Source organism: Lepisosteus platostomus, chromosome 12 (genome assembly GCF_059453375.1).
Source record: "Lepisosteus platostomus isolate fLepPlt1 chromosome 12, fLepPlt1.hap1, whole genome shotgun sequence".
Taxonomy (NCBI): Eukaryota; Metazoa; Chordata; class Actinopteri; order Semionotiformes; family Lepisosteidae; genus Lepisosteus; species Lepisosteus platostomus.
This window is the reverse complement of record NC_142622.1, coordinates 30,710,230-30,993,786: the sequence shown is the minus strand read 5'-3', so window position 1 is coordinate 30,993,786 and position 283,557 is coordinate 30,710,230. Positions and strand designations below refer to the sequence as shown.

At 36.7% G+C, this 283,557-nt stretch overlaps 7 protein-coding genes and 1 pseudogene across 14 annotated transcripts; 3 read left to right on the top strand and 5 right to left on the bottom strand.

Moving 5' to 3' along the window:
- Positions 1–20,483: 20,483 nt before the first annotated feature.
- On the bottom strand, positions 20,484–29,658 carry LOC148651400 (uncharacterized; annotated as a pseudogene).
- A 17,087-nt stretch (positions 29,659–46,745) lies between these two features.
- dazl (deleted in azoospermia-like) lies at positions 46,746–64,717 on the top strand. Of its 3 annotated transcripts, none has more exons than XM_088601613.1 (10): positions 46,746–46,921; positions 47,870–48,004; positions 48,077–48,168; positions 48,380–48,431; positions 49,920–49,986; positions 52,402–52,541; positions 52,806–52,886; positions 53,683–53,733; positions 60,748–60,757; positions 63,063–64,717. In XM_088601613.1, exons 1-10 carry the CDS (start codon positions 46,862–46,864, stop codon positions 63,065–63,067), a joined length of 693 nt encoding a protein of 230 aa, XP_088457739.1. In that variant the 5' UTR covers positions 46,746–46,861; the 3' UTR covers positions 63,068–64,717. The 3 variants fall into 3 exon arrangements, with proteins under 3 accessions (XP_088457739.1, XP_088457738.1, XP_088457737.1); XM_088601611.1 differs by having other exon boundaries at positions 46,747–46,921; positions 60,681–60,757; XM_088601612.1 differs by lacking the exons at positions 60,748–60,757; positions 63,063–64,717 and adding an exon at positions 60,274–60,669.
- Positions 64,718–66,832: 2,115 nt separating this feature from the next.
- LOC148651398 (raftlin-like) lies at positions 66,833–149,431 on the top strand. Of its 4 annotated transcripts, none has more exons than XM_088601619.1 (10): positions 66,833–67,357; positions 71,821–72,077; positions 94,178–94,361; positions 100,116–100,224; positions 109,825–110,359; positions 120,550–120,753; positions 127,079–127,194; positions 132,921–133,024; positions 142,784–142,859; positions 144,812–149,431. In XM_088601619.1, exons 2-10 carry the CDS (start codon positions 71,933–71,935, stop codon positions 145,256–145,258), a joined length of 1,920 nt encoding a protein of 639 aa, XP_088457745.1. In that variant the 5' UTR covers positions 66,833–67,357; positions 71,821–71,932; the 3' UTR covers positions 145,259–149,431. The 4 variants fall into 4 exon arrangements, with proteins under 4 accessions (XP_088457745.1, XP_088457744.1, XP_088457746.1 ...); XM_088601618.1 differs by having other exon boundaries at positions 66,836–67,357; positions 71,908–72,077; XM_088601620.1 differs by lacking the exon at positions 71,821–72,077 and having other exon boundaries at positions 66,838–67,357.
- Positions 149,432–155,184: 5,753 nt separating this feature from the next.
- oxnad1 (oxidoreductase NAD-binding domain containing 1) lies at positions 155,185–173,564 on the bottom strand. Its single transcript, XM_088601610.1, has 8 exons — positions 173,413–173,564; positions 172,471–172,615; positions 171,432–171,495; positions 169,942–170,048; positions 166,638–166,779; positions 162,120–162,362; positions 161,058–161,166; positions 155,185–157,733 (listed from the first exon to the last, which is right to left on the bottom strand). The coding sequence occupies exons 2-8, from the start codon at positions 172,587–172,589 to the stop codon at positions 157,579–157,581; spliced, it is 939 nt and encodes a 312-aa protein (XP_088457736.1). The 5' UTR covers positions 172,590–172,615; positions 173,413–173,564; the 3' UTR covers positions 155,185–157,578.
- Positions 173,565–173,566: 2 nt separating this feature from the next.
- Positions 173,567–217,177, top strand: ints8 (integrator complex subunit 8). 2 transcript variants are annotated; one of them, XM_088601607.1, is made up of 28 exons: positions 173,567–173,591; positions 174,332–174,470; positions 175,866–176,040; positions 177,761–177,901; positions 181,199–181,270; positions 181,349–181,400; positions 181,708–181,890; positions 182,505–182,612; positions 183,515–183,670; positions 185,119–185,219; positions 186,320–186,461; positions 190,559–190,629; positions 191,822–191,997; positions 192,199–192,329; positions 200,908–201,018; positions 202,318–202,525; positions 204,256–204,377; positions 204,721–204,905; positions 205,657–205,690; positions 207,361–207,420; positions 207,508–207,569; positions 207,710–207,828; positions 208,515–208,618; positions 211,702–211,752; positions 212,081–212,154; positions 212,241–212,305; positions 213,170–213,213; positions 216,980–217,177. In XM_088601607.1, exons 2-28 carry the CDS (start codon positions 174,341–174,343, stop codon positions 217,094–217,096), a joined length of 2,994 nt encoding a protein of 997 aa, XP_088457733.1. In that variant the 5' UTR covers positions 173,567–173,591; positions 174,332–174,340; the 3' UTR covers positions 217,097–217,177. The 2 variants fall into 2 exon arrangements, with proteins under 2 accessions (XP_088457733.1, XP_088457732.1); XM_088601606.1 differs by lacking the exon at positions 173,567–173,591 and adding an exon at positions 173,698–174,014.
- On the bottom strand, positions 217,126–228,962 carry ccne2 (cyclin E2). 2 transcript variants are annotated; one of them, XM_088601608.1, is made up of 12 exons: positions 228,798–228,962; positions 227,813–227,849; positions 227,627–227,702; positions 227,479–227,538; positions 226,497–226,642; positions 225,790–225,925; positions 225,098–225,244; positions 223,649–223,744; positions 220,820–220,954; positions 220,418–220,529; positions 219,676–219,833; positions 217,126–218,244 (listed from the first exon to the last, which is right to left on the bottom strand). In XM_088601608.1, exons 2-12 carry the CDS (start codon positions 227,824–227,826, stop codon positions 218,137–218,139), a joined length of 1,188 nt encoding a protein of 395 aa, XP_088457734.1. In that variant the 5' UTR covers positions 227,827–227,849; positions 228,798–228,962; the 3' UTR covers positions 217,126–218,136. The 2 variants fall into 2 exon arrangements, with proteins under 2 accessions (XP_088457734.1, XP_088457735.1); XM_088601609.1 differs by lacking the exon at positions 228,798–228,962 and adding an exon at positions 228,414–228,436.
- A 1,908-nt stretch (positions 228,963–230,870) lies between these two features.
- On the bottom strand, positions 230,871–240,093 carry tp53inp1 (tumor protein p53 inducible nuclear protein 1). Its single transcript, XM_088601604.1, has 4 exons — positions 239,872–240,093; positions 236,432–236,753; positions 234,723–235,068; positions 230,871–233,544 (listed from the first exon to the last, which is right to left on the bottom strand). The coding sequence occupies exons 2-4, from the start codon at positions 236,553–236,555 to the stop codon at positions 233,295–233,297; spliced, it is 720 nt and encodes a 239-aa protein (XP_088457730.1). The 5' UTR covers positions 236,556–236,753; positions 239,872–240,093; the 3' UTR covers positions 230,871–233,294.
- Positions 240,094–253,088: 12,995 nt separating this feature from the next.
- nagpa (N-acetylglucosamine-1-phosphodiester alpha-N-acetylglucosaminidase) lies at positions 253,089–279,167 on the bottom strand. The gene is made up of 11 exons (XM_088601603.1): positions 279,008–279,167; positions 272,006–272,494; positions 269,794–269,933; positions 269,078–269,186; positions 266,474–266,602; positions 265,740–265,945; positions 262,343–262,390; positions 261,875–262,003; positions 259,002–259,133; positions 254,504–254,585; positions 253,089–253,900 (listed from the first exon to the last, which is right to left on the bottom strand). Exons 1-11 carry the CDS (start codon positions 279,088–279,090, stop codon positions 253,663–253,665), a joined length of 1,785 nt encoding a protein of 594 aa, XP_088457729.1. The 5' UTR covers positions 279,091–279,167; the 3' UTR covers positions 253,089–253,662.
- Positions 279,168–283,557: the final 4,390 nt, after the last annotated feature.

Genomic DNA, 283,557 nt, shown 5'->3' with positions numbered 1-283,557 from the left:
TTGCTTACACTTTTAATTACCACTTGAGATTTTAATTACCACTTGCAATGTATTATGTTCATTCTATTACTGTTAATGCATTCTATAAACTGCATGCTGGAAACAAAAGCGTTGATTATTAGTACAGCAAAGATTAAAACATGGGAGCTGACAACATTTTCCAAAAAAGTATAATAAAATAATAAAATAAATTTTTAAGGTTACCTGTATCTACAGGATACAGAGCAGCTTTCATTGTGGAGGAATGTGGTTCAGGTATCTATAGAACTATATAAGGGTTATATTGATTGTGTTAAGATTATCAGAGATCAGGGCAATGTGGGTTACGTGCACACAGTTGTGCATGCAAGCATTAGCAGATTTTTTATACAGGGTCTGAGGAAAAGAAAGAAGATCACAAAGGAAAGATCACACACAAAGAGAGAACACATGAATTGACACCTGTCATGAAAATACATCAGTCTTTGATTTATTCTCCCCGATAGCTAATTAAGATCAGTCTCTCGATTACAGAGCTTTAATAATAATAATAATAATAATAATAATCATTGCTTACACTTAGAGTACATAGCGCTTTTCTGGACACTCCACTCAAAGTGCTTTACAGGTAATAGGGACTCCCTTCCACCACCAATGTGCAGCCCCACCTGGATGATGCAATGGCAGCCATAGTGCACCAGAACGCTCACCACACATCAGCTATCAGTGGGGAGGAGATCAGAGTAATGAATCCAGTTCATAGATGGGGATTATTAGGAGGGAAATGGGAAATTTGGCCTGGACACCAGGGTAACACCCCTACTCTTTTCAAGACACAGCCTGGGATTTTAAATAACCACAGAGAGTCAGGACCTTGGTTTTACGTTTCATCCAAAGGATGGTGCCTTTTTACAGTGTAGTGTCCCCGTCACTATATGGGTTATACTGGGGCATTAGGACCCACATGGACCGCAAGGTGAGCGCCCCCTACTGGCCCCACTAACACCTCTACCAGCAGCAACCTTAGTTTTTCCCAGGAGGTCTCTCATCCAAGTACTGACCAGGCTCACACCTGCTTAGCTTTCAGTGGGTTGCCAGTTGTGAGTTGCAGGGTAATATCGCTGCTGGATCACTGAACACTGTTCATTTTATAGCTTATATTGAATATAGTAAAATTTCTCATATTTACTGTTATGTTACAGTTAATTTAAGGAGTTAAATATACATTATGTTTGATAACGTTTTGTATTTGTGGTTTCTGAAACATTTTTATATAACGATAAACAGGTGTAAAAGAGTAGGGTGCAGGTTATGAATTCCCTTACCTAAGATTTCAAAAAATATTTTTAAGTTGAATGTGCAAAAAGCAATTCTAATATGAAAATGAGATCTGATGAAAGACAGTTGGTATACCTGCAATTATGTTTCTCAAATCATCAGTCATCTATTTTATGTCTCATCTGTTTCTTGTAGGAGGAAGCGTTGCATCTATTCAAAACTAGAAAATGTAAGTGATTTTGAGAAGGTAAAGAGAGTGGGAGAGTGCATACATTTCTGCTGTTTAAAAAATATGGGTTATCCCACCTTTGGGTGATGCAGATATTGTAAATTACCCAGGTCTGCTAATACAATTTTCTCATTGACCTGATGGCGAATGTCCTAATCTCACTGAATCGTTTATTTTATGAAGCACAGTATGAATGAGTTATGCTCATCAAATTCTTATTTCTAAATAGATGTGGGCATACTTGGACTACAGTACATGTACCATATTGCACTACAGTATAATGAATGCACAAGTTAAGAGAGTTGCTGTTAGGTTTCTGTGATGTACAATACCGGTAGAATTTTTTAGACTGGATGAATTATGGAATGTTAATCAGTCAAAGTTTATTTATGAAATGCACAGCAATACAGCATGCAGCAGTAATTGCTGGCAATGAAATGTCTTAATGAATCCTCATTAAAATTTGTTTTGCACCTAAAAGGTCTGGAGACACGTTATGCTGTTTTTCGGACCTTTACTTAATATTGTAGAACAGGTTGTATACGTCTTACAAGGCAAATAATCATATTAATGTGATCCAAGATATTATATGGTCCGGTGTGTTTTTGTGTTAGGACCATACATAACTGATAATGCTTTATATTGTAATAAAGATTTACTACATCCAAAATTTTACAGCACAACAACGTATAATTTCATTGTTCTGAAAATGGAAATTAAATGAACATTTTGTTAATTGGAAATAATTATTTTAGAGTACACATTTTTCTAAGATAAATTCTAATAAATAGAATTAATTTATTAAATATGGAGCAATGAGCACCAAATTACAAATTGTTTTCCCCTCATTTTGACAGACACCATAGTCCAAAGCCTATAATGTCCTGAAATACAGGAACATGACACTGCTGCAGAAAGAGCAAAGCAAAAAGTCTATACTGTACTATTTACTTCATTAGGAAAATAATTTTGAAAATTTTCCAAACATCATGGTTTGGAAGGTGTTTACCAATTCAGTAATCCATTGCTATATGAGAAACCGCTATACGAGTAGATTAAGGGAGATGTAGTAATTCATACCTGTTTTTTCATTTAAAGAGCAAATTTTCACTCTTACGAGCTGTGCTCTCGTAAAGCATTGTCAATTTCTTATTTTCTCTCTTTTTCTTGGATGAGACATTTTTATTTTAATTAACATTTTAACGTTTTTATAATAAAGGCTTGTGTGTGTTAAGTGAATATACGTAGAACTAGATAGTACCTAATGTTTATACATTTGCTAAAAGCTAACGAAGTGACTAGACCTTGTTTTTGATGCAAAGCAAATTCATGAGAAATTGGACAATAAAGTATACCCATACCACTTTTTGCAAACGTAATTCGTTCCCAGAAACCATTCCATATAGTTTGTAAAAAGAAAAATATTTTCATTACTTCTCACTGGGAAAAAATTACGATCCGTTCCAAACCCCAAAAATGTCACTCCTACTTTTAATTTTTTCAGCATAAAATGATAAAAGAAACATTGATAACTGACATTCATACTGTGGTTTGTGTTTTTAGTACAAAAAACATTTTACCTAGTAAGACATCATTGATCATACCTAAGTAACAGTAACCACTTAATTTCCTTTTTTTAATTACACACACTCACAATTTTCATTTTCTTAACGCCTTTAGGGTCCATGATAAAGTCTAAACCACAAATTTACTTACACGAAAAGTAAGAGCGCACACGATAGTGAACAACGCACAAAGCAAGAAGCAGTGAACTGTATCACGCGTATGTCTTGTGCCACTCCATAGTCTCTGACTTAGCTCTCACTCATACTAGTTAGTGGAATGTGATGCGAACACTCGATATGAAATGAGTCATATGATGCCTTTTTCTCCTTTTTACATTCGTACATAGAGGTACAGGTGTATTGTCAAATTATAGCATATTTTACTCTACTATAAATGGATAGGACTATTATTGTTTAATTTATCTATTATCTATTGCTTATGCATCGGCTAATGACTTTAAGCATTCTGTGCTGTATTAAGATGAAGTTTGGGTGTTTGATGGAACATTTTTGAGTTCTGGAGTGAGTTCTTTGATTTGTGATTCAGAGATATGAATACAGTAAGTAATGAGAATTTAATTTTGATTATATTAGTTTTCTCCTTATGAGTAGTTTTCGAGGAATGAACCAAGCTTGTATTAAGAGAGATGACTGTTCTTGACATTTCATGAAATTTAAAACAACATTGTTGACATCTGACATCATAGATTGGTCATCACAAAAAACACCAGATTAAAAGACCAAATTAAATACTTTATTCATGTTTCAAGAGAAACCTACTGAATTTCCTTTTACTCATTCCTTTTACGCAGTGATTATCGTAGTGCATTTTAATCCAAGATGGCAGCCAAACATCACATGCAGCCATGCCCAAAAAGTAATATGTGTAACTGCACATGAACATACAGTATTTGTAAAGTTTCAGTTCAATAGCTCCAATTCTTCTGTTACATTTTGTGCCTTCAAAAAGTGACTTGATTTTTGTTCTTTTAGGCAGTTGAAACGAAAAAGATATTTTAAAGAAAAAGACTGGATTGGAAACATCATTACAGTAGGCTGCTTAAATGGTTTTAACATTACTGAAGTTGCCCTTTGTATAAACTCCGAGCCACAAAGAATTTTTATAAAATTAGCTTACTATAGAATAAAAACAGAGCTTTCCAGTAAACATATCAGAGCAAAACAGTTTGATAATTTAAGTTTTACCTCAGTTACACCATCTCTGTGTCCAGATAACATTCTTTTAATGTTAATGTTTGTTAACATTTAATGTTGTAAACTTCATCTTACAAGTAAGTTTTTTTTTAAAGGCGCAGAAAAAAAGAAAACACTTTACAATTAAAACCTTAAATGTTCTACTACCCGAAAAGTAACTATTCTAGTTACATTAAGACCATAAAAACACATGATGTGAAAATGTCTTTATTTTAAAATCTATTTATGTAAGATTGGTTAAGTGAAAACTATAATTTCATAGTGCTCACCGCCAGGGTGCAGCAACTGTGATACAGAAATAAAATCCAATGCTGAGCTCTGGCCATCGGCAAGGTGACTGGCACACAGACGCAAAAGGGAAACAATTTTCATTAGTGAACTGGGACATAGTCAAACAAGTAGAAGTCTAGCCTAGCGGGACTGATTGTGCACAGGGGAATATTCAAAATAAGGCTGAAAAAGTGGCAAGGTTAAAAAAACACGATAGGCAGCCCAAGACTCAATACAAAAACAGAGTCGAAAACCAGAAAAGTGATGTAAGTGGGAGTGAAACAGAGACGTAGTCGAAACAAAGAGAAATCAAAGCTAGGGAGTCAAAAAAACAAAACAAGGAATTTCCAGGACTTGAGACAGAGGGAAATGACCTACTCTACAGTAAATAGCCAGCGATTGTAAAGTACTGTAAGTTGAGTTAATTGAAAGTACTGTAAGTGGCATTACGAAAAGCCCAGATTTTGTTAATATGGCTCTGGTGGTTAAGTCAGTGTGGGGCTGTGGTCGGTTGCCGCAAAGACCTGGGTCTGCGAGCCTGCGATCGCACAAGTTGTTACTGTACAAACATTCAATGGGCGATCTCTGGGTGCCAGATGGGGTTTCAGGGAGAACCTAACATGGAATGAGTTGATGAGGCAGTGAGCATACAGTTGTCTAAGGAGAATTCAGGACTTCCTCTGGCCCTTGGCCTCTCCAGTGCACAAGGTATTCTGACATTATGGCCTGAATTCTTGGGTCTCCTCAAATGAAGGGCACAAGGTTTCAGCTGACACAGGTGTCAGAGTGCTAGTTAGTAAGCAGAGAAATATGGAATGCTGAGGAGATGTGTCGAGGATGTGTCAGCTGAGGAGCTGACAAGGAGGAACAAGCCGTTAAGTGATGGCATTTATCCGCTGTGTGACTTTGAAGGGACCAATTAATCTGGGAGCCAGGTTCCATGAGGGGACCCACAGTGGACATGATTAGTCAAGAGCCTGACACGTTGTGCCAGTCTAAGTGGTGGAGCATCCTGCCAGCGATGGCAGGCAGAGCGCTGCTGCTGCTGGGAAGAAAAAAATTTAAACCCCAGGGCAAGCAAGATGGACTCTTTTTTTCTCAAGATTTGACTTCTCCTTTTCCTATTCCTATTCCTATTTTATGGAAAATAGGTTGTCGTGGACTCTTTGGCACACTCCCTCCAGGTGACATATGGCTCCATCGGCTACACGCATGTTTAAGGAATTGGGGAACAGCCTGAGGAGAGGTGCCTGATATCTGTACAGGCACTGGAAAAGGGATATACTGTACCTGTAAAGGTGTGTACCAGAATATTCCTGAAAAGTTCAGACCAGGAGAGCAGACTCACTCAGTTGTCTTGGGACTTGAACAAATGGCACCAGAGTTATATTTTTAGGTCTTGATATACCATCTCTGCTTGGCTGTTGGTCTTGGGTCGGTACAGTATGCTGAGGAGAGGTTACCCAAGTGTCTGCAAAAGGTGCGCCAGAATCGAGGGATAAATTGAGGAGCACAGTCAGTCAGAGGTGATGTTCGCAGGAAAGCCTTTAAGACAAAACACTTCATTGAGAAATGTTGGTGCCATTTGTGTCATTAGTGAGTCCTAAGCTCGGTGGCAAGCAGGACATGCCGCCAAAAAATAAAGGCCTCAATGTCGGATCTTAACGAGGGCCTCCAGAAGTACCAATGAATCAGCCCCGCCAAGCAATGAATGCCCGGGTGACCTGCAAGCCAGGAAGTGTAACCCTAAAGCAGCACCTCTGGCCTGGCCAATCGAGGAACAAATTGTCTGGCAGGTGTCCGGAAGAGCAGAATCTAAGGCCAGTGCAGCTGTGATGGCCCTTTCCATTTCCAGTAGAGTAGGCCCCAGAATACGGGCTACAGAAACTATGGGCTGTGGGTCCTTTGGCATAACCTCCGGGCAATGTATGTGACAGGGCATCCACCTTTCCATTCTTTCATCCTGTAAGGATGGAAAAGGAGAAGTCAAATCTTGAGAAAAAAAAAGAGACCATGAAAAAAAAGGGATGAGCTGCTCCAGGCAAATTCAGACAGTTGGCTCTCAGTTTCCCACATAACAGTTGTGCTCTGTGGGCAATAGTGTTTTAGTTCGCGCCATCTTTTTTGGAAAATAATGTGCAGGAGTGTAGCTTCAGCCATGTTGCAGACCTTTGCAAAAGGACTCCTCCAACTCCTACATCTGGGGCACCCACCTCCACTTCAAGAGAAAAGGAGAAGTCTGCGTGTCTGAGGATAGGTGCTGAAATGAAGGGATATGAGCTTCTGAAATGTCTGCTGGGCTTCGGGAGTCTACCTTCCCTGTCCAGAACCCTTCTTCCTCAGGGTGGTAATATTTGCTGCTACTAAGCTTAAATACCGAATAACATAACAGTACAAGTTGGAAAACCCCACAAAGTGTTATATCTCCTTTAGAGACACAGGAGCAGCCCAATTCCTTACTGCCACCACTTTGCTAGGGTCCATCTTTAGGCCTGAGTGGAAATCTTGCTAGCCCTGGAAGGTCACCTCAGGTTGATGGAATTCACATTTTCCAAGGTTTGCATATAAGTCCTGTTGCCACAGGCATTGCAGCACTAGCCTAACATGCTGGATGTGGCCCTGGAGGGACTCAGAGAAGATCAGGATATCATCAATATAGAAAATCAAAAAATCATCAGTGTAGACTCTGAAGATATCATTCATGAGATTTTGGAAGCCAGAGGGAGCATTACATAGTTCAAAAGGAATCACACGGTACTCATAATGACACGAGCTGCTGTTGAAAGCGGTCTTCCTCTCAATTCCTTCTCTTATCCTCACCAGTTTGTAAGCCCCTCTAAGGTTGATCTTGGTGAAGATGTTTGCTTGGCTTGCTTTCTCAAACAGGAAGAAAATCAGTGGGAGGGGTTACCGGTGGTGATCTTATTAAGGCCCTAATAGTTGAAGCAAGGCCACAGGGATCCATCCTTCTGCTCTACCAAAAACAATCTAGCCCCCACCAGATACCAGATATCTGAACTCTGCCTTCAGGTTCTCCACTCTATAAACTTTAATGGCCTGGGTTTCAGGTGTTGACAAGGAAAATAGGTGACCCCTAGGTGGAGATTTCCTAGGCATGATGTCAATCAATCATGATGTCATGCAGCCAATGTGAGGGCAGAGTCTGGGTTTTCTCATCCCCCATCAAATGTCATCAAAGTCCCTATATTCCGCCGGTAATGAAGGAGTATGAACATCAAAGGTTGCAAGCAGACATGGGGTTGATAAACAGTGATTAGAACACTCTTGTATCCCTGCTAGCAGTTCTTGGCATCCGTCAATCCGAAGGTTGTGCAACTCCAGCCAGGACCAAAGGACAGTGTGGAGACTGAATGCACAGAAGGACAATGGATTCCCTGTGGAAGGCCCTGTCCATGAGCTGCAGTGGACAGGTTTGTTTCTCAATGAGGCCAGAGCTGATGGGACTACCATCCAGTGCCTGCACAGCAGCAGAGGTTGGGCACCAAGCCAAGGGAATTCCCAGAGAGACAGCTAATTTGCTTTCAATAAAGTTTCCAGCCACACTCAAGTACACAAAGGCCTCCACCTAGGAAGAGAGAATGGTGGTACTGTGAGTCTGGGATATGTTTGAAGATTTGGTTACCTCGCTCAGTAAGCACTCCTCATCACTTACTGAGCTGAAGCATTTCCCATCAATTCCTGACAGCTATTGTGAAGGTGCCCTCTACATCCACAGTATAGATGCAGCTGTACACAGCAAAGCTTTTCCTGGCAACGTTCCTTAAGACATGTATCCATGTGAGTCACTGGATCATTGCCTCTTCAGGTTGAGAGCACTGCCTGGAATACTATGGTGAGGGCCTCCTCTCTCCATCTTCTTTTGATGACTAGGGTGCAAAACTGAATAGTATAGTGGGCTGGAAGTTGACAGCCCTGTTCAAGGTGCAGTAGCTAGTGAGTTAAGGATGCTGCGCATCCCAGAGTGTCAACCCACCACAAGTTCTCTCCAAGTCATGGCACAAGGGAGTTGGGGACTCATCTGAAGCTTTCGGCAGGCCATGACTGTGGGTAGATCAGATACAATGTGTGGAGCAGCAATGGGCACGAGGACATGTCTGCTATATATTTTTCCATTGCTTAACACATCCTGCTCTGCTTTGCCTTGGTTCTGAGACATTGGCAAATTGTCATCTCAAAGCAGACTCATGGCTTTCCAATGTCTGCTGGATGTATTAAGAGTTCATTGGATTCCTGTCAGAAGCTCAGACATGTAATGTTTACCTGCAGGGTGCTGCGACTAAAAGACATGAAAAAGAATTCAATAGCTGAGCTTTGACTGTCAGCCAGTCTGCTGGCAGACATACGCAATTGGAAAACAGTTTTTCCTTAGTGAACTAGGGTGTGGTCAAACAGGCAGAGGTCTAGCCAAGCGGGACAGATTGTAGCACAAGAGAGTTTGCAAAGGAAGGTAAAAAAACAGGCAAGGTTCGAAAACACAATAGGCAGTCCAAGACAAAATCCAAAAAACAGAGTCGAAAGCCAGAAGATTCAAGTAACCAGAAGTGAAATAGAGTTGCAAGCAAAACAAAAAGAGATCAAAGCCAGGGAATAAATAAACAAAAATTGAAACGACTCAATGACTGAGCTCTGGGTGAGGAAAATGTGAGGAAGGTAAGTGGAGTTAATTAAAGGGAGGTGACACAGACAAATGCCCAAATCTGGTTTGTATGGTGGTTGATTGAGTCAGTGTGGGGCATGGTCGGTTGCTGTAGAGACTTAAGTACTGTAAATGAGATATGTGAAACCAATTGTTGTTGAAGCCGATACCCTGGCTTCTTTCAAAAAAATATCTGAAAGAGATACTTGGCTCATTAAAACTACTAACCACTGAACAGGCTAGATGAACTGCTTGGCCGCTTGTTTGCGAACATTCTTCTTTCTTACTGTTTGTACTGTATGTAGTACTGGAGTTCATACTGTATACATCCTGTGTAAGCATAACATGCTGAATTAAAGTAGTTTAAAGATGTATACAAACTATTATGCTGTAATAACACACTAAGCTATGAACTGTTAAAAAGCTTTAATGGATATTCACAAACATCTTAATGTCTTGTAATGTCAAACTTTTTTCAAAGTACAGTAACTAATTCAAAGGAAAATGTTCTATTTTACTGTTTAACAGTTGATCCAGTAAGGAAGAAGTATTCCTGACAATCTGCAAGAGCAGGCTTTGGTCCATTTGTCCACTTCTTACCCTGATTATGAGTGTGAGTTTTGTTATGACAGTGGTATCTAAATATAGTGACTCTAGGAACAATTGAACAAACATCATTTACAGTAGATACATACTGTACAGTGGCAGAAAGAACTTCTTCAATGGCATGCATTTATTAAAATATTATTTATTTTTTAAATGTTATATTAAAGCATTAACAGAAAGCCACTTATTCCTGGTAAAGATCACAGCAGTCTAAAGTTTAGCCCTAAAAGCACAAAGTAAAATGCAGGACTGTACCCTGAATAGGATGTTAGTCTATTACAGGGCACACAGTCACACTGGGATACTTTAAAAACACCTGTTAACGTGAAACTGTAGCATTCGGAAAAAAAAAGACATGTAGGCACAGGAAAAACATGCGAACTACAGATGTTAGTCACCCCAGTATGGAACTGAGCCCAGAACAGAAACGTTGTGAGGAAGTAGTGCTAACTAGTATACTATCATGCCTCCCATTCATGACAATACAGGTACTTACAAATAATTTTTTTCAGTTACGGGTAATATGTATAGATTTAGAGAGAAGTAAAAAAAAAGAGTAACATTTTATATATTATGTTTTTTTATAAATTCAGAACCAGATATTAGCCTGAGGAATAAAAGAGCTTTTTCGCATCTATCTTTAAAATAATCATTAAAATGATTACTCACAATAAGGTACATTTAGGGAATTTTTGGTAACCATAAAAACAAAAAATAACTGGAAGATGAGTTGATATAATAATTTTTCTGGGTTTTTCTGTTTCACATCCTGTTAATGTTTTGCATGATTCTCTTGTGTTGTTCCCGCTTAGGTTGTGGTTTTTCATGCTAGGTATATTCCAAAAAGTGGTGTTGGTCTTACGTTCAGAAACCTTCAAGTGAGGAAGAAGGGAGGAGAAATAAAGCACTCTTGCACAATGTATTAGGAAAACATAGACAATTAAAACTTATGGAGCAGTAGAATAATTCCCCATTATTCCCTTAATTAGATTCCAGGAAACATTCCATGTTTGTCCTGGAATACTTAACTTAAAGATAACCGAACCTATTAAACAGTTTCAAATGACCTGAATATTAATTATAATTATAATATTATGGTATTATTATACCATTAATTATAATGAAATTATAATATTAAATAATGTATTATTACACACACCTTGAACATTCAATGGATCTGCAAACAAGAGAGGGTCATTTGGTCCAACTTGCTTGTTTGGTAGATTACTAAATTAATTTAAAAAGACAGCCAGCCATTTCTTAAAGGTGCACAGAGCTTGGGCCTGGAAATCAACTAGGCTGGAAATCCTTTCCCACTACTTTTTCCCCAATTCTCTTGTAAATTAATCCTCATATACTTGTTTTAATATTTGTGTCAAATAGTTCTCTACATAGAACCTATAGCCATACAGTATATACTGTATATAGAAGCTGTACACCCCTTAAACTTCTGTTCTAAACTGAAGAGATTTTGCTCCTTCACCCTGTACTGTATGTATGATAGATACCTGACACAGAAATAAGGGTTTGTAGCACTTCTTGGAAGTCAAAGGCAATACTATTGCTTTTGTGGATGAGGTCTTACTACTGCATTGTAGAGCGTAAGCATAAATTCTTTGGATTTTTTTTCACAATTTTTAGTATGTACCTAAGCATTCTGTTTAGGTGGGTAGCTGCGTCAGCATGCGTAGGCTGCAAAGGAACAAGTAATAGGTTTATTCCATGCTGAAAAAAAGAAGAAAGAGAACACAACGTTTCGGCCGTGGAGCCTTCTTCAGGTGTGAGCACACACCTCACACACTGAGGCTCACACCTGAAGAAGGCTCCACGGCCGAAACGTTGTGTTCTCTTTCTTCTTTTTTTCAGCATGGAATAAACCTATTACTTGTTCCTAAGCATTCTGTTTGCTTTTTATTGTTTCTTATTGTCTTGATAGATAAATCTAAATGAACAAACCTACCTAAACCAACTGAACTAATAACTAAATAAATCTAAATAAACACCCAGATCCCTTTTGTGTGTGACTTCCTGCAGCTCCATAGCACTCATGAGATATGTATAGTGTATGTTTGTACTACTAGTGTGGATCACTCTGCACTCATCAGTGTTGAATTTCATTTTCCAGTCTCTAATCAGTGTCTTTTTGTTACTCCCTTGCCTTCCTGTGTTTAGGTCTCATCAGTATCATCAGCAAATTTGACTCATTTGCTATTAAACCAGAATTTAGATCTTTGATATAGAAGAGCAACGGGGCTAAAATAGATTCCTTTGGTAAACCACTACTCATGTCCACCCACTGAGAGGTTATACTCCCTAAGATAACACAGTGTTTCCAGTTTCTTAAATTCTCAAATATGTACATACATTAGCTTAGATTCATATGATTTTTTATTTGAGAATGATCCTTTTATAAAGGATCTAATAAAATATTTTCTGTAAATATAAAATATACTGTATCATGTCATAAGCTTTACTTGTTGCTTATCGTATTTGCTTGCACAACTAATTCTAGCAAGTTAGTTAGACAAGACCTTCCCTTTATATAAAAAAAAACTACAGCTATCTTAAAATGTCTTTGTTTTCAATGTACAGTATTCTTCTAATTTAACTTGTTACTTCGCTATAAATAACAATAGCGGTAGCAGATGTAAGATTGATTAATCCTTTGTTTCTGTTTTTCTGTTCTGTCCTACTTTTTGTGGATTGTTACAACTGACTTTCCAAGCCGTGAGTACTACTCCCATAACTAATTAGAACTACTAAATTCTAGCTAGGGTTACTTAAGTATGGCCATAATCAGGCTCTGGTTATTTAATTGTTTTTAACCATTCAACCATTTTAACTCATCCCTTCATAGTCTGTTTTTCTAAAATTATAAACCCTAATTTTAAACTCACATTTTTGGGTTTAAATATATACAGTATATCAAAATATACCATATAAAAGTTACAATTTCTCAGTGGTTTTATCATGTCTGTTCCCTTAATTATATCACAGTTGCTTGAAAACGTAAGCGAATAAGAGCATCTTGCCTAGTCTGTGCTTTTATAAACTGAATTAAGAAATACTCAACCATTTCTACCTTCTCAGTTTTAGCTGTATTCCCCATTACAATATACCCAGGTTATGTGTGTAAAGTTTAAACCTTTGCAGTATAATAGGTCCTTTGATCTATGTACAGTATTGATCTCTTCATACTGTAAGATACTCTGGCCCAATTGTTTTAAAAGTTCATGTAGGTACTGTAGCATAAGCACACAAAGGCTGCAAAGGAGCACAGAATAAACCATTACCAGTTTTGTTTTAGGTGGTCTGCAGCTATGCCTATTGATAAGCCCTTTGTATTTCTGTTTTCCCAATTTTACCTGTATTTACCATAATTTAACTCTTATTGATTCTAAAGCGTCTGCATCCTCTGTCTTCAGTTCTTTAGCTTGCAGTTATTTTTTTAATAAATATATTATCACCATTTCTATCCTGCCTGTGTTTCTAGAAATGTTTGTCCACGTGTCAATTATCTTCTAAATCTGAAATACTGCCTATCGTAGTCAGCATGGCGGTTCTGAGATGGACTCAAAATGCACAGATGACAGCATTCACAGACGACTTCTCTCTGGATGACACTGTCCATCCTGTAAACCACATACTTCAATGCCCTCATATTGCTATTGCCTGTTTATTAAAAATCCTTAAATTCTTAAGTTTGATTACATAGTAAAATTAAAAAAAAAACTAAACAGCACAAGATGGCTTGTAGAAGTTGCACCCACAAGTTATTGGTTTTTGGCTACGATACTCAAAATAGCACTTCAAGATTGGGATTGTTGATTGCATTGATGTATAATTACTTTTTATGCCATAGTTCAGTCTACTCAGCAAAGTTGTAAAGTGTGGGATTTCCTGTGCAAATGTAAAGAAAGTGATTTATTGTGATACATGCCAGTACTGCAGAATTTGTTCTTACTTCAGTGAAGGAATGTAAATCTCTTTTTTATTTTTTGAGAAAATACATTTCTTTGTTTCTCAAATTTAACTTACAAGGAGGTAAACACTTATTAAGGACAATTAATGGGAAATCTTATTTATTGTTTCAGATGTTGTTTCATATGGTGCAATATGTTTGTCAAAAGACAAGCACAGACAAATGCCTTTATTTTTAGTCTACTCTATTAGGATTTGTATTTTTTTTTTAGAAAAAGTACTGAAATCTGTCAAGCAGTGACAGATGATTAGTCAGTCACCAAGGGATTTTAATTTTTGTCTCCACATCATTACAATAAGAAACAAATGTTTTGATCCTCCTGTGCAATGTATGTCATACATTAAAATTGCGGACCTGGATAAACCTGTCTGGAGTTCAAACCTCTCAATTTTAGGCACTAGCACAAGAGTCACTTGTATATTTGAGTACCATACTCTAAAAGATGTTCTGGATTAGAATTTTAAGCTAGAAAATGGTTTTAAGGCCTCTTTCAAATGAGTCACAGGGACTACAGTTCTTAATTCAAAGGTTACATATACTTCTTTTGGGGATTTTTTCTATCCATAGCCATTTATGGACCCAAATCAAGCCAGATCGTAGCCCAGCATAACTCAAAGTGGAAGATAGGACAGAACCCTGGATGGAACGTCTGTTTATCAAAGGGTATGCTCACAGTCACACAGGAGCAATTTAGAATCCCATACTTGCCCAGGACAATTTGTCAACCTACGGAATGTGCCATTATTGGCAAGCAAAGGGATTTTTAACATATGCAATGAAAGCAGCAGAAGCAATAAAAATCTAATATACCAAAAAGATGACATTAATAAAGCAATAAAAATTACACTTGACTGATCTGTAATTCTTTACAACATTCTACCCATACTTGGTTTATTTACTGTTATTTTTAGCAGTTTACCTATTGTTTTCACAGGAAAGTTCTTAATCCATGCCGCTGATATCATTTCACACTTAAGTGTGAAGTCAAACATTTTGGACAAAATAGCAGAAAGAAAGCCGTTACGACTGACCCGCTGAGCAAACGGGAAGATGAACCCTATGCGGTACCTTAGGGGGTCTAGAGATGAGGGAGAAGATTCAGAGGGTATGAGGGCAAGGCGAGATCCAAGTCGTGTTCCGAGGTTTGGAAGGTGAAGGTCAACGAGAAGGCTTCCAATCCAAAAAGGGCAAGACAGTAGACATGGTCAAAGGAAAGTTACGAGGAGAGAGTTGAATCCAAAAAACAAAGGCAAGGTAGGGGCTCCAAAGAACAACCAATAACAGGCAAAGAAGGCACCTTCTGGAGGGTTTAAGCATTGTGCGAGGGAGAAGGTGCGCTGATTGATGGAGTGACGTGGTTGGCTGATTGGCAGGAGCAGTGTAGTTTAGCAGAAGTGCTCGGGGCTTCCGTGTGATTAGCGTGAGTGCACTTCCGTGTGAGAATGTGGTGGGATGAAGGCGTGACAAAAGCAAATTTGTTCATTCATTTCAGCCCTTTTGTAGAGATTATTATACAGTACTTCTTCAACATAAAGACCATGCTTCAAGTGCCCAATGACAATTTTAGGCAAAATTGACAAACAATTCAAGAATGAAGAAGTCAAGGCTGAGTCTATCAAATTTACCTGTGTGACGTCAGTACAGTCAACACATAAGTGAAATGGCCAAAAATGTTAACAAACAACAGATATTAGTGTTAAACAATGCATCACAATTAGCAATTCTTATGAGATACAGCGACTAAGATGGAATTAGAGAAAAGCTGTGTTACCAGTGGATGGCACATCTATACAGGAATATATAGCTAAGATGTTATGTAATTATTTTAAGGAAAGTGGAATTGACATTAAGAGAATATTTTCCATGACAAATGACAGTGCTCCGGTTGGAAAACAGAAGGCATTCATACAGATTATTGCGGATCACATTGGCCACCCACAGTAAATCTTCATTGTATAACTCATCAGGAAAATTTTTGTGCCAATATTTCAAATTATGAGATTAATAATAGGAAAACTACAGTGGTGAAGATAATTAATTTTAAGTTAATTTTCTTGTTGCTGAGTCTGCCTTAATGCACAGGCAGTATCGGGCAGATTGAAGAGCTCAGAAAGGGAAAGCAAGGGCAAGGATCATGCTAAATTGTATGTAAATATAGATTTATTACTTGTACATATTATTATATTAATATAACATTTTATTTAATCAAAATGTACGTAAATTTATTATTAAAAGACATAAAAAATAGTATCAAGAGCAAGCAAATCTGTAAAAACAAGTGCATGAGCTAACTCTTGGTGCACTCTTTCTAAAAGGTTGCTGACCCTGTACTAGCTTAACTTGCATGATGTATACTTGAGTATGCAGAGAAACCCCATATAGCAGTCAGTCCTTTATGTGCTATAGCAGTCTTTACAACAGTTTAGCACAGAGCACTTTACAGACTTACAGTATGTAGCAGTTTACAATATTTTAAAACAATGTGCGGCACAGAGAATAGAAGAAGTGGGAGGAAATAAACCTCTGGGGGTCCCAGTCTCAATGGTCCCCCCCTGCAGGCAATGAGTTTATGGTATCATGACCGCAGAGCTGCCAGATGACAGAGCTAAGTGTCATTCTATCCAGTTATTACACATGAATATTAATGGTAATGTGCTTGATAATGTGCATGTACTAACAATAAACATGATGAGTTGGATACTTTTTTCTTGCCTATAGGAACCATTAATGAAAACGAATTCCATTTATGGCCTCATGTTTATGTTGTTTTTCCTTTTCCTCTTACCATAGGACATCCTTGACACAGAGCCAGTGGACACTGACCTAGACCCAAGCATCCTCTCTCTTCACAGGATTCTCAGACTGCATCCAGACATGTCAGTCCAATGCATATATATGTACCTTTTTCATTTCAACACTCGAGAATTGATCTTTTCTTTTGAACAAATATAGGTTGGAAGAGAATTAATTCAGTACAGTAATTGAATGTTACCTGTCTTTAGAATGTATGGTATTAATGTAGGTTTATACTGTATATGAGACTGCTTCTTTATTAGTTGGCTAGGCTCCACGGCTGAAACGTTGTGTTCTCTTTCTTTTTTTTTTCAGCATGGAATAAACCTATTACTTGTTCCTTTGCAGCCTACGCATGCTGACGCAGCTACCCACCTGAACTACTACAGTCAGTTATAGTCTTAACCCTGTTATTATCGTTATTCTTTAGTAATCCCTGAATAATTGATCAGCCATTTGTGTATCGTGTCAGATTGAGTCACATATACTGTATATCCTGACCTTTAGATTGGGTATTTTGTACATTTTATTATTTCTGTGAATAAAACTGTATGTTCTATCCTTGTGATCTGTATTGTAACAAACCTGTATCTGATGTGTTTGATTTGTAGTAGCCATAAAAGTACTCTCAGAATTTACTTTCACCTTTGCTTACTGCCTTGTCTTTCTCACACCTGAAGAAGGCTCCACAGCCGAAACATTGTGTTTTCTTTCTTCTTTTTTTCAGCCTATTACTTGTTCCTTTGCAACCTGCGCATGCTGACGCAGCTACCCACCTGAACTCTCACAATTTATGTTTCCAAATTCTGATTTATTCAGTAATTTCAAATTGTCATTTGCCATGTTGTGGAATCCAGTTTTTTTTTCAAGAAACGGCTGGATGAGGTCCTTGGTTCAGTTACAGTACCTACTAACTACCATACGGGCTAGATGGGCTGAATGGCCTCCTATCGTTTGTAACCTTATGTTATTATTTTTTATTTTATCTTGCATTGCAACATTTTCTATGACTCAGTTGGCCTTTCTGTTTTAATTCAATATACATGTATGAGGATACTGGGGAGACCATCCAGAATAATGTTATATATGAATACCATTATGTAACTTTATTTGGCTTAAAGGACAAATAAATGTATTTGAAAAACTATAAGCAAAAGACATTTAAATGTGTTTCTGATCATTGTATGGGTTTTGTTTTGTTGTGATATGCTTACATATCTGAAAATGTTTTGTTGTCTTTCTGTAAATTATGATTACTGATTGTAACCATCTTAGACTAATAGTTCTGCTGAATGAGTAAGCACACCGAAAGGGATGATAACATGTTTGGGAGTTTTATTGCAGTTATTTTTATCATGTTTTCTTAAATCCAAGTTGTGCAAGAACTGTAGAATGACCCTGAAGTCCAAAATAAACTTAAAAATAAAGTACTGTATGTCAAAAACAGTCTCAGAGAGCTATAAGTGTTGTGTATATTTTAATAAAGAATGCATCTTTCTAAACCCATGTTGCTTTAGTATAAATACTATTAATATTTAAACTTTTATATTTTATTAAATGTGGACATTTTCTCATCTGACTACTAGGGAAAAATACAGAATTTATGGCATTTTGATCCCTATAAATGAAATATTTTGTTCCCTCTTTCTCTCTTATTTTTGTACTTTATAGAACTAAATTTGCACTTCCACATAATGTCCTTGTTTGTCTTCTGTCTCATTCCAGTGACCACTTTTTTCTCACTACAGCAACCATAACCAAAGGCAGATAAGGGTATTTTCTTTTTTAACATGTGTTTTTGTCTTCCTTTCATAAAGAGTGAAACAGTTGTGTTTGAGGCTCGGCTCAGTTGGGATCAAGGTACTGGATTAGGTGCATAATCCCACAGTGAATACTAGTATAGAACAAGATAACCAGCCATGATGTTGAAGCCGATTCCCTGGCTTCTTTGAAAAAATGGCTGGGTGAAATCCTTGCATCAATAAGCTACTAAATTCTTAACGGACTAAATGGGCCAAATGTTTTAATCTCATTTGCAATGAGGGAATATATATTTCCAAATGGAGGGCAAAGCTGCGGGAGTGGCTTGAATGTAGAGAGAATGTAGGGAGAAGCCATTCAGGTGATTGAAAAGAATTAGGTATATTTGTCCATTTGGACTTCATGGCTTCCGTCCTTATACAGAAAATGCAGCTGCATATTTAGATGTAGTTTTTTCTAGCACATACTGGGAAATCGCTCTTTAAGGTTACAGTCTTGGATACATTTAAACAAATGTGACTAACTGTAAACCCTTCTAAATGTACCTTGGGGAAGTCTGAAATTCAGTATCTAGGTTATATACTGGGAAGAGGAAAAGTAAAAATGGAGGCAATTAGATAACACCTCAACCTGCAAATAAAAAATGGGCCTCATAGGGCATTATAGGCATTTTAGTTCCGATTTTGGTAACAGAGCTTACTAGGGGCCTGAATTCTAGACACACTGAATGGTCAGAGATAGCCCAGATTGCCTTTCTGGATTGATTGTTCAATGAGCTATGTGGGGCCAGGGAGCTGTACTTTTGCAAGATTTAGGAGGGGAGGAACACCTCTAAGCCTACTGTGTACTGTATAAGTATACAACTTCAAATTATTATTTGAATGAGAAAGAAGCTTTTGCTATAAAACCTGCATTAGAAACATTAAGATACTATCTTCTGAGTAGATAGTTTACACTACAAATGGGACTTTGCAGTGGATTTGTAGGAGTAAAAATATGTGCTAGAATTATGAGATGATTTTGGCTTTACAGCCATTTCAATTAACAATGAAACATAGTTCTTGTTGGACAAACACAAATTCCGATTTCTTGTCAGAGATGTAGCATTCGTTTGGTCAGGAGCCTTCCCTGGTATGGTTAGGCTTAAGAGAAGTGTGAGCAAGGAAATCTACATTCACAACTGGAGAGTTCAGTTAAGGTTCAGTTGAGGTGTCTCCGGGAGGCTTCTGTAAGGATAAGCCATTCCAGAATTTGAAAAGAATAGGGTGTAGTAACTCAGTGACAAAGCTGATGAGAGGCAGCTGGTATTAAGAAACAGAGGAGGGGGGAGATCTTTTAGAAGAAAAGACTGCTGAAAAGGGAAACTGAGAGAGAAGTGAGTCAAAAGAATTATAGTTTAACTGTTATTATTCTTAAGACTTGGAATCAGGAATTGGATAAAGCTCTTGTATAGATAGAGAAAACATTTCTATTAGAGTAAAGTTAGGACTTTTATACAGTAGGTGTTAGGTTTTTGTTTTGGTTAGCTGGACACCAAACAGTAGTAACAATAGTACACCCAATAGTAACAATGGTTGAGCTTTTTGGATTTTCATCATCTCATTAGAAAGTAACTATGATCTGGACAACTATCTGCAGAAAAAGCTGTGCTCAATTTTAAAGGGCACTGTTTAGCACAGACAGGCACTCATAAGTAATGAGGTACAGGAACAAGATGCTCAGCTCAACAGAAGAGCACATCCTAAATTAGTACTATAAACTAGCACCTAAGGTTATAAAAAGAACTAATAGCAAGAATATGCATGATAGACTATAGACTATCCAGTTATGCATTGATTATTCAGCTGTTTATATCAGACAATATATGACATCTTGTGTCTTTCTTCCTATAAAACATTAATGTATTTTCTTACTAATGGCACAGGTTTATTCATATAAATTTGTATAATTGTATATAATCCATCCATCCATCCATCCATTTTCACTCTGCTTTTCCTGGTGAGTGTCGCGGTTGCAACAAGCCAAGTACAGTACATCAGCCCAGACTTCCCTGTCCCCAGCAACAGATTCCAGCTCCCCCTGGGGGGTCCCCAGGTGCTCCCAAACCAGCCGAGAGATACAGTATAATCCCTCCAGCGTGTCCAGGGTCTACCACGGGGTCTCCGCCCAGTGGGACGTGCCCAGAACTGCTGCTATGGAAGCCGACCGATTAATAAGATACCCAAACCACCTCAACTGGCTCCTCTCGATCTGAAGGAGCAGCGACTCTACTCTAAGGCTCTCCCGCAGTGCCGAGCTCCTCACCCTGTCACAGAGAGTCAGCCCTGCGGCGAAACCTCATTCCTGCCGCTTGTATCCGCGATCTCGTTCTTTCGGTCATTACCTTCAGCTCATGACCATAGATGAGGACAGGGACGTACTGTAGATCGACTGGTAAACCGAGAGCTTTGTCTTCAAACTCAGCTCCCGCTTCACCACCACAGTGCCCACAGAACAGCTGACGCTGCCCCGATCCACTTGTATATAATTGTATATAATTGCATATAAATTTACAGTGCACTTCTTCTCAGGTATGGAATAAGAGGTCTTAAATGTCCTCATTAAAATATGAGGCCAAGATCCGTATGTGAATTTCTCCTGCTGACCACTAACATACACTATAAAGAATTTCACTTTGTTAAGCATTTGCTCCCAAATAAGGATATGATTGGAATAAATATTTATTCCAATAAATATTTAAATTAGTCTCCTGAGACGTGTGTGTGACTTGTCTTGTGGAACACAATAAATTCGCACATTAAACATTAAATCTACCCTTACTCTCATGAACCTCATGAATACTCTGAACCTCTGACTTGTATAAAGCAAACTGGTAGATGGAAGGGTGTGTTTTAAATGAAACCATTTACTTATTTTTTCCTTTTGCAGCACATAGTGAAGCCTTTCTTCTCTGATAGTGGTTTGTGGTTTAGTGCATTTAATTTAACAACAGTTATTTCCTCTATGTTTTAGTCTTACTTGAAATAAAATGCTCGGTTGGAAGAGACATTTTATTAACATTTACTGTAGATTTCCCTGGATATTTTATCTTTGGGCCTTTTAAGGGAATCATTTTTCTGTTAGGCTTTCCTCAGACTTAGTAACACCTGAAGCACAATCTGATTCAATATGTACTGTATATGACCCATTAGAAAAGTGCTGCACTAAGCTAAATCAAGATGGGAACAAGACAAGAAATTATCTAGTTTAAGGTCAATGATCACATCTGCATAACAAAGAGCAGACTCAGAATATTCACAATAAACCTGAATTTGTAAAACTGTCTACCTTTAAACTTCATAGACTAATTTAAAACAAGCAAGATAATATTATTTCAATCATTAGCAGAAAGCTGATTATTCCCAAATGGGTTGCCACATCCAGTAGTCTATCTCAGAAGTACAGGGTGCTATGTAGGACCACATGGTGGATGGCATGTCTGTCCACTGCAAGACACACTCTCACACAGGGCTACCAATTTTCCTAACCAGCATGACTGTGGGAGGTGGGAGGAAACTGAAGCACTCCACACAGGCACCCCAATCCAGACCAAACCCAGAACCCACAAGATGTTAGGCAGCAGCACTTACTGCCAAACCACCATGTTGCCCAAGATAACAGTTATATTATATTAATACAAATCTAATTTTCATCATGTAAAACTGAAGGCCACGAGAAAAGTGTCTTTACTGGGAGACAATAAAGCAAATCAAGCTGTCCTTTTCTATTAAATTGAAAGCCTGCTCTAGTCCTGGTTCTTGACATTTAAAGAATAATAAAAAGTCATACAAAATATACTAACTATCAGGAGGTATCACTTATAAATGGAACAACTTCACTAAGTTACTTTCAGGAAAGTTATATTTTTTGTAGCATACAGTATGCATTAATATTTTTTTGAAGAGGCATTACATAAATAATGTCTTTATGTCAATTAACGTCATCTTAATTAATAGGGGGTATAGTGTGAAAGGCACAGACTAGTGGCATATGTGGCTATTGCTGAAAACAATAAAGGATATACTGTACATTGTGAAACATTCTTAGCACTAGGTTGCAGTTGCTGTACTCAGAGAAGGATAACAAGTAATGTCCCGGGACTTGACTAGTTACTCCTGCTCTGACCATCACACTTAGTCTGCTGTGGTCTCCCACATCATTGGCTATCATTGAGAGACTGTGTTTGGCTGTAACATCTTGCCTGATTTCAAGTTGTTGGCAAGCTTCTTTTGATGCTTAGTATAAACTGATATTTTTAAGCTAAATGGAAATAAGAACATTTCTGAGAAGTTCAGTCACGCTTTTACCTTTTAAAGTGGTATTTAAAATATATATATAGTAAAATATATTTAGCATTATAATCCTGGGAGACTATAGTAACCGACCTCCCTGGCAACAGCTCACCACAAATTGCAGAAGAAGTTTAACATTGTACTGTATATACTGTAGTATAAACCACTTACACATTTTATTTCGTAAAACCCAATCAATATCTTCAAATGAATTTCCCAACCAAAAATATAATTTGAAATATCTGGAATTTATTATATCATTAAGAAATGTTCAGCAAAACATAAGATGCAAGTATTTTCTGACTGTTCAACAATGGAAAATGCATCAATGTCTTCCATAATTGTAATGTGATATATTGGTATTGATATTTTTATGAGAGCTTTATTAATTATTCCCTTTTAAAGGAAAAAACATTGTAAAAACATTGGGAAGTGGTTTATTTCCCAGTGGACTGTCTGTGTACATTATTCTGGGACACAACTGCTAAGGGCTGCACAGTAAATCTACAGCTATGAATGAGAGGCACAAAGAAAGCCAGCAATTGCACAAATAATAATGGTAGTATTTGTCTCAGGTTTACATATAAATTGGAATAACATTTCATTTTAGTTCCAAAATGTATCCATATTTCTAAACTGATAGCCATATTTCTGGCTTTTATTTGGATATTTCTGTGGTATATCAGACTATACTTAGAGACTATAATTGTTTAATTAATTATTAATCCGATATACTGTATACATTACTCTCAGTCAATGACTGCTTCTTAGTTTATACTTCTTAACACACTTGTTAAAATTAACCCACTTTAGAATTCCTAGTATAGATTTTAAATATAAATACAGTATTTAAATTATACAGTATATTCAGTTGCATTATGCCCTTCCTTCACGACATTTTGAAATATCACACCAATCTTTGAAGATCCCAATTTTATATGTTTCATTTGTTTTCTTTTAATGGACTAGCCTCAATTACCTATGAGACAATGTGCGCTATAGTTTAGAAGTTGCCTTACTGTATATCCTGAAATGCAGCAAGAAAAGATATTTACTATTTTTTAAAATATATGTAGTATAAATGACTTGTAATTTAGCTGCAAGAGTAGAAACAGTAATCACTATAAAGTACACATTGGAGGCGATATAATAGCATCTGTGGTGATAAAGGTACAGTACAGAGATAATTTTGTTCTTAAAGACTCCTGACCGTCTTTGTCAGATAACAACACAAGATTAACGTTTCCAGAGAAAACAATTGGTCAAAAGCCTCTACGATCAGAAGAAGTCACAGTCTTTGAGTAGTCTCTTATTTTTCAACCTTTTCAACTAATTCTTTAAGATGCTCAATTAAAATTGAGCAGCAAGTTGAAATGTGGGATAAAACCAGCAGAGCTTATTCATTTATGCTTTTACAATACTAATGAGGCCCAACCAGAACACATCTGAACTATCTTACATACTTTTTCTTAATGAGGTTTTATAAAAAGATTAAATTTCCATGTGTGATTTAACACTGCTTTATGCACATTAAGAAATATCTTACTGAATTTTTGCTGTGAAATGATCCCTTAGAATGAGTGTCTACTCTATTTCAAGGGGGTGTCACAGTGATGCAGTGATTAGCATTTCTACCAAACAGCAAAGATATACATTGCTTGTAGGTTTGTTGACTTCTAGAAAAACTGGCCCTGGTGTCTGCGTGTGCTCTGCGATGGACCGACATCCCATCCAGGGTGTAATCTGCCTTGTGCTCGTTGCTTGCCAAGATAGGCTCCATCTCCCCTTTGACTCCATATTGGTTTAAGGTGGTTAGAAAATGGATGGATGGAATTTATAGTTAAGTTTTGCTTCTTGTTTGTTATTAAAACTAAAAGAAAAGTAGATTTGGAATAGTCGTGTCTTCAGGGTGAGGTGCATTGAAACATTTGAGCAATTAATTTTTAATTATGAAATCTACTGATGATTTTTAATTATTTTGAATGACTTTCACTTGAAACTCAGCAATTTAATTACTTTGAAGATGGCTCCCCTGTCTCCCCTATCTGAGTAGCCTTTCTTCTCACACTATTCTAAGTCCTCTTCATTCATCAAACTTCAATAGATCATATATGTTCATATATATATACTGTATATTTATATGTGTACATGTGAATCGTATGTTTATCTGATACATGTAGCCAAAGGACTAAGGAACAATTCTTGATCTCTGCTGGTTATGATCTGCACCTTTGTTTGTGAAGTTTCATGGAGCTGTCTTCTCTAGAAAAATATTTCTGGCCTACTAGAAATGGTATATGATTTCCTCATTGTACAATACCTCAACAATTACAGTATATCACAATTGACAACATGGCTGTAAATTGTATCAGTATACCTGAAGAATTGTGTGGACAGTGTTTATTTTGAAGATAGCACATGGTTTAGGTTATACAGCAATTAGTGAAGTAGCACTTTGTTTGGTGTAGTAAACACAAAACAACTCAACAATGTCAAAGGAAGCAAGTATTACCACAGTAATAGTGTTCACAATATAATTATTGTATTAAAGCTAAAGGGTTTACTACTAGGGCCAGTATGAAATCACAAATGGTTATGGAAGATAGGTACTGGATGTACATCTTTGTTTTCTGGTAGAAAAGATAATAATTTGATTCCTGATTCTAATTTTGTGGGCCAGCACTAATTCTGTCACATTTTTGGCCTTGCACAAAAAAACATCATACCAGAGAAAATCTGAGCCTTAAATAAACCTGTAATTTAAACCATCTAAAGAAATATGAACAAACTTAACAATCAATATAATGTCAGACTATATGTTCCCATTATGTTAATCGGAAACTGAGTGCTCCTTATGGGACAACAGTAGACCCTGAAGAAAACTGGGAGAAGGTGAGTTTGCGTTTCCAATTCCAACTTCAGTTTTAATTTAAAATTTTATGATTTTAAAACACATAAATAATACATATTTAGGTTATCATCTTTAGTTGATGAAGAAAAGTTTTCTTCCATTCATTTTCAGCAATCTAAATCTTCTTTCACATTATAGGGAAGAAGTGCTCCACAACCATTTTACTCATATAATTAATGCAATGGGCAGGCTTGCCAGTTTTTTCATGGAAATAAACCCTCAGTGACAATGGATAGCAAGCACTTATCCCTACCTTGCTTTTCCTTGGGAGATGAAAGGAAACTGGAACTCTCAATAACCCACATAAACAGGAGAGAACATGGAAACAGATGGACACAAAAGACTCAATTCAAAACCAAAATGCTGGAGCTATGAGGCAGCAGTGCTAACCACATCACTGTCCCATACATTTTCCCTTTACCATTTGTTTTTTCATTTTTACTGGACCCTACTCTTTTGTTTTGGACAATTTGCATATCATTTTGTGTATTATTGCTTGTACGTAATGCTCTGTACATTTTCTTGCAGTTTAAGATATGTCAATGAAGCATTAATTTTAGATGTTATATTGATTATATGGATACACATTTATCATCAGTGGAAGAAATGCATACAGTGTGGCTCTGGACTGCAGACAGCCTTGGTAAAATGACAGGTTGAGATCAAATGTCAGGGTTGGGGTGTTTCATTGGTTTTCCAGGAAGGGTGAAGGTGGAGGGGCCGGGACTCAACAAACGCAGCCAAGGTGAAAGAAAAGATGTGAGTAATGGCCATCTGGGATGAAAGCAGATGAGACTGTATCCATTGGGAGCAAGCAAGGAAGAACAGGTGACAGGTGACAGGTGCTTCATTCCAGGATACAGGCACTTTAGGGGATTCAGATTACAGGTCTAGTATCTTGAGATTTTAAGCATTTTCTAGGTTTTCTCTAACGTGTCTTGTTGAGCTGTGCTAATCACTGCCAGAAAACTCAATGTCAGAGCACCTTTCCAGTGGAGTTTATGGGATTTAATTGAGGAAAATAAAGTGGATAATTAATAAGATAATTGGGTGGCTGATTGATACAGGGCGGCTGTACTGAAAGGTGGCCCTGGTATGTTCTGTGAACCCTGGGCCACCTTTCGGTACAAATGTTATCACTCACGGGAATGTTGCTGGTGTGACATGCAGTTCATGGAATTAACTGGTAGCATCTGGTACACATATCTATCGAGCTTTTCTTATGATTCAAGTTTAACACTTTCACTGAGATCATAGTTTTCACAAATCCACTATGGACCCATCAAAGCAGATACCTGTGTACTTAGATTACCTTGGTTTTTGGTACAACCTCTCTTAACAATGCTTTTCGGGATTAATATTGGGAGTAATATTGTTGCAAATGGAGGGTCATGAAAATGGAGAAGATCGGGAACTGACTGAGCAGATAAAAAAGTAAAATAATTGCTCATAACCCCCAACTTCTAAGGCTTTCTCCAAGAATATACCTGAGCAGCTGGTATACTTAGGCAAATGAATTATTTGTTCTCTGGCATAGCTTTGGTGAAAAGAAAAATAATTTTGACAAACTTGTTAATTATATTTAAGAATATCAGTGACACTGCACTACGCACAACAAGAACATACAACACACAAAATACTGTTTCAGAGACCTAGATCTAAACCAATCACATAATCCCAGGCTGCTATCAAGCATTTGACTCTTAAACAATACCTACAAAGTCAAAAGAAGAGACAAGATGCCTTCTAAACTAAATAGAATACAACCTACAATTAAATCTCTCTCTCTAACCTGGATGCCACAAAATAATTCTTCCGGTGGCGGCAAGATGGAGATGGTTTACAGAAAGCTCACTCATTGTGTGACTGTTTTAATGTTTATTTATCTGTTAATGCTCTTGTTTTGTGTTGAATGCTTAATGCCTGTCATTACTTATGACAGACAAACACTTTTAAACCTGAGGACAGACTCCTTAGGGTCATCAAACAACTTTTTTCACATACTGGACATGCCGGATTGGACAAAGATGTGGTGAAAAACAACAAGAGGTGGGCACACGCTGGGGCAGATAAGGCGGTGTACTAGCGCGTCTATGGAGGCGTCTGCACAGACCATCGCTGCAGTCTATTTTGTTAGCCAATGTTCAGTAACTGGACAATGAGATAGACGAGCTACACTGTTGGATCAACTTATTAGTCCTTAAAGAGGGCATATGGGGTCATTATTATTCTGGAATATATTTTCCTCTATATATACAGTATTACATTCAACAGTGTCCTTGCCCCTGAAAAGCAATATCAGTTTGGCAGCAAATTTAAAAATGGAGGGTACAGGAAAACAGATAACTACAAACACAGTCATAAGGTTCAGAAATACTTCTATATTTACAGTATAGAGAATTCAATAACATAAACTAAATCAAAACAGCTCCATATGAGATACTGTCTTCCTCAAGTGTCTGATTATCATGCCAGAGAAATAAACTGCATACCAGCCTTAAAACAACTTAACTTCTAGGAGATACATGTCTCTCTCCCTGAGATTCTTCACAAAATTATTTTAAACAAACTCAAATCTCATGCTGAAAAGAGAAGAAAGATATCACAACTTTTTGGGACGTGGAGCCTTCTTCAGGTGTGAGAAAGACAAGGCAGTAAGCAAAGGTAATGTAGAGGGAGAACAAAAGCTGGGAGAGAGGAGGAGTGGGAGGCAGGAGCAGGGGATAGACAGAGTGGCCAACCAGGTAGTGTGAATTGAGAAGAAAATTAGTTTGTCGTTGAGAGAAGGGGAAAGGTGTGATTCTAGCTGCAGGATAATTTTAGTTTCTGTAGTCTTTCTGATGTATGAGTTAGGAAAACCATCTTTGAGAACACAGATGGAGAGATTAGTGTGATCATGGCCGTCAGAGGTGAAACAATGGGCTTGGAGAAATCTTTAATCTTCACAGTCCTAACATGTTCTCTGAAGAGGTCTCCAGGTCTCCTTCCTGTTTCCCCAACGTAGATGGCTGGGCATTTACTGCAAGAGATACAGTAAATAAGGTTGCTGGAGGTACAAGATGTCATCTGAGTGTCCTGGAATTGTCCTGAGGGACTTTGAATGAGTGTGGGGTTAGATATGTACTTGCAGGTGATACAGCGAGCTCTGTTGCAAGGGAAAGTGCCTGGCGTGGATGGTTGTTGAGGGTGGTCAAGAGAGCTGTGAACAAGAAGGTTACGCAGATTAGGTGGTCGGCGATATGAGATAATGTGGTGGTCAGAAAAGAGGACCCCCGTTGAGGGATCATCCTGTAGGATGGAAAAGTTGTCATTAATAGTCCTGGGAGAAAGTGTGTTGGGGTGGTAAGGAAGCATCAAAGGAATGCAATTGTTACGGCGGGAGTTCCTGCTCGAGTTGATGGTCGGATAGGTGTTTTTGGGTCAGGCAAGGGCCCTGTCAATAACACTGCTAGGGTATCCTCTGTTGATGAAAAAAGAGTACATTTTGATTGCTTGGTTCTGGAAATCGATGTCATCGCTGCAGAGTCATCATAGCCGAAGGAACTGTGAAAAAGGGAGAGTTTTTAATGTGTTTGGGGTGAAATGAGCTATATAGGAGATACAGAAGTTATGTGAATCAGTGGGTTTGTAATAGACTGAAGTACAGAGTCGGGGATAGTTAATGGAGAAGTTGATGTCTAGAAACAGAGGAGTAGTGGAAGATATGTGGACGGGTGGAAGTTGGTGAAATGATGCAGAAAGTGCTCAAGCTGGTCGTTAGAGCATGTGGTGGCACAGACGCAGTCATCAATGTATCGCTTGTAGAGGTCAGGGACATAGCCAGTGTAAGAAGCATAGAAGCGTTCTTCTACCCAGCCAACAAAAATATTGGCATAGCTGGTCCCATTCTGGTGCCCATGGCAACTCAACTAGCCTGTTGGTTAAAAAGGTTATTGAATGAGAATGCATTCAGTTTGAGAACTGCAAGGCGTACAAGGGTGTGGGAGGGTGGATTGAGCACTGTGTGTTTGTCCAGCGTGTGCTTGAGGGATGTATGACCGTCATTATGGGGAGTGACGGTGTTAAGAGGTTTACAGTTCATGGACCATTTGTTAGTTAAATTTGAAATTTAAATGAGTCATTGTCGGTTGTTCATTATTAACATAATCTGTTCATCTCCACACTGTTGAAATTATCCAGAGATCCACGTGGATGCTGCACATTGGTGGTGGTGGAGGAGAGTCCCCATTACCTGTAAAGCGCTTTGAGTAGAGTGTCCAGAAATACACAATATAAGTGTAAGCTATTATTATTATTATTATTATTATTATTATTATTATTATTATTACACATCCATCATGCTTATAAATGTTTTGTACTACAAAATGCAGATTTATCAAGATTAACGTATCTTAAAACAAAATTACAGTAGAAGATCACAACAGTAATTTTATATCTGAATAAAGAAGGAAAACATTAAGAATGCAAAATGTCTAAAAGTGTAAACAATATACAATTTTAAAAAGTTTGATTCTTAAATTGTTTGAGATTTAAGGAAATCTTTAAATCAGAATTTGTGCATTTGATTTACTGCTAAATTTTGCTAATATACTATGATCTTTCATACACTAGCTATCATAGTGCCAGGCAAAATAGATGTTTCTAGGAAATAAATATTATTTACAAAGATATTTGCAGACAAGGCATTTAATGTCACATTAGATAAATTGAAAATGTAAGTGAACTGTTCAAAGAGGCCCTGAAAGAAATACCTCAAGTAGATGTTTTAAAAAAACTTTATAATTACTCAGAAATGATAATAAAGGAATCAAAATATTATTAATGTACCTTAAGGTGTATGATGTTCTACGTCTAGATGACATCATGCCAGATACAGATGAAGGGCACAGATGAAACATGTAAAGTGCACTACTACAACAGAAATTCTGAACAATTAATGTTTATTTTTTTAATAACCCTTCAACCTCAAAACCTTTTATGTTCCATTTCATTCCTAAATATTTATAAAGTAGGAATTTGCAATATAAAGAAAAATATTGTTACAAATGGGGAGTTACCTAAATGGGGCAAAGCAGAAACTGACTGAGCGGACTACCCAATAATAAAGTAACTATTCATAAACCCATACTTGTAAGGATATACTGTAGTTGGTATAGTTAGGGGCATGTGAATTATTTGTTCTCCAGAACAGCTAATAATTCAGGCACACCTGGTTAAAAAACATTTTTATTAACAATGACAGTGACACACATTACAGTACACACAACATAAACATACAACACACAAGGTACTGTATTAACAATTTTACAGACAAGGCGTTTCAGAGTCTTACATCAAGACCACCCAGAAAACCTCAGGCCACTACCAAGTGCTTAACTTTTAAAAAATGCCTAGAGATGCCAAAGAGGATGTAACCTGCTTTCTTAATTAAATAGAATACAATTTGTGATAAAATTTTCCGCTCTTATCCGGATGCAACAAAAAAAATGGGAGCATATCTTCCTATTCTCAAATGTACTCCCTACGTAAGAGAGACAATTTAAAACCAATGAATTTTTCACTTAGGAACTCCAAGATCCCCAAAAGCTACAGAACAGAAAGCTATCTGAACAAAATTAAAATGCTGAACTCCAATTGGATTTTTCAGCTGATCATGAAGTAGGTACTCTCACCTGGCACAAGCTTCAAGTTCCCTCTCCTCTTCTTCTCTTTCACTTGTGGTCTTGTGTTAACTTCTTTTTCTCCCTTTTTTCTTTTCCTGATCTGATCTGATCCTGTTTCCTCCATGTACATTCTAGGATCTTACTAATATATCCCTCATTTTGTCTTTATCCCAAGATGAAGTCATTTGTGTGAGGTGTCCCCTAAAAATAAGAAAACTACCCAGACAACAAGTGTTATATAGGGAGCAAAGTTTGTTTAAAAGACTTTCAGTCCCTTCACAACCTGAAGTTGAGTAGATTTTAGAAGACAGCAGATCTCCATGTCTCCAGTCCATGCCAATCTGTATCCCCCAAAGCTGGAAACCGGTTCAAAACAGTGTAATTAAGCTTACAATTTGGTCAAATATAGCTATAGTTAAGTACAGGTAACTGAGAGATCAATTCTGATTACTACTGGAGGACACATGAAGAAACCTGTAATTCAAACCCTCTAAACACTATTATCTTGTATGGTTATGATCATTATAATTAAGAGAGTAGTAATTGTTCTTTAAAGAAAATGTTGGTCTAAAGTAGTGTCTAAACAATATAGTGGTGTAATGCACCAGGTTTGCTACTGACAAACTATAGACACCTCTCTCATTCATCACTATAAAATTGATCAAAGAAAATTCGAAGGACAAGTTGTCTCAGAAGGAAATAGTGTGCTGGTAATTGTTCTAAAAGTAAACACTTAAAGGGCTGGTTTAAAGTGATGTAATTAGGAGTAAAGTGCTGGCTCTGACTGCTGTGTCTTTGTTCAGGTTGGCATGGTGTTGTTAGTCCAATCCGTAATGCATTCGGGAAGGCAGCCATTGTCGGCTGCTTTTACAGAAGCAATTATTCTGCTTGACATATTAATTGACAGTACAGCACTGCAAGTGCAGACAGCACTGAAGACCTTTAATGTTTGAAATTCAGAGTTTCATGTGTGAAACCCAGTAATCTAAATTAGGGGTTTGGGACAGCTGGGGACAGTAGTGTTCTTTCTTATTGAAATTCAGCTGTTCAGTAAGGTAGCAAAAGGGTACTACATCATACATATACTGTAGTAGGAAGAAAAAACCATTAGAAAACCAGAGTATAGAAATCTATCAGATCTGTGTAATTATTACCTTTTTATTTTATTATTAACTATTTATACTTTTATACTGTATTATATCGTATATTGATACTGTATTATATCGTATATTGAAACTGTATTATATCATATATTGATACTGTATTATATTGTATGATATGATTCTGAATTCTTTTTACAAGTATTTGGACAGATATATTCACTTTTTAAACAGCAGGTTCTGCTCTTACAAAAACAGGGGTGTCAGTGATTTTATGTTAGTGATTTTTTTGTGGTGCTAGTGTGTGTCCAATGTGATCATTCTTGGAGCTATCCATTCTGTTGTAAGCATGGTTTTTGATGACTATATTCAGGCCACATCTAATTTTGTCTTTAATATAAAGATTTTTATAGGGATTAAAGAAGCAGTCACACACTTTCTGTCAATTGTTAATGAAAGACAGAGGGGTGGGTGAGTGAATGGCTGGATAGACAGAAAAAAAGCATCTTTCAAGAAATAGGATTGCAACAAAATGGCTAAAAGAAGCAGCGAAAAGAATAGAGCTGCTTTTAGTAACTGCAAAGCTGTTATACTCAATTTGTATTTACAAAACAAAATAGGAACGATTAAGACTACTTACAACAGTGTTCCCAACACTTTTTGTCTACCACAGTATGTGCATAGTTACCTGGGCAGAATATTGAGGTCGTTGATATGGCTTCTTTAATTAAGCTTTAACTGGTAACAGGTTAAGAGACAGAATTTACACATGATCATACTCATGATGCTATCCTGTCACATACACAACAACATACTAGCTGGAATAGTCCTCTTATGTTCTGACCTCTCCCTTTGTTCTGTACCTGATTTGTTAAAACAACAATAAACACTGCAGACATTTCTGGTTGTACTGTAATATGATGATTTGAGTGTTAAAAATAAAAGATGTAAAAACAAAACTGGTAAACGAATGTTAGGCTAATAAGGGGAGACTGCTATTTTTTCAATTTTAAAAGACTAGGAATATCAAAAAACAGTGATACCCATTCATTTTTTTAAATGTAACTCAAGATATAATAGATTGGACTGGTGATGATTGACCAAGAATGCACTCATTCTATTTGTGTGCTAGAGCCCATACTGTAGATCCATTATCAGGAATCCTGAAGCCCTTCTGTAGTTAACTAAAATCCAGAAGATATACCAGAAGCACAAGGCTCTAGTTGGGTCTGACAGCATGCAATCTCTCTCCCTTTGAATATGAAGTCCATTCGTTACAGGCTATGGAGGAAAAGAAAATTAAGAACAATCCATTAAACCTAGTTAGCATGACTTTGAAATTTGGAAGGAAACAAACTCCACGCAGACAGATGTCTGAGGCCAAACCAAACCCAGGTCCTAAGAGTAGACAGGCAAAAGCACAAACTACAATATCACTGTATACCCATTACTAAAGTTATTGTCAACATTATTCAAATCTTTATCACTGAAAAATAAAAAACAATGTATTTTCTTCCAAAAAGATCTGTATAAAGGTTTGACATATCTCCTACGTACAGTAATTATTTTCAATTATGTTTTTGTATGGTAAGGTAATCTGTCCAAACCACAGATTTATGAGTTTGTTCTTATCATTGCAATACCTGCCATGGCTGAGGCCAGCACAATAAACTGGACTGGACAAATCATTCTGTCAGGGATCTGTAATTCTGCCATGCATAAGATCTTTGCCAAGAAAAAAAATGAGTGTATGAGGAATGATCAATATATTCATCTATGAGAAAGGAAAAAACAAAACAATGATACTGATTTAACTAGTAATGGTTGGAGAGAGATTCACCCTTATCAAATTTAGCTTTAACAGCCAGTTGTTTATTGAAACAAAATAAGCCTCAAATTGAATTTTGCAAAATAGCAGCCTCTAACCTAGCAGACTGAAAACAAAAATCTAAATTTATGAATCAAAGCACTCCTACAGAGCACAACAGGTCAATGGCACATTAAAATGTTTATTTATACTACTTGTAAAGAGTAAATAAGAAAATCTTTACTAAGCAGCAATAAATAATATGTACAATACATAAAGGTACATAGGAACAAGTCAAGGTTAATTCCATGATGAAAAGAGAAGAAAAGAAACAACGTCTCACACCCAAAAAAGGCTCCACAACTGAAACGTTGCATTTCTTTTCTTCTCTTTTCAGCATGGAATAAACCTTTATTTGTTTCTTTGCAGCCTAAGCATGTTGATCCATTTACATATTTGAACTATATACAGTAGGTACTGTCAGGGATCTGGCAGGTAGTTCTCCGGGGATCCTGTGCGTAGCCATGAATTCTCCGGGATGCAGAGGCAAACAATCCAAAATCGTAATCCAGAAGCAAGGTTAATAGGAGAAGTTAGAGATCAGTTTACCAGAAAGGGCCGGGACAAATCGAGAAGACAATCCAAAAGGCGAAATCCGAGAGACAAGATCAAAAAGGAAAAGTTAAGTCCAACAACCAAGAAATCCAACAAGAAAATAACACACACTAGAAAACTCTAAAGGAGGATTTTCAATAGTGAGCAAGGTTTGGTGCGTGGGGGAACTTTAAATAGTGAAGGGAGAGGGACGTGGTTGGATAATTGGTCCAGGAGTGAGAATCTGTGGAATCTTGTGCCTGTGAGAATGTGATGGGTTCAGTTATGAATGAGAACGTGAAACAGAGGGTTTGGGAATGTAATGGGGTTTGCGAGGGCGAGTGCGGGACATGACAGGTATATAGTATTAAAATCCACAGTATACACACTTAAGAAAAAAAAGGTTTATCTTCACTATAGGGACTATATATTCTTACAAAACTATTAAGACCCTTGCATAGTTTCCACATTTTTTTGCTTTAAAGGTTGCTGTCATGACACTTTGACATAGCAATTAATATTTGTTATAGTATACAAAACCTACTCCACACATTCAGAGCAAAAATAAAAAGAAGGAAATAAATAATTAATAAGGAGAAATGTGAAAAGCTTGATTGCATAAGTATTGAAACCTTCGGCTGTGGCAAACCTACATTACAGTAATTAAGGTACACAAATTTACAGTAACAAACCACACAGTTACAGTAGTTGAATGGCCTCTGTCTTGGTGTAATAATATAGGTTCACATGATCTTGGAATACATACACATCTCTCTGTAAGGTCTCTCAGTCAGGTCAGTGAAGTAGTGAATTTCACCCATGAAGACCAAGGAGCTTTCAAAACAGCTCAGAGATATATTTTTAGACAGGCTTGGGACAGGAGCAGACACTTAATGAATGAGCTTTATTGGCCATATACAATTTAATGTATTAGGAATTTGTATTTTCGTATACCCAAACTTACTCTCCATGAGACACACCGACAGGAAGAGAGCATGGGGTCAGAGCACAGAGTCAGCCATCTATACGGCGCTCCTGGAGCAGTTGGGGTTAAGGGCCTTGCTCAGGGGCCCAACAGAGTAGGATTCTTCTGCCGGCCACAAGATACAAACCGGCAACCCTCCAGCCACAAGCACAGATCCTTAGACAGAGCCACCACACCCCTCCATAATATCTCTTTGAGCATGTAAAGATGATCATTAAAAAGCATTAAGCACCAAGATACTGTCTAGATCAGACTGTCTCATTAAAACTGAGTAGATGGGCAAGGAGGAAACTGGGTAAGGATGCCACTGTGAGGCTAAAAGAGACTTTGAAAGCGTTACAGAGTTCAGTAACTAAGATGTGGGAAATTGTCCATGGGTCAACAATATCCCAGTCACAAAGGGTCTTTCTATGGAACTGAACAAAAAACAGCTGAGAGCACCTAAGTGATACTGCAAAGATTTAGCAAAAAGAAAAGTGTAACATCTGAAAGGAACCAACATACAGTAGCACATCACTCAGCCAGCACCATCCCTACCATTAAGCATGGTGTTGGTAGCATTATGTTATAGTTTGTTTTTCATCAGCAACACCTGGGAAGCTTGTCAAAACTGGCAGGCGCAATGATGGAGCAAAGGGCTGGCAAGAAAAATACTTAGAATGAAATTTGCTTCATGCCTAAAACTGGGACAAAAATTCACCTTTCAGCAGGATAATGATCCAAAGCATAAGGCCAAAACTACACTATAATGTTTGAAGAATAAGAAAGTGAGTGTCGTTATGTGGCCCAGTCCTGATTTAGTATGTTCTTATTGAGGAACCTATTGATAAAATCCTATTGAGAATCAGTGGAAAGACTTGAAAACTCCTGTCAATAAGTGATCCCCAAGCAGCAAGAGATCTTATGCAAATCTGAGTTTTAGCAAGTTCATTGGTCTGAATACTTATACAATCAACATATGGCAGTTGTTTCTCTTTTTGCTAACATTAGTTGTATTTTCTCAAATACAGCTATAATCTACAGTTCCTGGCAAATGTATTCATCACCTTCCAATGATGTCCTACTGTATGTTGCTGAAATACTGCCTACTTAGGTAATCGTATTGTTGATTAAAGGGTTTGAGAACAGATTCTCACATGTTGGCGTTGTGTTTGGGCAATGCTTACAAAGGGCTTTCACAGTATTATTCAGGCTTAGGAATGTTTTAAAAAGTCAAGCCTGCTGTAGAGTTTAGTAATAATTTAAAGAGTAAGATAGTCCACTAATACTCCAAAAGAATTTATTCTGCCAATTAAATAAAGTAAATGATGAGCTTTCGTGTGCTCAGTTCCCTTACTAAAGGGTGGAAGGTCCATAACATTGTTTACTTTTTCAATGCTTCCCCACATTTACAGATACTTGATGAAGAAACAGAAGACTACATAAACACCCTTGCATGGCTTCCTACAGTTTAGCCACACCGATATGATTTGTGTGGTGTATGGTCCCACTGCAAGTGTGATCACTTTAAATTGTTACAGCTATTGTGTCAACAGTTGCATTTCTCTGTGGTTTCAAAGCAAGTAGAAGATGGAAGGCGAAGTGTCGTCTGGGCAGCAGGGGGCCTGAGAGACATTGATCAAAAGGAATCATCTGGTTTACCTTAGTTAATTAAATTATTGTTAAATCATTAAGAGTTTTCATCAGTGAGAAACACAAGATAAAAGACAGGGAGGCAGAAGCAACAAGGAGATTAAACATAAAGAAAGAGAAGGAAGAGAGAGAGAGGAGAAGAAGCTGTCAGGGAAGAGGACCTTGATCTAATCAACCTTAAAGATGAGAATCTAGCTAAGTAGCTAGAAAGCTAGAGTCCCTGCTAGAATCTTAGCTAATTCTAGTTAAGATTCTAGCAGGGCCATTGGCGCAATGGATAACACATCTGACCACAGATCAGAAGATTGTAGCAGAAGATCAGCTCCTGTCTGGTTCGTCTTTCTTTGCTAACAGCCGTATCACCCTGCAACTCACAACTGGCAGCCCACTGAAGCTAAGCAGGTGTGAGCCTGGCCAGTACCTAGACGGGAGACCTCCTGTGAAAAACTAAGGTTGCTGCTGGAAGAGGTGGTAGTGGGGCCAGCAGGGGGCGCTTACCATGTGGTTTGTGTGGGTCCTAATGCCCCAGTATAGTGATGGGGACACTATCTTGTAAAAAGGCGCCTTCCTTCAGATGAGATGTAGAATCAAGGACCTGACCCCTTAAAAATTGCAGGGTTTTTCTTGAAAGGAGTAGAGGTGTAACCCCGGCATCCTGATCAAATTTCACATTGGCCTTTATCAATCATGGCTTCCTAATAATCCCCATCTATGAACTACCTTCATCACTCTGATGTGTTAGCTGATGTGTGGTGATCGCACTGGGGCACTAAGGCTGCTGTCACATAATCCAGATGGATGCTGCACATTGGTGGTGGTGGAGAGGAGTCCCCATTACCTGTAAAGTGCTTTGAGTAGAGTGTCCAGAAAAACACTATATAAGTGTAGGGTATTATTATTATTATTATTATTATTATTATTATTATTATTATTATTATTATTATTATTATTATTATTATTATTATGAAGTGCAAACTTGAAGAGAGATTGCCATTTCATTATTTTAGGAAATTTTATTTTCCTATTAAAAATAGTCAGGTTGTAATCTTTTACAACCTGGGAGTTGATTTTATTTATTTTCAATATTGATTACCCTGCTCATGATTTCTCTTCTGAAACCCAACAATTTCTCACACATGGTGCCTGTCATATATTAAATTTAACTTGTCACATGTTTGTAAATTCATTGATAATGTTTGTGTTTGCCACTCCCCCTATTGTTGTGTCATCTGCAAATTTGACTAGCTATTCTAGCTACTATACTAGCTACTAGTTGTAAAATGGAACCCTGTGGTACACCACTGCTTACATCTGCCCATTTAAAGTTTATTCCCTTTAAAGATGATTCACTTGCTCATGTCCGTTAACCTGTTCTTAATCCTTGTGTATTCAATATCTTATTCCCACAAGTTTAAATTTGGGAATTAACCTGATATGAGAAACCTTATCAAAAACTTTTCTGAAAACTAAATACTAAATACATTATGTCATATGTTTAAGAGGTATCTGCTTTTCTTCAGGAAATTCGTATTATGTTCTATGACTAGGATTTTTATTCTACTTCATTTTCAAAATCTATACTGACTCTCTCTGAAAATGCTATTAGTTCAAAACTAATATTTCAGTTTAACTCTATTACTTCCATAATCTAATAAAGTATGGTTGACTGGGCTATAGTTTCCTGGTTCTCCCTTTTTATGGATTGCATGAGTTTATGGATTGCATGTTTGTTTCTTTTTCATCTTCCAGTGTACATCTCATGTGATATCGAAAACAATGCACCTGAGTATTTACAGTTCTTTCATTGTTAAAATATTGAAAAAGCATTTTCTGTTATTTGAAGCCTCAATATTATTTTCTCTCTCTGGACAAATGTAATAATGTTAATTAGCTGCACATATAATTTCACTATACTTTTGTCTATTTTGAATATTTGGATCCTTTATGCAATCAGTAGAGTTCTCTCTTCCTTTTTAAACCATTAAATTATTTGTGTTGTAGCTTCCTAAATTTTGGGAAATAATTATGTTGAGCTTTAAACATTATTTTGAAGAGTAACTATCCTTCTTCTATACTTCTATTACTTTGTGTTGAATTGTTCTCAGTTCACTGCCTCATTGTTTTTCTAAAATTGTAAACCTTATTTACAGACTTAGTTCTTAGTTAAAGACAAATGTTACTAGTTTGGTTAAGATTGTATGGTCAAAATTTTCACTGGTCTGTCACACCTAAGCCGTCTGTTCTATCTTGGGTTTTTGAAAAGACTACATGTACTGTCAATAAGTACATGTACATGTCAATAAGATGGTCTATGGTAGTTGCTCTTTATAACTCAGTTCACAATTAACCAATAACCATTTCAGCTTCTGTTTTGCAATATTCTAATTTATGTGTTGATAGTTACTGTAAAAGCCCTCATTAATACCCTAATCACTTTGATACATACCATCCAGATCTTATTACAAAGTGAATTGTGCGTGCCTGTGTCTGTGTTAGTTGGTCTATAGCATACACCTATTGTAAAGGCTTCAGAACTGTTCGTTTCTAGTTTATTGAACATATAAAATATATTCACTGTTTATTCTAACTGGACCATGACAACTGCATCAACTCAGTCTGGAGCCTCAGTCCTTCAGTTTTCTCCAGACTATCAGTATCTAGATTAATCTCCAGCAAGACCTTCTGGACACAAAAAATCTCTGGAAATGCTTAGATGTGGGGCATCCTCCCTGCTGTTTCAGTTTACAGTTTACAGACACCCAGCTCTCTCTCCCTTCCTGGTTTGAAGGCTCCCTCGACCAGTTCATAGCACGCAGACAATCTACAGTACTTAAAGTTGTACTAACTAGTTCCTCTGATTCCATGAAATTTGTATTGCAGGGCAGATAACAATGCCAGGTCTCAAATAAAAGGTGCTGAATTAGGTGACACTGTTCGAAGATTGTTTCCCAGGATGTATCAGTCTAGAAAGCCTGGTCTTGCAAACCACATGCTACAATAGCCTCATTCTGCTAGTTCTTTTTTCACTGTTTAATTAGACTTTTTAGACACACAATAAACACTTTTTTCCTGACAGAATCTTAGCCACTTGCTGCCTCAGACTATTAACTTTCTCTAATTAGTCTTTAGCTATTACTGTCTAATGCCACCTGGAAGCAAATTGCTTTTCTGGGACTCCTACTCTCAGAGTACTTTTTTAGGAGTTTTTGCATTTGATATCTGTTTTTAGGAAACCAATTGCCAGGACTTACTAGATCAGTACTGCAAAGGTCTTCACCTGGAGCATCATATTGGAGTCCAGTCACTATTGGCCAGACCTACAGCCCTCTGTTGTATGTATGGGATTAAACACAATATTGAAAAGAGGATATCACTCCCTATTCCCAATGAATCATGAAAGTCCCTCTTATTAAGATATTGAGTATGACAGGTTATAGATTGAATTCAGTTAATTGGTTATTCAATTACACTCAAAAGTAGTACAATAGTGTCCTTGTTCGACTCTCAGAACTGTGGTGCATTATTAAATCTGATCAAAATAGGGATGCGAGGAATCACATCACCATACAGTAAAGGTTTGAGATGAGTTTTAATTTCTGACAAAAAGGTCATTTTCTGGAGAACACTGGGAGAAAACACAAAAGTACATTGTTCTGACTTACAGGAGTGTTACAGCAGGTTTTATAATCTGGGGACAACCATGGTCACCCTATGTTATTACCATGCATGGCTGTTTATGAGTGACCACTTCCAATTGTATTGCAATCATAAACAAAAATACTTCCACTTATGGAACAGTGTCTATTCCTGATAATCTTATCTCTGCCTTTCAGTTACTCCTGAGGTGTCACGTACAATAGTTATTTCATGTCACATACAGCCAGGTGAGGAGTAAAGACCCCAGGCCAGATGTTTTTTCTACATCAGTATACTGTATTAGGTACATGGAGAGATTCTACACATGCTGTATGTAAATAGGCATGCAGATATGGGAGGAAAACCTGCTTATTTGAGAGTGATGAACATCACTGCCAATAAGTATGAAACCAGTATAACTGTATGATGTTAAGTCACCCTGTGTTATGGCTTGGCCAGTCTTTAGTTATTTGTGCTGGTCACAGTTAAAAAAAGTAAAAAGTAAACTCTGCTTTCACTTAGCAGAGAAAAATGCAAATACAGATCCAGCCATTCAAAATGCTGGAGTACACTGCGTTAAAGCGCAGTAGGCGTGGCACATCATACCGCATTATACTGCATGCAAATTATATTATGATAATAGTATCCAGAAGCACCTTGTATAACCTTGTAAAACCGCCAGGTGGAGCTAATAAAGCTAAACGTCTCATGTACAGCATTTGAGCTGTCGCCAGAAAACGCCTGATTTCAAATCCCGGTCACTGCAGAGGAACAATCTTTTTCCAATTAAGAATTTAAGTTGTATACTTTTTAGACTTATACTTTTAATACTTTTAACCTGTGTATTACAGCATGTTAATCATTAAACATGACAAGAGTCTGTATTTTTTATAAAAGCAAGATTGCTCTTGCTTAAATTAAATAATAATTTAATTATTCATATACATTTTACGCTGAAGAGAGAAGAGATAAAACACGATGTTTCGGCTGTGAAGCCTTCTTCAGCCGTGAGCTATTACCCTATTACTTGTTCGTTTGCAGACTATGTATGCTGATGCAGCTGCCCACCTGAAGTCGTTATACAGTATGTTTTTCAAGGCGTTCTGTTTTATTAACAGACACTCTGACTCAAACAAGTGTTGTACAGTGATATAGATGTGGGTAATGTCATCCTCATTAAACAATGTGTTTATTGCGCAAATCCTGCTAATCCTGGTCTGGTGGCATTTCTCTGTAAAATGACGAATAATATAGGAGACACGTTGTGTATCGCCTCTTTTTACACTTGTAAAAAACAAGATTCCAGTGTTAATGTACAACTGTGATAATTTGAGCTACAGTATATGAATATAATTATATGGTTATCAGTTTCTTTGGACACAAGATTCCATATTATATTCCCTATTGATCAAATGTGTGTATGTGCTTTGGTACTGCGAGAACAATAATAATAATAATAATAATAATAATAATAATAATTGCTTACACTTATATAGCGCTTTTCTGAACACTCCACTCAAAGCGCTTTACAGGTAATGGGGTCTCCCCACCAATGTGCAGCATCTACCTGGATGATGCAACGGCAGCCATAGTGCACCAGAACGCTCACCACACATCAGCTATTAGTGGGGAGGAGTGCAAATATACATAGGAAATGTTAAGCATGATAACTTTTTACAAAGTATATAATCTTAATATAGTCAGAAGGAGCACGTAAAAACTATTCCAAAATATCCACAGTATGTAACCGAATGAAAGACTTTGATGGTTAAAATGTTTAGGAAGAAAGGGGAATACTGGTGTGTATTTTTTTAAACTACCAATACCAGCCATATACAGTTTACATAATATGATTATGTTCCTAAATTTATATCGTTTATAACCTTTAGACGCTCCTCTTCTTTTTATGCTCAGCTACTAAGGTTTCCCTTTAGTTGCAAAATTCCATATAAATATTCAATACTAAGCGGATTAAAACATGCACGGTAAAGAGATTAAATGATTAAATTGTTTCACTAACAACCAATGCACCACGTCGGTCATTTTGGCCAGCCAAATCACATACTGAGGTACAACGCGGTGAACTGTGGGTAATTTCCTGCGGTATGGGGTTGTACTGTGTATTTTGAATGGCTGCATCTGTATATACTGAAGGTCTTTCATAAAGGGTGGCATGGTGGCACGATACAGTAGGTAACACTGCTAGGGCCCTGGGTTTCAATTCTGGAACTGATGTGCTATCTCTGTGGAGTTTGCATGTTCTCCACATGTACACATGGGTTTTTGCTGGGTTCTCCAGGTTCTTCCCACAGTCCAAATACATACTGGAAGGTTAATCGGCTTATATGAGAATTAGCCGTGGTGTGAGTATCTAAGTGTACCCTACAATAGACTGGCATCCCGTCCAGTATGTAACCCACCTTGCACCCATTGCTTGCAGGGATAGGCTCTGGCTCCACCATGACCCTGTATTGGATAAAGCAGTTAGAAAATAGATATATGGGTGGACCTTTGATGTATCTAGGAAAATTATTATTCTATTTGTCCTAAAATTAATCTTCTGTAGTGAAGATCTTTGTTAATGCATTTAATTAAGTCATTATAATCTGCAAAGACGTGAAGCATGCTAACAATGTGTAGTATAACTTAAAAAAAACAGAGTTCTGTATGACCTTTACTGTAATAGTTCATTTGTAATAGCTTACGAAATAGCTCATTTGTAAAATTTGATTGGTTTAAAAAAACACAATTTTAAATACAAAGACGTATATTACTGTTGTATTCTATTGCAAAGAGAGCTACTCAAGCATTACACATTTAAATTAAGCACTCTGAAATACTGTCTTTTATTTTATACCAGCTCCTACTAAAGACTAGGCAAACATATGAATTGCTCAACATAATTACCCAAAACCCTGCAGTGATGTCTCAAAGGAATTACAGTACAGTGGAGATCTCCAACCGTTTCTCGAGTGTTCAATTAAGGGAACTCTTGTCCTTGAACTCTTGTTCCTAATTATCTTTAAATTGTTTCATTTAGCAAATCGCTTGCCATAGATCACAAGTCATATTTTCGAGGCCTTAAGAAATTTGTGATATAACGGTTAAGTTCTGCCGGCCGGTGATACAGGAACAGTATAGTCAACAATTCTAATTTTGTGTCAAAAGGTGGGGTTGCCATCTAGTGGTATAAAAGAGTGGTCGTGCAATATTTAAACACAACCTTTAAATATGTGTGGCTTAACAGTTCACAAGCAAATCTATATTTAAATATTTTTGCATGGTAATTTGGTTTTGCCATCTTACCTCAGGGTTTAAAGCTCAATGAAGTTAAAGCATTTATTAATTCACCTGGTCAGTCACAATAAAGCAGTCAGTCACAATAGAGCTAAATTTCCAGTATATTTACAAAGTATTTTGTATATTATTCTCCTGGGCATGTCTGGGGGGATGTATGATAACTATGTGCCATTACATTGGGGGGGGGGGCAATTCTGTTTATAATGTAGCATAAGCCATTACTTTCCATTCTGGTTTAATTAATAAAATAATATCTTATAAATATAACAATAATTCCTTACTCTTACATAGCATTTTTCTGGACACACCACTCAAAGCCCTTTACAGGTAATGGGGACTCCCCTTCACCACCACCACCAATGTTCAGCCCCCACCTGGATGATGCGATGACAGCCATACTGCATCAGTACACTTCACCACACATCAGCTACCAGTGGGGAGGAAAACAGCAATAAAGCCAATTCATAGATGGGGATCTAGTTCGAGCCACTGATTGGTAAAGGCCAACAGAAATTTGGTAACACCCCTACTCTTTTCAAGAAATTACCTCAGTGTGATATCTCATCCAAAGGACAGTGCTTTTTTACAGTGTAGTGTTCCTGTTACTATATTGGGGGCATTAGGACCCGCACAGACTGCATGGTAAGCACCAAGCACCTATTGCCCCCACTAACACCTCTTCTAGCTGTAACCTAAGCTTTCCCAGGAGGTCTCCTATCCAGGTACTGGCCAGGCTCACAGCTGCTTAGCAGCAATGGGTTGCCAGTTGTGAGTTGCAGGGTTATATACAGTAGCTGCTAGTAATCCTTAATTAAAATTAATAAAATAGTTTAAATGCAAAAGAAGCTAATACAGTACATGTCAGTGCGGCAATCCACAATAATATTGTAACGCTACAGGGTTCACGTGGGCACTCTCGCCCTTGCCGCCTCAGGTCGGCCCCCACACCATCAGGGACTCGAACCCAGGCCTCTGGCATCACTCAACAGGGACCCAGCCACTTGAGCCAAAGGGAAATCTCCCGTCAGCCTGGTAGCTGCGGTCCCTGCTATTCACAGGGAAAGGCAGTGACGTCACCGCACTGGTAAGCCAGCTCTCACAACCAATGGAGGCTTTATGCGTTACACTCTCCCCCGCTTAACTCGCTGTCCTCGGCGAAGGGCTATCCCACCCCGCTCTGACACCAGTGTAACGCCTACGGCCTCCATTGCTTGTGGTGGTGAGGGCACCCATGTGAACCCTGAAGCGTTACAATATTTTTTGTAAACTAACATTTTTGGTTGTATACTACTGTACTGACAAACACATAAATATCCTATATAAAAAGTAGGCAGTAATCACACAACTTTTTCATCCCATTATATTTTATTCACTTTTTGTATTACAGTAAGAATGCAGGAAGATAATGAAGATAACAAATGAGAGGAGGCCAACTAGTTCACCTTGTTTATTTGGTTTATGGTAGCTTAATTGATCCAAGGTCAAATCCAGCTGGTGTCTATACAGTAAATGATGTGTCTGTATGCACACATGTGCACCCTGCAGTGGACTGATGTAGTCTTACCGTGCAACCTACATTATTCTGTTGCTACTGTGCTTATTGGGAATAATGCAATGATAATGCAATGTACATTATGTAGCCCTTTCTTAAGATTCCCAGAGAACAATCTTAAAAAAAACCCGCATCTGACAGTTTGTTAGTCCCTCACAACCTTTTGTGTAAAATAATTGCTTCCTGATGTCAGTCCTAGACCTGATGTTAGCTGCGTGGAGTTTGTACACTCTTCCAATGTTTGCCTGGGTTTCCCTGGAAGCTCCGGTTTCCTTACACTGTCCAAAAACATAACGGTAGGTTAATGTGGCTTCTGGGAAAACCGGGCCTGGTTTGACTGTGTGTCTGTATGCTCTATAACGGACTAGTGGCCCATCATAAGCTTGTTGTTTGCAAGGATAGGCTCCGGGTCCCCCGCTACCCGAAAATGGACAGAACGGTTAGAAAACGGAGGGATGGGGAACCGGCACCGCAAATATGTAGGTCTCACAATGCTTTCCTGGTCTTACGCTTTACAATAATTCCTTAATTCATTCGACCGGCCAATATAAAACTTTTAATCATACACTGTAATCGGTTTCACAATTGAATTTCTACATAAATCTTCCCAAGGCAGCTTCGACGATTTCCATACAAGTGACGAATCAAGCTAGGAAGAGCGCGCCGTTAGGGAAGGCTTCTGGTAAATTAAGTAATCCCATGAAGGGCGTGGGGGGGTAGTAGATACATTATGGTATATGAATACATTCTTAGGCTGTAATGAACATAAAAAAATGAAAGACTGATTTTCTATTAATTAATGTGATCAAGTAATGTGTATAAATAAAGTATAGATGAGCTAATTAAGGAGTTTTGTAATTGAAATGCACTCCCGTGTCTACCCACAGTTCATTTTTGGATTGTCCCAATTAAACTAAGTTTATTTAGTAGTGGATAGCGGCAGCGTTGGAATTGTTTGCCTATGGACAGTGCTTGGGGGCAAATTTTCTTGTTTGGGGGGGCAATATAAAGGTTTATGCCTTGGGAAAAGCGATTAATTTATTGTACAGTTTTAATTATTTTATTTATAGAAATGGTAAGTAGCATTCCGTATCGCCAACACTATCTCCTCATAGGTGGGGCCAAAGTGCTAATGGCTCGTAGAGGAGAGCGGGAACGAGTTTTTTATTGTACTGATTAATATTAATAAATAACCACGATAGTCGGTTGTGTATTTCGCTTAACAGTTTATCTTCATTTCTTTGCGTTCTGTATCTTAAAAGAAACGTTTTACATATCCGTTGGCAACTTGCCATGCTCACGAGTTACGAGCAATCCGACATAAAGCAATGAAACCGTGCTTCATACTGTTTTTATGGCAATGCTTGGTTTTATATTTTATCATACTGTAAATAGGTTGTTTTTCAAAGGGAAGTTATAGGAAGTATGATCATGATCCTCGACGATCAGATTAAAATAGTGGTTTTGGTGTGGAGTTTTTTTACGGGTGAGGTTCCACGTGTAATTCGCGTTTTTTGAGGAAAGGTGCCAATAGTTCCTAGCTTAACCCACAAATTATGCATCAATTAAAGTTTATTTCAATAATCTGTATCTTATCCCCTACGATAAGTATATGATGGATTAAAATTAGACTAGACCGTACGATGAAAATCGAGAATCACTTGCTGGGGAAACGAGCCTTCCTCGATTTTCCTCTTCCAGTCCACAAGTTTGGAAGCGTCCAGTATGTGTGTTTATTACAGATCTTAAAAGGTTAACGGAAATTGAATATAACTGCGAAATACACACGAGTGTGTTTGGCCATGTTAGGAATCGGTCGAATATGGGTTTCTCTCCTTCAGGTTTGGAGGTCACAGAGAAATGGTGAAGCAGGTGTTTAACGGTCGGCTATGATGGCGATTTAACTTTTTCAGTAGCTGTGGACTATAACCAAAGTACATTGAATAAAGTTATTAATGAAATACTTAAACCCCGTTAGTCATGGCCGAAGTATGGTGATCTACTATATTTGCTCATTTTTCAGTCTGACAAGGAGAAACCCAACACAGCGATAAACGCATCTTACACTTCCCCTTCGCTGAAAATGGCAAACGGATACGTTTTGCCCGAAGGGAAGATAACGCCGAATACACTTTTTGTTGGAGGAATTGATATGAAGGTGAGTACAAAGAAAAACATTGGACGTAAAATTAGCTTGAACAATTAGGCTTAAAAACGCTTTGTGTTGCAGGTGGATGAAAATGAAATAAGGGACTTCTTTGCAAGATACGGTGCCGTGAAGGAAGTAAAGATAATCACTTATCGCGGGGGCATTTGTAAGGGGTGAGTTTGTAAGTTAAACTGCCTGTTTTCTATTTAAAGATAGAGTACTGCGCCTTCATGGATTCTCATCAGTGTTCTTAAATATTGCCAGCTAGTGCCAATGTACAGTACGTTTACTAGTTGACGAAATACACTATTTCATTGCATTAAGGTGTTTTATGAAAGAAGTAGCTTTTATGCATGTAACATGATTATTTCCTTCCCCCCATAGGTATGGCTTTGTATCATTCAATGAGGATGTGGACATTCAGACCATTGTTGAAGTAAGAACGTCTGGAAGCTTGCCCGTCTCATAGATGCCGTTCACAGTATTTCAGTATTCGCATAGTCAAAGTTATAGCTGTTAGCTGCATCCATCTTTTGCATGCATGCTAATGTATGCCTGGGCCCATGAAGTTACCTTTTAATAAGACTGATAATCTGTCAAGTATTCCTCTTTCTTCATCCTTTGATCTGTTCTCAGTTTTTAAATGCACTTCCATGTGGAAACCGTTGTCTTCTGGTTTGCGTTTTGCTGAATTAGTTTGTGAATGTGAAGTCGAAAGGTTTGACTTCATCGGTGCCTTAAGGGATATCGATTAAATTGAATTGGGTCTCTTCTTAGTCTTCTCTGTTCCATATTCAACCCAGTTTTTAGCTTGTTGTCGTTTTTTAAACTGTTAATGGTTTAAGCCCAGGAATGTATTGTCTGGTTGCTCTCTGCACTGAGCAGAGAATCAATAATGTTGTGTAATGTTATCCAATATTGTATACAATGCTCTGTATGTGGTCGTAGAAGTATTATTGATGTCTGTATGAATTTGCTGTAAAGTGCTTTCAGTGGTTGTATTTTAGAGACTAAGAGATTTGTGTAAATCTGGCTTTATGTAAAGTTCCCATGGAGTAATTCTTAGTGTGAAAATTTACATTAGTGTCTAGTAACATAGCTACTTGTGCATGGAGAAAAGGCAGCCATCTTGCTCTTGCAGTCTGCATCTTCAGTTTTGTTCCTTGGTGCCTTGTGTGCATAATTTCTCTCAAGTGTACATTCTCTGGAATAATTTCAGCTGTAACAGGTTAATCAAGGTTGCAAGATTTTCTAATGATGTAAAAAGTGTATATTTGTTTTGCTGAACTGCGTAAGAATGTCCTGACATACATAATTTCAGATGAATGTAAAGTTTGTGGAATCCCCTGATGTAAGTTGGGGAGTGTCTTACAGTATTTTTGTTTGTACTTTTTGGTCTTGGTTTTGCTATGAATGGCTGGATTTGCAAGTTTTCTTAACCCAATATCTCAACTGTTATATGATTTTAATATAAAAAGCTTTGGTGAATTTCATAGATTACTTTTGTGTTCCAAGGAATGTAAACTTGGAGCAATTTTTTTGTAGCACTGAGTTTTTGTAGCATGGTGCTGTTCACATTTGTTACATTTCTTATTGTAATTGAGCGTTTTTTCCATGATTAGTCCAGATAGCATCTCGAATGTTATTGAAATAGTGCTAAATGTGTGCCTCAATGGAGATAAAAAGTAAGATGTTATCTTTTAAAAGATTTAAAAATTGGTAAAGCTAGCCATAGCAATGCACAATATCTGCAAATTCAAAAGGTAGTTGACATTTATAATGAAATTTTGATATAATGAAAAATCTTCAAATTAAAATTCTGCTAGTGTCTACAACTAGATAAAAATTTGGTGGTAAATGGAAAATAATTCTTAAATCACTTCTTAAGCAGAATCAAATAAATTTTTTACTTTTTCATTTTCAGCAACAGATCAGTTTTAAAGGAAGGAAACTGAAACTTGGACCAGCTATCATGAAAGAGCGAAGTTCGCGTAAGTTCCCGATGTATTCATTAAGGGGCCAAACATTTAGGAACCCTAACTCAAATGAACATGGGTCTCAACCCATTTTAAAAACTGGTGCACCTGTTGGATTGTGCATTGCAGTCCAACACATTTCCCTCATCACCATCTCAACTGAACACAATCCAGTTAGAAACATTGTAAAATAGGACAAGACATTTGTTTAAGCTATTAATGCTGTTCAAAAGGCCCAGCCCGTTGCTCAGTGAGTGTTCCAGCTGTATTTTTCAGCTATGACTCCTATACCAGCACTGAGCCCTTGTGATGTAGAGTAAGTGTGGACTTTAACTGTGCTAACCAAGGTACAGTACACAGTTATAAAAAGGGTATTGGGACATCTTGCATGACCTCACCCATTGGTTACGGCTCATGGTCAAAATGTTTTCTGTTGCTGGATTTGTGCTGGTTCTTTTCCCAGTGGCTAAGAGTAAACTGGAAAAATTTGTTTTAAATAATTTGTCATTGTTTGCTCACTGTTTGTGAAAATTGAATATCATCTTCTCTGTCCCTGCACAAAAGTAATGACAATACCACTCTTTAATCGAACTTCATAATATTAAGTGTTTCATCTCGTCTATTCTTGTACACAAATGACAGTATGAACATAATGTCCATTCACGTTAAACAGGATTGATTCAAAGTGGGCATGGTAAACTAAATAGTACAAAGCTTTAATATAATTTTTTCTTTTCATGTACCAAGTACACCATATAGATAAATATTCATCAGTTGATATGGATAATAGCTTTGTCAAAACTTTGTACCTACAATGCTTATGAATAGTAGCCTCATGAAAGTTTTTACCTAAAATTTTTAAAGTTTTATTTTCCATGGCAAATTCGCTCTTTGATAGGTTGAAATGTCACCCTTCTTCAAGGAATTTGGGGTTCCCTTCAGCGAAGTCCGCTCTCATGTAGACTTGCAAGAAGGGGTCCATAAAAGGACTCATTGGGGCATTGTCACACCCTCTGCAGCCAGAGGGCGCTCCTTCTCTGTCCTGTCCCTAGTTTCCGGTCTGCTGTCCTTCCTGTCCCTCTTTCCCTTGGGCTATATATTTCCGGGTCTTGCACTCTGTCCTGGCTCAGCATTGACGTTCGGATGTCCTGAGACCCGCCTAGCACCAGGGCGCCCCACGTCCGCTCCCTGAGGGCATAAGTTTCTATACGGCATTCCTGAACTCTTTGCACTAATGAGCCCGGGCCTTTTTCCCATCTCGCCGCTACGCATATGGGTCTTTTTCCGCTCTCCTGCTCCCCACGGTTAGTCCCTTTGGACGTCCGTGACAGGCATTGTGAGCACTCTTTTGAAACGCAGATTAGAAATGGGTCATCCTAAGCCCTTGCAGACCTGAGCGGCAAAATGAATTTGAAGGGGCACAAGACCGCAAGTGCACACTGGGACACAGCCAGCAATTCAATCCCTGACATTAGTGATTCTCCCTTACTTGCCTTTGCTGTGTCTACGTGAGCAAAGAGGGACAGGAGTGCAGAACTGCATGCTCACCAGGGCTTCTTGTCATTTCAGTGGTTTATGGGTGTGTGTTCTAATCACTGGACATAGTAGAGAGCAAGGGAATGTACTGTAATATCAGCTTCCAGTCTAAAAGCAGGGAAGTTCCCCCTTTTATATAAAGGTAGAAAGACTGAAAAAAATGGGGGGGAAAAAACATTTAGGCCCCTGTAATTAGAATAAGTCTAAATGTAGCATACACAGCAAATATGTTTATTGTACTGTATAAATCAGAATGACTTTTTAACAGATTTAAAACAAAACTGTACATTTCATTAACCAAAATAAAAAGCACATTAAATGACATCACTGGGGTGCTTCCCTGACATGATTGCATTTCGGATTAGCAACATTTTTTAGTGGAAAAACCCGAAGATGGTATGCAGCCATTCCCATGCGTGCATGAAAGCAAAGCCAAGATCACATACATGTACCCTGCACTGTTCATCCACAGGACAGATCTGCCTCACTACTTGTTCTTTCCACGTGTACACTCAATTTACCTAAAACATCTTAAACGATCTTACATCGTAAATGTCTTGGCACCCAGGGGAGGATTTTATGTAAAGTTGATTTTGTGCAACTTTCAAGACTTGTACATGGCAGGGAGAGGGTGTATAGGAAATGGAATACCCAGACTTAATTGAGCCTGAAGTTTCCTTTCCACGGTTGTCCTGTGGTTCATCCCTAACCCGGTTTTGATGTACTGTCCTTGGGCATTCCCTGGCAACATTGTCCCAGAAACTGCACCATCAAGATAAACAAAATCAGATGAGAACTTAAAAGGCCAATTATATAATGCAGCAAGTTATCAAACTCCAGAGGGTTGCTGCCATAAGAGACTTTCAGTTGATTTAATGTTGTTTTTTGCTTCAGGCTCTTTTCAGAGTCATGTTCTTGGTCCCCCAAATTGGATGAGTCCGTCACAATATACATATTGTAGCTGCTGCACTCAAGTGATGGGGAATGTAATCCAGCCCTCTGCAGTTATGAATACAGGGAGCCAGTACATGCAGGTAATCCCAATTTTTTTTTTGCCCAGTGGATTATATACTGTACATCGGCTTGGTTTGCATTTGTTCCTACATGGAGACTTTATTGCATAGTTTGGGGCACTTGCTGATGGGGCTAGCCGGATGTGCCGTGCCTTTTTTGCATATGGATGTATAATGCCGAAAAGTACTTATGAAAAACAGCCATTGATTATCCATATTGATTTTCAAGCTGTAAAAAATACTGGTTGATGAAATTAGCATTACGTTTGATGTATTCTTTTCCAGCCATATACTTACTCTGCCTTGCCAGGAGTTACACTGCCACAGGTGCCTATGGGTTATACACAGACTGCTTATGCATATCAGGTAAACTGTTTTTTATGCGTCTTTAACTGAGAAATTTATCATGGCCTTTGTGTTCACACAGTTAAAATGTATAACATCATTAGTACAAAAACTTCTCAGTTGTCTATTTATCTGCTTTGTCATTCAGCAGAGGAAGTTTGAGGCTCTCTAAGAGCTCCGTGTAGTTTTAATGGACTTGTAGAAGATCGCTTGGTTATATAAGTGTTTCGTCAAATATGCACTATATACACTGTTGGAACTGGCCATCTTGTATATGTTTAATGCACAGATTTGAGCACGTAAATTACAACAGGGCTATTGTCAAGCTTGTCAATAGATTTTCAAATTGTGAAACACTCAAGATAATTTGTAGTGGTTTCAAAATGTTTTATCCATCAGTGTGCATTTACTGGGTGAATATTGTTACACGGAATTATTTAAGCGTTCTTTAATTGCATTAGTTTGATTTGCATCAAACACATCAAGTAATCAGGTAATCTGCACAGGAACTGATTATAAACCAAATTGTACTGAAATTAGAGGATAAGAGCCATGAAGTTTTATCTTGGAATCAGTCACTGGTATGCACAGTCAGTTCTTAGTTTCCAAGTCCATAGGGCTTTCAAATGCTGTATCACATGTTATGAAATGCCTAATGAACCGGCTGTTTTAATTTTGATTTATCGATTGGGTGTGTAAAATTTGTGTTTGTTGCCAACAGCAAATGTTAGTCTTATTTTGGGCAACAGACATTTCCATCTGGTATCTTACTTTTTGGTCATCTGAAGATAGTTTGTAATTTCCTTTTCTCCGTTAGTATGCTGCTCCACAGTGGCCAGGGGAACCAAGGGCAAGAATCATAAATCAGGTGGGGAATAATTCAACATCTTTTTATACGTAATTGGTGTAGAAACTAAAGTTTTTATAGAATCTTGTGTATTCAGTGCTTTTTTCTTCTACTCAGGATTGTGAAATATGATGTGGTTTTCATCCTTTTTAAATGTTCTTTAATGTCTAAATACATTACCTTGTAAAAATATTCATCCTACATGATTTTTGCATTTTGTTGCCATCTGTCCTTGGAATCATGACACTTTTTATGTAGGATGTTGTCAGATTTTCAAATAAGGTTTCAGAGAACATGAGGGCATTCTCGATGGCCTATTTATCCCTTTTCCTCTGGTGAGCCTAAATCACTTCAAGTTTCTAAAATTAGTGTAATCAAACAAGGCTTTGAATCCTCCTTTATTTAATTTAATGCCCACAAAATGCATAGATAAAATTACCTATAGTTATATAAGAGAAGCAGCTTTTGAAAAGTCATGTGGTAGAGAAGCACAAATAAGAGGTTACAAAACATTCAACAAGTTCAAGTTAATCAGCAATTAAAACACTAGACACTAATAACCTTGCCAGAACTAAGCAATTTTGCTAGGATGAATGATCAAAAATAAGTCCTACTGTGCAGCTTGTATAGACCTTTACAAAGACATTTAGAAGTAATTCCTGCCAAAGGTGTTGCTACCAAGTACCAATGTCGAGGTATGAATATAAATGATACTTAAATATTTGCTTTTTTTCCCGATATTCAGCTTCCATCGCTGATCCATCCAAACTGATTAATGTTCAATTTGATCATTTCCCATTCAGTTTCCTCTTCCTGAGAAGAGGGCTTTAAAAGTGATGTGCTGCACGTTCTGTGCTGTACACCAAGTTAGAAAAACTGCATCTATTCGTCCATTATCTGGAAGCAACTTATTCCTGTTGAAGGCTCCTTAACTCATCCCGTAAGCATATGGTAAAAGGCAAGACTGCAGCCTGGTTGGGAGTCCAGTCCCTTGTAAAGCACATTGGGTCAGTGTAAAAAAGCCTAGTCGCCATGTTTTTGGAAAGTGGGATAAAACCTGAGCTTTTAGAAGTACAACTAAATACTACATCTAAGCAGGTAGAAATATATTGTATATTATTTGTAATGGCTAAAAACGCTAACATTGTGGTATGTAAAGTGTATTGTACTGGATAGGGATGGGATAGTACTGCTTTTTTTCTTGGTAAGATTCATGTCCAGGGGCACAGGGTGGGGACTACATCCTGGATGGGACACCAATCCATTGCAGGATGTAGAGATCCAGCAGCCATATCACCCTGCAACTCACAACTGGCAACCCACTGAAGCTAAGCAGGTGTGAGCCTGGTCAGTACCTGGAAGGGAGACCTCCTGGGAAAACTAAGGTTGCTGCTGGAAGAGGTGTTAGTGGGGCCAGCAGGGGGCGCTCACCCTGCAGTCCATGTGGGTCCTAATGCCCCAGTATAGTGATGGGGACACTATACTGTAAACAGGCGCCGTCCTTCGGATGAGACGTAAAACCGAGGTCCTGACTCTCTGTGGTCATTAAAAATCCCAGGGCGCTTCTCGAAAAGAGTAGGGGTGTAACCCCGGTGTCCTGGCCAAATTTCCAATTGGCCCTTACCAATCATGGCCTCCTAATAATCCCCTTCTATGAATTGGCTACATTACTCTGCTCTCCTCCCCACTGATAGCTGATGTGTGGTGAGCGTTCTGGCGCACTGTGGCTGCCGTCGCATCATCCAGGTGGATGCTGCACATTGGTGGTGGTGGAGGGGAGTCCCCATTACCTGTAAAGCGCTTTGAGTGGAGTGTCCAGAAAAGCGCTATATAAGTGTAAGCAATTATTATTATTATTAATTATTATCCAGCCATTCAAAATGCGCGAGGTATGCTGCGGAAAATTGCAGTGCACGTTACGCAAGGAACTGCAAAGTACCACATGATTTTTTTAAATAGGGTGAAATACCTTGTAAAACCACCAGGTGGGAAAGCTTATCGTCTTATGCAGCATTTGGACTGTCGCCATGAAACGCCTGGTTTTCGAATCCTGGTCAATGCTAAGGGACAGTCTTTTGACAATTACAGAATTTAAGTTGTATACTTTTTAGACTTAATTTTAAACTGTATTACAGCATGTTAAACATTAAACTGATTAAAAAGTAGGTATGAAAGTACACAGCCTTCCACCTTCTTCATACTGTGAATATTGTAATTATGCATAAATATTTTATGCATCAAAGTCTTTAACTTGGTAACGTAGTGGTTTGTGGTGTTAATGTGCTTGTTCTAACATAAAGCTTATATAGTATACTTTTAAGCGTACTTAATAAAGTTATAACTGTTTTATCCTTTTCTAAGAATATGTACTGTAGTAACAGCACCACTTGCTGTTGTAAAAATAAGTTGTACTGATTTCATACCACTTAATAGTAATATTAATATAGAATCGTGTAACTAAGCAGCTAAAATATCACAAGTGTACATTTTGGGAACATTTTCACGTTCATTAAAAAAATATATGGTAAATAAAAATATTGTTTTTATAGTGGTGATGGGGCAATGGACTGTCACGTAGCGCGCTGCACCCTGGCAGTGCAAAGCCCGATCAGAGAATTACTTTGTTTGTTTCTTGCATAGCCGAATATATAAAAATAGTCAACTATTATAGTGTATTGTTGGCTACAGGGACTCGGGGAAACGCAACGTTTCGGCTGTGGAGCCTTCTTCGGGTGTGCCTTCTTCAGTTGTTTTCTTCATCTTTCAGCATGGAATAAACCTATTACTTGTTCCATTATTAAATTAATACTGTTAATAATGATTAGACACTGTTATAGCTTCAGTGGTATTTTTGATACCGCTTTGTTCTCGATTCTAATTATAATATATACAATTTCATTTTAAGGCTTGTTGTAAAGGCTTGTGTTAAATTGCCCCCATTGAATTAAGTGTTTTGAATTAAACCAATTGAACTGGTTTTTGTTGCCACTGATTGACAGTATACACGTTTGCTCATTCACTTTTTCATTTCATTATTAATATCACTTGACATTGAATATGATATAATATTTAAAAAAAAACAAAACTTAATATAGTGTACATAGTATTTACTATTTTTTAAAAGAGTCTTTTAGAAAAAAATCTAAATCCCTAAGCAGTTGAACTCCGTTCTCCTATATAGCGCTCCTGTTGACAAACCTACTGTGCTAGTACCAGGCCACTCGGCAACAGCTGGAACAAACGGCTTAAAAATGTTTAGAAAGTAATCATGCGTGAATGAGTCAAGTTAAAAATAAAACAGCTTTACAAAGAAAGTGGACTACAGTAATACTACCAACTATATAAATATATTATATTTAAATTAATATAGTTATTCATTTCTTTAAGTAAGCGATTCCATAATATATTCCCTATTTAGTGGATTCTAAAAAGTTTTTTTACTGTGATAACGAGCGAAAGTGTTCATAGAAAAGGTAAAAACGTATAGCTTTTTATAAAGAATATAAGCTTAATCTGGTCTTAAAATAACCAGTAGTGAAAGACTGATGCATAAAATGTTTATGAAGAAAGTGGAATACTGTTGTGTATTTTTTATTTAAACTACCAGTGTCAGCAATTTATAGCTCATATCATATATTTATGTATACTCCAAAATTATTGTGTATGACGTTCAGAGACGTCCTCTTATTTTTTGCTCGGCAACTAAATTTCCCTTTAGTTCTAAAACCCCACATTAATATTCCGTATTAAGCGGATTTAAACATGCATGGTAAAGAGATTTAAATGAAGGAATAATTTCCCTCGTAACTAGTGCATCACAAGTGCCATCTCTCTGTCATTTTGGCCAGCCAGTCACGCACTGCGGTATTCTGCAGATAACTGTGCATCTTGAATGGCTGCATCTGTACATGTGTACATGGATTCAGATAGTTGAATAGTCCCCCCCACCAAGAAGTCTTTGCATAGTGAATGGAATTGGGTTGTGTACGTATGGCAGACTTCGTAATTTTGTTTTAGGATTCTGTTTAAAATTGGTTAAATATTCAATGTGATTTCTTCTAATATTTCTAAAATGAAACTTGGTAAAGCACTTATCAGTATGCAGAACAAAATTGGTTTAATTTCTGTCAAATGTAGATCTTTAGAGTTCCTGAGGTGGTTTAAGGAAATGCTTTCATCATGTTAATTCTGACTTTTAATAGTGAGCAGTAGAGGGCTGTCTTGTCTTCATACTGTAAATGTGTTTTTTTCTTGATTCTCAAGTTCTGCTCAATTTGCACATTCTGCCGATTCTGCTGATTCCTTTCCTTCATGCCATGGTGTATAAAACATGGGAGATGCAATCATATTAGTGGAATTTAATATTTTCAAAATGGTTGCTTTCTATTAAAAAGTGACATGACTTTTTAAAAAAAGTTTTAAATAAATGCGTATTTAAACGTGGTTTAAAGTGAAATAGAACAATTATGGTTTTCTTAAATTGACCATTATTTCAAAGTGAGATGTGCTAACCATCTTTCAGTTGTGGATGATGTTGCAAATGAGAGGAAGCTATTGATCCTGTCTTTTAAATTAATCGATTCATTACATTTCTGATTCCCACAACTTTATAAAAGCATTTCCTATTCTGCCTTAAACGGATTTCTATTTTGTTTATGGTTAATGACCCCATGTTTCACTGTATAGGGTGAACACAAGGCACGGTTTACCCTCGTATGATGTCTACTTTGTCCTTGACTAAATATATTTAGTTCGTTTCACCTGTCCTTTTATGCTTTTCTTGATTAACACGTAAAAGTAGCTTCTTAAACATCCGGATCTTTCATATGTAGTTTCACGTAGCTCAGAATAACCAATGCAATGGGTAGTTTTTTTTCCTGTGTGGGTCACTTTGTGTACTTATCAATGTTAAAATTTACCAAGTGTTTTTGCAGTCCCATTGCCCTCATTTATTACTGCCCTTGTTTTTGCACTAGAAGCTTTAACAATTTCCTATGAGAATTTAAAACACTGATGCATACAGGGGAAGAATAACAGGCTTAAATCGGATCAGTGTTGAAAATCACCAGGACATCTGCCTAATTAAAGGTTCCCTTTAACGGGTATTGTTTCATGTATATGATGGTAAGTAGAGTGCAGTGGTTAGCATTGCTGCCTTGCAGTGCTGGTGCCAAGAATTCAATTCCAGACCTTGGGTGCTTTCTGTGTGGAGTTTGTATGCTCTCCCTGTTGGTGAGGGTTTTCGTTGGTGCTCTGGTTTCTTTCCACAGTCCAAAGACATACTGGTAGGTTAATTAGTGTGTCTGTGTGTCTCTGTGCCCTACAATGGATTGGCATCTCATCCATGGTGTGTGCTGCCTTGTGCCCGATACTTGCCAAGATAGGCACGATTAGATTTTTACCATTGATTTGGAAAATGAGTAGAGGTTTGCTGTTTATTTACCAATCTTTCTCAATCTGTATACATGAGCTTTTGATTTTATGGGACAGTCTCAAACGATTTCCTGAAATCTAAATGCTTAAGCATTATAGCTACCATTTATTCAAAGTTCTGGTATACTGAAGACCTTCCTTTTTTAATGTTAACTAGTTCTTAAAATGCCTCTATTTTGTACGTTTTAGTGTCTTTTACTGTCTTTTATAACTTTACCAGCAAAAAAGTAAGCTTAATTTATTGTTCCAGGTTCAGTTTTCCCATTATGAATTAGAATTAAATCTACATTTCTCCAGTCCCTGGCCATAGCTCCCATTTAGGAAGTTTAAATCTTCTATTAGAGTCTATGAAAAAATATAATTTTTTTCACAACCTAATAGTGGCCATCACTGAAAGCAGTAGAAGTTGTTACACCTGCCTTGCATTAGGCACTGTGTTGTATTATGGGATTCTGTCCCGTTCTCTTCTCTCAGTGTTTACAGTTGTCTACCTGATTTTCTGAGCCCAAGGTAACACATAGCCTTCCAACAAGTGTGTATTAGGCTTCCACTGCACCACTGTACTCCTCTCACAAAAATGCTGCTGTCACTCCTGTAGCAGGAGGTCATGCTGCACTGTTGTCATGTTTGGATGAGCCTACTGCAAGGCCAGCAAGTGAGTCCTAGGGTTTGGTCAGCAGCCACCACGTAGTTGCGTTGCTATCAGTTCACTACAAGTGGAGTTCTGTAGCAGCTATACATTTTCTAGGCCTTGGCACACACCAATGAATCAATATTGACAGCATGACTCATTCTCTGATTCATTCATCAGTAGGATTCACCAAGTGATGGTGCTTATTTGGGTGGACTAGAATCAAATTCTATCAATTCCAAGTAAAATACCTTGCTCATTGTGCCCCAGTCAGGATTTGAATCCACATCTTGTTCTGACTGCTGTGTCCATGTGAATGTATATGTTTAGACTTTAAGATGTTGTATTTTGCTTCAAAACCTTTTCCATTTTGCACTTTATACCCTGACAATATGGAATGGCCAAATGTGTTTATCTGCTCACAGTAACGACTTATGTGAATGGAACGTTCCTACATTCTGCCCTATTGTTCCTTACTCTTTTGAAATGCTTGCAAGAGCCACAGCATATTACAGAATGGATATTGCTGACTGAAGAAGCACTGGATCACCTGCTTTATTCCTTTGCGATCCTGAAGGCATGATGCTTTGCCGGGAATGCGGACTACCAAGCCTTACCCTGGTGGTGCTCTACCATTTGTCAGATGCTCTTTGATGAACCACAGTTAGTGAGGTGACCCAGGTTCAGATTTGTCAGCTGCCTGGTAACCTCCTTCACTTGTCAAATTCTCTGAAGGGGAAAGGGTTCTTGTCTTGTTTGGGGGTAAAGTAAGAGGAAGAGCTTTTTTTTCCAGAATTCAAAGTTATGAGTTTTGTTTTCATGTAAAACTAAAATGGAATGGGTTGTAGTTAAGCAAGTGGTAACTGTTTTTGTTTACTCTTGTAACATGATGCATTGTTTCCAGAATTTTGTTGACTGTGGTGTGCAGACACTGATGTCCATTTTATAATTTCCCCTCTACATGGTAACAGCTTTTCCAAGGTAAGTATTTAATACTAAATTATGTGCCTACTATGTGAAACAAAACAAGTGTTTTAATATTTAAAAAATGCCTTTAAATATGCTATCTGCAGAGGTATCGATTATCATTGTATACAGTAAGTCTTTAATTCTGAAGGCTACATTGTTGTCCTTTGTTTTTTCCAACTTTCACAAGTATTAATGGAATTCTTATTAATTAACTACAGGGAAGGTACTTTATAATTGCTAGTTAGAGAGCCATCTCTGTCAGGATACTCGACCACACTTCTGGAACTTTTCATTCGTACATTATTTATATATTAAATCAGGTACAGTATATAGCAATTTAAAAATAAACAGTAACCACAGTGCGTTATTCAGTTCTGTTCATTTGATTTGAGCTGGATTAAATTAAAACGTCACTTTCTCACTTTTGAGTTTCTCTGTATAATTGCCATCGTATGTACATGATAAACTCTAGTTCTGGTGGGAAATGTTTGGAGGGTTCAGACCCAGTGTTAGTGCCAATTAAGGTAATTGTATTGCTCTTTTCCCTATGTAAAACCCAAGTCAGTTGCTAACCAGAACTAACAATTATCTCTGGTATTAAATGTTTCTGCATCTTGGAGAGTGGAGAGGGATCTTGGCCAGGCTTTCATTTAATGTATTTTCCTTACATATAAGCCATATTTTCACTTTGAAATGTTAGGCTGCAAAATAAGATCTTTAGGATAAAAAGTTTAGGTTTGCAATAGCAGGTTAATGTACTTGTCCTTGCTCTTAGTGCTAATTCATGCTTTAAGCCTGTTTTTTTTAAACAAAAAGCTTGGTTAGTTGTCCTTTGGGGGGGGGAAATACCTGCTTTCAGAATATACCATGACCACTTTAGAAGAGCTCATTTTAAATTTCCTTAATTTAGTGGTCTTTATGTATTCTAGACTTGAATGAATAACTAGAATGTTATTTCCATTTTGGTTAACCATTTTTTTTTTCCAACTTGCAGTTCTAGCCCTACTTTCATATTAAGAGGACCAGCTCGGTTTGGCCAATCTGGATGTTAGAGGCCTTTGGCATGTTCAGAATGGTGGCATATTTTGGTCAAGGATGATGGCATTAATGGTTTTCAAAGAGCAAATGTTCTTGCTGCAAGTTTTGAGATTGGCTTTTACATAACTACCTTTTAAGCACATTCACAATGTACAGTAAAGTCACTTAATAGAGCATTAGGCCATTGTGTAGTCATTATGCCCTATATGCACTGTGGCATAAACTATCAGCATGTGGAATTCTGCAGGATTAGTGCAGAACCATTCTTCCATGAGAGACAGTCAACTTTTGTGTGTCTGATGGAGGTGGAAAATGCTCTAGAATATCCCAGTTCATATCTGGCAACTGGGAAGGCTATGCCATTTGGGTAACATCGGTATAATGCTCATGAAGCATTAGGTTGGTGATGTGAGTTCTGTGGATAGCGACATTGTAATCACTGAAGATGCCTTCCCAGCTTTGGGTGAAGATCACTCTGTACTGTTCAGTAGTGATTAGCATTGACCTAGCCTTTTAAGGGAATAGGTGCAAGCAGACAATGCCAGGAAAATGCACCTCACAACATGACAGAACCACCAGAACTCTTCACTGCTGTGATGTACTCAGGGCTGTAGAGTTATTTATGCAGGCTCCCTACCTGCACTCATTTGCTTGTTGAAAAAGCAAGAATGATTCTTCTAACTTTCTCAGTTTTCCACTTCCTTGGTGTGATGTGGTTATGTGCACTGCAGCCCAAAGTTGCAGAACTTTTTTGATTAAACTGGTGTTTATTTGCTTAAGCAATGCATGAGCCACAGGTGTGTTGCTCTGCTACCTGTAGGAGTGAATCTAATATAAAGAGTAAGGGCTTTGGATAAACATGTAGGCAGAGCTTTTTTTTCTGCATGTTGCATACATCTTGAGCAGGAATTTGGACATGTACATATGGTGGAATAACCTAATAGTTATAATAATTTCTAATTGCATAACTGGAAGTTGTTTTAATTTAGGTATTTTTACAATTGCTATGAGCTGTGTAAGGCAGGGTTACTCTACTGCAGTTATTTTGAATGAAATAATACTTGCATGTTTTTCTTTAGTGTTCTTATACCTTAGATGATCCCATAAATTAAAATGTGCAGTGTAAATTGCATGTTTTCATGCTAAACAGGCAATGCATAATCATAACTGAAAGCTAGGTTTGTAAGCCAAGTTCTTAAAATCGTGTGGATTATACTTGTGTACTGTAATTTTCATAGACATGCTTGTTCCATAGTATTTATTTTCATTATTCCAACAGGTTAAGTGGACATTCTTCAAGCACTGAGGTGTTAACCTGTGCTCATGAGAGGATTTCCAAGTCTGAGTGGAGAAGCATGTAGACTTTTATTGAGTTTTTTGAAGATGCTCTCTTAACATTTTAATGCATTCCTATGTCCCCTCACGAGAAACAAGGAAGCAAGCTTTACTGAACAGTGTAATTAAAAGCAGTATACTTGAAAAGGATTCACTGAATGTGAGAGTTTGACTCATTTGAGTTTTACTTCAGTTGAAACATTTTTAAGCATCTTTGTAGTTGGAGTGTGAATTTCACTTTTTTCCCCACTTTTTTTGGTGTCAGCTTGGTTATTCTTGAGCAGTTGTCTTTTAAATTCACCTGTCTTTTTTCTACTTTTTTAATTTTCCCATTTTTCATTGACTTATTCCTAATGCTTTATGTTGTGTAAAAAAAACAAAACAAAAGCATGTTAATGTCAAGTACAAGGATGGAAAAATTGATTGTTGTGAATGAAGAATCAAGTCTATTTTTCGCTTTCCAAACTTGTATTAACGAGTTTTCTCAGACTTTATTTGCATTTTTTTTGTTTGGTGCTATATAAGGCATTACTTTATTTCTATGTACAGTACATGATAAGTAATTGTCAAGTTGCCACAGTCTTATTTTTTAATTGTCACACAAATTTGGTAGGTTTCTTCAAGTGTTTATCATAGTAAATTTTTCTTGTTAAAGCTGTTTATCACTTCTAAAGCGTTCACTGTTCTAGAATGCTGTTCTTGTTTTTGCGAATTGTATAATGTTTAGTGGGGGGGGGGAGTAACCGATATGTGCTGTGTACCCGTATAGCATGCCTGCGACAAATATAGCACCACAGCAACAGTTTCACAGAAAGATATTAAAATATTTTGTTTGGTGAAAATGCAAGGAACAAGTACCGCTTATGCTGACGCAGCTCCCCACTCGAACCTAAGTGATACTTAATGGTTCCGATTCCATAGTAATAAAGAAGGAAATTACTCTGAAGTATTCCTGAATATTGGTTATGTTCCAGTTGTCAGTAGTAGAAACACTTTGACTCCTGAAGTGTGTAAAGTTAAAGCTGAAAACTTAAAAAAATGTAAAACAGTTAATTTTCACAGAATTTAGTTGTGGTTTATAGTTTTCAGAAAACATGCCTACCTTCATCTGTAACAGGTTTCTGTTGACTTAATTCTTTAGGCTCCTAGCCTTTTCAGTTTTAAACTGCCTGTAAGAGCATTCATTAATTTCTTTAAGAAATGCCAAGGCCCAAACAAAAGAAACTGAAAGCAGCCATGTTTTTAAAAGTATGCAGTTAAGTGGCTTTGTCTGGTGTGTATTATGATGCAATAGCCAGGAATTTGTTTAGCCACTTAATGAGAGAAGCTTGCACTTGATGGATTTTTTGATTAAATGTTAATCTCTGACCAGTAGTTAAAGTGCAACACTAGTGTTGATGTTTTCTGTGACTTTTTACCTTGTGAAATGTGGAATATCAATTGTTAAACCAAGAAGGGTGTAAACTTTCTCTGCTTTGGCTAACATTATTGGCTGCTGATGGATATTGGTGAAGCATTGGTGCGGTACACTTTGTTGGAGGTAGTTTTGTTTTTCACATGTTGGTTTTTGTTAAGTTTAATAAACTTTTTTTGCAAAAATACTTTTGGCTTGGTTTCATATATTCAGTTTTTTTTATTCAATGTTTTTAGCATTCTGTTGACACCTTTGGATGTTTTTTACTCCTTACTTGAATGTCCCAGTAACTGAAATCTACTGGATGCCTGTTATCAACACTTGACAATGTGGACTTTAAGATTCTAATTGACAGCAAAAAAAGCCAAGTCTGGGTGTGAAAAATACTTGAAATGGTCTTAATTGGACATTGTAATAGTGTGCTACAGACAGAATGAAAGTGGTCGTTAATACATTGAGATACATTTACTGGTAGTTTCTGGATTTTTAAAAAAACTTGCAGCTCCCTCTTGTGGTTTTTTGCAGGTTTGAAAATTTTAATTTCAATGCTTTTTTGAGCAAATGAACTTGGTCAGTCTGAATGTCCCTAAATTCAGCTGGTAAAGTAACTTCTAACTTCTTTACTCAATCACAAAACCCACATACAGTAGGTGTTGCAGTACTGGATGAAATAGGGCCCTCTCTTTGTATGTAAAGGATCTTTTGGTTTGGAAAGTACTATGCAAGTGCAAGAAGATGGATGTTTGTCAATGAATGCAAAAAGACATGGCATGTTAAATATCTTGTGGACTCTAGGATGATAGTACAGTTCATACTGATTGTAAAAGTTACAATTATGGATAGAAGAATACTTTAATAGTGCCCTGATGCATTTAAAACCTAATCATCTGTATAATTAACACCTAAATTGTACAATAGTGTTACAAAAGGCAGCAAAGAGTATCCTTTGTAGGTAAGTCATTTTTGTACACTGATCCAGAGAGCATAAGAAATTGCCCTTTAGGGTGCAACCAGACAAAAGAGTGGTATCTGAATATGCCCCCTGCTGGAGAATGTTTATCCTTGTGGGACATTGTGCAGCTTTTAGTAGTTCTCTATTTCATTAGAGTTGCCTGCTTATCAAATCTTTTGAATGGTTTTCATGCCTCAAAGTCCTTAACAAATGTTAATACACCAGTCACCTTCATTGCTTTAAGTGTTTGCCTTTTGTTAAGGCTGTCTATGAAGCAAAATAGACAATGTATTCAGAATTTAAAAATGGAAGTTTTAAAATAAGACTGGACATTTTTGTGCATAATCACACATGTACAGTAGTTTAAAGTACAATTAAAATCCAATGACGGGGAGCACTGCTGTAGGAGTTAAGATCCTTCAGATGTGAAATCTACTGTAAGTCCTGGGGACTTGGTTAAGAACACAAGTTTAACCCCAGTGTCCTGACTAAATTCCACTTTGTCTTGCAGAATCACAGCTTCCTAAAGTTTTTCCTTAATTGAGATTAATTTCTGTACCTCACTTGTCGTGTGGATGAATGCAGTGGTGGATGAACTGGATCCCCTCTTATAGAGTATGTATGCTGTATCAAAGATTTCTCATCTTTTGGAATGAAAATACTACAGAAATTTTAAGGAATTATAATCGCGTGGTCTTCCATAAGTCAGTGAAATCAATTAAATCAGATTCATAAATTGGCATCTAGCATTTTACAGATCTATTTTACACCTACTATATGTAAATTGGAACTTCTGTACTTGGTTAATATTTTTAAATATGGGAAAGGTACCTGTAGAGTATTTGATAAAGAGTAAAAACATTTGAAAATTTATCTTTGAACTTTGATTATATGCCCAAGTAATGTTTTAAGGTGCACTATATATTGTTTTGCCGTTATGGGAAAGCTGATTTATGGGTTTAAATATAAGGACCTTTCCTTCCAACACTGTTGTATTAGGTTGTGAATTGTTTTACAGATCAAAATATAAGAAAGATGAATTTATTTTCAAACAATGGCTTAAAGGTATTGCATTCACAAAGAAACAATGTCATTTTCAGCATTTTGATTCATGTACTTGTAATCCTTCCTTTTGTCTCTTAATTTTAAAATTTTATAGTTTTTAATAATATACTGTATTCTAAAAATCTGAGTACCTCATTTTGTCAGATGGATTCTGCCCTTTTGCAGACCGTACTGAATAATGGATTGACTCTATAGGGGGCCTCCTCAGGGGTTTATAAAATATAGATTTCATTGAAGAGTATGGGTACAGACTTCCTAGTCCCTCCCGACTGCCAAGCCTCTGCTGTCTTGCTCTTTTAAGCCTCCGACGTGCTCTTGCCTGGACTTCTCACTTGAGAGCAGGCTGCTGTTGTACAGAGCTGTGCTGTGCTGAGGACTGATTTCTTATTTCAGACAGTTTTGCAATGAGAGTTCATAGCAGGAGGAGAACGAGAAAATGTCAGAGGATGTGGTTTTCCTGAGCTTGCTGAACTGCACAGAAGCATACTTTTGGCATGACTTAACAACAAAAGGAAGCAAAGTGTCTATACATTTCCATAGGTTGTGGGTTGTTGAGATGAAAACGAGACATCTCTGCACTTACTTCTAATGCGTCATCTGCTGTTTTTGTTTTTTTTAAAAGATACTTCAACCATTTTTAACTTCTCTCTGAAATTGGATTACCTCAGAAGATTGGTTCATTTTTACCCTCACTCAAGCCATTAACGTTCTTTACTTGAGATGAATGTATGTTTCAGTGGTGGCTGGCTGATTGTTGCTTTTGACCTTTGAAGTGATTACTCAGTCTTTTACAACATCATCTTAACAGGTAAGTTAAATTAAAGTGAGTTAGAAGTGTCTTATAATGAAGAAAATGTAACCTAATAATGGAATGCCAACAGCTTAACTTATACCGATTTAATAAACATGTATAAAATAGATTAAAACTTGTTTTTTTTTTAAAACTACTTGTTTCTTAACCATTTTTTATGGTATTGATAGTTTTACTGCTTGAATTATACACCCATACAACCAGAAGCACTGTGGCAAATACTTTTCAATGCGTAAAGAATTTTGATTTTCTGAGATGGACAGTGCAAGGTATTTAAATCTAAAGTTCAGTCCTGAGATGCCTTCTGTTTTACGTCGGGTTGAATATGCCTGCAATGTACAGCAGACTGTACTGATCATGTAAAGAGAAATACAGTTGAAAAAAGCCATGTCTGTTGCTCCTTGAAAAGACAACAGGATTTCCAGTCCTACGCATGTGACCTGCTGGGCAGTTCAAGGTTAGGCATTTTAAGAGGAGAGGTAGATGTCAGACCCACCCTTTAAGCTACAAAAAAAATAGAATTAGCTCTGACAGCATTTGAAGCAAGATATGCGTGACATCTTAAATCGTTACCTTGACTGCCAGCAAGACTCTTCCTTGAAGTGTTTTACCAAAGTGCAGCTAATCGGTTCCAGAAGGCACAGTTTAACTGTTTCAATGCATGTCTAGCTCCCAAAACAAAAATGGTATCAAAATTCTAGCACCCAAACGGCCTCAACACTTTTCTCATTTAAATGCCCAGTGTGTGAAAGTAAAATGAAATTGTAAAAGTGAAATTTTGTGTAAAAAATTGTATAAATGTGTGTTGGTAAGTTATGCATTTTTTATGAAGAAAAATCACCTATCAGTAGAAAAAAAATGCTTTGAAGTCTTTGGAAGATTAAATTGTTTTTTTCAGATATAAAAATGAGATGCAGATTTAAAATCCATCTGTATAGTAAAACTTATGATTTACTGACCACTGATGTTAAAAGGATTTTTTTTTAATACTGTTAATTTATGGTACTGTACATGTATATTTCACCTGGAAATGAAAACAATGGTCTAACGTTCAATCTCCTTTTACACATTAAAAGCTACTTTTATATGTTCTGATTTTATATTTAACAGAAGCACTCCAATGTATGAGTGTGAAGGTTTTCTTAAAACGTTTTGGTACTCTACTAAAAGCAGTATTTTTTCAATACATTGCGTATTTTTTTAATACATTGTGTCATTATTCATTGCAGTAAGTAGTTCATTTTTATCTGAAATATTTAAGCACACAAAAATCTATAACATTTGTTTTCTATTATAATTGAAATATTTTAGAATTTCCATTTTAATTATAGTGTTTCAATCCTTTAATATTGGTATCTGACATGCGTGTGTTCGGACACTAGCTATAGAACACATTTGCTCTCATAGTTTCCCTTTCCAGTGGTACACAATTAGAGAGAGAATTTCCCTTTAGAACACTTTCCAAAAACGAACATTCGTCACTTTTTATTAATGATAAAAATGTTTTTCCATCAATCCCAGTCACATATGCCCAGAACTGTACACAGCAGAGCTTTGTACAAATGCCACACATACAGATAAAATTTTGCTTGTTATTATATTTGTGTAATGTCGTTTTTTTTATAATGCATTATATTGTGTAGACTTTTAAGCTGTACAATGTAACAGAATTTATTAATCAACATGACATTTTAATTGTACGTCCTTACATTTTGCCCAGAGCAAAGGCTGTGAAGTGTAACCTGGCATTTTTAAACAAAAGGACACTGTACGGTAGCAGGAATACAGTTAAATGGCAATGTACATTCTCCAGGGAATGTACTTCTGATAGGTGTCTTTCATAGTCTGTAATTGCAGAGTGCTAATAAAGAAGCCGGTATCCAAGGTTACGCTTTGTTGTGTGTATCTTAGCAATTTGTTTGCAGACCTGAGATGCATTCAAACCTTGAGATAGAAAATGAAATGCACCCAATTCAAGGCAAACAGTGCATCCCATCATACTTATTCTTGCAGGAACAGATGGGTCCTTATGAAAGTTAGAGAGCAAAAACTCAAAAGATGCACAGAAGGCATTTAGCTTCCATTATGCACATCTGATTAATTTGTAAGGTTGGAAAATGATAAATGTTTAATATGTGGTATGGGAGAGTATTAAAGTTTAAAATGTATAACTAGATATTTTGCAACATCCTATACTGTGGTTTTCGATTAGATATATAGTTTTTGCAATTGATTAATTTCATGACAGTTGATAATTGTTGAGAAATTGGAAAATATTTTTAAACAAAGAACAATTAGTCACGGAACAATCACAGATTATTATATACGCCTGCAGTTCCACGTACTGTAGCAGTGCTGTTTTATACTTCTATCTGAAAGGAAGCCTGTTGATTGTAGCTTTCCCATAGAGAACATAAAGGGAAATGTTGCTTTATTGATTTGTTTGTGAAGACAGGGTTTCTTTCCTATTTCTTGACTGAAAAGCCACCAATCTTTAGTAACTCCTCTTCAAGTACGTAGTTTAGCTTAGGGAGGAAAGCAGAAGTCAAAAAAGGGGATTCCCTTCATATCTCTCTTGCTGACAGTGTTTTTTTTTATAAAACTGACTGTTTGACAGGAAACACAAGGAAAGATTGTTTTAGTCTTGCCCTTTAGAAAGCCCTCAAATCTGAAAATTGAAAATACTGTGCTTTTAAAAAGCTTTAAAGTTTAACTTGGCTTTCCAGCACTTCTGCTCTTCCTTATTAATAGTATGCTTTGTAAATTAATTTTTATAATTCCATTGTTATATGGACTTCAAAATGAATCATATCATTATAAACTGAATTTTTCATTTCATTATATTATTTCAACATTAAATTTCCCCACAGTAAGCTGTTTCAGCTTCTTGCATTTGAGCAGAGCTGGACCAAACATCAGCAGATGGAACATAGTGACAAAGTGCTTTGCAAATAAGACAGTAGTTACGTTTCTGTAAACTCTGATCTAAAAATACTTCTCAAAACATTTTACCATCCTGCTGTTTCCCAAAGCTATACAGATAAGACCTCTTGTCAGATTTCTTCCCTTTGTTTTCAACTATCAGATGGATTATACATTGAAACTCTCTTTGGATTTCTTGGGGAAGGGATAACACTGAGTACATTCTGTAAGTGTGAGATGGCTTCTTTACTCTAAAAATACAATTCTGAAGTATTAGGTAGGTTTTTTATTCTAAAAGGATACATGGTTACCTTATTTTTACAGTTCATTAGTTCATACCCAAAGCATAGTACCAATGCTTTTGCTAGGGGCTGATCATGTGCCATTTCACATAGAGTATTGCTACATGAAGATTTGTGATTCAGACCTGACTTTAGTTCTGTTTTTCTTGCAGTGTTTGTAGATGAAACCCCTATGCAGTCGTTACAACTCATTTGCTATGATGTTTTCTTTTAACAAAGTAATATTTTATAAAAGTTGATCTGTCAGCTGTAGTAATTTTGTAGTTTTTAAATGGTACTATAAATGTTTTCTCTCTGACGTCTTTGTAAAAGTAAATTTTAACATGAGTCTGTAGAAGTGATCACCTTTGTTTAGCTCTTCTTTGGGCATACTGTCAAGAAAATAAATTGCTCATCCTTTGTGGAAAATATGGTTTTTACTAAATTAGTTGAATATTTTCAGATAAAGTAGGCATGAACATTGTTACGTTGATATTTACTGTAAAGTAAAACTATTTTAAAGCCTCTCAGCAGTTTTAGAGGTAGTGCAAAACACAAAGACATGGAGAACTGAAAACTTTTTAGAACAGGAGCAGTATAGCTTCTCTTATATAGAATGTTGTAAACACCATTTTTACTGAAACCTCAACGCCTAATTAAGATTGCCATCTCTGTGTAGGAACCCTACTAATATATGACTATAATCCTGAAGGATGCAGTGGCACCTATTCAATCTGAAAATTCAGCTCACAGAGATTTTCTGATTCATTTCCTTTCCTCTTGCACAGCATTCCCATTCACCCTGCTAATTGCTTTTTTTCTCTAATCTTTCGGAGCCTGCCTTCTGAATTTGTCAGTCAGTGTGTGCTGTTTGGTGGGATTTTCGCAACATGATTCTGTCTCCAATAAGCAGTACCCTGAGGTTTAATCAGATGGCCATAATATGATGTTACCTTCTGTTTACCAAGTGATTCTATTGGTTTAGTGTTGTCAAAAAGGATTTTTGTTACTGTATTTCAAACAAAAAATAGGCTTGCAGCTCTTTAGCAGTTGGAAGCACTGTAATTCCACGCTTGTCTCTGGTAATTTCCACCGGAGAGAAATGGATTTGGGCATCTGTGAAGAATATTTCTCATTTTGTTTTCTTTTTTTAAGCTGTTTATCAAATTTCGCTTTATTGGGTTTCATGAAACCCCCTAAAGGAGGAGGCGTGTGAATGTGCTGTGTGAGTTCTTTTCTTTTTTTTTCATTGTTCAGAAGATGCTGTGAGTGCAATGATTACTGTTTTCGCCAGCAAGTGGAGCAGACACACACTTACTGGTTCATTTCATTTCGATCTTTGAGGCTGCTAGTGACAAAACCTGCTGAGATGGGCTGTGGACTACCTAAGCTAGAAAAGGCAGAAGAAAACAGCCCAGGCAAAATCTACTCAACCCTCAAAAGGCCCCAGGTGGAAACTAAAGTGGGAACAGCCTACTGCTATAGCTTCCTGGACTTCATAATAGGAAAAGATGGTAAGTTTATATCTTGATCTCTATCTGACAGGTGGGAGTAACTGCAAAATGTTATATTAATGCAGTAAATGGGTAATTTTTCTTTTTTGTTTCAACGTTTTTAAAGTACATTCAATATGATCTTGAATATGGATATTAATCTTTTTCTTCTGAAGATGAGGGCAATGTGTCCATAAAAACTGTTGTTGACTTCCTCTCTTAGGTTGCTGTTATTGTAAAAAACTGACATGCAGCAGTAGTGTATTTTCTGACTTCCTGAAAAGGGAACAGCTGGATCTAAAACAGCTTGCCCGCAAAGCTCTATAGATGTTTCCAAAAAAAAACGCCACAGGTCAAAATCCAAGACGCTTTCATGTGGAATGTTCCGTTTTGATTTTCAGTATGTACAGTCTTTGGGAGATTATTTGGGACAGAACACAAGATTCTGTACTCTTTTGAACCACTGCATAGTTCAAATCAGGATGGGTATGTTCTAGATGTGCATCTCTCTCAGTTTTAACATTCACAAAATTTATCAGTAGAAAAATGGTCTAGTTCTTTGTTTCAGTTAGGAATAATTTATTAAAGAGTTCTTCTAAATATTAGCATTGTTAAAATGTTTATAAGAATACTGTCACTCTACCATGAATAAATATAAACAGGTTCCATATTATTTTAAATGGAGCTTACTATTTACATTATTCATTGTGTGTGCTTGCAGATGGAGACCATTATAAATACTTATTAGTTAAAGAAATGCTAATTAGTGGAAGAATGCAGAAAACCAACTTGTAGTTGATGGAGGAAAGCACCAATTAATAAGGCCTATTTTCATTTATTGGGTCAATGTCTTACCTTTGTTTTATTATATTGCTTATCAGTTTAGAATACTTAGAATATCATAGAAGGTGGCAAGTATCATACCTCCATAAAAACATTTGCTTGCATGACACTCTTCCATGGTTACAGACATAACACTTAGACACACATAGCCTCATAGAGCACACATTGTAGCAACATGTTGATCAGTAGCTGCTTATCTCTGAAATGTTGCCCCCTGGAGGAAAGGCACATAGATTTACACATTCAAGAACAGACCAATATCTCAAATTAAAAGCTAATGTATCAACAACATTTATATTGTTCTATCTTGATGTAGAGTTCACATTCCAAATGATCCAAACAGATGTCCACACAAACCTGGCAGAAATATAATTATAGTTAATTCATTATTCATTCTGCCTAAGATTTTTATATACAGTACCTTTGTTTTTCTCTTTACACAAACACAGTTATACAAATGAGAGATTTATGCTTTATGAATCTGTGTTTGGTTATAGTGGACATGGACATAGTTCTATAGTACACCAATATGGCTAAATGCAACCTTTGTTTAGTTATTCACGAGTGTTTCAATCTATAATACGATTCAAAGGTGCGAATTTTATTCATATAGGTCATTATGTAAAACAACTTTGACACATGTGCAAAAAGAAGGTCTAATTAGGTCTAACTTGGACGAGGAGTTAATTCATATTCTTACACATAATTACAACATGGCTGCTCTTAGCTTATGCCCTAGACTAAAAATATTAATTTCCTGATATATGATGTAAAGAAATTTGTATCTAAACAGACAAAAATTAAATTTGGTTATTATTCAGTTAAACAGTGACATTATACAGTGTATTTGCTAAGCTTTATTTGAAGTTTCAAAAGTTTTTTATAGAAACAGAGATACTTGCACAGTCTTACAGTATTTGCTCAAAAGAAAAATAGCATCAGAGCTTTTTTAACCTACAGTGGTAAAATAAGTAAGAAGAGGAAAATGGTAGTCATTTTTTAGAGCTTCACTGCTAAGGGCATTATTCCTAATATGAGAAAATGACCCATTGATGGACAAGGGAGAAATGTCCTGTTTCTGGCCCTGAGCTTTCTTCAGACTCCTGGCATGCAGTCTGGGGTGATTAGAAAGCTGCCTGTAGTATGTAACTGTCTGCAAGCCTTAAAAATGAATGCCCCGGGTGATACTCGTACTGCATAATTCTTTTCATAAGCCTTAATAAACCAGTGACCGTAGACCAAGGGTAATTTAATTTTGAAAGAAATCTGGCAAAGAATTATTGGGAGAATGTCTTGGTTGCTTTAATTCATTTTCTCTCTTTATGCCTAGAATCAGCTTGAGGAATTGTTTGTCTTTTTCTTTACACAATTTGTTTGAGGGCTAATACTGTACATTTAACAAAAGGGCTGTAAAATGGATATTCTTGGTCTTAACATTATTATACAACATTTTTGCACAGTTTATTGTTGCAGACTTATTTTTGCTTTACAGCTGATGCACCCTAGCACTCTTTGCTGAAAACAGTGTGAGCTCTTTCTGAGATTTTGTCCGACATTTTCTATGCATCGTTTATTTCTGTATTGATTAGAGTGGATAAAGTGTTTAGGAAATACAAGATCTTGTGACTGTTTTCCTTCTTAAAATTAAAGCTCCTGCTTGAAATTGAAAATGCATGGAAATGAAATCCTTTGAGAGTGTCTCTAAATATAGCAACAAATCCATTGTTGGTATTATCATCAAAAGGAAGCAAACTGGCATGGCTCATAGATATATTTTATGTATGTACATTCTGAAATTGTCCTGTCTTGTTTTAATTTAATCTTGCATGTAGTGTTCTTTCCTCAACAAATGAAATTCTCTAATTGCCAATGTGCAATCAACCTCTGTAGCACCACATGTAAAAAAAAAAGATTGCTTTCAGAAATATGCAAAGTAAGGCCTGAAGCCAAGCTATTTGAAAATGCCATTGTAATGGATCCTATAAGATAGCACTCATTTACTGTACATGACCGTTGTCAAAATGCCCTCTGTAGTAATTGAATAAATGATCAGAAATGATTGAACATATGCTTAATTTCTGCTGGTTCACAGGTCTCTGTAGACATCTGAGGTACTGTAAATCAAAATGTGATTTTCTTAGTGTTAAGGATATTGTTTTTCTACTTGTTAGCCGAGTACTAAATCAGATGAATAATTGATATTGATGAAACCACGATTTGGTAAAATCTCTTTATGATGCAGTACCAGACCTGGAATATTCACTTTTGAGGATATTCAGTTTTCTATCATGGAGATTTGTTTGGATTCCTCACCACCATCTCTTATCAAACATGACTTTAAGGGTAAAAGGGTTTCATCTTGTCCTGTAGCAGATTTATACTGGATAATGGGTTATGTCATAATTTTGATGTACAGTACTGTTACAGGAAAGGGCAGAAGAGGGTACTGCTTGTAAGACAAAAGATGGAATGACGTTTTACTTTCAGGATCCCTTTTGGTGGAAGACAGTTATCAGAAATACCATAAAACTCGAGCACTGATTGTTGCAGATCTATGATAATTTTTCATACAAATCAATATAATGTAACTGTCTGCAAGCCTTAAAAATGAATGCCCCGGGTGATACTCATACTGCATGATTTATCCTCATAAAAATGACATTACTGTTATATCACATACTGTATTACAGCTGCCAAAAGTGATACCTTCCAAAGTTGTCATCTCACAATAGTCCCTATCAGGAAGAATATGTCCAAGCCACGTAATAGTTTTGTTTATGGGATCAAGCAATCACCATTCCTTTATTTTTCTAACGAATAAACATAGGATCGCATAACAAAAACAAAAGGCCTGAATCTGTTTAATTTGACAAAAGATGGTTGCATTCTGTCTTTCTAAATTTATATTCTGGTTAGTTCTGCCCATTTATCAATCATGAAATACAGTAAATGCAAAATAGTTTAGGATGTGTTAATTCTATAATGCCTATACCAAGGTTGTGTAATTTAAAGTTTGTTTGGCCAATAAGGTTATGAAAATCACTGATCAGGAATCAAGAACAATATTTTAAGTCTTGGTATAATTGTACGGGCTATTTACAGTAAATAGGCAATGGATTCTTTATTAGCTCCATGTTTTTAAATAGTAATTCTGAGAATGGGGAGGCTGTAATCTACTGTATTTGTATAAGTGTTCTGAAAAAGAGATGTAATTACCGTATTACCTGATGTAAGTACCTTATTAAAGTCTGACATAGAGGCACATGCACTGAGACATTATACAGTAACATTTTTAAAGTTATGACCATATGACTTCCATTTTGACACACTGTGCAATTCCTTGTATTTCCACGTCTTGTTTTTTACATTAAGAAGTCTATTGAAAATGTGTGTCCTTTATCGAATTTCCCTAAATCTCATAGTTTATGTATGGTACACACTTTAATGCCAGGAACTGATTTCTGACAGTCTGATAGTTTGTCTGATAGTTCAAGCTTTCTTCTCCTATTTTATGGTAACATACAGTATTTTCACACAAACTATGAAATGTTCTTGATTTTCTTTAGAACTGTAGAAGTTGGAAAGATGACTACTAATAAAAATAATATATTGATGGGAAAAAAGAAACGCAACATTTTCTGGAATGAGAATTTTATGAGAATAGTATAGTTATAGCTTAAGTACTTTCACAAAAAGTTGTAAATTTGTTTTAAGCCCTCTGACCAGCAATACAGTTTGTGCAGTGAGGCATTGCAACTTGCCAATCACACGAAAGCTCGTTAGGTGCACTTTTACCCAACAAGGTCCAGGTGGAACAATGCCTGATCAGGTCACCTTTGAAAAGGCCTTAATTCAAAGCTTAGGTCACTGCAAGAAAAAGGCCACACAGTCAGTTTTCTGGGCATTCCATAATGCTTTGATTGTCACCAGAAGCAAGGGAGAGGGCCATTGGCATGCTGCAGGCAGGCATGTCATGTGCCAGCGATGCCAGACACTATGGAGTAAGCTGCTCCACTGTGTCCCGACTGCAGAGAAGGTTTCAGCAGGACAGATGACCGTCCAAGATCCGGTTGCCCTCGAGTGACCACACCAGAGCAGGACCGACGCATCAGACTGGTCCATCAGCGAGATCATTTCAGATCTACCACCCGTACTGCTGCTGAAACTGCCGGCAGACACAATGCCAACATCAGTGACAAGACAGGCTCCATGCTGCTGGCCTTAGAGCAAGGCGACCTGACAGAGGCCCTCTGCTCACACCTCCTTTGACGGCACACCCAACTGGCTTGGGCCAGACGGTGGCTGTGATGGACTCATCAGCAGTGGCATCAGGTCCTCTTCACAGATGAGTCACTCTTCAGCCTGTTCCACGCAGTCGGGAGGTCCAGAGTGTGGAGGAGGAGGTGTTGTGTTTCTTTTTTCCATCAGTAAACAGTATAATAATATTTTTATAAAATAATATTGAAAACTAGAAAGAAAAAATATCTATTACATTTCTAGCAGAAAGCTATGGTAATTTATGGGAAAAGGCTGAAGTTGCTAGTTTTTTTTATAGGTTTTGGTTTCCTCCCATTCTTCTTAATGGACTATTTGGGAAATGTTTCAACTGGCTTCCCATTTCTCTTCAGTATATTTTTTTATGCCAAGAATACAACACCTGAACTGTTACTTATATTCACCAGCTCAGAGAGTTCTAATACATTCAGCTGTTTTGAGTCTAAGGCAGTGTTAACTTATCCAAAGTAGTTTTCTTTTCTGCATTCTTTTCTACTAAAATATTCCTCTACAAACCATTCCCTAAAAGAAGGATGTATGACATTTAAATAACCTCCTGTGCAGTATAAGTTATCTTTCTCTAACAAATGCTACCTTCAGATTGTTTGTTTATGATATGAAATGTTTATGATGTGGAAGAAAATAGACATGTACTGTACTATAATCTCTAAGGGAGTAGCACTGTTCTTACTTGTGGAACCATGGGTCGTGCGTGAAGGGAGGTAACTTGTCAGTTGTGTTTCTGACTTCTTGCACTGAGGTAACGGACATCTATTTAGTTTCATGTCCCTGATAAAGTCCCGTGATACGGGGCGTTAACCTATAATATTGTGTAGACAAGCTGTTCCAAAGCCTGAGTGATATTTGAGGTTTCAAAATATCCGTGGACACATCCTGGAGTGTTCTAGCAAAAGAGAAAAAGCAGTACTTCATGTGGTATGTTTTTCAGACTTCAAGAAATTGTTTGATTTGTGAGTGTTTTCAACAACAGGAAACCAAAAACTGAAGAGTTCCTTCCCTTTCTCTTTGTATCTACTCCTTGTGTCAAAATATTGTGCGGAACAATTGAAAATTTCAGGGCAATTCAAAAGAAAATTAAACATATTGCTCTGTTGGTTGTTGCTATTAGAGGCAGTTAATTTTGGTCATTTCTCTCTTTTCACTATTCAACTTCAATAGTGCTCAGTGCTCTTTTCTCCACACCTGATCAGGTCTAAAATTTTTTAGTTCTCCTGAATCTATTTGTGAAAACCTGACTGGCTTTGCAGGTTATACAACAATATTATTATGCATTAGTCGGGAATCTGAAAAGATTCCCTAACAAGTCATTGGCCCTGGTTTTCCTTGCTTTTCCCATCGCTAGAGTCATATATTATTTCCCCCCTCCCAAATAATTTACTAAAAGAAATGTTTACTCTTCATGATGTGCAATTATTCGTTGTTGTCCTCCTCTTACTTTGAGTGAGGATGACAATATGGATTTCGTTTTAATACTGTTGAGAGATCTAAAGCAGAAGAATAAGGTTTGCCACATGGAAGTAGTTTCATTTTCTTTTTCTTACCTTCCAATTATTCCCTTTTCCTGCATTTTTTGCATTCCCTTTAATTGTTCTATTTATTTAAAACCATTGTTTTAAAATAGTTATGACCACCTAAGGTTTTCTGACAATGTTGTTACAGCTGCGGGTGTGTTTTATGCTTGCATCTTGTCTTGAATAAATACAGGATTGCCTTTATGAGCAAACAAAGAAAAGACAAACACATTCTTGGCTTCCTGTTTCAGTAATTCATTTCCTTTGGATTTTCCTTCCTGTCTACATATCCTGACAGTGCTTTCAATTGTTCTGAGTGTTCAATACTAGAAAGTTGAAAGCAAGTGCTGGTCATTTTACACTCTGATTTTTAAGACAACCTTGCTTCCATTTTTCATCCCCTCATTCATAAAGATACGTCATTAGTACTGTATGTCCATGCCAAAACAGTGTAGCCCATTTTTCTAATAACACTTTGGAAGATCTTTCAGATCTGCAAAAAAAAAGCTGTTGAATGGCTTATCACTAGGCTAATTTAATTGGTAGGTTTTTTGATATTTTCATTTTTCTGTTAGCATAATTCCAGATTGGTATTGCATTTGGTGGTATGGTTTCATAGAGCAGGGACAGGGACTGTCATGTAGTGTGAAGAGTAAATTTAGAGATGATCTGATAAAGGGAGTAGCTACTAACATATTGACATTTGTGGCATTGAGTATTATGGCAGGTCTTACACTCTTCATTTTGAGGTTTGTTTGCTTTTTGATGCTCTTGTTGATTTTTTAGTAACGGTAGGATAGTACTGAATTACTAAATATATGCAAAAAATAAATGGCACTTCTTCATCCTAGCGTTAATCCCCCATCGGCAGGGTCCGCTTGTCGGCACGCCCATCTCCATTTGGCGCGGTCATAGGTGTTCTCTGGGGCGACGTTCATTTTCCGCATGTCTTCAGTGATCCGATCCATCCACCGCTTCTTGGGCCGCCCTCGCGGCCGTTGACCCTGCGGGCTCAGTCGCATCGCTGTCCGTGCCACCGTGTGCTCTCCACTTCTCATCACATGTCCATACCATCGCAGTCTTCCTTCTCGCATTTTCTCCGTTATTGGTGCCACTCCCATGCGTCGACGGACATCGTCATTGAGGATGTGGTCAAATCTTGTTAGGCTGCAAAAAATAAATGACACTGATCATGATAAATCGGTGTTCTTACTCTTCATCATGAGCATTGCAGTTACAATCTCAGATAGAAAACACCTAAATCAAGAAGCTGAGGAAACACTAAGGCAGCACTCAAGCAGCTCCCTGGGTATGGCTGAATGGCGATCTCACATAAAGTATCAGTTTAAGAACAGTAAAGAAATTAACATGTTTAAAAGTAATTGCTATTTTACACAGGTCTGTAATTCTGGAAAGTAACTGCACATTGCGTTCTCCCAAAGATTTTTTAGATGTTCATCCATAATGGCACGGGTTTGAACCACAGTTGTGTGGTGGAATGATGAGTTTCCAGTGGGAGCGGATCTGAGATCATCAGTGTTATTTATCACCTGAAGCATACTTTTCAACAAAATGCCTTTTAAATATAGCTAAGGCTTGACAGTTGTATAAGAAAAATACCAAATAATTCCACAATCATGAGGATATATAATTAACATTTGTTTTCTATAACAGCTAACACAGACCACTTATCCCTTTTTTTCTGTAACCTTTCCTAATGAACAGCAACATCTGTTTTAGCAAGCTGATTCTGCTCCATTACAAATTAGTCCACAGATTTCCTTTGCTGATTATTATTCACATGAGGATAAATAGTACTGAATTACACTGTGGGCTTAATTAATGAAAAAGTGATTCCATATTCTCAGTAGAATTCCTTAATTTTTTTGTTATTCACACTGCACATTGGCGAAGCTATTGACAGAGTGAATTACCATGAGTTAACAGCCCCCTGGGGGGACTCCAATAGTCTTCCACATGCCACTTAGAGCCCCAAGATGGATAGATACAGTATTTCCTGGCTATTCAGTCTGTCACATTTTATTGCTTAATCAATAAACTGCAATAACCCCAGGTCTTTTTTTCCTGCAGGATTGAATATTGCTAAAAATCATCTTGTTACAACTATTGTATGTGTGTATTACTGTAGAGAAACAATAACATAAAAGAAATTTAGACATGCATCTCTTTGCCAATATAGTACAAATTGGTTCTGTGATTCTATTTGGTATATGTACAGTATGTTTTCTATAGCCATGGTATGTAGGTCACAAATACATTTTGAGAATTTTTTATCCATATTAAATTCAATTTATTTTTATATGGCACTTGACAAAGCTGTGTAAAAATACATGACATTACAATACAGAAAACAACAGGGGAGAGGAACAAAAAAACTCCTCTGTAAGGAGAAAAAAACCTCCAGGGGTCCAAGATCAACTGGATGCCCAACCCCTCTGGGCATGCTAAGGTTACACAATTCTAAAAAAGTACTAGATGTGGAGTATTAGGTCTTCCATCATTTCCTTCTGTGTGCCAGTACTCCATGCAGATCTCTGTAGACCAACAAATCCGCTGTATTCGCGATCTCCCTCTTGGATCCATGGCAGTGATGCAGCATCCAACTCAGATGGTATCCAGCTTAGGCACCATCCGGCCATGTTGGGAGAGAATAGGATAGTTGGGTCAGAACAGATGTATCTACCTTGTGGGCCAACATGGTACTGTACATGCAAACAATGGCATGTTGCAGCAGGCTGTAATGTAAGGTGTGAGTAGGCTTAAGTAATAGATTTAAATCCTGAGATTGACTCGGCATCCCATATGTAGGCTGGCAGACTATTCCTAAACTTAGGGACCCTGTAGCTAAAGGCTTTACCGCCAGCTGTTTTTTTTATTAATATGTGGAATAAAAAGAAGACCTGTTTTCTGTGATCTAAGTGGGCAACTTGGATTGTATACATTAATCAGTTCCATTAAATAGACAGGTGCCTGACCTCTGAGAGCCTTATAAGTAAAACAATTTTGAAGTCTGACCCATACCTGACAGGAAGCCAATGGAGAGAGCTACGTATAGGTGTTATATGGTCGTATTTTATACTCCTGGTAACAATTCTGTCTACCGCGTTTTGAATTGGCTGTAAAATGTTGAAGGTGTGATAGGTGTTCCCAGATAGTAGGGCATTACAGTAGTCTAATCTGCTGTATACAAAAGCATGTCTTGGTTTCTCTGTCTTGAGTGGAGAGCAAATACCTTAGTTTTGCAATGTTTCTTAACTCTAGGAAGCATGCCTTTGATGCTACATTAACATGAGAGTTAAATGAAAACCTTGTGTCTAAGATGACGCCTAAGTTATGTGCCGAATCTTTGAGGCAAAATTTTAAACCCTGAGAGTTGAATGCTGAGGTTATAGCAGTCCTATCCGCACTGTTCCCACCAAACAGAAGAAACTCAGTTTTATCAGAGTTGAGTGACAAAGTTTTCACACATCCAAGACTTTAATTCGTTAATGCAATTAGCTAAAGTGAAAATTGACGAGTTGTCGTAAGGTGTAAATGAAATTTATATTTAAGTGTCATCAGCATAGGAAAGGAATATGCTTTTGTATTATCTTACGTTGAGGCAACATGTTTATAGAGTGGTGACAGTGACGAAGCAGTACAAATATTAGATGTTTGAACATAGTGAAAACGGTTAGTTATATAGGAGGTAAACCACTTAAGGACGGTTCCACATAGGCCTACCTCAGACTCAAGCCTGTGTAGTAAAATACAATGGTCAACTGTGTCAAAGGCAGCACTAAGGTCTAGGAGCACAAGCACTGTTGCATTCCCTGTGTCAGTTGCTAACAATATCATTTACAACTCTTGTTAATGCAGTTTCAGTGCTGTGGCCAGGGTGGAAACCAGATTGGAATTTCTCAAGTATATTATTTGAATCCAGATAAGACTGAAGTCGGGCCTCAACTATTCTCTCAAGAATTTTAGATAAAAATGGAACATTTGAGATTAAGTATATATTTATTCAAAATTCATTTTTAAGTTATTCAAATTATTTTAAAGCATTTAATTGTTTTATATTACTGCTTTGTGTTATGCGTATCATTTTATTTCTGAGAAGGAAGTAGTGTAAAATCTTACACAACAGTTTCTAACTTTCTTTTATAATGTAGCAGTAACTACTGTGTAATCTTTCATATAGAGTGATTTTTAGAAAAACGTCAAGGTTTTGTGGAAATTAACAATTTGCACATAGTATTAAAATGAAACTCTTACTTCTTAACATGCTAGAAGTGATTCATTTTGTTTTCTGGAGGAGATTTTGTTAGTGACTTGAAAAGTTTCACCTAAGATGTGAAAATGCTTCGAATGTTTCACAGACAAGATTCAACTGTGGTTTTACTATTCTCTAAATTCTCGAAAAAACTCTGATCATTCATGTTTACTATACAGTACATACTGTAGGTAGGTCCCCTTTACAGGCCATAAAGTCCCATGGGGAATGGGGGGCAAGGGCCACCATTTTTCATGACCATCCGACACTGGAAGTAGAGGTGATGTGGTCAGCATCACACTCTGGCCGGCCTATTACCCCCGGTACTCATTTGGGAAGCAGACTGAGTGGACCTGGGAGCCGTCTGAAAGGAATTAGAGCAAGCTACATCACTTGCCCCTGCCTGGGATTGAACCCAGGACCTTCTAGTCAGGAGCTAGACACCCTTGCCATCTGAGATACCATGGCTCCTCATGTTTGCTATGGTACTATTGAAATAACCAGTAACACATCTTTATAGGATTTAGTTAATTAATTATAATGTCACCCTTATTTACAGTAATCCCTGGTTACTTCAAACTTTGAAAACTCTCATTCTCATAGTTATGATTGTTTCCTAATGCTGTGGATTTCTTAGGAATCTACTGCATAAGTAATGTTTTAGCAATATTAGTACAGTATTTTGCACTTGTCTAACGGTTATGTGCACAGTTCAAGAAGTATGTTTGAGTGCACCACAAGTACAAAAAATAACTTAAAATACTCTCAAAGGCAATTTAAATATAAGCCCATTTATAGACCTGGATATTTTGCTGGAAAAAATTTAGTGAAGTACTGTACTTTCCTCAAGAGTACAACATCATCTCACCTGGGATTTAAAGCACACAACCCTCACTGCTTCTGTGCCCTTAAGAAGAAATCTTTCAGTTGAGAAGACCTGATGAATGGGTGTTAATAAGCCTTGTAGAGCAGGGAGAGGGAGTTTAACTGATTGACTTTCAGGTGGCAGTGATGTTTGTTATGGTTGATGAATGACCCTCAGCTGAACCAAGAGTTCGGTTTTCCTTGCTAATACTTCCTTACAAGACAGACAATTTTAGATCTTTAGTTTAATTTTATTTAAAGAAAACAAATTTACTTTTTATAAATACAAACTATCTATAATGTGCAAAGGAACAAGTAATAGGATTATTCCATGCTGAAAAGAGAAGAAAGAAGCACAACGTTTCGGCCGTGGAGCCTTCTTCAGGTGTCAATATCTATAATGTGTGCACTGAACCCAGCAGGTGTAAAGAAATGTAGTTTCTGTAACTGTCAGGAAACTAAATGGCAAAATTCTGATATAAAAAAGATTGATGTTGATATATCTGAATTATCCAAGGTATGTTTGAAAGTCTCGATATTGTTTATTGAAGCAGTGAGTTACAGTATACTGCTGTACTGAGCTGTATTAATGTTATTAATAATCTTAACAGAAAATGATTGTTTTTCCTAAAGGTAGATCTTATTGTACTTGTCTGACAATACTGTACATTAAGATTTCGGTGCTGAAATCTTTTTAATACTTTGCCAGAAAAAACAAATGGAAGAAATGCTAACATTTTCAAATGCTCCTTATGTACCTGAAACGTCCTTGTGGCAACATGTCAGCTATTTTTTTTTCCTTTTTGAAACCTCAACATGACTATATTGGTACGTTGTTTCCTGTTCTGTGGTGCTTCTCAATGTCAGTTTCCTAGCAACATCACTGTAAGAGATAAAACAGGAACAAAACCTGTTATCGGAGAGGTCCTTTCAGCCTTGTTTCAGAACTGTTATTGCTCAGAATCAGATCATTTTAGGCATGCAATCTGTGGTCTGCTCTGAGGCAGTAGTGGACTACTGCAGGTGATATGGTTGATTTGCCTTCACCAGGTGTGTTTTTTTCTTTTTTCAAATTGTGATCATGAACAGCAAAGTTCATTTTAATCTATGCTCAGTCCCCAAGTCACAACTTTGATAAATGGGCAGCCATTAATAATTTTATGGCATTGATTAAAATAAATGACTTGCAATTTCTGTATTTACATCTCTAGTCATAATGAGTCCAGGAATCCCACTTGTCTGTTTAGTTATTCTAACAGTTTGTGACCTAACAAAAGCTGGAACAGCAGTTCATTCATTTTCTTTTTTAGAATTTTTGTAGATTTACCTATTTTTGAAAATTCTAAATGGACTGAATTGTTTTATCCCAACTTTTTTTTATTTTATTCCTCCCAGTTTTCAATCACCTGTTGTCACTGAACTTGGCTTACCAATGCTATAATCAGGATAGGAGAGAAGGGTGTTCTTACAAAATATGGACTGTCAGTTCTATCTGCTATTTTAAAAATGTAAAATATGTAACAAGAGAAGAACACTAAACCTATCACGATCTTTATATCTTCTAGTAGCAATCATTTTGTAAAGCTGCCCTAAGTATCAGCTTCAACAGCTTAAACCAGATTCTCATAGCCCCTTCGAAGAGAATAAATGTCTATAAAGTTCTTACTCTTTTAATTCTGAAGTGCTTTTTCCACTTGCATGTCCTGGTTCTAGTTTCAAGGTTTTATCTTGAAGAAGTCCATTATGTTAACTTTCTCCACAGCATTTGTACTAAGTTTCCCTATAATGCTAATATTATAAGGTTGGTAATGTGGAATCACATTGTACAGGCTAGTACAATTAAGTTAATTCAACTTAATATACGTGTTTGAAAAGTGTCTTGTGTAAGAGTAAGGTAAAGAGTTTTGTCTCTAGTATGTTATTAGTCCTTTAATTTAATCACAGAGCTTCCACCCCAGGTCTAATTCTGATTCACATTAATAATAACTTGGCCATTCCAGGAATTATGTAAAGACATCATTTCACTCTCTACATTTGGGTTAGTTGAATGCCATGTAGCTACAGTAAGTGACCCAAACAAATTCTTTACAACAGCATGATCAATATGTTATAGTGATTTTTTTTTTACTATAAGTATCAAATAAAAGTATGGTGAAGGGAGCTCTTCTGTCTTCCTGTGAGCTATTGAGTATTTATTGGAGTTCTCAATATTAATTGTGCAATAAATTCCTGGTAAGCTGAAATAAACCAATTCATAATTATTCAATTTGTATTAAGTGGGGAAATTAAGCTTTACAAATTAATGTAAAAAAATATTTCAGCATCTAGTTTTTAAATGATCTTCTGATTTAAATTGTGAAACCTCTTACATCCCCATAAGGCGTGGCTGTGGCAGTAGTAGCATATTAAAACAACTATTTCTATGTTCACAGAAAATCTTATTTAGAGGAACACATTTTGAATATGCTTATTAGCACCTTTTGTAGTGAAATGGGTTTAATTAAGTCAGTTTTTTTTTCTCAGGTTTCATGCAAATTTCCTCTGCTTGCATCTCTAGGAGCTCCGACAGTGTTTTTCACAGATGCCTCTGAGCAGATTATCATTGATTTATTTTTAAACAGAAGCTTGGAAGAAGCAATATAGTAGTATGGTCACAGCATGGTTCAAGTAAATGATTCTGAGAATATGCTGCGATCAGATGCATTAAACATTTATTCTTAATTTCTTGTGCAATTAAAGGGAAAGGGCTAGACAAATTGCATTCAAAGTAGACCAGTTGATTTAATAGATATAAAATTTCATAGAGATAAGATAAAATGCAGAGATTTATAAAATAGAGAAGTTACATAAATTGATTTAATGAAAATGGCAGCCTCATAGTGGAATAAGAACATTTTTTAAAATTATTTGTCAAAGTATTATGTTCCATTCCAAAGGAATGGAAATTAAAAAATGGAAATGACTTCTTATTAAGACTGATAAATATTTGTAATCATCTATTTACTGTTTTCAGCCATGTACGATCATGAGATTATTCATTGTAATAATTCTGTAACTGATGCATAGTGTTAATAACAGTAATTCCGAATAGCAAAAGTACTTAAGTAGTCAGAAAGACAAAAGATAGCAAGGATAGTGACACAAATTAGTTAAATACTGTAAGTGGGCCGTTTGTAATGTTTATACAACACACTTATAATCTAAGAACTGGTGGGTAGCTGCGTCAGCATGCGTTGGCTGCAAAGGAACAAGTAATAGGTTTATTCCATGCTGAAAAAAAGAAGAAAGAGAACACAACATTTCGGCCGTGGAGCCTTCTTCAGGTGTGAGAGAGACAGGTCAGTAGGCAAAGGTAAAGTAGCGGGAGAACAAAGGTTGGGAGGGAGGAAGAGTGAGAGGTGGGAGCAGGGGACAGAAAGAGAGGCCAATCAAGAGGTGTGAAGTGAAACTTCCAATGAATGGAGAAAATTTAAAAGAACAGTAGTCTGTCGTTAAGAGAAGGGAGAATGTGTGATCCTAGCTGCAGAACAATTTTGGTTTCGGTGGTCTTTCTGATGTGTGAGTTCGGAAAACCATCTTTGAGAACACAGACGGAGAGATTAGAGTGGTCGTGGCCGTCAGAGGTGAAATGAGAAACAATGGGTTTGGAGAGATCTTTAATCTTCACAGCCCTGACGTGTTCTCTGAAGCGGTCTCCGAGTCTCCTTCCTGTTTCTCCAATATAGATGGCTGGGCATTTACTGCAAGAGATACAGTAAATAAGGTTGCTGGAGGTACAAGATGCTGTCTGGGTGATCCGGAAGAACTAAGAACTGATCTAAGAACTGATTGGTAAAGCAATTTCTCACATATCTCTGATCTGTTATGTAGTGGGGTTGCTGACAAATAGTGGCTGCTGTGTGTCATCCAGCTGGGTGCAGCATTTCAGTTGTGGATCCACCTCTGTGCTTTGGGATCCATTGGGCTAAAAAAATATATACAACTGCAAGGAGCTATCATTATTAATTATTAACACTACAGTATTTCCATCATTTGTAGGGTGTATTATTCTGCAAGATTCCAAAAATTGTCTGGTGTTAAATGAAATGTCGAAATACAAGTTATAGATAAAGATTTTAACATAGTCGTCCAGAAGGAATCTTTTTCCTTTGCCTTCACACTGATGCCAGACTGTTTGACACATCTGAAATACAATTCTGTCAAACTGTATTTCAATACAGGATGTAAAATGCTCCAGTGTTACTTAGAGGGGAGAGGAAAGATGGTTCTACATTTATAAACTGCAGTGTTTGGAAGTATGAATTTTAAATAGATTTTGAAAGAAGAGAATAATAATAATTGCTTACACTTATATAGCGCTTTTCTGGTCACTCCACTCAAAGCGCTTTCCAGGTAATGGGGACTCTCCTCCACCACCACCAATGTGACAGCAGTCATAGTGCGCCAGAACACTCACCACACATCAGCTATTAGTGGGGAGGAGAGCAGAGTAATGTAGCCAATTCATAGAGGGGGGTTATTAGGAGGCAATGATTGGTACACCCCTACTCTTTTCGAGAAGCGCCCTGGGATTTTTAATGACCACAGAGAGTCAGGACCTCAGTTTTACGTCTCATCCGAAGTTACGGCGCCTGTTTACAGTATAGTGTCCCTGTCACTATACTGGGGCATTAGGACCCACATGGACCGCAGGGTGAGAGCCCCCCCGCTGGCCCCACTAACACCTCTTCCAGCAGCAACTTTAGTTTTTCCCAGGAGGTCTCCCATCCAGGTACTGACCAGGCTCACACCTGCTTAGCTTCAGTGGGTTGCCAGTTGTGAGTTGCAGGGTGATATGGCTGCTTGCATAATGTTACCATTGTTAGAATGTTAGAAAAGTGCTGCTTATTTGGCATTTTATGGGTTTAAATGTACTGTACAGTGGTGCTAGAAAAGTTGTGAACCCTTTAGAATTTTCAGACTTTCTGCAGAAATTTGACCTAAAATGTGATCAGATCTTCATCTAAGTCATAAAAATAGCTAAAGAGAACCCAATAAAACAAATAAAACACAAAAGGATATACTTCTTCATTAATTTATTAATCAAAATGATCCAACCTTAAATGTCTTTGTAGGAAAAAGTATGTGAACCTATGCTTTCAGTAACTGCTGTGACCCCCTTGATCAGCAATGTCTTCAACCAAACGTTTATGGTAACTGTTGATCAGTCCCGTACATCGGCTTGGCCCTTTCCTCCTTACAGAACTGCTTCAACTCCGTGATGCTGGTGGACTTTCTTGCATGAATTCCCTGCTTCAGGTCCTGCCACAACATTTCTATTGGATTAAGGTCTGGACTTTGACTCAGCCTTTCCATAACGCAAAATTTCTTCTGCTATAACCATTCTTGGGTAAACTGACTTGTGTGTTTAGGGTTGTTGTCTTGCTACAAGACCCACCATCTTTTGAGCTTCAGTTCACGGACGGATACCCTGACATTCTCCTGTAGAATTTGCTAGTACAATCCAGAATTCATCGTTCCGTCAATGATGGCAAGCTGTCCTGGTCCCGTGGCAGCAAAATAGCCCCAAACCATGATACTGCCACCTCTGTGTTTCACAGTTGGGGTGAGGTTCTTATGTTGGAATGCAGTGTTTGGTTTTCGCCAAACATAACGTTTCTCATTTAAGCCAAAGAGTTATGTTTGACTTATCCGTCCACAGAACATTCTTCCAGTAGTCTTCTGGCTCATTGAGGTGGTCTTTAGCAAACCTTAAACGGGCAGCAATGTTCTCCACGGAGAGTAATGGCTTCCTCCTTACTATCCTCCCATGCACACTATTCTTGTTCAGTGTTTGCCTGATGGTAGACTCATGAACACTGACATTAGCCAGTGCAAGTTAGGCCTGCAGATCCTTAGACGTTACCCTTGGGTTCTTTGTAATCTCTCGGAATATTATACGCCTTGCTCTTGGAGTTATGTTTTTGGGACGACCACTCCTGGGGAGAGTAACGGTGGTGTTGAATTTTATTCATTTGTACACTATCTGCCTGACAGTGGATTGGTGAAGGCCAAAATCTTTTGAAACCTTTTCCAGCCTGATGAGCTTCGAGAACTCTTTTTCTGAGGTCCTCAGAAATCTCCTTTGATCGAGGCATGGCATGCGTTCACAAACCTGTGTGGTGAAGACCAGACTTTGGTAGTGAAGACTCAGGGCCACCCAAACTCACACCTGATTGTCATCCCATTGATTGACACTCCTGACTAATTATCCCCTTAACTGAATTGATAATCCTAGAGGTCCACATACTTTTTTCGACAAAGACATTGAATGTTTGATCATTTTGATCAATAAATGAATGAAAAAGTATATCCTTTTGTGTTTTATTTGTTTTATTGAGTTCTCTTTATCTATTTTTATGACTCAGATGAAGATCTGATCACATTTTAGGTCAAATCTATGCAGAAAGTCAGAAAATTCTAAAGGGTTCACAAACTTTCTAGCACCATTGTAGGTATTTTTTTTTAATTATGGAAGAAGTAAGGGTTTATTCCTTGCTGAAAAGAGAAGAAAACAAACACATTTCGGCTGTGGAGCCTTCTTCGGGTGTGGGCTCCACAGAAGAAATGTGTTTCTTTTCTTCTCTTTTCAGCAAGGAATAAACCTTTATTTGTTAATTTGCAACCTACGCTTACTGACACAGCTACTGTACCCACTTAAACCTTTTTGAATTATGGACATTTTTTGTATACTGTACATTATGTACATTTGTTGTTTTTTAGTAACATATGGTGCAAAAGCACCATTATATCTAAAATTATTTGAATAATTTAATTAAACATTTTTGTGTACTCAATCGTAACGTTGTCATAGTAACATTTTGTACCAGGCAATTTACAGCACATTGATTTATACAGTTTTATGTATTTAAATACATTCCAATTAGTTGTCTTTTGTAGTGTACCATAATAGATATAACCCTTTTATTTTTAATAGTTCACACTACTTTGAGACACAGAAAGCATTAATTAACAATATGATTTTCAATGTAGGCCTATTTATTAGGCTATTAGGCTATCCAAATGTCATTAGCACCCTTATTTGATAAAATAACAAAACATTGAGTATAAACAGTAAGTATAAATTATTTAAGAACCATTTGAGTTCCTGCACAACTTGCCAAAGCTACATGAGAAAATGAGAAAATTTTAGAGATAGTTCCCCTTTACCTTGAAATATGGGTGCAATATATTTGTTGTTGTTTATCCTATCATGATTGTTCAATAAATGAGCAGAGGAATAGGGAGCTATTAATATTCTCTGGCTCAGAGTATGGCAAATAAATATACATTAAAAAACTTGGTTTTGCCTGTGTGTAAATTGGACATCATCATAAAAGATTTCAAGTAGCGTTAGTACTGATATAGCTTTGATTTGGGTTTGTTTGTCACCTCTGAAAGCCAAGCTCTAAAAATTCCATTTTGACTACTACACACATGCAGAGATTATCGGTTACTATATAATTATAGATTGACTATATGTACCTTTTGTTTCTTGACATAGAGATTGCACAATCTCTTTCACTAAATGTCCACACCTAACAGAAGGGAAATGTGTCTGGTAAAGAAAAAAATAACTTGAGGTCCTTCTGTTTTTTGTTTCTAGCAATAAAATCATTTGTTTTGAGTCACATTTTAATCAGATTCCCAATCTACATTTTCCCTGATTATCCTATGATTCTTCTTTTGATGTTGTTGCTCTTGAAACAGCCTTTCTTCTTTTATAAAACATTATTTATCACCATCATAGACATCAGGCTTTAGCACCGGAAGCTAGAAAGCTGTTTTCAAAAACAGTTGAAATAGGTTAGGGTAGGACAGTAGACCAAAGATAAGAATTTTGTAAATTCTAAATAAAGGGGCAGTATTGCGAAAGAAGACAAAATTCACATGCTGAGGCATGGATGACCACTCTTTCTTGGGATTGGTTTAGGTTAACAGACTTTATATTTAAATGGACCCTGTGTCATAACTGGAGAAATCATTTCATACTGTCATATAACTGCTAACAGTATAGATATCCTAGATTTAAGGTCTCTTATCATCACTCAGACATGAGGGTTTTATATTCCCTAGGGCAGCAGCTTCTGTTTGATTTTTGCCATTTTTTTCCATCCAGAGATATCCTGACACAGAAAAAAATGGTGCTCTTTTATTTTTCTTAACCAGTCATTAAGTACACAATCTTGTGTGAGATGCCATTGATGGTAATCCATTTCTAAAGCCTTGTCAATCAGTGGCCATCACAGAACAGATGAAAGGGGGCATCAAGACCTTGCCGTACAACTGCATTTTGTTGACATCATTTGCTTAAATTATTTTAGATTTTAGTATAAAGTCTGACACTTATTCTCTGTTCACCTGCTTTGGGTTATGATTAGAATTATGAAAATTAGGTATGAAAGAATTAATGGTTTTTATCTTGTTAGACTGAGTGGACGTTTCATACCTGGCTATCAACAGAAAGCACATATGCTTTGGTATGACTGTGTGTACATCAGTAGGCTTTAGCTGTCTGTTGAGACAGCCTTCATGTGGTTTTGAATGAGCATTCTCACTCACTGAAATAGAGCAGGCAGCTGTGTTTCTCTTTCTCAATGTTCTTTACTCTCAGCCGTTATAGTTGCCTTTATTTTTAATTTTTTTTTTCACTCTTACTTTGAGAAATACCAACGTGACATCTTGTTCGCATGTGACAAATTATACATCGAACAATACTGGCTAGTATTTCTTACTTTTATTTATTTTGGCCCCTAAATCACACAGCTGTTCAGCAAGGTTAATATGCTATAGTGGCTCAAAAAATCTGACATCTCTTGGGAATCAGGCCTTCAAACAATAGGCCAAATGCATAGCCAAGAAGTTTTCAAGCTGTCAATTTATTTGCATAACAGTGTTTTTAATTTATTTTTGGAAGGGATTAGTCAGTTAGTATTACACAACTGGTTGACTTCAACAAGTCTTTTACTGAGCATGTTCTATCTTCCCCTTACAAGTCTGCTGATCTTGCATTTGGAATCTAACCCTTTTAAAAACTCAGTGACTGTTGGAATTACATGTCTCACCCCAATACTATTTCATAGTCTGCAGAAATTCAAAATGGATTTGGTATTAAATAAAATGGCAAAAGCTTCCTGGTTAAAGTGCAGATTTCATGAAATGTCGTCCTGTACGGGGCGTATCCTGCCTTACACCCTTTGCTGGAATAGGCTCTTGTTCCCTTGTGACCCTGTATTGGATAAAGCAGTTAGAAAATGTATGGATGGAAATTTCATTGGCACACACTCCAAAAATATAGGTAATTTTAAAAATATACTGTATACAAATAATGACACCGCATATCGAGAATAGCTTTCTCTATAGGGCTGCAGGACAATGCAGTCACTATGAAGTATGAAAGGCACATTAATTCTGGTAAAAACGTCACAGGCCACATACTGTAGGTGGCCTTTTCGGGCCATTTTTCGACTTGCCAAGTTCCCATAGCAAAATCCATCTACTCTGGATTTAAGCAATAAGTCACCGATTGCATCAGAAATTGTTTCAGTAAGCACGTTGTTGCATTATATTCTACTGATCTGTTTTGTAGGCCCATGATGACAAAACTTCCCCCTCTTTGCTTCTTTTGTGGTTCTTATTATGTTTTCTTTTTTCCTGTATCTTTCAAGTTTCCAAGCCTTGCACACAAACCTAACCGATTATGAAACTGTTTAACAATGCTGTCAACTACGTACCACCTGAGTACTGCTGCTTCCAGTGTGGTATATTTTGCGGTTTATGATAGTTAAAGTGATCTTCACACATTGTACCAATGTGTAGGGTGTTCTTCTCAATGAGCACTGACAGATAAAAGAAAGATTACAACTCATAAACACACAAAAAATACCTTAATAGGACTTAAGACCTGTCTGCATAGATCTTGGAAGGCCTGTGTGTCTGTAGTTTTTCACTCTTACTCAGGTCTTAACTAGCTGAACCTAATGGTTTTTGGCTTAGCGGGACCAATTCAACAGCTTCTACCACCTCTTCTGGTATGGTTGTTTTTTTAAAGAGACCTTGAAAACCTGATACACTGACCTTCCAGAATCAAGATTTGATGTTCCTGGCATAGATGGTAGAGAAGTGCCTTTTAGCTGGTTGCGAGTTGTGTTTTAAAATCATCAGACATGGAAAGCGAAGATTTAAGACACAATACAGAGTTTTTTCTTTGTAAGAAACATATGAGGAAAGACAGGCAGAATGTCCCCGCTGTGAGTCATGACTACGGTTTTGTCTGTCTTTGTTGTTCTCTTCAGACATCCCGGGGTCCTCTGCACTCTGCCTGCCCTCCCTGCGTGAACTCCCTGCCCAGCTGCAGGACCTGTACCAACAAGGTTTTGTTCTGGCAGCTGTCCATGCCTTCATTCACCCGTCTGGTGTGGAAGAGGGTACTGTGCATGCACAGCTGTACAGAGCTGTGCTTGTCAAGCTGGCTGACAGGTAACCTCTTCCTTTCCTGAAAGTAAAAACCCCTCACTTTCTTTCCTCACATACTGGAGACAACATGAAAGAGGACCATGAAAATGTGGACAAAGTGTTCAATTCATTTATTTAGTAAAACAAAATAACTAGATTATACACACAATATTGATAAACACCTACAGTACTGAAAAAGCAATACACATTTTTCACCTGAAATTAACACTTAACCTACCTAGAGTTCATCTATGGTATCTAAAATATTAGATGCAGTTGTAATTATGTGAATTACAGTTTCTTACCATAATATTCTTGTTTAATCATAACAGGTGTTAAATAGCTAAAAGGATTTAAATCTACCAGTTCAATGTTTTTTGAAAGGTGGTGTATGAAGTAGAAAAAACATATTGTTAAGGATCAGTGTATATGAAATTAGAAGAATGTCTTGCTATCTATTCATTAGCTGAAGCCGAGCCAAAAGTGGATCTTGCAGCAAGGTGATCCTAAATTTAAAGGCAGATCTACATGATGAAGTCAAAGTTTGTACCCAGTGAAATATTATGGCAAAATCTGTTGTGAGCTATTAATACAAGTTGATACAAGGAAATCCTTAAATACCACCAACTGGAAGCTGCTTCATTAAAGAACTGATAATAACTGAAAAAGTGTGGTGAATGCCAAAATAAATAGGCCTAGTTTCACTTCAGTGACTCTTTTACCAAGAGTCTTCCTGCTCCTTGTAAGAGCCCACTTATGGGGCAGATACAGACAGAAAGAAGCACCATGCAAACACTAGCAAAATACTGTAGGCTCAGATACATTTGCATTTCCCCAGCTTCAGCCCAGCTACTCTTACCACTCTTACTGAAGCCTGAGCTAGGTGGATGCAGGGAAGTGTACTGCTGATAATATAAGGCCTCCCAAACTGTTACTCGTTAGTTCACCAAGTCTTTGTAGCCGTGGTTGCTTAGCAACCTCATCTCCCTGATGAGAAGTTCCACCTCCCTGACAATTACACCTCATTTTGTCACAGTACCAACACATACCATAGAGTTCTCTGGTCCTCAGGCCTTGGTGCTAGAGGTTTACAGCTCGAAAGGTGTTTAGGTGTTTATGATGAATGTTAAAGCCAGTTTTAAAATTTTAAATCTGCACTTTGAAGTTTTCCCTTTGTAAGAAGCTGTGACAAACACAGCTGAGTCTTTTCCTTTATATGTTTAGTAGTGTACTAAGTAGATATGGTTTGCATGCTGTGCATCTTGATATGCCTTTACAGTCTGTTTTTCCAGTCACTCCTGTACCCCCCTTAGTTAAACACATGACTGGACTGAGTGGAGAATTTCTCTATATGGATTTCTCCAGGAAAGCATGAGATGAGGGGTATTGTAGGGAGCTTATATTTAAAATCTCCATTCTTCAGTGGATGTTCTTTAGTTTCCCTATGACATTACTTCTACTGCTAATGTTTTTGAAGTAAATATAAGAACATTTCCAATGTTTTTTTTTTCTTCTATTTCTTGCTAATATACATATACATTGCATATATAACATATTGTTTCTGATTGCAGGGGTAGATTAGGGAAGGGAAATGACTTGCAATCATTCTATATTGTTTATGCGTCCTTAAAAGATAATAAGGAAATGTCTTTAAGAGAAAACTTAGAAATGATAGGAGGCAATTCAGGCCATCTAACCTATTTGATTACTAGGAGCTAATTAAGTGAAACGAAGTTAGTCTTATGTTAGTCCAGACTCCCACAAACCTTTGTGTAAGAGAGAACCTCCCAACTTCAATCTACAGTGCATTTACTCATAGTTTACTCGTGTGGCTTCTGGTTGGTTTCACTGTTGATTCTGAAGAAGTCCATTGGGTTGGATTTGTGCTTTTGAAGATTTAGAATACTTGATTCAGTTTTCTCTGTTCAAGACTAAAAGGATTATCTTGAGGTGGTGATTTCTGAATTTTGAATTTCCTTTGCAGCTTCTACAGTATTTCTAATACTTTCTATAACACTAATACTTTTTTATATAATCTGCAAATTTTACTAGTTTTCTAACTATACCGCAATCAAATCATTGATGTAAGAGCAGTGGACCTTATACAGAACTTTGTTTACCTGTGAGAGATTTTCATGACAATCGCATTATAATCTTTTTTTGTTTGTGGTATGTGTAAAATTAGAGCAGTATTCTTAGCCCTGATCAGAAGCGGTCACTTCCCAAATGTAACCCAAATGTAACATTTCAGTTTATTAGAAGACCTGGAGAAGCTGCAGTCACATTCATAGGATGTGTAACAACACAACTATTGTGCACCTTACAGGCCATGAGGTGGAAAAGCAGGTCCTTTGGGATTAGACTTGAAAAAAAAACGTTTCTCTGATCTCATCATCTCTCAGCTCCTGTCAAGCAATCTTTCTTTATCTCCCTGCCTGTCATACAGAAGATAAAATTGAAGGGTGAAAGCTGGTTTCTTCAATGTGAACACATAGGGAATAGAAGATTTAAGTGTTCATAAACAAAACAGAGTTTGTCTTGGTGCCCAAAATACTTTATTTGACATACAGTATTTTGGAAAAGTATTGATACCTTTGTGCAGTTTTGTTGCTTTTAAAGTTTGCAGTCATGACACTTTGTAGTAGCAACTAGCATTTGTTAACAGCAACAACCTACTCCAAGCATTCAAAGCAAAAAAGAAAGAAATAGATATTAAATATGAAAGAATGGGAAACTCATAATTGCATAAGTATTCAAGCAGTTTTCTTTGCCAAACCAAAATGAATTTACAGTAATTTTACAAAAGAACCTTAAGAAACAATTAGATGAGTGGCCTCCATGTGCATTAATTGGGGTTCTTTTATTCTACAATAAAAATACTTGTCTCTGTGAACTTCCTTGGTCAGGTAGTGGATTTCAATTAAAGAGTCAACCATGAATATTAATTAACTTTAAAGGCATGTTGGAGATAACATCACTGCTATAGGGACATTTTTCAGCAGAGTCTGGAAAGCTTGTTAGAACTGATGGAAAAATGGATAGAACAAAGTTGAAACGTACCAAAAATAAACCGTTTCAGTGTGAACTGCTAAAACATAACCTTAAAATCCAACTAAAGGCTTACTGTAAAACTAGGGCATAAATTAACCTTTCAGCTGTACAATAATCCAAAGAACACGACCAAGGCTACACTGCAAGGGCTTAATGTTAGGAAAGTGTGTCTATAAATGTCTATAAGTGGCCCAGTTGAAGTAATAACTATTGAGAAACTATTTAGAATCTGTGGAAACTGCTGTCCATAATCCTCAACTTTCATGAGAGAGATTTTGCAAATTTGTCAAGAATAATGGGCAACATGCTTTGTAAGTTGGTACTGTATTTGGCACCAAATGTAATCAAGATCTTTCTGTTTTTGGTCGACATTTTATGTAACTTATCTTACCCTTAGAAGTCTTCAGTCTGAGCATTCAGATTTTGGACAAAATATTAGGTTTAAAAAATCTGTTTGCATCATTCAGTAATTTCACAAAATTTGACACCATAGAAGGTGTGTGAATATATTTTGAAGGCACTGTACATACTTAAATGTTCTCAACAAATTCATACAATCCAACTGATTTCATTCATTATGATTTAGGAAATCTACAGTGTAATTAATCATGTTAATTTGAATAATTTTAATTAAGAATTTTGCAGAATTTATTGTAATAAATTTTGCAGAATTTATTGTAATAAATCAGAAAAAAATAAACATGGAAATGCTGACAAAAAAGATTAATAAAATTTGTCAATTTCATCTTTTTACTGTTCATTGTGAAATACAATGTTTATTTCATTTTATTATTGATATCTTTCTTAATTATACAGCATATATATATATATTATTGAAACATTAAAATCTTAATTGTTTTATTTGTGATATTTTTAAAAAATAGTTAAAGGTAGAATTAAATAATTCATATGTATGATTCTGGAATAATAGAACCAAACACTTAAACACACATTTTTAAGCTATCTTATGTTTATTTGTAAGTGTAATTTATATAACATTTAAATGGATTATTTGAAAACTGAGTCTGTGCTGAAGGACAGAGAGATGCAGGTCTTAGATAGCAAGAGCTTTCAAGCAAAGAAATGGACTGGGCAGAGTTTAATTAACAGGAATTCTTTAAAGTTTAAGTCAAGCAAGCATTATCATCATGTGATTTTCACAGAAAATTAAAATTCCTGACCATGACAGGCATTGTAAATGTGTGCTGTACTCTGACCCTAGTGCACATGCTATAGATCAGGACCAGCTGCAGATGGTTTGTCTACTGTCAACTATAACTGAAACCATCTGATCAGGAAATGGCAGCAGTCTTTTAACACATCTACAACAGTGGTTTCCCACTAGAGTGGCACTAGTCAGATTTGTATTCTCAGCCGGGCTTGGCCTGCATCTAAAGCTTCATAAGCACTGGTTGATTCACTTAAAAAATAAAGAGCTATTTTGATCTGCCGTGGAGTAACATCAACTTTGCTGTTATGTTTCACCCTTGGCTCTCCCTGAACATTGTTGTTTTCTGTTCTGTTTTAGATCTTTCAAATTTAGTCAGGATCTTAGGAAAAAAAACTAATTAGCCATGTACTGTTGGAAGTATTTAAAGAAGTGCCCAAGAGGGCTAAATGATTCCACAATAATTATCTTTTGTCTGTATCATGTTACTAAGGTAATGCAAGCATAACATTTTTGGATCACAACAGGAATATGAAGTGTCGAGTTACAAGTTTACTTGCTAAATGAAGTGGTGTCATTTTTTCCTGTGGTCTATGATAGTATACCAGAGTATGATAGAGAAGCAAATGCTAAAATCCACCAAAATTCCCTATCACTGAAATTTTCCTGAGGTAGAATGTAAGATAAAATCCGGTGTAGCAGTCAGTTGGTTTCTTCATTTCCTTTATTCTGACCAGGCACAAGCAATCTTTGATTTTTTAAAGTGTTGCTACCACATTTTGTCAATTTTATGGAGGACATATCGATGTTTAAAAATCTGCCTCTTCAAGTTTTTTGCTGTTGTGTAAATCTATACTGAGAGGCACAAAATTCACGAAATTAGTTTTGGTGTATTTTCGTTTTTTAATGCCTCTCAGTATATATTGAGCTTTAGAATTTATGGGTTCTGGTCAGAGCAATAAAGAATAAATATACATTTATATTGTTTAGCTTGATATTTGATATTAGGATCATACTTTGTATTATAATTTCTGTGTTATTGCAAACATCTCCATAAGGGACAAACTTTGCTTCAACAGGATGAGAAATCTGATAGAGAGAAGTTACCACATTAACCTTTTTCTATATGGAATTAGATTTCCTATTTAGATTTTTGCCTGTGATATAAATAGATTATATGACAAAAATGTTATAAATACAATACCACAGAGTAATTACAAATAAGTTCAGGTACTCTCTGCTGGGGATTTCAAACTTGTCCAGTTTTAAATAGCACATTTATAGTTTATTTTTTAGAAAATGTCAAATTAAATGTAAAAGATGTATTTGTATTATATAGATTGTGTTTTCAGATAGTTGATGTTATTATTTTGTCCCCGAGGATTCAAGACCTAGGAACAATTTGAAGTTCCATCAAGTTGAGCCTGTCATGTTTCACCTCATTATTCCTTGCATTTTCAACTGTTTCTACTATGCTTTCATTTCTCAAAATCAGCATTCTATGTCTTATTATTTCTCTCGATACTGAAACTGATTTTCCTGCCTTCCTGTTTTTGCAGTTCAGAAAATAGCCAACTAAACAATGACCCCCAGAGACTGGAAATGGATATGTGCCTGTCTTCTGATCAGCTTCCTGGAGCAGAATTAATACAAGGCTATATGAAAAAAGTAAGTCCCCAGAGTCTAATAATTTGCTTTAGTTGTGATACTGAAGTGTATAATAAATGAATGTTTATGATTCATTCAGTTTGAGCTTTAGCTGAAGCTGAATCAAGTGAATTTGTTTTTCAAAGTTAGAATCCAACCCATCTCGATGGAAACCCATTGATGGAGTCATCAGGTTTTGCTTGGCAGCTCAGTAAATCCCCTATAGTATGTTCATTTATTCTTTGCACATAAAATGTACTCCTCCTTGATAGCAGGGGAATTCTATACAGCTATTAATAACACCTCTAAGGCAATGGGGAAAAGAAAAGATCTAATTAGAATTAAAGGTCCAAATGCATATGTTTTACTTATGATTTATTGACTCAAGTAATTTTTTTCCCAGATCCTATTTGTGTTATCAAGAGAAATACATTAAGCATGGCATTGTCAAAACCACCAGTTATAGACTAAATTCAATTTTATTTTAAAATTCTCATAAAAGGCCTCTCTATTAAAAATCAAGCAATGTTGAGTACTAACATTGAGTGCTAAATTTAAATAATGTAATGTAGTATGTATAATTACATTATGTGGTTTCAATACTGATAACAGTAGACATTTTATTCTTCACATGCATATATATCTTTAAAATTAAATAGCTTAATTGAAGACTTCAGTTTCATTTTAATAACTGTTTCCAAGATTATTTTATCAATTTTCAATTACTGCAGGTTTTAAGAAATGGTAAACCATTCATTTTTATGAATGTTTTCTGTGCAGATATTGTATTCCTTGCAATTTTTCATACAAATTAAATAGCAAACCCAGTATCTATTAATATTTATGTGTGCATCTTCTCAAAGAGCAATAGCAATTTCCAGGGCCTTGCAGGATTTTATTAAAAAGATAATGGAAATAAATTCCATAACAATATTAACATTCTTTGAAAATTAACATTTGAATAGTATTTGACATAGTATACTAATATTTTCATTTCAAAATGCCAGCTGACAATGGAACAACTGTTATATCTTCAAATGGTAGAAGACAGTGCTAACACATTAAACATTAAAATCCATTCAGCTGATTAATCTGAATATGAGAAGTGAAACATTTACATATTCTGATCCTTATTGAAAAACAGATTTTGTGTGATATTTTGGCCTCTATTAAACTAAGAGTCTGCGATTGGCTGAAGCACACAATAACTATTAGTTAGAGGGAGCCAACTAATCTGGGGATCTGGAGTTTATCCCAGCAAGCAACTGGTGCAAGGCACAATATACACCCTGGATGGTATACCAGTCCATTGCAGGGCACACAGAGACACATAAACATGCACAGGCTCACACCAGGGCCAGTTTTCCCAGAAGCCAAATAAACTACCAATATGCCTTTGAACTTCTTGAATGATCGTGGAGCACCCGGAGGAAACCCATGTTTCCATGAGAACATACAAACACCACACAGATTGCATCCAGGGAATTGAATCCAGGGCTCTAACGCTACACCATGTACAGTATAATTATTTCTGTACTTACAGTACATGTAAAAATAAGAATAACTTGCACTGTTTATCGCCTTGCTATATTTGTTGCTCCTCTCCTTCAGCATTTAGAGAGACACAGATTACATATGCTGTGTTTCATAGATAAAACTATCCTACAAACACTAAACACAGAGTGAGTTTTTCAAAGAAGGAATACAATCCAACCATAGAAAAAAAAAAAGTTAAAATAAGGGCAGAACTTTATAGTAATGACACTAATATCTGTAAAACCAAGTACAAAATCAGGAGCTTACCTTCATTGACAATGACCAGGATATGAAAAATGTACAAAGTTAAAATTAAGAACATGAACTCCACGATTAGCATTCCCCACTGAAATGAAATCGGCACTAAAACTGTCAGAGAGCATGCTGACACTTAACCGGGAGTGTTTGTTACAATCTAAAAACGAGACCGCGATGAGATGCGGATGCTCGGTAGGGGGCACTTGGGCAGGCCGTAGGGAGAGGCTCATTCAGTAGTTAGATTTGCCCCCATGAACTAGTCTCTTAGCACTGCTAATTTGAAAGTTGTGCTTAAAGCTCTGTTTATTCCTACTCCCCTCTTTTTTCATTCAAGGCTGTGTTGGCCAGATCAAATCACGAATAAGCAAATTAGAAGATTTGTGAATGTTAAATTCACAGATATCAAGTGTGTGTTTGTCTGAAATTAACCAGTAACATTGTAAAACATGTTTATCCCACAAGTCCCCAAATCAATGCATGTATAGAAGGGAATCTATTTCATTCACCACTGAAGTACAGCACCTGCCTGGTTGAAAAGCAACAATCATTAGGCATCAACAGTCCAACTAAACATCAGTACAGGTGGTGAAATTAAAACGAATTGAATTAAGGGAGAAATTTATGAAGATCAGACTATACTGGCTTTTCCTAAGTATAATTTCAACTAAGATATCAGGAATAATATCCCTGTTCTTGCAAACAGTACTAGGTGTTCTTTAACCACCATCATGGTTAAGCATCATGACCTTGTTTTAATGTCACAATAATGACACCCGATACAGCATAGTGCTCCCTGTCATTGTACTGTGGTATTGCTGTAGAATTTCTTGTCCACTTGGAAGGGATAAACCTTGCTTAGCTTTGGAGATCTGATGAGATTAGGCTGCAAGGTGATAATGATGCTGTATAATATTATATTGTGTTTACAGTATCACATTGTTATGCTTAGGTTTACAAATGTTTTTTTCTTACACAGATACTGAATGCATTATTAGTAGTGTGATAATTATTCGATGATCATGCTGTCTCTGAAAATATGATTGTTTCATAAAATGCTTAGCAGTGTACATACTGGACATGTAGGCTACAGTATGTGTCAAAACAGGAGAAAGCAATCCTATCTGAACGACAAAATAAACTGCATTAGATTGCTGACACAATCATAAATGCAGGGATTAGAGGAAGAAGGTAGCCTGGCTGTCTTATGTACTGTACATGCATCTATTGCCTTCATGTCCAGAGATTTCTTTTTTGAGACACCACTACTAAGCCTATTCTAGTCTTTGTTAACAGTAAGTACATGTGAAGGAAAATCTGTTCCTTCATGTCTCACTAATGCTGCTAATTAGGTTATTGAATTACATTGTCTTTAAAGTTCGACTTCATTGTCATTATACTCATACACAGGTTTATGGTATAACGAAATGCTATTTAGCTAGCTCTCAAACGGTAAGTACAGTAGTACAAAAAACAACAATACAATTGTATTAGAAAATAAAGACAGAGACAACAGGCAATGTGCAAAACAACAACAGATAATGTGCAAAACAACATCAGTTGTGCAAAATCATACATCAACAGAATAAAATAAAGGGTAGAAAATTATGGGGAGTGAACTTCTTGACATGTGAGGTAGAGGTAGATTTCAATGTGTGTTTGAGTTTTGATAAAGAGAGAAGGCACTGTAAGGGTTCAGATTGTGGGTGAGAGAGGCTGGGAGTTTAATAGTTTGATAGTGCGGGGGTAAAAACTGTCTCTTGAGTCTAGTAGTCTGGGCACGGATGCTCCAGTACCGTTTTTCAGATGGTAGAAGGTTAAACAGTCTGTAGCTGGGGTGTGTGGGGTCTTTGATGATGCTTAGAGCTTTCCTCAAGCACCGTCCGTCATGTCTTGGATGGATGGGAGAGCAACCCCAGTGATGGACTGGGCAGTTTTCACCACCCGCTGTAGGGCTTTGCGGTTCGCAATACTGCAGTTACCATACCACACTGTGATGCAACCTGTCAGTATACTTTTTGTAGTGCATCTGTAAAAGTTAGTGAGGATCTGGGGACATATCTTAGCCTTCTCCGACCATCTTAGGAAGTACAGGTGCTGTTGCGCTTTCTTGATCAGACAGGTGGCGTTGAGAGACCATGTGAGGTCCTCGGTGATATGGACGTCAAGGAATTCGAAGTTACTCACCCTTTCCACTTCACCCCCGTTGATGTGGATAGGGGCATGACCGTTTTGCAGTTTTCTGAAATCAACAATCAGCTCCTTGGTGTTGCTGACGTTGAGGGTGAGGTTGTTGTCTTCACACTACGTTATAAGGAGATTGACCTCTTCCCTGTAGGCCCTCTCATCATTGTCTGTGATCAAACCTACAACTGTGGTGTCATCAGCAAACTTGATGATGGAGTTGGTGTCATGTTTGGCCTAACAGTTGTGGGTGTCATGGGAGTAGAGCAATGGACTAAGCACACAATCCTGGGGGTCCTTAATGTGCCCCATGACAAGCCTCTCGAAGCACTTCATGATAACAGTAGTCATTAAGACATGTCACTGTGGTTTTCTTTGGTATTGGGATGATGGTGGTTGTCTTGAAGCGGGTGGGGACTACAGCTTAAGCCAGGGACATGTTGAAAATGTCTGTGAATACACCTGCCAGTTGATTGGAGCAGGCTCTGAGGACACGACTGGGTATGCTGTCAGGTCCTGCAGCCTTGCGCGTGTTCACTTTTAGCAGAGATCTCCTCACGTCATCTGCAGACAGTGGAGGATGCAGCTCTGTTGACTGGTTCTGTGCTGCTGGCTTCAAACCGAGCATAGAAGGTGTTGAGCTCGCTAGGCAGGGAGGCATCATGGGCAAATGCACAGATGTTCTTCCTTTTGTAGTCCGTGTAGGCCTATATACCTTGCCATGTGCGCCTTGGGTCATTGGTGAAGTGTTCCTCTAATTCTTGTTTGAGTAATGTTTTTTGTATGTTTCATACCATTCTTAAGATTGATCCTGGCTGACTTTAGTTCTGATTTATTGCCGGATTTGAATGCTGCATCCCTTGCTTTGATTAGGATGCGAACCTCACTGTTCATCCATGGTTTCTGGTTAGGAAAAGTTTTTTTTTTTGTGAGTGTAACATCATCAGCACATTTCCTGATGTACTGTAGCTAGTGACTAATGATGCCTATTCCTGTATGTCAGTGTGTGACCCCTGTGTGGCTGCCTCTTTAAACACATCCCAGTCAGTGCATACAAAACAGTCCTGCAGAACTGATTCAGCTACTTCAGGCCACACTTTCATTGTCTGACCACTGGTTTCAGTCGCCTATGCAGCTGTCTGTATGCCAGGAGAAGAGTCTTTAGAGTCTAGGGAGAATCTCCATCGGAATCTCAGTAAATATATGACACTGTAATTAATTTAGTTTTTCTCGGCAGAGCTCATTACAGAAACCTTTTTTGGTGTCATTTCACTCATTATTTTGCACTGGTCAAATTCTTGTGCATTCTAAAATTTCTATTAAATTCTTTCAAATTTACTTTTTAAATTGTTTTATTCACAAGTTATTTCCATTGAGTTTTGATTTTAAGATTTACTTTGTAAATACTTTAAGTAAATTACTTTGTTTTTGTATTTTTATAATGTTATTTTAATTTTCAAAGTGAAGATATCAATAAACGGCTTCAAATACATAGATGGGTAGCTTTTTTATTACCCCCTCAACCCTAATTATATGTTTGAGGTGTGTTAAACCATAAACGTCCAATTTATGTTTGCCTAAATCAAAACTGCCTATACAAAGGAGTATCCACTCAGCTGTGTCAGAATTGAGAGCATGTTGCTTGATATGGCTTTTATTGCAGAGATCTACTGGACTGTTTAATATATCTGTGCTACTGAAATCACATGAGTTTGACCATTAGAGGTTCTGCCACACATAGACATGATTTGTTAATGACAAGTTTGAAAAAGGAATTTAGATTCTCCTTTTGAGATACAAAGTTCCAGTGTATACATTTGTATACATGCGTAAACATGTGCGTCCGTGCTGTGTCACATTCTTACAAAATGGTAGGAAAATCTGGCTTTTCCAAATTTTAAACCCAACAAATACAGTACAGGTTTTTATGTAGTTTAGAAACTCTAGCTGATCCTGTCATTCTCATTAGAAAGTAACACAGAATGTGCAAGTCATGTATATTCCTCTGACCATTGGAAAGGCGCATACATGCCACATTTTAAAAATGATGTGTTCAGAACTTCTTTTCCATGACTAAGGTGACTAAAATGATTGGTTATGTACATACAAAAAGGCCATAAGGCCATACTATACAGTATTCACTAACACTAAAACTTTGGTGATTGACAAGAATAATCCTTCTTCCCAGGTGATGATGGAACTAATTGCCTCCCATGTCATTCTATGTACTTTAGTTTTGAAACTTAATCAAAGCATAAAAGTGTATTTTCAAGAAAATCTGTCGTGGTGATTATAGATTTATTGAGATTGAAAATGTTGATTATTTGTAATAGTAATAATTATAATATTACACAACAGTACAGTAGCAATATCATTAGAAAGTCTAGAATGTATTTTCATATTCTCAGTTGTAAATGTTTGTACTTTTCTATTTTTAATGGTGTGAAAGAGCATGATGCACTTACACAAAGGGTTATACTAAAATTAGTCATTAGTTTCTGTTATGCTGTAAGTCCTACTGCATTGAAGGCTAATATACTGTATATACTTCTTCAGCTCACACCTTCTTCTTTTTTCAGCATGGAATAAACCTATTATTTGTTCCTTTGCATACTGTATATATATTCATTCTGTAGGAAAATAATGTCAAAGTCAAAGTGTTTTATTTACTTCCCCTATTAGGTAGCGAAATACAGCACTATTTACAGACATCTTGGAAGTCCTATGCCACATCATATGTTCTGGCATGAAGTACAATGCTATAATTATTTTTTGCCAGAATCTGTGGACCAGAGAAATGATAACCAGTGCAGCAGTCTTATCAAAGTGTTACCATGTAACTCAAATGTGCTTCCTGTTGTGGCAAATAAAAAGCAAGCAAATACAGCATTCTTATTCATCCAGCTATTTTTAATGTACTATACAGTAAGTTTTAACCAATATGGTTTATAATTACATAATAATATTTGAAAACTGGGTGAAGTAAATTTCATGCTAAAAAAAATTTTTTTACAGTCAATCTACTTGTGATATTGTGACTACAAAAATTGATTCACTAATAGTAAATGGATACAAATGAAAGCATTACACAAGTAAACTACTTAAGTAATAATAACTAGAATATTGTAATGACTTGTAATGAATGGAAGCTATTTCTTTTATGCATTCTCTTAACCCAGGTGCATATAAGTTCTGATCAAATGACGTCAGCTATAGAATGGTTCAATTAAAACTGTAACAATTTTCTTTTATTTGCTTCAGAAAGTGTAAGGGGATTTTAATTCTTCTATATGTTTTAAATTCATTTCTGAATATTTTTTTTACTTTCAAAATAAAAGTGTTGGATAGCAAAAACAGTTTACTTTAAATTAAGATTTGTAGGAAAAGCTTTTTTGTGACACTCAGACAACACAACATCCATCAATCAATCCTTTTTCTAAAAACTTCATCAAATACAGGGTCGCGGGGGAACCAGTGCCTATCCCAGCAAACAGCAGGTGCAGGGCAGGATACACCCTGGATGGGATGCCAGTCCATTGCAGGGCACAAACAGACACACAAACACACTCCCTCACACCATGACCATCTTTCCCAGAAGCCAATTCACCTACTGTACCAGTACTGTATGTCTTTGGACCATTTTTCTAGAAGCGTTACAGAACTTACATGGATGCATTCATTATGTCAAGTTATTTCAGCAGCAGCCCTATCATAACAACTCTTAACAGGCAAGCCACTGAAGCTAAGCAGGTGTGAGCCTGGTCAGTACCTGGATGGGAGACCTCCTAGTAAAATCTAAGGTTGCTTCTGGAAGAGGTGTTAGTGAGGCCAGCAGGGGGTGTTCACCCTGTGGTCTGTGTAGGTCATAATGCCCCAGTATAGTGATGGGGACACTATACTGTAAACAGGCGCCGTTCTTCGGATGTGACGTAAAACTGAGGACCTGACTCTGTGTGGTCATTAAAAATCCCAGGGTGTTTCTCGAAAAGAGTAGGGGTGTAATCCCGACATCCTGGCCAAATTTTCTCATTGGCCATTACAAATCATGGCCTCCTAATAATCCCCATCTATGAACTGGCTTCATCACTCTGTTCTCCTCCCCACTGAGAGCTAGTGTGTGGTGAGAGTACTGGTGTACTATCAACACTATCATCATCCGGGTGGATGCTGCACACTGGTGGTGGTGGAGCAGAGTCCCCATTACCTGTAAATCGCTTTGAGTGGAGTGTCCATAAAAGCACTATATAAGTGTAAGCAATTATTATATTATTATTAAAGTATTTTGTCACATTGTTATTCATTCCAAAATGAGATTTTCGCAATAAAAATGCTAAAATAATCCTATTCTGTGAAAAATAAAGTTTCCCTGCACTTCCAGATTCACATTAATAACTGTCATTTCATTTTGTATGAACATATAATGGCATGAGCTGTGATGCTAGGATTTCTATAACTAATATTAATGTGTTGAAAAGTTAAATCAATCTTTCAATATTAAACATGCCTTTGGCATTTGTTTTATTGGTGCTTTAATGTCAGCGGCAAGAATTCAACGGAGCAATTAATTACAAACAAAAAGACGGTATTCATTAACGGCATATTTTGAGACTGAATCTGAATAAAAGACTTATTGAAGATTGATTTAAATGCACATAAACTGTACTTGATAACTTAAAAATAATGACCCAGTATGACAGGTCTCTTTATCTCTTTCTCTTTGTCATCAATTACATTGTTTCAGGAGAGACTAAAATGTTCACAGCTCTTGGTTTTGAACAGTTGCGGAGAAACATAATGAAGTAGTTAACAATGCCCCATTAATCCTTTTGTTTTGAAAAAATTAAGAGGTGCTAATAGTGTCCCTTGTGTCAAACAGTGCTACAATTTCTGGTATGCACTGAATGAGTGAGAATCTTAAATGCTTTCAGAGAGAATATAAAAATAAAAACAAATTATCTTATGTATGCCAGTAGCCATATCAACCTGCAACTCACAAATGGCAACCCACTGAAGCTAAGCAGGTGTGAGCCTGGTAAGTACCTGGATGGGAGACCTCCAGGGAAAAACTAAGGTTGCTGCTGGAAGAGGTGTTAGTGGGGCCAGCAGGGGGCGTTCACCCTGCGGTCCATGTGGGCCCTAATGCCCCAGTATAGTGACGGGAACACTATACTGTAAACAGGCGCCTTCCTTCGGATGAGACGGAAAACCGAGGTCCTGACTCTCTGTGGTCATTAAAAATCTCAGGGGGTTTCTCGAACAGAGTAGGGATGTAACCCTGGCGTCCTGGCCAAATTTCCCATTGGCCTTTACCAATCATGGCCTCCTAAAAATCCCCCTCTATGAATTGGCTACATTACTCTGCTCTCCTCCCCACTGATAGCTAATGTGTGGTGAGCGTTCTGGTGCACTATGGCTGCCGTCGCATCATCCAGGTGGATGCTGCACATTGGTGGTGGTGGTGGAGGGGAGTCCCCATTACCTGTAAAGCGCTTTGAGTGGAGTGTCCAGAAAAGCACTATATAAGTGTAAGCAATTATTATTATTATTATTATTATTATTATTATGTTCTTGAGTAACCAGTATTATATTTTGGTTTGAATAAAATGAGCGAACATTGATTTCACATATGTCTTTTAAAATCCATAGATCCAAGATTCTGCAGAACAAGGAGTGATATTTGTGGGATTTATCCAACAATGTGGCTCACCATTGAATTCCAGTGACCAGGAGGACTCTCGGGAGCAATCACCATCGCTTCATTCAAGTCCTGTATGGGAAACAGCAGATAATCGACAAAATGGCAGCCCAGACTCTGAGGCTATGCCAGAGGAAGATAAAACCTGTGGAGAAGAGCAAGAGCTGGGAGAGATTGCCAGTGACAGTATCCAGGGGGGAAAAAGTTGTGAAGTTCAGCAGAGCAAGAGCTCCCCTCCTCCATCGAGGGAAGACAAGGGGGAGACTGAAGCAGTGAACAGTGGGGGCAATGGCTCAGTGGGAGAATGTAAGGAGGATTCTTCCCATCCTCCCTCAGGTGGACCAGAAGGTCACCCAGTTGATGACTCCAGCCAGCATAAGGTGACAGATGACGTCACCAAGTCTCATGCTGTCATCCACAACAACAACAAGGAGAAAGGGGAAGGTGGAGAAGTTAAACTGACTGATCAAACACAGTCCAAAAAAGGTATGTTTTTTAAAGTTAGTAATTCCTTGCATTTATTTAACAGTCTTTTCAAACTTTAAAACCTGTTCTAAGAAATAATTTTCTCCTAAGATTATTTTTTACACCCTAAAACATATTAGGCAACAGGAAGATGAAACTGAAAATTACAACTAGGAAATCACATTTTACGGCTTTAATTAAATAAGTCCACCGTCACTTCAAATCAGTTATCAGTCATTTGCAGAGCTAAAAGTACTTTTCCTTGCCTAGTGAGAGGATTTTGCATTAACACATAGTATTCCTCTAGAGTACAGTTCCAAGTTTTGTTTGAATTGGCTTCACAGATGTTTTTATAATGGGACCACCTCTGGCATGTCTTTATGACTGTAGCACAAAAGGCTAAATGTGCACCATTTAACAGAGCTTCAAATCTGTCTGTGGAATGGAAGAGTTTTTCAATTAGTTTTGAGATGGTAGTGCATATAGAGTGAAACAGTTCCCCCTCTATAACTTTCATATTTTATAATACTAATTTTAAAATATGACTTTGAGTTTTACTCCTCTAACAGAGCAGTAGTGGTAATAACATCATACATCATACAAATTGAAAGGACAGCAGTGGTGACCTTAGAGAGCCTCTGATGAATAGGGACAAAAAGGTTAGGAACAATTTCAATGATTGCTTTTAAAGGTACTATGTAAAACCATGTGTATTATTTTGTAAGTCTTATTAATTTGGGTAGTTGGGTTTAGGTAAAAAGTATTTTCCAAAATCAAGGTATGAATATCTGGGCGGAGGTGCATTCTGTAAAGTAGCTATGAGGTTTACAATACATTTAATAGATTTTTAAATTATTGATCATGATATGCATGCAAAGATCAATTGTTCGGTGTATATGGGTTATATAGTGCCTGTAATGTGCACTGTAGTGATGAACATAAGCTTAGTAATGTCCTGTGTTTTCCCAAGTAGCTAAAAGTCAAGATCTCAACAGGAGAAGGAAGACTGTGAAATTAAATAATTTATGTCTGAAGTGACAGAGATTATCAACACTGTCAGCTGTAGAATAAAGAATAAAGGATCACAGTTTTGATTAGATACTTTAGCTTTATACTGTGAATACGGATAAGAATAACAGATCCATAATAGAAATAACATTTCACAGAGTTTTGGTCAAAAGCCTGCCCTTAGTAGGCAGAATGATGGTGTTACTTTTGAAGCTTTAGTGTAGCTTTGAAATAGAAATTCAGACAAATGAGAAACTATAATTGTGTGCATGTGCTTTCTTACTTGTGTTCTGCAGACACAAGCTTTTTATTGTATGAGAGGAGGTTCAATTTGAAACTACATTTGCTCTTTGATGCTTTTCATGTGATTCAGAAATGCTAAATTTCTGAGTTAGCTAATATATTAAATAAGATGTCTGACCTTTAAACCTGCTCTTCTTAAACCATTTTTCCATCACAGAAATGCTTTAAGAGTCTGTGGGATTAATGGCCTAAGACTCCATAAACAAAATGTTGGTATTTGTGTGTGTGACAGAGGTAATTTTTCAGTGGTATCCACATATGCCATTTAGTGAGCTCCCACCTGGATTCCTATCATTACTAAAGTCTACTGGCGATGGGGTGTCTGTTGACAGGGTCAGGATTGAATGATCTGGAAACCCCCCAAGTCAGAGACTTGCACGCTAGCAGCACAAAGCTATTGGTTGTCAGAAGCTGGGATTTGAGTAGCTACTGCTCCTAGCAGACCCCTGTGTATCTGAGCAGCCCTATTTAGGGATCACATTTCTCACCCCAGGAAGGACTAGAAAAGGTGGCCCGAACATTGTTCACTCAAGCTTTTCTGGATAGGCTGCCGCACCTATCGTGACATACCGCCTACCAGTCCATAACTTCACAGCAGATATCTTTCCTTACCACATGGAACATAAGGACTTCTGGATACCAGCTATGGCACAAACAGGCCCAAACATAGGACACCACAGCCGAAATCTCAAACAGTTAGAGTCCTTTCACATAAACTGTCTCAAGTGTTTTTTTAAATTGACCTGACACGACTGTGTGACTCATACTGCATAGAAATCCTACAGAGAACCAGCTGTAGGTGTTTTGAGGCCACCATCGTAAAGCACCAACATCAATGGCTTGGTCACATGCCGGGGGAACGCCTCAGTCACAAAATACTGTCGGCCAGTTACAGCTGGGTCACAGCTCTGCAGGAGGACAACAAAGGTGGCTAAAGGGCCAACTGAAATTCCAGGTAAAGAAGCAAGGGATAAATCCTGCAACTCTTGAAACTGCAGCTATAGAATGATCCACTTGGCTGACCCCATGCCATCAAGGAGGGCAGTTAGCTGAGGAGGAGAGGGCCAATCATCGCCTACAGAAGAGACAGAAGAGGAATAGGGTCATGTTTCCTCCTGTCCCAAAAGTCCAGGCTTTTGAGTGCACTGACAGTGGAAGACAGTGTGCATAAATATTTGAGAAGAAAAAATGGTTGAAAATTTAGATACATGCTAACTTTCACAAAGATTTACTAAACCAGCACAGGAAATGAGAACATAGGAAAATGTGAAATTACTTTGAAATGTAGCTGTTGCACTTGATTCTCAGTTCTTCTTTCTGTGCATTTTACCTAATAAACACACTTAAAATAAATATAGTCATAAATGAGTCATACTGTACCAAAATAGTATACATCCTGCAGAATACCAGATTCCGAAGAAAATTGATCAGAAAAGGTAAATACACATTGTGCAAACATGTTAACAATTTTCTATATAAATATAAACACATAGAAAGACCTACAGAAAATATATCTTGATTTTTTATTATTGTTTCCTTGGATTTCAAGGCCCAACTTTGTCTTGAGGTTGCAAATACCTTGCTTTACAAGTTGTATGAATAATATATTGTTCTTTCATCTGTAATCTGGAAGCAGGTTAAGTATTTATTTCTCTTAGTTATCTGATGATTCATACTATAAATTTGACTGACATACTACAGTAGTCTAATGGAGCTAACATGATCCCAAAAGAACAGTGCATTTATTAATTATAACTGATCCACTAAAAGCAGTAGTTTTCTTATCTCGTAGCTTGAAAAATTGCAATTATGGAATGTGGATATACAGTACATTCACTGTGGATCCAGCCAGTATCTTTTTCACAAGAAAATTATATTCAGTCTATGGTCAAGCTCCTGTGTCTCAGAGTAGTCGTCTAATGGGGCCTATTCTAATCATAGCCCTGGTGCAGTGTGATGAGGAAAAGACACTTAAAACGTTGAAATCACAAGCACCATTTTTATGCTTACATTGTTATGTTGTTGAACTTGTTTTGGGAGTCTCAGGCCCGTGGAAAATGACAAGCCAAGCTCCAAGTGCAGGTTTTCAGAGATGTCTCTAGGAGTCTTCAGAAAGGCCCTGTGGGAGTGAGGCTTTAATGAGTGATGAAGACGAAAATGATAGAGGGATTGGAAGAGGTTTTTCTGTCCACCGTCAGGACAGGACAATGGACTCAGGGAAGATCAAGGGTGGAGGGGTGCGCTTCATGGTTTATAACTCCTGGTGTATAGCTGTGGAGACTATTTCATCATCATGCTCTCCACACCTTGAACACCTGACAATAATGTCGCCCATTCTATCTACCGAGGGAATTTACATTGGTGGTCAACACCACAAGAGCTCTGGAGGAACTACACGAACACCTAAGCAGACCCCGAGGGCGCATTCATCACAGTGGGGGACTTCAATGGCGTGAACCTGAAGAAAATCATGCAAAACCTGCATCAGCATATAAATTGTCCAACGTGCGGAACAAACACGTTGGACAATGTTTACACTCCTTTCCGGGATGGCTACAAAGCCCTCCCCCGACCTCCTTTCAGCAAATCTGACCACCCCTCTATCCTGCTACTCCTTGCCTATAGGCAGAAACTAAAGCAGGAGAAGCCTGTGACAAGGTCCTCCCAGCGCAGGTCTGCTTTGCCACCACTGACTGGCGGATTTTTGGGGAAGCTGCCAGGAATTACATTAATCTGTATGCGGACTATGCTACTAGCTATATCAGCAAATGCATAGAAGATGTTGTCCCCAGGATTACAGTTCGCACATACCCAAATCAAAAACCGTGGGTAAATGGCGAAGTATGAGCTAAACTCAGAGCTAGAACATCCTTCAACTCTGGAGACAAGGACACATACAGAAAATCCAGATCCGATCTCAGTAAAGCCATCAAAAAAGCCAAATATAACTACAGGGTAAAATTTGAAAATCTGGAATCACACTATCACGACGACTGGGACACTTGGCATATGTGGAATGGAATCCGCACCATCACAGATTACAAAGTGAAACACAGCAACACGACACACACTGGTTTTCCCCCCAATGAACTAAATTCATTTTATGCACAGTTTGAAGTCCATAACACGGAACCAGCTAAGGAAATCCCATTAAACCAGGGGGAACACCCACTGTCTCCAGAGCTGACATGTAGAAAGTCTTTAAAAAGACTAATCCACGCAAGGCTCCTGGTTCTGACACTATCCCTGGTCGAGTCCTGAAGGCCTGTGCAGATCAGCTAGCGGAGATCTTCCCAGACATATATAATCTTTCCCTCACTCAATGCACAGTCCCCTCTTGCTTCAAGAAAACCACCATCATCCTGATCCCCAAGAAAACCAGAGTCAGCTGCCTAAATGACTACCGCCCTGTTGCACTCACATCCATTATCATGAAGTGCTTTGAGCGGCTGATCAAAGCACACATCACCTCCTTACTGCCTGACACCTTGGACCCACTGCAATTTGCATACCGACAAAACAGATCAACTGAGGACGCCATCGCCACCTCTCTAAACACTACCCTCTCATACCTAGACAAGAAAGAAATGTATGTGAGAATGTTGTTTGTTGATTACAGCTCAGCATTCAACACCATTGTACCCTCAAGCTTTTTACCAAGCTCCAAGACCTAGGACTAGGCTCCCCTCTCTGCAATTGGATCCTGGACTTTCTGACAGTACGACTGCAGGTAGTGAGAGTAGGCACACATACATCCTCCACCCTGACTCTAAACATCGGCGCCCCCCCAGGGCTGCGTACTCAGCCCTCTCCTCTACTCCCTATTCACCCACGACTGTGTAGCCAGGAACAAAACAAACTCCATCATCAAGTTTGCGGACGATACAACAATCATCGGCTTGGTCACGAACGGTGATGAGTCACCGTTTAAAACACTGACAGCATGGTGTCAGGACAACAACCTCTCTCTGAACACCAGCAAAACTAAGGAGTTGATTGTGGACTACAGGAAGCATCGAGGAACAGACCACACACCCATTCACATCAGTGGAGAAAGTCAACAGTTTCAAATTCCTAGGTGTCAACATCACAGACAATCTAACCTGGACCCACCACACCAACCTCGTAGCCAAGACAGCAAGGCAGCGCCCATTCTTTCTACGTGGACTACAGAAGTTCACATGCCGTCCTAACATCCTAACAAATTTTTACAGGTGCACCACTGAAAGCATCCTAACCGGCTGTATCACTGCCTGGTACTGTAACTGCTCCGCCAAGAGTGCAAGGTACTGCAGAGGGTGTTGAAACTGGCTCAAAACATTACCGGCTGAAGATCAAGGATATCTACTCTGTTAGATGCCTCAAGAAGGCCAGGTCTATCCTCAGGGACCCCAGTCACCCTGACCATAACTTGTTCTCTCTATTACCATCCAGAAAACAATAACGAAGTCTACAGACCAAGACCACCAGGTTTTGTAACAGCTTCTTCGCCCAGGCAGTAAGACTGCTAAACAGCCAACCACTGCAGACGCCAACCACGACCAAACGGCCATTAGCGAATAGGCAACCTCCTTGAACTGACAGGGTGCACCGGTGCCCTTCTGTCACTTGCACTCTCGGGACACATACTGTACGAAGAGTGCTAAATACCTCCTATCATTGTGTTACTTTTGCACAATCTGTAAATTGTTTTGTAAATTGCAATTATGTAATTTATTGTATCCTAATGTTGATCGAATCCCTCTAAATTCCTGTCCTTCTACTTCTATCCCTCTTAATGAGCTTGCGGACAAAGCATTTCATTGCAAACAACGCCGCTGTATGCTGTACTGTTCATGCTTTAATAAATAAACCCTGATTGATTGATTGGAAGAGTGAGAAGAGATGAGTGAATGGTGATGCAGGAAAAATGCTGCCTTAACTGCAGCGGAGAGGCTGGCTCGAAAAAAAAGATCTGTCAGAATGATGTGGAGGCCCCCACTGGACAAGACTGGAATCAGCTGTGGAGAAGCCTGGGGAGTAGAAGCCATGGAGGTGACAGCGTATCAAAAAAGAAAAAGGGAGGAAAAATCATGAGCTAGGAGAAAAAAAAAGTGTTTGTACAAAAAGCATTTAAATAACAGTGAAGCTAGCACTGTTGCTCTAGCTCAATGTCAGAGCACTGGATAAGTGGGGAAAGAACTTTAAATAACCTGCTCAATTGCCTGATTGATGGGGTACACTTTCCATTTCAGCAATAGAGCATTCTCCACTGGAACCCTTTCCTGAGTGTCCCATCATCTTATACTGTATCTCCGACCACCGAATCTGCACAACCTTCTTGTTCACAGCTACATTTAACCACCCATAGCAACCATCCACACTAAGCACTTTCCTCTGTTGCATCACTTGCAAATACAGTATATATCCAACACAATGCACATTCAAGGCCCCTCTGGACAATTCTGTATCACCCAGATGACATCATATATTTCCAGCATTCTCATTTACTGCATCTCATACAGAAGATGTCCAGCCATCTACATTGGTGAGACAACAAGAAAAGTGGCAGACTGTTTCAGGGAACATGTTAGAGCTGTGAGCATCAAAGATATCTCCAAACTGATAGCTCCCCATTTCAACTCTAATGGGGAGTTGAAATCGACAACGACATCGTTCTGATCTCTTCAGCTGTCTCCACAGAGGGGTTTTGGAACTCCTGTTGCAGAAAAAAACATCTGAAACCAAAATTATCCTTCAACATAAATCCGATTTTCCCTCTTCTGTCAATGACGGCCTCATTTCATTCTAAATCCTATTAATTTGCAAATTTTGGCTTTCCACACCTTTTCCTCCTGTTCTCCCTGAGTTTTGACACATTCTCATTTGCTTAATGCCCATTTCTTTACTGCTCCCTGCCCCTTTTCTTACCTACTCTGTTTGATCTTCTATGCCTTGTTAATTTGTTACTTTCTCTCTCTCCCTCAAACCTGAAGAAGGATCCACAGTTGAAGTATTGTTTCTTTTCTTTCAGCATGGAATATATCTTTACATCTGCCTTTGCAGCCTACGCATACTGACACATCTACTCGAACGTCTGAATTATGCACTTTCCTCTGAAACAGAATCTATTGCACAACATGCAAATATATATGATAAAACCTTGTGTATCTTACATGTTTACTATCTTGGAACCCAGCTATAAGGCTGTTTCTTATATTTAGGTTCCTTGTCAGAATACAAATGTCATTATTTTTGGAATCATGGATGAGCTCAGCAGCAAGACTGTAGCAAGCGATAAAAAGCTTTTCTGCAATGAAGCCAATAAATGAGTCAATGTATGTATACAATGTACATTAACTGTGAAGAATTTAAAATATATTTAAATCCTGTTCATAATTAAACACAGAAAACTTCACATATACAGTCATTTGAAAAATAAAGTACACTCTCTTTCAATTCTATGGTTTTATATATCAGGACATAACAAAAAATCATCTGGTCCTGACCAGGTCCTAAAAGTGGGTAAATCTAACCTCAGGTGACAAACAACACATAACAGATTCCATTATGTCATTATTTATTTAACAAAAAATAAGCCAACATGCAGAAGCCAAGAGTGAAAAACTAAGTACAACCCATGATTCAGTAGCTTGTAGAACCACCTTTAGCAGCAATAACTTGAAATTATCGTTTTCTGTATGGGTTTATTTGTCTCTCACATTGTTTTGGAGGAATTTTGACCCACTCTTCTTTACAACATTGCTTCAGTTTATTGATGTTTGAGAGCGTTCGTTTATGTACAGCTCTCTTAAGGTCCCGACAGAGCATCTCAATCTGGTTGAGGTCTGGACTTTGACTTGGCCATTCCAACACCTTGATTCTTTTCTTTGTCAGCCATTCAGTTGTAGATTTGCTGGTGTGCTTGGGATCATTGTCCTGTTGCATGACCCAATTTCTGCCAAGCTTTAGCTGTCAGACAGATGGCCTCACATTTGTCTCTAGAATACCTTGAGAGGAGTTCATGGTCGAATCGATGAGTGCAATGCCCAGGACCTCTGGCTGCAAAACAAGCCCAAATCATCATCCCTCCACCACCATTCTTGACGGTTGGTACAGTATGAGGTGTTTGTGGCGATAATCTGTGTTTGGTTTTCGCCTAACATGGCATTGTGCATAATGACCAAACATCTCCACTTTGGTCTCGTCTGTCCAAAGGACAGTGTTCCAGATATCTTGTGGTTTGTTCAGATGCAACTTTGCAAACCTAAGCCGTGCTGCCATGTTCTTTTTGGAGAGAAGGAGCTTTCTCCTGGCTACCCTTCCATGCAAGCCATACTTTTTCAGTCTTTTTCTGATCGTACTGTCATGAAATTTAACATTTAACATGTTAACCGAGGCCTGTAGATCCCTAGGTGCATCTCTTGGATTTCTTTGCGATTTAACTGATTATTATACGGTCTGACCTTGGGGTGAATTTGCTAGGATGCCCACTCCTGGGAAGATTGGCAACTGTCTTGAATGTTCTCCATTTGTAAATAACCCTTCTCACAGTAGAATGATGGATTTCAAATTATTTGGGAATGGCCTTATAACCCTTCCCAGATTGATGAGCAGCAACAATTGCTTCTCAGTTCATTGCTAATGTCTTTTCTCCTTGGCATGGTGCTAACACACACCTGAATGCTCCAGGTCACCAAACTGCCAAAAGTTCTGTTTTTATAGAGGTGGTCACACTTCCTAATGATCAGCTAATCAAGTGCATTTGATTAGCAGCACCTGGCTGCTAATTACCTTCTTAATTCCTATCGAAGCAGCAAGGGTGTACTTAATTTTTCCCACATGATTTCTGCATTTTGGCTTACTTTTTGTTGAATAAATAATGATATAGTGAAATCTGTTATGTGTTGTCTGTTATCTGAGGTTGGATTTGTCTAATTATAGAAGTTGGTGATGACCAGAGGATTGTTATTTATGCCTTGATATGTAAAACCATTGAATTGAAAGAGGGTGTACTTTCTTTTTCACATGACTGTAAATGGGTTTACATCTTAAAAATGATAGTGATGGAGTGGTGGCCCACTCTGCACCGCTGAAGCCCAGGATTCAAGTCCTGTGATTCTATCTGTATGGAGTTTGCATGTTCTCCCCAAGTTTGCATGGGATTCCTCCCGGTGCTCCAGTTTCTGTTCACAATCTAAAAACATACTGAAAGGTTAACTGATTTCTGGCCCAGGCGTGAGTGTTTGTGTTTGTGTCTGTGTGTGTCCTGTGATGATCTGGCATCCTGTCCAGGGTGTATCCTGTCATGTGCCCATTGCTTGCTCCCCCGCAACCCTGTATTTGAAGTTAGAAAATGGATGTATATGAACTGAGCTGCATTTCTTTGCATGCTTTATTAAATCCAATGAAGTATGGTGCTTTAGGCGTTCTCATAAAACAAAGAATTAGTCAAGAATGTTTTTTTTCCTCAGTCCCTAACCTGTTTGTTTTCAAATTAAATTATTTCTGGAAGCAGTCGTTTAACAAGATCAAAATGTCTTTTAACAAGATCAAAATGTGCAACAGACACTGTGATTCTGCCTCTTAAAGTAGGTGTAATTATTATAAATCTGTCTTTAAAAGTGATAAGTTGAATATGCTAATTAAGTAAACATTATTACCATACTGTACTTTTGGGTGTATCACATACAAAAAAAAATCTGTTTAATCATACCAGGCCAATATGCTGTCTCAAAAGGTTATTTATACTGTTTCTTAAAGCTATGTAAAATGTTGCTTATTATAATTAATACAGTCACTAATAGGCCATACCAAAGGTTGTTAGATATAGAACTAAAGGATAAAGAGAAATATTTTCTACATTGTTAATGAGGGTGTGTGATTATATAATATGTTTGTTTTGATGTTTTTGTCTGCAGGAGTCCAGACATATGCACTTTTCAATCATCCCCACGCCGGGCAGAACTCTTTGAAGTTTTACTCAGTGAAGGTGCCCTTGAAAATCCTCAAGAAGGACAATAGTGTTTGTAGTGTGGAAGCAAACTGGCTCGACCACATGACCCAGCACTTTACCAGTGGAGCATCGCTGGTGGATGGGTACTTCCATCTGGGAGCAGACAATGGTACAGTATAAAGTGAAATGAAATAAAAAATTGCTGTCCAACGTAAGTGAAATGTTAGAGAACCACTAACTTACCTAAATTAAGTTATGGGATCTTCTCTTAAAATAAGATTCTATTCCTCTTTACTCATAGAAACACTTACTGCAGTTTTCAGGGTATTTAGGGGAATATGAAAGGCTATAAATGTCATTTGTTTACTGAGAGATTTCTCAAACAGCAGCACATACTGTAGCTGGTCAAGCACTGCTAGAGATGGGATGGATGTATTGTATTGGCCACCCAACAGGGACGCCTACGGCATGCTTGATGTGAGCAAGCTTGCATTCCTGTCGGTCTGAGAGCCATTAGTTCATGTAATGTAGGTGCTATGGGGCTCACAGTATGGGGGAGATGAACTGACAAATGGTGTTTCCAATTTAGAGATGCATCTTAAAAATACTGCATGGTTAACTGAAATATTCTGTCACCTTTGCCTAATCCTTTGACCAGATCAGACTCCAGGTCTTCTTATTTTGCTTGCTATCTAAATGTTATCTAACATTTTTTGTTCTCCTCAGGTTAGCTTTGCCCTAGATACAGCTGTGAAAAATCTGTACAAACAGTGGAGGCTAATTATAATAACAGCCTTCAGTTCACAATTTCTCAACTATTTTTATGTAAAGAATCATGCTGATTACTCAGTTTAATTTCCTTTGGATAAGAAGGGTTAGCAACCATCTGTGTTTAAACTCTCATTTAATAGCTTCATGTTTGTCTGTCTGCACTTCGAGACCAGTGCATTTTAAATTAGATTCCATACAAGTTTATTATCATATTTATATAGGAACATTCAATTACAAAAAGGTTTGGACTGCGGTGGCTGTGAACTATATAAACAGTAGGCAGTTACCCATTAATGAATTCTGAACAGAGAAACAATTTTTTGTACATGTCCCTCAGTTCAAGCTATTAAGCCTTTTTCTGTTTTTCCTTCCAAACTCCATTGTAGATTGTTAGGACTATTTGAAAACAGGGTGGAAAAGGTGCTTACATCTACTTTATATCCTGATACAAAATGAAAACTCAACAGTCTAAATTGTATATCATTAGCTCATTGTGCACATATACATTGTTACATTTAAAATAAATACTGCATTTCAATTATTGTTCCCTCAGATAACAAAATACTAACCTCGACTCATGTGATTTCTTAAAAACGTCAGGTGTTTGATATTTAAGTTTAAATAATTACCAAAATGGCCAAATTTATGAGATGATTAAGAATAGTCTCTATAGTCACTCAAAAAGACATAATTTTAATTAGCACAAGATCAAAAAAGCATATGATCTTGCTCCACTTGAGTAATGAAGATCACCTGGTTGCTACTGGCATGATTGAGTACAGACTGACTGTTAGAGAAGTTGCCTAGAGAGTGAGATGTTCAGCTTCATCAGACAGCAGACTGGTCTAGAGAAGCACAGAAACTGACCTGAGAAGGACAGGCCACATCCTAAAAGGCAGAGGATCACGTCTATCTGAGCTATCGTCATTATCACTTTTTTGACTTTTGTGACTGCAAATTAACAGGATGCAACTTGTTACCAACATCAAAATTATTTTTATACAGAGGTTATTCAGGAGTAATATGTTGACAATTAAGACAAAACTGCTGTTTTCTGTGGAACCTGAGAACCTTTAGTGGCAGAGAAAGTGTTGGCGTGCTTTATTCACAAATGAATGCTATTGTCCTTGAAAGACCAGATGGAATACATATAGGAGATATCTTGCTGAGCATTATGCAGCTGGATACATTGTGTAAGTTACTTCTTGAACCTTTTGACAACTAGAGTTAGTTACACAGATAGAGTGGTAGATGGGACAGTCCACAAAAGACTATCCAAAGGCTGATTGGATGCATCAATACTAAGTAACAGGAATGTGTTAATGCTCAGAAAAGTTCCATACAATACTAACTTTGCCATGTTTTTTTGATAGTGACTAATGTTTCAAAAGCACTTTGATATTACAGGTACAAAAATGTGCAAAAGTACTTTTACTTACATGTTCTGTGATTTTGTTTGATATCTATATTCAGTTTAAATCCATTAGTCGTGAGTGCTGGGCTGCTTTGTATTATTATATTGAATGATTTTTTTATAAATAATTCTGAATAAATATACAGTTAATAGCAGATAAATAACCTATGTTCTGCTTCAGTGGAAAGTAAAAAATATGAAAATGGAAAAGGTGAATCAAAATACTGTCTGTGAAGTCTATAGCTATATAGCCTATACATTTTGCAGATTTACTTTGCCATTAATTTCCTTTGGTCAAACTGGCATCCTGTTCAGTCCTGTCTTACTGTGACCCTTACTGACAGTGGATAAATATGCAGTGCCTTGCAAAAGTATTCAGACACATGCACACATTTCACAATTTGTTGCTTTAAAGCTTGCAGTCATAATACTTTGAGGTATTATATGTAGCATTACAATATTAAAAAATTTATTTTTGTAATATACCCAGCATTCAAAGCAAAAGATAAAAATAGCAATTGATAATATGATAGAAAAATAAAAAGGGATGTTTGCATAAGTAATCAAACTCTTTGCTGTGGCAAACTTAAAATTAATTAAATCCACGACATTTGCTTATGAGCCACAAAATTAGTTGAGAGTAATAATCTGTGTATAATAATAGTGGTTCTCATGATTTCAGAATTCAAAGACTTCTCTCTTTGAGGTTTCTTGACCAGGTCCTGAAATTTAAAGCAAAGACTTAACCATGAAGGCTAAGGTGCTTCCAAAGAAAGTAAAAAAATAAAGCCTCATTGAAAAGCACAGATCAGAAAAAATATGAATGTTTCTCATTATCTAAGGAAGCACAATCGATTTAATTCTAAAGAAATGGAAGGTATCATCTCACCCAGATATTGGCTAGATCAGGCTGTCTCTTTAAAATGAGCAGTCAAGCAAGGAGAAAGCTGGTGAAGGGATAGCAACTGTGAAACAACAATTTTGAAACCTCTACAGTACACAATGAGGTGTCTGAGGTGGGTGAAAATGTGTATTCATCAACAATATCCTGAACACTTCAAAAACTAAGCCTACAAGGTGTTACTAACCCACATATAGTTTCCAACAAAGCATCTGAATTATCCTGTAAAAATGTGGAAAAGGTGTTGTGGTCAGAAGACACAAAACTGGACATTTCTGGGCCTAAATGACAGGCGTTAGGTTAGGTGTGGACCCAACACAACACTATACTGTACCTACAGTCAAGCCTTAATATGGAAGCATCATGCAATTGGCAAGTGTCTCCTTAACAAAAGCTTGACTGGATTGGTGAAAAAATGGATTGAACAAAATACAACCAAAATACTAGGGACATCTAGGGTGTAAATTCACCTTGCAGTAGGACAGTAGTCCAAAGCACAGTGCTAAACCTACACTGATGGCTTAAGAATAAGAAAGTGACTGTCCTTGAGCAGTTAGTCAGTTTTGACTTGAATCCTATTGAGAATCTGTGGAAAGACTTGGTTACTACCCTATGAAAAAATATGATGACTGAGCTTTAGGGTCATCAGCTGTGAAGATTTGACAGTAGTTATAGGGCGTAGTATGCTCTTGAATTTTGAGCTTTTTCTGTTTATACTCTTATGCACACAGCAGTCGCATTATAAAATAATTCCTCCATCCAACTGAGATGTAGTAAAGATTTATACTCTTGGTCTGAGAGCCTTGCTCAGCAGGGATTTCTTTTTCCATTTTCACATTTGATTCAGTTCTTCAGTAATGAAGTGTTTATTGGTGAAGTAATGCTAATGTCATCAACTGTCTGTATCTTTTGTTATACACAAGTTAAGTCATATTTTCTTTTTAAAAAGAGATTGTACTAGAGCATAAATTATTGAGAAAAAATGAATGGCTTTAAACAGAATAAAACTTTTATAACCCGATATTTACATCTAAGAAATAAATCATAAATACTGTCTAAGGGTAAAATTCAAGACAAATGTAATTAAGTTCCAAGATTGTATTTATTGAGAAGAAATGGCAGAGAATTGCAGCTAGTATTCCCACTGAAGATAGCAGAGTAAGACTATAAACAGCGCGCAATGTAGCTGAGTAGATGAAAGAGTGGTTGGAATTAGACAAAAATGAAATAATTTAAAAATTAACTACAATAGAGGAGATAGTACATCTATACAAGCATTTGAAAAAGTACCCAACAAAAGTCCTGATGCCACCATGAGCCATTACAATTTTTGTACAGGTGTGAACACTTGGGATGTTTCAAAAAAGCTCTTACAACCTGACTATTCATAGCTTTAGCTGGCTATTGGGTTTGTATGACGAAGGCTTTTTGGATGTGAGTCAACATGCCCTTTTATTATTATTGCTGTAACCTAATCAGATTGATTAATATATAGTTTTATCACTAAAATAGTTTGTTACCAGGTTGTTTAGTACAGAGGAAAATCTGTTGATCACTTGCTAGCATATGTATTTTTTAATCGCATCATCTCATAGGATTCTTAGTAGATTGATGTATTTTGCTTACAGTCAGCATTGTTTTGACTGTCTCACATTTTTCATTGCAGTAATATAGAACCTTCAGGGCTTCCTCCTGTTAACAGATCAGCGTTTTGCTTCTTCAGTGGAAAAATAATTTAAAAGACTGCAGGAGAAGAAAGATACTGTCGTTTTTAGTTGAGCACTTTGTATTCTGCTGAATGATTGCTAAGCAAGCTGATTTGTGTGCAGATCTCAGCTTCCATTTACAGTCTAAACGAGGTTGTCTGATGTATGGAACAAAAACATATTTCCACAAAAAAGCAGAGTGATCTCTTTAAGCTATTGGGGGTTGCTTAATAGGTTTCAGAAAGATAAAAAATGCTTTAAATAGAAACACAGCAGCCATGTCACCAGTGAAATCCATTTTGTCTTGATTTATTATTATTCTGAATGATGAAATCTTGATTGATACTGTACTAAGGCTATACAAACAGAATTTGTTTGCAAATGTTTAGAATCTGATGAAAGTCACTTTAAAAGCCCATGAACACAGGTTATCTAAACAATGTCAAAAAAGAAGCTCGAGAGCTGCAGGGAGCTTGGAACGTTTCTCTTTCTGACCTCACTGCATAATTTCTTAATTAATGATATAAACCAAATTGCAGTTGACTGCAATTTCTGGATGCATCGGATCTAGTGACAGGACATTTTAACTGTAACATCAAATAGGTGTGAATGTTCCTAACAGTCTACTTATGCAAAAACAAAAGTGTGTTAAATAGTTAAAATTATATAAGATGCTGATTTCAAGTATTGACAAAAAAGTATATTACGTGGTATTTTAAGGGAAAAGATGAAAAAATAAGAGCTGCGATAATGTTTGACATTAGGCTATTACTGCAATATGGCTTTACTTTTTACTTTTGACATTATCATGCAGTCAACTATCAAAAAATCTTTTCAGATAGTTATACTGTAGAGTACTGATTAACATACTTCACTGAGGAACACTAAATAGGAAATAATTTGCATTACTGCATGTCATTAATTTTCAAATGCAAATTTATGGTTTATGCCAATGGACTGATTTTTTTTTTCATGATCCTTTTGTTATTTCAAAGATCTTCTTTTTGAAGAATTTACAAACTGTAGGTCTGGACAATTCTTGGCCTTTGGGATCAGACTCTTGCAGGGGTTACACATACTTTTCAATTAGCTACTGAATAAGATCTTTGAAAAGCAGATAATTTGACTTAAATACAAATTATTAGTTCAATTTAATAATTAATATTAGAAATGGAAACAAAACCAGAGGGCCAATCCCTGATTACAGTAAACTAGTACTATGGTGAAAAGAAATTAGGAGAGTCATATTACTATATAATGTTTATATTATTATATAATTAGATAATATTATATAATTAGAATATAATTAGTTATATTATTATATTATAGGTTATAATACAATTTTAGTTTAGGAAAACATTGTTGATAGTGTGAGGAATATTATGAAATGCACACAGTTGGTAATCTATATATCCATATGACTTTGTCCATATGGAATACAGTAGACAATAAAGTGAAGCTTGGCATTCAGCAAACCTAAAACCTATGATTACTGTTTGTGAAAATGCTTTTGTGTCTACAGCATAAAATGCTTACATAAATTATAGTAAATAATTCATTCCTGCTTCATATAACAGCATGTCATAAAATGTTAAACTGATTTGTCAGTAGTGAAATCCAAGTGATGAGTAAAGAGCTTTATGTCAAAAAGAAATGACGGATTTGAAAATTAAATTTTTAATGGATTAATATCTGTCCACAGATTCTTTATCCAAGTCTGTTGAGGGTGTTTTCATCTTTCAAGATTGCTCTGAAGGGGACTCTTCTGAAGCACAGGCATATGATGCCATTGTCGTTGAACAATGGACTGTTTTTGAAGTAAGTGTTTTTCACTTTCACTTTTTCATTTGTTTACCTTCATTGGCTTCATTTGCTTGTTTCAGCAGTTTTTTTTAACCTTTTTCCTCTCTCTGTTTCTCTCTGTAGACTTGCAGTTTACAGGAAACAATGTGGTCTTTCAAATTTTATTTCGATTAATTTAGATTAATCACATGGTATATTTTAAAGTCCTGATTGATTGCATTACTTCTCACCTTACTTCATTATATAATTATGTTACTTAAGGCACACTAAATACTTTTCAAACTGTAATGTGATTTTAGATTAATGTTGCAGTACAAATGCACAAATATTCACTTTTATTTTCAGGAGAAGGTTTTCATAAGAGACAATCTATTAAAGGCTTATGTCCTTACACATTAACATATCTGCCATGAGACAATTGTGTTCCACTGGAGAGCATAATAATGAATACTTATTGTCATTCAAAAGGGATTTGCTGGCTTTTTTTACAGGATGTTTTTAAAAGCCCTTCAAAAAATATGGGATTTCATTGCTCATGAATGTGTCCCCTTTTCAATGGGACAATGATTAAGCTGTGCTCTGTTTCAGCCTTCTGCTTTGGTTCCTTCTCAAACCTATATGACCAAATCTGCAGCAGATTAAAAAAGCAGCTGAGTATACTCCCACTTTATTTCACTTTACAGCAAATGCCTCTCTTTATTTACCAAGCAAAAAATAATTAAATCGCAGTTGATTTTGTGAACATGAGTGTAAGGAGACGATTTGTGTTATTACACCAAATGGCCAGATTTATAAAATATTCTTTGATCAGTTGTTATTTCAGGTCCCCTTCGTTCTCTTGCAGAATGGTCATGGAATATTAATAGTAGTAATAATAATTATTTTATATTTTAAAAATAGCTTTACAAAGTGCTTTACAGTAAAAAATCACAATGAGAGAAGACACCATAATTGCACAATTAAAATAAGGCTTTGGAATACAGGGGAAAGAAAAGAGGAAAAAGCAGTTAAATAAAAGTCCTTCTAAAGAAGAAGGTTTTGAGTCCTGATTTGAAAGTCAGCATTATAGATGAGCATGAGAATTTTGAATTCGACACAAAACCTGATAGGAAGCCAGTGTAAGGACTCCAGAACTTACACAAGACCTAGTCAGGATTCCAGAAACCGAATTCTGGATAATATGAAATTTGTTCAGAGTGGATTTAGGTACCTCAGTGAGCAGTGCACAGTTGTCAATTTGAGAAAAGACAAAATTGTTGATCATATTTTTGGACCAGTAAGGGATTAGTTGCTAGTGCAAATCCAAACTTAAATTCCAGCATGTTAGCAAATAAAGTCACATATGTAATGATTGTATTTATTGTATTTCTTATATTTTATATAAATCTGATGCTTTGATGTGCTAATAGTTCACATGTGTATAACTGCTTCAGTACATCTGAATAATGTTAGCCAATTTTAGTATCAAAAACTAGTTTTTGCTAGCTCGGAAAGTTCAAAAGTGTGATGAATGAAAAGCAAGTGTTTTTCTTGTTTCTATGGCTGTTATAGGGCAGAATGTTTCATGTGGGTGACTGTGATCAACAATGAGTTTCAGTTGCTATGTGGTAGTAAACCACATACAGTTCCTGTTTAAACTGAGAAGTGATGTGCTCCTGTATCTCTGCCTGTGCAGCTCTGTCTTGCATGCAATCACAACACTTTTGAGGAAAGAGGGGTTTGTTGATAAAATAGCATGGTATTGAATTACTGCAGTCACACTGAAACATTAGGAAGATGGTTCTACAGAAAGAATAGAATCCCATCACAAGAGTAAAACGCCTCATAGCACATTCATGTACACATTGTATGACTGACTGACAGTGCAAGCAAATTGGCACTGCTGATAACTGAAACTTTTGAGGCAGATTCCATCCCTATCCAGAACTAATTGTATGCATCAAAGGTTATGTTCACAGTGCAATAGATGACAATCCAGTATAGTTCTTGCTAATAACCTATTGTATCTACAAGTACTGTACGTACATGTACTACTTCTTCAACAGAAAAGCATAGTTGCAGTAGGACAGAGTGGTCACCATGACTGTAATTGCCTGAAAAAAAGTTAATTGACAAAGTTAATAGCTGAGAAAAAAAAAGGATTCTTATCCAAGAATTAAAATTCTAGGTTGCATTGGTATTGGCATTTTGTTTTTAAAATTAATATACAAATCCATATGAATATATACTGTATATCACACTATATTTAGAACTATGAGTTTGATATTTATTGTGTACCACCTTGTTATTTAAACTGTAATTTTTTTAAAGTTGTAAATGTAAATGCAATTCAGTGAGGGAGGATAAAGATGCGTATGTCACATGATAATGCTTGCTAGAACAGTTTTAAAAACATATATTATATATTTATAACATGTATAATATATAAAATATAGTATATTATTTTGAAAGACAAATACATGTCTATTGTATGGCATCATGTGTGAGTAAAGGAATATAAAATTCAAATTGCATGTTCAATTCACATATATACTGTATAGTACAGTGTATATTCATAGGTTGGTATAGGCTAATGTACTGATAATATTGAAAATCGCATCCATGTTTAAACAAAACTAATCTATTGCTTAGCCTTCATAAAACAATACTAAAGGGTTGCAGAAGTATGGAATAAGCAACATATCCGTGGTACCCTGGCTTCTTTCAGTCAGAAGCTGGATAAAATCCTTTGATAAATTAGTTACTAACTACTAAATAAACTAGATGAGCTGAATGACATCCTCTTTTTTGTAGACTTTCTTTGTAGACTTTTAATGGTTTTACTTCAAACACTTTTTTACAGTGGCAAAACCAAAAAAATCAAGGTTCGAGTTGTGAATGTTAGTGGTTCTTTGAAGAGACATTAAGCATCCAGTATAATATATTGTCATTTTGTTCTGTCATTGTTTTATATTTCCTTTACCCAACTTCTTTTTATCTAATATGGAAGTTTTTAAATGCTTATTGCTGACATTAAAAATGCCGTACATTGTAGAGTAATGTAGCAAAGCATATTCATTTATAATAATAATAAAAAACTTTATATAACTTTTATATATATAAATTTTATATAGTGCCTTTAGAGGTGGCTTCTCAAAGTGATTTACAGGATGACAACAACAATAAATAAGAAGAATACACAAGATAAAACACAATTTCAATATACAGAGGAGTATGGAAGCCCGTTTCCGCCAGGGAGTAAAAAAAAAACACGCTATGGTATCTCAGAATTGCGACTTAGCAACTCAGAATTCCGACTTAGTATCTCAGAATTGTGACTTAGCAACTCAGAATTCCGACTTAGTAAGTCAGAATTCTGACTTAGTATCTCAGAATTGTGACTTAGCAACTCAGAATTCCGACTTAGTATCTCAGAATTGCAACTTAGTAACTCAGAATTCCGACTTAGTATCTCAGAATTGCGACTTAGCAACTCAGAATTCCGACTTAGTATCTCAGAATTGCGACTTAGCAACTCAGAATTCCGACTTAGTATCTTAGAATTGCGACTTAGCAACTCAGAATTGCGACTTAGTATCTCAGAATTCCGACTTAGTAACTCAGAATTCCGACTTAGTATCTCAGAATTGCAACTTAGCAACTCAGAATTCCGACTTAGTATCTCAGAATTCCGACTTAGTATCTCAGAATTCCGACTTAGTAACTCAGAATTCCGACTTTATATCTCACATTTGTATGGAAGCCCATTTCCGCCAGGGAGTAAAAAAAAACGCGCTATGGTATCTCAGAATTCCGACTTAGTAAGTCAGAATTCCGACTTAGTATCTCAGAATTCCGACTTAGCAATTCAGAATTCCTACTAAGTAACTCAGAATTCTGACTTAGTAACTCAGAATTCTGACTTAGTATCTCAGAATTGTGACTTAGTAACTCAGAATTCCGACTTAGCAACTCAGAATTGCGATTTAGCAACTCAGAATTCCGACTTAGTAACTCAGAATTGCGACTTAGTAACTCAGAATTCCGACTTAGTATCTCAGAATTCCGACTTAGCAACTCAGAATTCCGACTTAGTAACTCAGAATTCCGACTTTATATCTCACATTTGTATGGAAGCCCGTTTTCACCAAGGAGTAAAAAAAAAAACGCGCTATGGTATCTCAGAATTCCAACTTAGTAAGTCAGAATTCCGACTTAGTATCTCAGAATTGCGACTTAGTATCTCAGAATTGCGACTTAGTAACTCAGAATTCCAACTTAGTAACTCAGAATTGCGACATAGCAACTCAGAATTCCGACTTAGTATCTCAGAATTGTGACTTAGCAACTCAGAATTCCAACTTAGTATCTCAGAATTGTGACTTAGTAACTCGGAATTCCGACTAAGCAACTCAGAATTGTGACTTAGCAACTCAGGATTCCGACTTAGTATCTCAGAATTGAGACTTAGTTACTCCGAATTCCGACTTAGTAACTCAGAATTTCGACTTCGAAATAGCCATATTTCATTGTCTGTCCTTTTGTTATTGTAACGGATTCGGGTTTTAGGGCTTTTGCCCTCGCCGCTCCCACCCTAGTTCGTGCCTCACTGCACTGGCTCGAACCTGAGTCTTGTCAACTGAGCTAAAGAAGACCTTCTTTTTTAAGTAAAAAAGGACATACAATGGAAATACGTAAAAAGTATGTTTCAGCTTTTATAATTCTGAATTCCTCTGGATGTGCCTATTTCTGTATCTTATTTCATATTCTGTCTCCGTAAATAAAAACTATTTTTAAAAAGCCCACCGTGCACTATTCCATCCGGGTACTATGGAAGCCTCACTGGCGGAAATGGGATTCTATAAAAATTAGTGTAATTAATTTGATTTTTATCAGGGCACTGTACAAGACAAGTCTTCAGGCTTATAGATCCTATGATCCTGTATGATTCATGAAAATAGTGTAACAGAACGGCCGACATACAGGTTGTATGATCTGGTTGCAGTGTGGGGACGGCACCGCCCTCCCCTGCGCATAACAGGGATGCTGGCCGCCGGGGTTAAAGAAAGTGTTCTTTAGCTCAGCTGGCAAGACCTGGGTTCGAGCCAATGCAGTGAGGCACGAACTAGGGTGGGAGCGGTGAGGGCACAAGCCCTAGAACCCGAATCCGTTACAATAACAAAAGGACAGACAACGAAATATGGCTATTTCAAAGTAGCAAATGTGAGATATAAAGTTGGAATTCTGACTTACTAAGTCGCAATTCTGAGATACTAAGTCGGAATTCTGACTTAAGTCACAATTCTGAGATACTAAGTCACAATTCTGAGATACCATAGCGCGTTTTTTTTTTACTCCCTGGCGGAAACGGGCTTCCATAGAGGAGACATGGATGGTGGTACTAAGAAAAGCAGAGGGGTGAAGAATGAAACCAGTTAAGTAAAGGCTTTTCTGAAGAAGAGGGTTTTGAGTCTGGATTTGAAGGAGTTTAGAGAAGGTGACTCTCTGATATCCTTGGGGAGAGAGTTCCAGAACTTGGAGGCATAACAGGAAAAGGCCCTGTCACCCATACAATGTAGACGGGCTTGGGGGACAGTAAGGAGAGCAGAATTAGAAGAGCGAAGGTTGCGAGATGGGGAGTAGGGCGATAATTTCTCATGGTATGATGTCAGCGTGTATTTCTAAAACTGCACTGCATCCTGTAGGAGCCATTTCTCCATACTCTATACATTTACATGTTTGGGTACATGTGTCCTTCTCAGGGTATTGAGGTGAAGACAGATTACATTCCTCTGCTCAGATCCTTGGCTATGTTCGGATGGAGGCTGACGTGTGTGCTGCCTACTCCAATAGTGAAGACAAACAGGTAATATGAGTCTTTTATATGCAGTGATGTAATTACTGGTGTTAATTTATTTTAATTTGTTCTAAATGTTTTCAGCCATATTCCTTTAGATCTCCCAAATAATTGGGTGATCATTTAGGTTTGAACATTTTTTAGTTAAACTTAAGTTGTAAAGCTGCTGACCTGGTGTACACCAGTTAAGTTGAGGGTCTTGCAAATGACACTTCTAAATTAATTTGTTATTTATTACATAATTTATTAAATTAAGACATCCTCTACAAGACCATCCTTTAACCTATCTGTCTGCTGACATCAGAATTCACTTCCACTTGAGCAATAGGAAAGCAGCCTGGCAATAAAATATGTGGTGGGTCAAGCAGCTTATCCAGTAAAGAAGTTCACTCAGCTCTGTTTGACATCTTTGTTACACAATTTAGGTCACAGTAGTCAGCCTGAGCTCTCTCGGAGAAACAACCCTTGCAACTTCCTAAACGCCTGTGGTGACAATAGTGAGGGTCGTACCACTCTACGAGCTGACACTAAATCTCTTATACAGTGCCTTGCAAAAGTATTCAGTCCTTTTCGATGGTGTCCCATTTTGTGAAATTACAAAATGTACTGTATACAGATTTTTAAACTTGATATTTTATTCAAAACATAAATACTTAAACTGAAGACTTCTAAAGGTAGGATATGATCCAGTACTGTAAATGTCAGCAAAAACTAAAGAGAACCAAATTAAATATGTTGATTACATAAGTATTTAGAGTCATGAATTCAGTATTTTGTGGAAGAACCATTAGCAGCAATTACAGCAGCAAGTTGTTTTATGTAGGTCTGTTTATGACACAGTGACCTGATGGAGATAGCCACATCTTGCTAACAGGCTGAAGAATACAAAAGCTTGTTCCTAGTGAAAGCTCAGAGAGGAACGAGAGCGCCCAGAGAGCAGCCTGGAGAGAGAAGACAGGTGGAGAAAAGGACAGGCGTTAGCAGATGGGCTGATCTGAGACTGCAGTTGAGAACAGCTAGCAGGGCTGATCAGGGCAGGGTGGCTGCACCGTCACACAGGGTTGTAAACAGGAGGTTCGGTTCTGTGCCACTGGTCCAGTGCTTGGTTGGATAGAGGGGGTGCTTACAGGCAGAGTGGGTTTTAGACAGATGGAGAAATTCTCAGGCAGAGTGTCCTTCTGGGAATTGGGCTTGTTGTGCAGCAAGCACTACGCTGGTAAGAAGACATCTCAATATCAGAGTCCCAGATCAGTGACAGATCAGGATTTAAATATCCTGTGCTGATGGAATAATCACCCATTAATTGGAGGCAGGCAGCTGGGACAATTGTCCCAAGTGAGTCTGTACAGCCCTTGGATGTGTTTGACTCTTCATGCAAATGTATCCAGTTTCTGCGGAGACCAAGAGCTGTGATTACATTACCATCTTAACAACTCAATTGGTGCAACGTTTCGTTTTAGCAGATTCTAGATAAGATTCAAGACAGGACTTTGTCTGGGCCTCTCAATGATGTTCTCTTTCTTATTGTTAAGCCACCCCAGTGTAGCTTTAGATCCTGCTGAAAGGTCCCAGTCCTGTGTCTAAAACAGTTTTTTAAAGTGTCACTCTTTTAAAAAGCAGTATTTTAAAAAAGATATATTTATAAAGTAGCATTTGTCCCATTTTTGTGTCTAAAGCAGTTGGTACTCTGGTCTTTTCCATTGGTCCTGACAAGCTTCTCAGTCCCTGCTGAAGTCAAGCAGAGCTATAACATAATATAGCTATCACCATGCTTATAAGTAGGGATGTCATTCACTGAATGATGTATTGTGTTGGATGTGAGTCAGATATAACATTTTGCAACCATAAATGTCCAATTTTGTCTTCTTTGACCACAAAACCTTTTGCTACATGTTTGAATCTTTGCTTGTCAGCAGTTATCACTTAGGTGTTTTGCTGTGGGATCCCAGCTCATCCCATGTGGGATGTTTTTTGTTAGACTCATAGACATTTTCTCCTATTTCTGCTGTTGGCTTCATTGTGGCATCTTTAAAAAGTTCCCATCTTAACTGGCTGCTCACTTTGAAAAGACAGCAACTATGCCAGGGGTTAGCAACCTACAAGCCATTATCAGCATGCAAAGGGATTTTTAGTGACACTTGCAATTAAAGCAGTATGTGCAGTAAAATTCTAACACACCACGAAGAAATTAAGTTAATAAAACTGTAAAAACTATACTTGACTGATCTGTAATTCTCTAGAAGATGCTACCCAAATAAAGCCTTTTAGCAGAGAAAAAAAAGCTATTTGGTGTATTTACTGCATTATTTTTAGTGGCGCTAGCCTGTTGTTTTCACATGAAAGCTCACAATCCAATCCGATAACATTTTTTTTAAACTTTTTATTTAGCGATGAAAAGATTTACAAACAGAACGCATCCAGAACAGCAAAATAAACGTTTGCCTTCATCTTTCATTTTTGCTACATTATGTTCATACATACATATAAAATAAACTATTTACATTATGCTAGCAGATATGGGGGGCTATACAAGAAAATACAATTGTTTAATGAGAAACACAACAGTAAAATAGTCCACACAGAAATATTACTGTGTATTCTCTCATAAACTTAAATCAGGTCTCAGTGGGGAGATAAAATTAATCCCTGTTTTCCATTATTTCCTAAACCTCTCTGCCTGTAACCTGGGAGAAAAAGTTATCTTTTCTATTATATAGTTCTCATTCACAACATTAACCCATTGTTCATGTGTTGGAGGTTCTTTTATAAGCCATTTTCTTGTGATTGCTTTTCTACTAGCTGCTAGAAGAATCCCTCATATATATCTATCCTTTACTTCAATATGATCAAAGTCAAAATTGGCCAAATTATGGGATTATAATTATAACATAAAACATCTGTTTTTTTCTATATTCAATTTGTACCCTGATACCTGACCGAATTTTTCCAAAAGATCCATAACTCTGATAAACGATTCATTGGGGTCATCCAAATATAGCAGGGCATCATCTGCATACAATGCGATCTTATGTTCTTGTCCTTTAATTTCTATCCCTTTAATTTTTTAGTCTTGTCTAATCCATCCTGCTAAAGGTTCTATTTACAGAGGAGACAGAATAGGTGACAGGAGACACCCCTGTCTTGTACCTCTTTTCAAACAAAATCTCTTAGAGAGATGTCCATTGATCTTAATTTGTGCTGTAGGATTTAAGCAAATTATTTTTATCATATTGATAAATTCATCAGCAAATCTAAATCTCTCTAATGTCCGATATACAAATTTCCAATTGACCCAGTCAAAGACCTTTTCTGTATCTAGACTGACTAAAATTGCCTCCTTCTTTTGATCATCAATATGCTTATGTCTTGCGTTTGTCTGTTCTGAATAAAACCGGTTTGATCTAAATTTATCATCTGAGGTCATATTTTCTTTAATCTTTTGGCTAGTATTAAAGCAAAAATTTCCACCTCATTTATTACTCTAGTTAGCATGTTATTTAAAATAGGCAAATTAAGTGACTCTAATAAAAATAACTATATCTTGTTTATTTTAAATTTCAGAGTTGGAATATAATTTTCTGTTGTATTCTCTAAAGGTTGTTTGTATTTCTTTTAGTTTGGAATGTATCTGGTTGATTACTGGATTAAATATTTTAGCAATATCTTCTTGCTAATATTTCATTGATTTGGCTCCTGTTTCATAATAACTTTGCTTTAAATTTTATTTTTGTTTCTATCACTATAATTTGTCATTTATTTATTCCCTAACTTTCAATAGTTGTTTATGTATTGTACAAGTGGGTGTTTTTTATGTTTTTGTTCTATAGTTTTTAATTTGGATTGTAATTGCTTAATTCAGCTTGTCTTACTTTCTTTTTATATGAACAAATGGAAATAAGTTTCCCTCTAAGTACAGCTTAAGCTATATCCCATAGTATTGCTGGGGAAACCTCTCCTGTATCATTGTTCTGTAAAAACTGTACAAAACTGTAAAAGCTCTTTAACATCATTATCATTCAGAACACTACAGTTAATCTTCCAAGCAGTATGCTTTTTTACCAGATTTAACTCTAAAGTCAGAATAATCCAAGGTTCCAATTTCACAGTCCTTTATTCTTGATCTATCTAATTTGTACATAAGAAAATAATCTATTCTACCATATGAATTATGAGGTGCAGAAAAATGTGTATAATCCCTTCCTGTCGGGTATATATCCCTCCATCCTTCAAATAGACCTACAGTAGGTCTTCTATAGATCTATAAACGTATTTCTCTAATGGTTTAAGTTCCCTTTTACAATTCCTAGAAGTACAGTGTCTAACTTTGAATCTGTATCTAACTTTTATCAAGTAATTTCTCCACATCAACCAAACTTATATTTCAAAACATGAATACATTTCTTGATTTTACTACACAACTAATTGAAACTGGTACTTTTCGAAGGGAATAAAGGGGATGAAACCTTACAGTAAATTATTACATTAATCCAATAGATAAGCAGATACTTTAGTTCTGAGAGGGGTAATACTCTCAGACTCAGTCATTTGGAGAAGTTTGGCGGCAGAAAGCCTGGAATGTCTTGTACTGCTCCTCTGTCAGTGTCTCCTCCTTGCGTCTCTCCCTGTGGCCGTGCGCTTGCTGCCAGGAGCCCTGTCTAATCTGCTCCTCCATGGACCTCGCTGCAGCCATCGCTCTGGCCCCACCCGCAATCAGACCTTGGCGTATTATGTCCTTAGTTGCTTCCGCAGCACAGTTATACATTTGGGCACCTGAGTCGAAAAAAACATTTAGTTTGGCTGGAAAAGGTGTTTTAAATTTTATGTTCTTTTCTTTCAGCATCTGTTTCATTTCTTTGCACTCCAGCCGCTTCTGAAGAACATCGGGTGCATAATCGTGATCGAAATATACCCTTATGTTTTCATAGAACAGCTCCTTTTTCCCCCAGGCTTTCGTTAGAACCTCTTCTTTGGTTCTAAATCTTAGAAACCTGACGACAATAGATCTTGGTCTGGACTGGGAGTTTGTTGGTTTGGGGGCCAGGGCTCTTTCAATCTCTAAATAAGTCTCAGGTGATCTAAAGATTTTTGGGGGGCTCACAGGTGATTCGCGATCTTCAGATTCTTCAGACTGGCTCTTTGCCATTGACAGTGCCTGGTATGGAGCAACAGAATTGATTCATAATGATCATTGTAGACTACAACTGGTCACCCCATAGTAAACTTTCATTGTATTATTCATCAATAAAAACTTTGTGCCAAGCTTAAAATTATGAGCTTAATAATGTGATGACTACAGAGGAGAAAATAGTGACATTCCTTGTTGCTCAGTCTGACACACAGGCCGTTTCAAACTCTGCTACAGGAACTGGACTATACATAGAACATTGTTTCACAAGATTGTTCATTGGCTAAGCTTTGGGAAGGTTTTGGCACAGTTTGTGGATTGTCTGCAATCAAGATCTTTTTGTCAAAAGTCAAAACTCCCCCATATTGCATGATGAAAAATGGATTTCATAATTTTTCTTGGGACATTGACACTTCAACTTTCGTCTTTTTCCAACATCTTAAAGAGCCTTCAAAACATTGCACAATCCATGTTATAGAGTGGAATGTACATGTGAAAAATGGCTTCAGAATTTTTTTTCAGATTTCAGGATTTCCAACGTTGTGGCCAAATATTTTCTTTTCTAATTAACCCAGACAGCTTCGATACCATTGATATGGATGTCTCAGTGTTCTTGTGGATGGGTATTAAGGATTTTAAAAAGCAACTAATTGAATTTTGGTGCTTAGACATCTGGAACTCAATGTTCTGGGATATACAAAACACACTTGAGGTTACTGAAAGCAATCAAAGTGTCTCTATTTTGACCTTTGACCTGTTGGAAGTCCCTGCCAGTGAAATTTCGCTGTTTGAAGAAATTGGCATTTTCACTGCTTTCAGCATTTGGATAAACGTACCACTGTTAACAGGTATTTTCACACATGGAGTCAGTTCTTTGTCCCTTACGTAGCCCATTAACAACTGAATACTCAACGGCTTGTGTGCCAGTTAAGCTACGAACCTGAGACAGGAGAACTCAGCAAGGAAAGGCAACAGCAAGAATCACACTAAGTGTTAATAATAATAATAATTGCTTATAAGGTGGACTCCCCTCCACCACCACCAATGTGCAGCATCCACCTGGATGATGTGACGGCAGCCATAGTGCGCCAGAACGCTCACCACACATCAGCCATCAGTGGGGAGGAGAGCAGAGTAATGTAGCCAGTTCATAGAGGGGGATTATTAGGAGGCCATGACTGGGAAAGGCCAATGGGAAATATGGCCAGGACGCCGGGGTTACACCCCTACTCTTTTCGAGTAGGGGTGGTAAGACGTGCATATTAATTTATCCAGTTTAGATATTATTATATTTTAATTTTACATTTTTATGAACAAAAATGTAAACAGGGTTATTATTGACATTACAGGAGTACCCATAAAAACAGATGCACGAGCTTACCCTTGGCACGCCACTTCTGAAAGGTGGCCGACTCCAGATCTAGGCAGAGTCTGGGTCCCTTCCATTCCTTAATCATCTTTGACCATTCACAAAAAGATATTAGGAGGATTATTTTTTTATACTTTTCTCCTGATCTGTGCTGTATACAACTTTCATGCTTATCTGTTTACTTTATAACTGCAAGCAAAAAAATTTAAAACTGTGCAAGGGTCTGATTTTTTTTGCAAAGCATTGTATGTCATCTCACAGGATGTAATGTAGTGAATGTAGTGATTTAAAAATTTTAAAATCCTCTTTGAGGATTTCCCATGTTCTTTGATAATTATTAAACTGTGTCTTTTTTCATACTGAGAAGATGTTTATAAGCTTTTCAGGACGGCACTGATTAATTACATGTCTGTACTGATCTCTAATCTGCCATGCTGAAAATAGTCTTGCACTGCCTCGTGAATACATCTAATTAATCAAAGGCACTGTCCCAGATAGAAATGTGTGCATTTTAAAATATTTTTAGTTCATTATTTAATTTCTTTATAAAATTATCAAAAGTAACACAATAAGGTCTTGCCTACTGTCAGCTACAGTCAGGCAGAAAATTAATATTTTGATTAATAAATTAATAGAATTAAGAAAATGAAATATAAAATATATTTCTGTAAGACAGGCGTAAAGTGAAATCACATCATTTCTGTGCTGTCCCATTTTATTGAATTTCAAATGATATTTACATACAGTATTATTTTAAGTGAATAGTTTTAACACAAATTTGTTAATGAATGCTGTTATGGTTAAACTAAATGTTCTTTGCAAAAACTGCAAAAAACAATCAAATACTTAGCCCTATGCATGCTGATGCAGCTACTTGCTTGAACTATATGAAAAACTTAAATATGTTGATTGCTGTATTCAAACCCCTACATCAGTAATTGGCAGAAGCAGCTCTGTGAGGCATTTTGTATAAGTCTGTTTTACACTGGAAAAAAGTACAATTTTCACCTCTTCTTTGAAAACTTGTTAATGCTCTGTCAAATTAATCGAAGATTAATTTTCACCCATTTTCAAGCCTTTTCACAGCTGTTCTTCTCATTTTAGGACATCATCTCATCTAATCTCAGGATCTTAAAGTCATGCATTCACTTTCTTATCTTAAATCAGAGTTTAACTTTGATCTTGTGCTTTGGGTCGTAGTCCTTTAAAAGGTAAATTTCCATCCAAGTTTTAAGGCTTTAGCCAACTGAAGCAGGTTTCTACTTCTACAATTCTAAGATTTGCCTTTACTTTGCTCTATCTGTTTTCCCCTCAATCTCATCAAGTTTCACATAGTAATGAGATGCAGCCCCATACCCTAATGCTGCTACCACCATTCCTGACATTGGAGATAGTGTTGTCTGGATCATGAACTGTACTAGGTTTGTACCAGACCTAACACTTTTTCAATATTTCCCTTTCTGATCACAGAACCTTTTGTCTCATTCTTACAGTATCAAAACATCAACACGTTTTTTTTTTCAGTAATAGTTTCCTTTCTACTTCTCTGCCGTAATAGCCAGCTCTGTGGAGTGACCAAGATATTGATAACTGGACATTTTCTCCCATATTACCCATTGAACTCCGCATTGTTTCCTCCTTGTCTGGCTGCTCAATTTAGAGGGATAGCCTGATGTACTCAGTGTCATGTACAACGCATGTTCTACCTCTTTATTGCACAATATTCAGTGTTCAATTTATCAGAGTTGTTTTGAAAACTCCTTAGTTTTCATGGTTGAATCTTTGCTTATAATTCACTACCTGAATGAGGGACATTAAAGAGACGTGCATGTATTCTAAAATCGTGCGAACCACTATTATTCCACATATTCACCTATTTTTGTGACTTTTGTCAAAGTAATTTTTTGCTACTGAACTAATTTAGGTTTGCCACAGCGAAGGGGGTGAATCCAGCAATTGACATATTGTATTTTTTTGCTGCCATTTAAGTTCTTTGATGCATTAAAGTATTCCATTTGAACATTCAAGATTTGATTAAGAATTTTCACTTCACAAATGTATTATATACATATACAGCATATATACATATGTATATATACATAATTTATAATTCAATAAAATGGGACATGATTGGTAGGGGTGAATACTTTTAAAAGGCACTATACTGTATGTGCATTTTTAGAAGTAGTTTGGACAGATCATCATCATAGAGTCTTTTGTTTGAAGTCTAGATTATTTGATCTCACTGTACTGTATATTACAGTCACTAGCAGAGAGAGAATACTGTGAAAACTATCCAAATAGTTAGCTGAAAACTATCCAAAGCCTTTGCAATTTATTTTTTCATGTTTGTAATAGCAATGCTTACACTGAATTTTCTGTATTCTTTCTATACAATATGAGGGTAGTATAATTGTCTTACTGCCCCATCATTCTTCAGGCTACACTTTAAATCTAAAAATGTTAAAGCATATTCCTAAAGATAAAGTATTTGTGGGTTAGGGCTGTTCAGGAAACCATGCAGGAGGCAGAATTGTTTTCTAAATATAAAGCACACAGCAGGGGACCTCTTCTATAATCTCTATTTTAGACCTTGAGGAAGTTACAAAATCTCAGATTCCAGTCCTTTGTTTTCTCATTTTATCTCCTGTTTATGAGGAAGTATTTTTATTTTTCTAAAAAAAGCTGCCTTTAGAACAAAAATGAAACACTTTAGTGTTAATTAACAATATTATATGTTTTAAACAGCATGTACTGTAATTACTGTTTTGATATCTGGGTTAAATGATGGGACAAAGAGGAATTGAAATGCACATTTGAATCACAAAGAAACAGTAATACTGATAGTAAGTACCACTGTTGGTGCCAGTACTAGCTCATGACAATGTGCAATAACTGTCTCTCAATTCAAAATGTACTAAATATTGTGCGTGAAACAAATATGAGCAAATACTACATACTTATTGTATGACCACAGTGATTCTTCAGTTCAGAAATCCAAAATGTAAATAATACATACAATATAATATGCAGTTTGTCGTTATTGTACACACTTTGTATGCCTGTTGTATTGATTTTAAATTATTTTTTACAAAATGTGTAATCTCATTTTTTTACATTTAAAAATGATACTTCTGGTACCATGGTACTGAGAAATACTGTAGCTATTTCAAGTTCAGTGATGATATAAATAATCAAAGAGAGTGAGTGCAAGTTGTGCTGACAGGAGTGGTACTGAACTGCAGCTGAGGGTAATGAATGATCTCTTTAACAGTGAAGGCAATCTGGCAACAAAGCAGATTGTTTTTCTTCAGAGACCCTGCCTACCCCGAAAGAAGAAGGAATCCAAGGTAACTGACCTCACATTCCTCAGTATGTTTCTGTTGGCTGTAATGTGATGTTATAATTTATATCCCATAGAGAAATTGTAATGCAGTGTGGCTAATTTGAAATGATCAAAAAGGTCATGTTTTGTTTTCAGAAATCCAAACATTTTAAGTGCTGCTAAAACATGCTTTTGTAGCACTATTGCATTCACTAGAATTGTATACCATTTAGGGAATTTCTAAGCATTATAGTCTCACAAAGAACTCCAATTTAGCACAGATAACTTCAAGCCTTTCATTTGGGGTGAAAACAAATGAAACATTTTGATTCAGTTGCTTCAGCTGAATCACACACAACACAACAATCTTTACAGAAAACTTTTCAATGTTAAACCTGTGATAATACCATTTAACCAATAGTAAATTAATGGCATTCACCTTGATATCTACAGTATATCCACGAAATGCATTGTGCTTGTCACAGAGAATACCTCAAAAAAGATCTTTCTTTGAAATTTAATTTAATAGAATTCACCTCATTTAGTGGATTATGAAGTATTTTTAATGCAAACACTTCTAAAAATGTTAAGTAAACAGTCTGGCAGAACAGATAAGACTATAAAAAGACCTTTTGGAAAGGAGGTCTTTCCTCATGATTTCCTGTCAAGATCTTAAATTTTCAAGGGTTATGGTGCTTAGTTTTATTTGAGTCCACTAAAAGATGAAGAAGCTCAGGCATACTCAGGCAGCCGAATATTAGTCAAATGGTATTTTTTAACATTACGGTAAAACTTTACATAATGTGGAAAGTACTAGAACCAATTTTCTGTACAGAAAGGATATAAAGATGCAATGCACATATTCTGTTCAATAAATACCAAACATCAAAAGAAATTGTGCTATGCATTGTGCTATGCTAAACTATGCATTTTTGATTTTAGATAAAGTACATGGATTTTGCATTTGTGTCATTTTGTTTAACTGATCATTAGTAATCAGCTGTGACACAGCTGTGACTCTTGCTTAAGGTCTTAATCAAGCAAATAGTGAGAAAGTTGATTGGAGACAGTTGTGGGGGTGATTTAAACCCTTACTGAGTCAAACCTGGTGAAAATGAAGAAAGAAAATGACAGGGAGGAAACAATATGACAGCTAGTTGGCAGGCCACAGTCTGGAAGATTTTGAATCACAATACCTTGCCAAGGTCAGTGGAGAGATCCAGGTGTGATGGACTGGGCATGAGTGTCTAGTCACTTCAGGCAGAACTCCACTTGTAGTAATTGATGGTAAACAGACTACACAACACATACATCATATAGTCATAGGGCCTCACCTGCTACCTATCTTGCATCACTAATCTTACATGCTGCCCGTGTAAGAAGAAAACACAGCCTCACTGACTATTTTGGGAAGATCTTGGATGACAAACGATCTTCTAGGATTTAGAGACCAGGGAACAGACACATGCCAGACTCTGTAACCTGGTGCAAATCATGCATTGTATTTATTCAAAATGTGACCACGAGCTGTAAGCCTTGGACTTTCATAGCGAACTTTCATAGCAGGCTCCCTGTTGATTGAGACTTTTGTCTACAGATCAGCATAATGTATTTATCAATGTCATGACTGTTTAATAAAATGCCAGTGGCACTCATACGCAAAGGTTTTGTCATTTTTCGAATACTTTTTATTATTATATTGTTACTGTTATGTGATGTTTTTATTTTCAGTATATTTTTCCCAGATACAAAGTATTTAACTACAAAACACTAAGTGTAATCAAAATTAATCAGAACTAAAATATACATTACTTCATAAATTAAATATTCCTGAAGTACTTACTGATAGCTGAGGTTTCAATATTAATCTATAATACAGAACTAAATGTACCTACTTGAAAACGTATGGCTTGTTAGTCTTAGAGTACATTGTTCAAAAGCAAAGATGTATAATCTTTTATCCTTTGACTTTAACAGAAGCTGAGTTTCAAAACAAGAAGCAAGTCAAATAAAACCTCCATTAAAGATGTGCTAAAAAACAAAAAGCAAAACAGGATACCGAAACTGGCAGAGAAGATCATAGAAGATGTGGAGAAAGGGGGCGAAGAGGAGCAGGAGAAGAGCATTGAAAAAGAGGAGAACAGTAGTGAAAACAATCACAATGAGAAACAAAATGAAAGGGATGTGCAGGGGGAAATGGACACTGAACACGGCAAAGAGCTAAGGGCAGTGACAGAGGAGCAGCTTACAGCTATGCAGGACAGCGGCGAGAAGGACAGAGGACTTGCCAAGCCTGCCTGTGTCAGTGAAGTGTCAATGTCCATCCAGGAGACAGGGAGCTCTGTCTCCCCACCAGAAAGCTGTGTCTCACTGGAAGCCTTGGAGATACCCAGCTCAGACTGTGTGGAGTCTAATGATAGTTAAGTTTAATCACTTTCATGGTGCTGCAAAGCACAGTTCCACATCAAAGTGAAACAACTTTGTCACCACATAAAACTTTTGAAGCTTTGAAATATTTTCTATAGTTTTGCAGCTTTAATGCATGAATTCCATTTTTAAATGTAACACAAAATTGAAAATCTGGATCTGAGGCTTTTATGTTGATTAAAAAAGATTTGTACCATTTGTACCTTATTTGTACCAGAAATAATGTGCTGATTGCACTATTAGCCCATAGTGCTTTTTTTTAGATAGCACATTAACTTTTTTTCCCAACGTAAATTATGAATAGATTTATTTTGTTTGACCCTGCACACGCTCCAGAACCCTTGAAATAAACAGGTACACATAATGTAGTAGACAGGTTTTCTATAACAAGCTGTAACAGCATTGCAGAAGGGATAACACTGATGTTTACTGTTAAAAGCTACTCTTTTATCATATGGTATATTATTTCTATGCACAAAGAGTATTGTAGTCAGGCATTGTATAAGCTCCCTGTTTGCATCTTCTGGTAAATGTGTATGCTTTTTCAATATTTATGCTGATGGAACCAAATTAAAATATTCCATGTATAGTGATATACTTTAATGAAGCACAGTTACTGAGAGCAAAGGTAAGATTTTTCATTGAATGTAGTTCAGAGGTTTTGAGAAACTGAGACATGTCCATAGAAATTAAAGAGCTTAGATTTAAAAAATACAATATTGGACCATAAGGTGCGCTGTTTTGTGCTTGCTGAATTTGTAGTTTGAAGTATGGCATGTTTTAATTTAAAGTCACACTAGTCCCAAAACATGTATTCAGCTTATAGGTGAATACTTGGTGCTATGAGTGAGGAAAACAAGTAAAAACTGGTAATTATGCTGGGTCTTCAGAGACATGTTTTTTTAATACACTAGGATTCAAGTCTTCTCTGTTCAAACTACTTCCACTCTTATACTTCACAGTTAAGAGGCTAACACACCTTGCAATCTATCACATTGCCGGACAACCGATATAAAAAACGTTGATACATCTGTATAAGAGAGTGTTTTATAAGTGTATAGATATAAATCAGTATAAATTAATATTAAATATATGCAATTATACAAACAGTTCTTGTTAAATTGTAACTTTCAATTAACATTTTATAAATTTCTAGGACAACCACTGTTAATACTATTTAATCCCAATTACCTTATGTTCATTTCTGGCAGAGTATGTGGATTCTTTTAAAACTATATTTCACAATCTAAAACTTAAAAAATGAAAATACAGCAGATTAACATGATCAGCCATATTCATTACATTCTCTTATATAAAACCAGAATTCCTTTTAAACAGTAATTGAAAGTAATGTGTCACTCAATATGAAATATGGAATGTGAATTTATGCTGCACACAAAAAAGTGATAGGTGAAAATCCAGCCATCATAAACTGGCCTACATGCACACTGAACATCAGGTGTTATGGGATCATAGAAAATGTTTAAAGCTTGAGAGATAATGTACTGTATAAGTACTTTGTAAATTTTCTATTGCTATAAACATATTGTAATGATTTTGATGTTTGCTGATCATGTCAGTTTTAGTTATTTTTTAATAGTCTGGACATGCTTTCCCTAATTTCCACTGTTGGAATATATAGCTATCTGGTGCATATATGTGTGTGTATGGATTTGTAAGACATGTAATCATGTAGTTAAGAGAAATGCAACTCTCCTGAATGGTTCTACACCAACATCACCTAAATTCTAGGTCCTAAAAGAAAGACTACTACAGTATATATAATACTGAACTTCAAGCTTTGTAGGTGTGTGAATGTGCACACTTGTGAATTTTAACATATGCCATGAGAAGTGAGGGCAAATGAAATCGTGAAGTGATGGAACAATTCTCATTGAAAACCTTTATTCATGTACTTTAATAAGAAATTGTTAAAAAATAGTAAAACACAAAGTACATTTGTCCTTGTTTTTTTAAATTAAAATAAAATTTCCTTCTGATTATCTTTAAAAAGGCAATTGTAGAAGGCTCACGTCCAACTGTAAAATGTATAATTATTAAGGGCTCTACACATATTATTGGTCCAATCAGTACCGTTACTGATCTAAGTTTGCATAAAGTTTTGACAAAAACTAAAAGTTCGTAGAAAATATTTTCACAGCACTATTTTACATTTTTAATTTTGAAAACGTCTGAAGCAACAGAATAGTGATTTAATGCTGAACTAAAAGGGGAGGACTTGTCAGATGTAGGACAGGATGAAAATATGGTTTTAATCAGTTTCTTTTCCAAATTGTAACATGAACTCTAGCATTATACAGTTCAACACATCTGTCAAGAGCCTAATGTAACATATTTTAACTGGCTATGTTGCTTACTTGCTTAAAATTTGCTTTACGTTTTCTAAAGAACTAAGCCATGCATTTAGTAAATACAGTATTCTATTTCATGTACTTCTGTAGTAAAATCCATAAAAATGCTTAAGCAGCTCGCAGGCAACCTATGCTAAAGGTTATGCTAAACCTAGAAGCTACTAAATTAAGTAATTCTTAAATGTTTTTGGTAATTGTCATGTTCCTGTTAATTTTACTCTGATTAAGGGCGGGATTAAATCAATACACCAGTCACTTACAAATCCCAGTAAGTCATTCAACTTTGTTTGCTGGAAAATGGAGATACCCGGACAATTTCAAGTGTGGTTACAAATCTGATTAAATCCAGGCACAAATATTATTTAATATTTCTAAAGAATCATCAAACTATTTCAAAATGCTTGCTGAAGTGCTTCCACCTCAGTATCAAAGTACACTGAATAGTTTCAAGCAGTAATAATATGCACCTCTGTTTGAATGAAATGTATATAAGGTAAAATGTGATTCCACATAAATGGATTTCAATTGAAGATGAAGCAAACAAATTGAAAAAATCAAACATTCCTGAATATCTTTTTTTTATAGTAGGCCTCCTAATAATTATGGTATTAAGTCCTCTTTTTGTGTGAACATTGTATAGTAGACTAGGCTGGAAAACAATCAGATAAAATAGTTTTCTAACCAAAGCTTCATCTTTGAGTAAGAGTAACATTATCACAGAACTTAATTGCGCAAGATAGCATCACTCTGATACCATATAAGGTGATTCATGAAAGCTTGTGTACATTTGTAAAATATCAAGGGGTGACTCTCCTAGTTAGTACTCTTATTTAGTAGTTACCAACCCTGATCATGTGGGACAACTGTCTCAGTTGATTCTCATTCCATTTCAGGTCTACATTTTCAGGGTAATTGATATCTTGAATTTTTTGCTTACTTTAAAAACTTTTGGTAAAATGGCACACAATGATACTAAATTACTACAGTTTATAAGCTTGAAAATTGCTACATTTATAAATCCCATAGTCTATTAGTCTATGATTAAGAACTTTGCGGGTGCAAAAAACTGAAGATACAGTGGTCCCCCCAGGACCAGGAAAGTGAACCTGATGAATGAACCACAAAATGAAACTTTACAGAATTCTCCAAAACAATGTTTTCTGTAAACAGTCTTAATAGTAGTATGAGCAATGTTACATTAATTTAAAGCATAGTTTTGCTTCTTTGGACCAGCTCTGCAACCGTGCAGGTGTTACTCATTTAAGCGTTTCCTGCATCTTTGAGTAATCTGCAGTGTTTAGAACTAATCAGTTCTACCATGCCATAGTTTTAAATTACTAACAGAGAACAACTTAAAATGCTCATTCTCCACAGCATATACCAATGGTTGTGAAAAGAGAACCCATAAATCTTGGCTCAGATTTTATTCCAGTGTTAGAAGCTTTATGTATCTGTAAGCTATTCTACCATATACGTTTCTTTGTGACTTTATGAAAACAGAAAGGCAATAGTGTTAAAGGGTATTTCAGCAAAATTCACACATACTGTAAGGTGATTTCCACTACTGCAAACAAAATCTGTGAGCTTCTTTAATATTCTTTGTTGATATGATTGGTATAGAACAGCAGAGTTCACAGACCTTGTTAATTTTTGTAATGCTTCTTTTATATTTGAAACACCATGTGCTTGCTCTGCATCCTGTACAAATGTGTATATTACAAATCTGCTTTATATTTGTTTATTTTGTTTTGATCATGAATATATTTGGTTTTCTAATCAATAAAGATGTGTGTTTGAACTCTTGAATTTTTACATGGAAATAGGATGCCCCATCTACATTTCCAAACAATTGTTTGAATGTACAATTCATAAAAGGATTTAAATAAAAATCAATTTAAGTCTTAAACTTTGAACAGGCTTGGGGGGAAAAAAGAAAAAAATACAGGTACTTCACAAAATAAAAAGCCATTTTTAAGGAGTGCTGGCTTTATCCATTGTTTGTTATTCTCCATTTTATCACATACTGTACGATCCTTATCTTACTTGTAGTCTTACCCAATAGCAGTAATTTGCCTAAAATATAAACCATTATAGTGAGCTCCCTATACCTAGAAATGACCTTAAAATGTTTCATCATATATTTTCCAAGATTGTTATATCCCCAAAGGAACTTTTCAACATCACTTTTCTCCCTGCACCCCATCAGGACAAACCCTAATGAGGTTTCCAATACACATCATTCCAAAACTCAGTCTGCCCTTTCACTCTTCGGAAGCTTCAAACTTCTCACACTCATTGCCGTCTAATTCATTAAAAAATAACAAAATAAACTGACTATTTCACAAGCTGAAGGGGAACACGATATTCAGCAAGACCGGTGTGGAATCCCAACAAATGCAATACAAAAAACATCAATTGAAGATATTGACACACCCGAAGAAGGCTCCACAGCCGAAATGTTATGTTTCCTTTCTTCTCTTTTCAGCATGGAATAAACCTATTACTTGAACAATTGAAGATTCCAAGCTCTTCAGTAACTTGTTTTTTAATTTAGTTATAAGAATGACAAATTCATGGTCTCAGGTATAATCTTACATTTGATTCATAGCTGTCAATGTCTGCATTTTGATTGTAGGCCCCTGCATTGGAACCCGGGTTAAGTATGTTGAATTTGCATTGGTTTGGAAATTATAGCTTCATCTGCATAAACAAAGTGCAAATACAGGATCTCAATTTCAGCATCTATTGCTAAAATTATTGTAAACGAATACAAAACTATTACGTTAACCACAGTTCAGTGCCCGTGTGAAAAGATTTGTCATAAGATAGAAGAGAACTTAGGGGAGAATAGCCTAACTAGGCTTGATGTAAGGGTATAGATTTGAAGGAATTAGCATGAATAAGCAAATATTGCTATTAGCATAATATTAAAAGGTCTCTAGAAAACAAAAAAATGTTTTATCTTATTATTTGTAAATTTAAACACTACATAATTCAGGGTAGAGATTGGAAGAACCACCAAAGAATCATAATCATTTTATTCCAAATTCAAAGGTACTGTTTATATTTATATACATTTTGAAAAAATAAAAAGTTAAGCAGTAAGGCCTTTTATCGCAAAATATAATAAAATGAAATGTTCTAATTGTTTTAACTTCAGTACTTTAACTTACACATTTAACAGCATGGTCTGTTAGTCTGCAAATTGAAAAGCCCTATAAAATGAGGTAATAGCATGTCTCCCAGAGCTGCACCTTATTATTGAATAGTACTGTAACCAGTCATTCCGTTAATTTTCCAAGTTTCTTTGAGCAGCAGCAGTATGGTGGAATGGTTGTGGGTTCATATCCCAGGTAGGATACTACTGTTGCACCCTTGAGCTAAGTACTGTACATCACTCAGACTGCTGCGTAAAAGACAGCTCTAAGTCTAATACAGATCAGCCTTATAATCACAATTGAAACTGTAGCATTTTAAGTATTTCTCTTGCTGTTAAAATGTTAACTATAGGCTATAATTTACTCCTTCATAAGTGGAGTAGATATGTACAGGGCATTATGTGGCAAAAAATGGACACTTTATTTAATTATATACAGTAAGATTTGCACGATTTTTTTACCACTTAAAACTGTTTTATGGGACTTTTTATAAGACCCTATAGTTTGGTTTGTTCTGTATTTTTAGTACAGCTTCCTTTTTATGTGCCTGCAGCTTCTTTTTAAAACATAATTGTTCCAGTTAATCTACCAATATTTTAGCTAGTCATTCAGGAAGGAATCCTGTTGGCAGTAGCTTCCATGCCACAGAAAGAAAGTCTGCCAGAAAAGGGAAACATCCAGGACGAGGCCCATTTTCTTTAAGATCGTTTACTTTAAGGTATAAAGAGACTTAATATTTGAGGTCAAGCAATAATTTGTTCCAGGCACTTGAGTCACAATTATTCCCAATAAAACCCTAGAGTGTTTTAGCTTTAAGTAGCAGTTGGGAATGATGTCTAACATGCTTGGGTCTGCTATCTGGCACCAGCAAGACGAGCTGAAAAGTATAATATTTTGTTTTAACTTAATCTTTGTCTAAGATTAACAAATCTTTTGAATGTACTTTTTAGTTAATGTCTGTTACAACAAATTCACTTCATACCATTATGTGAGACAGAACATAGGTTCTTGACCAATACCAATACACACAAAGACTTTTAACTTTTTCATGAGCATACAGTATGTTACATCTCCCTAACATTTTTTATTTATTTTTGCTCATTGGGTAACAATTTTATTGTTTCAGAAAACACCACATTACACCACTTGACATTTTCCTTTTTTATTCTTTATATCCTTTTATAATATGCCAGAGTAGGGTATTTCTTTGCTTTCTTAACATTTAAGTGAAAACATTAAACATTTTGTTTAAATAATTCTCTTTGAGCTCACAGGAGTGTGCACTAACTTATAGTAACTAAATGTGAACTATTAACAAACAATTGTCAATATTGATGACATTGCTTATTTATATGAATGTCTAGATGAGATCCTTGAATTAGCTGCTATAAACCAATCATGCGAAATGGACTGAAAATGTTATCTCATTTGCATATTTCAATTTTTATTACCATAAGAAGAATAGCATAGAGTGGCCAGCTATGTTAGTATGCAAGCTGCAAAGGAACAATTAATGTAGCATTATTAACTCTATACTACTTCTATGAAAAATGTTTCAACTGTGAATACTTTTTCAGGCTCCTGGCACACTTGATTTCTCCACAGCTGAAATGTATTTTTGTATTTGTAATTCCCTTTCAGTGTTTAATTTACTGGTTCTTTTTCTAAGAAACTTTTCTCTAAGAATATTGTAGTAGCAATTACCAAGTAGCAACTTTCAGTTTGTTTCAGTGAGAATGACACAACCTCCTAATCTGACCTAAGGATAACCTATTCGGAATTCAAGCTTTCATACAGGAATCTCAACCACGAATAATTCAAATTAATGTGTTGGATACCAAATGGTCTTTTACTATCACTTATCACTCAGCTCCCCACCAAAAAAATGGAACCAAATAGGGTAGATAATATACATTCATGTTTATCAAGGAAGCTTTTGGATAGCATTGAATTCCTGTTCAGTGCATGTCATGCTAAAGAAAGAAGGATTTTGACACCACTCCCCTGATAACCTGATGTTTTCCATCTGTCACATGCTTCTTGGAATGTCAATTCATTTGGAATGAAGAATCTGTTTTTAAACGCACCACTGACTACAATCTTAGCCTCAAACTATCCTTTGCAAATGCTCCTACTTTTCAAACAACCACACAGAATTTTGGATATTTTCACTTTCCTTTAGCAAGTTTTTTATATCACGTTTTCCCCAGACAGACAAATCTCTTTTTATTTTTCACCTCAGCCTTTTACCATACAAACAACACCTTCTAGTGGCCATGACAACAATAATTCTGATTTACTACAGTACAAGCATACTTTCAATTAGACCTTAACTGATAATAAAATGTATTCTTTCTGTAAAAACATAAAAAAAAACAACTGTAAATAAAGAAAACTATGCAATTACAGATTTATATATATATAAAAAATCCAAATTATTTTATGGCTCAAACTATGTAGTACAACGTTTATCTCTTTGCTAACAGCACAGTGAAAACATGTGAGGACTCCTTTGAAATGCAATTTATGACCTCAATATATTGTGAAGCCCTTATGTCTTTAATACAGCTTCAGATCTACTACACCTTATTATAACTCTGAAGATGTTTTAAAGAGCAAAAGCATCATCATAGTTAAGTAGCCTAGACAGCATCTTTAAAACAGCAGTAACTCTCCAGGCAGCATTAGCTCACAACTAACTCTGGCCAGTGTTTAGTGGACAATGGCTTGTCAGGAGTTCCTTGGTTTACTGCATAACAGTGGCTCTTGGACTGTGATAATCTTGCAGTGAGGATTGTAAGAGGTGTGCTGACTCTCATGTAGGTCACTGAGGAACCTGCACATTTCCAAATGTTGAAATGGCTCTGACAGGTGACACCACACATGTGGCAGGAGGGTTTGCACAGATCAATAAGGCATTATTTTCCCTCTATAGCATAGGGTAGCATGGTATGGAGCTAAAATGAAATATTGTAAGTGTTAGCATTGTGTATAATCTCCCTGGGATTAAGACAATCCTGGCAGTTCTGAAACATAGACCTCACCCGCCTCTGTACAACCTACTGTTGTGCTTCCACTTTTCCTCTGAAGTTATAGAGAACTATTGGAGGTTTTACCAGTCGTGGTTGGCTCATGTTGATGTCATTGACAGGCTGGTCTGAAAGATTATCTACTGCACTCAGGAGAAAAAATGGTTATAGCAAGACCCTGTTGACATTAAGACATTATTTTCCTGAATTAATGCCATTGTAATTATAACACTGTGTGCTGTTGCATGTCCAGTTGGAAAATCCACACTTCTGGATGGACTTCAACATCAACACACTTTCACTAACCCACCAGTTAACAAGAATACCACAGCAGTCAAAATAATACTCATCACAACTTCTCCAGACATCGGTTTCCAACAGCTCTGTCAAGGACAAAATAGCACTCATTAACAAAACACCCCACCACTCAAGTCCACCAAAGATGAAGATTCTGGACTAGTCTATTGATTGTTAAAAGTCATTCTACAGAGAACATCTCTTACAGAAAGCCATCTTCAATCAAAACAATTAAAAGCAAGCAATGTTCATTAGTCAAATAGAAAATAACCATGTTGTTTGCTTTACATGTGTTCAAATTTAAATTAATTTTTGAATGGCTATTTATATTCTTAAATATTGAAAACTCATCAAATTTCTGAAATCACTATATTGAGAATTTTGTTATCCTAAGGAATTACTCAATCAAGACACCAACTATTAAAAATGCAAATATTATGTATGTGCCCAATGAACTACATATCTAAAGCTGATGGTGCGTTTTAATTGTGCTTCCATACTGTATATATTCTGGTAAAGTTGTGTGGCTAAGATGTTTTTCTAAAACCATGGACAGTTTTCAGAACAGAAACATTTCATATTATTCATTTTGTATTGATTATTATCCAATAAAGAAGACTTATTGTACCTGTACAAGATATTTTAATAATGTTTGGATTTGAATAATGTCTTGGAATATTGTTTTTCTGAGTGACGTTTGATTTTTTGGATAAGAAAACACTAATAAAAGGAAAGATAAAAAAACACTCTCTAAATAAAGTACAGGCATATTCATGTCCATTAAATATACCAAATGATCTTCTTGACAATACTCGTCTTTGACTAGTATAGATGTATGTGACTAAACAAACATGTGGCCTTACACACCAATAAACTGGTACGATGCTGTGAGAAAGTGTGTATTGTAATAGATCCACAAACACCTACTATATTCCAGGAAATAGATTTTGTATCTACAATTTAGTGGTTTCAAGGAACACACATTCCAGATAGTCAGAAAATGTCTAAAAAGGTATATTACATGATAAATAAAATGAATGAAGAATTTAACAAATAAACACAAAATTAAAAAAAAACAAGATGCATTTATTAATTCCTTTGTCAGTGCCGCTTATACTTACAAATTTAAACTTGTTAGGCAAATGCTACTATAGTCTTGTTTGTATGACTTTTTCATTGAAAAATACTAATTAAGTAAGTCATTAATACAGTTTACAGGCATTGGCTCATTTGCCATAAAATATTTAACTCTCATAATGCCTTTTAAAAAAAAAATTCCACAGGGAGCATAACTGCAATTAATCAGTACACATGTAAAAGTGTAAATTCCTTTAACATACTAAATAACCTTTTAAAATTTTACTATGTAAGTTACTCATAATTATAATATTACACATTTTGACACCATGCTTTTGTGCATTTTACAAATGAAGCACTATTTTTTTCCCAGAGAAAATGCCCAGGCCTTATAAACATTTGTTATTAAGCTCTGGGAACACATAGTTAAAAAATTTTATAAAGACCACTGGGGAAAAACATACCACCTTGTAAATGAAGTGTAAGATGCTAATAATTCATTAATAAAAGCTTGAATTTTTTCCGAATCACTCAAGATGAATTTGCTTCATTATGGACCACTTTAATTGGGCTAAGATAAAACATAACTAGATTGTGAACAAAATATTTTTTTTGTTGATTGCAACCCATGCCCACAGCACACACACCACAAAATGTAAATGTAAATCAGATAACCATAGAAAAATTAAATATTTAAAATATTTACAATGCCTTGCAAAAGTCTCCATTCCCTTCCAATAATCTCCCATTTTGTTGAATTACAAATAATGTTTTCATAGTTTTAAGCAAATTGTTTCAATCAAAGGTTGAATGTTCAAACTCAACAATTTTACTGGTGAAAGAATTTAAATGAGCAAAAGTATTAAAAAAAGTTTAGGCACTGAAAAGTATTTTGGTGTTATTGATGGGCAACCATTTTCAAGTACTGCCACATTTTTATTATATTCAAGTAATGACTGACTGGGATGCTCAAGGACTTTAACTTTGTTGTTGTTAAGTCTAATGTAGCTTTGGCCTTGTGCTTTGGATCACTATCCTGCTAAAAGGTCAACATTTATCCTAGTTTTTAGTCTTTAGTAGACTGATGCAGATTTTTCACTAAGATTTGCTAAGACTTCGCTCCATTTTCCCCTTCATCTTCACAAGCTTCCTAGTCCTAACAATTCCATGACAGTAGAAATGGTGATGACAGTTACAGTATATGCTGTCTTGAGTGAATCACTAAATGTAACACTTTGCATTTAGACTAAAAAAATCAAATTTTATCTCATCTGGGCACAACACCTTTTGCAAAATGTTTGCAGTATTACTTAAATTATTTATTTAATAATTCCATGTGGAATTTGAGATGGGCTTTTTTCAATAATGGTTTCCTTCTTGCCTTTCTGCCACTTGCCATATTGTTTACTTATTAACACATTTTTTCACATTTTAGCTACTGAACTCTGTATTTCGATACAGAATACACCTCACAAAAGCACCCCTCACCATTTTCTCCTGGCTCGGCTGCTCATTTTGGAGGGACAGCCTGAATTAGGCAGTGTCAGAATGATATAATACACATTCCACTTCCTAATGATCAAAGAGATATTAAGCACGTTTCACTTTTTTATGCCCTGATATGTGCTTTTCTACAAGTTAATCACCAAATAGTTTGAAAGCTTTTGATACATTTTAAAATTCATTTGAAATGTCACTACTTGATTTATTGACATTATATTGAGTTATATTGTGAAATCATGTGAACAGCTATTTTGCACATCAGTGTTCAGTTTTAGTCTTAGGTTTTGATTTAAAATCTTCACTAATTAATGCATCACTTGTAATTCAACAAAACAGATAATCATTGAAAGGGGACAAATACTTCTGAAAGGCACTTCAGACTTTGTTTCAGTATATCCAAAAAAGAAGAGACTTTCAAATTCTTTAAAAGAATGATAGATTTAAATTGTCAAAAATGAAGAAATTCAATAATTGATTTAAATTATACATTCTATATTATCTAAATTTATAAATCAATATTTTTGATAAAATATGTATTATAAATAACAGGACTGTTTATTTCAAATATTAGGTCCTGAATATATTGAGTACTCATAGGGTCAGTGGACTGCAGGTCTATCCCTTTGTGGATTGTGATTTTACAATTGTAAAATCCAAAATTGTTAAAAAGCTACACGAACGGGGACATTATTCCACCTGCCTGACTGCAATTCAGCTGAGTGACCAGGGTTACGGCTTCACAATAAAACAGTTGTTCTGAGAAATAAAATGAATGGCTTTTTAAAAACAGTTATAAATATGGTTATATTTATCCTATTTTATTGAAAAATAAGACCGCTGTTCATTTGGCCAAAAGAGACTTGCTGAACCATAGGAAGCAGTTACCACCACTTCTCAAATAGAATCTTTTCCTCAGAAAGTCCCAGGCATTGTAGCTGTCCAGAAACGTATTCTATCATAGGAGGTGGTCCACATACGAAACACAAGGTATTCTCTGACAAATGTTCCTTCAGAATCTTTTGTGATATTCTTCCTTCTGAAAAAAAAAACACAAAATGTATTTCAAACTAAATATTGACAAGATTCAATTTCATACCATTTTGTAAATTATTTTAAAGTTTTAAGGACTGAACAAGAATACTAGGTTGTTCAATTTTGTATCCCCCTACACCAATCAAATTTCAAACAAGACGTTTTTGGAATTAAGACTTGTGGTATGCAACACCAATATTTTACTTGACAATTTGTTCATCTGCAATTCAGCTTCAATAGTTGAAAATGAGTAGTAAAATTACAAATTTTATTCAATTTGAATATCCACTCATTTATAGTTTAAATTAAAATTAAAAATTATATCTGAATACCAATATTCCCTTGGGACCAATTTCTAGCGGATGTAAAGGATGACCTATGTTGTTGGTCACTCTGTCATAATACTTCTCCAAGGCTAACCCCAGAAGCTGTACAACAAAGGTCTTCCAAAATCCAGAAGTTTACTAAACAGCATTTCCTTGTCTTATTTTGGTTGCACTTCTTCTATTTTTATACTATATCAGAATATCAGAATATTTTTTCTTAGTTTTTTTCGAAGTTTTGGGAAAGATGGTGGTAACAGCTTAAAGAACTCATGGCATCCTAGGTTTCCATGAATTTGTTCTTCAAAGGAATATTCAGATGGATTGAACTGCATTTTAGTACCCAGATCTTCCATAAGTAACTTGCAGGATAGAAAATGAGATCACTCCAGCGCATCTAGTTTTTGCAGTTTTAGTTGAGCTTTGAATGCTGTTATATTATACAACACTTGTCAGCAGCCGCACGGGCATGATAAACAAGAAAAGCAAGATCCATCATTCATTTTGCATCTTCAAATTGTGGAAAAGTCACATGAATCTCTTTCAAAAAAACCTTTTCACCACAGTTGTTAACTTAAAGAATCCCTTTAAAACAGTCCTCCTGCTTATTGAACATACTTCTATGAACTGCATTAAATCAATGTTTCACAACAATATTCATGATATTGTTAAATTTCAAAGATTTACTTCACAATGCACGTTAATGAATCATGCAGCATAATGCAATTCATGCTCTCTTTTTTGGTACTGTCAATACCACTTTTTTTTTCCCCAAATCACTGCTGGTGAAGCTACATGAATGCCACAGCAGACCAGCTCATTTCAGGGAGTCCGACAGGCTATGGACTGTTGTTCTACCGCACAACGGAGACAAACTGAACTGTTCAACATGAAGTCTGTGACTTCAAAGTTTTCACCTACGCTTCTCAAAAAATCACTACCTGCAAAGTGTTATCCTGATCCATACTCTCATCAAGTGTGACTGAGTATGCACTGAATGCTTTTCCTCACGATCAGCTTCTCCTCTATATTGTTAGAAAGCTCAAACAAAATGTTCCACAACTGTATTTTTTCTTGCACTTTAATAACAGTCTTTAATAAAGACACTGCCAGAGTGGCTCTCCATATTTAGCAATCATTTCATTCATTGCATAACTTTCCAAAACAAAGAACCCAGACTCTTTTCTTCAGTGCATATCAGATTGTTGCTGCAGAACCAATCATTTTTTCAACTGCAAAGCTGTTTCCTTCATCTCTTTTCCCTAATAGTTAACCATTCTATGGCTATATTAGACTCCTAAGCAATTTTTCATTGCTGTTCAGCATTGTATTAGACTCTGTAAGAGAAGACCACTTTCAATAAATCATTATACACATTATGCTCTTTATGAAACAAGTCTTATCGATCAATTATTTCATGTCATCTGTAAACAGAATGGTTCAATCAATAAAACAAATGGAAGCTCACTGCTGAATAAGAAACATCACAATTTGGAAAGCAGTGAGATGATGGATTTTCCTCATGACTGGTTGACACTGCATTTTGGCTAGCTGGTTTGACTTTCCAAGACTTTTTAATCTGAAAATTAAATATGCTGATATTATTTAATATGAGGAGCACTTCCCTCTTTTGTAAGGATCTTAAATCACAGAATATCCTTTTCTGGGATCTGTCATTTTTCTCCTTCTCTTCTCCCTGATGCTACCATACAGCCCAGCCTGTTGTGTTGTGTATTGGCACTTTATATCATAGTCTTTTAAGATAGCAAAGAGTCTCCAAATGAAACTTGTCTCCTTCTGCTTGTGCTACACTAAAAATAACTGACTGTACCGTCTTCTGGACATTTTGCAGTTTGCAGTCAATTTTTGTTTTTCTCTGAGATATTTAACTGCAGTAAGAATTTCAATTATCATGGAGTCTGGTCATATTTTCCAGTGCATTGTCTTGAGTGTTGTGATTATCTGGCAATGCTTACTGTAATGCTATTAAGTTCCCTATGGAAATGTATGTTTTATATGATTTCTGGTAATCATTGTAAATTAGGTAGCTGTCATTTTAGGCCACAGTTCTGGTAAGAACACAGACATTATACTTTATATACCGCAGTCAGGTAGTGGTATATCACTACAGCAGGTGGGACTGTAGTGATGTTGAGGTGTAGATGTCAAAAAGGCCAACAAGCTTTGTTGTTTGAGACCCCTATTACTGGTCACAAAAAGATTTAAAACATAAATGCCAACATAATATCCCCATATATGTACAGTTTTACAGGACAGTTATCAAAGAATATATAAAATACACTTTCTATGCCCTTCTTCTAATTGTTTGATCTGATCATTACCCTGTAGACGGAAACAGAGGGACATTGCTATTTAAAAGATTATGGGCAACATTCAGGCAGAAATATTCACAGAAATGCATTAGGTTTTGACTGGTCTTATCTGGATGGGGTTACTTCCAGGTAGGGAGTTTAATTAGAAATCAAAATATACTCTCACTTTATATTTCTATAGCATTTCTAGAAAATGAGTGGGTTTGTGTGTAAGCGACAATGTAAGTCAGGAACTTAATTGTAATTAGAAACAACAATTTTGTCTGTAAATTTGTTCTTTAAATGTGCACCTTCCCATCCAAATAACATGGAACTACAGACAGAATGTTTATTTTTATTTGAAGACACTATTCACAGTTGCTTGACCGTCATTTAGATTAATGGAAAGCCAGATATACAGGGAGGTTATAGAATTCGCAAAACTTTGTGGTTTCTTGCTAGCAGGATGAGGCCTGCCCTCATTACACTCTGCTTGCACACTCTATATTTGTTAACGTTTTACATTTTCCATCAATTTGAGAACAAAGACAATTTTTAAAATAAGACAGTAAACTACAGTTATTGTAATATAAAGCCAGAAATTGTTCTAAACATAACAACTGAGTTTCTAATTTAGTTTTGTAAAGTCAGTGTTTAGTAATCAGTGAGAATTAAATTTCTAACAGAACTTACCACTAATGTATGGTCTGAGATGTGTGTCAATTTCAGTCTCCTGTTGTGTAACATGGAAGTTACAGGAAACCTTTTCAGAAAACTCTTTGGAAAGTCCGATGATGGTATTCTAGCAAGAGAAGAATAGCATTAGCACTGAGAAGAGCGAGTTTAATCGATTTTCTGCATTTGTTAATCATTCCTATAAAAACCTTTTTTTAAGCAAAAACACTGCCTATAAAATATCCTTTTTAAATTTACTTTTATTTTTCTTTTCCCTATGAGAAGGTTAAACTAAAAAGCAGGGAACTGACAAGATTATCGATTTGTGACATAATTTAGACAAATATTATTTATTATACTATGCAATGTTTTATTACTATCCAGCATTGTATTAGACCTTACAAAATGTGCTTGAGAAAGATCATTCACTTTCAACAAGTCATTACGTTCTTTACAAAACACGGCTTGACACTGAATTATTTCATGTTATCTGTAAACAGAACGGTTAAATAATTGAAGGGAATGGAAGCTCACAGTTCAATAAGAAACATCAATGTGAAAAGCAGTGTGATGATGGTTCTGCCTCATGACTTTTTGGCTTACATTTTTGTTCAGCTGCTATAATCTTTCATTTTGAAAACATCCTAAATGACACCTTATTAAGCCTTTACTCATCTGCAAATGAAATATGCTGGTAATATTAATTTAAAATGTGATGATTTCCTATTTTTTTAATGACCTTAAGTTACAGAATACTTTTCTGGGCTCTGTCATATTTCTTTCAAATAGAAGTACGTGCACTAATACCGTTGCATAAAGTTTAAGTCCACTACATTTTTCTAAACATACAGTATGGGGAAATATAACCTAAATTATTTCCTTCTACAATTGCAGATTTTTAATTTGAATCTTACTCATATTGAATATGACTGTGTAATATAAGTGTTTTCCATGTCATACTATGAGACAGAATACTACATTTCAAAGCAATGTATACAAAAGTAGTTCTAATTGTTTTTAAAGAATAACAACTTGACATAACGTATGACATGACATTAACATAAATTAGAACATAGGTACCTTGAAAAGTAGCTCCTCTGTATTTTTGGCACTATAGAACAGCTTTACAGAGCAAGGCTCATACCCAGAGCGTTCTCTTGCCCTCTGTCTGTACAGGTCAGCTACATGGAGCAGGATGGAGAACAAAGGATTGATTCCCACCCCTCCTGCCACAAGCAACAGGTTCACTGCTGGGTCAGAAGGCTGAGGGTCAAAATAGAAATCGCCTCCAACTCTAACGGCTATCTCAGAATCCAGGGTGCACTGTGGGGAAGAAATAGGATGTCATTAACAACATGCAGATCCAGCCATTTAAAATCAAGAGGTGTCATGTGGCATACGGCAACAAGTGCCACGGCACAAACACCACCACATCTCCTTTTTCATTTTTTCCAAATAATGTGATGCAGGACTGCACTACTAGGTAAAACTGCCAGGTAGCGCAGTGAATCCAGCTGTGTCTGGATTCGTTTACAGTACATCTTATTTTAGAAATAAATATTATATATGGGCGGAGCGGTGGCACTGTGGCTAAGGATCTGCGCCTGTGGTTGGAAGGTTGCCGGTTCAAATTCCGCAGCCTGCAGAGGAATCCTACTCCGTTGGGCCCCTGAGCAAGGCCCTTAACCCCAACTGCTCCAGGGGCGCCGTATAATTGGCTGACCCTGCGCTCTGACCCCAAGCTTCTCTCCCTTTCTGTGTGCCTGTGTCTCATGGAGAGCAAGCTGGGGTATGCAAAAAGACAACTCCTAGTGCAAGAAATTGTATGTGGCTAATAAAGTGATCTTATTTTATATTTATTTAGTAGTCAGTGCTTTAGTAGTTTTTGATGGTTAAAAAAATATTATACAGACCATCTTTAAAAACAGTGTATTCAAAACCACTATATAAAGAGTTTTTCTTTAAGGAAACCACACTGTTGCCACAACAATGCCACAATAATTACAACGTTTTTCATTTATAATATTATGTTTTTACTGTGTTTCTCAGTAATTTTGTGCAAGTTTTCATTCAGTGTTTTTATTCAACATGGGTGCATTTTGAAACACATTGAAATGCAATGGACTTTGGTCCGTTTGGTTTCATTTCCTTTGCAATTATAACATAATTAATTTTAATTATTTGATGCTTTAGTGGTTTAGCAGCAGAATTCTCACAAATTAAGGACAATGCATTAGAATAATTGATATTTTGTCTCAATGCTAATTATACAATCAAAATGATAGAAGGAAACTCAAACATCAAAAGACAGTTTGTTCTTCGTGAAATAATTTATACTTAACGGGTATTTTCTTTATACATAATGGGAAGCTATCTTGGCTTTGTTGGACCTCTTTCTCCATTTGGCTTTAATGATTAGTATTTAAAAGCAAATATACTCATCTAAATCTAAATTGTGATTGCTATTTAAGGGCATCTTGAAACTCCCTTACTTTGTCCGAGCATGCTGGAGGTGTTGGTCTGACAGGTAGAACTTGTTTTTATACTGCAGTATTCACATTTGATTACTCTACACTAAGGAAGTTCATTACGTTAATTTATTATTAATATATTATTTTAATATTTTACATACTCTGATAGATTTAAATATGGTATTTATATTAGTTATATTAGATTTGTTATTACATTTTATTATTAGAGAAAGTTTTTATTTTTTAAAAAGTACAACTTGTGCATTGGCCAGAAATTGATTGCACAAGTGGCAGGCAAGAATTCTGCCATTGAACCACCAATATGTCATTCTGATTGGAAAGCTAAATTCAAAGCTAATGTTCAATTACAGCAATAACAACAGCAAGTGTTCATGGAAACCGAGCATGTGGAAACTTTTGCAAAATAATTACAGCAAGTGGCCGGGTTAAATGACAGAAGATTACCATTAGGTGAAAGCAAGAGAGGAGAAGAAAAACAAGTTTGTACATCACACAGATGTTGCTTAGGTGGTTTGTCTGCAATTCCACTAGATTAATATATTTTCTGTTGGAAAACTAGAATTTGTAAATCTTCACATTGCCCATTTTCAAGCTTTGTTATTTATTGTTGTGAGGCTGTTTACATGTTCAGTTGCCCATTTCCTTGTAACCTATCTTTCCCTTTCTCAATTATCTGCCCTTTATGCCTTTATGGAACATCCTTTTGCATGCTTCTCTTAGTTTACCTCACACATGGACTACAAAAAACTACAATTTATACCCCAAACTAATAATAACACCATGATTTAAATTTTCTTTCACATAGTGAAACAGAAAAGTTTAGTTCTCCTCATGTAGCAAAAGATCTTATAACGGGCTAGTCTAGAGACACAGACTGAAAAGATATACTCATACACATATATTGCAAAAGCAAGCTGATTCCTATTGCCTACTTATAATCTTAATATAAAAAGATATTAAGACTCCTGCTGGCTTACTCTGTAAAAAAGAACCTATCAGAAAAGCTAAGCAATAGTGCTGAAGAACTATAAAGCATTAATCCATGCTGTAACTACTGTCCCTCCCTGCTCTTCTTAGAAGTCTTCTGAAGAAAACTTTTGCATTTTCACACTAATCTAAGTACTGAATATATTTGGAGGTAAAATCTACTTCCCGATTTTCATGAATAATCATGAGGTGTTTCACCAGTCAACAACTGGAGGATGCATATGGTATACTGAAACATGTTATGAACATAGCCTACAGCAACTGAGTGTGAGAAGAATTTTGAACAAAGACCACTTTACACGTGAAAATATTTCAGTTTTAATTACCACTGTAGTTTCTGATGTTTTAAAACACACAATTAACAGTTTAATTTTGATTTTTAGTATCTTTCTATGTGGAGGGGGTTAGATGTTGGTGGGGTGAAATTTATGCCAATTTCACAATTCCATTTTTTTACTAGTTTAACTAAAGTAACAGGATAAATACCTGTGTAGCAGTCTAACATGTCGAGCATAACAATCCAAAATGTGATTAACATGAAGGGAATGTCTTCTTTTTCAAGTTCCAGATGCAGGAAGGAAATAATTCTAAATACCTGCAGGGTGTTCTTTTTGAAGCCATTTGAAGCAAAATTTTCAAAAGAAGTGTTACTTGCAGACTGACCTAAAATTGTATGTTTTGCATACAAGGTAAGTAGGCAGTGTCTAAAATTTCAATTTAAAATAGATCACATAAACATCCTTCTTCTGCCGAAAAAAACTTTAAATCCTATAAACAGTAAAGTATGTAACATAAAAATGGTTTATGTTCACCTGTAAGACATTATTTTAAGAAGGAAACTATGCTTATTTGAAAAGATGGCCAATTCTATAAAGCTTATGCTTATACATGCTAATTCAAATAAACTATGCTCTCATGTGTAATTTAACCCTGTATTTCTATTCCCAGGGACTACCCTATTATTTTCAACAACCTCTCTGGAACCTAACAATACTGATATACAGTCACAAAGAAATACAACAAACATTTAAGTAAAAGTTTACTCCATGATGAAAAGAGAAGAAAGGAAACAACTTTTCGGCTATGGAGCCTTCTTCGGGTGTGAGGGTTGCCCACAGCTGAAATGTTGTTCCTTTCTTCTCTTTTCAGCAAGGAATAAACCTTTACTTGCTCCTTTGCAGCCTACGCATGATGAAGCGGCTACAGTACCTACTTGAACTACAACAAACATTTACACACACATGGTGTAAAGCATGTACTCTTGTAATTCTTTAAAATTACAGAGACCACTACTTATTTTTATAAGCAAGTCATGAATTTCTGGGCTTTGTGATATCCAGGGCTTAAGTTTGGAACTGCTAAAACATATGAAATTCCACACTTGATTCTTTATTAATGAGGTGCAGGCTTCCCTTACCAAAGGCACCGTTACCAAAAAAGACTGGATGTTGTTGATTTTTTTAGTCTGTATCAATATAGGATACAAACAGGATCCTGGTACCATGTGCAGTAATTTTTGTTAAGAACTGAAATTCATACGAACATTATACTAATCAAAATTATTATAGTACACAAACACAAATAGACTGTTACTACTTAGAAAAGCATTTAACAGATAATCAAGATGTAATAAGTGCTTTTTTGGTTACAGTAAGTATTTCAATTTGAAAATCTTAAAGCAAATACAGGACCAACAATGGTTTCAGTGTAGTCATTTCTTGTTTCCAATGTTGATTGGGAACATTAAATTTGCCACATGTTTTTCTACAGATGGAAGACAGCCACTTTCTGCACAGACACTAGGATATTTCAGATAGACACAGGCCTGTAAATCCAATTATTGATTAGACTGGGATAATGACAATCACGATGGTGACTGAACCAAAATTTAGCAATCAAACAAATAACTCCAAAATGCACTGCAACCTTGGTCAATGTACAATAGCGTGAAAAGAGTTCAGAACATTCCATTATCTGAATTTTCCCATTGCAAAACAAACTGAAGTATAAAGTATATTGAATCAATCGCCCCAATATGTGAGATATCTAAAAAAAAACAGGTTCGTTCATGGTGTAAACATGAAAAAATAAATCCTACCTTTCAGTCAGTTTAACTTACCTCTGTGTGTATCCAGTGGGCTGGGGGATGTGCACTGTACTTGACAGCCAGCTCAATGACCCCCTCTCCCTCTAACAGTCTAGGACTGGAGCAGATTGAAAATCCTCCAACTTTTGAAAGACCAGGAATTAAAAAATCCACCCTAACAAAAAATCAGTATAATACAATATTGACAACAAGTACATCAAGTTCCTCATCAAGTATTTTTTTCTGAACAAGCCAATACGAATCCACCCATTCGGAATGCACAGCTAATAATGCTACTTAATGCGGCATGCGTGCTGCATTCCAACGTGTTTTTTTTTAAAGATATTCTGTTGCAAGACTGCACTACTTTGTAAAACTCCAGGTGGTGTAGTGAACACGTAAAGTGGCATGTGGAAGTATGTGGGCTATCACCCGAAACACCTGGCTTTGAATCCCGGTCAATGCTCAGCCCCTTGTGGACAATCCTTTTACAATTATAGAATTTAATTAACTTTTATTAATTTTGTACTGTATATTACATTACATTTAATATGAATAGGTTGATATTAAAAAGACAGTAGGGCTGTTTAACAAGACAAAATCACTCAGCTGGATATATAAAAAATAGTTTATTCCTATAGTTTGTTGTGAATGCAATGTGTTTTTTTTCCGGCTTGCTTCTGCATTAAAATAATCTAAATAATATATTTTGTATTAATGCTTATTTTAGATTTCAGCAACAAATAATTAGGAAACAATTTCACACATACTGTACTGCAGTGGCTCTAAAATCCTACACTATTGTTTCGGCATATCTATGGATATGAGTTTATGCAATTCACGTGGGGCACGTTATGAATTGTCGGCTTTGATCACGTATTTGATTCATGTGGCCGACGTTTTAAAACTACAGTGCACGCTGTCCGTGAAGCAAATATCTTATATTTTAAAAAGACCATAATATTACGTGGGGAGGGGTTACACATTTTCACCTACTCCCTTTCCGGAAAAATGACAAAAATTGCAATGACAAAAAAAGTCTTCAATGCAACTGACTGGCTACACCGAAAAAAACGAACCTAGAAGAAATACAAAAAACAAATCAAATACTTTCCGAGCTCTGGAAAATTACCCCCCCCCAAAAAAAATAAGCCTAAAAATATATAATAGCAGGGCAGTGCTGTGGCTCAGGATCTGTGCCTGTGGCTGGAAGGCTGTCAGTTCATATCCCACAGCCGGCCGAGGAATCCTACTCCGTTGGGCCCCTGACCAAGGCCCTTAACCCCAGCTGCTCCAGGGGAGCTGTATAAATGACTGACCCTGGGCTCTGACCCCAAGCTTCTCTCCCTGTCTGTGTGTCTCATGGAGAGCAAGCTGGGGTATGCGAAAAGACAAATTCTCAATACAAGAAATTGTATATGGCCAATAAAGTGATCTTATCTTATAAAACATATACCACAGCCAGACAACAAACAAGATCTTAAAATTCTCTGATCCAACAGCTGACCATAGTTCAGGAACAAAATACTACTTTTAAGAGTACAAACCAGCACAAAAGGAACAAAAAATCTACATCGTCTGTGCTGTTTTCAAAGGGACCAACTTCACGTAGCTAATTCCGAACTGGCCACAATTTGATCTTGCTTTGTGAAACCAAAGATTCAGAATTTTGTCAGTATATTTACTAAAGTTATCCAGCTGTGTAATCTCACTGCGTTAAACAGCGCCCTTGTGCTCAATGAACATTCACACATGATTTATAATCAAGACAAAAACCAAAAACCATGATCGCACATGCAGGTGTGAAAAACAGTAGGGTTAACAATTTTTTTTTTTTAAGTTCAGATTGGTTTAAAATGTGTATCTGCTCTAACTGTTAATAAAGTAGCGAATATAACTGTGATTCTGTTTATCGTCTACTAGTGAGTCATACATGTGTGTTGCTGGTTGAGTGTACTATTACGCACAGGCTCGGTCTTAGCGTTTTCGTATTGGAAAAAAATATGCATGCGCTTTGTCAATGTTAGTGGTTTTATAATAAAACAACCTGTGTTATTACTTCATCATCTCTCAATAGCATTTAATCTCAGAAACGTACAGTAGCATATCTGTGTCATATGGACAGTTACTGTACATCTCATAGAAAAAAGCAGAACAAACTACTTTTTACAGCACATTGTTTGTACGATTAAAAGTGGTCCAACTCCATGACTGATAGTACAGTCTCTTTAAATTTTAAGATATTTGATTCACAGCATGTACTGTAATTTTAAAACTTCAGCAACATAAATCGAATAAGTGAACAAAGACGACAATTCCCATGTGCCACACATGCAAATCACATGAAGTTATATCCATACTGAAGATATGCTGAAACAATAGTGTAGGGTTTTAAAACCACTACAGTAAAGTATGTGTGAAATCTATTTTTCATAATCAATATCTAAAGCAAAATTGTTTTCTAATTACTCGTTGGTGAAATTAGTATTAAGACAAAATATAAGTTATTTTAATGCAGATGTAAACTTGGAAAAAAAGTACATTGCATTCACAATAAGCTATAATAACTATTTATATATATCTATCCAGCTGAGTAATTTAGCTTTGTACAACAGCCCTACTTTCATTTTGAAAAATAAAACTGGTGCATTGACTAGAAATCAAACCTTTGACTTTCTGAGCAGCAGGCAAGCATTTTAACCACTGTACCAAAGCATCACTGTGCAGTGCCCTACATTCCAAACTATGAGCATTTCATTGTCCATTGCAACATCTATGACTGCAAAATACAGGAATGCGTAAAAATATTTTCAAAAGAACAAGTGAACAAGCTAATGAAATCAATGCAGATGTTTACAAGAAAGTGGACTACAATACCACTACTAGCTATATAAATATATTATGTTTATATCCAAAATTTAGCATTAAACATTTGTAGTTTTTATTTTATTTTTCCAATATTAAGATAAATTATATTCACATAATCTTACTAATTATTTATTAGTAACGAATTATTATTCCTTAGTTGTTCAAGACATAAATTAAATGTCCATCATTATTTTGTATGGTTTTAAACATTTCAGATTTCTTACTAATGCAAAGTAAGTAAAAAGTCAGCTTTGTGTTCACAACTTTTCTACAGTGTTGCTTCAATAGACATGCAGTATCTTCAGGCATTGCAATAATTAAAGAAAGTAGATCAGATTTAATCAGGACAGTTAAAACTTGACCTCTCTGGCATGAATTTTGCAAGATCAAGCTCTTTTTTGTCTTTATACATCATTGCATTACTATTTTACCTTTCCAAACTGTTTTCTTTACATAAAAGGGACCTCACCATTGTCCTGCTTTAAAAGTGAAGTCTTTATCAGGTATAGCCAGGCGAAGTCTTTTGACGTTATTTGATTCATTTAAAATTCCACAGACCTTTGCAGGATAGAGAACCTAGAAAAAACAGTCAATATTTACAAAGTAAGGCAAATATATTAGTCATTAGAATGCTTTCCTTTATACCCACACTATTATAACACAAAGCAAATATTTCCAAGCTACAAACACCAACAAAGACTACAGCCCTCTACAGGGTAGAAATATGCCTACTTCTACCCAGTCATGACTAATAAGATACATGGCTTCCATTTTCTGTCAGCGACATTCTTACCTTTAGTGTTAAGTAGTATAAAAATAACAGCACATACAGTATGAACTGATTTGTGAACTGCACTAGCAGTACTTTGATGTTTGCAGGATTCCATTCATATTTCGAATTTACAATGAGCAAATGCACATCATATTCTAATCTCTTTCCTAACAAACAGAACAGGATTTTACCTTAAAGCTAAAATGCATTGAAATCTTTATTTGAATGTTTAAATCATATGATATCTCCTTCCTAAGGTTAAGCATAAAATGCTAGACTCTTCTAATTACAAAACCAACAATGCAATCTACAGTACCTTTTACTTATTTTCAAGTAGATCAAGTAATTTATATTACATTCATGCTGACATTTGAGTTATGCATCTGCCATATCAAGGAAACATACAGATTTGAAATACACATGTATGTGTATTTATAGAGTATATACCAGTATATACAGTACACAGTGTGCATAGAATATATATTATATATCATTTCATAGTGGCCAAAAGTTTAAATTTAAATTCAATGTAAATGTTAACTTTACATAGAATAGGACTAGCCATTCATTCTAGAACAACACATAAAATCATGTTTTGAGTCTTTCAGTTAGTAGTCTCTAGAAACCAAAACAATGGTGTGTTTATTAATACCCTACTCCCCATCCTTCATTAGTTAAATTGTAAATTGTAAAAAAAAAACCCTGATAAACTTCTCTTTCATATGAAATATAATATATGCACTTTCTGTTTCAAAATAAACTTTTGTTTCAAGCATAGGGCTCTTATTAACTTTGCACATATTTACATTTAAAACTTAAACACCCAAACTGGACTATTTTAACAATGGTCACATTTCCATTTTTAATTGAAAGATGGAAATGTGTATAAATATAATCACTTTAATTTTCAAAGCTGAGAGGGGAACCTGGGTGAAAAATAACTACATCTAAGATTCTACATCTGTCTTTTGCATTTTAAATCTCAAATGTAGCTGACCTAATGAATTTAAACAACAGTTTACTATGATATAAAACACAAAAAACAAAAAGGCTGAAATTATTTGAAGAGGATTTTCAGTTTTGCCATCTGACAAGGACAAAGAATTTCTTTAAGCACGAGTGCAAATTTCATCATCATTAAGTTACAGAATTACCCTTTTCTGGCTTTTAAGTTAACTCCAACTCACCTCTTGCCGATAGTTATTAGCAGTTCTTTCGAGATGATCTGTTTTTCTTCTTGATGACATTTTTCTAAAAGGCAAAGGTAAAAATATAAAAATCCATATACTTCTCTTTTTACATTTAAAGCACAAGGATCTACATCCATCCATCCATTTGCTCACCAGTTTGTTTCGAATACAGGGTTGTAGGGGACCCTTGCCAGAGGCTATTCCAGCATGCAAAGGGGTGAACACGGTAGACCCTGGGGTTTTAGCACTACATTTTAAGCGCTGCCTGTTTTTTTAAATATAATGCTGTTTAAAACCCAAGCCCCTTCTACAATTTTTGGAATGCTAATATTTAAAATATTAAATAAATGTCAAAATGTCTTACATGTCTCATTTTAGTTTACATTACTTTACTAAAATTGTTTTTTGGCAATGTATATAGTACTGTATCATTTTATGTACACTCTTTAATTCAAACAAAGTCAAATCATGATGCACTGTTCGTTACATGTACTTTTAATAATATTTTACTTTAAAAGACTTTGCCTGTTATTATGGGGAAAGTCTAGTATTTCTGATTTTACAGATAAAATTCCCTTTAAGCAGGTTTTGTCCCCTAAAGTGAGGGCTTACTATAGTATTGTTACCAGTAAAAATAGAATTTTTAGAAACAATTTTCCTATTAATAATAAATAATTTAAAACACCTATGTATAACTTTAATTCTTGATGAATAAATAAAAATCCATCCACTGTTATGCTAGTGGAGTTAATGTATCTAAAAAACAACACAGATTACGATGTTAATTTAGAAGCACAAGAAAATAATGGCTGGATCTTAATGAGTGGACTTCTTACCTGGTTGTCATCTTGGAACAGTCAGCTTCTCAACAGATATTTGCACAAGAAATCAAAATCAGAAGCTTAATGTGTTTTTTGTACAACACTGTACAAAGCTACAAAAGTGACCTTTTTGTGCGAGTGAGGTAAAACTACAAAGTGATGGGGAATCACCAGATAGGTGGAACAAGGCAAGTTATTTTCTAGAGCAAACTCACCTATTGATCACGCAGGCACATAATGGCCGGGGCCTGAGCAGTGCTGATGCGACCTGCAGTGTGAAGGTTCCAGCAGCTCTCCCCAGTAAACAATTAACAGACACAGCAGCACAAGCCATGGCATTCACTGGGAAACCAGCACTCTCTGCATCATCCATAAGACAGATAGCATGAAGGGGAAGAAAAGACAGACTTTACCGATGGATTTCAAGGAATATAACATTTTTGTGGTATTACTGTTCCATATAAATTGTACAACATTTCACAACTGACAAAAGCATAGAATCATTTCTCTCTCTTTAAACTCTTTGCTCACAGCTCCAAACTCCAGTTTGTTTCAGGCTGAGTGACAAATAAAGGATTGAGACAGGAGTTACACAATGAACTTCAACCTCCTTTCCTGTAAAAGCAATATGTGCCACTGGACATTTAACGATCAAAACACCCACAGGTCTCCCCCAATCTTTCCAGGATGTTACTTTAAACACCATGCAGAGAAAGACACAGCATATTACAAATGCTCAACTGAGTGCAACAGCGCTAACCAGACTAGCATGACTTTCTGTTGTAATAACCGACTTTATGATTATAAGAATTCTAAGGCAAATAGGCAACAAGTCAAGTAATTTATATCATGCAACAGAAAATGCACATATGCACTTAAGATCAAACGAGTTTCTGCAACCAGCTTATATTGTGCCATTTTTTTATTAAATGTATTTTCATCAAAGAAGTTATATGAAAATACTTTCAGGAAAATATTTTGAAAGAAAACTAAACAATAAAAGAATGCTTTATTTTTTCATATTAAAACAAATCTTGTAAAGACAGGGAAACTACTTTAACGGCAATTATGGCAAGCTCTATCTAGCATAAACTAGAAAGTTCTTTATAAATACACCTTATACCAATGGTTAAACTCATATCTGCAATAAAACCTACCTATATACTATTTTCATCCACTTTCAGATGATGTTCATGCCGGCTAGTTAAATAACCTTCCACCAGCACATGACTCTCTACTGTCCAAGCTAAAGGACTTTTATTTTGATGGAAACTCGGCTATTTACATACACTTCCGGATCATTCGCGTCGCTTAATATGGCCTTCACGCTGAGGAGGTAAATGTAAATATCTTTATGACCTGGAAGTGTTTGTGTTTTGCTTGTCAAAACGAGAACTATGCGAATTTGGTTTCAGGATATTCTTAGTATACTTGATGTTTACAGCTATAGGGCGAGGGTCTATGGGAAATTAATAAAGTTGCTCTTTAATTTCACGGTTTACTGGTTTAAAGCGTTAATGTAAATCAGCTATTTACTCGATGCGCTTCCTACTCCGACACAGTAGGTGGCAGTAAAACGTTTGAAATGGTCTTACATTAAGAAAAAAAATCACAAAGGAAAGACTGCTTTCTTTCCAATGAATATGATGCTTGTGGTTAAGCTGTTTTGTCTGTCTGAATTTAATAACCTTTTTTATACGACTTGCCTGAATTAGAGATAAGGAATTGATTTTAACAACTGAAAGTAGGTTATTCAAAGGTATGAATATAACGATTTCTTCTCAAATTAAGTTATCGCATGGTACGTTTAGTTTGAAAAATGATGTACCGAGCCTCTTTCAAACCAGTTCTAAACTTTAACATACAGTAGATGTCAAAAGCTTGCAGATAATATGAATTTGTTAATATTAGTCTTAACTTTATTTCGAATACTTTGACATGCAAAACGCACTGATCTCTTTAATCCTGTGAAACTAGGTGGTTCATTTGTAACTACGCAACTAGGTATGAAATGAACGTAGCGCGTATCTTTGCTAGACAACTGATAGTCAGCTGTTGTAACGTTTGTCCTGTCAGTTCTCTAAGATGAGTGCTGAAGCGGCGGATCGGGAGGCAGTAACCTGCAGTCGACCGTGTACTCCGCCGCAGACCACCTGGTTCGAGTTCCTCTTGGACGAGGCCTTGCTGGAGAAACACTTACAGAAACCCTCACCAGGTGAGCACAAAGTCATTAGTCCGGAGATGCTAGTAAATGCCCAGATCCATTCTGGAGAAAAATGATGCGCCATTTAAAGTTTTAGAGGTCTGGGACATAGCTGTATTTATGGGTTTAAATCATACTACTTTAAAGAAAGGTGCTTTTTATGTCGTTTTTTAATAGTAAAACGCAAGCTGCTGTTTTTTGCAGACAAGGAAACAAATCGGTAAACTGCTTAATAAGCGTTAGGAGACCTACACGAGAAACTCTAAAATACAGCTTTTCATTTACGCGAGAACTTCTTAGTAGCAGTTAGGAAAGTTTGTATACAAACAACCATTTCTGCTTGCTTGTTATGAAGCTCCATATAGAAAAAATATATATAAGAAACAAAGGAAGAATTTCTTCTTCCTTTATTCCATGCTGAAAGGAGAAGAAAGAAAACACAATGTTTCGGCTGTCAAATATTCAGAGTAAACCTATTACTTGTTCCTTTGCAGCCTAGGCATGCTGACGCAGCTACCCACCTGATCTACTTCATAAGAAACGTGTTAATGCATGCATGTTTTTATAAGAATAAAGTATGTAACTGGCAACCCACTGAAGCTAAGCAGGTGTGAGCCTGGTCAGTACCTGGATGGGAGACCTCCTGGGAAAAACTAAGGATGCTGCTGATGGGGACACTATACTGTAAGCAGGCGCTGTCCTTCGGATGAGACGTAAAACTGAGGTCCTGACTCTCTGTGGTCATTAAAAATCCCAGGGCGTTACTCGAAAAGAGTAGGGATGTAACTCTGGCGTCCTGGCCAAAATTTCCCGTTGGCCCTTACCGATCATGGCCTCCTAATAATCCCCATCTATGAATTGGCTTCATTACTCTGCTCTCCTCCCCACTGATCATCCAGGTTGATGCTGCACATTGGTAGTGGTGGAGGGGAGTCCCCATTGCATGTAAAGCGCTTTGAGTGGAGTTTCCAGAAAAAGCTCTAGCTATTAGTGTAAGCAAATATTATTATTATGTACATGTTGGAAATTAATTTAATGTTGTCATTTTGATTAGTTGTTTATCACTGAGTAACATGGTTGTTGCTTAAGCGTTCATTCAAATTACTGGTGAGAGACCTGATTGTGCACAGGCGATGAAGTATTGTACCCTGTGAATATCAGGCCTGGTGAAAATCAAGAAAGAAAAACACTGGAACCAATATGGAGGAAGATCAGAAAGCACTTGATCGTGGGGACTGTAGTCAGTTTGCCCCGCTAAAGCATCTGCTGTGCAAGTGCATTTGAGTAAGCATTCCAAAAGTGGTTTTACAATGTGCAGCCTTCTTACTCTTTGGTAATTGAGAAATTGATGTATAGGTTATGTTTAGTAAAAATAAAAAAATGAGTGGGATTCTTTCTTTTCCATAGACCCCTTGCCTGTCCAGTTGGTAATCCAGTTTCTGGAGCAGGCATCCAAACCATCAGTGAATGAACAAAACCAGGTTCAGCCCCCTGCAGACAACAGGAGAAACCGCACACTGAAGCTGCTCGCTCTCAAAGTGTCTGCGCACTTGAAATGGGACCTGGATGTGCTGGAAAAAGGGTGTGTGGTGAAGTGGTTTTTCATTATGTCAGTTTGTTTCAGGGGAGAAGCTAAATACTAACAAATATTGCAGTGTCTTCAGTAGGAATGTGTTTCTGGGTTGCTTTGGAACTGTTAACTATCTTTTTTTTCCCCATTTGCTCTGCATAATTTATAACTTGTTGTAAATGACTGTGCATTATTATGAAGAATACTGTTGACAATAAAAATCAGAATATAAAAGACTGCACAGCTAGTGAAATGTCAAGATAATGGCGCATATTGAAAAAGTGTACTTAGTCCACTTTGTTTGGAGGGGATACATTTCTGTTCAATTATTATGAAAAACGCATGTACTGGGGGAAAAAAAGCTCTCCTGTACCATAAATATACCATGGATATACCCCAGGCATGTGCTTCTGTCAGTGAGGCATGTACGTCTCTTTCAATCTGCCCTGAACCTCCTCTAAAGTGCGATATGTTAAAGGATGAATGGTTTGATGGTGGCTGGGTTAGAGAAGGCTATGTATACTTCCCATTCAATTGTGTGGGATTTGTGGCCGTGAATCAAAAAAGTGAAAAACATAATTGGCTATTCTAAATCTGCTGGTTACAACAAAAATAAAAGGTAGTTCAAGTTTAAAAAAGAGCAATATGCTGTTGCCTCCTAGTTCCCACTTTGTGTTAAAATTAGGTTGAGGTTTGTAAAAAGTTCAGAAAAAAATACTGTTTTATGAAAGGGTTTATATAGGAAGAGAACTAATGTGGCTGAAACACAGAGACACCATGTGACATTAGGTGTAACAGCAGTTGTCTTCCAGCTGTCATGTCATCTGATTCGGTGTTGAGAATGTCCCAGGAAATGGATCTTCTATGAATTGTGTTAGTGAGCAAGGCAAAAAACAAACAAATTAACAGGAGAAAAACAGACTGCAGGACATACACTCAGAAAAAAGAAAGAAAAGCTTGATGTTATTACTGTGCTATTCTAATGCACAACCCAACAGTACAGGGACAATATTGTGAAATATAAAGTTATTTGGCAAGCTTCTACGGTTTGAATTCTTAGCACATTAGGTCAAATTAAGACTTCTTCAGATTAAGCCAAATTTACATAAAGGATGATTCCAAAAGATCGTTGTCAATATTATAAGAGATCACTTTATTGGCCATATACAATTTCTTGCATTAGCAATTTGTCTTTTTGCATACCCCAGCTTGCTCTCCATGAGACAAGATACCAGTTTACCTTTTGCAAATATTCTAAAGACGTTAACTTTAATTGAAAGTGAGCTTTTCTAAAATGTTTTTGTTGTGCATTTTATGTTAGGTGGCTTCTGCTGTAGAGAGAAACTGCATTAAATAACAGAAGACAGTGTGTTGTGGGTGCTTGTGAGAAACATAGTCACTGGATCTGAACCTTGAATTCAGAGTAATGAATAGTTAGTAATAAAATGCAGGAAATAAAGTTTTGCGATTGCTTTGCTCGAAAAAGGAACTCCTCCATCACTGAAGTAATACTTTTACCTAGGTGATGAATAGCAGCCATTCTGTAATAGCAACTCATTTACAATTAACAATTCATTTCACTGTTTGAACTGAATTTATGTGAGGGTACTGTGCATGCCACCAGCAAAACTTCTAATAAAAATATATTTTGTTTGTCTCTTGTCCACATGTTGACCAGACCTAATTTGATTAGCTTCTGAGACCTTTTTCTTCTTTTCTTGGTTCCCCTCAGTTTGTCTATCCCAGTGTTAAATATGCTTCTCAATGAGCTCCTGTGCGTCAGTAAAGTGCCCCCTGGAGTTAAACATGTGGATCTGGTCCTGTCTACCTTACCTCCTACTACTGCAATGGCTGTGCTCATCTACAATAGATGGTAAGATCTAATATTTGATTTGTCAGTATTATTGTAAGTTTTCGTTTTTTTTATTCAAGGCTTAATTTTTAGGGCTCAGAATAATTAATAGAATTTCTCAGTAGATGTGAGTGACAAACATATTTGCTGAACTGACACCCTATATCTTAAACAGGATGCTTCATTAAGTTACTGTCTTGGTTCCTGTTCACCTATTGGCTGCATCACTTCTGCCTGTTCACCAGAGGTATTCAGACTAACATATGCTAAATCCTGCTCCAGTGAAAGATTTCCCATTTGCCAAAGCACAGAATCCCAGTGCCATGAGAGCAGGGCAAAGCAGCTTGTCTGTGGCAGGGTCTACCGATGTCTGGAGCGTAGGATGTAAAGTGAAATTAATATTTTGTTTGTAAATTTCAGCAGAATAATTAAAATCCCTCCATTATGTGTATACTTTTCAACCCATATTAGTTTAAAACCCAACACTGTATTTGTTTTATTACCTTCAATGGCAAATTATTTTCCAGAAAAGGTTTTGTATATCACTGCGTAGTTTGCCACAGTTTCGATATATCGCTTTGTTAAACACGTCAATGACTTTGTGCGAATTCCCCCTTCTGCAGCAGTGTGAACTAACTGTTGAAAGAAACAACCCTGATTGAGTGCTTTTGTGGAACAGCTCAAGTACTTAACATAAAAGTAGGCCGCTTGTTACAGATATAGCCTATTCTGTATTCTGTAGCCTATTTCAAAATTCTCACATTTGAATTTGGGATACACAGAAACCATAGCCATTTATTTAAGTTAACTGTTAATGATTGTAACAGAAAAAAGGAGTAAAAAATGGTTCAGTAACACTTTTACTGATATTAAGGTTAACATTACAAAACCAAGGCTTCAACTTAATTCCCATGATTGAATTTGTGCTCCTATATGTATATTTTTAACTTTTAGTTCTGTATTATGGCACTCACCTTTATTTTGCAGTAAGCTTTTTGTAATTATTTCATACTGTATACAGTACTGTACATATATGCACACTAACATCACACACACAAAGATAACTGGAAACCAACTACCAAATTTAGGTGGGATTTCAGGCCTGTGTAAAAGCATACATTGTGATGTATAATATTTGTGAGAGCTGTTCTGTTTTATTTTTAACCATTTAAAAGTACTAAAATCTTTGCTAAAATCATGGCAGACAAAATTGTTCCACTGTCCACTGTATAATCCTAGGTTTGTAAGCTAATTTCTGTATTATTGTCATCAATATCAATAAAGTGTACAAAACTCTAAAAGGAACTACTGTAAGTAAGAGAAAAACCTATCCTGTTTTTGTCTCTTAAACCTAATTTGAACAAATCTATGCACACTACTTTCTGTCTTTTTAAATGTCAAATGAAAGCTGCAATACTCTACTCAACTGTAAATTATACTTAGGATCATATATATTGCAGAATAATTGGCCATTTACAAGACATGATCTGATGTTTTGAGGTCAGTCTGTTGTCATGTTGTCTAGACCAGTGGTTCTCAAACTTTTTGGACCATGTACCACCCCTAATCCAACCAAAGCATCCAAGTACCACCTACAAGTCATCATCTCATAGGAACCCCAGAAATTCTCAATGACCAACATGAGCGCGTGTGCACACACACTCACACATACATATAATAAATATTATAATAATAAACTTTATTTGATATAGCGCCTTTAAAGGTGGCTTCTCAAAGTGTTTTACAGAAAAAAAAACATTAACAACAACTAATAAAAAAGCACCATTTCAGTGAGAGGGGTGAGCCTGTTTAGTTGAGCAAAGCAGATGTGAATTAATTTTTCGAGCCTTGATACAATTCACAACAGAGTCTAACAGATATTAAATCGTCAGGCATTTTCTTGACGGCAAAGGTCTCGCGGTGGATGTTGTAATGCGTACATTAATTTCTGGAGCAACCTCTCTAATTCGTGCAACTACACCGTTATGTTGGCTTGTCATTGCTCTAGCACCGTCTGTACAAACTCCCACACATTTTATCCAGTCAATGCCATTCTCTTCGATAAATTCATTCAGAAGCTGAAATATGTGCTCTCCTGTAGTTCCTGTTGGTAGCGGTTTAAAGAACAGAAAGTCCTCATGGGACATGCCCTCAAACTCGTATCTAACGTAAACGAGCAAATTGGCCAAATCGACTACAGACTCATCTAATTGCAGTGAAAAACATCTGCTCATCTTAACGCGCTCTATCAGTGTACTTTTGATATAATCCTTCATTTCAATAATTCTATGAATGACTGTGTCTTTCAGGGGGAGGGGGGCAGCAGGTCGAGCTGTTTAGCAGCTTTTTCTCCACACATAATACGTGTCAGCTCTTTTGCCAACGGTAAATAAGGTTCTTCAAAAATAGTGTAGCTTACTTGCTTTAGCAATCCGCAAGCTTGCATTTTTCCGCGTTTCCGTTTTTTATTTCCGTATTTTTTAAAAGTTTTTATTTCATGCGCATGGGAGCGAAACACAGAGGCGTTCGGTGTATTTTTCTCAAATTATAACAGTTCTTAAATATTTTTCTGTTATCACGCTTTCGTGTGCTCACAAGATTACCTGCGTTCGTAGCACGTATTTCTATGCATTCCTGTGTTTACAATGTTGGCATTGTTCCAAAATCACGCACATTCTCCTTTCTACCTATTTGCTGGAGATACAGTAGCTTTTTTTAAATACAATTGGTCACTTGCATCCGTAGCACGCATTCCTATAGAGTGGTATAGAATTACAGAGTATCTCTTGTGTCCACTGAAGTATTAGCGCGCACTGTATCGTAGTACGTAGGCTGCGTATTCGACACGTATTAAAATACAAAATATGAAAACCCGTCCCGATTTTTCAGCGCACATGACACAGTTCCATGGTCACTTGGCGTACCACTTGGCGGCACTTCACGTACCACTGCCGGTACGCGTACCACAGTTTGAGAACCACTGGTCTAGACCCATTGTCCATTCTTTGAGGGGTAGTCCATGGTTTTCTGAACTCCAGACAAAATTCTGCTTCACCAGATTTTGTCTGTTGCATCCGAGATCTGTTAAACTGAGGAGATACTGCATCACAAATACCTCAACCAGTGTTGTATTAAGAGACGTTTTTGTGTAAGGGTTAGTAACACCTCTTCTGTGTTTGCAGCATTCAGGAAGCAGTAAATGAAGACATTTAAGACAGCATTGCAGTAATGTTTGTCTGTTTTACAGAGGTAAATTATAAGTAAATATTGTAAATATTTGTTCAGTGGTGTGTTACCTAAATTCCTTTTCTTCTCCAGGGCTATCAGGACAATAGTGCAGAGCAGCTTCCCTGAAAAGCAAACTAAACCTGGACCTCACCAGTTAAATATGTGAGTGTTTAATATTCTTTAATTGTTGGTGATAATTCATTTCAGGTTTTGTGATTAAAGCTGTCTCCTTTTATCTAGGCTGAATCATGTGCAACAGGAAAAGGAATTAACAGAAAACATTTTAAAAGTGGTGAGTTACTGGAAAGTGTGACATTCATCTGTGGTTCCCTATTGACTCTTACGAGTTATTAGAAAGTTAATACTTGTTTCTATTAATATCTGTTTTCGTCCCAAAGAACTTCAAAGTGCTTCTTATACTGGACGAATATACTGTGCGGCAGCCAATCAGTTCCTGCTGCCCACCTAAGCACAAAGTGTAATTTAGTTGTGTAGTTTAGTATTAGTTGTAAATTACATAATTACATTAATTTAATAAAAGTCTAAAAAAATTCCTTTTGTCGCAGCATAAGCTAATCGGCCACAATTTATTTTCCCAGCTAAAGGAGCAGGCGGATGACTCAATCATGGTTCTGAAGGGCGTCCTGGGGATCAAGAAAGACTTTTATATCCATACAATGAGGACGCTGGACCTGCTGGCAGCCGAGTCCTGCACTGCCAATGGAGAGACAGAGTGCTCTACCGCAGGATTAAAGATCAGTGCTGATGAACTGCATTGTCAGGTAACCTGGCGTGCATTGTCTTCGAGTTTGAGGTCATGATTGCTTGCTCCTCTATCTGTAGGAAGAGACAACCCCATTAGGTGCCAATGTGCTGAACAGGCCCTTCAACCAAATAGGGATAGTTTAGGAGTCCGTATACGCCTTCTCATTTCCACCTTTAGATAGATAAATACTTTATTGATCCCGTGAGGGAAATTGCAGAATTTAAAAAGTATTATTGAACATTTCAGATCAATGTGTGACAATCAGGCAGTGTTGACTGATTTTTAGCATGCTTAAGTGTTTGTGTAGAAAAAACATTTTATTATTGAGTGCAGAACATGGTGGCAGATGTAAGAACCATGAACAAGGAAAAGACCTCCTCTTGTTAAAATTGTAGGATTTTGTATACATTTCTACCTCATTGTGCACACATTGCAATTTAAGTGCTAAATGAGTTTTCTTCTGTTAATGCCAAATCTCTTTCTGATAGGACTGATTTCTTGAAATTGAGATCCCAAGGTGGGAAGAGATTTACTTGGTTCACAGTGTATTTACTAATAAACTTTCAGATCTCTCAACAATGATTACATTTTAATTTTTTATGTAAATAGAACCATTTCTCTCTCTTACAGGTTCATTATGATTTGGGAGCTGTCTTCTTTCAGCAAGGTAGTTCAGACCCCCTGGCCTATGAAAAGGCCAGAGAGCATTTCTTAAAAACAAGGGAATGTCTTGCAAAGGTAAGTGACAATACAGTTCCTAAAGGCATATCCTTATATGTGCCTCAAGCTCTCACTGATGGTATGCATCATGTTCACCTTTTCTCGGGTAAATTATCCTGGTGCAAATAATGTTGCGGTAGAGGTACCCTCTGGTGGTGAAAATAAAACCCCTTGCAGGGTGTTTTTTTTACTCTGAGCATTGAAAACCTTTACAGTTTACAGCATTCACCTATCAAATCGGAGAGCTCTAAAGCTCTTGAGCTCAGAGAGCTCCTTATGATGGCCTTTCTCCTCAGCTGAACACAATGTGTTAGGGAGAGTTAGTTACAGTGTGACAACAAATACTTTAAGGAAATTACTAAATGGCAGTTCTAGCAAATTACAGAGTGTCCAAACAATACCCACATATCCAGTGTAGTCCATTATCAAACCCATTGTTCTTTTTGGTGGCCTGTTAGCATGTTATAAATATACATAACTCTATGGTTTTAATTATCTAAAAGTCACAGTATTTGTGCAGTATTTGTATTATTTGTATGGAATCCTGATTTTGCAAAGAAAATTTTAAAATTGATGTCCAGAATTTCTTATCTTGTCAGTTCTACAGAGTAAGATTCTTGATAGACTAATGTGTTAAATTACTTTGAAAAACATTGGACTTTGGATAAAAAAGAGGTATATAACCTGAATTGAAAACTCCTTCTGTGCTTAATTCCTTGCAATAAGAAACAACTTGGTTTCAATTTAATATTTAAAGGAGAAAGAGAAAACGTTTCTGTGAGTTATCATAATTTATGGTTTGGGAGAAGTAGAAAGATTTTGTAAAATACTGTGCTTTCATGCTCCCAAGCATTTTTTATCTTCTTTATCATGTTAAAGTATTTAACCTGAATGCAATAGCTGTGACTGTTCTCCCACAGTTTGATGGCAGAGCCCTGCACTGCAGGATTGATGAGAAAAGGCTGGCTGGGTACTGGAATGCCTGTGGGGTTCTCACAGGCTCCTCAGATATCAGCGGCACCCAAATGCCTTTATATACTCAGATACACAGCTTTATCAAGTCTGGAAATTTTGAGGTAGGAACCCTTCTGAAGGATTGAGCTTTAGCCTGGTTGTACATGTATAGCTCTGCTTCATTGCTTGCTGTATGGAAAAAGGAGTTTCTCAATATGCACACTTGCAGTCTTGCGCCCTGCAGATGCGTGTTCTTGCTCAAGTCTGCAAGTCCTTGAGATTACTGATTTCTCAATTTGTGTTGATCAAGGGTGCTCACGAGTGCCCCCAATGTGCCCTTCCCTAAAGTCCACATCAGAGCAGACTCTGCTGAAGAGAATTACCCCCAATTCCTCGTGAAATGGTGATGTTTAATGTTGTAGCCTATCAAAGCAGAGAGAAGTTGCCATAGAGAGTAAAATATTTGCGTATTCGAAAAATCTAACTTTTTTACAGTTTTGTAAAACTAATTTTCACTTTAGATTCATATTGTATGTATTCTTGGTACGAAGGTTTGATATAAAGCTTTAAAAGCATGAGGATGTCTCATTACTTTTTTCTAACAATGCACCCTCGGATACTCTCGCATTTGAAGTCCACACTTGCGCTACGTCACAGAAGTTTGGACTTGGAGGAAGGGCTTAGGCCACCGTGCGAGAACTGGGACATGGCAAATATGTACCTGCTAAACAGGTTAATGCCTTAATGCCTCAGTATCGTGACAGGGACACTATACTGTAAAAAAGGCACCCTCCTTCACGCCTCTTTTTAGGAGATATAAAACTGACTATCTGTGGTCATTAAAAAAATCCCAGGTCGTTTCTCAAAAAGAATAGTGTCCTGGCCAAATTTTCCCATTGGCCTATACCAATCATGGCCTCCTTATAATCCCCATCTGTGTTTTGGCTTCATCGCTCTGTTCTCCTCTCCACAGATAGTGTAAGGAATTATTATCATTAAATATGTTTCTACAGAAAAAAAGCTTACCCAAGTACAGTAGGGTCTCAACAAATGTGAATTTAACATTTGCAAATTTGCTTATTCATGATTTGGTCTGACGAGCAGGGTTTTGATGGAAGAGCAGAGCAAGATGAAACCAAGTCAAAGGTTAAGTGCAACTGTCAAATTAGCGGAGCAACAGACTAGGGTTGTGTAACCAGTCTAGTTAGTGAGTGAGTCTTTTTCTCCCCCCTGCCCCAGTACCCACTACCCAGGATCTGCATCTCAATGTGGTCTTGTTTTTGTATCGAAAGGTTCTGTGTCAGTAATGTGGGGAATGACAGGCCAGATACGATTTTACAGGCTCGCTGACAGTTTTATCGCTCTTTTCATTCCAGGCAGAGAGAGGGAGTGGACTTGGTTATATGCAAACTTAGCTATTGATGTCATGACCCTCTTGTAATGTATAAATTCTTTGTGTAAATCGGATGTCTTTACTACTGACAACAGAAAGAAATATCAAAATACCATACAAGGTGTTTTCCGAGATATCATTCCTGAGATTACTCTCATGTGTCTCTCTCTCATCTAGGGTCTGATTGAATGTTTTGTGAAGGACAACATCACCTTCAGCTTGCCCAGTTATTTCAGACAGTCTGTCCTGAGGGAATTTGTTCACAAAGCTCAGCAGGGGTAAGTGGGACAGACAAGACCACTGTGTATCTGCAGTTCATAATTGTGAACCTCTGGGTACATTGAAATGGGAATTAATATTAATGCCCAGGTGATAACGGTGCCCAGGATGTGATCTTTGGGAGTCTGGATTCTGCTATTCAGCCACATCGTTGAGGCCGACACCTGCTTATTAATCAAAGTTGATCAAATGCACAACAATACAGCATGCAGCAGTACTTGCTGGCAACGAAATGTCTTTAAGTGTCTTAAAGATATGGCTGGACTACATCTTAATATCACTGGAAACCAAACAAGCTAGATGGGAGAATTAGCCTCTTCTTTTATGTATTAGTTTTTAGATAATTTAAATCATCCTATGCATTCAGAAGGTTCACTTAGCCAGGTAGCGGATTGATTCACTTGTATAAATTAATTTCCCCTTTTCATTGGCTACAATGTGAAGAATCTCCCTTAACATTTTTAAGCCTTACTTCTGAACTTCGTTGTTGCGCTCCTTTTCTTAGTACTGTTAGTTCTTCTAAATATTGAAGAATTTTGAAATATTGCAATTTAGATGTTGAGTGAATAAAGCAGTGAAGATCATTCTCAAGTGTTTAGGGTTTACCTGATTTCTGACCAACATTTAGTGAAAGCAGAAGAAATTTTGTGTGATAGGTTTCTGTGCTGAGGAAGTATAAAAAGAAGTAGCATTTTATACTCTTCATGTAGTTTATATTTGTGATGTGGATTATTTGTAATTTATCCAATTAGAAACTGTAAAGGTTTAGAATTTAGAATTCAGGGACCTAGTGCGGGTTCCATAAAATTCACCATGATGTTTTCTCTTTTTCTCATGTTTCATGAGTTTGAGTTTTATACAAAGTATCTACAAGTTACTTTGGTCAGAATTAAGTGAAGTTAACTACAGTTACTATTAGTAGTATTTTGTACCTAAGAAATTTTATACAACCAAAGCCAGGAATCCAGTGCTGTATAATTATGCAAGTTAAATAAAAATGAAAAAATAAAGAGCTCAAAATTAAATGATATAAATCAATTTTTAAAAAATGAATGTATGTAATGTTTTTTTTTCTGCATGTATTGTACTATGTGCACAGAGACAGAGCAGCAGATGAAGTATGTTACAAGCTGTGTGCCTGCAACGCTGTGCGTGACGCATTGGAGGGACAGGTCATCAGTGTCCGTTTTAGGCAATTTCTTCTGAAACCCAACAAAGACAAAATTGACTTTTTATTGGAGGTAAGGAATATGGATTTAAACTAACCTTGCAATATATGTGGTGCTGAAGTCACAATTACTTCTTTTTGTGAAGTCGAGTACTAAGATGCCTTTATTTCAGTCTGCATCTCTGTTTTTTTTCCCATATCAACTGGTGGTGATGGGAGAATACAGGTGGTCTATGAACCTTGCTGGCCTATTCAAACTAATGCAAAATGAGGAGTGTCCATCTTGCATTTAGTGCAAGGCTGACAGTGCCGTTTTCAAATAGTGAAAGAATCAGATTAAGTGTCCAGTTGGTTAAACATTTGGTTTCCCCCTCACTCATTCATTTCTTTTTGGAAGCCTGTTTCAAAGCATTTTAATGGAAAACTGAGAATTGCAATGATCATTAAAGCGTAAATAGTATTGAATCATACAGGATGAGCCGACGTTTTTGAAGCAAGAAGAAAAATAAAAATACAGATGATGATTGTCTTTAAACAACATAGAAAATCAGTGGGTGAATTAGGGAGATAAAAGTTATTGTTTGCACTGATGTTGAATTTTTTATAATACTTACACTTTTTTAAAGTGAATATTTTTATTTGTAATCCAACAAAATGGGATGTAATTGGACAGGCATAAATAGTTTTGCAGGGCACTGTTTTTGTTGATTATGCATGTTTTAATTTTCTGCATCACTCAAATTAGAATTACTTTAACTTTGGAGAAGGCATAAATCATTAACGCTTCTAATAAAATTGTGAATGTCTTATAAAAAGAATTAGAATTGCTTATTATTTTTAGTATACCTTCCCAAGTTTTTTTTACCTCTTGGCTTGTAGCTATGAATCCCACAAACGCACCAAGAAAGGGAGAATAAGGAAGCATAGGTATATTCCTTTGACCCAAACTCCTTCAAGGCACTCATCTTTTCACACTTCAGAGTTAATACTGCCTCGATCCAGAGGTTTAGCTCTAACTGGAGGAGAAGCATATCTTTCGCCAACAGGATGCTGCTTGTTTGCAAGTGCTTAGGTGGTTGCAGAGGTCACTGTGTTGCTGAGTAGCTGAGACAGCTCTGACCAACTATTCTTACCCTTCCCTCTGTGGTACTCAGACAGTAGCATGCAGTTGTTTGAGGATCCTCGTCACATCTGATCAGTGTTATTTTAATTAACTTAAAGGCAATGCATTAGTATTCTAATGATCATATACAGGATTTATTTAATTATTAATGATCAAATAAGTATTTTAAGTGTATGTGCATAATGTACTGTAGAATATTATGGACTGGTATATGGGGGACTTGGTTATATATGTATTTTGCAATAATTAGTGAAGATTTTCTGCACTGAACCTTCATGATTACTTTTACCTCTACTTTAATGGCTACTAGGAATAACTCTGATTAAAGCAATTAGTGATGTAGACAGATATTCTAAGTACTGTTTAGTAAATAATGAAGTGTGGCTGTTGTGCAAAGGGTGTGAATCAGGATGTTGTGATACAAATGGCTGATCAATCACATAGGTGTTGCAGGTGCTAACTAATGCATGGAAGTGATCGTTGGCTATAATCTGACTGACTTTTCAGTTGTGCAATTCAAAGTTGACTAACCTTGAAGTCTCAAAACAAATATTGTTAAAAGCTCAAGGAGAAGAAAATACACCCTTACTGTTATTAATCAGTGCTCTTAAATATATACTCATGTGAAATAACTTATAATGTGAGTTATCATTTTAACTTGTGTGGACAGGGAATTCCAAATGAGATTTGACAGCTGGATCCATTGGGCTTTGTACCAAGAAGCCCTTCTGTCAGCACACAGAGAGAAATGCCCTTCATTGTGGTTGGCTTCTTCCAGAGAAGGCATGCATGAGGTCTACACTGGGGGGAACCAGATGCTTATTGAAATATATATGGGGGAAAGTTTTTTTCACATCTTTTTTTGAATGCCTTCCTGTGTGATTCAGTAATAAGGTGAAATCACAACTGAGAATATTACAAAACATCTCTAGTTTCTGGAGAAGCTTTGTGAAGAATTCTGTTTGAAGTTGATCTTTGATCTCTCTTGGTACCTTAGTTTCATTCAGCTTGTGTACTTTTCTCTTGTTGGACATACGTTTGTTGTCAGGTTCCAGTACCTTGAAGAGAAACACAGAATGTGGTGTAATAACTTTTAGGTATCATCATTGTGAATAGTGTTTAATGGTTAAATAAATCAATAATGGAATTATGGACAATTATGTCCTTATTTGTATCAGGATGAACCCAGTTTGGTGGCCTCTCTTGGGTATTAGAATGCCAGGGCATGCTGGTTATGAAGTCCTGCTTGAGTAACATTCCTTAAGGTGCTGGTTTGGTATGTTCACCATTTCCTGGATTCATTCAAGGCAAGAGATAGCTTATTAGTCTAGACCAAGGGTCTCCAACCTATGGCCCGATGTATTTTTATCTGGCCCGAGAACATAGGACAGCACCACCACTGCATGCTTACATGCAAGTGTTAAAGAAGTCAAATAACCTTTACTTTTAGGTTTACTTGGTTGTTGTTCTTGAGTTTTCTTGCATTGTTTATTTATTTTACATCAAAATGTCAGAAGCTGAGAAGAGAAAAGTTGATGAAGAGTGCCGTGTTTTTAATAAAAAGCAAATTGAAAACTATTTTGTGATTGAAAGCAATAACAAGGCGTTGTGCTTAATATGCAGAGAAATTGTCACTGTTCTCAAGGAGTATAATATCCGAAGGTATTACGATATGAAGCACAGAAGTACTCAAACATGACTGGCAAAATGCATTCAGATAAAGGAGAAACACTGAAAAAAAATGTAATTTATCAGCATGAAATAGTCGCAAAGTGATCACAACAATCAGAATTCATTGTAAGGGTGAGGTCCATGTCATAGGGAAACCATTTACTGATAGGCAGTATATAAAAACTTGTATTATGAAATCTGCTGATGAACTACGTCCAGAAAAAGTTGCTTTGTTTGAGCAAATAAGTCTGTCAGCTAATACAATTGCTCATTGCACAGAAGACCTGGGAAATAACATTTCTCTGCAGTTGAAGAAAATATGGATATAGTTATGAAGACAGTGAATTTTATATGATTGTCATCCCTTAATCATCGTCAGTTTAAAAACTTCCTATCTGAAATTGAGAGTGAATATCCGGGCGTGAGGTTCGGTGGATTAGCAAAGCTAAAGTATATTGTAAAATCCTTCGGACAAAATTAGTTCTTTTTTAAAAACAAGTGGCAGCTCACAATTTTGTTCATTTTGCAGCTTGCTAAAAGTACAGAAATGAATGTATCGAGCCTTTTTCGATTCCGTTCGCTTTAATCGTGATTTCACATTTGAAGTAGCAATTTCAGGACCGTTTTCAAGATTTTTACAGTATCAGAGAACATAAGATTATTCCAGACCCCTTTTGCAAGTGAAGATCTTCAGCCTGAGTTGCAGCTCACAGTAAGACCTGGCTGCGAATGACTTGTATAGGGATCTGTTTAAGGAAAAGGATTTATTAAACTTCTATAAATCACTGCCTGAAGAGAGTTGTAAGAACATTAGAAAATTTGCTCGTGAAATGTTTTCTGTCTTTGCCTCCACATATTTGTGTGAACAAACATTTTCAAAGATGAAATATGTTAAATCTAAATATCAAACATCACTCTGTTGACCACTTCAAGCAGGTTTTGATTCTGGGGGCAACAAAGTTTGAACCAGAATTTGAGGACATTCTGTCACAGAAGCAATTCCAAATATCACATTAAATTTGTACACATGTATATGAATATTTATTTTAGTTATTTTTGTTCATTTGAATATTACAATATATGACATACGTGTTTTCATTAAATTTATTATGTGTAAATTGTGTTGTTTATTACATAAAATCTCCCTGTCTACCTACCCTCCCACTGTCTGGCCCTCTGGCCTGTCTTCAGAAGCAAATTTGGCCCTCAAGGAAAAAAGGTTGGAGACCCCTGGTCTAGACCCTCTGAGCAATGGATTCTGGGCCTTGCTGCTATTCATGCTTAAACCTGTGATCACAGACCTCAGCCTGCACCTTGACAAGGACCTTTACTACTTGAGCCACTGAAGTACTATATTTCTAATTTTTTTTTTTTAGGTGTGCACACGGTCATTAGATAAGGACCATGCATCGGAGACTTCCAAAAGGAACATGGCAGCTTTTTTAAAGTAGGTTGAAACCAATTATAACCAGTTATGCTTGTTATTTGTTCACCACTGCTTTGTTTATGTAACTGTGTAACTTGAATTTTAAGTTTACAAAGGTGGAGAACATAGAAATACTTTAAATATTGTCATTTTGCTGTGAATTTTAATTCTTCAGGTAACAACATGTATTTTTAGGAAAATTAGAAACCATCTGATAAACCTATTAATAATAATAATTCCTTACACTTATATAGCTTTATACTGGACACTCCACTCAAACCACTTTACATGTAATGGGAATCCCACCTGGATGATGCAACGGCAGCCATAGTGTGGCAGTACTCTCACCACACATCAGCTGTCAGTGGGGAGGAGGACAGAGTGATGTAGCCAGTTCATAGATGGGGATTATTAGGAGACCGATTGGTAAAAGCCAATGGGAAATTTGGCCAGAACGCCGGAGTTACACCCCTACTCTTTTCGAGTAACGCCCTGGGATTTTTAATGACCACAGAGAGTCAGGACCTTGGTTTTACGTCTCATCTGAAGTCAAACATCACTAAATTGAAGCATATCTGTAAAGACATGCGCTAGCATTCCTCCCAGGCGATGTAAGAGACTGATCAGCTATTACAGAAAAAAAATAATTCAAGATATTGCTGCTTAAGGGTGTGACAGGTGTCACAGAACTAAAGGGTACACGTACTTTTTCACAAAAAAGGATATTGAATGCTACATGATTTTTTTTTAAATAATCATGTCAAAGTAGAATTTTTGTGTGTTGTCAAAGGACGTTTTATCTATTATTGAGACTTGGTGAGGACTTGGTGAAGGTCCAATATGTGTAAGAATGTTAAACTATAAACCCTTATGTTGGTTTACTTACATTTTAACCCCAGATTATAAATTGGGCTTGGGGTGCAAACCCTTTATTTGTGGAAATCATACAGTTTTAGCTGTATTTTGTTTTCATAATTTGTTTAAATTTAAAGTAGAGTTTTAAATATCTGAGTGGCGCTATTTGGTAGCCCAGCAGAAGCAATAATCTGCTCTGCTAGTATGTGATCTAAAAGAGAGAACAGGATGTTGATTCAGTATTATTTGGATAAGAGGTCTAGACTAGCCCTTGGTCTAGACTAGCTTTATAAACTAACTCTACAGTGTGAATAGCCCTGCACATTGCATGTTTCGCAATTTCTTCTGTCTTTTCCAGGAGTCTGTGTGAGAGCCTAGAGGATCTTCAGCTCGTGTTCATGGTTTCTTCTCATGAGCTCTTCATGGTGCTGCTGAAAGATGAGGAGAGGAAGACCCTTCTTGACCAGATGAGGAAGAAGTCCTCTACTGTCAGCTTGTGCACCAAACCATTGCCTTCTTTTTATGACATTCCAGGTCTGTGCTGCAGCAGTGCAATTCCCAGATACAGTGTGTAGAGTACACAAACCTTTTATGTGTGGTTCATTTCAGGCAGCATCACACTGATCACTGCTATAATGTATATTCCAACACCCTATTAAGTGACTATACATTGGTGTATCAATGTTTTTGTTCTAAAGGACACTATAGTTGAGTGTAATATTTTCTCTTCCTTAGCCTCAGCCAGTGTGAAGATAGGCCAGCTGAAACATCAGCTGATTCTTTCCCTGGACCCTTGGCAGATCCGTCAGATTCTGATAGAGCTGCACGGTATGGCCGAGCGCCAGTTCTGGAGGGTGTCCAGCAAGGTAAGCAGGGCTTTGCACTAGGGGACATATACATTGGATGTCACTACAGGAAATCTAAGGATCACTTAGAAAAAAGATGGAAATCCACATAAAAGCTGAAGTTGAAGTAGTATTGTTCAACTGCTGTCTTGCAACTTATGTCTTAGGTTTATGAATTTAAAACTGGATTTTCCACTGTGGACAGCTCCAATCATCTTGTAAATCTGCTGTCTACACTCATACCCCGATATATGAACCTGATTCGTTCCTGAAAATCTGTTCGGAAGGCGGAAGATCGTAAATCGAAAATAAAAATTCCCTTATTTCTTATGGGGGAAATTCCACCCCATTCCGAAGCAAAGACAAGTTTACTTAAAAACCAATCTAAACATATAATACCATTCAGACCAGTATAGCAGGTTTAGTGAACAACGCAGTTCTACTCAAGTAAGCCAGATATGGCTGTAAAATAATTAATGATACATTTACATTTTTTTCCAAGCGAACGGCTAGAACGATGTGCATACTGTTGTCGACTATTACGCTAAAGAAATTGACAAAAAATAAAAAATCTTAGTCAGAATTAAATATAATACATGAAACAAGCAAACTCTTCCTAAGGGCCCATAATGAACAGCAACTACAAAACAAACACAAAAAATCACTTTGAAAATGAGAGTACAAGCTTTTGCTATGATTATTATCAAAGCACTGCTGCCTCATGGCATCCTTAAGCACGATGCCTTGCGCACCCACAGAAACAAGCAGCTGTTCGGTGGCGCTAAATTCAACTGTTTGCAAAGATTCTCTGCCAAAATCCGTCACTTTCGAACTTCAAAGTTCGGAATAGCAAAATGTAGTTGTTTCATTCTTATAACAAATTACATGGTACAGATTCTTCACGTTTGGATTAGCGAAAATTCGTATACTGAACGTTCTTATACAAGGGTATGAGTGTATATGGGTGGGGGAGTAAAAAAATACCTTAGGATCCAAAATTACTATTGTATCTATTGAGAATTTAGTATTCCTGTCACTGCTTAAGACAGTTAGTCTGTTGGTCTATCATTTAAAGGGAGATCATTTAAGTTCAGCATACCTGCTGTAGTTTGCTACCTTGTTGGAATTAATTTTTTTGCATTGTAGTGACAACCTGGCTACTTGTTGGGGACAACTTTATTGTTTCTTTAATGATCTTTAAAATAAGCAATCTTTTTAATCATTTTTTCTTTTAAAGTTTATAACTCTTTAGTCAGTTAGTATCATTTATGTACTTTTTGAGTGCTTTTCTTATTTATTTGAATAATGTGTAAATAACCACTTTTTTTTTTAGCTGTGTTACCTAGCGTGCCATTAATGTTAGTTTTCCTGTGTTTAAAGTCGACAAACAGTGCAGTCAATCCAGGTCATGAAGTGTACTGCTTGTATTTAATGTTTATTCTAGGCCAGGATACAATAACAATTTCTACCCATTTGCAAATTGCAATCCAGGATAAAATACACATGAAAAAACTTTCTCAAATACTATGTTAAAAATATCACAGCTCATCACACTAATATCACAGTGCACAGTGAACCAGAAGAGGTTAATTCCACACTGAAGAGTAAAATAAGATTGTAGAATTAAAGTTGTATATTGTTGAGACTTTTATTACTTTTCTACTGTATATTACAGTATGTGAAATATAAAATTAAATAAAAAGGCTATTTTACAAAAACAAAATTACTCAGTTGGATAAATAAAATAGTTTATTATTAAAGCTTGTGAACACAGTGTGCTTCTTTCAGGTTTAAATCTACATTAAAATCTGTATTTTGTTTTAATCCAAATTTCAGGAGCAAGTAATCAGGAAACAATTTTACTTAATTTTGATTATTACAAAATATTTCACACATACTATAGTGGCTTTAAAACTGGTATCGTACTTTATATACGGTATTTTTATATGGTATACCGATCATTGACATGTACGCTATTGTTTCGGGATATCTGTGGATATGACTTGACTTCATGTAATTCGCGTGTGTAGTGTGTCGGAAATTGTAGTCTTTGTTCTCGTATTCAATTCATGTGGCCGACATTTCAAAACTACATTACACACTGTTACATTACACCTCCACTGCGAGTTTTGAGAAAGTGGTTTAACAACTTAAAAAATCCTGATTGGAAGAAAAAAGTCCTGTGTATGATTTTTTCTTCATTGCAGTATATAGTCTAACAGTGTGACTTAACAATATGTAACACTATGAATAAATAAAAATGTGAATTTGATTTATTGTAGAAACACTAACTTCAACATAGTACATGCATGTTTTTTTCAATTTGAAAATTCTAAAACTGAACTTGTGAGTAATCCCAGCACCCACATCACTGGTATAACACACATGTATAGCAATCACAATATTAGGAGATATTAGTAGCTTATTTAATTTAGCAGAAAGTTACCTTGGTCTTACTAGCATCTGTGTTAGCAGATGAGTTTGTGTTAATGCATAAGAATATGTTTACTACTTCAGTTTGACCCTCCTCTCAGGGAAATTCTAAAAAAGTCAACAGTTTGGACACCTACTGTGATATCCAATCTAAACTTGAGGTCTGTTTCATTGATGGTCTTTTTATGCAAAATGTTTTAGACCAGTGGTTCTCAAACTTTTTGGACCAAGTAACACCCCTAATCCAACCAAAGCATCAATGTACCACCTACAAGTCATCATCTCATAGGAACCCCAGAAATTCTCAATGACCAACATGAGCGCGCGTGCACACACACTCACACATACATATAATAAATATTATAATAATAAACTTTATTTGATATAGCGCCTTTAAAGGTGGCTTCTCAAAGTGTTTTACAGAAAAAAAAAACATTAACAACAACTAATAAAAAAGCACCATTTCACTGAGAGGGGTGAGCCTGTTTAGTTGAGCAAAGCAGATGTGAATTAATTTTTCGAGCCTTGATACAATTCACAACAGAGTCTAACAGATATTAAATCTTCAGGCATTTTCTTGACGGCAAAGGTCTCGCGGTGGATGTTGTAATGCTTACATTAATTTCTGGAGCAACCTCTCTAATTCGTGCAACTACACCGTTATGTCGGCTTGTCATTGCTCTAGCACCGTCTGTACAAACTCCCACACATTTTATCCAGTCGATGCCATTCTCTTCGATAAATTCATTCAGAACCTGAAATATGTGCTCTCCTGTAGTTCCTGTTGGTAGCGGTTAAAAGAACAGAAAGTCCTCATGGGACATGCCCTCAAACTCGTATCTAACGTAAACGAGCAAATTGGCCAAATCGACTACAGACTCATCTAATTGCAGTGAAAAACATCTGCTCATCTTAACGCGCTCTATCAGTGTACTTTTGATATATTCCTTCATTTCAATAATTCTATGAATGACTGTGTCTTTCAGGGGGAGGGGGGCAGCAGGTCGAGCTGTTTAGCAGCCTTTTCTCTACACGTAATACGTGTCAGCTCTTTTGCCAACGGTAAATAAGGTTCTTCAAAAATAGTGTAGCTTACCTGCTTTAGCAATCTGCAAGCTTGCATTTTTCCGCGTTTCCGTTTTTATTTAATGCGCATGGGAGCGAAACACAGAGACGCTCTGTGTATTTTTCTCAAATTAGAACAGTTCTTAAATATTTTACTGTTACCACACTTTCGTGTGCTCACAAGATTACCTGCGTTGTAGCACGTATTTCTATGCATTCCTGTGTTTACAACGTTGGCATTGTTCCAAAATCACGCACGTTCTCCTTTCTCCCTATTTGCTGGAGATACAGTAGCTTTTTTTAAATACAATTGGTCACTTGCATCCGTAGCACGCATTCCTATAGAGTGGTATAGAATTACAGAGTATCTCTTGTGTCCACTGAAGTATTAGCGCGCACTGTATCGTAGTACGTAGGCTGCTTATTCGACACGTATTAAAATATGAAAACCCGTCCCGATTTTTCAATGCACATGACACAGTTCCAGGGTCATTTGGCGTACCACCTGGCGGCACTCCACATACCACTGCCGGTACGCATACCACAGTTTGAGAACCACTGTTTTAGACCAATGCGCTTGCGCTGAGATCCTGACTGATTTGACTTTCTATTGTCTCATTTAGCTGAAACAGAAAAAGAAGACATTCTATAGTTTATCTTATTGGAATTTGATTTATGATAAAACCACTAATATCACACAAGAGAAGGACTAGCAGCTGCTGCAGATCATAGCCTCTTATTAACTTACAATTAACCTGCACTCTTTTAACTGGATATAACACCTTTCTCAGTCTGTCCAGCAGGTGGTGAATGGGGCTGAAGTTATTGTCTCTCTTTCTCAATTTAACATCTGATACGTCCCCTGTACTGCTGTGGGCTTAAGAGATCTTGAATTCAAAGTGAATGTATAAAATAATAAATAATTTATTGTTATCATTGGACAGGTATTTTAACATTTTAAGTATAAAAAATATTAGAGATAGTAACTTTAAAATCTTAGTAAGTAAAAGGCCATTTAAAAAAAATAAAAAATTTTGAGTAGTCATTTGAATGAATTTGCCACATACTGTAACTTGTCTTTTAGTAAGGTACATTAGTACCCAGGAGGCGTAGCCGCTGCCAGGAAGAAATCCTGTGGAGTTCATGGGGAATTGGAGTTCCTAAGCTAAAGTTGCATCAGTGACGTGTATTGATGGATACTAGTTTCTCTCCCACCTTCTACGAGAACAGAATGCACTGTCAAGGTACAAAACACTCCTATCGGTGCTAAATCAGAAAAGCACCACAATGCAACTTTGTTGTTCTTTCGTATTTCCAACAACTTTTTCTGACATCTCCACTGAAGCCAAATAATAAAAAAAGACTTACTATTAAAATTATATTTCCATTAATATAATTTATATTTTAAATTTAATATTTAAAAATATTAATAATGTTAAAAATATGTATTTAAAACTAAATGCTTTATAGGTGTAAAAAATTCTATTGTGATTTCTGTGATTTCATCTTTAAATTGCCTTGCTCTTTCAGAGCATTATCGAGCTTGCTGGTATGGAGGTTAATTCATGTTAAAATTGATAAAATTATCTGAAATTTGAATATAGTTTATAAGGCTGGCTGAGTAAAAAAAAAGTAAAAGCTTTTGTTTGACTGGGAATCGAACCTTGAACCATCTGAATAGCAAGCGAGCATTTAACCATTGTATCAAATTACCATTTTGTGATATGGCTATGTTTCTAAAGTTGTTTTACAGTCACAGTATGTTATTAACTACCCAAGTAAACTTAGTACACAGTGTCTTTTTAAATGTGTGGGTCTAAAGACATGTTGAAACTTTAAACATTCTTTGAATTGCCTCGTTATTTAAAAAGGATGCAATGAGAAACTGATTAGAGCCGCTAGTTAAAGCCTTTTTTAAGAAAATGTAAATCAGCCTGCATTATTACTTCATTATCTTCCATTAAACTGCAGGACTGCAGGATCACAGCATATCTGTGTGGCATATGTATAGTTACCAGTTGTAACATATGTATCAGTAAGCCATCTGCAAATCACATGAAGTCATATCCACAGTTATGCTGTAACAATAGTGTAGGGTTTAAAAGCCACTGCAGTTCAGTTTATGTGTAAAATATATTTTTCATTGTCAAAAACGGAAGTAAAATCAATTATTAATTATTTGTTGCTGGAATCAACATTAAAAATAAATATACATTTGAATTGTTTGTATAAATAGACTATTTTAATGTGGATGTAAACAAGAAAAAAAGCACATCGTGTTCACAAAAAGCTGTAATAAACTTTTTTTTCAGCAACCAAAATTCTTTAGATTACACATTAATATTCCCTATTTAGTTGATTTAGAAAAGTATTGCAGCTTTTTTTTAGAAACATAATATGAGCCAGTATTTGGTTAGAACATTATAAGGTTTTATAAAATCTAGAAACTTTAACTTTAGTTAGAACTGTAGAAAAGAAAGGTTCGCTGAGAAAGGTGAGAAAGTTCATTGTGTATGCATACAGGAATTGCTCAGCCACAGAAGCAACAGGCAGTTCAGAGTACCAGCTGGAAATTTTCCCATTTATATAACAAGAAGTTACAAAAACAAGCACAAGAAGGAATAGTTAACGTATTTGTGCACTAAAGTGTAAAGCAAAGATGTCACAGGACAAAGGCAGCTTATTTACAAATCCAGACATCCACTCCCTACTAGTCTTTGAACATTATTTTTAAGTTCGGCACAATTTCAGTGCCGGACAACCTTATGTACTGCTCCTGTTACTCCTCAGGCAGTTTCTCGGCCCAGACAGCAAAGAGCTACAGTGTGCTCTTAACCCTTTTCTTCAGAACAAACATATCAAAACTTTTCCAAAATAACCACAGTAAGTGATCGAGTTAAAGACTTTGATGCAGAAAATGTTTATAAAGAAGGTGGAATACTTGTCTATACCTTTTTTATTGTTAGCTACCACTACCAGCTATATACAGTATGTATAATATATATATATAAATTCCTAAAATAATATCATTTATGACATTAAAACTTAATTTTTACATGAACACATTATTTTTCTGTTTTGTTCTGTATTATGTGGATTTAAAGATGATAAACAGTAGGGAAACAGATTAAATGAAGCAATTTCACTAAGATCTAATGCACCACAAGTGCCACCTATCGATCGTTTTTGGCCAGTGAATCATACAATGTACCATGTTACACAGAAATGTGCATTCTGAGTGGTTTCATCTGCATGCCTTTCAAATCATACATACTGTATGACTTTACTGTAGTACGTTTTGCAATGTTCTAGTTTTAGACTTGTTTATATTTAAATAAGTTTTGAGTGGAATTTTATCAGTTGCCTCCTGTTTGTAACTTGATGGAATTTAAGACCTTTATACTTTTGTTGATCTATTTTTACTTAAATTTATATAGGTTTCCTTTTCATAGATACTTGTGTATGACTAGCATTACTTTAACCCTTGTCATCCATTAGTACATTTGTTGTTTTTTTTAAATGGAAGGAACACATACTGTTTTCAAAAGGAAGTCAATGAAGAAGCAAGCAGCATAGTATGCTATACAACCGCAAGTAGTTCACAGAGCAACAGCTTGTTTGTGTGTGCAGGTTGGCATTCATATGCTGAAATGATTCTGTAGAGCCATGCGCACACAAGACTGGCTGAGAACAGCACTTGGGAGCGGGACTATTGGACTGTATATAGTAGGGCGGAGGCTGAGATACAGTCTCTTCCCTTCGTGTCTGTGTGTGTTAGTGAAGGTGCTGCGCTGCGCTGTAACCCCTGTCCCTGTATGTGTATCCCTTTCCCCGGTTCGAGTTAATAAATGTGTTGTTCAACCCCATTCCCTGAGTCCCATGCCTGCTCCATTCCGTACCGAAACCGGCGGTCATTACAATTCCTTATGGAGCTTTCTTTGTAAGTATGGATGTTCACAACTTAAGGAGTGTCTGGATTTTAATCCTGTGTGTTTAGTTGTGTTGTTAAAATTGTTTTTAGTTGAAATGCATAGTTAAAGTTGCAAAAATACAGCATATAGAAGTACATCAAGACACAGTCTTGGTGATTCATCTCTCATTAATGTTAAGGTTTTGTTGCACTGTACTCACTTGTACTGCCAGAATGTTTTGAAGACTTATTAGTATAAGTGTATAAGTGATTGAAAAAATAGTTCAATTTCCATAGGTTCCTCCTTGTTGCAGAAGAAAATATTTCCTTTCCTTTTACAGTAGTAGAATACAAAAATGCCATGGTCACACTGCTTTGTGATTTCTTTTTTATTGGTGCAACTTTGCATCATTCAGAAGGATTTACTTTATACTTCTGCCAGAACAGTAAATGTAATGAAAACTGAGGTCTGTGCAAGTAAGTGAATACAAATCATATACAGAGAAAGCTGTGAAAATAGTTTCGTTATGCATTGTAAGATGATCACTTATAGTGTAACACATTTCCCTATTATTCAAATGATTCTGTAGGTCTATTAAAAATAAAATTTGTTCTTTAGAAATATTTTTTGTTAAAGCTCAGGCTTTAAAGCAAGACTGTATGGCTTTTGTCATCTTAACGACCTGCAGTAAATCATTTGGCCATTAATTCTGTATTATATAAAATAAAACTCTTTGGTAGTTCATTTAGCTCTCCAGTAGCACACTTATAGGCCGACAAAAGCTGCTGAATATTGCATGTCAGGGAGGAAACACTTCTGTGCATTTCAGTCTTGGCTTTAGAACTCGCTGCTCTTATTTATATCAATAACTGTTTTCTTTCACCCTGTCTTATTTGTGGCATACAAACTCCTAATTTAAAAAAATAACCACATGACATTGTTTGCATAAAATTACAAATGAGAGTAGGTAATCCATACATTCCTCTTGTTCATAATTGCACCATCAGATGTTGTACATGTGGGAAGTTTGCATTTGTGCACGTTTTGCTGGAGGTTTATTCGTTTTTTCTTTTTAGTGTGAAACACTTTTTTCAGTTCAGCAAAAGTTGTTCAAGGCCATCAGTACAGTATTATTATGTTTTTATTTGCATAACACACCCAGGAATGATCTGTGCAATTTTGTCTTTCAGTGGGAAGTACCTCCTGACTACCTTGGAGTTATTTTGGGCATCAAGGATAACCTGACACGAGATTTGGTATACATTCTTATGGCCAAAGGTTTACACAGCATTGCAATTAAGGTCAGAGCCATGTATGTATTTCCTTTTTTATATGTACTGACTGTGAGTAAAAAAAAAAACTGGTCAAGACTATCAAAGAGAGCTACTTGTTAAAATTACACTTCTACTTGGCTTGGTGTCCCTTAAAGCAGTCCTCTTTTAGCTATGAATTGCCATCCCATGGTTTTTATAATTGTCATTTTAAGATTCTTTGTGTTGTTTAAGCTGATCCTAGAAAGACAAGGGTTTACTCAATGCAGTTACAAATTTTAAAATAGCTACCAAGCCTGATGTAGTAAATCAGACACTTCTGAAATCTAAAAATGCTAATGCTTTTAAAAAAGACATTACTGAGAGTGACTTTATTCAGATATTCTGTGTACTTAGTCACTTAATGAAAGGTGCTTAGGTGTAAAAGCATATGTTTGGTTGTTTGATTGCCTCCACAACTTTGAAGAAATTAGAAATAAGACATTCTAAATTTTGTCTTGTGAGAATAACAGTGTTCCTCATCAATTAGGTGTAAAGCGTTGAAAAGCATCTTTAATTATCTGCTTGCTGATTTTCACAACCTCATTATCTATTTCAATGACAGAACAAGAAAACTGAGATCCAGCATGGGGTAGAATTAAACTGCAATATAAATGGAATCTGTGAAAACAAAGTTTCCTGTTGAAATTAAATAACCTTTAGACTATTAGTCCTTCGTAATTGCATAGTTTTGTTCTTGTTAATTTACTGAGAACAAGATGCTTTACAGACTGCTTCCCAGCAGCAAGTGTACAAGACAGTGCAGTGCCTTTTCACACATGAAGACCAATACAAACGTGGATCCTGAATCTAAATAACATGTGCCCAGCATGGCTGCTTGTTTTGAACTTGGCAATTTTCTTGTCTTTCTGTAATCACCTATAATTGTGATTATCCCTCTCTGTGTAATAAAAATAAAAATAGAGGGATCCTCTAATTGTATGACTTAACCTTTGTTTCTATGGGAGACGGGGCATTAACAGTGACTTATGTTTAAATACACGCCCGACAAGAGAGGGAGTTTCCAAGTACAGAGCATGAAAAAGTCAGCATTTCCAAAACAGCTGAACAGCTAAGCATGTATGAGATATGATAGGAGGAAAAGGGGTAGAAACTTTCTGACCAGTTTTGCTATTGAAAGTCAACTGAGACAGTTGACAATTGGAGTCACCTATCCCTGGATTAGACTGTGTATACCAATGTATGTTAGGGATGTCCCCTTGAGTATTCTCATCTGAGCTCCACTAGTGTTTAGTGTCTCAGTATTTTGGGATTTATTTCTCCACACAGGACTTTCTGCATGCCCGTCAGCTTTTTACTGCCTGTCTGGAGCTGGTGACTGAGTTCTCCCCCAAACTGCGCCAGGTTATGCTGAACGAGATGCTCCTGCTGGAGATAAGGGCACATGAGGCCGGCACTGGCACGGGTACCAATAGGGATCGTCCACCTCCTGACCTAGTCAGCAGGGTGAGAGGTTATCTGGAGATGAGGATACATGGTAAGAAGTACCCCACTGAGTCAAGATCTAGCCCTGCCAAAATCAGGTAGCAATTGCCTGTTACAACAAAGAAAAAAGGCAAACACAACAACTGCTGCTTTTCAGAATTTAAGAGATAGGCTCAAATTATGATTCACATTAAAAAATAAAGGCTAAGTCATGTTTTAAATTGGTTAGCTGCTAAATATAAGCTTTCTGGATCTATTCACCTATATTAGACATGTCTGCATTAGAACACTAAAATTTCAAAACTCTATGTACTTGGATCTTTGTACAGGAAGTCAACAGTTTATTCAGTGCAGTTGAACTAAGATTGGGAATGCACAGAGTGCAAGAGCAGGCTCAGCTTTCCCAAGTAATACAAAGAAATGACAAAGGGGCAATCATATAATGCACTGGGCTACAGTGGAATCAACTAGCCTTCATGACTTTGAACACCTTGGTGGGGTCTTTTGAAAAAGGTGGTTGATTGCAAAGAATATTGAGGTTATTATCTATTGTAAATGTTATGTAATTTTCGGTAAAGTGCTTACTTCCTTTATTGTCCCAGTTGGGAAATTAGTTTTGCAGGTAGGTTAAAGACATAAAACCATACACAACATGAACCTATTAACAAAGAAGAGACACGTATGATGAAAAATAAAATATGTGTATATAACAAAGTAAGATACACAATCAGTTGTCCAAATTAAGCAGGCTTATAGATGTAAGATTAAAGATAACTTAGGAAGAACAATCACTGTTGAATTTTCTTAGATACAGATAGAGCCATTCAGAAAGCGTGGTAGCACTCGTTACTGCTGTAGACTAGCTGCACTTTGTTTTGCTGTATCATGGTGCATTTCGGCTGTGTGATTCACCGCCCAAAGACGATCGACTGGTAGCACTTGTGGTGCATTAGGCGTTAGAGAAAACATCAGCTTCTTACAGTACTTTTTTAAATTCACAATACAGTATTGTGTAAATACAGTATGGGTACCGTTTGGTTTTAAAGTCACTACAGTGCTGTATGGTATGTGTAAAATTTTAATTGAAATTTGAAATAGAATTATCTGTTTCTTCATTAGTTTTTACTTAAGTTAGTATTAAGACAAATTTTAATCCAGATGTAAACCTGAAAAATACATCATGTTCACAACAGCCTATAACAATAAACTTTTTGTACAGTATATCCTGCTGAGTAATCTTGCTTTGAAACAGCCCTATTTTTATTTTTAATATTAAGTGATATAAAAAATAATGAAAATGTCAAGATAGTATATGGGGCTGGGCATAGACCAGGGTTCGAACCCGGGCGTTTCACATAACAGCCCAGAATTCTTCCACACATCACATTAAGCATTAAGGGCACCACCTGGCAGTACTGCATTAGATAATTTGAAAAAATAAAAATCTTTTGTGTTACTATTGCAGTATAACACAGTATGTGCTTTGTAGTATGGCATATTAAGCTTTGAGCATTCTGAATGGATGAATCTGTATTCCGTCTGTTTTTCTCAAATGTTAGTTTGTAAGCAACAATAGTGTCAAGTTATGTGTAACTGTTGACAGTTTCAGTTTGTTACTCCTTAATGGTTTGGTTTTGCAGCTGGTAATTGCTTTCTGTAATCAATGATCATGTCTTTGGTTCTTGACACATTTAAAATGTTGATATTACTTGTGTTTAACCCCCAAAACTATTTGCCCTTTGAAACTATATTTCTTACTGTAGTTCTCATTGTGAATTACAGATATTCCTCTTCGGCAGATCATAGGCGAAGAGTGTGTCGCATTCATGTTAAACTGGAGAGAGAACGAATACCTTACACTGCAGGTTCCTGTGGGCCTTGTTCAGAATAACCCCTATGTTAAGGTATTGTTATTTAATAGACATCTATATCCTTTGAAACATTAACTGAACTGTAAAAATGTGGAATAAATAAGGAGCCAGTACAACTAGGACAGAGAAAATGTGGTGTGTGAGTCTCCTAGAATGTTACTTGTGCACTTGCTTCTGTGCAAATGATGCTGCAAAATATTCTTAGTTTTCGATTTTTTAAGACCGTGTATTAGATTTCCTAATGTGATACACAACATTGTTCAACAAAAAAACTTGTCACTAAAGTTTTTGTAAAGTGCTAGACTAAACCAAGAAGGAGTACAGGGGTGTGAGAGTTCTACTGTTACTTTTTCACTTCCGGTCTGCTGTGTTACAGCTGGGGCAGCTCTTGGCAGCTACCTGTAAAGAGCTTCCAGGGCCCAAGGAGAGCAGGAGGACAGCCAAAGATCTGTGGGAAGTGGTTGTTCAAATCTGCAGCATCTCCAGCCAGCACAAACGAGCCAGTGATGGACGAATTAGTTTAATTAAACAGAGGGAGTCCAGCCTTGGAATCATGCACAGGTATCTTTCTGGCAAGTGTGTCATTGCACAAGGTATGAGAAAATGTTACAGTGGCTTTCAGTGAAAACTGACGCGTACTCAAGTCTTGTCACAACATTTTCTTTAAGTCAGAAAGACTTGAAAACGTCAAAGAAACCTTAAAACACTAGTCATTTCATGTTAAATTCACCCATAAGCATCTTTCAAAAGATATGATTCAAGTCAGTACTTTGACTGGGCCACTTTAGCTTAGACTTTGTGCTTTGGGTACCTGTCCTACTGAAAGGTGAATTTTTGTCTGAACTTTAAATCTTAAGCACACTGAAGCAGGTCTTCAGCTTTAGTAACCTTTTCAACCCCTGTTGATAAGGTGCAGCCCCATAAAATAATGACCACTCTGTTTGACAGTAGTTGTGGTTTTTTTCCACGTGATGCACTGTACTGAATGTGTGCCAGATGTAATGCTTTGCTCAGTTTTGTTATGTTCTTTGACTGGTATGTTGTTGACTCATGAATGTATGTAGGTCTGGGTGATATGTGGTTCTTAATCAATACCACTATGCTCAAAGGGATATTCAGCATCTGACTTTTTTATATCCTTCTCATCCTGTGTTCCTTTCTGCAATGTTATCGCCAAGTTGGTTTTAAAAAGTCCTTGGTCTTAAATCTTGTTTAAATATTCGCTTTAAATTAATTACCTAACTAAGATACCTCACAAACATGTTAACATTGTCGACTGCTTTTATCCAGTCTGAAATATTTTTTGTTGTAGGAGCAATTTTGTGACCTTCATCAAAAAACTACGGGTAAGTACAATACTGTAATTGTCTTCATGATTACAATTAAGAGGATTAGCAAACACTTTTTTAAGCTCTACTTTAAGCTACTAAACTTGTTTCAGTCCTTGACTATCATAATAAGGCAGCTAGAGATGCTGCCATCTAGAATTCAAGTCAAAATTCATGCTAGAAGAAAGCGTGAATTGTATACTATTCTGTTCAGCATGTGTACGGGCTATGAAACATCACCATTCTGCAAGATATTGGGGGTAATTCCCTTCAGCAGAGACCGCTGTGGTGTGGACTTCAGAGATGGGAGTATTAAGGGCACATTGGGGGCGCTCGTGAGCACCCCTGTGACACGCAAATTGAGAAATGGGACACCTGAGCAGGAATACACATATGAAGACTGCAAGACCACACATGTGCATAAAGGGACATGACCTTACTGTTTTTATTTTTAGAAAGATTTTACATGCTCGTTTTAAATACATTTTGCATTCACACTTGCAAGATTCAAATTAAAACCAATTAGCAACATACCATTGAACAAACATAAGTTATATAAGTACTTAACCAAGGCTGTGTGGACCTGCAGGACCCAAGAAAGCATAACCATGGATTTCTTGGAGGTGTTTTTGCGAGCAGTGGAAAAACTGGGCCACCTAGATTTGTTTTATGGATTATTTTCACAAGCTGTAAGAGTGAGATACTTCCAGCACCAAATGTTATTATAATTAACAATAATTCCTTACACTTATATAGTTGTTTTTTGGGCACTCCACACAAAGCACTTTACAGGTAAGACTCCCTTTCACCACCACCAATGTGCAGCCCCACCTACTGTAGATGATGCAACGGCAGCCATACTGCGGCAGTATGCTCCACCACACATCAGCTATCAGAGGAAAGGTGTCAACTGACAACATACCCACATTACTAGGTCATTTCATTTTGTCTGGTTCTCTTACACAAAAAGAGAAATATTATCTAATTTGCTCAAATTGATGAAAATTTTTAACATTCTGTGAGAAAAATGTAGCACCACAATGTTTTTTTGTGATTTCATATTTAATAGATGTTTAATGTAAGTTACTCTCTAGAAAAAAACTAACTTAAAAAATGACCAAATGTCTTCTTCTTGTTTGCAGTATTTTAACAACTTCATTGTAGAGAATTTTAGCAGCCTCCTCAAATTGCCTACTGTCTTCAGTTATTCATGTCTAAATGGATATTTACTGTTTAGTTTGTACTAAACAGGTGATCAGTTTATGATGGATAGGTACCCATTATGGAAATTTTGTATATCTTAATATATAAAATATTCCCACAATGAAGGCAAACAAAAATTCTTCCTTCTCAATCAATTGTATAGGTTACATTTTAGGCAACACAATAGAAATAGGGGAGTTTTGAAACTCAAGAATCGGATATGGTTGATAGAAATTACAAGTCTCATTCATTATTTTAAGAACTTGAAGAAAATGTGAAAGTGCTCCACATAGAAAACTGAAATCAGTAAGCCTTTGATTAAACACCTGGAGCAAAAACCAGAAGAGACTGTGTGGGGTAATGCTGCTGAGTATGATGTGTCTGAAGTGGCCATTTGGGTATTTATAGGAATTTGAGTTGTGATACATCTTGTTTAAGATGCAAAGAATTCATTGAGTGGTGAGCATTTTATTCTTTTTTTGAAGGAACCACTAGTGTTGACAACACTGATATCTCTGTTTGTGAGGCTTCACAGCATCGTACGAGTAAGTGTTCACCCACACTGCTTCATTTGTGATGCAAAAATAAAAGCTGTGCTCTCCATTTTTAATCAGTTTTTCTTTTGTTTGCAGGATGATATTGTAAATGAAGTAACTGCAGAACACATATCTATTTGGCCGATATCCCTACCAAAGTAAGAACATTTTTTTTTGCTGCTTTCTAAAAATATGTGGACTGAGTTTATATGAAGTCAAGATGTTCTCTGAAGGGTGTAAACAAGAGTTGAAGTGAACTATAGGCTTGTCTCACCTGAGTCCTTCACATTCTCCCCAGCCTCCAGTCAGTGGATGTGGAGACTGTTGCTGTAACCATGAAAGAGCTGGTCAACTATGCACTGACCCTGAACCCCAACAATCATTCCTGGCTGATCACCCAGGCAGACATTTACTTTGGTAAGTTTTCATTTAACTGTACAAAAGTCTAATTATACAATTATCACAGAGGTATGAATCCTCACCTTGAAATGGAAACAGTCTGCTCAAATATCAATACACCCCACTCCCTCCCCATCTTGATTTCGTGAAGGGGGTCCTGTATTTTGTTGTAGTCCTGTTGGGGAAAATGCTGTTTGAACTTGCTTACAGCTGGGATACTTGCAGTTTCTCTATGCATAAGCAAAATTGTTTTCCAAGGTAAGACAAAATACAAAGTTCAGCTAGTAGTATAAATGTTAACACTTCTGTTTCTCTATTTGCTTTGCTATCAGATGTCAGTTTCAAGTCAATCCAAAAGGCAACACTCTTTTTTCAGCTATAGCACACATTTTTCAACATTACTTGTACATCGGTCGCTCTTCTGCACAGACACCTGGCGTTTGCTGTTTGTATATGAACAAATGAGCTATGAGTTGTAATCCTGTTTGCTCATTTAAACTGCAAAGGCTGGGAATAATTCTTAGGTCCAGAAAGTCAAAAATGAAGACTATATAAGGAAGTCAACTATCTCCTGAAGAACAAGATTATAGATGTCACCTTGTTGAATTATCATGCTTATTCATTTATATATTAAAAAATATTCCCCAGTTGCAGTGTCAGTTTAGTAGTGTAGCTTTTAAGTTTGTTCTCCTTTTGTTCCCCAGTGACAAACCAGTACTCAGCAGCTCTGCACTACTATCTCCAGGCAGGGGCAGTTTGTTCAGATTTCTTCACCAAGACGGTCCCTCCTGATGTCTATACAGATCAGGTAAAGCATGGATCTCTCCAGACAGTGTAAAATAACCAATGGAGACACTCTGCCACTTCCCTTTTAAGCAGTTTTTAGTCTAAGGAATGCAACAGACATCACATGTGAATGCAATTGAGTACATAAATTCTTGTATCAAGGTGTTGCAAGTGCAGGGCATTCAAAAACACACATTTGAAGTTTCACATCACATCAACTGAGTATAACAAAAATAATTGGCTATTTATGACTGCATTTGTTCTAGCCCATTGGATATACATTGTGATAAAACTTAATTTTTAGAACTTTCATGGCATTTTCTTTTGTATAGTGTTTCTAAAGCACCGTGAGGAAAAAGTGTTAGCTTTGGGCATTTATTTGTTTCTTTTTTTGTGCCTAGACATTTCATCCCTTTTTATATTTAAACATAATTCTTATGCATTTTTGCATACGATCACACACTGTTTGATGCATATCAAACACAAGATAAGGGAGATGCATAAAATATAACCATCCATTTTCTAATTATGCAGGGTTGTGAGGCAAACCGAACCTATCCTGGCAAGTGTTGGAGTTTTGTGCATTTGCTGGGACAATTATTAATTGTAGCAGTAAATCACAAAATGATTATTCGATGGCTGTTAGAAAACCGACCATGTGGAACAACTCAGCAACGCACACACACGGATACGAATACACGAGAATACATTTATTAATACATAAAATGTGAATATAAACATAGCAAATCTTATAGTGAGGGGTAGCAGAATACAATAGGTATAATATATTCAATCACAAAGAGTTACAAATGCCAAGACAGACATGCATTCAGTATACCATTCATTTATACAATTTCGTTAATGAGCTTTAATTACAACTTCTACACTAGATACTCAAAAGCAAGTACATCACTCAAAGGAATTAAATTGATATCAACTGGGGTTGAGGTAACAATTGAGCTGTAATGCAGAATGTTGAATACTAATCCAATTTATGTGGATTCATATTTCCCGCGGACACAGAGGATCAGCAACAGGTTGTTGCTGCATCCAGTCGGCCTCCTCTGGCCTCAGTGCCAGACAGTCCTAGTGCAGCTGGAGCTGGCAGTGCCTCTCTGAAGACTGGCTAGTTAGTCCTGGCTGAACTAGCAGAGTTTGTGCATAAACAAAGTGACTGCGGGTCCGAGCAAGTCACACTCTTTAGACGGAAAGAAGACCGGTTCGTTCCTGATATAGCGCCAGTTCTGAATACTGAGATTTAGCTGTCGACCGTAGTTCACTCGTTGATCAGGCGAGGATTCACAGTGGTTTACCGGCGGTTCACGAGGCTTGCTGCTGGGCTAACCTCGGGTGGATCCTTTGGTTACATGCGGGCAACCTCCGGTCTCGACTCTTCGAACAAAGTGAAGTCCTGGCACTCGGACACACTGGCCGTCATGTGATTTTCCGAGCTGAGTCTGAGACTGTCCTGGAGGGGCACCTTCTGGGCCCTGTGCTGCCTGTTTTATCTGGAGGAACTACAGTCGTTCATTGGTTTCGCAGGAATTCGAGACCCACGTGGAGTTACCCTACCCTACCAGTTCCTGATTGGCTGATCAAGGTGGAGGATGAGTAACAATGCTCTCTGTCCTTAGGATTGTAAACACCTTGGGATGCGACTCTCACTTGTAATCTCCCATACAGAAAGGCGCCAGAGATGACCATTCATTAGGGTGGCTGGAGAATCTCAGCCCTGGAAGTTGTTCCTTATCAGGAAACTCTATGAGACAGAAAAACACCTTAAATCTGAACCACATGGAATGGCCTCTCTGTGTCCAGCACCACTGAGATGAGGGAGAGAGAGACTGGCAAGGAAGCAGCAAACTTAATCCCTGTATTATTAATAAGCCTTACCGCTACACAAGCAATGGGCATTTCAAGCATGGGCATGCCCATGAAACACCCTGGACTTGATGCGTGTCCATTGCAGAGCACACACAGACTAAAAATGTGCTCACATTAGGGCCAGTTTTCCCTTGTGCCAATTAACCTTCCAGTATGTCTCTGGGACGTAACCATATCAGCCGGAGGAAACCCGAACACAGTGAACAGGACAACTCCAAGCAGATAGCACACCAGGTCTGGAATTCAGCCCAGCCCTGTGAGATAGCAGTGCTAACCACTGTGCCACTGTCACATCATAATATATATTCTACATTTTGTAATAAACATTGTGAGAAATATATAAAGAATACTGACTAAAAGTATTAGAGAATATGGATGTAACACACAGCCAAAACATTTCTTGTACTTTGCAGTTAACCTTTACTTGTACCTTTGCAGTACAGACATGCGATGTAGCTCCACATTTCTTCAATTATGGAGCTGCATCACATGCATTTGCTGCAAAGGTAATGTTGCTTCCTTTAAAGTAGAATTCATGATTTTCACCCAAAAACCTGAAACTTTTTTCTAGGAATGTCATCCCATTTATTTCCCTAATCACAAACAAGTATGAAAGACTTTCAACCACAACCAGCATTCATGTGGTAAAGTCAGAAAATAACGATTCTCACCCTCAGCAGTTTTTTTAGTCAAAACAGTAAGTGAAGCACCACTACTACTCACTGCTGATTGCCAATAAGTAGTGACCTACATAATCCATAAATCCATTTTCTAAGCACTTTATTCAATACTGGGTTACAGGCGTACCAGAGCCTATGTGTACAAGTAACGTGTAAAGCAGGATACACCCTGGACAGTGGGAGATAACTGGAGCACCCACTCAAACGAGGGGAGAACATACGAATTTCACATAGATAGCACTTCAGGTATTGATCTCGGGGACCCAGTGCAGAGAGGCAGCAATGTTAACCACTTGCCACCATACTGCCCAACCTGCATAATGTAATAATTAAACTTTTGGGAAGCATTTTTAATTCTTCACAGCTTAATAATGTTTAATTATTCCACCAAGAAATAAATAACTGTAACTAATTAATGCATGCAAATGTAGGTATTTAGAATAGCTAAGATCAACAGATCAAAATCCCCAAATTATGTTAAGTGCAAATTGATGTCCAGCAATATTGGAGTGTACTGAAAAGGACCTCTGTTTCTTTGCAGGTCCTGAAGAGAATGATTAAGTGCTGTTCTCTGCTAAACTGTCACACTCAGGTATGAACCACACTCCCAGTCATCCTGACACTCAAGTTTAAAAAACATTCTTTACAAAAACACTTAGTGCTTTATATGGAGATAAACTTATAAATATCAAAACTAGATATTTATGTAACGTAAAAAGATAAGAGTATTCATTTTCTAAAATCAGCAAGTTGAAATTCTACGTCTAAAAGTAGGGAGAGGGGCATTATTGCTGTAGATTGTTTTAGCATAACCTATGCTTTGGAAGTCTTATGGTGGGTTCCTTTCATATTCTGGAGGTTTGCATGAAATACAGATACAAATTGTTTTGCAGGTACAAAAATTATATCCTTTTTTTAAGGTTGCAGTACTTTGCCAGTTCCTCAGAGAAGTGGATTATATGACTGCTTTTAAAGCCTTGCAGGAGCAGAGCAGGTACAGTATTCTCAGAATTGTTTTGGCACAGGCAGTTTGCGTTTTGGAGGGCAAAATTAATCTTCTGCAATTCTGCTTTCTTCTAGCCATGATGCTATGGACTCCTTTTATGACTACATCTGGGATATGACAATCCTTGAATATTTGACTTGTATCCTTTGTGTGCACAGCACAGCAGGAGCAGGAGAAAAGGTTACCTTTGTAAGACAAACTGTGTTTTTTGATGAGGGGTATAGATACCTTTCTTCCAATGTGTATAGAGTTGTGAATATGAAGTCATTCTGAGTGACGTATGTTAGTGTTAATGTAGTTAAAATACAAACTTTTATGTTTCATTTTTACTATTTTATTCTAGTATTCTAGTTCTAAAACTCCTTTATTTTTATTAAACATAATCTGTGAGAAGCTTCAGTATCTCTTACAAGCATTGGACTTTTTGAACTCTGACCTTATTTCATTCAGAGGTGAAAAACTCATCATGGCAACACAATGCCTCTGGTATGGCTCAGTTATTAAAGGTTGAGCTCTGTAATCATGGTTTCAGGCATTGGTCTTGTCACTAAGCTAACCATGATGGGGATTTCCAAAGTGGCAGTACAAAAGTATTGACTGCATTTTTGCAGGAATGTGATTCTGTTGGCACTGAACTTCCAGTATGAGACTGTGTGCCTGTGTTAGAAGAGTGGCTCAAAGTTGGGATGGAGTATGCTGTTTACACATCCTCTTCTACCCCCTTTGCAGTCATAGAATTTATAAACAGAAAGCCAAGATATGAAACCACTCAATTAGCTATTTCAAATTATGTGGTATATAAAAATAATAAGCAATTCTCAATTTTTAAAATAATGAAACGTTAGCACTTTAACATTTACATTATCTGTAGAACTTTTCTTCGTCAAATTGTCAATAAAGTCTGATAGGATTCATGGTTTGAAATTCAATGTCCTGTAGGTGACTTGGTCCTTTGCAAGTTATTTTAATAATTGCTATAGTCCTTCCTTGACCATAGATCAAGACATTCATCATAAAAGAGGAGAGAATGAAAAAAGACAAATAGCTGTAAGTAGAAAATCATCAGGATCTGATCCTTTCTGTGTAATATATGTGACTGTTAACACATAAAAAGGATACAAACGAGGCCATTTCAGGTTACAAATGAGGCTTCACCATTCAGGTGAAGAAGACTCCACAGCTGAAACGTTGTGTTTCTGTTCTTCTCTTTTCAGCATGGATTAAATCTTTACCTGTTCCTTTGCAGCCTACGCATGCTGACGCAGCTGCCTACTTGAAATTAATACTGTTTAGATTTTTCTTAATTTTATACTGTATATTACAGTATGTTAAATATAAATGAATATAAAAAATAAAGTAGTGCTGTTTAACAAAGCAAAATTACTCAACCAGATATATAAAAAGTTTATAATAACAACTTGTTGTGAACGCAATGTGCTTTTTTGAGGTTTGCATCATATATTTGTCTTAATTTTAGTTAAGACAACAAATAATTTCAGCAACAGGTAATCAGGAAACAATTTTACTTTAGATTTTGATCATGAAAAATATATTTCACATATACTGTACTGTAGTGGCTTTAAAGCCATACAGTATCATACTGTATTTACTGTAGGTAGGTATGTCCCTATTCAGGCCATAAAGGCCCATGGGGAATGGGGGACAAGGGCCACCATTTTTCTTACCATACGACACTGGAGGTGGAGGTGATGTGGTCAGCATCACGCTCCGGCCAGCCTATTACCCCTAGAAGGATTAACCCTCGGTATTCATATGGAAAGCAGGCTGAGTGGACCTGGGAGCCGTTTGAAAGGAAGTAGACCAAGCTCCATCGCTTGCCCCTATCTGGGATTGAACCCGGGACGTTCCTGTCAGGAGCTAGACGCCCTTGCCATCTGAGCTACCACGGCTCATATTTACTGTATATACAGTATATTTATCCGGTATACTGATCATACTGCAGTTCATTGACTTGATCACTGTAACGTCACCCAGCTGACAATAAGTGTATGACTCTCAATATTAGGCAATAGAATTGTAATTATATGTACCATTGTATTAACACTTACAGCAGATACAAATTTTAAAACAAACTGATATATTTTACAATGTTATTAACCCTACTGTATTTTACACCTGCATGTGAGATCACGGTGTACCCAGTAGGTGTTTTCTTTTGGTTATTTTAGCCAGCAGCTAAAATAGCCAGCAGCCATATCACCCTGCAACTCACAACTGGTAACCCACTGAAGCTAAGCAGGTGAAACTGTAAAACCGAGGTCCTGACTCTCTGTGGTCATTAAAAAATCCCAGGGCGTTTCTCAAAAAGAGTAGGGGTGTAACCCCGGTGTCCTGGCCAAATTTCCCATTGGCCCTTACCAATCATGGCCTCCTAATAATCCCCATCTATGAATTGGCTACATTACTCTGCTCTCCTCCCCACTGATGTGTGGTGAGCGTTCTGGCGCACTATGGCTGCCGTCGCATCATCCAGGTGGATGCTGCACATTGGTGGTGGTGGAGGGGAGTCCCCATTACCTGTAAAGCGCTTTGAGTGGAGTGTCCAGAAAAGCGCTATATAAGTGCAAGCAATTATTATTATTATTATTATTATTATTATTATTTTATTTTGAGGTTGTAAAGATTCAGTAAGCAATAAGTAGGATAACTTTGGTAAATATTTGTTAAATACTGTATGTTAACAAAAGTCTGGATTTTCGGTTTCACAAGGCAATATTAAATTGTATCCAGTTGGGAATTATCTGCATGAAGTTTTCCCTCTACAAAACATTACAATGACCCCCTTAATTTGTTTGTGTTCCATTTGTGCTGGTTTGTGCCATTAAAAGTAGTATTTTGTTTCCCATCTATAGCGCTTAATTTTTCACCTTACTAGAAGTCTAGCTGTTGGATTGTGTGTGCTGAGACTGTTAGGATCTTGTTGGTTGTCCAGATAATGTTGTAGAGTTGGGCAAGTATTTTTTTTTCTTCCAGGAAGAGAGTTAGTGTGTGCCCTAGAATAGTGTAGTACATATTTTAGGTGCCTCCCAGTGCCCCCCACCTTGTGTAGTGCCCATATAGTTTTGTTTTAATGTAACAGTGTATTACTTTATCTTGCAAGTTTTTAAAACTTCTGTAATAACTATTCTTGCACATACTGTACATTTTGTACTCCCCTAGACGTAACCATAGTAGGGATGTAACATACCTGGGGGCTTGTCCGGGATTTTTTATCAGTATTGTGTAGCCAGTTTTTTTCTTCTTGTTGTGCTCATGCACTTGGGCTTGTTTAGTTTTTAGTGGTCCTTTGTATTACAGGTGCTGTGTAGGGATAATTGGTGGTGTGTCCATTAGGGCATTGATTTTACAGGATTTTACCCTGCGCCACACTTTGGAGCAGTTTGAGAAATGTTGCAAGGCAGATATTGTGATAGCAGGTTTCTTTAGTCTCTTGGTTTTCCAGTATGCTAGGACAGAAGAGAGAAAGTCTACCTTGCTGAGTAAATAAACAGAGATATAGCTTTTACCTCCCCCTGATGCAAAAGCTGGGGATGCGGATGTTGCTCAGGTGGATGTGGGGGCTGATATAAAACCCTTGCCATCCCCAGGCTTAGTGCCCGTGTACTGCTTGGAAAGTAGCTAATTCTGACAAACTTAAACAGCTACTTTTGCTTGAAGAATTTCAGAACTGTCTGCATGACTGTATTGTAACTTTATTTATTATTGAGTGTAAAGTTACCTTGCTCTGCTGTAATGAATTTGTGTTAACACATAAGTATGTGTTTAACTTCTGTTCAACCCTCGTCTCAGTGAAATGATAAAAACTCTACAGTTCCTACATCTTTAGACATCCAATCTAAATTCAAGGTCTGTTTCATTGACAGTCATTTTTATGCAAAATATCTTAGACCAGTGTGCTTGCTTATTAAACTTTGAGATCCTTACTGATTTGACTTTTTGTCTCATTTAGCTGGAACAGTAATAGCTGGAACTATTACTGTAGTTAACAGTAATAAGATAAATCGTATTGAAAGGCACTGTTTTATTCTCTGACACAAACAGGTGTCATACAACATGCTACAGCCACACTCTTGGTGAGGTACTGGAGACTTCAGAAGCACTCAACTTGGTGAACTGGGAATTTAGGAAGGCGACTGTGACTTATTAGAGTAAACAGGTGGATCAAGGTCAAATTTGCCCTGTGATTGCTAAAGTGGATGCAATTGTTAATTTTACTGTACCTACCATTAAAGTGAGTTGATCATAAATTCTTATTTTTCAAAGGAATTCAATAAAAATCAGGTAAATTTATTCAATTGAAAACATGCAAAATGCAAACATTTTTGATTTGGTTTCACTTTGTGGCATTAAACAACTGGAAATTGTCAGCTGCATTATCTTGCTCATCTTTGCAACACTGCGCCCTTTATAATGATTTGATAGTTCATGCCTCCGAATTACTTTCTCAGTCTGTCCAGGGACACGGGGGAATGGATACTGTTACTGTGAGCAAATAATGAAAATTGTAAATAAAATTGCAATTCTAATTTAAATAAAATAGAACAAAAAGTTGCTTTATATCAGTTACTGCTCAGACTGGACATTTATGCAGAAGCATTAAAAATGTAACAAAGTTAATAAAGGAATAATTCAAACTTGAAAGTGGTAGTAAAAAAAATGTTTTTGGATTATTTATTTTCAGACCTTAAGTTGATGTACAACTTTATAATAAATCTTGCCATTTATTAATTGAATTGTCTTTGGAAAAGTAAGAATATGCCAGTGTGTAGTGATACAGCCTTTTTGTTTTCAGATAAAAGCGATTGGACAGACTGAGCTGAATGCCAGTAACCCTGAGGAAGTGCTGCAGCTTGCTGCCCAGAAAAGGAAAAAGAAGTTTCTTCAGGCTATGGCAAAGTTATATTTTTAGAGAGCATGTAATGAGTACAGAAAAAAAGCTACTGTATACATATTTTATTACACATTAGAAAATAAACATTAAAACATACAATTCTGGCATTGTTTTATGTACATGTATACATATTTACAGTCAAGTGAATTAGCATTTCTTATAACATGTGTAGTAGGTCAGCATGACCAATTTTGCTAACCTTGAAACAAGTAACAATTTATAGTGCAGCTAAACCAAGTCATGAACTAGAAGTCCTGAGAGGGTTGTTGATGTAATGAAAATACTTTAAGTTTAGAGGGCAAAATTCCATGCCCATCACATTATCGCTGTAGGCAAGGGTTGACAAGATACAGGTATCAAACCCAAACCTATACCTGTACTTTCCGTTAAATATGTGCTAGTGGCAATGATATTAAGTTAAAAAAGTTATTTAATTGTTAATATAGATTAACACTGGATGTAGGACTAATAACATTTATAATAACAAAAAAGATAAATACCCTTAACAGTCTTGCACATTTTTTACAAAAATCAAGTCTTCCAGGAATTACATTTCTGCACAAGAATGTTCAGCTAAAAATTGCATGTGTGGCTGGTGTACAAAGAATAGTTACAGCATCAATGTACTGTATATCCCTGTACAAGGAAGTGAATTAATCTCATCATGACAGTTAACCTCAACATATAAGAATCCTAAATGCACTTTCACAGTTAAGACATACGTATCATACTACTTTAAATATTCCTTTAAAAGCTCGAGAAATACTGCACCAAGTTAATGCAACGCTAACCCACAATTACGTACCTACTTATGATCTTTTGTTAAAAAAAAGACCATATATTTACCATTGATGTTAGTTTTGGTAAAGAACTTCACACGTCAACCCAGTCTGATTTTCAGTACAGCATAAATACATTAAAATTCACAATAAATCCATGAAGTATTGTATACAACCTCAACGGAATATGCTTCTTTTTAAATAAAAGTGTTCTGGGATTTTCTTTATTAACAATCACAAATTTGACAAATCCTCGTTATTCCTTTGAGAGCTCCTTATTTAGTATGTAGCTGGCTTTTCTGTGCTCTTTGGTGGAGTCAGGATTCCTCCCACTGACACTGGTGATAATCGTCCTAGATTCTCTTGCAGCTTTTGGTGAGCTACATTCTGAAAAGAGTAAAACATTTATTTGTATATACATATTTCCTGTTAACCATTACATCATCTCTGCCCTAATCATCGTGCTTCAAAAACAATAGTAGATTTAATTTAATAGCATGCTTACAGTAGCTATCATTATCATCCTGTTTTAAGATAAGATAAGATTACTTCATTAGCCATATACAATTTCTTGCATTAGGAATTAGTCTTTTCACATACCCCAGCTTGCTCTCCATGAGACACACAGACAGGGAGAGAAGCTTGGGGTCAGAGCGCAGGGTCAGCCACAGTACAGCGTCCCTGGAGCAGCTAGGGTTAAGGGCCTTGCTCAGGAGCCCAACAGAGTAGGATTTCTCTGCCGGCTGCAGGATTTGAACCGGCAACCTTCTAGCCACAGGCGCAGATCCTTAGCCACAGAGCCACCGCTCCACCCATTAACACAGTAAATGTTTTATCACATTTACTGTGTTACTCAATAGTTTTTGTATGAGAGCCAGCACAAGCCCTATTGATGACATTCTACGGTGCTAACTGGTCCAGTCCTGGGTCTACTATTAAGTAGTGTATGTTTTCAGCAGGTTTTATAGACCTCTAAATACGCAAACCTTTATAGCTGGAAAAATGTGTCAAACTGGTTCAACAAAAGTCACTTGGTACGTTCAGTTCTAAACTGAAATGAGTATGTGTAGAGGAAGCAAGACTCCAGGACTTGGCACCCCTACTTGCAGTGTGATGCAGCAGTTCATAATGCCCATTGCTTCTGGTTTCCTTAAATATACACATAAACAAAACCTTAAATCAAACAGTATTTTCATTCAATGGCCATTTTTCTACAATACACTAATAAGAGCTACCAAAGAACACTCTCGGCTCCACACATCAGGTCAACTGCAACCCACAAGTCCGAATTGTAGCAATTAGCTACAATGCAAAATACACCGCAGAATAAACAGAATGAAGTACAGAATTACACTGAAGGTGCTGCAGTGAGCACACAGGACGGAATGCAAGTGCAGAGCTTTGAGAGAAAAAGTCACCTCTAGATCAATGTTCAATGCTAAAATTAATAAAGCTTGCGGTCGAGAGGTAACGCAGAGCCAGCAATCTGACTGCTCTATAGAGCTTGATGTTTGATGTTGGTGTATTGGGGAATTGTGCCCTAAATAAGAGGTTCAATCAGGCACGTGAGGGACTATCAGATTGACGGACAATCAGTCATGGGCATGTTGTGCCCTTTTGAGCTTGAGTAATACAATTGTATAGATAATGTTTTTATGCTTGCCTACTATAATTTTAATTTTGTAGCACTTGCTAGTAATGGGGCTGTTTGTTTAATGAAAAACTATAAAAACACTTGCTTTTAAGTTGCCAACTATCTTAATAATATGGCATTCAAAGCCTTAACAAATCTCATTTACCAATATGGCCAATACTTACCAACATAGCTAGGTAATCTCTGTGTGTCTGGATGTTGTGCCTGTCCTCTGCAGAGACCTTTTTGAAACCTTTCAGTTGTGCTGGGGGACCCTCTCTCACAGTCATCGCAAAGGGAGCCATCCAATTCACACAGCTTGAAATACTGTTCCACGTTAAGCCTTAAAAATACAAAAGCATTTTGTAAGCAGACTGTGATTCTGACCGGAAGACCAAATGGCCTTCTTTTGTTTATTTTGGCCAGGCCAATCCTTGTATTCTAAGAAAAACTAGATAAGGGAATTAAAATGCATTGTTCTGTAGTTTGAGTTGTAGCAATTACAATTCCTGCCAAGAATTCACTTGGCATGAATTCTTTTTGGTCCACAGGCTGAAGCAATCAGACCTGAGGTTCTAAGAAAGTGATATTTACTTTTGACACTTTCCCCAAAATAAGTGTTTTCATCAACAGAATCCAACACTGTCCTCTAAACTCCTGTGGAAAAACCAGACCTAATAACATGAGAAATGCTTTCTCTGATCATCTCCTGACAAATTTAGATGTTATTATTCACCTTTGTATTTACAGTACTGTTCCGCTTATCGCATTGTGTTACAGCTCACAAAGCTTAATCTTAGCTAACCTACAATACATAATTTAGTTAAATTCAGAATACCAATATATGTAACTGACAATTACAAATTTGCATTAATGAAAGTCAAGAAATATTGATTAAAAAATAGCACCAAAATAACAAAAACTTACCTGAAGCTTTTTGAACTACTTCAAATGAAGTAAAGTGGTAAAATGCAGCTGCTGCCAATATCCCATACTGGTAGTCCAAAGAATTGATATCAAGTATACACAAGTCTAAAAGCTAAAGAAATAAAATCAAGAAAATTAACACATTAAAAAAAACAAATGAAAAAAGGCAAAACTGCTGATTTCGTCTTAAAAATACACAATTTAGTATCATTGAAACTAGCATAATATAACTTCAATTAAACTAATGTAAAATTAAATTAACATACGTTATGTAAATTCCCATTAAATGCAATATACATAACACATCAGTTGGTGTACTTCCTCAAAATGATCATTTGTATTTTATAAATGTAGAGACTGTTTCTACAGGTTAATTGGTAATGTAATGACTTATATAATTACCTGTGTGATCTGTATGAAAGTCTCCTGAGAAAACTGAGGTAGTAAAACATTAGGATCATCTGTCAAAGATTCCACCTGCATATACAGTTTCAGCCATGAGATGACAGTCTCAGGACAGAGATTCCAGTTGAGTGCCTGACAAAAAAAATAAGAAAATTAAGTTGTCATTCAGTAGTTTATATATATATACACTGTATATGGCACATCTATGCTCTGTATGAATGTAATAAAACTTATTTTTTGTATAAGCTGGAACTGCTTCAATGATCCATTTTAATCTTAAAAGTACTTAAGCTCAGAGCCTTTTATCCCTATTTGGAACACAATAAAACAGGACTTTGTTGCGGTTTAACATGACTTTTGTACTACCTTGTCCACTAACTAGCCATGTTTTTACAATTAACCAAATCCTCTACCAGTTCATACTTTTGATCTTTATGTCCACTGTAGGGTTTCCAAGATCTTAGACACAATGTGGGTGTTACTAGATGATCATCATCATGATAGAGATAAATACACATTATGAACATTAAGAATTTAATCAATGGCTCCAGTAGTACTTTCTACTTTAATATTAATATCAGTAATAAAAATACCATAATTCTAAATAATTCTTTATTAGTACTTTCTACTTTAATAACTAGGTTTCTACTATTTTGTTGCTGTACAACAACATGAGAAGAAACATTTATTTTTATATCAATTATATTCTTTAAAAACAAGATCACAGCAACTCAAGGTACATTGCAAAGCAAATGAGCAGTCAATATTAAGTGTAGTCAAATTTAGTCAATCTGGCAGACAGAAACAATGTAACATCATAAGTTGGTCTACACACATCCATAAAGCTAAAACATTTGGATCTAAATTAGTTAGTGTTAGTGTCAAACACCTATCTAGTGTCAACATGAGCATTTCTCTTCAACACAAGAAAGGAAGTGAAATGTATACTGAGTTATACATATACAAACGCAAGGTTCTTGTTCCCATCAACCTTTAAGATCAGATTTGAGTTAAGTATTTGACCTTATAAGAGAGCTTGAGATTGTGTTGTTTTTAGATTTCCTGTAAAAAGAATAAAGTTATAAATGGCCTATCCAGACCATGGGTTAGTGGATGCATTGTTAGAGCAGGGAGATAGGTTCCCATTCATTTTGTGTCTGGATTTATAGAGATTTAACTCTAGGTTGTATTCTGTTTAGTGGATAAGGCAGGTTCATCTGTCTTTTTGGCATGTGTACTGTGTCATATACTTGGTAGCTGTCTGGGTTTTTTTTAGGGTGGTCAGGACATTGGCCCCCGAGATACCTTGTTTGTAAATAGAGTAACTTGTATATTGTGTGTTGTTTAGTGTCCTTGTCACTATTAATAAATGTGTTTAAATTGGTACACCGGATTTATTACTCTTTTCACCAAAGCTATACTGGAAAACAAAGAAGTGCCTCTAATTATACCAAACACTCAGGTATGTTCTTGGCATAGCTTTTACAATTTGGGGGTTATGATTGTTAAAATAGATATCTGATTATCACACTTGATTATTTCTGTAATTCTCTCTCTTTTGTAACAATAGATTAAAACATGGCTACAATTTTTGTAGATGACCACCACAGTTTTTTTCTGCATAAAGAAGAAAATGAAGTATCACTGTGAAGTGAAAAAAAGGCGCAAGTTAGAATTACCACTATACAAAGTCTTGTGCAGGATGTTCAGAGTACATTTGTACACCCCAGTCATTCTAACTAAATACGAAAGAGCATTGCTGCAATCAAGGAAAATTCATATGTTATCGCTTAAGTATGAGACAATTATGTCACTAAAATGCAACAGTTATAATTGTGTTTACATTAGTTACAAATTGTAACATTTCATTATGAATAAACTCCAGTTAAATGCACATTCTGCAGTGCTGGAGATGGTCATTAACACCAAACCCAAAGTTCAAGCTGAGTGGTTGGTGCTGTCATTGCACCATATTATACATAATATGTATAATCATAATTACAAGATACCAAATGAAATTATTTTTCCCCTTGATGGGAGCGGAAAGTGTTACAGTTGTATAAAAATGTCTGCAATTCTGCATTACTGGAACAAAAGTATATGTTTCAAATGCCCACTATACTAGGTCCACTATGAGTACTTCAATGTAACTAGCACTGTTCTATTGGATTGATACAACAAATGGTACCATAACTAATCAGTTGAATTAATGAAATGAGTTCTTTGTGGCTCTTTACATGCACATGTAATCGCTCATAGGATTCTCATATTGAGGTTAGTAACTGCCATCATCAGAGCTCATGATCTGCTTGATCATCAGGCTAATTATCTTGCAAATCCTTTCAAAATAAATGTGCTGAAAATTTTTTTTTTTAAATCACTGGCATCACAGTCCAAGTCATTAGTGTTTTAGAATGATCAATGCAAATTTTTAAATTATTTAAATAAAACTGTACATATTTTTGGAAAGATATTTTCCAGAACCACATAAGACACTTACATGTAAGCACCAGTACCTAAAAGTCTTTCACTTTTTTTCTAAGTTTGGTCTTCACTTAAATCAGGCATGATCTGATTTTGTCATGACATGATTAAATGTAAAAAAAAAAGATTACACACTATAACTGCAATATTTTTGTACATATTCTGATAAAATTTAAAAAAATGTTTGTGTAGTCTTAAAAACTTAAAAATGCAGGAGGTGGAATCAATAAAACGGACAAAGCAGACCACTTTACCATGGATGACTCCTATTCAATGTTGCATGCAAAACATGTTCTATCAGTATTTAAAGTTTTTCATTTCAACAAATATATTAGCAGTCACCTTTAACATGATCAGTTCCATGTCTACGATTTCATCCTCCAAACAGGCACCATCTGTGACATATGCAAACTCATGCAGCTTGGGAGGATAGATTTCCTAAAACAAAACACAAGACAAACACATTGTAAGATAACAAAAGGTGACAGGAGTGGCTGAAAAGGAGATGTACCCTAAAAACGGAGCAGAAAGACAATAATTCACACCATCAAGTACAGAAACAACTAGATGATGAAAACTCTTCATTAGTGCACATTCCTTGCTAATGTTAAGTCTAAAGCTGGGTTATTTTGAACCTTTCTAAGGTTCTCTTCTAGACCTACAATAATTAAATCAAGTTATTTTGGTTCTCACAGTTATTTTAATAAAAATGTACGATTTTTCCCAACATTAAAATAGTAAGTGGGAGTGCATGTGAATATTTAGCCATGGGTACATACCTTATTGACTATTGTATTTATATTCAGGTTACCAATATTTGAAAGTTGTTGTTTTTCTTTTTTAAAAATGAGACCAAATTCACTTTTCATTTAATACTTGTGGAATGGCAAAGAATCACACCTTTATTTTTAAAAAGATGATTAAAACCTGTTCTTAAGCACTGCTTTTCAGCCTTATATTTTTACTCTAGGTTTTTACCTTGTTATAGGACTTTAAGCAATTTTTTAACACTGTTTTCCAATATTTGATGCAGCAGTAATACTTTTGCTTCATGGAGTTCATATCAAATGTACATTCTTGATTAAAAAAAGTTATTTGAAAATCCTGTAATGTGTTTTAGCAATAGTTCATGATGGTTTATGTTAATGTATAATGTGCAGTTATATAAACTATTTTAAAAATATGATTATTCAAGATTTAAATGCAGAAAGAACTGTAAGCTATGCAGAGAGCACACTGTACAGGACCAACAACAATCTACATCCCTTCACATAAAATAACAGGGATTGTATCAAAGTTGCAGAAAAAAGCTGTATGGGTTATGCTATGAAAGACCTATACAAATGATTTCCAAAATCTGAGGAAGAAATTGTGGAAAAAAAATGTAATACATTGCATGCAGTGAGTGATACCAGACATATGGCTGATGTACCATATAACTACCAACTATCACTTAAACCAGCTTTGTACAGTGAAGGAGCCATTAATAAAACAGGAGCAGCTACTGTTTTCTGTACTGTAAAGCACACACTATCAACCTTCAAACTCCATACTAGTATATCAATCTCCACGTACAGTAGTATCTTGTCTTCATGATCAGGAACAATATGTTGGCCTAAGACCACTATTAAGCACCAAACCATAAAACCAATATGTATACACAAGACGTTGATGCCTTTATGGCAATATGTACCTCTTGTGTCAATTTGGGACATACTCACACCCGGGCCAATTAATCTGCTCTCCTTGATGAAGGAGAAAAACCTCTACAAAAAAAAAAGAGAAGATTACCTCTATTTTGGAGGCAATGAAGAGGGAGGTAATGCCGATAAGCTGCAGCCTGTTCTTGTTGATGTTCTCTTGTGTCAGCATGAACCTGTCGAAAAAGTCTTGTGCCAAGTAGAACGTTTCTCGATGCAGAGTGTAAACCTCGCTTACCTAGAAACATTTTGTAAAAGATAAGTTGAATAATGAATTCAATATAAAAACTGCAAGCATTGTTAGTTAACATTTTGATAGAACTGAAAATAATAAAAATGTACAGGAGGGACAGAAATAAGAAATGTACATCAGTCTATAGTACAATGTGGCTGTACTGAGTTATCATCACTCTACCATTTTCATAGACTAAGAAAAGGCCTTTTGTTTAGTCTGCATCTCACTGATGTTGTGGATGAACAATAACAAAAATATCACTGATGTGGAAATTTGTTGAATGCTTTACTTAATGAATGAATTGAGAACAAATTCTCCCTTACATTGACAGCAGAAATTTCTAATGGAATTTTTATTGTTTTTATGGGAGCATAAACTTTAAATGAAGTGCACTACTCAAAACACAAAAGCTGTGGAATTCAGATTCAGATTCACAACTTGCCGAACTAAATTTCGGAGAAACGACCACAATTGCATATTTCTGCCCAAAATTAGTTAGAGTGGTTACTGTAACACTTGGTCGCTCAAACAGGCTGTTCATTGCGCACCTCCAAAAGCCAGTCCAGCAGAATGGCCCTCATCTTTGGCTGCAGTCTTGGGTGCTGATGCAGGACGCTCTTGTCATGGACGTATTTCAGCTCCTTGTTCAACATCTTAATCCACACATCCTCTGAACTCCCCCAGCTGTCAATCAAAACCCTCAACTTCATCACTTATCATATGAACACGGTACTAATAAGCATGTAGAAGTAAAAGGGTCTACAAACATTTGAAATAATAGTTCTACATAGCCTAGAACTTGACAAGGTTACTGTGCTCTACATAAGAGTGACATGCATATTCAAATATGATCTATACCTTTTAAGCAAGTTAGCACAGATACACATAAAGAAACATATGTCGTATTTGTTTTTAATCACATTTTAACAAGCCAAGTAATTAACTCCATGTTAAAAATTAGGACAAATAATAAATTTGGTGGATGCTGTGATTTCCTATTTGTTTTTAATGTATGTGGTAGCAGGTGAGTTCTGAAGTAAGTTTAAAATTTTTAAGTACAAACAAATCAATAAAAACACCAAACAGGACATGGGATAGGAACCTTACACAAAGAGTTGGGGCAATTCTTTGTCTTGTTAAAGTGAAGTGAATGAAAAAAAAACGTATCGCCATCACTAAAAAAAACAGAATGGCTACATTCACATCCTCAGGAAACTTCAACAACACAATGAAAAGCCAAAAAAATGTAATCTACCTGAGACACGGCAAAGGTGAAGGTTTTATGAAAAGATTTTTGAATCGGAACTGCTTGAAACTAGACAGGTCCTGAGTGGTCTCCAATTCCTTGTGTGGCGTTTCAATAAAGGTGCAAGGACTGATCTCTCCTGGTGCCCATCGATTCTGCAAAGGAGAACTTTTCAGTAAATACTTCACTGAACAGCAAGCTGCAGTGAACACAGACACATAAATAAAGTTAGTAAACATGCTGAGCTTCCTGATATGCTAAATAAACCTTTCCAAAAAGGTGCCCGAGACACAGTCACATGAATTATTAATCAGGAGTCATTTAGGTCTTCATGGAGTTAAACGTGAAATTTACCCATTATCTTAAAATAACATCCCTTCATTTTATTTTCCATGAGCTTTGTTAATGGTGGCAAATGAACATAATTACCTTGCAAGTCGAAATTCAAAAATATAATAAAATAATTTGGCAGGAAAAACAGTCCAACAATATACAGTACTTAGTTGATTTTTTAAATATTCAAAAAATAAACTCTGCATATGTAATACAGTGCTATTTCAATGTAATAATAAATGCAGCAACAAAGAATGCGATTAGGATTAGGCGGGTAAACTGGGCTGTAATGGGAGGGCCCAAACTGGAGTAGCTCTGATAGATACAGAGCCAAGGCGCATACAGCAACAGCGGCGTTTTGACACAATTACTCAGTAACATACTGTCAGATGCTCTGTGGCCTCCAAGAACTACCGCTGCTGACCGCAAACCCGCATTTCTTATTCGAAAATTGTTAATTTCCCCCCCATTGTTCAATGTTAGGAAAACAAGCAAACAAGCAAACATCCTGAATTTGTTCCGTTTACCTATTTGTAAGACAATATTTTATCTCCTTATAGATGCTACAAAAATACATATTTCTATATTGATGCTGTTGATAAGTAAACCTCACAAGTCATAGGGAATACCTCACAAGCACAATGAACAATTTCCTTACCTGTATCGCATAACTTTGCCTTTTGATCGTAGCTTGTTCCGATTTCTTTTTGTTGCATTCCTTTTAAAACACAGAAGATATTGTACACTTACACACGTCTGAATGTTAAATGTATTAAACATTTGAATTCGATACTGCGGGCACTAACCTCCGGTTTTCTTTTTCTTGTAACCTTGGTAATAGGAGGACTTGTAATGTTCTCGTTTCTAGATTGTAAGCGGCCACTGCAAATGAAGAAGGTAAATCTAAAGTTTAGTATGTTTTAAGAAATATTTTAACAAACGTATTCATAAGAATAGAACATACGTAACCGTTAACAATATTGTAATTTTACCTGCGCCTTGACATCCTTGTAGTTACAAATCTTGCTTCTGGCACCAGTAAGGGAAAGAAAGAAATTACATTATAACAAACAATATGTGGAATATAGCACGTTTAGCAACAAAGTGTCTCCCTAAACAAACTTTCCGCTGAGTTTATAAACATTTTAAAGTAACTTCACGAGAGGATGTCTCATAAAAATTATTTCATACAATGCACACGTAGGCCGTTGCGGCGGTAAAGCAAGTGACGATTCTGTAAAAGAGCTCCAGACACTTGGAATAAAATTGCCTTATTCATGTGAATATTCAACAATATCACTAAGCCCTTTTCAATATTCAACCCTTAAAGCATCACAAATCCCCAAAATACCAGGAAAATAATCTCAATTGATATTTTTTACATTTTGTTAAAGTCAGCTCCGCGCCAATTTCTCTAAGCGGGTAGGAATACGACTGGACCTTTAGTCACGTTACTACCTTCCCTCCCGGCGTCAAAAACACACAAAAGGTACACGTCCATTTCTACAGACATATAGCAGATTTTGTTATTCTGTTAAACTAAAGTATAGCAATCACAATATAAAGTAAGCAATAACGTAAAAGTTATTTTACGTTTTGCTGATGCGGGTCATCAGTAGTTTCATTTCGCCACGTCCCTCCAAAAAGTAGCAAAATAGCTCACAAAATACAAGTGATGGGAATCCCCTCCCAAAAAACAGCAACCTAAACATCACAATAATTGTAAGCATTTCATATTTAAGACGTGTTTGAGTAAAGGCTTTCACGGTGTAGAAACCAATAATTTTGTTACTGTACATTATAACTAAGATACCTTCATCAAATTGCATAAAACGTCTACAATTAGCTTACTTTATGTTTTTAACTGCCCGTGTTCCTGTATTAATAATAATCAAAATCATCCAAAAGTAAGCAATTATTTTTTTAAAGAAAAACATATCAACGATCATATAGCAAACCTTAAGCGGCAAGCCTTACCAGAAAATGAAGTGAACTCATCAGCTGGCGCCGGCGCCAAGTCTTATATCTACCAACATTCCCGGCTAGTGCGCATGTGTACCCCTGGATAATGTTGCATGTAACGTATGTTAACCTATACAAAATGTAAAGAAGTTACGCGATGTAGATATTAAAATGTTGTGCATTTATTTTTGCTTCCCGTAATAGTTATCAGATTTTAAAAATGAAACGTTAGTAAGCAATACAGCACAACAATACAGCATAACTCCTCCCTAAAAACGGGGGAGCGGGTAGAAAATATTTATAGATAAGAGTGTTTTGCTACATTCAAGCGTAACCGATTCGCTTTTAATATGCTTTTATTCATTTATTTAAAAAAATAATAATCCGGATAGTATTTTTAATTTCTCGATGTTCTCTTTTGGCAATCAACCATCAGACCCACCCACTAGGCGGTGTTCAGCCGGATTGTAACCAATAGAAGCTAGGCTAGAGCGCACAACGTGCACACTTCTCAAAATGTAAACAGAGGCTTGCACGTGGTTTAGCGCCAAGTCAGCTGTATGAGAGGAGGCAACTTTATCATCGGCTTTTCTTATTACCTTTTTTTTTGTTTTCATGTGCTGGCGTTGCATACAAGATGACTTGTGATAGTAGCGGGCAATATTTCTGTTGTTGCAAAGATGCAAGTAAAAGAAAACGGCTAGTTGTTCGGTGGCCTAGACAAATTGATGAAGCAGGTCGCTGATAGTGAATTTCAAGGTAAAGATCTGCGCAACACGGAATGAACAATATTATAATACCAGATCAATATTATAGGCAACAAATGGTGCTGGTGAACAGAAGTTTAGACAAAAGTTGAATTCTAATCTTGCATTTCTGCTCTCCTATGTATAAATACTTCCTGGCTGCCCACAACTCTATACCAACATTTCTATCAACCTTACGACCACCCCCAACGGCACGCTTACAGCAGCTTCCCTGATTCATTGCTCATAAATGAGCGGCGTTATGACAGCGCACATTCCTTAGCCAGGCAAGTTAGCTTCAAAGTATTAAGTACTGTATCTCTTTCTATCCATCAGCTTATTTAGTTGTAATTCGAGTTTTACCGATTTCTGAATAAATAAAATAAGAACATAAGGAAGGTTGCAAATGAACAGACGCCATTTTCATGTCAATTTTGCACTGCCAAGCAAGGAACTTTGATACACATAAATGAGAAATCTGGAGAACACATCCTGATGGACACACTAGACAGGCATTCCAACAGAAATAAAATATCCAAAAAAACCGCCCAATGTGCATTGTCATTGTCCATAGGAATGTGTTGCCCTTCTGATCGGTTTGCAGGTGTTTCAAATAGAAAAAAAGTATGGTTACAAAAGAGAAGAGGCCATCTAATCAATTTAACCCAGTGGTAGTTAAGTCACCCAAGAATCTCATCCAGCTATTTCTTGAAAGAAGCCAGGGATTTAGCTACAATATAGCGCCATACTCTTCTAACACTTTGCATAAATTTCACTGCTTCACTGTGGAGGTTTCACAATTCAGTTGTCTGGTAAGGCCAACTAAGTTTCTAAGCTGTTTTTTGTGCTTCCACCTTTTTTCTGAAAGTGCTGGAGATATGTCATATGGATATATGGTTAAGAAGTTAATTCAGTATTAAAGGGTTCTAAATAGTGCTGAAATAATCCAAAATCACCTCACACCACAGACCAGGATAATCAAGGTCCAATGAACGTTTGTGGAACAGAACATCTATTAGTTATGCAATCTTCAACTCAAATGCTGTCATCTTTCTGCTGTACCATTACCTTTACATATACTGTTAGTACATTTATTTTAGTCCTTGGTGGTTTGGCATTTTCATAGCTGGTTGTACAATGTAGAAAATCTGTAGTGAACCTAGGATATGATTACCGGTAAAAAGCAGGTAAGCAGAAAGCATAGTTTCTTAAATATTTGTAAGCATGCTCTCCAGCTACAGGGTGCAGAAGCAATGTCAAATAATAATGTTCTGTGGGCTTATATAAGTACAAAAAAGAAAATCAGAAAGGAATTTCAAAGAAGAGAAAGCAACAACTGGAAGCTTATTAAATGAGACATTTATTGAAGACTGGTTGTTAATGTTATTTACACTAACAGTGCTTAAAAGGTTACAGTTTTGAAACAGACTCTCTCGGTTGCACATCTTTCTGACCATAAATGTTTCAGAAGTGCTCATGGCACTTTCTGTCTGAATGAATAACTATGAGAACCATTAGAATATAAAAACAGTTAATGCTAAACAATCCTACACTTTTTTTGGCAAAGTGCTGTATTATTCCAGTTAACTAAAGCAAATTTAACACTTGGTGAGAAACGCCACCTTTAACAAAAACACTTTTAACAAAAAATCAAAAGGCCAAAGATTTGCTACATTTGTGTATAAAAGCTGTACAGAGTAAGTGGCTCACAGAACAAGCTTTTGTGCATAGTTAATCTGCTATCATTTGTCTCATCCTTTTGGACAGTTCAAGTTCTTCATTAATGCATTGTCATACTGTTAACCTGGAAGGCACAAAGTCCACAACAAAATTAAAGGCAAAAAACAAAATCCCTGTTACAAAATACATAAATAAGTCATATGAAAAACACAAAAAGGCTCCTTCCAATATAGCACATCAGACTGAAGATTTCAAATTCATTCTCCCAATCTCTTTGTTTCTATTTACCATATGCTGTAACAAACAGTTCTGCAAATGGACGTATTGGATCAATTCTAAAATAAAACACCACTGTACTAAAACATTGACTACTTCACATATTAAAACATGCAGAACAAGAAAAAAATATATAAAGCAAATGTATCAGAAGCTGTACATTTGATAACAACCGAGTTAGTAGGCAAATACCTGAAAGTGAAATATCAGTAATGTTTAAAAGGATAAGAGACTTTTCAAATGACCTAATTTCCTGTTTACAGAGATTCTGTTTCAAGGTATGCCATTCTTGCATTAGGAAATCTAAATGCAGAAGCATTAGAAAATATAGGCCTACTGTAGAATTCAAGTGGTATTCTACTTTTTGGTTTAGAAATACAGTTCAGAAATTATATTCATTAAAATGAAACAGTAATTTCACAAAAAAGATTAATCTATACATCTTAACTGTGGAAAATGATGTACAGTTTGTATATCCAATTACATATACATTAATTATATCATAGCAAAACAAGCAAATTTATGCAATCTGTTCGCTAATCCTAATTTTAAAAGTTAAAGGAGGCTGAGCAAGAAAGTACAGTCAGTCCTTCACAGTCCTCAAGCCAGCTAGCAAATGTTTCATTATATACTCAAAGATACACATATTTGTAGGTCTACAACAATTTCACATGGCAATATCATACACTTACATTGATATATTTGGAAGGTTTATATACAAAGACAATGAACTGCTAATCAAGTAATCCTTATCTTATTAAAGTGTAAAGTGAACCGTTCTGACCCTGAGAATTATATTGCAAATTTAGGATAAATATTCTGAAAGATACAATTAAACGCTTCTTTAAGAAAAGTTTTCGCATTTATGTAGTCTAGCTCTACACAATCATGCATATACACACACTAATATAATACGAATATCTCATTCATACATATCATCCTCTCATATATCAACTTCATACTGATATGTAATGTTTTTTTAAATTGTTTTAAAAATATTTCTGGAAGATATTTTATTATTCTAAATATACTTCAGTTAAAGTCCACTATTAAAACCAAGTGTTTAGTTATAGCAAAATCCACCATTTCACTATATTCACAAATAGTGGGAAAGTGTTATTTTATAAAGGTGAGAGGCTCAGCTATTGGAGCATGATCTAAGAGCTGGCACTTGACAGCAAAAAAAGTTTGAAGTAATAATTTACACACATATATATATATAACCATGCCATCTCATTTCTGAGTTGTTACATTTTTAAACACGTTTGGTGCCATTTTTATTTTTGTGAACCCAGCAAACTTTTTGCAGCAATTCCCTAAAACATAACCTGTGTAAGATCTCCAAGCTTGACTCACTGCAACAACCAATTTCTCAAAGAGTTCAGGTAAATCTTTGCAGAGGACACAGGGGAAAAAAAAAAAAACAGATACCAAAAGAACAAATGGAAACAAAACTACGGTTTATGCCTGTTTAAATTGTTCCACAAACATTTCGGCACCACTAAGATCACTAAGGCATCTTTATTGTGTATTTTATTGTTTCTAGATCCCCTCTGCTTTTTTGTAAGTGGTGCCTTTCAGCTGTAAGAAAAGCCAGATGGTGTCAGTCACACTGAGTGGCACATTTTTTTTTTTAAGAACACCAAGAGGCAACAAACAGCTCAAAATGTCTTTCAGGCGTTTTCAACTTAAAACATGGTGCAAAGTAGAGTGATCCACAGCATCGGCTTTAAATGACTTGACTCTTATCTGTGTGAAAGACATACCACAAATACGGTTACAGAAAACACAAATATGGGAAAGACAAAGTTCAGTAGTTAAACTGCCTCTGAGTAGGCTGGTGAACGAAAACCGCACTGCTTTTGACCTGTCGAGAGCCACCATCCCTGACCAGGTTGTGACGGCGCAAGGTGCTGCGGGATAAGTGTTGCTTTTCTGCATTGTCCTTGGTACGCTGAGAAAGCCGGACATATTTAGCTTGTTCAAAGAGACCGGTGTGGGCACTGAGTGCAGCTGCATAGCAGCCAATATGCTGACCAGTTCTATTCTGTGGTTCCATCCTGCAAAGAAAGAAAGACACAGGAGAGCCAGAAACTGGTTAACTGGTTCATTATAGCACTTACAGTACCACCAGCAATAAAATAATGAAATTCTACATCCCCACAATCCTCACCCATTCAAACCCGCTCCAGGCCCAGCTAAAACCCTGCCAAAGACTGATTATAGAACCAAATGTCTAGATTTTAAAAGATATGCAAAATAATATTGACTTTGAATTGATTTATCTACCAAGTGTTTCACATAGATGGAGCACAAAATATTTTGTAATATAAACAGAATAATTCAGTTTAAAAACAAATTGTTGTGGTCCATTATTTTTTACATTTTCACTCCTGCCATCTCTTAAAGGCTACAACACTGAGATCCTGTTGTTAAATATATGAAGGCATAACCTTGTCAAGCGCACAGATCTGTGTGGATGTGAAAGTGGCTGATGCTGAAAAATAAAATCTCGATTTATTTAGTGGGAAATTCACAAATTGAATTTATTGTAAGGACTTTGAGAAACACATTCCTTTATTGCCTCTTACAAAACAGAAATGCATCTTAAGACGACCATTATACACTCAACAAGAGCCTCTCAAACATTATGTTTTATACAGTAAATACTGATATCTACAGAACAACTAGAATTGCTGGGTGCAGTCTTTCAGTGTATAATTTTCAGTCACAGGACTCTCACTGCAATAATAAATTGCAGGTGATACAACTGAGAACAGGAGGAGTGCACTGTCCTAATTTAAAGTGTCAATTTCCACTTGTACTCTCTGGTTCACGATTCACCGTTAAGTTGATTCTGTCAATATTTCTGAGGATTTTGAATGTATGAATCAATATATTGAATATCATTGTCTCTGTTCAACAATAAAAAAATAACTTTATTCACAACCTGTCCTTGTAGGACATTTGTTTTTTCCCCAAGAATAAACACTGTTGCCATGCTTCAATACTATTCCAGAGTAGCAACGTTCTTTTTATGACACGAATGCATACTTGAAAAACTAAAAGCATTTTGTTTGACAATTAGCTTACCTGGAAATATTGTGCCTGATCTACTGCTATGTGACAACACTATTAATAGAAATATTAAATAGGCCTATACTTAGTACAGAACTTAACAAGTAGCTAAATCAACATAATCAGTTAGTATTAACCACTAATAACAGAGCTGCCTTACCTGTTGAAGGACTGATCCCTAGACCTTCGGGCTGTGTCCTTCAGGGTGTTGTGCAGGTTGTGCACTGCATAGACAGACATGCTGGGGTGCTCAATGAGCAGGTTCTCCATGGGACTAGTCTCCAGCAGTACAGGGGCCTGTCCCCCTGCTGTGAAGCAGGGTGGAGGGGTGATAAACCAGCTCTCTTCTAGAGTGCATGAATTCAGCTGGAGGAAACCAGTGTCCACCAGTTCTCTGGTGGAAGCCAGAGAGGAGATAGAGGAGAACAGTGCTGGGCTATCAAGGCTAGAATCTTCCTGAGCACAGACCACACTTTCTCCTTCTCTGCAGGTGTTAGTGCAAGTGTCTGAAGAGGAAACAGGATAAAACCAAAAGTCATAAAGATGGGTGGGTTGAACCAGACAAAAAAAAACAATGAAAAAGCATGTATGAATGCACTTTGAATTACTGCAGTAAATGTAACCAATGGCAAAGGTAAAATGTCTTCACTGCAACAAAATCTTGTATAAAAACACACAATTAAATAAAATGTAGGCAAAGAGGAAAAAATGTGTTTTAAAACCCTGTAGTTATTGCACTGTGAAAAGTGTCTGACACATGTTTGAGAAATTATGTAAAAGCTGTGAATTCTACAGAAACTTTATCACTGAACTGATGTGTGGCCCGTAGAAATGTAAGAATTAAGTTCCAAGACAAGACAAGAAACTTGTGTAATCCATAATGCTGAGGATCAAAAACATGAATTTAAAGTAAAAATGCATATTTGTGGTACATCATAAGATGTTTGGACCATTTAAATCTCAGCAAGGAAAAAGGATGGAGAAGAAAATAATTATTTAAATTACAAAAATGTGTTTATTGCAAATTAGCCAGAATTTAAATATTCATTACATTTTGCCTTAAACAGAGTGCAGTACTGCTTTCAAAAAGTTCAACATGTAGCCTATGCAAATTGTTGGGTAATACTACAGTCTGGCAATACTTTGTACTGAATAATCCTCAGGATAACCATCGCTCTCTTGTTGGCTCTAAATATTCTGTTAATCTCAAATAGCAGGTAAGATCCCCAAGCGTTTCATTTTGCTCTTTCATCCCTATTATTACCTCTCTATCATGCTACACAGGGCCCTCCCCCAAAAGCCCAAAACGATTAAACTGAGAGCTGACATGACTCACTGTCCACCTTTATACAATAATTACAACAAAGTACAGAGGTGACACCCTACAGAGTACAAAACAAGGCTGAGCAGGAAATACAGCTTTTCTAGGTAAAGAGAAATTATGGCACTGTGTTACATGGTTGATATTACATACGCCCTACGATGTGCTTTCTTTTTAGCTTGCAGGGTGGAAATTATCCATAAGTCTGTCAAATAAAACAAAGCAGGGCAACCAAGATGCCACTTTCTGCACCTGAAGAATTCACACTTGTATAAAAAAAGAGATAAAGCTGGAAACTTAAAAAGTTAGAGATTATTTAACAGCACTAACAGAACACTAGTAATGTTAAGTCTCCTCTGGTGTGTACTGCCACTGTCCTTAAAAGCAAATCTCCCATACTGTCATTTGCAAATGTAACAAATTTCAGTGAAGCATTGTGCACAGCTTTCTCTGTGCTTTATAAACCACCTATGTTTTGCAATTTCTGATATTTATAATAGCAGGTCATCTCCTAGGGCAGTATACACCAATGCAAACGAATGTCTTACCTAAATAATCAACAAGAATCCATTCATCATCATCCTCTTTTTCACTGAACTCAGGTGCTCGCTTACAGCTGCTTCCATCTTCAGCAACGTCTCCAAAGAGGATACTGGTGAACCTCTGGAACATCGTTTAGGAGGAAACCTGGGCTGTGGTTGTAGTTTTCCCTCACAATGCCACCAAGCGGAATCTCCTGGGTTATCTATTTGGGCTGCTCAGGCTGGCAACTGGAAAGGTACTAAAGTGCATGGGTATACAATTTCATCTCAGCGAAGCCAGGTGATGAAGCCAGGTGAAGTTCACAGTTCGGCCCTCATGTGCAAAGCCCTGCACACACAAAAAATACACATTTTACATAGAAGAAAGTTAAAATGGCTTTTGTAGAATACATTACCTTAACAATATTGCTTTGAGCACTTACTGCCTAATAGAATGAATACAGTATATCAGTCTAGAATGCTTCCAGATGTTTGACTAAATACCTTCAGATCTTGTATTAAAGAATGAGGAAGCTCGGTTTGAACCAAAAGACAAAGGAACAGGCCAAGGCTGAGAACAATGGTTAAGACCACCCTCACCAACCTTTATTCAAAACAAAAAATATTGGTGTTCAGCTCTATTTAGTTCAAAACACTACAGCTGGCCCTCAGATACAGGTTCTACAGATCTGCAACAAAGCTGTGATTTGGAAGAGACATACAGCCATTTTTGGCAAACAGCCAGACTACTTGCAGTTTAGTTAGCAATGACTTAAATTCTTAGCAACAGAAGAACCAGGAGTTTGCAGCTTGCAACTCAACATGTTTGTATTCGCTATCTCCTCCACAGTAATCTCAATTCTGCACAGGTACACAACACCACACTCAACACCAAATTTAGAGGAGTATTTTTTTTTTAATTTTAAAGGACATGCTTATCTAACTTGAACTACCATGGGACTGCACAACAAGCAGAGATATACCATTAAAAAAACATAAAACAAACTACTGTGAATATTTTGGAAAACCCACATCACTGTAAGTGTACTCTGGGGGAAAAAAAACTTAATTAAAAATAATCCTACTTGTAAATACAGCATAAAGTGAATGCCACTGAATTCTGGGCAGAAAACAAGTACTTCTTTACATAATGGGTTTGAAGGTGTGCAGAATGAATTGCCCATTCATATTGTGAATACAGAGTCCCTGAGAACAATTAGTAGAATTCTTGTTAATACACTTGCAAGGTACTACCAAGATGTTGGCCTGTCTTTGTCTATAATCTTCTTTGCTCAATTTTCCTATTCAAACTACTAGTGTGATGACTGTCAGGAAGAGAGAGGGGATAATCACCTTATTCATTAGATGTTATCTATAATAGAAATAAAAACAGGTTACAGCCGAGTTACAGCCAAAGCTGTACAGTACTAGAGTTACAGCTGAATTGCACCTTTTGGCTGAAATAAATGACACATAAAAAGTACTAAGCATAATCACATTAACACTGTAAACTGTATATATGTATAGTTTTTACTATGTTCAAGATCAAATAATGTTAATGCTTGGTGAATTTGAAAGAGAAAGCTGATATTTTAAGTCATGAAGTCAGTGTTTGATGCTAAGTGAACATGTTGCGCACAGAGCATTTTTGTTTTTAATTAAAGGTATCAATGGTCTTTAATAGACTGTAAGCCTTTTAGATATTTGTTTTACAGCAATGTATACATTTGTAAAAGTAAACGTTAAAAATAAACACGAAGGAACAGTTTGTCTCTTCTATTGCCCGTATGTGTTTACATAAGAGTTCCGGGAAACAAGCAAACTTAATAAATAACTAATACTCCCACCCCTATGAAGAAATGCAAAATGACTAAATTCGAAATGTTTTGGTGGTCCGTCTGCCTGTAGTAACCAAGTGAGAAATAGACCTTATGTCCTTGGCGGCTGTCCAAAAGGTATTCCCCTTATCTCTGCAGAGAAACAGCTGTACATTTTACGGGTGCAAATGGGTCTTTGTTGCCGAGACTGGCAGTGAAGACTGTGAATCTCTGTAAAATGCCAGTGTTTAATTCCCTGCACCTGTTCACCAACAGTAAACTGTCTGTTAATTTTTTTTCTCTCGTATTACAGCGGTGCTTTCAACCTGTATGCGAGAACCTACAAACTTGTCGATATAGAAGAATTGTTTGCATTTCAGTATTGACAATAAATTATTTTACATCATACATCTTAGAAACCCTGCTTACGTAGTTCCAAACTATGTCAAGATAATTTATTTTTCATACTAATGCTCTGGGTACTCATTATATACTGTATATAAAATTTAAATGCCGCCTGACGACATCCATTTGCAGAACTGTTTCAGTTTTGTAAAACGGTACATTTTTAGATGAACTGTTCATGGTGCAGTAAATCAAATCTTACAACTCAGGCGCGTTAATTTTACTGCTACGAATCTAAATTTATTTTTGTGAAGCTCGGAATTTATCGTGGTTTTAGAAGGGTGATGACAATTTGGTAAATGATCAAAATGGCACAGGTGGCAGACTTCTAGTCACATACAGACAACAATAACCCAAACACAGCACACCAAAGACGACACAGCCAAAACCACAACCATACACTCTCCGAGTAAATTACATCGATTTAACTTCACCAAACCTGATCTAAGCTTTCTGCAGAATCGAGTTGTTCATGTTAACGCTGTAATCAAAGGACAGTATTGAACCATGATACACCGAAACACGGAGACCTGTAGAATCAGCGATTAAAAGGTAGATCGCAATAAAAACACGCAAAATACGTGTTTTCCTGTTTAACCACAAGGCGTTCGTAACGATACAGAGGATTATACAAATGTTATGGCATTAAATAACGTGTGTCTAGCATGATCCGGGATTAGACCTGAACCATCTGCACAGTTAAATCGCCCGAGTCTTGTTAGTTGGGTCCGAGGCTGTAATTATTTTTGACTCTCCGCAGCCTCAACAGAAAAGCCACAAAGGTTCTCTCAAGTCATGTGTTTAAAAACAGCTCACAGCCAAAATGTGCAACTTTCTACCAGAGGAGGGCTGTCGGGTCTCAGAAAGACAAAAAAGTAACCTAACACCATAGGGCGGACTACGACTGTAGAAGTGTTTAAACGCTGTCAACTCGTCTCTATACATAAGCGTTTTGACGAAATATCAATTAACCTTACTACCGCACCAGCAAACTTTCTCACAGTCGTAAAAAACAATCTCGTAACTCTAATATAGAGATGAAGACTCATCGCGTCAAATAACGCTCATTCGCAACACAAAATGCAGTAACTGACAAAAGTCCTAACTTGAATTTAACACGAAACATCTGGTCAGTACAGTGACTATCATTCAGGCCAACTGACTACGACGCTGCTTCTCTGGTCCGCACTTCGATTCTTGTTCGGACATGTTTCTGCTTGTGGATCACCGAAGAGCAGAACTCACCTGCGGGTACAAATGCTGCCTTTGTAAACGAGATGAAACCGTGGAGAAAAGATTCGTAAGACTCTGAGGTAGAAAAATAATCAGAAAAAGTATACTTGTATAAAAATAAAGTTTCTTCCTAGAAGAAATTCAATTTTCTTGGACCCTTCAGCGATATTCAAATCACTAACTTCCCTGCTTCCCCCTTGCGAGGTCCCAACTGATCTCTTTGTTATTGTTGTGGAACATTAACAGCTGATCATCGGTGACGTCATGTCGGCCGGCCTATGGGAGGGTCTTTACTCCGTTGAAACTGGCCAATAAATGGTGAGCTGGTGCTCTGACAGCCTGTCACTAACGCACGTGATCTAAATCGGAGCCAGAGGCTTGTATAGATTGGATATTTTTTTCTTGAATAGTTAATAATGAATAGGACAACACAATGAAAGCACGAAGATCCTGTTAAGAGAAAAACTCTGAAGATGTGATGGTGACAAGTGACAGGAACATCGAGGCAAAATAATTTGCCCACCTCTGTAAACTATGTAAATATCATGATCTAACAATGCAACCTGATCTACCTACGTTGTGTATTAACAATATTAATTTGCAAAAAAATGTATTAAGATTTTGATATATGTATTGAAACACTCAAGATTAGCTGCTAGCATCTGTCCTCATGTGCAAGTTCCCCTTCCCCCTCCAAATTACATAGTTTGAATGCATTCCTTTCCAGTCACCAAAGAAGATATAACTTACATTATATATAGGCTTACATTTATCCTTGACAAGTTTCCTTTCGATCTATCTGCCCATTGAAAAACAGATTGATTGAACACTGCCAAATGCAATGACTTGTGCTGTTCAGAATGTTTTTGTTCTTAATTTGCAATGTGAAAGCAAATTTACTAGATACCATATCAGTAAGCTGTTGTTGCTGATGTTTGTTTTCAGGAATGGAATGATGCAATGGGTTTGTGACCCTTTAATGTGTAAATTCACCAAATAAGTTTCAAGAACAAATTCTCATTTGCAGAATACATATTGGAATGAAGTTGAGGTTGTGTTGATAAAGGTACATAGGCTGCATCCCAACCAGGATCTAAATCCACAATCTTGCAGTGGTAAATCCAGAATCATAACCCCCACTTCAGAAGTAATGCTCATTTTAACAAGTCACATTTTTCTCTCATGTCAGTTAAATAAAATTATATAATTTCCATTTAATTTATTTAATTTTTACTATTGTGAGTAAGAGGTGCAATTGGGCACCTAATAGTAAAATTCCTGTTTCTCTAAGGAAAATATATCTTAAAAATAAATGACTCTCCCCTGAATAATTATTGTAACAAGGAAAGATTTTGATCTTATTTGCTCAAAGCCCTCAATAGACATCACAAGACATAATATAGTAATGATTATTACAACTACTCTGTCACATGCAAAAGTGTGTGCATCCACACAACAAGAAAGTCAATTACTAAGCTGGGTGCATATAGAAGTTATTTCAAACTAAAAAAGACAGCTACTTCCTAAACCTTCAAACTTAAAAAGGCCAGGTTTTCACATGGTGCTACTGTACATGTAAATGTTTTTGAAATAAAAAAATGATATTTGCATTAATTGCCGAGGCTAGCATTTTTCCTGTGTATGTGAACTCATCGTTACTAATCCTGCTGAGCTACTACCATTACTAATTAAACTGAGCTACAATTTGAACTATTAGTTATCAGAACACCCTGTATGTAGAATTGCATTTCTAGAACAACAAAGGTGATAAAAGAAAAAATACAAGAGAAGTGTATTATGGCTATGTAACTAATAAGAAAGTAATTGCTTTCTGGCAGTGGTTCAAGGACATAGTGATCCTTGGTCTGTATTTGAACATATGCTGCTTACTTGTAGGGATGCTGAGAGCTGCATATTAAGCTTAAATGCTTTCCACTAGAATCATGTGTACACTTAAGTGCTATTGGCCTTAGATGTCCTAGATCTCAGATAAAATTCATGTTTAGAAAACATTGTCTGCCCTGCCATCATTATTGCCATTAACTTTCAGAATGATGGATCATGACAACTGGATAAAAAACATTTCCAAATACTTTTCTTCTATGGTTTTCTATTAGTGGATAATGTAATAAATACGTAAACTAAACAAAATATAATGAAGTTATAAATTGTAATTACACAGCTAGTTATTTAAAAGTATAGTTTATGTTATAAATTGCAGAGGCTGTTAATGAATTATTTCTGATTACTTGCTCTACTTAATTTTTATCGGTTGTAGCAGTTAGCCGGTTGGAATACTCACCTTAGAAGCAAGAAGAAGCACCTTAGAAGAAAGTAAGTGACCTTTTTTAAGCATTAATGTGCTCATTTACAGTGACTGGTTTCCAATTCTGGATCTTTTGGATTAATTTTTCCTCACATGTATATGGAATCACACAATGAAACAGATACATTGTACTGTAAATGCACTATACTTACATTGTGAACTTACCATGTTTCTGTTCCACCAAAGAATGAAATCTGAAACATTCATTTCCAATTTGCAGATGGGAGATTTATTGATGTGATGCAAAATGTTTCTGAAAGCACTCAGAAAACTTTTCAGAGACATTTCTCAACAAATACTATCGAACAGCATTGCCATTCAAAACAGGAGAGGAATAATCAACTGAGGAACAAAGATGATATGCAGGGATTACTCAGTTCATATACTCTAAATGTGCCATATCTAGCATGGTTTAAAGGTGTCAATACTATTTTATGTTAACCCCTTGGATAGTTGATTGAATTAAGTGATTATTAACTCATTCCTACTGGTGAAACTGAAACTAGATTCCTATGTGGCCCTCAAGGACAGGAGCTGAGGATTTCTAAGATATCATTAATGTAAGCATGGTATATCATTAAAACTGTAATGATGTGTAATAAAAACTAAATAAAAACATTTAATTCTTTACATCTGCACAGAACAAAAATAGTGGGAGTGAGAATTACTAGAGTTCATACTATAGTCAATTACAGAATTACTGTATATGATGCCTTGTGCTAGGTTAATAGTTCTTTGGACGTGATACAGTACATGCATGGAAGTTCATGCATTACTGGAAAAGAAAGTTAATGAAAAGGAAACCCAAGTTTTTCAAAATCCCCCCCAAAAGCTGACAAAGTTGAGCCACTGCTCAACAATAAAACAAGGACCCAAGAGAATCGGTAGAAATCACAAGAAAATGCACTAAGGACTACAAATTGTGAGCATGACGTTCATGACAATTCATTTGGCAAAGAGCCAAGGGTGTCTGGCGCAAACTATCCAATCATACTGTTGAAACATGATTTCCTGATATCTTTCAAGAAACACATTCTACATGTTACAGTAACCAATACCAAATCTGAAACAACCTGTTTTCATTACTGTGATCTGGCACTCATCCAGTCTTTGTTTTACAGTATGTGCCAATAAGATTAAAAAAGGGTTACACATTAGGACGGATGAGCACAGCATAATATGTAGGCCATCTGTCAAAAAATAAAGGGAACTCTGGGTACTCTTTAAAATACATGACAACATTAGACTGGTCATTTACAGTAAGAAGTCATATGAAAGTTTGTCTTGCAGCAAATGAAAGGTAATTGTTTATTTTTAAAGATGAATATGTATGTTCTGCATAGGAACAGACCTGCCTGAAGCCACTATTCAGTCATTACGCATTTTATTTATCCCTAACAACACTAAATAGATCATTTAAATAAAAGCAAAGCTGGACATTTCTGCAAAGTTTAATTACCACTTTCTGTGAAGAAATGAAAGATGCTGATTACCTATAGCAAACAAAGAAAAAAAACTCTTTACCCAACTATATGTTTATTTATTGCCCCTAATGTGTGAAATGTCATATTTCGGGAGCTCCTTAAATTTTAGCAGGGCCATTTCTGTGATCTCTGTGTATTGTTTATTGGAGAACCAAGCTGAAAACTTTGACTTCCATGAGAAAAGGCATTTATGTGGATGAATACCAAAATCAAACTGAAGTAAAACAAACAATGGCTGACAGATTTTTGAACATGTTGCACAAGTAAATATTTGTCTATAATTATACATTTCAGTATCTACATGTACCTTGGTTTCCAATGGGGAATGATGGTGCCAAAAAGCACATGAAGTGTTAGATCTTTAGAATCCTATTTATCCTATGGCTTTGTTTGTATTGTGGTCTCACGCCACGAGGATGGGAAAGCCAGTCAGTCCGATGTGGCTTTGTGAGTGACAGGGATAGCCTGTGAATTCAAATTCAAAATAGAAGCAGTGCTTTCTAATGGCCTTTTGACCTTGCTAAACAATGTGGAAAAGAGGTGGAAGGAGTTGTTTCAGTTTTCCATCAAGGTCAATACTGACCTTATTTTAGCTTAGGGAAGCTTTTGCATTATCCAAGAGTATGTTACAGCACTGTTTGTTTAACAAAAAGAAACAATGTCATCTCAGAGAATACATATTTTTTTAAGCCTGGTGAGGTGAAGCTAGTGAGAATAGGAAATCTCACCGACTGTCTTCTATACATATTTTTCCTGCTGAAACAATAAACCCAAGTTTAAAAAGGTTTCAAAACCATATACAACACAAACATGCCCTGAACCCGATAAATTAAAACTATGACAAAGTGTTTTGTTATGACATTCAGTAGGCAGCTTTTTTCTAAGACTGTGATAACAGAAATGTTCTACAATACATTTGCATGTTACTTCATCTACTGTAGGTCACATTCAGTTGACAGTTCTTTGATTAGCATTTCACAAGATTTGTGAAGTGAATATTTTACCTAAAATGTATTGCTTGAGCATTAATTAAGACTAGAAAGACAATATGAATTGCATTTTAAATACAGGGGACCAATTAACACAATTTGTTCTACAAATCTCTAAGCAGGCAGTGTACTGTTGCTCTCACCTTTCCACTCAAAAACTCACTACTTGACCTGGAAAGGCTCTGGTTTGCACTTGGTGAACTCAAGAGAAACTACTCTCCTCTCTGTTGCCATCACCGAGTTCCAGCAGCCTCTTTCTGATCAGAAACCTCCTTGACCTCTCAGCCAGCTTCAAAACTGTGGATCACACTTGTCAACACTTGGTGACCTTGAATTTCTGGCATCAGCTGGTTCTGCTTCTACCCTGCTGATCACATACAAAATCTCTGAGCATGGCTCAATCTCTGCAACACTTTCAGACCTCTAGGGTATATACAGCCTGGGCCCATTGATCTTTTCAAGTACTTTTTATGATGATGCTCAAATCTCTTTGAAAACTCAGGTCTTCTCCCATTTATCTGCCTGTATCAAATCCATCTACTCTAGGATGCACTTCTACCATCTTAAAGGCAACCTCTCAATGTCTGACCTCCTTTTCTTCAGTAAACCTCTTCACCGCTAACTTTTCTGACTGCACCAACCTCTATCACAACTCCTTTGAAAAATACCTTGGTATTCCTTTTCACCACTTGCTTTCCTTTTTCCATCTCATTTCTTTTCTGGCCCATATCTGCCTCTTCTTAAGCAACCTCTTCATTACCAAGTATCCTATTAAGCTTTTAATCCTGTATTTTACTTCCATTTTGTGCTAGCTTTATTGTCCGTTCATTAACTTATCTTGTTGCATGAACATGACTGTTCCTTTTAATTACCTAACATAGATTTAGCATATTTTTGTAAGATGTGGTGGATAAATGTATCTAGTAAGCAAATAAATAATACATGATAAAAAAACAGAAAAGTCAACTTCATAATATTTGCATTATATTATAGTAGCACTGTTAAAGGACAGGAATGATTGATTTTCTGTTTTGTCTTGAATGTGGTGATGCTGAGTCTTTAAGAAGTATTTCTTAACAAATTTGCAGCATGGTACATTCATACTTCTCTGACATTACTGCCAAAGGAGAAGAGATTAAGGTCATTATTGAGTATTTATACAGAATAGAAAACTTTACTTTATTAACTCATATTGGAATGAAGAACATCAACTTCATTTAAGCTTGGCACTGTAGTTGTGCTCTTTTAAGAAACTGAACTTTGGCTTCCTTAAGATGTTTCCTGTTCAATCACCTGTTCCATTTTCTCAGTGATTCTGTATGAGAACTGCAAATCATTTGCAAATAACAGCCCCTTGTTACATGCACCAGTATTTTGCATTACTTTAATGCACGGACTAAATACAACCTATACACAACATAAGTCAATTCTTTAGGCCCAATTTGGATCACTTATAGTTTAATGTGTTGTCTGTAACTGATATGTTGACATCTGCGTGTCACATTAAATTAAGAGATTACATTTTGAAAACAGACTGGCATACTTCCATAAATTATCAAACAAAATTCTTCTTGATTCAGTTTAAAGCAAAACTGGTCACATTTAATTTAATTTTCCTTGATGTAATCCCTCATTGTTCTGGTCTCTGGTGCAGAGAGGTCAACCAGGTGGTGATTGCAGGCAAAAGATTAGTAGGACAATTGTAGTTGTGGTGCAGCGAGAGTGTCTGTGCCTTCTTTTTACTAAATACATACGTGAGGTTGTTGTATGCTGGTGAGAAGTCAGTGAGGTGGAGATCCAGCAAGCGGATCCTTGTAGCTCACAAGCGTGGGTTGTGAATCTGCGGCTAAGAAAAACCTACAACCAGGGGTCAGTGTGGGGATGGAATGCATAGGAAATGGGTGGTTTCTCTATGCAGCACATCTACTGTCACGATCAGCGCAATAGTCCTCATCAGGATGTGTCCCAGGCCTAGGGGGCTCTTGTCTGGTCTGCATTATCAGAACCGGATCACCGGATGGAACCAGGGGAATGACCAGCTCCTAGGTGGTTTTCACGTTGATGAAGTTGTCCGCTGCAATAGAGTAGATAAATACTTTGAAAAACTGTTGTCCAGGTCAGCATGGCAGGAAGTGTAAGTCATTGCAAAGGGTAAGAAGTCATTGCCCCTCTCAGTAAGCATTCCTAGCTGCTTACCAAAGAGGGAATTCCCTACCATTCCAGGCTAACAGTGTCCCTTCTCACCACAGTAGGCACAAAGGCCCCCCTAAGAGGCATTCTTTTGGGGACACCTGGGCTCTGCCCACCTGCATCAGCTTTTCCTTTGTCTTCCCGGGTGACCTAATAGATAGATAAGACTTTATTGATCCCAAAGGGAAATTGATGTGTTACAGCAGTCCAGCCCAAGACAAGCAAAAAAACAGATATCAGAATAGACAAAAAATTAGAATACGTACAGTACTACAAAATAAATATAAAAATAATAAACAAAAATAAATACATAGGAGTGTGCAAAATATGATAGTCACTTTAAAAACAATAAAATATGTGCAAAATGTGCATAGGTATATACAGATTTAGTGTCCAAAAAAAAGTACAATGGAGCAACATGCTGTTCATAGAAGAGCAAATGAAGGGCTAACAGTCCTAGCCTAGAGCAGCATTATACACCCTGACAGCCGCCGGGAGGAAAGACCTGCGGAAATGTTCTCTTGAACACCATAGCTGGAGCAGTCTGTTGCTAAAAGTGCTCCGCTGCCCAATAACAGTCCCATGAAGCAGATGAGAGGCGTTGTTCATGATGGCTGTGAGCTTGGTCAGCATTCTCCTCTCAGCCACCACCTCCAGGGGGTCAAGGCTCAGCCCCAACACAGAGCCAGCCTTCTTGATAAGTCTATTGAGCCTATTTGCATCTCTTGTCATGATGCTGCTGCCCCAGCACACAACAGCATAGAAGATGGCCGCTGCCACCACTGATTCATAAAAAAATGTGTAGCAGTGTTCCACACACCAAAGGACCTGAGCATCCTAAGAAAATGGAGTCGCTCTGACCTTTCTTGTATAGGGCGTCAGTGTTACCAGACTACTCCAACTTATCATCCAGGTGTACCCCTAAATACTTGTAGGATTGCACCCCCTCTATGTCCCCACCCTGGATGGAAACAGGGTTCTGTGGAGACTTATTCCTTTGAATGTCCATGACCATTTCTTTGGTCTTGCTGGTGTTTGGCTGGAGATGGTTAGGATGACACCACTCCACAAAGTTGGTAATCAAGCACCTATATTCCTCCTCTCTCCCCTCTCTAATACACCCTACAATTGCAGAGTCATCCAAAAACTTCTGCAGATGACATGCCTCAGAGTTGTACCTGAAGTCAGAGGTGTAAAAGGTGAACAGGAATGGAGCAAGGACAGTCCCCTGTGGAGCCCCAGTACTGCTAACAACCTGTTCGGACACCAGGGGAGTGCCCACCTGCGCCGCCCTTATCTTATCTCTCAGTAAAGGTGGATGGATGGTGTTAAAGGCACTGGAGAAGTCAAAGAACATAACTCTCACAATGCTCTTCTACAGGTGAGAGTTAGCTCCGTGTAGCAGATAGATGACTGCATCCCAAGTGTGACTGGTAGGAGAACTGCAGGGGGTCCAGTGCTGTACTCACCAGGGTTCTGAGGTGGTCCAGTACAAGCCTTTCCAGAGTTTTCATTAGATGTGATGTCAGTGCCTCTGGTCTGTAGTCATTCAAGAATTTAGTGTGCCGCTTTTTGGGTACTGGCACCAGGCAAGATGTCTTCCAGAGCACTGGAACCCTTTCTAATCTCAGGCTCAGGTTGAAGATGTACTGCAGCACTGAACCCAATTGGTCCGTGCAGATCTTTAGCACCCTAGAGATGAACCTTTCAGGATCCGCTGCCTTCCCTGCATGGAGTCTCCTCAACTCCCTTCTGACCTGGTCAGCTGTGATGGATAGGCCGAGAAAGGCAGGGGAAGATGGAGTAGGAGTAGGAGGGATCTCATGATGGGGTGACTGAGGACATGAAGACGGTGTCTTGTGTGAAGGCCTGTGAGGTGAATGGACAGTTGACCCCGTATCGAACCTGTTAAAGAAAAGATTCAGCTCATTGGCCCTCTCCAGGCCTCCCTCACTCTGTTGGCCGCCGGACAACTTGTATATCTTCCTCATGCCATTCCACACTTCTCTCACATTGCTCTCCATCAACCTGTCCTCCATTTTCCTCCCATAAGCCACCTTGCTCTCCCTGACTCTCACCTTCAGCTCTTTCTGCACTCACCTCAGCTCCTCCTTGTCACCTGCCCAAAAAAGCCCTCTTTTTCCTATTTAGGACAACCTTCAGATCACTGGTGACCCAGGGTTTATTATTGGAGAAGCAGTGCACTTTCCTGGTGGGCACTGCACTTTCAACACAGAAGTTTATGTAGTCAGTGATGCAGTGGGTAAGACCATCAATGTCAAACAGTCCACCAGTGCATCATTAGCCTCAGCTGACCATCTCCTCACTGTCCTGGTGGTCACTAGTTGCTGTGGGACAAGAGGCTTGGTGTCTGGGGGGATGGTCTTCCTGGGAGTTTTGGAGGGGTCCTCCCGTGCCTCTCCTGTCCTGCTTGTGCATTCAAGTGTAAAAATGAAAAGTCAGCTTGGTCAGGGTGCCAGGCTGTCCGGTAGATTTCTGCACACCTCTTCAGACTGGCCTGCCTGGAACAGGGCCCACAGTGCGTCTTCCCCCCATTTGTTGGTGAGCTGGTGTGGATCCCTGATTAAGTTGGAGAAGCTGATGAGTGGACTCGGTGACTTGGCCTAGTGAGTAGAAGATGAGATGAGGCAGAAGCCTTCTGTAAACCGGACTTAGTCGCTGCAGAGGAGGTCTGCTTTCTCCCGTAGAGCATGCGATTATCCATGGTAGAGCTTCTCCAGTCAGTGGGAAGAATGACATACGCTAACTGAGCCTGGTCTGAGCGGAAGGAGGACAGCTGCATGGCAAAAATAATTCCACAATGTGTCAACAAGCCCTTACAGCCATCTGAATTGCCTGAGCAAGGGAGAGGAGGATGCATCTGAGTTTCTGCATGGTGGTCTGGCACAGGATCAGGAACAGGCAGAGACATGGGAGCTGAACAGGAAAGAGAGCAGGTGTAGCAGGAGCTGTGGCAGTGGCTATATCCTGGCACTGAGATCCTGTATGGCACCACTCAGCTCTGCTGTACTCACCTCCTAAACTTCTTGAGCTGCCTCATGGCCAGCCAAGACCTGGGAAACTTCACCAAGCTACGAGCTCGACAACCAAGGACTGCGAGCCACCACCATCAGTAAAAAAAGAACAATTTTTAAAACAAGAATAGTTTAACTTTTATATCTATATCTATACAATACTATGTTCCCAAAACCTTTGCACAAAAACAAAATAAAATAAGGAAATTAAACCAAAAAACTTGTTTATTCACTAATGATTCTGGCATCTTTATGACATGGGAGACACATCATTGCCATGTTGAAACTGTGGTATCCTCATATGACATCATGTGTAAATTCAATGTCATTAAGAGCAAAACAAAGACAGTTCATGAACACTATAAAGTTTAAAAATATATAGTGTGGTGCCTTTTCACTAAAAATAAGATCACCTAGCAAAGAAACGTCGAGATATATATAATATTGAGAGCATCCATATATTTTCTGTTGTGTATGTCTGCTAAGCAAATAATAAAAATGTGGAACTCTCTTTTACATGACAACAAAAGAAAATACAATCTCCTTGTCCCATAATATGAAAAAAAAAATACATACATGCACCTCACAAAATAGCAACCTGTGTGGGTTAAAAACAACATTTTAGGATGTTACAAAATTTCACTGGAGCAAAAATTAAAATACAAATAACTCCAAATCTTTGTTATCAGTGGAAAAGACAATTCATTCAAAATAAACCTGAGTTTAATTTGGCACATGTATCTGCCACAAACTGAAATATATATACAGTATATAAAAAATATAGTAAAAATGCAGAATAAACAAATACAGCAAGTCTTACATTAAAAATGATAGAACTGTTTCATTTGCATTAAGACAGATGCTGTTCCAAATAATAATCACATATTTATCAACAGAACACTAAAGGAAAAAGTACATACAAGACTAAAAAGGTGTAAAACGTTCTAGTTTAAAACACTGTTTGGTATGTCTCTACATTTTGATAAATATTTTCTTTTTCAAGTATATATTGTACATCCTTTGCAAGTTCTGAACATCACTTCTCCTGGAATTTTACCAGCATCTATTGCTCAATGGTCTGTAATCCTTAATGAACAAAAAACTCTGCATCCCAATAGTTTTAGACATGCAGACAAATAATACTGGTTATTTAGCAGAAACGTCTGACATATCAATCTTTTTTTTCTGTCTGGATTATAGGGAATTATACAGAAGGTGCCAGTGTCCAATAACATGCCTTACACAGTAACTGAAGCTGTTTTAGTGAGGATGTCAGAACTCTTTATTGGCCATTTGATCCAAAACAAACTGTACATTGCACTGCTCCAATGTCCTAATTGTGAGTCTGTACAACAAAAGGTCTGCAATATATTATAAGCTCCTCTTGCTCTATGTACATACATACTAGGTAAGTAAGTGACTAGCTGTGTTTGTTAATTATTTTTCTATGCTCAATGAGGGGATCTTACTATCTTATTACTATACCTTGAACTGAAAAATTAATGCCATTACACCAGGATATTCAAAATCTGTGGAAGTAGATTTTTAATGGTCCTTTATTAGTCCTTCACTAATTCCTCAGGTCTTTCCAAAGTGGTTTATTTGCAGAATTCCACTTGATTGTTATTGAGTAACTTACATTCAGAATTTAAAAGAAAGCTAATACTAAATAGCACAACAGCGATTAACCTAATATACTAACGGAAAAAGAAACACAACCTTTTTTGGAAAGAGAATACTATAGTTATAGCTTATGTACTTACACAAAAAGTTGTCAATTTGTTTTAAGCCCTCTGACCAGCAATACAGTTTGTGCAGTGAGGCATTGCAACTTGCCAATTACACGAAAGCTTGTTAGGTGCACTTTTACCCGATGGTCCAGGTAGAACAATATCTGATCAGGTTACCTTTAAAAAGGCCTTAATTTAAAGCTTAGGTCACTGCAAGAAAAAGGCCACACTTAATCAGTTTTCTGTGCATTCCATAATACCTTGAATGTCACCAGAAGCAAGGGAGAGGGCCATTGGCATGCTGCAAGCAGGCATGTCATGTGCCAGCGTTCCCAGACACTATGGAGTAAGCCGCTCCACTGTATCCCGACTGCAGAGAAGGTTTCAGCAGAATGGCAGGACAGATGACCGTCAAAGATCTGGTCACCCTCGAGTGACCACAACAGAGCAGGACCGACACATCAGACTGGTCCATATGAGAGAACGTTTCAGATCTGCCACCTGTACTGCTGCTGGAACTGCCAGCAGACACAATGCCCGCATCAGTGACAGGACAGTGAGGCTCCATGCTGCTGGCCTTAGAGCAAGGCGACCTGACAGAGGCCCTCTGCTCACACCTCCTAGACGTCACACCCAACTGGCTTGGGCCAGACAGAAGCTGTGATGAACTCGTCAGAAGTGGCATCAGGTCCTCTTCACGGATGACTCACTCTTCAGCCTGTTCCATGCAGATGGGAGGGACAGTGTGGAGGAGGAGGTGTTGTGTTTCTTTTTTCCATCAATATACAGTATATTGAGAGCTCTAAAATTCAAGTAAATTCCTTCATTACGTAACTCCATTGTACATTCCTGCATGCCTACAGCAGGAAGAAGCACACAGTTGTCAAAATCTCACAAACTTTGTGTTGTACACACAGGAAATACTGAGAAAATGTCAGACTATTTTCAGTTAAGCACAGATCTGATTTATGTTACTAGTATTTAATTCAGTGATATTCATGGGGTTAAAACACATACTTCTCTAAACAGAATTACCTGTAATTAATCTTTTACATTGTTACTTAAAAGGCCATAAGGCAAAAACTGAAAAGTAAAATTTGGTCCCAGTTACATATGCTTTCTTCATAAACTTTAGCTTTATATTTAAAATATATAAATCACACGTCTATTAAGTATCAGAAAACTAGTTTGGGATCATACAGTGTGCGCAGGGTTAAATGGAATGCCGTTGTATCTCATCTCAATTAAAAGTTATTTTTGTTACTACGAAGGGCTTTTTATATAGTTTTCTACTTAAGAGGAATAAAGATAGTACAGTGTGAGGGTAGTTCATACAACTAATGGGTCACAAGTTCAATCCCAGTCTGTTGCCATAGTGATGTTTTGTTACCTGCTGTCAGTCTTGTAGCAACAATACAAACAAGCGCTATACATTTGATTACCTTATATACTTACATAACATCCGATTTAAAAGATTAACACTAGAAATCATTTTTATTAAATGAAAATGAAAAAATGCGATTATTCACAGGAAATTATTTTACCAATTACCCTCCACTACAAAAAAGTAATGAATTTGTAAAACATTCCATAAGCCCTGGACAAACGTGACAGATGAAACAGTTTGAAAGCAAAAGTCATTTTCATGAAGGCTGCGGTCATATTTGCATTGTTCTTTCAGTTAATGCTGCCAAGAGGCTTCAGGAGAAGGCATCTGCGAATGGGACATACTATAGCATTTAAGTATAAAAACTGAAAAAATTCACAAATATAGCTGTTGCTCTAAGGATCTTAAAAATAGCTTTTTAATTTTGTATTTCTGTGGATCTGTGCTCTTTTGCTGAAGCATAAAAAGCACATTCTTCTGCATAACTCAATTTAAAGCTGTAGGACTGGCACGGTGTCTCTAAAACTCCTCAATAGCAGCTATCCTCTTCAGTGCATACATTCATGTCATTGACTTAAGTACATAAATAAAAATGAAAAAATATAATGTTTCTGAGTTTTCCACCATTCAGTTAAAAAAGAGCAGAACCAATTTATATAAATTCAGGTACTATCTTCTGAGTCATGTTGCTCCTGAAGTCTTCTGAAACTCCAATCACTTGAGGTTGGCTCTGTATTGATTTCTGCATAGTCTAGCTTTCCATTTCCTTCATTCAGAGGAAGATATGAGAATTTATTGAACCCACTAGGAGGTGATTTCCCACAAATCTTAGTCAGGTTACCAACTGTGCTAATTAGGAGCAGCAGGCCCAGGATGGTTGTGATCATAATCCAGGTCATCCTAGAAAATAACAAGAAACGGACTACTGTTTAGTTATGTATGCTCATCTCTGCATGTTCTATTCACATTAAGTGCTTTCAGATAGGAGCACAAAATGTCCCAAAAAGCCCAAGCATCGAAAGAAACTGTAGTACCACAACAGATCCTCTCTTTTGCGTTTGAAAGGTGCAGTGAATGGTTAAAATGTCCATTGTTTTTGTAGATGAGATATACAGAACCTTTCATTAACAGTACATTAAAGAAATATTTTCTGTTTCTCACTGTGTTCTTTAATGCAAAATAAATAAAACAATTAATATGCAAAAAAATCTGCTTTTTAGTAGTACATTTTGCTTTTGGGTATATATATATTTTTAATGCTAAAGTTCAAGCAACTGTCAAGCTTGGTTTAGATAATGAACCATGTAATGTGAGACGAAAGCACACACCATATCAAACCAGATAAGATTGGGACCAGTATGACTTCAAGTAGAATATCATAGATATTTTTATTATAAGTGCTTTGAGAAGCCACCTTTAAAGGTGCTATATAAAATAATGTTTATTATTATTAAAGAACACCTGCATTTCTAGGATGCAGATGCAGATGGCCTTGAGACTTACTGTGATAAGTACTCCTGTGGCTTCTGTGCAGTAAAATCATCTCTCCATGACTCGAACATATGGGAAGCTAGGCAGTGACCCGCTGTGAATAAAATTAATATTGTGAGAGACTGATTTAGAGATGCACCAGTCTTTGGACTCATCGCTCATATCTTCGTTTTGAAGCACTAACCTGATTAGACACTAGTCTGTCGTAGGGTTACTTCCAGTGAACAGGTACCCATTTGTACAGTTGAGTGAAATAATAAACACACAGGGAGAAGTATCAGTGCCCACATCCTTAAAATTAAAAGTCCTAATATGTGAGTCAGAGATGTTACCTTGCTTGTTTTTTCGTGGGTTAAGTTAGTTAACTTTAAACAATAGCATGGCCCTTTACAGGTTGGGTGAACTGCTTTAGTATCATCTTAGGAACTCAGACCAAGCCTGAATCAAAACATCAACCTGCTTATCTGTAAACCCTGTACTGATATTTTGTTTTGCAAGAGGCCTCTTCTTTCAAAAGTAAACAGTATGAGGAGTACAATAACTAGTAATTTAGACTGTTGTTTAGTTACTAATGCTGTTGTGAATAAAATAAATTATTTGCAGACCAAATGTGCCTGCTTAAATTGTCATTAGTACTTAACACTTAACTGAGAAATACTATACTGAACACTTATCAAAGACTGAATGTTATGCTTTCCTATGTAAATATTCTAAGTATACTGAGATGTAGAGTGGAGCACAATCATCTTATGAATATAATATGATTATCAATGTGGATTTTAAACGTTTTAAATCCATATTATATAAACGTTTTAAATCTATAAATATTTTTGTCGGCTGGGTAGAACGCTTCCTACACCGGCTATGTCCCTGATCTCTACAAGCGATACATTGATGACTGCGTCGGTGCTGCCACATGCTCCAACGACCAGCTTGAGTACTTTCTGCATCACTTCACCAACTTCCACCCGTCCCTCAAATACTGTATATAGTTAACATATCTTCCACTAGTCTTCCATTTCTAGACATCAACGTCTCCATTAACTACCCCCAACAATCTACTTTGGTCTATTAAAAACCCACGGATTCACAGCTATCTCCTGTATAGCTAATTTCACCCCAAACACACTAAAAACTCTCTCCCTTTTTCACAGTTCCTTCGGCTACGACGATTATACAGCTACGACATCGATTTCCAGAACGAAGCCCTCAAAATGTACTCTTTTTTCATCAACAGAGGATACCCTAGCAGTGTTGTAACAACCGCATTCCTTTGGTGCTTCCCTACCACCACAACACACTTCCTATCCCCAGGACTATTTACGACAACTTTTCCATCCTACAGGATGATCCCTCCATTGGGGCCCTCTTTTCTGACTGCCTCATCATCTCATCTATCGCCGACCACCTAATCTGTGTAACCTTCTTGTTCACAGCTCCCTTGACCGCCCTCAGCAACCATCCACACCAGGTACTTTCCCTTGCAACAGAGCTCGCTGCATCACCTGCAAGTACATATCTAACACCACACTCATTCAAGGCCCCTCAGGACAATTCTGGATCACTCAGATGTCATCTTGTACCTCCAGCAACCTTATTCTCTTGCAGTAAATGCTCAGCCATCTACATTGGAGAAACAGGAAGGAGACTCGGAGACCGCTTCAGAGAACATGTTAGGGCTGTGAAGATTAAAGATCTCTCCAAGCCTTCATTGTATCTCATTTCACCTCTGATGACCATGATCACACTAATCTCTCCGTCTGTGTTCTCAAAGATGGTTTTCCTAACTCATCACATCAGAAAGACTACAGAAACTAAAATTATCCTGCAGCTAGGATCACACCTTCCCCCTTCTCTCAACGACAGACTAATTTTCTTCTAAATCTATCTTCACCTATCCTGACTTCACACTTCCTGATTGGCCACTCTTTCTGTCCCTTGCTCCTGGCTCTCACTCCTCCTCTCTCCCAGCTTTTGTTCTCCTATGCTACATTACCTTTGCTTACTGCCCTGTCTTTCTCACACCTGAAGAAGACTCCACGGCAGAAATGTTGCATTTTCTTTCTTCTCTTTTCAGCATGGAATAAACCTATTACTTGTTACTCTGAAACTATGTTCCACACAGGGTTCATACACGTTGGGAGTTGAATTTGCCATTACAGCATCCACCATAAAAAGACCACAAAAATTAAATGTGGATTTGCAAAGACCATTATTTCTTTAGTACAGAAAAACTAAAGAACCAAGACAACCTCTGTCAGAATAACAGAATCAGAACAACTCACAATAAGTTGCCTCGTGCAAATTCAAGCATGAAAAAACACAGCAATAAGTTACATATAAAAGACAGCCTAATGGCAACTGTTGATTTAATTTACAAAATGAGAAAGTATATAACTCTCACACACTGCAAGTAAAAAAACAGGGACACTGCTCATTTAAACTCTCAGAATTAAGTTCCTTGAAATTAAAAAGGAGGCAGAGACTCAAAAAATATCACTTAGGCTCTCCCAGGCCAAGTTTTTATGCCTTTCTTATTCAACCATTTTCTACATACAGTTTCACTTGTTTCACTTATAAGTTTCACTTATTGGAAATTCTTTGTGTTTGGGTTATCAGATGTATCTATCACTATACATTATATACAGTTTCTTACCATTAGCTTAAGGAATGGTTATTGAGGGGCTTAAGTTTATATTGTCAGCTAATTAACAAAGATAGCATTGCCATCTTAATTTGCCATCTTATTCACTTCATATCAGATGTATACTGTATGTGGTGTTATCTACGTGGAATTTGTATATTCTCCTTATGTTTGCACGGTTTTCCTCCAGGTGCTCTGTTTTCCTCCCACAGTCCAGAGACATACAGTACTTATAGGTTAACTGGCATCTAGGAAAAAAGCTCTGGTGTGAGTGTGTGTTTTTGTGTCTGTGTGTACTCTGCATTGGCCTGCCAAATCATTTTTTGGCCATGTAAAGTTATGAAAACATATTGGGAAAGATTCTGAAAAATATCAAGGAATGTCCTTAGGATTTGGCCTCTGGGAAACTGGTTAAAGCCAGAGAGACCTAGTGTTAAATTTGGAAGGTCTCTATGAATTATCTCATGGGGACAATTACCCACAGAATTAGAACTCAATGACATACATTTGTACAAAGATGGTCAAAATGGGAAAGATAATCTCTCTCAGCAATGTGATAGTAACAAAGATGCAGTAAAGAGCAAAGAACAGTTGGAACTTTACCTGGTTTTGATTTTCTATATGCCCCTTTCACTCTGTTTTGTGTTCCTGTTTATTTATGTATGTGAACAAGGAAAACCTCAACATAACTACAATAAAATATAAATAATAATGTATAAAAAAGAACTTTCAAGGGTCCCTCAACCCCTGGTTGCAAAACTTGAAAAAAGAACTATGTATTTTAACATAAAAGCTTGACTATTTTGACATTTGAAGTCAACCACAGAATAGTTGTTTAAGAGTTTTTTGTTTATTATTTAAACTAAATACAAAATCAATTGGAATTATATAGAGAAGTTCCCTGTAAATTCCCCATGAAACTAGCAGTAATTGGAATAAAATGTCATTTTCAGAAAACTATCACATCAAAATTGAATCCGACCACTGCAGATACAAATCCCTTGTTATACAGTATGAGTTTTCATTTATACATGATGTAGTAATTCATACCTGTTATCTTATTTAATGAGTGGATTTTCACTATTACAAGATGGGCACTTCTGAGATTATTCTTGAGATACAATATTTACTTTTCATTACATTTGAACTTTTTTTTTATAATAATGGCTTGTGCATGTTAAGTGCATGCAGGACAGTATAGTACCTAATGTTTAAGCATTTGTTAACAATGGTAACAATCTAACTACTGTACTGTACATGAGCAGGAATGTTACTGTTTTCCTACTTATGGTTTATGCATCAACTTAAAAATGTTACTCCAATAATCAACCAGGAATGTTAATGTATCCATTCTTAACTACTGTCCCGTGCTTTATTAAGGAAAGGATTTGGTGTATGAGGGAACATTTTAAAGTTTTTGAACCAATTGGAGATTATATCACAGGAAATAACAGGAATTTAATTTCCGTTATATTACTTTCCTTACAAGCAGTTTTCAAGAACCTAAGAAATTAAGGTCATATAACGAGGGATTGTTGTACTGACAAATGAGACTTTGGAGCTGGTCTTTACTGAATATTAGATAACAGATAATTCCCAAAGCAGGAAACTAGGAAAATACAAAATCTGATAATTTACTTATTCCATTATTTTTTTGCATGTGAATGTAATAAGAAATTTTTATACACATTGGAAACACATTGAGGGAAAACCCTGAATTGGGGAAAGAAATAAAGGTCTGAAGTTTCAAATAAGTGTAAACTGCCTTCTGGAACTGAATGTGGCATTCTAGGGAAAGTATACAAATCGAACTAAGGGTTCAGTTGTACTGCATAAAATAATCAGAGATAAGTCACAACATACTACCTCTGTGCAGAGTGTAGTTCTGCTCTCCTTGGTAAGTCACATTGCAGCTGCCGGTCACTGTATCACATGGACACATGTTCTTACATTGGCATTCTTCTTTGCAACCCAGCCCATAGAAACCTAGAGGGCAATCTGTAAAACACATTATGCAACAGTCCAGTAAAAGCCACTTTAGTACAGTAAACTAAATACAGCAGCCCTTTACAAAACATTTAATGCAGACAAACCTACATTGGATTCATTGATATTTCTCAGTAAAACAAAGCAACTTTATCTTTCACCAACAAATTCAAAGACAAAAAGAAAATGAGTCAATGTTTCATCCCTTTTCCCCCCCACTACACATTTAAAAAAAAGTTTCCTCATGAAGCAAGTCTTCTATTGGTCAGTGGGATCCAGAAAGCTGTTCAAAGAAATGATATTAGCTGCAAGTTATCTTGACATGCTGAAAGAAGATGTTTGACCCCAATGTTTATTCCATGAATTCCTGTGAACCTTGCTGCTCATCCCTCAAATGCTTCTAGAGCAGTGATTTCTCTATTTTATCATGGTGACAATATTCTACACGAGGTCTTACTAGTGCATTGTACAATATAAATAGTTTGAACATTCTCTCCATATCTGCACTCTTTTATCTCAAAAATACATTTGTACTTACTACTGTACCTTCAATTTGAGAATTTATCTTTTCTGAAAATCTGTATCCTTTAAGCCATTTGAAAATCTAAATATACTTATTAGATGCTACACTTGAATCCATTACTGCTGTTACTTGTTCAAAGAATTCTAACAAGCTAGTGAAGCTGACCTACAGTACCTTTTCATAACCAATGTTGAGTATCTCCAATCGTACTACATACAAATGCAGTAAGTATAGTTCTAAGGGTCGTTTCCATTAACTTAATTGCAACAGATGCTAGACTTAGTGAATTATAATTATAAGTTTCACATTTTTAAATTATGAGCATCACATTATCAATTTTCTAGGCAGTGGGTAATATTCGTCTTGCTCAACTGTTGGAAAATTATGTTAATGGGACTATGAACAAAATGTCATCTACAATTGGTAGAATATGATCAGATCATTTTGATTTATGATCTCAAATGCTTTAAAATTATTCTGTGTGTTCTTTACTAATACTTTTTAATAATTAACTTTTCCTAGCTTATGTTGCACATTTCTTCCTTTGTTGAACATGTGACTGAAATAATTTAATACATCAAATGCTTCCTTTTTATTTTCACATGTTCCACATTCATATCTCTGTGGCAGTTTATATTTGCAATCTTTGTTGCAAATGTAATTATTTTAGAAGGAATATTTTAAGAATCAAAAGTTCCTCTCATATGCTGAGGAAAGAGGTCACTGCAGATGTACTGAAAGGGGTCACATTATATTGAATACAAAGATGAGAGAGCTGATTAAATTAATTTCCCAAAGAATACCCATGTACCATCATTCATGATATTTTAGTGATCTTTGTGCCCTACTTGTGTCTGCATGTGAGGAAGGAGGAAGGAGAAACAGGACAGCAGAATTGCAGGCTCAACATGGTTTTATTGTCCATTAATGGTTAATAGGTATCAGAAGAGGGATAGAGCGCAAAACAGAATGTACTGTAGTAGCACCTAGTAGTCCACATGGTAGAGAAAGAAAGGGAACTTCTTATTTGGGGGAAGAAAGTTGTAGTTTTATGAGTTGATTTATCAATGAAGTAAACGTACCTAGAAAATTTTACCCACAGGAGGAGGGCCGGCCCAAGCATTTTGGAAGTCCTAGGCAACATCTTGGAAAGGTGCCCCTCCAGATCACAATTTGCATATACAGTACACTACTATGATCAGATCCCACCCCAAACCTATTTGACTATTTTGAACAATCAATTAAATTAATTATATAACTAGGAAACCTTGATTAACCAGCTTTGAAGAATCCTAAATTACTTATAAACAAGAAGCACACATTTTACACAGATAAGTAATTTAACATTGAAAGTAATAATGTGAAACTGTTAACGTCTGGTAAAACACCTCAAATAGTCTACATGTCTAGCTAGAAAATGTGGCTTGTCTACCATTTCCTACAGTAGCTACATGGATCTGAAAGACTCAAACCAAATGAAATGCAAATACATTATTATAGTGATTATTATTACCTATACTATTATAACTAACAAAGTTAAACTGTTTAGATTTACACAACAGCAACAGAAAGAGCCACTGGAGGGAATTTGTTACTCACATTTGAATTTGCTGACCATGTGTCCTAAGACTTTCAGACTAGCAATGCAGTTTGCCTGTCATCCATGATCACCATAGACATAGAATAGGCCACCCGGCTACCTTTGTTACCGCCTGGTGTCTACTGGCCTTATATTTAATTTGGATAGCATTTACATGACTGTTACTGTATAATCAATATACAGTACATATTGTACTGGAAGTCACCCAAAGGTGCTAACTAAGAGTGTTAAAAAAGATTCCAGAAAAATGTGGCAATGGAGATATTATTTAGATATTTTTGTTCTCCAAGTCTTTCATCTCTGCAGAAACATTCTTGAATTATTTTCCAGAATTTCTTTGGGGTCAAGGGAATATTGTCTTCTATTACATAGAGTAGTAACAAAAACTAATTATTATTAATCTATATTTGTTGTTCACATTTTTTTTTATGTCAAGAGACTTCATCAGATATATATTTTTCTAAATAGTTACTATATATCAAATAGAAAAATGAAACATTATTTTTCAACTTGAAAAAGGGAGGTTGTCTATACATTATGACAGAAGCAAAATTAATAGCTTTTCCAATTGAATAAAACACACAAAGTTACACTGGCTACACCTGAGTGCGTCCTCTTGTGCATACATACCTTGCTCGCAGGAATCTCCATGAAAACCAGCACGACAGATACAGGAGCCACTGACAGGATCACAGGAAGCCCCATTCTGACAAGAGCACGTTTGATTACAGCCGTCTCCATAAAAGCCAGCAGGGCACACTGTGAATGCAGAGACATTTGAACCACTAATGTGTGGGAATAATCTTTTGCTTAATACTGAATTAAGGACAGAAGTGTCTGGAATCCTATGGTGTTCTTCAACATAATTAAAATCCGAATAAAGGTCTAGTCAAGAGACAGAGGCTACAGAAAACAAATGAGAGGCCATATTACAAAAAATACAGGAAAGAGTTGGATACAGTATACACTTCTGCAAACATACTCTGCAATGTATGCAAAGTCAAAATTTCTCAGATGATCTTACATGAATTTCACATAATACAGTAAAACAGCATTAGAAGACTGCAATACTGAATTCATTTATAAGGAATCAATTACCTTGGCTACAGTTACTCCCAAGCCATCCAGCATCACAGACACATCCATCTGCATGAAACACATAACAGAAAAGCAGAGAAAAGAAATGCCATCAAAAGACCACAAATTCACATATCATTTATCATATTTTTTCAGCAGTGAAAAAGACAATGCATCTCAGATACCAAAGAACGCAATAAATGCTTTCTGATGCTCTAATTATAAATAGGAGACAAATTAGCTCTGCAATGAAAATTAAATTAGCTCTGCACAGAAAATTAAAAACAATAGACTTATTTTGCCTTGCATGTAGCCATGAGATTTCCTATACAGATCCAGCTGTTCAGAATGCACAATGAATAATGCATCATACTACATCATACCATGTTGCCTTATGTTTTTTTTTAAATGATGCCTGACTGAATTACTTTGTAACCACCAGGTGGCGCAATGAATGTTTAACATGGCATGAATCCCAATCAATGCTCAGCTCTATAGGGACAATATTTTTCCAATCATAGAATTTAATTTGTATACTTTTTCAACTTTTATTAATTTTATGCTGTAAATAATATATTTAATAATAATATAAATTAATAAATATAACAAATATTACATTAATATTAAAAATGAAAGTAGGACTGTTTACAAAGCAAAATTACTCATCTGGACATATAACAAATAGTTTATTATAATAGGTTTTGTTGCTGTTGAGTGCCATTGAGTCGGTGTTGACTCATGGAGACCCCTGTCACTATCCATAGCGTTTTCATGGCAAGATATGAAAGTAGATTGTCAGGCCCATTTGTTTTGATTAAACTATGAATGAGTCCCTAAAGATACCATCAAAGGTTTTTAAAAAAAAATCTTTGTTGAGCTTACACAAGAGAAAGGTCTTCATTTAGAGAAGTCCTACAGTATACTGCTTGCAATGTAGCTAGTTTTGACAAACAAAACAACCTAATTTTGCTTGAAGAATTTTAAAACTGTCCTCCTGACTGTATAATAACTTATTTGAAAGTACAGGAAAGTGACCTTGCTCTCACAAGCAGATCAAAATATGTTTACTATTTCTGTTTGACCCTCATCTCAGGGGAATGATAAAAACTCTGACATCTACTGTGACATCCAATCTAAACTCAAGGTCTGGTTGTTTGATGGTCTCGTTATGTGAAATATTTTACACCCATGCGCTCACTTATTAAACTCAGAGATCCTGACAGATTTGACTTTCTATTTGTCTCATTTTGCTGAAAAAGAAAAAAAGTTCCCCTTGTCATAGTATATAGTCTAACAATGTGACTTAACAATATTGAAAACAAATTATACCATGAATAAATAAAATGTGTACTGATTTATTATAAAACCATTAGCACTGCTTTTTCAATGTGAAAACGCTAAGACTTAACCTGTGAGTAGCTGCGTGTACCCAACCAACAACACGTATGACTCACAATATTAGGCAATAAACATTGAACACAAGGAATTGAACTCGAGGCCAGCTCCGCAAAGTTTCCCCACTGCACATTACGTTTTTTCCCACACTTCAAACAGCACAAACAAAACCCACTACATTTCAGATATAGAAATGATATAGATATATCCATATATACATTGCTATATTATTATAATTTGAATACAAGTATGTATTGAAGAAGGAGAAGGAAAATAAAACCCCACACCCAGTTTTCCTCCTCCCCATGGCAAGGAGACAAAGCACCACCAAGGTACGAAACACTGACTCAAGTGCTACATCAGAAAAGTTAAGCTAAAATAGGTGCTATGCACAACTGCAGCTTTGTTACTCTAACTTTTGATAACAACTCAGATGAAGCCAATTAAACTAAACATTTTTAAACTATGATAGTATATAAATGGAGATATAGTTATACCAACTACTAAGAAGAAAAAAGGGCAGCAAAAAACACAAAACTAAAAAAAAAGTATATCCAAATCTAGAAATCTAAATCTAGATTTTTTTTAATTTAATTTCAGAATATACATAGTGGCATTACAATTTGTATTTAAGACTAAATGCTGTTTACATGTAAAAAACGAACTTGTGATTTCTGTTTAAGGGCATCTTAAAATTCCCTTGCTTTTTCCAAGCTTCCTGGAGAGGTTCATTCATTTATTACTTTAATTAATTACTTTAACAGAGGTTATTACTTTATTATTAATATTATTTGAATATTTGACGTACTGTGATATATAAAATTATCAGAAATGTGAATATAACTTACGTATTGTTATATTGTTGAGAAAATGTTCAATATGCTCAAGGGGCAATTTGTTAGAAAGGTAACTTGGGTTTTGACTGGAATCAAAACCATCAGGTGATTTTTAAAATTTTATCACTGAGCGACCAAGACGTTGCTCTGATTAATTTGATTTCCCATTACAATAGATGTACAGTAGTTAAAGAAGCATGTCAACACCTTCTCAAAATAACATAGCAAGCAGAAAATGTTTATGAAGAAAGTGGAATATTGTTGTGTACCTTATTTTTAATTTTTAACTACCACTACCTGCTGTATTTTTATTTATTCTTAAAATAATATAATCAATTACGTTGAAAGACGTTATTATACAATTCAATTCAATTTATTTTTATATAGCACCCTTCACAACAGGTTGCCCAAAGGCGCTTAACAATGCAAGTAACCATACATGTTGTGAATACAGAACAGAAGACTTCTGTTACTTTTATTTTTAGCTCCCAAAATTCCTCTGTAGTTACAGCATTCCATATTATTATTCCTTTTAAATATTAGTATTTAAAGTTGTAAATACTAAAACTTTATTATTTATTATTTTTAGCTACACCTGCCAGCTATATACAATTTGTATATTTATATTAATAAATGAATGTCATTTATGATGTTCAGAGACAACAAACTTCTTTTGTTTTTATTTACAGCTACTAAAATTTCCCTTTAGTTACATAATTCCATAATAATATTCCAAAGGAATCTTTTCACTTACATCTACTGTACCACAATTGCCACTTATCAATAGTCTTTGGCCAGTGAACTACACACCATGCTATGCTACGTACCGCTATGTACCGCTAATGCAGAAATGAGGATTAATGCGCATTCTGAGTGGCTGCATCTGTATGCTGAAGAAAAACCTCAAAATGTCAAACAAGGAACCCCAATAGAAAACACTTGGTGGATTAGTCATAAACTGAAATGCTCCAACTCCATAATGTTACTCACCATTTTTAAAATCTACATATTTGACCTACTATTTTCAGACAAATACTGAATTCTGGGCATTACATTACCAGTTCTTATTTGTAATTTTTATAAAAATGTTTATAAAAAAAACTTCAGATTAGAAGTTTTACTTTTATTTCAAATTAAATGAAGATAACAAAACTGAAGCCCACAGAGCAAGAGGGTGAATTACTGACATGTGGTGCAGACTCCATTGGGGCCACAGGCAGAGGGCTGGCAGTCCAGGGTGTCACAGGCAGACCCCGTCCAGTGGCCAATGCACTGGCATTCCCCATGCACACACTGGCCATGGCCACTGCAGTCCACTGGATTGCACCAGGGTTCGTGCACGCACAACACTGTGGAAACACTCCGTGGGCACCGCCACATGTTATCATAAAGGCTGAAAGAAAATGATTATGGGCTTATATGTTAAAGCTACTGTAAATACTGTAAGAGATTATAGACGAGATTGGAAACACACGCATAGGACAAAAATTAACATATTAATTCAAAGATCTTGCAAACATAAATCATTACTTGTTTTATTTCTTAATGATTTAAAATAAAAAATGAAACCTTTGAAAATCAGGCTTCCTCAGTAGGATCAAATATTAACAAAATGAGCAAAAATAAAGAAAGCTTCAGAAATAGTCTCATTTCAATAATAAATATTATATAGTCAGGAATTCACTTGTGAATTTACAAACATCTCCCTGAAAAAAAAAAACATTATTTCCTAATAAATGGTAAATCCTTGTAACATTAAGTAAATGTGAGTACAGTATATATCTGAAGAAAGATCTGACCAAAGACTTATGGTCTAATTCAGTGCACTTCTGGGTTTTCAAATACTGTTGCAATACTCTTTTCTTTGATCAGCTATACAAAAGGCATATGTGAAAAAGGTGAAATTTTATTTTTTACATACCAGTGATCTGACGGATAGCTTGCAAGTGTTCCATTAACAACAAAGGTGGCAGAGCCTCCCCCATCAAGGTTGATGGCATTAATAACTCCACGGTCTTTCAGAAAGCTTGCCACTTCCCACAGGTTCATTCTGCAGGGAAACAGGGTCACATGTAATTACAACACAAACCTGGGCCAGCAGCACAATATGTAGAACCAAAAAAGAAATACAATCAGAAGAGAAATATTGACACAGTAAATCAATTTAAAAAGTATGAAATTTAAAATTTCCCAAACAAACACATTCTTCATCTATTGCGTAAATGTGCTTCAGTTTAAGTACATGATGCTTGAGAGAGTGTTTTTGTGTGAATACACTGAGTAGAAAGCCTTCACTCTGTATCTATGTAAGTGGCAAGTGACAGGAGGTAGCACACAAAGGCAACAATATAAGTAGCTGCAGTTCAGTGAACCTGAGAACACTCAGCAAAGACCAAGTTTGTAGATTATCTGTACCACGTGTAAGCATGCCAACCTGGTTACGGATTCCTTAGGGCCCAAGGACTCAGATATGCAAACCTTAGAACTGGAAGATAATGCTAGTGACAGTAACAGGTGAACAACAGACATATTGTGGTGTTTGTCTGCAGAATAATTTATATTTTTACGATACTTAGTTCTTAAAAATGCTCTGAAACAACAGAAACTGTTTGCAACCTTTATGTAAGGTGCCCACAGACTGCTTTGTTTTATCTAATAAAATGTGTCATACAGAACTCATACAGAAAGCAGTGATTGTGTTTATCTCTGTGTTAGCAGCAGGTGTGATACTTTGCTGACATCAATATTTAAGGAGAATGTCTGTGTTGTGAGAGAGAGCAGATTAGCGAGCTGGAGCTGTAGACATACCCAATAAGTAGAAAAAAAGGATAACAACAATCTTGGAGGAAATTGGAAAGAAGATGTGCATAGCATTAGGAACCCCAAAAAGGGTGGATTAAGAACAACAATTCCACAGAGAATTGGGAGTTGAAAGATTTAGTTATTTAAAGGGATGGTCTCCTTTTCAGGAGTGAGAATACAGGGCTATCTAAGAAATGTGCTGATTGAATGAATTAGTGGGCTAGAGTGCATATCTGAGAGTGAGTGTGGCAGAGCTCCCCCGGCTATAGGAGGTATCAAGAGAAGGTTTATCTAGCTGCAAACTTCTACGGTAGGTCTACCATGACAACAGTTTGAAAGTGCCATCAGTGCAGGAACTGCATTAAGTGTGTAAGAGCTCTGGGGGAGCAGGACACTCCATGTGTGGTGACTAGGAGCAGCAAGGCTCCTAGTCATCAAGGTTCAGGGAAAGCTCTCAAAAGGTATCAGCCTCTGTCGTTGCCTCAGAAATGATCTTGAAGGAGATCATGAAAGGAACGAGGCACGTAGGACTAGGAGACACTTGAGCCTGAGAGTCCACAAGCTGAGGGCTCAAACAACTTGGCATATGTGCGCCTTGGGTCCTAGTTGCAACTAAATGTAACCACTGTCGGATTAAGTTGAGCTTTTCAGACACTCTCATTAGCATTATGTTCAGTGTAAAAAAAATATAGCAGACAATATGCATGCCCACTGTTAACATGGGAGTCTATTAAGTTTTGGGATTGTTTTGCATCTACACATCTTGTTAACAAGAAATGAACTCCATCACGTACCAGAATATACCAGATTCACTTGGCCGAGAAGCTTAAGAATGGCTAAAAATAGATATTCCAGCATGACAATACAGTAATTCAATACATACCTGTACATCCAAATTGATGAAAAATTTATAACTGCACACAAAATAAATGTTCTGAATAGGCCGTGTTAATCTGCAGACCTCAGTAAAATACAAATGGAAATCAGAGTCTGAAGGACCAAGAGAAATTCTGCTTGGAGGAATGGTCACAATTCCTTGCTCATACATGCCAGAACCTTGTAGTAAACTGTCAGTCCAATGAGAGGATGAGAGGATGTACATATAAATATACAGGTGTACCATATGTAGATGCATGAATATGACCCTTTTATTTTCTGGACTTTATTTATTCTAAGAGCCCAGAAATCAAATGAGAGAACACCACTTCAGAAATTCATTCATCCGGTTTATTTTGATTAAAAAAATGAAGAGAGACATGGGCAACAGAACAGAACATGAAAAACAACCTGAGGTACAGAGAAGAGAGACATTCTTCTCGAAGGGGACTGCAAAACTGCCATCATTACACAACACATTTTATTAGATAAAACAAATCAGTCTGTGGGCACCTTAGATAAAGGTTGCAAACAGTTTCTGTTGTTTCAGAGCATTTTTAAGAACTAAGTATTGTAAAAAAACATTTAGAATAATAATAATTGCTTACACTTATGTAGCGCTTTTTCTGGACACTCCACTCAAAGCGTTTTACAGGTAATGGGGATCCCCTCCACCACCACCAATGTGCAGCATTTGCTTAAATGTACTCAAGATCTTCCTCAAGAACTTCTCATCAGCTTTTATTAACCTGCACAAAAGTATACTTTAACCCATTACCCCTAAAAATAGTGTTAAATGACTGATCAACAATAAGCACCAATCTGTCACACCTCCACTTAGCCTTACCCTCTGGTGTTTGTCTGGCCATCAATATGGAAAAGTACAAGCCTTCCATTTTTGTCATGTCCAACTGCTGTTCTTGCAGACACCACATTTATGAATGTGTCAAATGTCCCTAGAAACATAAGTAGACTGCTGTTTTAATGAAAATCAATGCAACAGCCATATTTAAAAAAAAACAACTAAGTTTCCTTTTTTAAGATAATTGGAATTGCCAATTACCTTAAGATCAGTATACCTCACAACTCCCATAAAACACTCCTTTAATAACCCTGTTAGAAACACTTGTCAGCAGATGTTGTAAGTATCACAATGTTTTCCAGGAACATCAGCACCAATTACAAGAGCAACGTTTCTTTCACTGACCCAGTAGGTCCCAAGAGACAAGAGATGGTAAGTCAATATCACCATAATTCAAGTCCATCTGGGATTGGCAGTTCATGGCCAATTGTGTACTGTTGCTTGGGTAATCCTGGCCAAAGCCATCTTATATCAGGGCTGAGGCATAGACTGGCAACATCTGGACTACAGGGCTCAGCTTAAGTTCCAATTGTCTACCTTTACCAGTAGAGTCACCCTGGATCCACCTGCACTGTTCATTTGCTATGTTCCCAGTCCATACAAGAAAGTTTAATAACCCATGGACTGTATGTGTGATTTTGCCACCATAGTTTCCTTGGTCAAAACCCTAGCTGCAAAAAAGAAAATGACCAATATTGTACCTGTTTCCTGTGTCTTCTCACATTCAGCAATCTTGCTCTCATTGATATAGACCTCCCCATTTCTGAGCAGCCACACCACTCCGCTCACCAACTGAACAAATGGGCTTTCTTCATTCAGCACATCATCTTCGGACAGATAGCTAGGAGATAAGAATGTTTAATAAATGTGTGTGTCAACAAAGTGGTTGTTCCAAGGTAACTTGTATTACCTTGGAATAACCACTAAAGATTTTTACTTCTGCAAATCAGTGGGTTTACAGTCTTTCTAACATCATACAAATGTTTTAAACATAACCAAACCCAAAGATTTCAAAAACATGTTGAGAAGGAAGTCAACTGGACCCTTACCTAAAAAACACAGCAGGCATCAAACAAGTGGAGTCCATATTTAATAAACTGATAAAATCCTTAACGTCAAAAGGTAAAATTATTCAAAATCTTGTGAAAACTGTGTATCAAATAAGGAGTATATGGCAATGTAAAAGAAAATGTATTTGACATTAAAACTAAGAATGTCAGGCAAAGACAAATGTAATACAAAAAGGTATAGCTGATGGTATAGCTGATGAACAGGCACAACCAGAAGAGAAAAGGTAGGAATAACCTGTAAAGAAGAGGAGGCCATTCTGCCCATCTACTTCATTCAGTAGCTAGTCACCATTGATCTTAGGATCTCATCCAGCCATTTATTGAAGGAAACCTAGGTATTACTTTGACAATATTACTGAGTATTTTGTTTGATACTCCTTTTGTGTAAAAAGTGCCTCAAATTCTTACTTTTAAATACACTTCCACATATTTTCCATTTCTATTCTCAAATTGATGTTTCACCATAGATTCTGATGAAGTCTAAAGGGATTGTCCTCATAAATGCCTTTGAGGAATATGGATACTTTATCAGGTGTCTTAGTACTCTTCTCTGTTCCCAAAAAAAATGGAGTTGATCAGAGAAAGATATTTTTAGAGTCCAGGAATATGGACTTTTATAATGGGGGCTGTAGCTGTGCTCAGAGTTAACCAATCACATTCAAAATCATGTCTAAAGGTAAGTAGAATACACCTGCTATCACTGAAATGATTCTGATTACCGCCAAATAAAAATCAGTTGTTCCTGTAGGATTTCCTTGAAACTTTCATGGTTGCATCATACTGTGATAGCCATGGTCCGTAAGGAGCTGACAAAACATCTACGGGATCTTATTGTTGAAAGGTACCAATCAGGAGAGGGGTATAAAAGAATATCAAAGGCATTAGATGTACCATGGAGCACTGCGAAAACTATCATCAATAAGTGGGGAAAATGTGGCACCGCAGGGACACTGCCAAGATCAGGACAAATCTCCAAAGCTGATGACAGGACAAGGAGAAAACGTATCAGGGAGGCTACCAAGAGGCCTACAGAAACATTAAAGGAGCTGCAGGTATTTCTGGCAGGTACTGGTCACTCCTTGCATGTGACAACAATCTCCCGTATTCTGCACGTCTGGGCTATTGGGTAAGGTGGCGAGACGGAAGCCATTTCTCACAAAAAAGAACATCCCAGCCCGTCTAAATTTTTCAAAAAAACACATTCAATCACCCCAAACCATGTGGGAAAATGTCTTATGGTCTGATGAGAGAAAGGCTGAACTTTTTGGTCTTAATTCTAGAATGTATGTTTGGTCGCAAAGACAACACAGCTCATCATCCAAAGAACACCATACCTACTGTAAAGCATGGTGGTGGCAGCATCATGCTTTGGGGCTGCTTCTCTTCAGCTGTGACGGGGGGGGAGATGCACACTTATGCAACCAGGGTGTTGTAGGTTCTTTTAATTTCAATTATTTTTCCTAATAATTATCTATTTGTTTTTCCTCTTGAATTTTGTTGGTTGCAAGGTCACATTAAAGATGAACAAATGTCTGACATGATTTATCTTGATTTTTGGCTTTACATCACAAAAGCCTGCAATTTCAATCAGGGTATGTAGACTTTTTATATCCACTGTACAGTATGTAAACACTTTTTACAGGTAGATTTTTCCATGTCCATTTTTTCCATATTTCTTATACCGTGAAAAGCATACGTATTTGGAGAATGCAGTGACATTAGTCATTTTTGCTGTGTACTATTGAAATCTGTATTTCACGTTAAAAGATAAATATTGTACATAACTTGTGCACGTAGCAGTTCTGGCAGAGTAAGGACAAAGCAGACATGATTCTTTTCTTACCCAAAAACTAAAGTTCCATCTTTCTTGATCCCAAACTGAGCATTCTGTATCCCTTTGCTGTTTCGCACAACATTACCATTGCTCACCACATTGCCAAGGCACTGTCCAGTTTTTGTGTTGAAGTAACCACCATTCTGAGCAACCAAGCACTTTTGTGAGTTGGCAGTTTCTTCTACCGTGGCTGTGCGTTCCTGCTGGCAACCCCCTGGCCCTCCTGGTTCCAGAACCGACAACATCCTTAGTGGGTCACTGATAAAGGTCAAGTGGCCGGAGACCCACTTGTCATTTCCCGCCCCAGTGAAGAAATGTGACACAAATGTGTTGGTTTCTGCTGCACTCAAGCCTTTGGTTTTAGCGCTGCTCCATGTTTCAAAAGTCACATTTCCATGCTGGACAGGCTGACAGTCTCTAACAAACCTGTGGTGGTGAGTAGGCCCGTGTGCTTGTAGGGGGGGGTATGGCAACAGAAGATCATCGTTTAATGAATTTCTGTCAAAAGAAAAGACAGAATGATTGCAACCAGAAGTCAACAGTGCAAAATGAAACAAGTACAAAATATAATCTCATAATCAGAACTGCTGTATTCAATGTATTTAAAAAAAGAAACATTAGTACATAATAGTGGAGTAAGACACCTTCCCTACTGCTGATGCCTATTTTAATTTTTAATTCACACATTTTGCTCAAATATGTCTTAATCAGCATTGTTGAACTGAAATCAAGAAAGATATTTGGCACATTTCATAGAGTTACAGTATATAAAATTATACCTTTTTGATACCAATAATGTGCTTCCTTTCTTTTAGTCAAGAAAAAAAATGGCTCAGCCTAGTGACAAGGAACAATCTGCTTCACAAGAAGCTTTCAAGGTCCTAGTAAAGGTAGATTTGATTTTTCAACTTTAAACAAAAAGCCTACAAAGTAATACCATGTTGGGAATGTATGGATCTAGATCCTCATGCAGTATTTAGATGGAAAGTTATGGTTTTCTGTAGCATTTTACCTTGATGAAACACTACTAGTAAAACCATGATACCTTCTCTCTAAAAACACAAACTTCACAAACAGCAAGGCTTTACAGTAGCTTTTAACATCCCATTAATTAACTGTAATTAGGAGAAATAAGAATATTTTTCTAAGACTAACAGATTGAATCAAGTGAACCTCTTGAGTTCTGAACAAAGATTATACAGAAAATAAGTATCAGATATTGAAAACCCAAATTAACTGCTTCAGATTTACTGTATGAACAAAGCAGAAAACTACAGACAGATGCAAGATATTTAGAAGAAGCAAATTTAGGGATGGAAATAGGGAACACTTCTTTACACAAAGATTCTTTGGTGTCTTGAACAAACTACTCAGAATAACCATGATCTTTCAAAAAATGTCAGGACAAGACTCTTGGCCCAGTTATCTGTAAACTATCAAATGAGCAGAATGTGCTAAATGGAGTCCTCTTGTCAGTGACCTGTCTTAATACTGATACTCCACGAAGTTGTGGCTTCTCACCATCTGTTATGATTGACCAGACCACCAATAAACAAATCTTATGGGAAGATTGAAAAAATATGGAAATGCAGCATGCTAGTAATACAGAAAATCTTACAGCAGAATCTGTATTGCAAAAATCATGTTTTCCATAGTTTATGTTCTGATTACAAACCATTTTTCAAGTTGGAATGGTCTTTGTCCTTATAGAGATAACATGAGGGAGATAACCACAAAAAAACAGACAAATCCTAATTTTACACATGGAAGAGATCACTTAGTTCATTTATGAATGTTAATTAAATCACCAATTGCTATTCACCAGATAAAATTTTAATTGCGATCGATTAAGCAGGTAAAATTAAGTAGTTTAATTAAACTTTAAATTAATTTAGAGATCATAAAGGAACTAGTGATACTGATAAATATACATTGTTTTATATTTATATTAAAAGATCAAATATTTTAAGAGGATGATGAATATTAACCAACACTGCACTCAAGTGGTTAGTATTACCTAAGTCATGAAAAAATATATACAGTGACTCCAGCATCTGTTCACAAAATAAGTTCCTACAGAACTCTTTATTTGGGATTCTGTATTCTGGTTTCTGTGACTCACTGAAACCTTTTGTCTTAATTTAGCCAAGCTCTGAATGAATAGCCTGTTTTTCAGGTTTCTGCTTGGTGACCATTTAAACTTTAAACCTCTAAAAAAAGACATAAATATAGAAAGCTAAAGATTTTTGTATTCAACGTTGGTAATAATAATAATAATAATAATAATTGCTTACACTTATATAGCGCTTTTCTGGACACTCCACTCAGAGCGCTTTACAGGTAATGGGGACTCCCCTCCACCACCACCAATGTGCAGCATGCATCTGGATGATGCAACAGCAGCCATAGTGCGCCAGAACGCTCACCACACATCAGCTATTAGTGGGGAGGAGAGCAGAGTAATGAAGCCAATTCATAGATGGGAATTATTAGGAGGCCATGATTGGTAAGGGCCAATGGGAAATTTGGCCAGGACGCCGGGGTTACACCCCTACTATTTTCGAGAAACACCCTGGGATTTTTAATGACCACAGAGAGTCAAGACCTCGGTTTTACTTCTCATCCGAAGGACAGTGCCTGTTTACAGTACAGTGTCCCTGTCACTATACTGGGGCATTAGGACCCACACAGACCACAGGGTGAGCACCCCCTGCTGGCCCCACTAACACCTCTTACACCCACTAACACCGTAGCAGGATACTGATGTGCAAGAGAGGTGGAAGGCTGTTTCCTTAAGCCAGCACTATAAAATAATTTATCCTCAGTGAGATGCTGCCATCTCATAGTGGGTTTATAACACTATATACAGTAGTTCCATCCACACAGTGCCTTTACTTCCATCCATTTTCTAATCTCTTTATCCAGTACAGAGGATTTGGATCCTATCCCAGCAAGCAACGAATGCAAGGCAGAATACACCCTGGACATAGCGCCAGTCCATCACAGGACAAACAGACACAAACACACATATACCAGGGCCAGTTTTCCTGTAAGCCAATCAACCTACCAGTATGTTTTGGAGTGTGAGAGGAAATCATATCACACATATGGAGAAAACCCATGGAACCCGGAGAGAACATGCAAACTCCACACACACAGGACGGCAGGAATTGATCCTAGGGCCCCAGTGCTGCAAGATAGCAATGCTAACCACTTCTCCACCATTAGAAATGGATGGATAGCTTAGTTATCTCTCTAGTTCACTGGTTTGTATGCATAATTTAACTTGGAAAGCCACTGAGACATCTGGTACTACTGTTGTATTTATGAAAAAAAAACATACAAAAAGCATACTAACAACTGTGCCATCCTATTCCTTAGTTAATACATTTTTATAAACAGTTAACATTATAAGCAAAATATTTTGAATTATATTTTACCCTATTTTTTCTTTAATGTTTTATTTAACTTATTTTCTGATGGTCAGATTTAATGTATATTTGAACAATGAAAATATATTTTTACAAGATGTGGGGAAAAGTGCAACAATTTATTACAGTGCTAAATTTAATATTGATTACTAATAGTATATTCCAACACCTAACTTTCTTAGATATGTTTAAAACAATGCACTAAGTGTGACATAATATTCAGAAATACAATCGAGAATAGTTTTGTGGTGTTTTTATAGATAAAACTTTTCTCAAATGTAAAAAAAAAAATTAAAGACAACTAAATCTGTTATCTTTCCACGTGTAATATAATTAGAAAGTACCCGCTTTGTCTAACGATGGTATCAAAAAGTAGTCTAAGTGGTGAAAAACCTGTGCTTAATGATAATTAAGGGACCGCTCTGTTGAACGGGCATTGTGCAATACTGAGCTCCGCGCCTCCTCTCTCTCGGTGCCTCCCCCTCTGACGGAGCGCAGTGCGCGGTACGCTATTTTCAGAGCCTCTGATTGGGGAAAAAAAGACCTGCTGATCTGTCCTACATACCAGGAAGAGAACAGAATATTATTTTTTTCTGTTCGAAACGTGTGTTGTCCTTATGAAATTCGTGTATTTTAAACGTTTAATTAAGAAGTAAAAAACTTACAGCGTACATAACTAAAATAAAGTATTGAGTCTATATTTTTTTCAATTGCCAGACTGGTTGTAGTGACTGCAACAGATGAAAGATCAAGGTTCAGGTTTTACGTTATAAGAATATGTATACGAGACGGAAGGAATGAATTTCTATCATATTTGCAATATTGACACATACGGACAACGAAGAGAGCTGGAATGTTTTGTAAGCGTCGATTCCATCCTAGTTTCTTTTTCATTTTAGTGTGTATGGCTGTCTGTGGTTTGACGTTGCAAAGCTGATGTTAACCTCAGCTACTGTATACAGTGCCTTGCGAAAGTATTCGGCCCCCTTGAACTTTTCAACCTTTTGCCACATTTCAGGCTTCAAACATAAAGATATACATTTTTTATTTTATGTGAAGAATCACCAACAAGTGGGACACAATTGTGAAGTGGAACGAAATCTATTGGATTTTTGAAACTTTTTTAACTAATAAAAAAATGAAAAGTGGGGCGTGCAAAATTATTCGGCCCCCTTGCGTTAATACTTTGTAGAGCCACCTTTTGCTGCGATTACAGCTGCAAGTCGCTTGGGGTATGTCTCTATCAGTTTTGCACATCGAGAGACTGAAATTCTTGCCCATTCTTCCTTGCAAAACAGCTCGAGCTCAGTGAGGTTGGATGGAGAGCGTTTGTGAACAGCAGTTTTCAGCTCTTTCCACAGATTCTCGATTGGATTCAGGTCTGGACTTTGACTTGGCCATTCAAACACCTGGATACGTTTATTTGTGAACCATTCCTTTGTAGATTTTGCTGTATGTTTGGGATCATTGTCTTGTTGGAAGATAAATCTCCGTCCCAGTTTCAGGTCTTTTGCAGACTCCAACAGGTTTTCATCCAGAATGGTCCTGTATTTGGCTGCATCCATCTTCCCCTCAATTTTAACCATCTTCCCTGTCCCTGCTGAAGAAAAGCAGGCCCAAACCATGATGCTGCCACCACCATGTTTGACAGTGGGGATGGTGTGTTGAGGGTGATGAGCTGTGTTGCTTTTACGCCAAACATATCGTTTTGCATTGTGGCCAAAAAGTTCGATTTTGGTTTCATCTGACCAGAGCACCTTCTTCCACATGTTTGGGGTGTCTCCCAGGTGGCTTGTGGCAAACTTTAGACGAGACTTTTTATGGATATCTTTGAGAAATGGCTTTCTTCTTGCCACTCTTCCATAAAGGCCAGATTTGTGCAGTGTAAGACTGATTGTTGTCCTATGGACAGACTCTCCCACCTCAGCTGTAGTTCTCTGCAGTTCATCCAGAGTGATCATGGGCCTCTTGGCTGCATCTCTGATCAGTCTTCTCCTTGTCTGAGCTGAAAGTTTAGAGGGACGGCCAGGTCTTGGTAGATTTGCAGTGGTCTGATACTCCTTCCATTTCAAGATGATCGCTTGCACAGTGCTCCTTGGGATGTTTGAAGCTTGGGAAATCTTTTTGTATCCAAATCCGGCTTTAAACTTCTCCACAACAGTATTACGGACCTGCCTGGTGTGTTCCTTGGTCTTCATGATGCTCTCTGCGCTTTCAACAGAACCTTGAGACTATCACAGAGCAGGTGCATTTATACAGAGACTTGATTACACACAGGTGGATTCTATTTATCACCATCAGTCATTTAGGACAACATTGGATCATTCAGAGATCCTCGCTGAACTTCTGGAGTGAGTTTGCTGCACTGAAAGTAAAGGGGCCGGATAATTTTGCACGCCCCACTTTTCATTTTTTTATTAGTTAAAAAAGTTTCAAAAATCCAATAGATTTCGTTCCACTTCACAATTGTGTCCCACTTGTTGGTGATTCTTCACATAAAATAAAAAATTTATATCTTTATGTTTGAAGCCTGAAATGTGGCAAAAGGTTGAAAAGTTCAAGGGGGCCGAATACTTTCGCAAGGCACTGTATTTACTAAACCAAACTCATCAAAATTACAAAAGTTTTTAGGTCAAAGCCATGAATTACATATATGTGCACAAAACGTACAGAACTGGGATATACTGTACATTGAGGGGTGTTTTATACTAAAACGCAATGAGAACTACGTTATGGCTTTAAGTGGCTCGGGAACATTCTATTTTACTTTAGGTCCTTCATGAAATTCTTAGTGACTAAATACCAGAAAAGAAAATCCGTTGAAAAAATAACCGATTCAATTAAATAGTTAGCAGTTGGTACTAACACACCCAGGTATCAGTACTCAGGATTGATTAATATGGAAGTGTAGTTATTGGGTCCGTCGTGAAATAAATTGTGAAAGAAAATATGTAAAATGTCCATGAGCAAATATTAGATCAACCAAGTGGTAGGGAATTGTTAAAAACGCAGGGTTCTGCGGATTCCGAGAACAGCAACAAAATACGGTAAAACCGTGCTCTTTCAGTATGCTACTTACTGAACTGAAGATCTAAAGACAGGGGTGTCAAACATAATCATCATGACCACCTCTCACATACAGCAAACATGCTAGGATTGCCTTCGAGATCAGCTGCATACTGCACTATTATATCGATCACAAAATATACATTATTGCTGAGACCTTTCTAGCTTTCTAAATATATTTTACATTCTATAATTACATGGGCTACATTTAAGAACTACATGTAGTCAACAACGGGAATAAAGAAAGGTTACATTTTTATTGAAAACACAAGTACTATATTTGTAGTATTCGTTTAACTGTATTATACACACTGATACAGAGGAGTTATCGCTGCCACAGAAAATGAAACTAATCAAACGGTGTTGTTGATACTTTATACAGAATACTTTATAATTGCAGACCATATATTTTATAAGTGTCCGTTTTAGAAAATATTTTTTCCAAAATGGGTACAAAAGTTACCAGTTATTTTTTGTTTTCGCTCTAAAAAAGTTTGACAGATCCCAGACTTACCTAGGATTTGCTCCTTCAGACCAACGCACAACATTAAATAAAAACAGCACTATAAATCTATCATTTACTATATATTTGGCCATTAGAAAACCAGCTGTAATACTGAAAACCTGTTCCGGTCTCGTGATAGCTGATCAATTCAATTCCCCCAGGAAATGTTTGACATGCATAATATGCGCATGTGCGATGAATCACCAACAGCTGGACGACCATGAAAGCGCGTTCACATGAATTCTGCAGCTCTAGACATGAGCGCGCAATATCTGAACGCTCTTGGATAAAATCTGATCTATGTACAGTATAGTATATTGCACATTCTTAGCATCAGAAGAAACTTTCAGTGATTCTCAGTCCTGGTCTTATTAGACCGCTGTATTTCCTGTTTTCTTGTTCCACCCAAATTCTTAGTTGCTCGCATAATAATTTAAATTGTCTGTTTTAGGATTGCTTTTAAATTTTCTTCCAGCCCTTAAACGTTGCATGTGGTTTGGAATCGGTATTGTGGCCAATCGGCCCATCCTGGGACGAGGGTTTCGACAGAGGATGAGTTGATTTTTTAAGAACTTTATTTCATTTTCACAAATAAATACAGAATGACACAAAAAGTAAAACTTTACACCATTATATACTGTATACCTAAAACAGTATACAGTATATGCACACGTCAGGAGGAGATTACAAAGCCAACAGACATACATTTGCTCAGGTGCATTAGCTCACATGTCATTTTGAATCACTTCCAAACGCCAAATGCTTCCAAATACTAAAAACAGGAGTGCCAATAATTGTGTTTCTTTTATTTTGGGGAAAATAATTTATAATGTAACATTTTTTATCTTGATTGATTCCATTGAGTCATTAATTCAGGATAATTAATGCCTTATGTTAAAAATATATTTCATTATTATTTTTCATTATTTGTTTTATGCTTCTTTTTCTTCATATTTATCAAGGGGTGTCAATAATTCCAGAGTCCACTGTATTCCTCCAGTTGCATCCCAGAATGCTGGGGCGGATGCATATCAAATCCTGCCATAAAGATGTGGTGAAACATACCACTTTAAAGCCTGTAGCATTTATACAAAAAGTTAAAGTAGGCAGCTGCGTCAGGTAAAGCTTTATTCTGTGCTGGAAAGAAAAAAGACACAATGTTACAGCTGTGGAGCCTTCTTCAGGTGTGAGGGAAAGAAACTGGCAGCTGATAAATCATGGTAGACAGTAGTAGAATGATTTGTACAAATCCATTGACATATTTGCCCATTGTATCTTAGCTTTCTAATGTAAGTTTCGAGATTCAAAGTGCAGTTAGTTCATTGGTATAAAGTAATTTACTGGCTTGAAACTTCTGACTTTAGTTTTCTATTTCATTTGGGTTGAAGGGCTTGAACCAATACAACTTCAATTGAAAAAAGATCATATATAAATCGGAAAGTTCGACATTTTGCCTATCACTTGTCTGTCTTTCTTGGTTTCTGAATGATCTTGTCTGCTAAAATGTCACGAGAATACTCTACTTGCTCTCTGTAAACAACCTGAGAGGACAGACTTTGTGGGGTTTCAAAAGTAAAAAGGAAAGTAATTCTACAAGATGTATGACCACAGTATATGTGTTTTTCCAAATAGAGGTTTCTAGAAGACTTTTTACTACAGTTGCCAAACCTGTACTACTTGAACATTCAGACACAAATATGGGTTCATCTTACTTTTTGCAGCAAAAGCAAAAACATGTTCATGTATGTTTGCCATGAAGTACCTTCCATTGTGATGCAGCACTAAAGTAAGACAATGTTTCTAAGAAAGGAAAAAATGTGATTGTGTTTCCAATAGATCCTTGAAAAAGTGTAGTTTTACTTTGTCTGATATAATTCTCTGTTTCCTGGCTTACTATTATTAACCTTTAAGTGTTTCAATTTTAGTGGTGGTGTTCTCAAAACAGCAATTTGTGTATTTTTCAATGCACAATTGATACAAATATACAATTGACACAAAAGTCTGCCTCACTACTGCAAGCATCCTTATAGTGTGTTTCAAATCAATGGGAATAACATCAGGGACAATTTCCTTGGGTAAGGCAACAGATGCTATATTACATTCTACTTCTATATCACTGAATTACAATATCCCCATACTGGGAAAGACTGTGAGACTATTTGAGACTTTTCCCTGTCCAGCACTGCACAGTCCCAGTCTGGGAATAGGAAGTGGTCTATAAACCCCAGCAACACTGCCGAAGACAGTTATCTGACAAAAAGTTGGTGATTTTCTATTACCTGAGGGTCTGTAGAATAGATCTGAGCTACTTTTGGAGAGGTAAAACATTTTTTGTTTGGTCAGGAATGAGACCATCACTGCAGAGCACTGTGTCAATTTGCAAAGATGAAGTCATATAAAAACACCATAAAGATTACAAGGATGCAAAAGTGAATGAAGAACGGTAATTTCCTATTAGCTGTAGGTCTCATTATCATGTTCCACCCAGTTTTGAGGATGCACAAATTGTTATTGTGCTATAAATGTGACTTTACCTTGTCCAGGTTTTTCTCCCTGAAGCAGGGTTTGAGGGGGGGCTTTTATTTTGAAAGGTGCTGCCAAGCTAGAGTCGCATTATGTAGCTCTAGCATCACGCTACTTCTCAAAGTAACTTTTCGGGTTCCATTGGACGTCCGCAGGGGTTCCGTGAGCTCTTACATAGTCTACAGGAAAATACAAAATTGCTATCAATAAAAAAAGTGTTACGATGGCTTTGCATGGCTCAAAAAATTAGAAAAGGTAGGCTTATCTTCTGAAAAGTCATCTTCAAATTAACTCTGAATACATTTCTGTACTTTCGCTGCTAGAGCCAGAAGGTACCTCAAAGGATCGGATGAAATTTCCTCTTCCATCTGTTCTTCTATCTTGTTTGACATCCGGCAAATCTCAAAAACTCTCGCAATGAGAGAAAATACCGTGTTACGAGGGAGGTAGAAAGATCACTTAGAAATTACTGCAACCACGAGAGAGAAAAAAAAAGAAAAAAAGTGAAAAACAATAAAAAGCTTCAAGACTTCACGTCACAAGAATATGAGAAGTTCATTGACCTGATTTCAGACTCTTCCTTACAAACGGCTTTTAATGAAGTGCAGTTGACAGAGTTTTGGTCCAGGAAAAATGAATATCCATATCAAAGAAAGGTCTTTGTGTTCTTCTCCCGTTTGTGACCACCTATCTGTGTGAAACCGGATTTTCGTCGTATGTGTCCACAAAAACGCAGTATCGCAACAGCTTGGATGCATCCATAACTCCAAATATTAAAAAAAATGTAGAAGATGCAAACTCGCTCATCACACTGAGATTGTTCATTATCAGTACTCTTTTTAAAAAACATTATACAGTATATTGTTGTCTCAATGTGTTTTACTTAGTCATTTTGCTACCAACTTTTCCTATTTGCACCCGGTTAGACCACATAAAGTGTCATCTGGTTCTATAAATCTATTAGTTTTTTTCCCTTTGTTAACAATGTAAAAAATTAAAAGTTTTCAAACCGGAAGGAAACCCTTCTGGTTTTCTTCTAACTTGGTCGAACAGGTGGTTAGAACTTTGATTCTTTTATTCTCAACGAGTATTTCAGTGATTAAGCTTTATTTAACTTTATTAAAAAAGTTATCATGTGATTAAATCCATCACCTTTCCTGGTGAGGGACACGGTGAAGCTGGAGCCTACCTAGCAAGCAATGAGTACAAGGCAGGGTACACCCTGCACAGGGCGCCACTCCATCGCAGGGCAAGTGCAAGACAATCATACACAGGGGGACAATTTGGAGGCCACAGCAAGGGCTGATGGGGGGGAAGTTTGGCCCTGGCACTGGGATACCTCCCTACTCTTCTCAAGAAATGTCTGGGGATCTTTAATGACCACTGAGAGTCAGGACCTTCGTTTAACGTCTCATCCGAAAGACAGTGCCCACTACAGTATAGTGTCCCCATCAGCATGCTGGGGCATTAGGACCCAAACAGACCACTGGTCCCACTAACACCACTTCCAGCAGCAACCACAGGTTTTCTCAGGAGGTCTCTCAACCAGGTACTGACCAGGCTCAGCCCTGCTTAGCTTCAGTGGGTTTCCAGTTGTGAGTTGCAGGGTGATATGGCTGCTAGCCTCATGTGATTAATAAATGATGGAAATAAACTCAATGGGTTCATACAATGCTTACACTTAAAACAAAAGCAATCAATAGTTTCTTCCTTAATAATTGCCTAAAATGTCTCTGAAAAGCAGTCCTAGAATGCCTTTTGCAGAACAGCACCATAGCTAATCCTGAAAAGTAAGAAAAAAAGGTTGCTGGGTATCTGTGACATTATCTTCGACAGAAAAGGGTTCCGTCATCAAAAAAGTTTGAGAACTACTGCTTTACCCTCTATACCCACCTCTCCATGGACATGATTAGTAGGGATAAGTAGTAAACTTTGTGATGTAGCACAAGTGTGGACACACTCAGTAGCTTTTTTTAAAAGAATTGTATATTCTCCGCTTGCAGTTTGAGGAAATTGAATGTTATCTCGTCTGTCCC

Coding starts and splice junctions, on each gene's coding strand:
- dazl (XM_088601611.1), top strand. CDS start 46,862: ATGCCTTGGGAAAAGCGATTAATTTATTGTACAGTTTTAATTATTTTA. Junction 48,432..49,919: donor ACATTCAGACCATTGTTGAA/GTAAGAACGTCT, acceptor TTTCATTTTCAG/CAACAGATCAGTTTTAAAGG. Junction 52,887..53,682: donor AGACTGCTTATGCATATCAG/GTAAACTGTTTT, acceptor TTTCTCCGTTAG/TATGCTGCTCCACAGTGGCC.
- LOC148651398 (XM_088601619.1), top strand. CDS start 71,933: ATGGGCTGTGGACTACCTAAGCTAGAAAAGGCAGAAGAAAACAGCCCA. Junction 127,195..132,920: donor AACAATGGACTGTTTTTGAA/GTAAGTGTTTTT, acceptor TGTCCTTCTCAG/GGTATTGAGGTGAAGACAGA. Junction 133,025..142,783: donor CCAATAGTGAAGACAAACAG/GTAATATGAGTC, acceptor TCTCTTTAACAG/TGAAGGCAATCTGGCAACAA.
- oxnad1 (XM_088601610.1), bottom strand. CDS start 172,589: ATGGCTTGTGCTGCTGTGTCTGTTAATTGTTTACTGGGGAGAGCTGCT. Junction 162,363..166,637: donor CCCACTGGATACACACAGAG/GTAAGTTAAACT, acceptor TCTTCCCCACAG/TGCACCCTGGATTCTGAGAT. Junction 157,734..161,057: donor TCTCAGACCATACATTAGTG/GTAAGTTCTGTT, acceptor TTTTTTTTTCAG/AAGGAAGAATATCACAAAAG.
- ints8 (XM_088601607.1), top strand. CDS start 174,341: ATGAGTGCTGAAGCGGCGGATCGGGAGGCAGTAACCTGCAGTCGACCG. Junction 204,906..205,656: donor AGCCTTGGAATCATGCACAG/GTATCTTTCTGG, acceptor TTTTTGTTGTAG/GAGCAATTTTGTGACCTTCA. Junction 213,214..216,979: donor ATGAAAAAAGACAAATAGCT/GTAAGTAGAAAA, acceptor TTTTGTTTTCAG/ATAAAAGCGATTGGACAGAC.
- ccne2 (XM_088601608.1), bottom strand. Junction 225,245..225,789: donor TGCTGGACTGGCTTTTGGAG/GTGCGCAATGAA, acceptor AAATGTTTCTAG/GTAAGCGAGGTTTACACTCT. Junction 223,745..225,097: donor TCATTGCCTCCAAAATAGAG/GTAATCTTCTCT, acceptor GTTTTGTTTTAG/GAAATCTATCCTCCCAAGCT.
- tp53inp1 (XM_088601604.1), bottom strand. CDS start 236,555: ATGTTCCAGAGGTTCACCAGTATCCTCTTTGGAGACGTTGCTGAAGAT. Junction 235,069..236,431: donor GATTCTTGTTGATTATTTAG/GTAAGACATTCG, acceptor TTTCCTCTTCAG/ACACTTGCACTAACACCTGC. Junction 233,545..234,722: donor AGGGATCAGTCCTTCAACAG/GTAAGGCAGCTC, acceptor CTTTCTTTGCAG/GATGGAACCACAGAATAGAA.
- nagpa (XM_088601603.1), bottom strand. CDS start 279,090: ATGGCCAAATATATAGTAAATGATAGATTTATAGTGCTGTTTTTATTT. Junction 259,134..261,874: donor TGGAGATTCCTGCGAGCAAG/GTATGTATGCAC, acceptor TGTGTTTTACAG/ATTGCCCTCTAGGTTTCTAT. Junction 254,586..259,001: donor GAACTACACTCTGCACAGAG/GTAGTATGTTGT, acceptor TTTTATTCACAG/CGGGTCACTGCCTAGCTTCC.